Here is a 265,026-nt window from a genome sequence, read left to right on the forward strand (position 1 = left end):
AAAATTTTGGATGCAATGGGTGAAATATAGGAATATGAAATAACCGGTATTAATTTTTCCTTGGATTATGGGGGAATTTTGTTGGGTACGTTTTTACGATGGAGGGTGTTAGCCGAATTAATTGCATCTACATCTTTGTTGACAAACAGTAGTGGAAGAAATTATTTTTTTCTTCATCTTGACTTTTTACACAAACTGGTTTAAACAGTCTGTGGAAACCAATATCCAAAATAATGGCAACAAGTTTGTAGAATGATGAAGTATATTCAAAAACAGAAGTGTCAATACTTGTTTTGTAAAATGAGTGTAGTAGAGTATGACGTATACAATAGTGTTTGCTTCGAATGTGATGAAGTCTAAGAGATTTTTGTATGATAAGAAAAATACCATCTATGAAGACATCATGTATCTTATATGACGAATAGTGGCGATGACCATGACACCTTTTCCGTCATGGATTTTTGTCAAATGAATTCATCATATTCATGCTATTGTTTTATTGGCATGAAAGGTTTCCAATATATTTGATGTTGTCATTGCAGCTGTGAGATATTGCAGTACCTAGTCTGCGTATCCAGTATTCCTCTCTTTCACTTCGATAGTTTTTACTAAGATAGGACTGTTCGTTGGACGGTGATGTTTTTTCTAGAATACAAATTTCATATAGAGGATTGGATGATCTTGTCGATTAAAATGTTGATATACTCTCTGGAATTGGTGGTATTAATTCCAGATCGATGACCGCACATTTGTTTGTTTAATCGTTCTTGTGAAACACGTGTACAGCATACAAAAACTTTATTGTCTACAGAAACCTTAGTGATAAATAACCATAGTGTCATTCCTTGAATTTAATTTATTTTCCTTGATTTGATTTCTTTCTTTCTATCATTTAAATAAAAGAAGCTGAAATTAAGTCTCTCTAAGGCGCCATTCCTAAAAACCAATGTTGAAAAAGCTTTTAACTAAACCATTGGACAAGCGCGTCAATTTTGACCTTGCACGACTCACTTGTTTGTGGTAACACCTTTAACATTTTGTACGACTTGAAAAGTCTTATCTTTACTTATCTTTGCAAACCTCGAAGTAATGTCATAGAATGATAGCTGTATTGAGTAAGTAGACATTTTGCAGACGTTTTATGGTTTAAATCGAAGTTGTTTTTTGCCTTGTCAATATCGTACTTTGAAAGTTTTAAGCGTTGACTTTTTATTTAACCCATTTTCCGTTATTTTTAGTCATACAAATTACCACCAAGAAAAGTATAGTTTTAACGTATATAATAACTTGATTTTCACTTAAAGAATGACTTATATTTTTTCGGTCTATGAGGAAATAACCTCAATCACGTGGTGCATACCAAATAATCTGTGTAGCAGGTTATTTTCAAGTGTGCACAAATGGCATTGAGGTCATTTCATATAGACAGTCATTCCTCATAATTCAATTTAAGTATCAAAATTAAAGGAGCAAACCATATAAGAAGGTCGATAACGTCGCAGTCACATTACACAATTTTGTATATGAGATAATAGACACATTTTTTTCACTGAGAAAGTGTGTTACTTCTGAAATTAAAATTATTCAACGATAACTTATGAATGCTTCATTATTTACACCTTCATTTTCATAGATATAAATTATCTAAAACTCCATCGTCATTGGTATATTCATGCCGTAGTGGAAGAGGAAGGTTTGACGCCCTTTAACACCTAGATTAACCCATCATTTCGTTTGAAATGCACGTACCAAGTCAAGACCATTGCGGTACCAGCTGTTCCTTCGGTGTAATATCAATTTGTCAGATTTATTTTGCACTTTACTTGATTATGGATCGGATAGGTGTTCGGTAATTTTGTTATGACCGTTATTAATTCAAAACTCAAGTCTGATTTTTAATATGTCTAATGATATATTGCAGTTGTCGTTGCAATAGGCGTTCCTGTGGTAGGTAGGTAGTACACTTATTGTAACTTTTGTTTTCATAATGCATACTGTACATATAAATAATGTTTACATCTAAAGGAAACATATACCATTCAACCTATTATCTTTACTGTTCATTTCTAGTTTTGGGTTGCTCTTTGTCCTGTGACTTGTTCGTCATTTGTTTTGATAATATATACTATCATTAGTTCATATTTTAGTGTTTACCTACACTGTAGTTTTTTTTCAGTTGTTAAATGCTTATATACAATGAAGATATTTATGTGTTGACAAAGTCGGTGGCGTAGCTCCAGATATGTTGTCGGTCTTGTTTTATATTGTAATCGTTTAATTGCAGTTGTAGGAAGTGGACCTGAATGCGTTTCATGCAGTGGAGTAGAAAATATTTGCAGTCACAGCATTCATTGTGCAGGCGATGAGGTTTTTACTTAGTATCTTATATTTTAAGACTTATCGCCAAAAACATTAATTTTCTATATATTTATTGTAACTATATATATAATTATGTGTTTTTTAATTGTTTCGAAAAAAGATCTAAATTTATGGAATAAATTTATTAAGGGGGTGTGGTTTTTCAACTAACAATTTCTGGCTATGATCCATGATCATGTCCATGCGTATGCAGCTATTATGATAGTACAACGCTTTCCCTTAACCACATACAAAGACAAATATTTTGGTGCATATTCAAATAAGTATTACATTTACCTGGTCATGATTTACGCTACATTTATTCATTACAAATCTAGTGTGGTTTGTTAATATGAGATTATTTTGAATTCTCTTTTGCATTATTTCGATAAAAAAAAATCTGCAGAGCGTAATGATGTTATCAATTTTTGCTTAATTCTTCATACAGTAGATATTAAATAGCACATTTAACTAACTAATTTTTAGATGGCGTATTTGCGAAGATGATGGCATAGGTACAATTAAATAGTTTCAACCATAGTCAACTCGCAGTAATAATAAAAGTTATGGTTTTGGATATAACTGTCAGTACCATTTGTATTTTTTCTTGAAGTTAATAGTTACCAGGTCTCTGGTGGAATTCAAGAGATTTACCAAACTGCATATTAGAAATAAGTTGTATGGATGAAATTACTAAACCAATCAAATGCTTTTTTGTATCATTAACTGCTTTAGCGTAATGTGTAGATATGGACAACTGAGAAATATTAATATATAATTCAGTACATTTCATAATCCTAGGTTTGCTACATGCACCACTATGTTACAGAATCAGGTGACGACTTATTAGATTATGGCTGCATTTCGACACAGGTATGCATATAATATTCTTTAAATATTCACCAAATCTTTATAATACATATGTTGAATCTATTGATTTCGAAATTGTGAAAATAATTGAGTCAATGTGTATGGACATATGTTTGGTGTATTTCCATATTAATATACTTAATATTGACGAGACAATGTTCCGTCAAGACCAATTTCATTTTTAATTTTTGCGTAAAAACATTTTAAAGTGCAACTTATTTTCCTAACCTTTATCCATATTTAATACCCGCCTTGACAAAAGATTATTATTATCAAGGTCTTTTCAATTTCATTGGGCAATCTTCTTGTGTTTCGTCTGATTATAATTTTTTTTCTGTTGTCCATTATATTCACTTCCCTGGTTGAATCGTGTCTAGACCTTTTAAAAATTCATTAAATTATTACTAAAGCCATTATCATTTTAATGGGAAGACCTATCAGTATTTGTTCTGATTATCATTTTTTCTTTTCTTTTCTGTCGTATAATTTCCCCACCCCTGAACAAATTGAATTGTATCTTGACAAAATTTATACCATCTTTTGCAAACTGGGATAGCTTTTGGAAATTCAACATGTGAGACGAGATCATTTGTCGATTAAAAAAAATCTTATTTTGTAAAAATCACTTTAAGTTTATGGTACACAAAAACCGAGAGCTGCATGATGTTTAGACATACTGCTGTCAAGTTCGAGGTAGACAAAAGGAAAACCATGACACGTTGAACAAAGCAGTTTTCATTGTGCAGAAAGATAACGATCGTAACGATCAATGAGTTTAAAACTTCTGTAGTGATGACTTTAATCTTGAACCAACATAACCCTGTTCCAAAAGCCTAATTGTAAGAAGTCTAGCGCGATACAAAAAGTCTGCGTAGTAACGGGAAGCTCTTGCATAACGTATGCGTTCTGATATGAAAACTCCATACGCAGGTGCTGAAGAGATGTTGCTACAGATGAAAAAAAGTTGACAATTCTAATGAAAATCATCACGTTTGTCATAAAGTTTGGTCAATATTTTTTCTTTACCATCGATCTCTAAGTGAAGGTCAAGATATTAGGCTGACTTCACAGTGTCTGTAGTATCCTTTATTTCAAGTTTGTGGTAGATCCGATGTATCAAATCCCCGAAACTAGGATTGGTTAACGATAATATGTCATCTATATAGCAGAAACTGAGATGAAAGGATCTAGCTACCCAAGCTGTTCCTTCTTTTGAATCAGATCAACTATATAATCAGCATTATAAGAGTAAAGGAATCGTTTAGGAAGAAAAGGAGCACAATTTGTTCCCATTTGAATGCCGACCGTTTTTTTTTTTTTTGGAAATTGCGTCCACTACACTGGACATATATGCTAAAAAAATCTAGCATTTTGAAAACATCTTCGGTATATGTCGAAGATGATTTGGAATTATTTTTCCAAAGACCCCATGTAGCAAAATATTGCCTACTATACATGATAAATTCCAAACATTTTCCAAATATACCGATTACAATGTTTTCAAAATGAAAGAAATTTTGATCGACAATATTCACCCAGTGTGGTGGACGCGTTTTTCGACAAACTGTCGGCATTCAAATGAAAACAAACTGTGTTCTTCTACTTGCTATGAGGCTGACTTTATAGCTTTTCTGATACAAAGAAGGAACATCGTGCTGGAACATCCGTAATTTTTTGCATCTTCCAATACATTATATAGAAGGCACATGTATGAACATGTGCTTTTCTTACAATTTTGCATTACACAAAATTTGTCAAAATCATAGTTGATGTCATCTTTGTATGTTGAAGGCATGTCCTAACAATCTTGTACCAATTATTGGCCGCAGAGCTGAAGGGCATCATATTAAATGCACACACTGCTGTAATACCAGATTGTGCAATGCAAAATTGACTTGCTCTGGTGATGGACATATTCGTGAGTAGTAAACGATAGAATATTTGTGAAATGATAAATTCAGTTTCTTTTTAAATTCAAGAATTGAATGTTTCATTTTGATATGTCATCGAGCGTTGACTGTAGCGCTTTATGTCAAAACCATATAAAGCCAATTGTCCAATAAGATTAGCGTATATTATTGATTTGCACAGAAAATGCAATTATCTTTTAGTGGGCAATGTTCCATACGATAATGAAAAATACATATTTTAGAATTGTTTTTGATACACTCATTTTCTGTTTAAGTGTTTTCCCTTGTCCGGTCTTCTTTCCGCCTGTGACATGTTGCCTTAATTTGATTATACTTGAAAGTGACTACAGCTGAAAATGTATCAATTTTATTTCGATATAATGTAAATGTCAAGTGTTAAAGCAAAAGAAACGATTTTACACGGCCTCGGAAAATCCATCTTTTCAATATGCATTATGTATAGTAATTTGTAATATCTTAACATTCCTTTTTCAGCCTTAAATATGCCTCGTTTAAATCTCTTTAAATTTTCAAATTAATACTTTTCTTATAATTGTATTGGTAATTAAGGACAAAAACAAACAAAACTTTAACAAAATGATCAGGTTTTTCAAATATCTTCATTAGGAAGAGGCGACGGCAAATTAAATTTTGCTGGATAAAAACTCCTTTCCAACTCTTTCCGGAATAAAGTCTACCATCACGATAAGATGAAATATGCTAATTTTTGAATGTTTCTTTGACAGCCTCTACCTCTATTCTTCCAAGAGAGTGCGCTGACTTACACATAACTACTAGTGGGGTTTATACCATATATCCATATGGTAAAGCTGTACCTGAAGTCAGCGTCTACTGTTATGTAGATTCGAGTCTGCATGCATGGACAGTAAATAAAATTCACCGTGATTTGATATTTGAATGGTTAATTCAATCATCCAAATATGTTAAACGTATAAAAGGCAAATTCTGATATAAAGTAAACAACAAAACAAAAAACAAAAACTTACTTTTTAGCGTTAATGAACGGGATATATATCAGATATATTTCAGTTCGGAATATGCCTCGCAAATTTCATTTTGTAATGGGATTTGATATATCGCATCTACCCAAAAGAACTTGAGATAAAGGATACTACAGACACTGTGACGTCAGCCTCATATCTTGACCTACACTTAGAAATCGATGGTAAAGAAAACTATTGACCAAACTTTACGACAAACGTGATGACTCTTCATTCAGAATTGTCAACTTTCCTTTCATCTGTGGCAACATCCCTTCGGCTCCTGGGTATGGAATGTTCATATCACAACTCATACGTTATGCCAGAGCTTGCCGAAACTACGCAGACGTTTTATATCGCGCTAGAACTCTAACAAATAGGCTTCTGAAACAGGGTTATGTTACTACAAGATTGAAGTCATCACTACAGAAGTTTTATGGTCGTCATCATGAACTCGTGGATCGTTATGGTGTATCCATCAGCACCATGAAAACTGATTTATTCAACGGGTCATAGTTTTCCTTTCCTCGTTTGTCTACTCCGGACTTGACTTTTTATGAGGAACTCGGCGGGTGTTTCTAGAAAAGCAGAGGACGCTTACCCTCCGGTGCACCTGGTCCATGCTCCCAGTTTTTAGTGGAGTCCGAGTTGTTCATTTACTTTTGTTACTTTGTATGTATGATTTTAGTTCTTTGTTGTGTATATCTGTTTTCCAAGTCTGGTCTTTGTCCCTGGATTACATTCTTTTGATTACCACTATAACCTTGGTTCCCTTGATTACTCTTGAACATGAAAACAAGAAATTTCTACTCTTGGAAGCGTTCCAGTTGGTAGCCGTTCTGTGTTTATTTTGATCACTTTCGGTTCCACTATAAAATGTATAGTGACCAGACTGTTATTTGCGTAGCGGTAAATGAAGTCTGGAAATAGAAAAGCGTCAAATTTACGGTTATTTTAAGCATAATCACTTTTTGGTGATTTGGTTAACAAACAAATGCTTTCCATGGTTTGATTTGGAGTTTGAAACCTATATTCGTGAATTCATGTCGTCTCCTGACGAGGCTTACAATTTGAAGTGTTTTTTTTACATTTATGTTGTTGTATTTTTCTGACACTTTTGAATAAGCATCTAGAGGAAAAAATTAAGTGATCTGTTCTCCAGTAAAAGTTTCGAAAAGGTTATGCCTATGCACATTTTGTATAGCTCAAGATCAATTAATCAATTGTCCCCCAATTTATTTATTCATATAATAACTTATATCAAAATAAGATAAAATTCAATCTAAAATACGTATTATCTAAAAGACATGTTGCAGTGACTTAAAAAACACCGATATATGTTTAGGTGATACAGAAAAGATTTGACGGATCGGTGAGCTTTTACAGAGACTGGCAAGAATACAAAGAAGACTTCGGTTCACCTGATGGAGAATATTGGCTCGGTATAGTTTACTTAATTCATCTATTATGTATAATTGTATTATTCAGTTAACATTTCTAAAAAATGAGTTCTTGTCATATAGATAAGAATCGAAAATATGTAACTCTTGATGTTCCTATTTTTTGTAAATTTAAATGAAATAAATAACTTCGATAGTTACACTTGCTATTATAATAATTCCAGTCGACATCTCACTATCGTTTAGATAATTATTTTAGGAAATGAATATATCCATGAAATTTCGTCGGATTCTAACCACGACCTTAAAATTATAATGACGGACTTCAACAATGTAACCAAGTTTGCAGAGTATCTTTCCTTTCACGTGTCTAGTGAAGCCAATGGTTATAGACTAATGGTAGGATCTTATGATGGCAATGCGGGTACGTTGTAATGATTAGGGTATTCCTGTTCAATTTGCTGCAAGTCATGTGTACAGTTCAACGTAAATTTAAAGGTTGAGACTAAGGAGATATTGCAGAAATTGATACTGCTCTTGTACCACTTTTTTTGTTGTAATAATATAATTTCCTTAATTTTGTTAATTCCGGTTATGACAGAACGCCCTCTTACCAAACAATACTGTTGTTTCCTTTTTACCAAATACGACTGATACATTTAACATCATATGACTTGATACAGTTAGGGTCATTTATTGTAAACATGTCAACAAAAGGACTGCGACTTACAAACATATCTACCAAATAAAAAAAAACAACAACAAACAAAAAAAACAAACAAAAAAAAAAAAAAAAAACAGAAAGACAAAACTTACGATATAACAAAACGAACTTCAAACAACTCAGAACTAAGTGGTCATAGAACTAAAAAAAACCACAGTACATAGGGATTGCAAAAGATGTAAAGCTTGATTAAAGATAAACTGTTTACTTTAGCTTATTATGAGTAAGTCTGACTACAAATAGTATTCCCTTCAGCACCTGCGTATTACATACGTTATGTCAAAGGTTGCCGAAACTACGCAGATTTTTTGTATCGAGCTAGAATTTTAATAAATTGACTTCTGGAACAGGGTTATGTTGCTACAAGATTGAAGTCATCATTACAGAATGGTCGTCATCAAGAACTCGTGGATCGCTACGGCGTATCCATCAACGCCATGAAAACTGATTTGTTCAACGTGTCATAGTTTCCTTTCCTCTCTCGTCTACCCTGGACATGACTTTTTATGAGCAACTCGGTTTTTTTAGAAAAGCAGAGGACGCTTATAATACCGGTCCATGCTCCCAGTTTTTAGTGGGGTCCGAGTTGATAATTTGCTTTTGTTACTTTGTATGTATAATTTTAGTTACCTTATGTTCTTTGTTGTGTACGTCTGTTTTCCATGTCTGGTCTTTGTCCCTGGATTACATTCGTTTGATTAACACTTTAACATTGGTTACCTTGATTACTCTTTCAGCATAGACATATCTTAATTGTTTCAAACTACAAACTGCTCATTATCTTTCCTCTAATATATTTATTGACATTACATCTTTAAATTGTTGAAATATGAGACAAGGAAATTGTTATGTGCGGAAACAATTGTTGTGAGAACTACTACATTGTTGTTTTCATTCCAAACATTATTATGTATGCAGTTCTATTCTATTAAACATTTTTAAAAATGAAACCTCTGCTTAAATTATAGAACTATGCTACGAAAATGTTTCTTTCGGCTGCAGTTTAATTTAGCTATTGATAACCAAATAGAAACGATTGTAAAATACGAACCATAGTGACAACAGATATATCTCATCATGCTAAACATTTCACCCTAGTCAGAATTTGGTTACATCTAACAGGAGAAATATGCGAAAAACTTCTGTCTGACCGCTATGTTCTATTTTAGTAACCGCAGCCATTTTTCGAAGGATCAAAAATTCTATGCAGAACATTTTAAGAAACATTCATACCAAGTTTGGTTCCAAATGGCCAAGTTATTTCTGTAAAGAAACATTTTTGAAAAAATTGTTAACGACGACGACAGACGCTAAGTGCTTGCAATAGCTCACTTGGCTCTTCAGGCTAGGTGAGCTAAAAATCATCATTAAGGTTATTATTTTGTGCATATCATAATCCTGAACTGCATACTTTTACTGGAATAAAAATAGCCTAGTTGCTCTTTTGTTATACATATTATTATATATCAAAACTTAGATTTTTCTTTAAAAAAGTATGTACTGTATGTTCTTATTCAATTAATTTGCATTATTTAATCGTACCTCTTTATCTTATACATAAATACCTTATTATACTTTATAAATTGTAGAAGTTTGAAAATAGTGTACCTTTGCCTTCTTTCTTATCCCAATCAATTAATATGGAATAAAATATTGTTTTTACTAACAGTATTTCAGGAGATGACCACGAATTGAATTTATTCCATGTCGCGGAAATTTATTCATCTACCATCTATTATATATATTTTTTGCAGGAGACTCATTAACATACAACAATGGTTACAAATTTACAACTTTTGACAGAGATAACGATGCTTATTCGAACAACTGCGCCGTTGAGTTTAAAGGGGCCTGGTGGTACAATGCTTGCCATGAATCAAACCTTAATGGATTATATCTAAGAGGTCATCATAACGAATTTGCCACTGGGGTTAACTGGTACAAATGGCATGGTCATTACTATTCTCTAAAATCCACAACAATGATGATAAGAAAATATTGATAACTTTCTCTTGACTTGTATGTTCCATGCCTTAAACCAAACACATTGTTACCAAAGAGTTTAACATAAAAGTCGTCACTACTTTCAGCAGTTTTGACGGTACAGTTTGCAAAACTCAGTATTTCAAAACATTTTTGCCTGTAGCATGGACCATATCATACATTTGGATATAAGGGACCACTCAAATCGACTGTTATATTCCTGGGACACTTTACTTTAAATATCGGGGACAAAATTTGATTAATTTTTCATCTCAACATCACGATGTAACTCCTAAATTGTCTTCTAGAACACCAAAATTATCTTTAAACTGGCACTTAGTTTGCATCTATTTGAATATATGTTTTATTTTATCTATCCTTTTGTCAAGCATTCCAAAAATGTTAAAGTATCTTATCCACTTCAGTCTGACAAATTAATGTAACAGCTATTCTTGTTCGACATCCAAGTATCGATTGGAATTTAGTATTTTTTCGTGTGACTCAGGCCAAAGTTAATTAAAGGTATCGGGCCAGATAATTGTATATTTATCGTTAACTAAATACCATACAGAAAGGGGAATATACATGAGATCATACATTGATTGTTGTACCTCGATATTGTAAAAGTAAAATGGTACTAGATTTTTCAGTCGAAAAAGTGTCAGTTTAGAAAGCGTTTACTGATAATAAATTTCGACTCTGTACGATATTGGAAAAAGATAAATTTATGACTTGGCTTAACAGTGTTTCATTAGTGTGACATAATTTAACTTTTATGTTTATTGGAATACTTGTATCCTCTGCGTTAAAATGAACAAGTGTCCATAGAAAAAAATGAGATTACGATATGACTTTTTGTTGACCATGATACTAATATACCATCGTCAGAATGGGCACAAATACAGGCAAAAGTAATTTATTATTAATTGATTATGTGGCATGTTTTCTTGTAAATTGTTGTCTATTACAACCAATTACTTTTAAAAAGTTATTACTTTTCAGTTACATTCAATTACATTTGAAAAAGCAATAAAAATGATATAATGATATACAGCTTAGAAATGTCATTTTTTTTTTGCTTTGAGGAAGTGTCCTTATTTAAGTATTTCAAGAGCTTTTGGAGTCCCTTTTGAGAAATAGGTTTGATTATTTATTCGTACATAGTTATGGAGTTGTACCTGGCTAGTACAGAACCTAATATGTATTTTTCAATCTTCTGTGCATGTATTCTTGTGCCTTCATCACAGTTTATTTAACGTATGGTTGTTATTTTCAGAGTGTTAACTACCGTTAAATGCCATGTTTCATGCACGTGCCTCTTATTAGATTTTGTGTATTTTGCTTTTAAGGAAGTTTATCGTTGTGAGAGCAAACAGGGGACTATAAAAGAAACATCCATTCTATTTTTGTGCACAATAATTTAAACCAACGTTCACCAGTGAAGTGATTTAAGAGTGAATAATCTAAGGGACAAAGATTCGAGCGAGAGTAATCAAAAGAATAAATTCAAATGATTGAGACTAAAAAGGGAAAATAGACACATAAAACAAAGAACATTAAATAATAAAAATAAAACGTACAAAAAAAATGTCAAAGAGCATGTGTGTAACCTGGACTTCACGAAAAACTGGAATCACGGACCAGATGCACCGGCGGAATAGTAGCGTCGACTATTTTTTAAGAAATATCCCCGAGTTGCTTATAAAATGCCACGTTATGGTAAACGAAAGAGGCAAGCCATGACTCAGTGAATATATCTGTCATTATGGTGCAGACGGATACCTTATTACGAAATCACGACCATACAACTTTTGTAGTTATGACTTTAATCTTGTAGCGACATAACCCTGTTCCACAAGCCTAACTGTAAGAAGTCTAGCAAATTTCAAAAAGTCAGAATAGTTTCGTACATGTGGTGATAAACTTCAAATGTAGGTGCTTATTGAAATTTGTCGCAGAAGAAATAAGGAAGAAATAAGACAATACGGAATGTTACAGTATTTGTCGTATAGTTTGGTCACAAATTGTCTTTTTCTATCGATCCCAAAGAGTAGGAGTAGGTCAAGATATGAGGCTGACCTTTAGAGTTTCAGTGTCCTTTATCACAAGTTCGTAGGTGTAGATGCAATCTATAAAATTCCCGAAACTAGGATTGTTTCAAGCTAACACTTCATCTATATAGCAGAAACTGAGATCAAAGGATCTGGTAAACGATGTTTTTTCTTTTGATTATATCAGCTAATAAGTCTGCCTCAATAGAGAGAAGGCATAGGTCAGCAAGTAGGGGAACACAATTTGTTTTGGACATTTTGTTGACATTCTGGCTACTGCACTCGACAAATATGATGTCTTTTCTGCATATTTATATTAGAAGATGATTTTGAATCGTTTTTACATAGTATTGAAAATCTGTACCAAGTACTACGTATTTGTAACTGGGCAGCCAATTTTGTTTAGAGTAAAAGAAAACGGAAGTTACAAAATACAAAAAAGCAAGAAAAGAAAAGATGTACAATGCTTTTGAGTCGCGGGATTTCTGCTGAATATTTGGAATAGTAGAATAAAGGGCTGAAAAATATTTTTATATTCCGATAATAATCTAGAATGGGGGTTTCCAGATAATCTTCTCATGATCAACATTTAAGTGATACCGCTATAGAAGTAACAAGTGTCGTGGCTAGACTGAAGATCTTTCAAAAAATACTTTTTTTGTAATTTATTCTGGAAAAGGTTATCATGTGCTTGTTTCAAAGTTAATAATTTACCTCGTTTTGACGTTTTATCCAGTATTATTTGCTCACCTGGCCGAAATGTTCGTTTTAAACTGTTGAACCCTGTTGGAGTTACTGCCGATTTTTTACGTTTTTTACTCCTTTTAATGCTTTTTTATCTGTCAAAAATCTTCTTCTCTGACATTAATTGACCAAATGGAACCAGCTTTGGTGTGAATATTTCTTAGGTTATTTTGCATAGAACCGATGTTGGGGTTTTTGATCCGTCGAAAAACATGATCGCCGTTACTAAAAATAAAACATAGGGGTAGGACTGAAATCTTTCGCCTACATCTCCCGTTAGGCTTTAGTCAAATTCTGACACAAAGTAAAAGTGTACAACATAATAAGATCTATCTGCTCTAAAATTTTTGTTTTTGTCTGAGAATCCATATTTTTAGTTATTGCCCTTTTCCGACATTTTATCCCTGTTTTGTATGCTCTTTCTGTAAAAATCTTCTCCTCTAAGAGTACTACATCAATTTGAACCAAATTTGGTGTAAATATTACTTAGAGTATTTTACATAGATCTGATGTGGAGAATTTTGATCGGTCATAAAACATTGCTGCTGTTACTAGAAATAGGGCAAAGGGGTCAGTCAGACGTTTTTCTCATATATCTTTAAAAGTGTTATGTTTAGCCAAAATCTTTCCACTGACGAAATGATTCTTTTTATAAGGCCTACATAAGTTGCCAAGGGATCGAGACCTAGTTAGAGTTATTCCGCTTTAAAGTGAAAAATGATTTTTTTTTACAGATTTCAGTCATTATCTTGAAACTACGATAGATAGAAAAAATCTCTTTGAAAATAAGCGAAGCTCTCCCCTGTATATTGTACTAATTTGCATAAAGCGGCAGGGTGATGTGTTGTATATAGAAGAAGTTTTAAATTTTGAAGTAGCAAATATATGTACGTCTGCACAAGAGATTGACCGGAAAGAGCTCTTTACATCAAAAAGAGAAGAGCTGGTGTCCAACGATACGAAACGTAGTGTTTGTTATATTTTCATAAGATTATTTTTACCGAGGTGTTCGTGTCATTTTTATAAGTTATAAAAGTCAATTTTTGCTGATAATATACGGAGATATTTTTTTTTTCACAGGTGAAAGTAGAGTATATGATTTTCAAATTAAAAAGAAAAGATTGCTTTGTTTGAAAAAGAGTTTTTTTGTCGAATCTTAAAGTAGGTAAAATTATGAGATATGATTTGTAGAACAATATACATGATTTTATCTTTAGTTTCTTTTGGCTAGAATAGTCCATGGATGTTTATATACGATCAAAAATAAACATAATACGGTTTTTGTCAATAAATTAAGTACAACTTTACGAAATTAACTGTAATGTAAGCTATATGATAAATTTATTCTGGATTTTTCTTATCTTCCAGGTAAATGGATATAAGCTTTTGTCAAACAGTGTATAAATTGCTTATTCTTTACTTATTGAAATTGGGTTTAAGGTAAGCCCAGCTTTGATAAGACAAATTTTAGTGTGTTTTATATTTTCAAGTGCCAAATCCATACGTTTTGTTAAATAATAGGAAAGAGCAATCAAGGGAATCAAGATTCTAGCGGAAATCAAAAGTATGTAATCCAGGGACAAAGAAAACAGACATACGCAGCAAATAACATAAAATAACCAAAATAATGCGTACATAACAACAAAAGTAAATGTACAACTCGGATTCCACTAAAAACTGGGAGCATGGACCAGGTGAACCGAAGCATAATATATAGATCTAAATGATGCTAAATCATTATTGCCAGATGCTTGCAAATGTAGATAGCCAATTCAATTATTTATTTATATTGTGAGCAAGAAACAGTACTCAGTGTGAATTCATTCGGTTCCAGTTTTAACAAAAAAATATTCTTTGATATGACGAATCACGCCATGCTGTCTGTTTTCCTTACATATTGTCTTTTTTGTTAAATTGGTCGAAAATGAACTCGTTGGTACTTGAAAATAACCCCTTTTGGAATATAACAGGAAATACAGAAATCCGTTCGGCACATATCTATATCTTATCTTTGTTGTGACTTTAAGAGTATTGAAGGACTATGACGTTCACATGTAGGAATAAGGTAATGTTTCTATCTTTAGTTGATAATTTATGTCGTTAATTGTCAAAATTATTACCCAAAACAATCGTACGTTTCTTTTTAACCACGAAATAAAAAAAAACATGGACAATTAAGACTAATTTGAAGTGACCAGTTCTGTAAAAAGGGAGGTAACCTTAATCATTATAGGGGAATAACCTATTATATTATCAATTATTGCACATACATAAGTTCTCAAAAGTTATGTACTAACATGTCATGGTATAACCTTGCAAACGTCTTATTTATATCAAGTTTATCTTGCGTTTCATTAAAATCTAGGATGTGATGTCATTATACTGTTGAAATTCATTTGCATGTTATCAATATTCAATGACGACATTAAGACGATATTGCTGTTAACATATATCTTGTGGTTCTTGAACTTCTTACTAGCGTGTTAAAAATAAGTATAAATGCTTATTTTTTATTTTTATTTTTTGTTTTTGTTTTTGTTTTTGTGTGTGTGTGGGGGGGGGGGGGTTAAATCCTTTGCTCTTGATCCTAAAAAAGTATATTTTAAGAGAAAGGCATAAATATACAATCTATAAAATGTGTCGTTTGAACTCATAAGCAAAATGTGTGTCATTTATTTCGGAAAAAAGTTCATATGCCAACAAATTAATAATGAACCAGTACAATTTACATATTACTTATCCGCTATTTTAAGGTTACGGACTAGAATGCATTTCTTGCATTTCTTGCGGCGGAGTTGAAGATGTAAGGGAATGCAATCATCATATTGAGGGCACTGCGTTTGAGGTATATATAATATTTAGAGCCCTATAGACACCATGTTTCCAAATAAAACCACAAAAACTCATGGTTTAGACATGGTTGAGTCAGTTACAATTATAACTAATTCTAATGTTTCCAATCATTGCTAACTTAGGTCATGACGTTTAATACTATAAAATGTGCAATGCATTTGATGTATGACGCGTAGCCGAAAAAAATATCTCTAAATTTTTCATCGTTGAATCCTTCTTCCGAAGACGCATTTCAACTGAGTTACATACCAGAAAGTCAAAATTAAACTATTGTATTTGATTTGGCCGTCCTTCATTGGTAGGACGGTAAGGGTTCTGTTTAATCAAACTAAGACCAGTTAAATCATAACAAGCCATTTTTAAATGGTACAGAACTTCACGGACGTTTCATAACATTAAATGGACGATATATAATAGTATTCAGTAGACCAGCCATTTTGAGTAAATTTGATTTAATTCTTACGACTGTAGAAAATGTTTGACTGGCCGTATGTATGTGGCCCGAGAAAAGATCATTAAAGTAAATTGTTATTAGCACAACATGAAAAAGAAATAACCTCATATTCAAACGCACTCGGAAACGTTTTCCGAATTGTATATCGCATTTGTCAAAGTAAATCAACGACCATCGGATTCCGCTTGTCCCATGGATATTACTAAATTAATTATTGTTTTCTCGGTTATCATTCAGCAGTTTTAGTAGTTTAATTCCAACTTTTAAAGAAAACTATATTTCGTCATATTTTTGCGGGTTCAAGTTTATATGGAACTCACTATAATTAAAACGAAATATTTTTAAGGTTTGTTACATACACAACGATGTTAAAGTATCTGCTTCAGAATTGTTCGATTATGGCTATGGATCAACTCCGGTACGTTCAAAGTCGAAGTCACTAATTTCAGGAAATGACATCATTAACAGAAGACTCAAACCATGCTCAGACTTCAACAATGTCACAAAATTCGCTAAGTATCAAGTTCCATGTATCTAATGATGCCCTTAGTTATCAACTATTAGTCAGCAATTATGACCGAGATGCAGGTTAACACAACGAGGTGTCTGTACGAAACTAACAATCATTTTGAATGGCCAAATGTTTACAATTCTAAGCATGATGTAGGGGAATTAAGGGAACCAGGATTCGAACAGCGAAGACCTAAAATAACCAAAATAACACACACAAAGATGGAAAGTAAATGAGGAACCCAAACTCCACTAAAACAGGGATTACTGACCAGGTTCACCGGTAGGGTAAGGGTCTTCTGCTTTTCGATACAGAAACGCCCACTGAGTTACAAATAAAAATCACATCCGGAGTAGTCGGAAGCGGAAAAGAAAGATGGCACGATGAACAAATCAATACTCTTGATGTAGATGGATACACCTAACAATTCATGGGTTCATGATGACGACTATATTGTAGTGACGACTTTAGTTCTGTAGTAAAGTAACCCTATATGAAGCACGAACTAGGCTGATCAATGTGTTTATTAAGACTATTTTAGGTCCTTAAGCATCGTTTTAATTATGTTGCTGATACCAAAAAAATCTAATACATTTTTAATGATTAACAATAATTGTATACAATAGAACTAAAGGTAACTTTAAATTCGTCAATATTTTAGTAGCTATTTTGATTAAATTTAATACGTTTCTTCATATCAATAAATATTTTTAAAATAATTTACGTATCAATCCCATTTAAAATCCCCATCACCTATACACCTTCCCCCTTCTCTATTCCCCTTTGCCCATTCCCATGTAGAATAGGAAACTCTCCTCATACAAGTACTGTACTTGAGTTAACTGGTATGCTTGGCATGGATATCACTACTCCTTTAAGACTACAACCATGATGGTCCGGCGATATTGAATTTTAATTATAAATGTTATGAAGAAAAACAAATTTTGAAACTGCGAAAATTGATACCCGCAAATATATTGGCTTGACAGAATCCTCGAAATTTAATACGTTTGCAGTATCTTGAGATTCAAGTTCTAACCAAGTTACCCTGTGAACGCATTTACGTTCGATTGATATTGTAAACCTTTTGATCAAGTTCCTAACGAAATTTTTGCCATGAAACCGAATATAACAACACCAGAGGCAAAACCCTGCAATGGATAAGAAGCCTCCTTGCAGGAAGACAACACCAAGAATTAGATGGTAGATGGTTTTTCATCAATGCCAGATTCACTGACATTAGGAGTACCACATGGAACAGTGTTACAACAAACTGCAATCTTAAGTTCATTAAAGGACACGCCTGTTTGTAGACGACTTCCTCTTAAACAGGACCATCGAAAATAATAGTGTCACCAGCAATGGGTACAGGACTGGATGATGAGATTAAATCCAGACAAATGTCAGTAATCAGTAAAAGCAGCAAATGGTTACTCATAAAAGCTAACTGTACTATACATGGTCACACACACACAGGGTTACAGACGAGGCTAAATATTTTGTAGTTGCAATAGACAGCAAAATCTCCTGGGCTCACATATTAACAAATTAAAAAAAAGGAAAACAAAAACAAAACAAAAACAAAATCAACACATTGAGCTCTCTGGGGGAGAAACATTAGTGGCTGACCCCAACCACCATTGAGACATCTACAAGTAACATGTCCGTCTATAGCTTGAATATGCCTCTCTGTTTAAAGGAAGGATGGAAGGGAAGAAGGAGGTACGAATGTAAAGGAAGAAGGATGGATACCCCTATAAATCAACTAAGCTAGCATACCATTTAAAAAACAGCTGATTTGTATTGGTCGTAACGAATGAGTGAATTGATAGAAGATATCAACATCTTTCCGCTGACCTATAGCAACTTCCTGATGTTCTCTATGTTGCTCCACGAGGTTTTCATATAGTCTTGCTATGCAGGATGAGAAAACATTATGAGGCATGAGCACTACTCATTCAATCATCCAAAATCCGCAAAGATTTTTACGATTGACTCTAATAACTTGAATGAAAAGTTTTTACTGAGTGTTGCAGAAGTGGAAGAGGTTTGAAATATCTGTTAAACACCCTGCGCTTGAGAAATAGGGAAAACTTTCGATTGCATAAACCATTATGATAATATACCGTTTTTGAAAGTTGGATAGTGAATTCATTAGTGATGAGGCAATATACAGTTATAGACGATGTAAAACATTTTGCCTCGGCCTACTTTCCTACCTTTTTATTTAACTCTTACCAGTAGGGTTATAAGTAATAAACGCGTCTTTTAAAAAGTTAAACTTGATTGAAAGGTTCGATAACAGTAAAGAGACATTGTCAGTGAATAAACTACAGATGAAAACAATAAATGCGATGTTTATACCGATTCTGTTTTGTAGGTATATTGTACAAGTCAAAGCGCTGTTATTATCCATATATTTTGCGTAGCTGGTTGAAATAAATACATTGTAACTACAATTTGTGGCGAAAGCTTTAATAATTGAGTAGTGGTACATTTTGGCATAATTTTGACGCAAACGAATAGTATGCTCATAACCACGACAGATTTTGTTATTGTTGGATTTTTTTATAACGAATCTTTTGGTTAACATGCATTAGAAGCTTTTTTTGTTTGTTTGTTGGGGTTTAACGTCCGAGCAGCAATATTTCAGCTATATTCAGACGATGAACATGAAATGATAATGAAGTGAAAAGAAGGATATGATACAAGGATAATAGGGTCGACAAAATTTGATTGCCACTAGAAAAAGGGAGGGATGGGCAGGGTCGGGCAATTTAGCCTCCTGTGGCGGAGCGTAAAGGTTCCTACTCTTATCGAATACCACAGCGGGGTTCTTTAACATGCGAGGAACGTGACATATTTCCAAAGACGGTGCACCACTATGGTTTGCGGTCAGGTTTTCCGTATTATAGCCTGACAACCCCAGCATATAACATGCCTGAGGTACCCCATTCCACCAACAGGGGCACACATCACAGTTGCTTTGTGGGCAGAACGCCTAGCCCCCGGCTAGGTTTCTGAGTATTATTTAGTCGCCTTTTACGACAAGCTTAGCGCTGCTGCAGGCCTGTTCTTTTAACACCCGGACCTGCACGGGGCAGGTCGTTTACCGGAAATTTGAATTGCCCCCACTCAACATGGACATTTTCAATGTTTGATTAAGATACCCTCGCTTGAAAGCGGGAGGTATGTAATGATTATAGTGTCTGTCCGTCTATCTGTCTGTCCTTCCACAAAGTTTCTTTGCAACATTCCATAACAGATATTTGTTATTCTTACAGAATTTCATTTATGGATAAACAATAATCGGGGGTTTTGCTTTCAGTCCCAAGCTGCATCAACTACTTGTTTGGCGATTATCTTTATGTTTTGACCTTTCAACATGTCTGTAACATGTTTTTCTGTAACTTCTGATTTCAGCGACTTGATATTTTTTACCAAAGCTTTATAGTAGAGTGGCATATATTGGGACATAATTTCTGTCAGAAGAAACATCGACATCTTCTTTAACGTTTGGTTCACAATATGGCACTATGGTTGGACTACAAAAATTTGCAATAGTTGTCTCTGCAACTACTTATCTGAGCCACTTGATATCTTTAAAAACTTTATATAGGTATATATTCATATCATGTGATTTAGTTTTGTTTTTAGACAAGGTTCACATAAGCTTGCTGGTTGAAAAAGTTGTGTTCACAGTTTTTTTTTATCAATTTGGTAATTACAAACTTGACAAAATTCAATTAAATGAAGCCATTAATTGCAAAGAGCTTTTTAAGTTAAAACAAATCGGATAATAAGAAATTCTTGCAAATTTTAGTACATTTCAATTTCAAATTCTTAAAATAATCTATGGATAATATGCTATTTTGTTATTTTAGGGTTACTGAACATTTTTAAAAATTTCAAGCAATTTATTGAAATTAACATATTGACAAAAAGGCGTTCTAAAACGCTACAGCCATAACTTGACCTATCCACCCTCCTTCTGGCGTTTTACGGAAGTGCAAACATAAAGAGGTCTTTATAATACAATAAGATATAACATGTTTTGCCTGAATTAAAACTTTTCTATTGTAGCTCCTCCGAGTTTACCGAGAGTATGTGATACTTGGAATACTGTCACAAATATCCGTTTACCTGGCTCAGCTACACGTCGCCAAGGTAAGCAGTAAAAGTACAGATGGACGAACGCAAAGCTTCAAATACAAAATGGTTATCTCTATTGTAATAAAATTATTGTAAATGAGGTGTGAAGCGTAAAATCGTATTATTCATTTATTCAATTTGGTTTCTCGTTCCTCTTTGACCCATACTGATCACCTAACAAAATCCTACCGCAAAGAAAATTATAGTTCGTTCAAAGATAATGAAATTTGAAATTATTCTTAGAGATTAGTCATCGGGGATAATAGGGAATTAAAATTAGCCGATTTGGAAGTCAACAAATCATTTGATAACGATAAATACTTTTCAAAATCGTCATAATATTAGTCGTCAATTAGTATGTCCACCAATGTAATTGTAATACAAATTATCTAGACCGTAATATTCATACGCACATAATTTGTGAATTGGTTCCGTCAGGTATATTGAGAATTTTACGATTGAGTCAAGTCATTGAAAATCCTTGTTGTATAGTTATTGCATTATAATTGAAGATTTAAAATAGCATGTGCATGAATATCTGTAACAATTATAATAACAAAAATGTATGTTTGTAAACAGGGGTTTAAACGTTGTAATTTGTGCAGTGGTGCTTCTTTAGAAATTCCCGACTCAAAATACTTTTTGTTGCTATTTTTGTACATTCCCTTTATCTGAATTTTCTCAAATTTCCATTTTTAAAATAATGATGGGGAAAATGTTCAGATCCTTTGGAAAATGCTTAAAATTCTGAGTATTATTTTATTATTTAGAATTTATGACTGATATTGTGAACAGTACTAGTAACTAAAAGGTAAAAGTAAACAGTTCAACACAATAAACCCTTAAAGGAAAACATGGTTTGTGGTACTTGCGAAGAAAAAGCTATTGACGACATTTCTTTTTTAAGCATTGAAGAATCATGCGATTTCATTAATCTAATATTTACTGCTTGCAGTTGTTTCATTACTACAATAACCCTGCTATATTTTTACTAAGAAAAAACCCCCGTGCAGGTCCGGGTGATAAAAGAATAGGCCCGCAGCAGCGCTAAGCTTGTCGTATAAGGCGACTAAATAGTGCTCAGAAACCTAGTCGGGGGCTAGGCGCTCTGCCCACAGAACAACTGGGATGTGTGCCCCAGGTGGTGGAATGGGGTACCCCTGGCGTGTTACATGCTGGGGTTGTCAGGCTATTATACCGAAAACCTGACTGCGAACCATAGTGGTGCACCGTGTTGGGAAAGATGCCACGTTCCTCGCACGTTAAAGAACTCTGCTGTGGTATTCGATAGGAGTAGGAACCTTTTCGCTCCGCCACAGGAGGCTAAATTGCCCGATCTTATCCATCCCCCCTTTTTCCAGTGGCAATCAAAATTTGTCGACCTTGTTATTCTTGTGACCCATCCTTTGTTTTTCATTTCATGTTCATTGTCTGAATATAGCTGAAATATTGCTGCTCGGACGTTAAACCCCAACAAACAAACAAACAAACAAACTAAGAAAAAAAATATAATTGTGATTATTTTTCATAGTTGAAAACAATTTTGTCATAAAAGGAAGAAAAAATATGCAAGAAATGATAGGAAAATTAGGTAACCTTGCCTTTTGAGATTTATTTGAGAGATCGATATCGTGCTTAGGGATACAGTTAGGGATCTATTTATAAATATTGCTAATAATCTCAAATCAGAAATATTTTGCTATTTGACAAAATTTCCAAAAGATAAAAATCAAATGTCAAAAACATAGAACTTATTATGATAGCTATGTACATTCCTTTCCACCAGTAGTACATATTTCAAGTAACATCTAAGTTAATGGAAATAACACAACGAATTTCTCAACTTCTTAAATTTTATTTCACATTTTGTCAGTGTTTTCTGATCATCATCTTGGTCTGTTTTAAAGGATTAGTTTTATGTCAAGCATACTTACACATATTCATATTTGACGTGTCACTGGTATCTGTATTATACATGGCATTTAAATTACTCTCATAACAAGATTTATACCACTATGCCCCCTTTCTGGCGGATGCACAGCTTGAAGATGACCATTCATCGTTGTCCCTATCATAGGTCGAAAACTTTTGCCCATTGTGATAAGAGACTGAATCGCCTGAAAAAAAAATGACTTCTTTACGATACAATTTTAATTACGAAAATGACAGGGAGAATTTGTTCTTAATAATTTTGAAATTCATATGTTAGAGATGACCATTTCTTTCAATGTTTAAACTTAATGTGTAAAGGTGTATGTTATCATAGATGTTTTTTGGGGGGAATTTGGAATATATGATACAGTTAAAGCAACTTGTATAATCTGTCAAGAGATGAAATATCTGCACATGCCATGTTTTGGAGGAAATATTCCAAAAAAGCAGAGTTTATTAATACTAAATGTGTTAACAGAAAATGATATTTTTAAAAAAGAATGATACATTATTTTCATATTTGTTTTCATTCACATTGTTTAGAGTAAAAGCAATGAGACAGTGATTAAAACAAGGAATATGATATTTATGATGCGGGGACAAAGACAATACCACGAAAACAGCAAAACACATTAAGCAGAGAATTAATAAATAAACCCGATTCCCCAACTAGGAGCAAAGACCAAATGCACTGACAGAGTCTAAAAAAACTTTTACGGAGTTTGTCATGAACGATGGATATTACATTTTGTTCTAATGACGGAGACGCTCAACTTTTTCGTGAGGATTTTTTTCTTGTGGCAGCACTTCTTATTTAGAACTTCGACAGGCTATGACATTCTGTAGCAGCCGTGATACGTATCTTTACAGTTTTTATTACCTGTCTCAAAAATTTTGCATTAAATAAATGTATACTGATACCTCAAGTCGTCGGCTGCTGTATATTGGTTGAAAAGGAGCATTGCATGAATTTATGTTGAACATATAAATTAGTAGAAAACGTACCAGCATTTCCGTCATACATGGAACATCAAATATTCAGCATACCTTGTACTATCACTATAATCGACCATTTCAATCTTTAAATCATGATTGGAATCTTCTGTAAGTTCGTATATAACATCATTTCCTAAATTAAGAATAGCATTTACATGAGAACAAAAACTCACCTAAATACACGTTGCAAAGTAGACAAAAAACAGGAGTTTTTTTTTCTTAGTAATTGGAATAAATGGAATAATTATTTTATGTGATTTCTTTTTTTCAAGATTTCTTAAACTCAAAAGGACTATACGAATAAATAATTCGTCTATTAGTATGTAGATAATTATTCCCGTTGTATCAAAGAGTAATCAAGGGAACCAAGGTCAGGTCATTTCATAAACAAAATTGTTCATCACATTTCAATGATATGACAAAAACGTTTTTGTCGACCTTTTAATTTAAGTTGATTACAATTATTATTCATCATTTTTTTTAAAGTTTACTTTAGTCCAAATGATAATGCAGGTTTGGGAGGTCTTTTTTATTTTGTTTGTGCGCTACCCTTCAACATAAATATCAGATTAGCGATGGTCATCATTATGTGGACTAAGGTTACCTTATTTTCAAGTAGGGGAACAATATATTTCTCCATGAGTATTTCTATAATTAATTTGAATAAAACTTTATTCGATGAACAATTACAGCAATTGATATCATGCACCAAAAAAACCCCATATATTTTGATTGCTTCAATATCATTTATTTGTCTTTTGTGAGTCAGTATGTAAGAGTAATCGAGGGAACCAAGGTTAATGCGGTAAGCAAATGAATGTAATCCAGGGACACAGACCAGACATGGAAAACAGACATACACAAAAAAGAACATAGAGTAACTAAAATCATAAATACAAGGTAACAAAAGCAAATGAACAAATCAGTTTTCATGGCGCAGATGGACACACCGTAACTATCCACGAGTTCATGATGACGACCATAAAACTTTTGTAGTGATGACTTCAATCTTGTAGCAACATAACCCTACCCCAGAAGCCTATTTGTTACAATTCTAACGCGATACAAATCGTATGCGTAGTCTCGGCAAGCTCTGGCATAACGTATGAGTTGTGATATGAACACTCCATACGCAGGTGCTGAAGGGATTTTGCCACAGATGAAAGAAAAGTTGAATGAAAAGTCATCTTGTAACTTCATTACAAACCTATCCAATACTCTCCTCTTGGGTTTCCGAAACCTCTTTTATAATATTGCCAGTCTTGAAAAAAGTTTATACTCCCATCAAATCTGTGCTGAATAACCTGAAATATGTACGTTTTTTTTAAATGTACATGGAAAAAATACATTTATCCCAGTTAATGTATAAGACAATGTTATCATGGATATGTCGTTAGATATTTAAGTTCATCATATATACCATTCGGACATATATTTTACACTGGTAGATATGTTCCCATTTTTAAACACAAAAAGAACGAATACCTTTCATATGATGATTTAGTGCCATATAAGAAATAGGAATTTAAAAATGCTTGTAGAAATACAAAGAAAGGAGAATGAACATCGATACATTAAAAACGAAACTCATTTAATACAACAATTGGCAGAAAACATGAATATGAAGAAGAACTTGTAAAGCTTCTCCGAAACAATAAACCATTCTTGCAAGATCAATTATATATTTTTTTTAGAGAAAAGCCAATTCTTCCGTGGGAGGTTGACATAGGGCCAACTACTCTTTTCAAAAACGTCACGGAGGAATATTCATTCACTTTCAGGAAAGAATAGGTAGTAATAATATTTCAGGAATGAAGCATGAAAGTCAAAGCCACAAATAAACACCCAGACACAAAACATTATTTTGCACATGGAATGTAAAAACAATGTATGAATTTGGAAAAACACACCAAATACCTGTAAGCAAAGAAATGTAACAGCACCAACTTCCTGTGCTAGGAGTTTGTGAGACAGGTTAAACAGATTCAGGGCAGATAAAATTAGCAACAGGTGAAACACTGCTATACTCAAGGCAGCAAGAACAAGGAGCACCACATACTTAGAAAAGTTCATCATGCAATGTTATGCCCCAACAAATGACACAGATGAACAGAACCCACAGCTACAATATGTAATTGAAACAAAATCAAAGAAAGATATACATTGTATATTTTATTGTACATTAAATGCGAAAATAGGAAATGATACTACCATGCTTGAGTTGATAGTGAGAAAAGATTTCGGAGAGATGAATGAAAACAGTGAAATGCTCTGAACCTTTTACAGCTTGGTAATTGGTGGAAGTGTATTCCAAGACAAAAGTATACATAAAGTAACATGGATTTCACCTGAAAACGAAACAGAAAACCAATTAGATCACATCAATATTGGTAGTACCATCCAAAGATCACTTCGGGATATTAAAACACAAAAAAAGATGCAGACATTGGGACAGATAAACACTTACTTATTGGTTAAATTAGACTGCAATTAAACTACCAAACCAACAATATAAAGACCTGCCATACATATAGTACTGATCTCCTCAGAGACAAAATCATCACACAGGAATATTATTTAATACTACATTCTTTTGATGACCGCTATAACCTTGGTTCCCTTAATTGCTATTACCCAACCGCAATCAGATAATTGATGCAGAAATTTCGGTGGAACACTAGTAACAAATAGAAAGATACAAATTGTATGTATTGCAAATTTTGATATGCTGTACATGTGTTTCAATTAATCGACAACATAATTGCCCAGTGTGGTGGACGCGTTTTTCAACAAACGGTCGGCAATCAAATGGGAACAAATTGTGCTTCTCTATTTGCTGACCTATACCTTCACTCTTAGACTGACTTTATAGCTGATCTAATCCGAAAGAAAGAATATCGTTTGGCTGTATAGATGACGTATTATCTTTAAACAATCCTAATTTTGGGGATTTGATACATCGCATCTACCCCAAAGAACTTGAGATAAAGGATACTACAAACACTGTGAAGTCAGCCTCATATCTTGACCTACACTTAGAGATCGATGGTAAAGGAAAACTATTGACCAAACTTTACGACAAAAGACTTTTCATTCAAAATTTTCAACTTTCATTTCATCTGTGGCAACATCCCTTCAGCTCCTGCGTATGGAGTGTTCATATCACAACTCATACGTTATGCCAGAGTTTGCCGAAATTACCCAGACTTTTTGTATCGCACTAGAATTCTGACAAATAGGCTTCTGGAACAGGGTAATGTTACAACAAGAGTGAAGTAATCAGTGGAGATGTTTTATGGTCGTCATCATGAACTCGTGGATCGTAATGTTGTATCCATGTGCGCCATGAAAACTGATTTATTAAACGTGTCATAGTTTTCCTTTCCTCGTTTGTCTACCCTGGACCTGACTTTTTATGAGCAACTAGGCAGGTGTTTCTAGAAAAGCAGAGGAACATAGATACGATGTACTCAAGGAAGCTGAAAACCACCATCATAAACCAGGCTCTGAGACAAGGCATTAGGACAACGAAAGCGGGAAAAGACTTAGAAATCCATGGATAAGATCAACAGAACAGCAGGAAAAATAACAAGTCAGGACTTGATGTCAGGCTGATAAGATCGCCCAGGACAGAGGAAAATGGAAATCTTCTTTAAATGACCAATATCCTGCAAAAGGATGATAGTGTTTAAGTCAAGTTAGTCATTTGTGAGCAACATTTGTACCTTATTGAATTCCGAAAGATAGACATAAATTATACCGCTTCAGATAGTGTTGCAGTTCTCAGATCTACATGGATTTCATAGATTCCTTTAGATCTTTGGCGTGTTTTTAAGTATGTTAAAATTTCATACTTGAAAACAGATAAAGGCGATTAAATAACCGCTGATGAAAGATAAAACATGTTCTTGATTCACCAACTCAGTAGTCAGACTTGTCTGGGCCCGAAATACATCACACTTTATTTATCATAAGTTGCAGTATTACAAATTTCAAAATACCGAAAATACTCAGGTTTCATTACTTCAACTGCACATAGTATAACTTCTGGGATATTGATTTGCCTTCAAATTTTGATAGTTTGAATTAAATTACTTCTTTTATATAATTTATTCTTTTTTTTAGATCTCCCTAATGTTTCTAATGTTGCTGATGATAAGTTACATCTTGAAACACGTGTATTTGCATTATATATGATCGGTAATTGTGAATTTAACAATATCATGATTAATTTATGCTTTGTTCGAACATTAAATGCTAAAGAAGTTTAGGAAAGAAAAGATGGATAGGTAAATTCTTACAATTTCCAGGGTCAGAACAGTATAAAATATCATTACAGTATCTGTCCTTACAACATAGCAGGCACTTGACATGGTGTCCTTCGGCTCGACGTCCGAATTTTGGACCAGTAGTGTGGAGACATGCTTAAAATGTGGATGTTAAAAAAATAACTGGTTGAATCAAAGATTTTTACATCCTTGTTTTGTATAGTTCCTATAAAGGTGCTTGAATTTTGTGCCACTATAATTAACTATAATCCCCTGAAAAAGGAACAAAGACGTTCTAAAACAGAATCGATGAATGACTTGTACAGTACTATTGATTAAGGAGAAGACCATACCAAAGTTTAAAACACACCCACGAGTGTTGCTTAGCGTTTTTCGACGACGGATAAAAGAAAAACAAACAAACAAAAATACAAAACCCTACAACGTCTGATAATTTTGTTGTTTATTCTAGTTCTATGTTCTGGATATATGTATGAGTACTGGTTTATTCTTTTGAACCTGAACCTGATTCTGTTATAATCATGCTGGTAACACACCTAAATGTAAAACAACAAAGATAGCCGACACAAATTCTCGCTTTGTTAATACCCAAAACTGATTATGGTTTTATGTTGTGAACTGTGTGATCACTGTTATTTGTTTCATATTTCAATCATTATGTTAAACAACTAGTTATGTTTTTTATGCCCCCGCAACGATAAGTTGGGGCATATTGTTTTACCCCTGTCCATCCGCCTGTAATTCCGTCCGTAATTCTGTCCGTCGCATAAGTTTTCCGCACTTTTTTGGGAAATTCTTGAAGATATTGAACTGATTTTTTTGTATGTGAGTCTTTCATGATTAATTACAGATCGAGTTAAAGTTTCGTTCCATTACGCCGAGTTTTACTTAAATTATGGGCCCTGGACTTAAAAATTTCATGGAAATAATAGTTTTCCGCACTTTTTTGTAAACCCTTGAAGATATTGAACTGCTTTTTGAGTTTTACAAAATAATGGGCCCTGCACTTTAAAAATTGTATTGAAATAATAGTTTTTCGCTTTTTTTGTAAATGCTTGAAGATATTTGACTGGTTTTTGGTATGTGAGTCTGTCATGATTAGTTACATATTGAGTTTAAGTTTCGTTGAGCTATGCTGAGTTTTACTCAAAACCACATGCGGGGGCATCATTTGTGTCTCACAGACACAATAACACATCTGACAAAGTGCTTTTTACAATTATGAGTTATGATATAGCTGTATGAAGGTTAAATGCGGGGGCATCACTTTATCTAGTTTTTAATTATTCAATATTCAAAATGTCATGTGATGTAAAACCAATCTCAAACCCGACTGCGGCGGATTTAGAAAAATGATTAAAGAGGGATTAGAGCAAAAACTACGCAAATCAACTATACCAAAGACTCTCATGTGTATTAAATGAAAATGATTAAAAATATTTACAGTCCTAACGTTTTGTAAATTATATTGTTTGAGTATAGCTGTATAATTTTATTTACTTCATTGTCAGAACATTGTACCAGTTAACAACCATTAATATTTTCTACTCCACTACACGAAAAACAATCTTGTCCAGACTCTAAAAATGAATGAAAATCAATTTACCTGAATACATGTAAACCGCTATACATCACATATCATATATTAAGATTAAAATATAGATTTTTATTATATGTACCATAAGTGATTGATTACCCCTATTATTGTTTATCCTATATCGCATATCGTTTATTACATCGCTTGCCATATATTGCACCCCAATTTGAAATACACTTGAATTGTAGTTAAAATATCTGATAAATTTAACTGTATGATTTGCAATATTTCCGTGAAATAAGAACCATACATTTTGGGACCAGCGTCACTGTAATTTGTTTGTCAGAACATATGATTTAGTTTGTTTTTTCTACTTCTTAGACGGGTAGATATTTGCGATATCACACCATGGACAATGTCATACGAACTAGTGGTATGAAAAATTCACCGTTGTGATTGGTTGTTTTGCGATTGTGTATTCCTTTCTAAAACATGTGATTGGTTGAAAGAATGTTGTGACTTTTCTAACGTTATTCTCCTGGCATCATTTGTGACGTCATAGAACGACAATCACTAAAATTTCAGCGATAACAGGGGTCGTATGCCAAACGGCCAAAATAGTCCAAAGGAATAATAGAGATAAAGGTTCATAATCCGTGAAAATTGAATATCGCAATATATCAACTCGCTTTATCTAATTTCAACACATAACAAACTCGTCTGTTAAAATGATGAAATCAAATAACTGGAGTTGTATTTTTGCGATAAACCTCAATGGTTTAAAAATGCTGCAAGCTTTGAAAAAAAACTGTGACGTTATTAAATTCCAATTTGTTCATTAATCACTATTTTTGTATTTTCCATTTTTCAGGCTTGGTTGGTTTGCAAGCATTTTAGGTTTTTTTGTCTGACGCGTTAAATAGTATAAAATTTACCTGTTTTTACGTAGGCAATAGAATTGAACAGACCTGTACAATAATTGTTTATGGCATTAATCTAAAGTTGTTGCTGTTCTATTTTTTGTGTAGCTATTTACCTTTCAAATTTCAAACAAGGTCTAAAACAACATTATTATATTCTTAAGAATTTTAGAAGGAATATCCTATAGTGTTGGAACAATATAGCTAAGGAATTTATAAGTTGATGGACTCTCCCCATATTAAAGGAAAGATGTTTTGTAGTTTTCTTATTTTAAAACAGTTATGGTCATAAGATTTGTATATAGATAAAAACTTATAAGATCATATGTTTTCAAGAATCAAGACAAATGTACTTATTTGTAATACATAAAGCCCAGAAGAACCCTCTTGTATATTTTTTTGTATACACATTTTTTTCTAATGTAATTATTTTTTAGTCCTATCAGTGGTTCTAATAATAGGTTTCAACTTATTTGTGCAGCTGACTTGATTTCTCAGCTGTTAATAAGCTAAATTAACATTTTTTGCAGTGCAGAATAAAAAAAGCATTTTTTTTTTCAGATTGGATACACGATTAAAAGTGTCGTTTGAAATGTAATATTTTTTGTGCATTATTTTTATTATTAATGGAAAGACGTAAACTTACTAATGATTTTCAAAATAAACCACGATCTCAAGTCCATGATCACATTAATGCACGTTTGAGGTTCATTTAGTAAGATTTGGATACGTAGTAATCAGCGAACTGTTCATTTTAGTGCCTTTTTACAATAACAATTTTCTTATTTTCAAATCCAGAATCTTTTTAAAATAATTAATAAATTTTATACATTGTGCGCTGGTTTTAATACTTAACTATAATAATTTTGCTGAAAAAGTTGTAGTTTAATGTAATATTAAGATATTAAAAATATACCCATGACACTTAAATATGAATCTAACGAAGCTCTTACAGTCATAATTCCAGGCATATGGGTTCATCTTATACAACTGTTCTTAGTTGATTATTTACTGGTGGAATAAATTGGCCTGTTGTATAATGTTGACATATTCACTTTTATGAAATCGGGTTTTCTTACCTTGTTTTGTTTTATTTTGGTTGTTGGCATGTGTCGTGTAGAGATCAGAAGTCTACACATTTGAAAGGATTGATTTTTAATTGTCCTTTTACTGTTTTTTTTACGTTTCCGTTTCTGCCATTGATCTGTTTAACTTTGAATAGATACTTTCGGTCAGATGTACTTTCCTTATCAGGAGATAAAGCATTCATTCAATACATTACAGCGCGGACGTACAATGACTAATATTTACTGTGAGTAGTTTATTTCATACAAGATTTGTTTTTTTTTTTGAAGAAAAATAATACTTAAAGCAACAAATACCAGATTCTTCTTTTTTTTAGTTTTTTTTAGTTTGAGAGGAAATGACCTGCAGAAAATAATGGGACTGTATTTCTCTCGATTTAAATTAAATTTTAGATTAACTTAGTGATTGGTATAAGGTTATAGAGGACAACATCAAGATAAAATTAAGATATAATCTAAGAAGCTCAAAAGCCCTGTATTCGGTCTGACAGAAAGTTATGCCCAGTGAAACGCTTTAAGATTTCCGAGTTAAGTGCAGCCGAAGTGGTCTAATAAAGCTGAGTGAGAAAACATACTGTAATACACAATTTAACATTTTCGTATTGTCTTCATGTAAACAAAACGTTTATTAAATTTTAACAGCAGTCTTCATCGTAAATCGCGCATTTCATTTGTATTAAAAATAATCGTTATTTTCATCGCTGTTCTGAAAATTAAATTTTAGACTGTTCCATGAATTTGTGTATTTCGAAGTTTAAGATATAAACTCGGCCCAAAGCCAACCAAGGCGTCATCGGACCAAATATAAATGGCATAGTAATTGATAAGATCTCTCTAGTGTATAACTTCGTCCTCTTTCAGGTTAAACCTGCCTCGTATAAGATCCAATTACCATTTGGTGTCACAAAAGTTCTTATTGAATACATTAATCAATATAAATTGTTTTTCCCACTCTTTCTATGGTTAGTTAGATACAAGTTATAAATATTTGTTTTTGGTCTGCAGATGGGTTGAAATAATTTTGAACGCGTTAATGCCACTCAGCAAAGCAAGACCAATTATAAATCGAAATGCATAAAGTGGATTTTGCTTCTAGTGTATGATATACTTAAAGACAATTGTACACAGACTTATTAATGCATTCGTGAAAACCTATTTGTGCATTTTATTTCAGTTACCATACTTGTAATATGTGTCGTTGGATCAGGTAAGACGCTGCATAGGTTTCAACTGTTCAACAATATTCTTTACAGATTTTGTACTTAAACGCGTTTATTTTCTAAAACTTTTCAGTACTTTATTTCAAGTACAAAAAATACCAGTTTTATATACTGTAAATTTCGATATGCTGTACACGTGTTTCAGGGAGTAACCCCTCATCAGCAGCATTAAAATCAAATATGTAGGAAGATCATCATCAATATATTAGTTGTATACTCATACTCATTACCAAATCTATCGAACGAGGAAGCTAAATCCATCACCGAGAGGTTCTACCATATGCAATCCAAGGTGTTTTACGTATATTTAAATTTGGAATACTGTAAGATTTTATAAATAGGGTAGATAAAATGTGATATCATTCGGAGTCAGACAAGCCTGACTACTTGGTAGGTGTATACCCTCGGGAACCTCAGATCCACCAGAGTGGTACCGACCCAGTGGTTCTTAAATACAAAAAAATACCAGTTTTATATATTATAAATTTTGATCTGCTGTACACGTGTTTCAAGTAGTAAACTCTCATCAGCAGCATTAAAATCAAATATGCAGAAAGATTATAATCAAAATATTACTTGTAAACAAGAAGTACTCATAACCAAATCTATCGAGGAAGCCAAATCCATCACCGAGAGGTTCTACCATATGCAATGCACACCTTTCAATTTTGTTAAATAATATAAAATATGTTTACTGTTTACACTACTGTAATAAAGTAAAAGGCGAAAAATGTGAAACAGATTGTCCTTTTCGTTTTGCAAGCCGTTTTAAGAAAGATTTTACAAAACCAAGACAAAAAAAATGAAAAAAAACCAACTTTCTTTAAAAGGGTTGTAAGGTCTGGTATTATCAATTATAAATGATTTATGGCTCTTAACGACAGACGATTTTCTTAACAGAATTATTCCAAATTTCTTGAATTTAAATAGAAAGTGGACCACAGTGTTTATCATGCAGTGGAGTGGAAAATGTGTGTCACCACAGTATAGAATGTGCCAATGATGAGGTAAAAAGTAAATAACATTAACGAAATGTGTTTTAGAAAGAAATAAATACTTTGATGTTACAAATTTATTGTTTTTGAGGCATACTCATTGCCCAATTAGCTAAATTAATGATGGTATTAGACGAACAGAAGTTACACACTAATTACACTTGTATTAAATGTATGATTGCATAGAATTGTCATTCATTTGAAGGACAAAATAGGCAGTCAAACAATTTAACAATTTAAAAACTAATTTTAAAATTGAAAGAACCCGCAGGTTCGTTCAATGGTTTATAGTGTATTCAAATTTATGAATGAAGTACTTTTGAATTATACACAGCATTCAACATTTTCCTGTTTTAAAATGTTTGAACTACTTTTATATCAGGTTTGTTACATGCATCACTATGTCACAGAATCAGGTGAAGACTTGATAGATTACGGATGTATGTCTCCACAGGTATTTTTGACTGACAACTTATAAAATTACAATCGAACATGATAAAATAACATACAAGGTGTTGTGTCATACAAACACAGTTTATGACGTTTATAAATTCATATTTTCTTCCAATAATGTGTTAGTAATGATATCTACTCCGCAAACTGATACGGTACCTCATTTGACAAGCATCTCAGCATATACTGTTTTTTCTAATACTGCAACCCTACCATTTTAACTTATTTAATGATTCAAGGAGGGACATTCGATCCTAAAAGCTTGAATTTTAGCTGTGCTCCTTGGTATCTTTTCTAATAAGTTATTTAACTGTGTCTGTTATTATCGTCAAAATCCGATCAATTTAGTTCTATGCCTAATAATTTCTTTGCAAAGCGATATTGTTTTCAGTTCGGTTTCATTTGAATTTTTAACATTGCTTGTTTTTATTTAGGAGAATATTGTATCTTAGGTTATATCCGGTAAAAGACATCTTATTTGATTCCAAAATTTAGAAATCAGCCTACGATCTTATACATGACCGTATCCGTTTCTCACATAATCCGTTGTAAATCTTATAAGATTTAAATGTTCATTTTTAAATTATTGAACGAATATATTTTATAATGGAAGTAATCTTTATCACACCAATTTAGTTCTAAAAAAATGAAAACAAAAGAAAATATATATTTATCTGTTCCTCTATTAATATATATATTTAGATATTTGTATATATTTTTTATTCATTTATAGTTTAAACGTCAAACTACTGTGTCCCTATCCAATGAATAATCGCTACACCACTCGTTCTGTTCAAAGCAGCAACTTTGATCAACATAACATGATAATATTTGACCTTAAAATAATGCATAGAGATACATTCAGCTTAACTTGAAATGAATTCTCAAATGAAGTTACAGTGGCTGGGTGTTTAAAGCAATTTAGTATTAGATCTCCGACAAAGAGTTCGTTCCATTGAAAAGTAAACTAAAATTAACAGTACAAAAAGTTTTGTTCAACTATAGTTTAGTATATTTGTTAGACATGACAATGTTTGTTCCAGCAATCAGGGTATGTTTTGAACTTTCTTCGATCATTTGTTTTATTTACTTCCCGGTTAATTCTTTGTATGTTGAAAAAGTCTATGTGTATTTGGTGACAAGAGAGAAATCAATATATTGATTGCCATATTGTAGGCATGTCCAAATTCTTATTCGCCTATACAAATAATTGGTCGCAGGAATGAGGGTCATCATATCAAATGTACCCATTGTTGTAATACAAAACTGTGCAATGCCAACTTATCCTGTTCAAGTAATGGAAATATCCGTAAGTAAATCGACTATTCCTTACTCTTTAACATAATTTCTTTTTATTAGTCCATATTTTATAGCAACTTTAAAAAAGAAAAAAATGTTTCCTCTTTTGTAATATGTAAAATCTTAAAATAACTTTCAAGAGGGATAGTACTTTATTGTCGGCGACTTGATCAATTTTTTATTTTTCCTCCTGCCTGATGATTTCTTAGCGTTGACTACTAAAATGGTACAAAAGTATTTGAAAATTTTCAGGCAACTTATCCATTCATCGACTATAACGTCGCCGATAAACAGCATAACGTCATTTTTAAACGTTTCCGAAGAACATCACATCTCGCCCTGTCAGACTTGCTGTCGCTGTATTTATATTATTATTTTAAATACAGAAAAAAAGATTGTTTTTATTAATTGGAAACACTTTTATCTTGAAGGGAACGGAAACCATGAAAAACATCATGTAGATAAATAAAATCATTAAAAGACCTTGAACAACAGAATAATTACTGAAATCATCTAACATTTTATATCTAAATTGTACTGTGCAAGGACGCTGCTTCAAAATGACATACATGTATATTTTAATTTTTGTTCAAGATTCTCAAACATTACCGCCAATGGAGTGTAGTGACTTACGAATTACAAAAAGTGGAGTGTTTTCTATATATCCATATGGAACCTGGCAGCAAGAAGTTCGTGCCTATTGTTATGTTGATCCAAGGATGCATATCTGGACGGTAATTCAATTTTATTTGATCAACCAATAATTATTGCTAATATATAGCATCCAGTGCGAGAATCGTTAAAATAATAATATTTTCTTTCAAGAAAAGGATTTTTTAATCTAACAAATTAACAAATGCTGAAACTAAATGAAAGACGGGTCTGGGGTTATTATGCGATAAACATTTGGAAAAATCTTATGAAAACTCAGTGTGTAAACTGATATTATCATAGAAATATTCAATAAAGAGTAGTATTGATAGTATCATAAATTATATATTAAGCTTAGAATATAATTTTCTATCGCCAAGTTTAGGAAAATATGAAATATTTTTAAATGTGAATGAATATATTGACGTCGCAGGATTCAGCTTCAGTTGTATTTGGAATTCGGTAAATGCTTTATTGAGTATGTTTACAATGTTTCGTATTCGTGGTTTCTTTTCATTATTCACTGATGGTATTATTATTTCCAAACTTCATGAAAAACCAGATTTTTCCCATATACATGCACACTTTATATATATAAATATATATATACACGATAGATATCAGTAATAGTAAGTGAATGTTATAGGATGAATACTGAGGTTCTTCCAGTATAAATAGTTTATACTATGGCAATCTTATTTACAACTTAAAAACAACATATAATACAGCTCCTCAGCCGTTTGTAAAGATTTTTTAAAAAGTGTATATCCTTTAAGCAAACTGAGAGGATGGTAAACATATTTTAAAAACGCAAAAGCATTAATCATATCCATTAAAGGTAGATTTTTTGTTTGGTGAAGTATTTCTATAGTTCTATCAAAAACTGCGTTATACGTATCATACACATAAAAGTGTTATTCTAGGTGATTCAACGAAGGATTGATGGCAAAGTAAACTTCTACAGAGACTGGCAGTCATATAAAACTGGGTTTGGGACCCCAAGTGCAGAGTATTGGCTGGGTAATGAAATATGTTTTACAACAATTAAGATAACATTCAGGGTATCATAAATCTTATTTTTTAAATGCTAATTGAATGACAAGTAATATATGGCTTCGATGTTAAAACAGAAAATAATTAAGAAAGAATCCATGCTTTGTTGTAAAAATTATCTAGTCATGCAAGTTTGCTTGTGTCCATCATTTCTGAAATAACACGATTAACAAAATTAATAGTAAAAATATCGCATGGTCAGAAGAAGGGAAATACAAAACCAGTAATGTGCGAAAAATAAGTACAAAATAACACTAATAAAATACCCAAAACAAACAACATGAATTCAAATTTGATTGATGTGATCTATAAAGTAAATGTGATCATTGAGAAGCATTACTTACTAAACAGAACAATGAAAAGGAGGAGAAGTTGTAGTACGTTTCGACAATAAGTGCATTGATAATTTTTAAACTTAAAAACAGACTTTTGATAAATCAAGTATCCTTTTTGAAGGGAATGATGTAATACATGAGCTAACAGAAGATTCCAATCACGCCTTAATGATAAGATTGACCGATTACAGTAATGTCACTAAGTATGCGGAGTATTTATCATTCCATGTGGCCAGTGAAGCCCAGGGGTACCGATTGACAGTTAGCCTGTTTGATGGAAATGCAAGTATGGACGAAAGTTGAAGATATTTTCAAATTCTAATACGCATTTTGTATAATTTGCCCAACTTAATTCTTTTAAAACAAAACATCAATGATTAAAGGACTTCAATTGTGTATAAAATATAATATGATTTTAACTTGCCGAATAACGTACCTAACAAATGATTCATAAATCAAATTTGTTTATAATATACAACACATTTCTAACTCAAAGACATAGAGCATAGTAATGACATCAGTTGTTTTTCTTTTTTAATTTGAAGACATTTGATGTAAATGGTTACGTTTGCTGAGATAGATAGTATGTCACTGTTACAGATGTGATTTTTATATTAAAATGTTAAAGCTGACGACCTATCCTATCATAGCGGACAAAAATTTACAACACACGACAGAGATAATGATCCATATTCTTCCAACTGCGCAATTAGGTATAAAGGAGCTTGGTGGTACAAGTCATGTTACTACTCAACACTAAATGGGCTTTACATTACAAATCCTAAGGATAATACTGGGACAGGCATGGCATGGTACAACTGGCATGGATATCATCCGCTGAAGGAAACCATAATGATGATCAGAAGACATTAAATCATTATGATTGATGTTGTTAATAATAAGACTTTAAAAATAAAACTATGTATATCATTTACACCCTGGCTCATTTGATGTTTAAGTGATATTTAATTTTGAACATGGTTTTAACAATATATTGGTATGGAAAATAAAGTATTATGATAAAAAAAAAGAAATATGGCCAAAATGGAAGTAAATGGTCATTTCAAAATGCTCTTTGAACAGTTGGTGTGCCTGGTGTTAAATCAAACTAAAACATACACTAACACGTCGATTTAAGTAAAGCAAGAAAACACTAACTATACAAAATATACACACTAAAACAGAACTTTTGTAAAATATACATAAAATACTTATGTTTGCTTTTATTGTTTAAACAAATGCAAAACATGCGTGTCTAAAAGATTTTTCATGTTTTTGCTACATGATTTTGGGTCTTTGAAAACTGGTGTAGCATTGGCGCTCATTGACCATCCTAAAACTTTCATTCGTTTCAAAATTAAAGATTTCGCGGTCCTTAACCACTCTGACAGAGAATCAATGTCTTCTTGTTCTTCTTGCGTAGTCCTCCACGTCATCTATAAGAAGTTTCGTTTTCGATGATCGATAAATCTCTTTTAACGATGTGACCAGAAGGACCATTTGAATGGAGACTTTTTGCAAGAACAGTCAGGTGGTTTAGCCTTGAAGTCCTCAATATCGCCTTTTATCATTGAAATCATTGGCTGCAATGGTTGAAGTAAAGGAATATAAAATAATTGGTATGGATTTGTCTTTGAAATATGGGGTATTTTGTTGGTAACGTTTTTGTGATGGAGCATGTTAGCCAACTTAATTGCATCTATACCTTTGTTGACAAACGGTAGTGGAAGAAATGATCGCTTTCTTAATCTTGACTTTTCACACAAACTGGTTTAAAGATTCTGTGGAAACCAATATCCAAAATGATGGCAACATTATACATATACATATGAAAACATATGTTGCAATTTTTCCCACTTTACAGGATTCAATATTGATATATTTGAAAACATTTCTGACTGCCAAAATATATGTGTAGTGTGAGTTTATATTAAAAAATAATCATTTTGGCAATTTAGGCCTGCAAAAATATCTCTAAGAGGGAGGGAGGGAGTTATCTTGGCAATGGACTTCATGGAGATAAACAAAATAAACATTAAAAGTGATGTGCACATATTTGATAAACTTCATCACAAAAATAAATGATATGTTATCCGTAAAAAAAATATGACAAAAGTCCGTTGCTCTTCCAGAGATCAAGATGACTTAATTAAGAATTACAGATTATCACAACACTTCTTATCTCACTAAGCAAACAGGAATGCTCTATATGCTCCGTTATACCAATTATAATTAGCTCTATGGGATAATTAAGGATAGAATAGCCAATGGCCAACAAAAACCATGAAAATTATTACAGTTATGGAAAAAAAGATTTTTGATAATAAAAATAGTGTGTTTTATACTGTTTTCCTTATGCGTACATTTGTACTAAAACAATTGTGTTTCTTAAAAGAGATAGAATCGTTAAACTGTAACAATTACAATGCATTTAAGTTTAGGTGATGGTAAAAACGAGGATAAATAACGGAGTGGTAATACTACGCCGGTCATAATCGGATTTTAACTGAATAATATAATGCATCGCAACTCCGCAATTACTGTGTGAAAAGCGTTTGCATTCGAAGACACCTGATTCACATTCTTTTTGATTGAAAATGATGTAGACATAAGAGAAATTCTGAATGAACCAAAATATGAAGTCTATAACTTACTTTACTTTTTTTGTTTTTCTCTAGAAATACAAGATGAACCCCTTTAATCATGTATTATATTTCCTATGTTGTATGTTGGTTCAAAGGTATATTTTTGATGTTTTTATATTACTTTATTATGAGGAAGGTGAAACCTTAAACACTCCCGAAGAAACACCTAAGTTCTTTAATTACTTTTCTCAGCCTTGTTAATATTAACTTCCAAAATAGTTAATTATTATTATACGTTTATCTTATTTTCCTTCCGATATATATATATATATATATATATATATATATATATATATATATATATATATATATATATATATATATATATATATATATATATAAACGTCTCAGAATGTGACGACTCTATTCACTACACTGCTCCATCGGATCAAATTGATACAGGGAAGATATGTAAACGTATAGAAACGTCTGAAAAATTCCCAACGATATTAGAACTGTCAAATTTGCGATGCAAATTTTTTGTCGTTCCCTCCGCGGAACTCGAACTCGTACCGCTGTGACATCTATGGCAACACCGCCTGCACAAAGTCCAGCGAATAGTTCATTGAAATGAATGAATACCGTTAAAGATCTCAACATATATTCCTTTTAATAACGTTATCAAATTTCAAATATCAAATGTCAGATTGTATTTGTTGAGCTTGCCATCATTTGATTTTATATGAATGTTATAACACTTTCAGGATATCACCAGAAAGATGACTCTGTCATCATTGTCACTGTTAAAGTGATTATTTGCGCACATTCTTATCATTTTAGTAACCGTAGTCGTTTTTGGTGCTACTGTAGCAGGTATGGCATCTTTATTGCTCTTGGTTGGTAACAAGGTATTAAATTATTCTTGCTTTTCATTATAAGAGTCTATGTGTATGATTGAAGAGCTGGTTTCAAGGTAACTATATTGTGTTTACAATTATATTGTAAGGTAGTTATGTGTTTTAATGATTCCTGGAGCCAAAGTAATAGTGACCAAAATGTATCCCTTAAACGAGTTAATTAGGAAATTGATTTGTTTTTGTTGATTGAGGTCTAGAAGGATTTAATTCGTGTAAGTCATGTTTAGCGTTGTAGTCAGGATCAAGATTAGAAGATAAGAATTTTCTTTGATTTTAATAGGTCAAGATTACCGTCAAGATAAGGTTTCCGCAAGACTAAAATTTCTACTCTCGTTTTAACCTGTACTTGCAATTTATTAGCAACTCGGCGGGTAATTTAGAAAACCAGAAGTTTACCCTATTGGTGCACTTGGTCCCTGTTCCAAGTGGTTTTTGAGGAGTCCTGGTCGCTTATGTATTCTAGTGTGTTCTATCTGTTTAATTTGTCAAGTATTCGTGTCCGAATCATTAATATCCCGTTCTCGTTATAATCATAGTCTATTTGCTTTAAATTGAAAATAATTTTCCTGTAGTTAACATTATAAACTTTTTGAACTATTAGGGTCGCCATATTTGGGGGCTTTTAGACTCATTTTGTTTTAATTACCCTATAAATAGCATTGGCTTATCGAAAGCTCTCTGTGGTAAATACAATAAAACCTGTAAAAATTCGATATGACTTTGCGTTGTTGCTGGAAGAAAGCAGCGAAGACTGGAAACATACATCGTACCTCATGACAAATGTGACCATTCAAATCGAATACGATATACGTCACAACGAAAATCAATCGAAGAAACTAATCTTTATAATGTAACGTATACCAATTCGATCTTTGATTAGTTTCACTCATCATGAAGAGCGATGTTTGCTTTCACTTTATTCGCCAATTCAAAGGTCATACTGCTTTTTATGGGTTGTATTTCGATAAATTACATTTGAAACAAACTTTGTTAATTCACTTAGGACTCCGGCAAAAGTCGCAACACAATTTTCTTGTGAAATTAACATTATTTTGCGCCACTAATTATTGGAATGCCAATCTGCAAATTTAATTCATTTTTCCGAAAACACAATCTATGTAATAAATAAGCTAAAAATGGTTGTTTAAAAACACAATTAAACGTTTTCCCAATCGTTAACACTTGAAGCTCATCGGCACTCGTCATCATATTTTGATATTCACTCTTTACATTTGATTTTATCTTTTAACTTTACAGAATCTGCCACCAAATGCTTCTCTTGTAGTGGAGTAGAACAAGTTTGTAGTCACAGTATTCGATGTGTCAGTAACGAGGTAAATGGTTTACCAAATAAATCAATGACTGTCTTTATAATAATAATAATAATAATCTTTATTTCAAGAGGGTTATACAGTCAGTTTACAAGCTAATCTTCCCTGAGGCCCTTACACACAAAAACTATATCTACAAAAAATAAAAAAACACATCACAAAAACAAAAGCTGATTTTACAATACCATATCACTTTAAGACAATACAATATAGTACATTTAAAAAACAGTGTAAGCAGTAACAATTTTCTCTTTTAAGATTCTATTATCAGTCTTTGAAAGACTGATAATAGAAGACACATTAGTTGAAGAAGTAAATGGAAACAGAGAAACGGTCTCTATTTCCATTTCCAATGATCTTTTTATATTGCATTTTTGCAAAGTACAAAAAAAAACGGCAATTGTATCATGCAGCAATATGATATACAGAAGATCAACATTGAAAACAAATATTCAGTTTCGTTATTTTGTTATTATCCTCCATGTATTGCTTTAAAGAAATCCATTATCTTAATTTAGGTTACAGACCACCAATTCAACCAATGACCATTTAGAACGTACGCAGAAATAGTCCTACGCAGAAATTACCCCTGCTCCTCATAGTGCTGTGAAAAAAAGTTCTCATCTTATTTAAAAAATTTAAACAGTTTCCGAAAGGAAAAACATTTCTGTACATTTTATAGGTGCATTTTGCTTCTTGTGGTGTGAAGCCTCATCTCCATAATGGTTTCTAAATATACCCCTATCTTGTGAAAACAATGGGATTTCCCATGCTATTTAGAGAGCCTTCACTTCCAGTGACCAGTACTGCACTGCAAGTCTGCTAACCCCACATGCCATTCTGAGGATTGTGAGCTGACATATGTAGAATCATGCTGATATATAGTCCTCTGCAGGTTAAAGTTAAGGTAAAGTCCAGAGAAGCCATTGAATATTGTGAAATTAGCATAGAAGCCTATGGGAAGTGGAATTAGTGGTTTCTAGCCTTAAATCATACAAGTTGACTTCTTGTAGTTTCAGACAATGTAAAATCTAAAAATCATAGTTGTGTAATGCTAATTTGACATGTGCATCGCACGGAAATGTTCGTAAGTACTTTTAAACTACAGTGATACATTCAACATAAATAATTTCAAAAAAGAAATTTTGAAACCCATTCAATCATTTAAGTCACAATTAATTGAATATATTGAATAAACATTTAATTATTATGTAATTTTTTTTCATAAACGAACTTAAATGCAAATAAAAATATCTCAAGCTGTTTTTTTTTTTCTTATATGCTTTATTTTATAAATATATGTCATACTTTAAAACAAGTACTATCTTTAAAAAAGAGATAGCCAACGCAGTAATTTTTTATTACTTATAATATTCATCACGAAATAACGCATGGCACGCTATTTCAATTTCCTCCTTCGAACCCCACTAAGTTACCAGTATTTGGCCAATCTGGAAACATAACTTTGATCAGGTGACTTGCGTTTCCATGGAAGAGCGTCTGTAAGGTCAGAGGGTAAAAAGCGAAACTATACCGACTGGGTCGGAAAAAGCTGTTTATTTGCAAAAATATGCACTTTGACCTTTCATCATACTCTCGTTTAGTTACATTTTAACCAAAAATTTAACATTACCTCTCTACAAAACCAAGAAACAACATTGTTTTACTCAAGTATTTTTATTGCTATTATCAAATTTATCATCATTATTAATTTCTTGTTAAAGACCGATGTCTTTTGTTAGAGTATAACAATAGCAACTTTCTACAGTACATACTTAGCTTGCAAGTACATTTAAATTGTTGCCTGGGTTTTGCTTTGCTTTGTTTTGTTTTTTTTTTCTTTCTTTCTTCGTAGCTGTAACATCCATTCTACCAACAGAGTGTGAGGTTTTACAAATAACTACCAGTGGAGTTTATACCATCTATCTGTATGGCTGTTCCAGAAGTCAATGTATACTGCTTTGTGGACTCCAGTCTATATGCTTGGACAGTATAGTATTCCTTCATTAAATCATGTAGTTGCTTATCGGCCAATACAATTTTTTTAGTCGAACGGCTTTCCCATTTGATTTTTTAAGAATTTCTTCTGTTTTTTGTTTTTTTGTATTTGTTGTTTTTTGTTTTCATGCATATACCACTATTTACCACGACATTCGATTTGTATCCAATAAATTCAAACAAACAAAAATTTAAATATCTTAATTTTTAAGTTTATATACTCCAGTATAAAATCAATCTAATGCAAATTTTAAAAAAAAAAGGGTTTATCAATCAAATACGGCCTTTGTAAATAATTTTTAATTGTATTATATATATTTCGATGGAGTGTCCGTGAAGAAATGGTCTTACATTGTATCATCGGGAATTAGTCGATTGGTTATTGCCAAACAGTACGTCATAGGTTTGTGATTTTTCAGTTGACATTTGTCGGGTAACACGAATGAATTTATGGTAATAATAAAATAACCGAACTAGTAAACTCTAGAAAGTTGTCAAAAGGAATAGTCAAATGGAACGTCAGTAAAACAAATGATCTCCGTGACTGGATTAAAAGTAGATTTCCTTCAAATCATGCTTCGTTTTTTTTTCGGAAAAAATGTACTTACACCCGACTTGTTAACACTCTGAAATTTTTGTCATAAGTGAGAGAAATTCATTGTTTTTATCCGTTCCACTGCACCCTAATCGTACAAAAAAGGGACATTGCGGGTCATACAAAGAAGGTTTGATGGATCACTGAACTGCTACAGAGACTGGCAGGAATACAAAGATGGTTTTGGTTCACCTGTTGGTGAATATTGATTAAGTACGATTTATTTTTGAAGCAATTTATACTCATAATAGCATCTGTTTCAACTACCTTATACAGAATAGTATAATTCCAAATTTTTCACACATAAAAAAAGTTGTTTTTAGAATCTTTGTAATAAGATAAACTTCTGTTAAACGGAATGTTTCCTTTAAAATCGACGACCTATAAGTGTATATTTTATGCTCTCATTTTAAATAATTTGACTATTCTATTCAAGGCAATGAATATATTCTTGAAATTTTGTCTGGTTCAAACCACGACCTGAAAATCATTATGAAAGATTTTAATAATGTGACCAGATTTGCCGAGTACTTGTCGTTCCACGTGTCAAGTGAAACCAATAAAGATGGAGTCGTGATTGGTTCTTATGATGGCGATGCAGGTGAGGGCATTTTTCAAATTATTCTGGCCAAAAATTATTAAAGAAACATTTTAAGACAAGGCTTCATACTACCTTTATATATCACATGATTCTAAAGCGAGAGTTACATAGTGTTGAGGGTGCACGTCCTTCCACATGTATTTCCTCACTTCAGGTACACAGGGGAGTATCCTTATTTTATTTCTTACCCCTCCCTTCTTACACCACTGAAAGGAATTGAATGAAACCTTAAAAGAACTACATATTGAATATTTTAATCTCTTCTTTCTGATTTAGATCATGTAACTTTCACAGAATATTTATTTAATATTGAAATATTAATGTATATCTCGTGCTTTGAATTCTAATCCAAATAATATTGGAGTTTCGAAAGGTGCATGCTATATCTAATTAGGTATCAATTTAGTAAGCATTTCTTACAGTTTCTTTCTGGTTTAAAACATTTATGTTTACAATGAGGACAAGAAAAAGTTAAAACATCAATGGAAAAAGTCGTTGTAAAGCAAGCATGTTTTAAATCACCGTGCTTCGATTTTTATACCTTAAGAATTAAAGGAGCATGTTCAAAACCATATCAATGTGTGTGATAAAAGATAACATCGTGAAGAAAACATAAGTATGCTGATGATGAGCTTTTGTGGTGAAAAAGGTATGCCGTTATATTTATTGTTTAAGCCTCAACAAACACTTGCAGGTCATAACCAAATTAAGTTGACAACCGCCTGTTTGAGTGAACTCCAACATGTTAATACATATAAATATATCTTACAGGTGACTCATTTAGACATCATGATGGTAAACAATTTTCAACTTTTGATAAAGACAATGATGAATCGTCAGGTCACTGTGCAGATTTATACAAAGGGGCTTGGTGGCACGGTAGCTGTCACGATTCTAACCTCAATGGCTTATATCTAAGGGGTAGTACAAGTCAATATGCTACTGGTATGGTTTGGCATACTTGGCATGGTGATTACTATTCTCTTAAATCTTCAGTGATGATGATCAGGAAATATTAGTTGTCAGCAGTTTGCCTCTCTCTCAATAGATCGACATAGAAATTGGAATAATGGAATAAAAGAACTTATAAAGATGACGATTCTTTGATGTAGGAATAAACTTGCCTCTAATACAAAACACAAAAATAACAATGAAAATAATTATTGTAATATTTGGTATACTGCACACGTGTTTCAGTGAGTAACCTCTCAACAGCAGCATAACAACCAAAAACCAAAAATAATCGAAGTAAAAATATAAATACCAAACAAAAACGAAAAACCAAACAAATCGAACTAAAAAGCAATATATAGCACCTAGACGTTCAACCATTACAATGCAAGGAATGAAGCCAAGTTTTGTGTTTTTATTGAAATGGGATAAGGAAGACTAGAACTGCTCCATGAAATCAGAATAGTACTTCAAAAGATAGTCGAGTTTTTGTCTATTTCAACACATATAGCAAACACACGTTTTTATTGAAATAAAAAACATAAAAAAAAATAAAATGTACATATTATGCAACAAATATTGAGTACAAAATGCTGAAAAACAGGACATCATTATACATGATGAAAACCACAGTGGGTGATGATATTTAAAAAAAGAATTTTATAAAGGAGATTCAATTGTACCATGTAAAGGATAAACCATGGGTAGCACAGTTGTAAAATCTCAAAGAAAATGAAAATGGTAAGGATAAAGTATGGATCAAAAACAAATCTAACGGATTTCTACGGAAATTATTGCAACAACTTGAGAATAGACAATCAGTTTTGTATCATAGTCATTTTAAATACCCATGCCCATTCACATGGCATATGATTGTAAGGTATATTAGGTATTGTGATGTATATCCCTTGTCCTCCGGGTCCTGCCGTCCATGTCAAAGAGTTAGGATAACCAAGCATGGTTACTTTAGTAGATTGTGATGGTATTGGTGATACTAGCTTCAGAACATTATTCTCTGGCCAGGCTAGTAAAATTCCAAAGACAACTATACCTTCTTCTTCGGTGTTTCTCATTGTATACCTTTATAAAAATGTAATATCTCATCGTTAAAGCCATGACTTATACATGACAAACAGTAACTACATTAAAGTATCACGAATAATGTTGTGGAATCATAAGTGCGAACTGATACCAATGCACGAATATTTAGAAATTGTCCATCTTGTTTACCATTGCATATTAAGCACTTAAGCATATGATTAAAAGAATTTAAAATTTGCAGTATAAAAGAAAGTTGAATAATATAGTGTTTCAAAAGAGTTGTGCTACATCTAAAAAAACAATCACATGATGCTCATTATTAAAGCCCGCTCGAACTCAAAAAAAAAACTAAAGAATAAGATTTGAGTACAATATAAATATACCATAAATATTTTGTAGCGTTGTCGGTCTGGTGGGTCCATGGTACAGTGCTATATATACCTTCACCATTTACCCTCAGCCAGCTGCCGAACTGACGTAACCTTTCCTCAAAAACTGGTATTATTTTACCGTCTTTAGTAGGGCCTATATTCATAAGCATATTTCCACCGCAACTACAAACAGATGAAATGTGAAGAAAAAACAATAAACTTTCAAAATAGTTTGGAATTATGAATCATTTCTACTAGGACTGCTTCTAAAACGAAAAAAAAAACACGAAAAAATGAGTTATTAACCCATTATTAGTAAATGCCTATGATTTGACTGGCTAGGGACACGTTTACAAATCCATATATTAACCTGATGTTGCAAGGGCATTTATCCCGAGGTAACTGACCATTGCCCCTGGATATAGCCCAAATTTGTAGATACCAAGTATATTCACGTCTTATGTTGACTTTTTCATGTAAGTATTTGAAAACCACGTTCAATACATTTTTCTAGCAACAAAAGAACGTATACTTCAAAATGTTCTTTTCTTGAATCAACAGTTACATAAGGTGTGATTGTTTTGTTTATACCTAATTATCCTTGTTCAAGAGTAAAGAAGTCTTAATTTACGGATATTGAATGAATGCAAATAACATATACTCTCCACTTCATTCCGTAAATATGGAATCAAAATGCATCCAAATATCAAAAAGGAAATCGAGATAGTTACCTGCAAAGTTAGTAGTATTTATTTCAATTGTCACGCCCTTTGCGGGTCCTGGTGTCAAAAGAATAGGCCCGCAATACCGCTTAGCTTGGCGTAAAAGGCGACTAAATAGTGCTCAGAACCCTAGCCGGGGGCTAGGGCACTCTGTCCACAGAGCAACTGGGTTGTGTGCCCCAGGTGGTATGGGGTAACCCTAGCATGTTAAATACTGGGTCGTCAGGCTACAATACAGAAAACCTGACCGCAAACCATAGTAGTGAACCGTGTCTGGAAAGATGCCACGTTCCTCGCACGTTAAAGAAGCATGCTGTAGTTTTCGCTAGGATAACCTTTGCGCTCCGCCACTGGAGGCTAAATTGCCCGACCCTACCCATCCCTCCCTATTTCTTTTGGCAATCAAAATTTGTCGACTCTATTATCCTTGTGTCCCATCCCATTTTTCGTTTCATCATCATCATTTCATGTTCATTTAATCATCCATTTCATGTTCGTCGCCTGAATATTGGTAAATATTGCTGCTCGGGCTTAAACGCCAACGATCAATCAATCAACTGTCACAGATAAATACCTCAATACTTATTCTTCAGATGACTATGTTAGAAAAAGTTTTTTTCTTTAAATTTTGCCTATTTTTATGTGGAGTTTAAAAGTATGTGCCAGGTTTTACTTGTATTAGACACATGTATTTGTCGCTGTTGCAACCGACTGGACAAAATACCTGATAGTGGATGCAAATGTTGATATAATCTCATGTATACTAAGAAGCTGGTCTAGTTTGGCTGTTCTGCGGTAACCCCATGAATAAGTATCCACAGACATACAGTTCTCCCATTTAAATTTCAGGAGTTTACCTGAAATGCAATAAGGCATATACAGAGAAAAATGTGGAAAACTAGAGACGCTACAAAGAGATAACAACTATTAAAAAAGAACAACAAAAGTATTTTAACCTTCAACTACGGTGAAAACTTCCAACAACCGGTGTCCCCTGAAAACCATGTATACCGGGTGAGGGAAATTGATATCACAAAATACACAAAAGATAAAAAAAAACAAAAATTCTAAATCAAACAAGATCAACGAAGGCTAGCCTGTATTTTATTCAAATGTCATTCACATATACTAGATGTTAGAAGATATGACCAATTAGAATTGGAACAACAAAATACGATGATTAAGATTGTCAAAAAATGTAACCTTCTTTAAACTGGTTGGTTACAAGTGTCTCTTTAACCTTAATCTACCCACCTGGGTTGTATTTGTCTCTACACGTTTTGTATCCGCCATGTTTGCAGAAACATTCTTGACACCATCTATCATTAGTTACTACAGTTTCTTTCACAGGACTGTAATTATCAAAGTTAAGTTAGTCTTAAACCTTGGCATGGTTGTATGTCATATATTGGTATAACTATTATGTGTTGTAGTTTTTTAAGCGCTCACCTGATGAAGTAGGAGAAATTGCAGATATTGCAGGACGGGAAGGCTGACTTCAAGCCAGTCAGTCGCCACTATACCCCCTAAAGACCGCGTGTTTGGTGGAGAAGCAGTTAAGACATTGTTTTAAATATTCGTGAATTGGACCCAAGACTACCACCACCAAACTACCCCCCCTCCCCGCAAAAAAAAAAACGCACTCCAGGAAAACACGCTACCCTACGATCATCGAGGCGACGTATCTTTTTGAAACATATGTTCTTTTTCATCAGCAACCAAGCTAACAAACAAACAAAGGCTTGTTTGAATACTTTTTGGTAATGGTGCAGCAACTAACAGTATAACAGCAAGGTCAAATTCTTATATTTAAGTCACTATTTCGGTTTTGGACATAAATAACTTAAAGATGATCTACGCTAAAGAATATATATAAACCTTTCATTGTACAACCAAGCAAGAAATTCCTTTGCTTCCCAATACTCCGCTGGTCCTGTTCCATCGGCAAGGTCTGACCAGACTATCTCTGGTTTGTATTTATTTACAAGCTCGTAAAGCTCCGGCATTGCTTTCGCCTGAAATAAAATTAAAGATGTCATTACTAGAGATGAAAAGAAACACACATCATTGACCCTAATTTAAACATCAGGTCGTACTCAAAGAAAGTACGTCGTTTTACAGCAGTAAAAGTCCTAAGAAGGGGAAAATAACACCCGAATTAACATTTAATTTCTATTAAAACATGCCTTATTTTACTATGATTTCGATAATTACTTACACCAATCGAATAAGGATAGAAGTCCTACCTTGACGAATTCCTGGGTTGTAAAATTTGCCCTTTTGTCTTCCAGCCACAGAGGGTGTAGCCATTCTGACAAACAATAATATGTTCCGAATTTAAGTTTTGTTTTGTTTCGAATGGCATTTGCTAAATCACCTGAAAAAAAGGAAGTAAACTCAAAACCGAAGTGAAACTTATGCAAGCAGGGAACATGTGCAATCTCGGATATGATTTTTTCTACTAGAAAGACTTTTGCTGTCAAACACAATGATAAATAAGACTGAACATTTGCAATAAATTTGGTGACTAGTTACCAACTAAATCTCTTTTAGGTCCAACAGCAACCGAGTTCCAATTGAATGAATGGGATGATGGCCAATTAGGAAAGCCTTCTCCGTGTTTACTTGTCAGAACCACATACCTTAAAATATAATGAGAATAATCTGAGAGGTTATTAGAAGAACTTCATTTTAATGTACTGCTCAAGTGATAAGGTGATGTCGTGTCGTAATATTTTTTCGTTAAACTGAAATTGAAAAAAAATGTGAACTCGTTCCCGTCTTCAAATCAAAAGAGTTTTGTGACGACACAAATCCAGGCTATTTAGTTTACAATGTAATACACAGGAATCCTGTAAGTGATAGTCAATAACTGTCTCCTTAGAATTTAAATTAACTTACCCTGCACCAGACGCTTGCAATATATCTGCCCACTCGTCTGGGTTGAAAAACTCAGCTGTGAAATCCGGAGCAAAATCAGCATACGTAAAATCAGGGCGATAGTTATTCTTCATGAACTGTACTATATCTTCAGAAGGGTGTTTCGACTTCCATAGAGGCCAGAACCATTCTGAGTGGAAGCTTGGTACAGAAAACACTCCCCAGTGGATAAATATTCCAAATTTGACTTCATCATACCACGAGGGTAACGGCCTAGCATCAAGCGAATCCCAATTAGGGGTATATTTTGCGGAAACTAGACTCGTTGACACGAACGCTAATAATAAAACTGCGATTTCCCTATTCGCCATATTAAAGTCTTTGTTATTGTATAAACCGGTAGTTAGTGAAGCATTCTATCACATGACAAGTCATGTGAATTTTAAACATATATAACATCTAATCGATTCTTCTTAATACCTCTAATACCGGGTTTGCGGGTAGAGGCGGTCGATTTGACAGATCCTGATGGAATTCGAGTTTATTTTCTGGAACGCTATTCCACAAGATTACAAGGCTTTCCGAATGATTAACAACGCCTGGCCCGTGCTCGGTCATTTTTCGCTATGTTTTTTTTTTGCAAATTTATAATGGCAGTTTTAATTTTACCGCTGATTAGTAGACATCTTATTGAGAAGAAAGATTCCGAAATTACACTTACATATAAAGTACGCTTTTATTTATGAACAGTACAAATCAAGTTATTTATTATCGAGCACTAGTCGTTATCGAGCTGTCTATACGGAGTGAATGCTATAATTAATTCAGCTTTGTCAGCTTGACGAGGAGAAAAGTAGTAAAACCAAGGCAGGGGAAAATAAATGACAAAAAAAACTTCTTAATGAAACAGGAAATATGTACCAAAAGACTAAAAATTGAGATTCTGCCTAACTTTTCACTATTTCAAAGAGTGGCGTAGCTACTATGTAAACATCAACACATCTGTGTGCATCCTAACAAATTCGTTCTTAAAATATGATTCTCATCTTTTTTTCTGTCTTAAATACCCGTTGTTAATAACGGAGCTTTATAATGTTTCCGTATAACTCAATTAGAAAAGACTTAAAAATAAATGAGACCGCAAGCCTCATGTTATGAAACAATTCGACCGCAGTTAGTATACATGTAAAAGTATTCCAGTTTCCTGTTAGTTTAGTTGGTTAGTTGAAACTTTTACCCTCAATTTATTTAATTCCCCATGGACATTCTTATACGGAGTGACTGCGGTTACAGTACTCGGGTTTAGTTCCCTTACAACCGATGATTTCATGATATGATATTTGTACCAGAAGAATATGTTTTTAAATTAATCAACTGAAGATCGATCCTGCTCTTTTAATAATCTCTTCAAACACACCTTAAAATGATAATTGAGAAGACTTTATGAAATCGTTGTCATTGCTTCAAGGTTTGAATACATAAAATCTACTAAAACAAAACCATGCAAAAGCAAGAGAAATCACGACAAATTATTAAATGCATATATCTTTTTTAAAAAAAAAAGAGCATGCAGACCTATCGTCTTTTCTGCTTATTTTGTTCTAGCATGAAAGATCTTCACAACGTTCTGAAATCTTTGTTAAGCAGCGAACACCCTTAATAAAATGTTAAAAAAAATGTATGCCGACCTTTTCTATCGATTCGCAGTAGTGTAGCGTGCCGTGACATACTAAATATGTGATAATAAAATTACCGATTCGATTCAAAAGGAAAATCCATATAACAAATGACAGCATCAAGGTGAAAACCGGAAAGTTGAAAACTACAACAATGGATAAATTAAATTGAGATAAATACTGTAATCTGAGTGGTTAAAATAACTTTGTTATATCTCAGTGGATAAAAAAATACTGACACGCCCCTATTCAGTTAAATACTTCGCGCAATAAACAAAACATCTGTGAAATCAATTGTAGTCAAAACAGTACAGAAAATATTATATTAACAATGATTAAGGGAAAATAAAAAGAACTAAATACATATAAAATGCAAGTAAAACAAAGAAGATACCAACTTCAAAATAAGTCTTGAACTTTGTGAGGAAGGTGCGTCGAGATCAAGATTAAAATAATATGATGCGCGTAAAAAGTATGATTCAGAAATATAAATTTGTTGATATTATGAAAATCCATCCTCTATTATCTGTTTGTCAGAAACGGAGTATTCATAAAAAGATCTAGATATCGGAAATAAAACTTATTTAGGCAGCGTATACGATACGAATGAGGCGTATCGTGTAATAACCTTGGTCCAAAAGCCTGACTATCAGACAGCAATGGCCCATTATTTTATTACAGTATTAAGAAGAAAAAAATGTGGCATATCTGATAAATATAAACACCATATGCAGGAGAAGCTGGTATGTCACTGCACAAGAAAAAAGAAATTTATGATTGTCTCTTTTGCCATATATATATATATACTATTGAGGGTCAATTGTTTATCTCGGAGTAAGGATAATAAGTAGGGTAACATGTCTTCATGTGGACTGATTCTATGGCCTGGCGTGTCGGACAGCTATTCAAACCAGGGTATTCCATTTGATTATATGCGTCCTCAGTTTCCTGAAAAGTGTGAATTATCTGCCACTGGCCAATAAAAGTCACTGTCAGTTGAAATTATTTTTCCGGAATATTGGAAGAATAGAAAGATTGTGGTTGAAAAAAAACCTTGGCTAAGATACTCATTTTTCAAAGAAAGTCTGCACTGACTGCATTGTTATTAGTTTGGCAATGAAAACGCTCGTGATATTTCCAATGGTAATTTGTTTTGCTTGAATAGGGTAAAATCCAGACTGCCTGCAAGAAATTAAGATCATCGTTAAATCTTTGTACTGTTAACCCCAACAACAGGACAGTTACCATCAACTGCCGAATCCTGATCAAACTGTCACCTTTAGACTGACAATATCGTAAAACAGCCTAAAACAACATCTAAACAGAGCGATAAAAGTTGTACCATTTTCAATGCGTCGTGTCCCTGTGGTGATGCAGAACAGGATACAATCCATATGCGACATACATGCAAGACCCACCAGGCATTGAGACAACAGATTACCAAAATAAAATCCAGGAAAAGCAATAGCGAACAGTGGGTGCATAGCAGAAGACCAACATATTCGTAGAGGAAGGAGAAATCGAAGCACGAAGACTGGTCAAATATTCTTAATTACACAGAGAAAATAAAGTTTGTACTAAATGATATCATGTTTTTGAAAGCCATGTATCTATGAAATGGATGCATTATGATCATTTGCTGCGTTATTAGATATCAAAATTATTCATCTTTAGAAGTCATGTACGTGTTATATGGACTTTCCTTTCGGCTATTCCATTTGACTATCGCTAAGAATTTATCAGTTCGGGTTTTTTTTGTTGTTATTACCCTCCATAGTGATGGTTGGTGTGAGTAACACTAGCCAAGTGGCAGATTTCGACCTAAGTACAGCAATTAAAGAGACCTCGTCTAGTTTAAACGTCTAGAAAACGGTGTTTATTGATGCATCGAATGGATGTTAACTCATTTAGATTTAAATTAAAATGTCAAGTCTAGTCACCTTTTGGCCGATAAATGTGCATTACATATGTTTAGTAAAATATACGGGTTTTCTCCATAATTTATGTCTAGCAGGCTCAACTGCATTCACCCACCCATAACAGACGGACGGGCGCGTTGTCTGTTCCAGCCCCCCCCCAAAAAAAACAAAAAAAACCAAAAAACAACAAAAACAACAACAAAAAAAACAACAAACAAACAAACAAACAAAACAAAACAAAACAAAACAAAAACAAAAAAAACAAAAACAAAAACAAAAAACAATACAAAAAAAACAAGAAGACTAATACATATCAAACGACACCGTCCGACACAGACTCGACAGGGTAGTCAGTCCCCAGTTACACCAAACGATTAACATCAATTGATGTCATTGAAAGAGTAATCAAGGGAACCAAGATACAAGCGAAAACCAAAAGAATATATTCCAAGGATAAAGACTAGACAGGGAAAATAGGCATATGATGTAACCAAAATAACACATACAAAGAAACAATAGTAAATGGGCAACCCGGAATCCACTAAAAACTAGGAGTATGGACCTGGTACACCGGTAGGGTAAGCGTCCTCTACTTTCCAAGAAATACCTGCCGAGTTGCTCATTAAAGGTCACGTTAGTAGCAGACAAAACAGAAAAGGAACAATATGGCAAGGTGAACAAATAGGATTTCGTGGTGCAGATGGAATCACCATAACGATCCACGAGTTCATGTTGACGACCATAAAACTTCAGAAGTGAATGATTTTAATCTTGTAGCAACTGAACCCTATTTCAAAAGCCGAATTGTAAAAAAGTCTAGCACGGTACAAAAAGTCCGCGTTGTGTCGGCAACCGCTTGCATAACTTATAAGTTGTGATATGAAAACTCCATACGCAGGTGCTGAAAAGATGTTGATATGGATAGGAGAGTTGGCAAGGCGAAATGAGAAGTCATCGCGTTTATCTTATGGTTTGGTCACGAGTTCTCCTTTTCCATCGATCTTTAAGATATGATGCTGATTTCGCAGTGCCTTGTATTGTCTTTTATCCCAAGTTCTTTGGTGGTATAAATACGATACATAAAATCAACGTAACTTGGATTTAAAATTGGTTAAGTTTTTCACCATAGACAAGATACGAAGTGAATTTTTCAATATTACATGAAATAACAACCCTTCAATCCAAACAAACCATTGAGTAAGCTCTTGGGTTATTATGGGTACATTTATACGGTTATTTTGGCATGTGATATGAAAACTTCATATATGATATTATAGGAATTTTTATTTCGATATCTGACTTTCTGATACTAGTACTAGAATTTCTTTCGGATTAGAAAAACGGCAAGAGTAACTACGCACAATTTTAATAAACAAAAATATAACAATGGGTCATTATTACAACAATATACAAATGTATAATTCTCTAAAATATGCTTTTTTGTAGAAATCAACGTAAAATGAAAAAAAAAAGTGTTATTTATTCAGATGAATCCCCTTTTCCTAATTCAAAATTTGACTGTATGCATAGATGAATAATGTAAAAATATACACGTAGTTGCAATCGGACATTGTTCAGGCATAACCTTAAACACATAATATTAAACAATAAGGAATGATATAAAATATGTTGGATTTCTTTTTAGATTCATATATAAAAACACAGCTGTTTTGATGTCAAATAAGAATTATAATACCCACAAACTTGTTTAACCCATACACAAACACCCTTTATATTCAGATTTTCTGTTCATTTAAGTACGTTCTGAAATTCAATCCGATCTCAACACCAGTTTCCTGCTCTCACGTCCTTTAATCTCCTTTGTTCTCAGTTCTGTAATTGAGTTATTTGTAGAACCCATGCTGTAGTTGATGGTAGTTTGTTCCATGGTATATTTGACATGGTAACATGCAGTCCTTGTCCACCTGGACCAGACACCCATTTCAATGGGTCCTCATACCCTAACATAGTCACAGTCGTACTCTGTGAAGGTATTGGTGCACCTAGCTTCAGTATCGTGTCTTCGGGCCACGTGAGGACGATAGCATATACGGTTTTACTAGACCTTGATCCCTTCATGGTGTACCTGTAAGTGACGCAGTAGATACATGTACCAGTAAAATATGAACTTAAACAACGAAAAGAATGCAATCATTGACTTCTACTTCTTAGTACCTATATAAAAAAATCTAAGATATCAATTTTGTATTCATCGAATTCATGAGCACTTAAAATGTTATACATGTAATACATTGTACAGTAAACTCCAATTTGAGGAACCACATTCATTTTTACCATTAGTGTCTGTCTATACAAAATCAATAGTATTTGAAGAACATTGATTTTGTGTAGAAACTAATTGAAAATTTTAAATTTGGCAAAATACTGCACATGTAAATACTGAAGCAAAACAAATATTATCCTACCTACCATATTTTTTTGTCCTACCCTAATAATTTTATGACCATTTTGGCTCAAGTAATGTTAAATTCTAGATTATTTCCCTATTAACCCAATGTAAAATGTTTTTGAAAATAAAAAAATGCTACCTACATACCCCATGTTTTCTTGCACGTAGCAGAAAACAATATTTTTTTGCCTAATGGCAAATAGGATATTTTTCTACAAATTTTGAAAACACAAGAAGTTGCCATATCAAGATGCTAACTAAGCATACACTTTGGCACAATGAACTCACCATATATTTTTAACCACCGTGTCGTTTTGATATGTCCACGGAACAGTACTATAGATCCCTTCATTGTTTATTTTTAACCAGTCCCCTAACTGTCTTAGCCTCTCTTCAAATATTGGAACGATTTTACCATCTTTTGTTGGTCCTACATTCATCAACATGTTGCCTCCACAACTATAATAAAACGTTACAATGACAATCTCAGCGGGAAAAGGCACGTGGTAAAGGAATTCAAAGGTTCACTTTAGAGGGGTTGGTTTGGTTTTACTAAACAGAAACATAATAACATAGTAAAAAGGTAATGTATCATAAAAACAGAAAAACTAAATTGCATTGGTAGATGAAAATTAAAATGTCACAATGAAGACGCCAAAAGATCAAATCTCATATAGTCTAATGGATATTCTAATACGACGTACTTCAAAGCACTTTAGACTACAGCCATGGTAAAAAGTGATAAACATCTGACCAACATGGGCTATTAAAAATATGAAGAAACTAGTTCTAGTAGAATCGAAATAAATCACAGAAACTCCATTTTACCATTGTTTTACCACGGGTTGGCCATTTATATTGTTATTTACTGCCTGGGTATCGCTTGGCGTAAAACAATGCGACATAAATGGCCCGTGGTAAAACAATAAAAAAAATGGAGTTTCCGTGATTTATTTCTTAAGTTATTAGTCAAAACTAACTTTGAAAGTATATGTGACTCTTGGTCAACCATACTACCATATTGACATGCAAGACCATGTTGATCCCCAATCCTCACTATTTACCTTACTGTTGATGCCAGAGTTGTTATGATGTCGTGGATGCTGAGAAATTCTTCTAGCCTGGCATTCCTTCTGTATCCCCAGGATGACTTATCTATAGTCATACAGTTTTCCCATTTATGGTTTTGTTTTTTGCCTGGAAGTAAATAATGCCTGTGATGTTCATTGGCCTGTGTTTTATCACATAACAAAGATAATTTTAGATGAGTTATATTTTAAGTAATTTGGTATTATAGTTTACCTAAGCCAATCTTGTTTGGGTTAAAATTAAGGCACAAGTACGTCTGAAGATCAGTATTCAAAATGAAAACAAGTCATCTCTTTTGGAAAGATTAAATCGCCATTGCTCTATATCATAATTCGGTACCTTAACTTTAAGTACAATTTCATCAATTCCTAAACTTTTAGTACAGTGTGCGTCTCCAAATTGCGACTCAAAGAGATCCTTTATTTTTGTTCCTTCCCAAAGTTCTGGGCTAGTTACCCGTCGAACATGCCACCTCCCTCGCCCTAGTGGTTACCTGGATTATATCTATCTGTACAAGTGTAATATCCACCATGTTTACAGGCACAGCCCTTGCCCCACCGGTCGTTTGTTACCACTGTATCTTTAACTGGACTTGAAAAGAAAACACACCGAAGCATGAATTTGCTGGATTATGTGATTCGAAAAGAATCTATACCACAATTCAACGCTTTTTATATCTTCCTCTTAATTTTGTTCAATCTTGCATATTATAATGTACAGGCTCAGAATGGCGAAAATAGTAGATATTCTATTAATTTTGTTCCTACCTTTCGTTATATAACCAAGCTAAGAATTCCTGCGAGGTCCAGTACGTATCAGGCCCAGCGTCCCCATCTGACCAAACTATCTCTGGCTTATACTTGTTCACTATCTCATACAGTTCTGGCATTGTCTTAAACTGAAATCGATTAAAAGCCTAATTTTTTGTAGACGATGGATAAAGGAAACAGTAGCAGAAATTGCAGGCTCTTACCCCTTCCATCCCCTCGTGCCTCTCACCTTCATCTCCGCCAAACAAGAGGTGTGGTTGTTTTTTTAAGTTTCTTTCAATCGAATTATGGTAATGAATGCTTTCAGCACGGAAATCACGAAATTCTTCAAATGGGAAAAAACAAATGCCACGTCTAAAAATTTCGTTCATAAATTTATTGGTCTTTTATATATAGTACAAGTTACAATCTTGTTAATTGCATTCTCAATTTTTAATGTTAACATCAAAAGCTAAATAAAAAGACTAAAATCCACGTGATGACAGTTGTACGTGTAAAGCCATTCGTCTCCGATAAGGCTGTCAACCGAGTCCGACTGCAAATAACCAATCATACTTTCATCCATGGACCCGTATGATATTGTTGCAGTTTAATAGATAGTCATACATTGAAAGCAATATTTAGTGTTCAGCACATATAGGCCCTACTTGTCTTAAGTATACGTAATGAAATACCTTCACAAAATCTTGAGTTGTAAAATTATTAGCCTTGTCTTTCAAGTATAGTGGGTTAAACCATTCATACAAGGAATGATACAGACCAAAACGAATACTTGTTTTCTTCCTTATGGAATTAGCTAGTTCACCTGTAGTTAAAATTGGGACAGAAAGTTATACGTAAGGCATCGTTGATCTAAAACAATTGCATTAAAAACAACACCAAAACAAAACAAAACGACACGAAACAAACTTTCTTCATCAAGGATTAGGAAGTGTATCAGATTTGTCCATTTGAACTTCAATGAGTAAGGATGTCATTACTGTTAGACACCCATAAAAAGTGCATTGCACATCATATGATTACATATATTTTAAAATGAATTATAACTTGAAAATACAGCCAATTAGTACAAACAGTTTTAGTCTACTAAGTTTTCTACTACTATCAAATATTTTTCATGAAAATGTGTGGTTAATGACAGTGTACTGGTCTATTTTTAAAAGAATAAGTTGTTCTTTATTTTTTTCCATACCTACTAGATCTCTGTTTGGTCCAGATGCATTTGAATTCCAGTTAAAAGAGTACTTTGAAGGCCAGTTAGTAAAGCCTTCATGGTGTTTGCTGGTCAAAACGATATACCTGAATTACAATAACTCTGAAATTGAATCATTTCATATAGAAAAAAAAACAATATCACTCTATTTCTATAGTAAACGTGACTGGTATACTTAACATCTTATGTAACCAGGAAGTGATAATCAATCGTCAATCTGTCAAAGCACGGTCGTACGTAATGACCAACTCGCTTGTTAAATAACTTTTGTTTGACACAAATAATAGTCTGGCGATAAACAAAATTTAGCGTTTTCATATTCCATTTAAGGCAAACAAAAAGTGATGAACCATAAATGTGATCATGCATGATGTTTGCTAAAGAGTAAACTGATAAGTTAAAGACTTACTGTGCACCTGAAGCTTGGAATATGTCAGCCCATTCGTCAGGATTAAAAAATTCAGCTGTGAAATCTTTAGCGAAATCAGCATATGTAAAGTCTGGAGGAAAATTGTCCTTCATAAAGTCAACAGCCTGTTTACTAGGTTTTGGTCCTTTCCAATAATACCAAAACCACTCAGATATCAAACTCGGCACCGAAAACACACCCCAGTGAATAAAGATACCAAGTTTAGCCTCATCGTACCATGGTGGCAGTGGCCGAGAGTCCAGTGACTGCCAGTTTGGTTCATATTTTACAGTGTCACATGTTGTTAATCCGATTGAAAGAAACGTAAACAATGTAAATAATGCAATACTCGCCATTTTTAAATACTCACATGACTGAATCCTCAGGTGTACTAATCACGTGAGCTTACTATTTACATTTTCTCTGAACTTAAAGCGTATATATAGATCGTTAATAATTATCAGACAGAATGAAAACACAGAACGGGACGACCAGGGGCTGGCATTTTCACGGGTTAAAAATATTTTCAATTCACGACTTTGGGTCAAGAATGCCAATATTATTTATTTCCATTTCACTGTCTGAGGTTTCTGGATATTTCAGGGTCACGGAGGTACTTTGCAGTTCGGCTAATTGCTCACACTGGTCAATGTCAGAAGATTTGTATTTTACCGCATTTCGAATGGTATAGCGGCAGTAAATGTATTATCGGTATGCATATAATTATAAGTATTCGGTGTTTCCAATATTTTCTGTTGTCCGAAGTTCCGTCAATATTGTAAAAAAAAATTTATATACATTTGTAATAATTTTTGATTTTGGTGAGGCCCGACACCATGTCCTTACATAGGATTGTGTATTGACGTCGGATACAGGTTTCCTAAAAAATCGGTGTTTTTCCTGGTCGGCCCTGTGTATCGGTGAGGGATAAGAGAACGAGCAAGAAATTTTTGGTATATGTATTCGAGATGAATCTGAGTATTGAATGCTGTATGTACATTTTTCCACTGCAATTAAATGCCGCCTCCATCACATACGACGGGCTGTCGGCAAATTTACGATTTGTGTTGGTTTTTATTATGAAGTACATGTTTGCGCATCCTCCCCAAGTCAAGGTTTTGAGTCCACCCTCGCTCACTGAAGTATCAATGAAATCTTCATTGAAAAAACTGCTGTGTGAACAATTATAACATAATTTTTAATTTTACAGTATTATTTTCATGACTATTTTTATAATGATAATAAAATCATATCACTTCTACTATATACCTGAATGTCCTCTGGCATGTATCTAAATGCATCATAAATCTGGTCCTTGAGGGAGCGAGGTGGAACTCAAAACCCTGACTTGGGAGGATGATGTTTGCGATGTATATGTACATCACTTGCATTGCGTCAATGTTAGAAGTGTGTCACTTGTTGTTCGTTGTCATGTTTAGGAGGAATATAGATAATACATATTTATTTCCTAGGAGGTGGAGCACAGGCCCATAAGACCAGAATTTTTTTATCACAAAAAATATCACTAAATCATTTTGTTTCCATATTTGATTTATTATGCGTGTTCTCAGTCGTGTCCTCTAGTTATTTAATGTTGTTTATACTATGCCCAGTTTTTCTATCTCATTACAGCATTAAAAAGCAAGCGGATACGTCTGAGAACACACATAATTACTCAAAAATGGAAACAAAACGATTAAATATTTTTTTTAATAAAAAAAATAATTCTGGTCCCAAGGGCCTGTGAGGTGGAGGCCTGAGTATTTATTTTCATCTTTTTCGTGGCCAGACTATTTATTAAAAAATACTTTTGTGATATATAAGTATACATACTGTAACTATTTTAAGATGTCTCGATATTTCAGTTTTCATACATGTTTTCTGTGTGCCATTGTGAGTGGATCATGTCTTTATTACCTGCGTCGCCAAAAGCGGAAGCAAGTCTAGGAGTTAGGCCATACCGTCCGCCTGTCCGTCCGTAACACAATAAGATATCAGGTTGCCATCGCAACTCCTCTGAAACTACTGAACAGAAATTCCTGAAACTTGGTATGTACATGTAGTAGAGCATTGTATCACAGGGACTTTTATGTCACAGATTGGATCCATTAAATGGACACAGATTGTACTAAAATGTTGTTTTAATGTAATAACCTTTTACATTTTATCATCCATGGCCATACGCTAAAAAAACTCGTAAACTATAGATGACTATTGTAAACAATCAAAACTGTGATTGTGTGAAAGCTGTATACTGTTGGAATCAGGACAAATAATAAGTTCTGAATATTTGTCAGAAATGGTACTTCTAATTCTTTATAATCCATTAAACTTTCCAAAAACCCGTAAAAACGTCAAAATTCCGCATGTCAGGTGCAACACAGTGTAGGTTCAAAAAAGCTTAAGTAGTGAATTGCGCTATTGCAGAGGGTACGAAATTCGCCAAACTTTGCATGGAAGAATAATATCATATGTTCCTTTTGAGATAATTATCGAAATTGCGTTAATTTTAGGCAAAAAAATATTCAATGCAAAAATGAAAGTGTTGGTAAATGGTCAGATTTCTAAAAGTGTTCAGTAATCAAATTCTGTTATTAATGTAAGAACTTATTTACACAATATTCTTTTCCGATTAATATTTCCTAAAAATGTACATACTTTCAGCAATTCTACGTCGACATTTGATAATATTTTCATTACAAATAAATTTTTTTGAAAATGTCTAGGGAAATGTCAGATGTCAATATTTTCCGGGTTCGTTGAGAACATGTCATGCTCCAACGCAATTCTACAATCAATTGGCAATTTATTCTATAAAATAATAATGCTTTGTAATTGTACATATACTTAGGAATACATATATTTCATTTTTATGGTTTAAACCGTTTAAAACGGATAAAATTCGAATAAAACAAATGTCTAGCGATTTGTCGAACTTTCACTTTTTGAACGTTTGGAGCGTTTTTCGTCGATCGGCAAATGGAACTAGACACTTATACTTGTCTCGCAATCACAAGTATACAACATATGCAACTGAAAAAAATCGAAATCAAAGGGATATAAAAAGACTAAGAGTATCTGCATTTTGTGTTATTAACAAACGAAAGAATAAACCAAAATAGAACAGAATAAATTCTTATAGTTTATAGGACTTCGACCGGAGTAGAATGACTGAAACGCAAAATAGTGTTGACAGAACTTTAAAAATGTATAGAAAAGCAGAATGCTAAAAGATAAAATGAATGCAGAAAAGGGAGTCATAAACATTTTTTTATTTTGGAAAACGCAAATGAGCAAATGAAAAGAAAATCGATCAACTATCTAATGGGTGTTGATGAAAGCCCGATTTTCAGATGGATAGAAAGCTCTTTCAATCGAAATACTAAGTTGTGAAAGGTCCAAATTCTTCTATTGGTACTTGTAATATAAAATCATAAATTATATCAAAATGCACATTTTAACTTATCGCAGGAGAAAGTTATGTTCCCTCTCTAGACAGACATAGTGTGCATATATGTGGCGGTTGCATTCCACGCATTTGCAAATTTAATTTACCGGTAGTACTGATAATCAAATTAATTAATCTTTTCGTTTTTTTAAGACAATGTTCAAGATGTTTTAATTGCTATCAATAAAAAAATATTGTATATTTTGCTTTACCATACACGCGTTTCAATAAACAAACAAGCAAGAAACGAAGTGTCGACAAACGTCGAATTCTGATGTTACCGAATATGCCGCAATAACGTGTGTAACGTCATGGCGTATATTTCAGAGACAATAACTCACCTTGTGCATATTATCAGGAAATTCTGATTCTCCAATTCTTTTGGGAGTTATTCCCTTTTGAACTCAGAAATTTACCGTAAATTGTCATCACAACTCCTCTAAAACTATCCGACAGAATTTCATGAAACTTGGTGTGTTGCAAGAATACCAAATGTAGGGCATATGATCAGGAAATTTTGATTCTCCAGTTCTTATGGGTGTTATGCCCTTTTGAACTCAGAAATTTACCATAAATCATCAGATATCAGTTGTCATCACAACTCCTCTAAAGCTACCACACAGAATTTTATAAAACTTGGTACATAGGAAGAATTAACACCATGTGTAGTTGTGTACATTATCAGGGAATTTGGATTCTCTATTTTTTATGGGAACTGTGTTCCGTATATCCGTCCCAAATACTTTATTCGTCGCATTTCCTCAGCACCTGGTCCATGCTCCCAGTTTTTAGTGGAGTCCCAGTTGCTCATTTACTTTTGTTACTTTGTATGTATGATTTTAGTTACTTTATGTTCTTTGTTGTGTATGTCTGTTTTCCATGTCTGGTCTTTGTCCCTGGATTACATTCTTTTGATTACCGCTATAACCTTGTTTACCTTGATTAGTCTTTCTCAGCAACTATAAATTACTGCTGCAGTGCGACGCAGGTCCAGACTTCGATTGGTCTAGCCTGGTTTTATTTTGTTCAGAACATACTGGTTCAACCGACTGATAGTAGACAGGTTTCAGGTTTTATTATTTATTTGTTAAAAATACTAAAATTAATGAGAAGGGGAACTGAATGATTGTCACAAATTTTATAATGCCTGCATGAGTACACTAAAAACCAACAATATACACTACAGCTGTAACAAAACAATCCCATTAAAATATAAAGCAATATTAAAAAGACAAATAATGAAAATAACTGCAAAAAAATATAACATGGCACATTTAAATAATCTAGTAGACAAACTGTCTCTGATTGTCTATCCTGTATATGTCTTTGTATCTTGTACTTCATGAAAGGATCGAAGAACAACTGCTCAACAGAATAGAGTTAATGGCCTTTCTCAGTTATAACCTAGCGGACGCTGATACAATGTTTGCAAGCACACCAACTGATAAGAAAAGAGAGATATATGCCATTGTTTGCATATGATAATGTCAGCATCTATAACAGAAGAATAGTTTCATTGTTGTATTGAATAGTTGCAACCGTATACAAGTGATATGTCCAGGATTAGTTGAGGACATCAGTAATTTTGAGTATCCATACCCACTGACATGGAAGTTTGTTCCAGGGTATTACAGGAAATGTCACATTAACTCCTTGTCCCCCTGGACCAGCAATCCAATCAAAATAATCTGGGTAGCCAAGCATACTGACGGTTGTTGATTGTGATGGAATAGGGGATCCAAGTAGGAGAAAATTATCTTCTGGCCAAGCTAGGACGAATGCATAGGCAACCTGTCCTTCCCTCGCCGTAGTCCGAGAAGTATACCTAAAAAAACACAAAGGAAACTACACAACTTTAAAGCATATATGTCAATATGTTAACTAAGTAAGATATTCACAATCAAGTTTTACTTTTTTGCCAGACACAGTCGAAATAATTTCACTTTCTACCCTTGGAAGACGCTCTTTTATTCTGTTTCTTCGGAATTCTATTTCTTAATTGGCCCTGTCCAGAACTGATAACTTAAAAAAAAATTTCGAAAATTGAAATTGCGTCACATGTGCTATCAATTTTAATGAAATGAAGACAATTAAAATAAAAATAAATATAGTCGACGCAGTGAAATTCTTTTCTTTACTTATAATTTTCTACTTTTCATTCAGGAAATAACACATGGGCACGCAATTTTAATTTTCAATACAGTTTTTTCGAATGCGACTAAGTTATTAGTATTTTGCCAATCGGGAACAGAATTATGATCAGGTGACTTGCGTTTCCATGGAAGGGCGTCTTTAAAGTCTATACCGACTGCGTCAGAAAAAGATCAAATTAAATTTTACTGCGTCAACTATCCTTTTCTTTCCAATTTCCCCTAATCTTTGCCTAACTGACCATCAATGTATATGACATCCATAGCTGAACTTTAAAAAATACTTATGTTAAATTCATTAGATCATACCAGACATTTTTAGCCAGAGTATCATTTTGATGACTCCAGGGCACGGTACTGTAAACACCCTCCCCATTAACATGTAACCAGCTACCAAACTGTCGGAGTCGCTCTTCAAATATCGGAGTTATCCTTCCATCTTTTGTTGGGCCAACGTTTAAGGCCATGTTTCCTCCACAACTTGAATGGAAAAGTAACATGGTATAATCCAAAAGAAAATTTAGTGTAAAAATTATTGATTCGTTTGATCAAAAAGTCAAAACAAAAATCAATTTATAAGGATTAAAGATTTTAAATATCCTTAATTTGCTAGATAAACGGGTAGCAGAAAATACATGTAGACATTAGAAACAGGCCTCGCTTTGAATGTTAATGTTGTGACATCGCTGTCTATTCACATACCTATGTGCCAGTAAGAAAGAATTACCTGATAACTGAAGCAAAATGTGAGATGATTTCATGGATACTAAGGAAATCTGACAAATGGTTGTTTCTCCTATATCCCCAAGTATTCCTATCAATCGTTAATCCTCCTTCCCATTTACGTTTCTGAAGTACGCCTTCAAAAAATTATTATAATTATAGAAAGTGGAAACGAGTGTGTTGAAGAGACAACCACCCTACCTAACATTATATAATTTTTTTCAAAGAAATATGCATCTGGGTAAATACTGTAGCTTTAGCTAATTCAAAAGCATGTATTTTCTTAATTGTTGAAAGGCCTTACCTATATTATAGGGTGATAACAAGAAGACAAAGGTTTTGAAAAATAGCTTGAACACGTGTGTTAAATTTTTTATCTGCAGTCACTCCCTATACCTGGGTTAAATCTGTCGGTACATGTTAGGTAGCCTCCATGTTTACACAGGCATTCCCTCCCACACCATCTGTCGTTCACAACTATTGTGTCTTTAACTGGACTGGAACATATATAGTAAGTGATTCTGGTTAGTATAACTATACTATAAAGTCGCCAAGATGTATTATTGCTTTCTTTTCTTTTTTGAATCATGAAAACAGCTTAATTCCCTCGATCGAGAGGAATAACGAAATTTTTAATTGAATAAATATTCATTTTTAGATAAAGGTCACTATTTCTATTGGTGAAACTTTGTAAACCATGTACCATACTTGTCATTGTAAAACTGAGCCAGAAACTTAGACAATGCACCATACCTGTCATTGTAAAGCCAGGCCAGAAACTCTGTGGAATTGAAGTAGTTAACGTCTCCGTTAAATTCACATATATCCGACCATAAAAGTTCTGGTTTATAATTATTTATCAGCTCGTGCAATGCCGGAGTAATTTTGTACTAAAAAAAACGATTAAAAACAGTGGTTGGTAAAAGTCAATTGATGCAAAATATATCAAGAAACACTGCGCGGAAATCCAAGGGAGTTTGAATACAATGTATAAGGTCCGGACCCATTTAAAACAACTATTTTCCATGCACTTCATGCGCCAAGTATAGTTTTCAAGTAACTCTTGCTATTGTTATGTGATATATGCATTAGTTAAAGAACATGTGGAATCATAATTACAATAATTTAGTGACGACTTATGGAAAAATGAAAGAACCTCTTAGAAATAAGAGAATCCTCGATTTATCACACACGAAACAAGAAACAAGATACCTACTTTGACATAATCATTCGTAGTAAAGTTATTTCTTTTATCATTGAGATATAATGGGTTATACCACTCATGCAAACAATGATAAAGACCGACTTTAACCGAACTCTTCTTCCTCAAGGCTGCTGCAAATTCTCCTATTTAAAAAAAAGTACAATACAATATAGGCAACATTTCTCAATAGCGTGCGTACATGGCGTTGGTAAACTCAGTCTAACTAAAATTGAAGACTTGTTCGCTTAACTTTAAAAATTATCACTAACTCATGACTTTATAAAATCTCAGAGAATCCATTGATCAAGACCGCAACCAACGCAGTTTGATTTTGTTCTGCTGATTTTCTTTTATCTTAACGGGCGCTTTTGGGAGTTTGATTTTACTGAGATAATCAATCGATAACCATTAGAGTTATCGATGTTCAGTTTGATCGATAAGTTATGTCATGTGGGGAGTAACATATGACAGTGATTAAAGATGTGTTTTTAATAAGAAAGTGTTTTACTATAAATAAATTATACATTTTCCAGCATCTGTTCAGGTAAAACGATTCAGTGAAAAGAAAGCGTTATTTATTTTATTGAAACTTATTTCATGCCAATAAGAAAAATATATCAGACCATCAATATGAAATTAATTTTGTTTTTGAAAGCCGATGCAATGAATATTAATGCAAAGGAGGCAAATGATTTCAGAGACATAAAATCTCCGTGAATCAATTCACTGATATACATACCGACAAGATCCCTACCAGGACCCGTGGCATTGGAGTTCCAATTAAAAGCAGTCATTGATGGCCACATTGTATATCCATCGCAGTGTTTTGTTACAAATATGGTATATCTAGAAAGCATAGTGATACTATCTTGAGAGGCATAAGTTATAGGTTACACTAATAGAGGTTAGTAAATATATAATAAAGTTTAAAAAAAGGCTGCAGATGTTCATCCCATCTGGGCACCTAGTCCGAAGTCAGTCATTAAAGCAATAAAGCTATGCTCCTTCACTTTTAATTTCCGTGCGTTAATTTTCGGTTGTGTTCTGTATAAGCACATGGTGACAGTTACTTGATAAATGAGCATCACTGTTATTCAACGTGTGACAGACTGTGGCCTTCGTGGTGGAAGTCGTAAATGTGTAAAAACACAGTCATAATTGATTTATAACATAGCTTTTAAAAAATACACATTTAAAAAAATAGTATATGGGCTGTGATGCATGACGCGTCTGACTATTTACTATTTATAACACACATTGATTTATTTTAAAAGAGTAAACAATGAATAAATTTGATCCATTAATGTACATATTATTATTCATAAATTCTAAATGAGTAAACAAAAGCAGCACATATATTTTCAGTTACCTTGCACCAGAGGCCTGAAATATTTCTGCCCATTCTTCTGGATTAAACAACTCAGCAGTGAACTCTGATGCAAAATCAGGATAGGTGTAATCTGGTCTGTACATATCCTTCATGTATTTGACAACTTCGGGTGTTTTCCAGTGGCGCCAGTTATACCAAAACCATTCATTGTCTACTGCTGGCACTGACCAAAGACCCCATGTTATGAAGATTCCAAATTTACTTTCATCGTACCAGGATGGTAATGGTCTTGAGTCTAATGAGTTCCAATTAGGTTGATATCTGATTCCAGTGGTTAAAGATCTAGATGTGACAACAATAATGCATAGGAATAATTTTCCCATCATTTTCAGTATCAGAGGAAGTACGGTTTTGTCATGTCATGTGATTCGACAAAACTGTCATGTGATGTACACAAACTCAAGTTTTACTTTTGCAATGTTAAGCGCTGATCAATTTTAAGTGGTAGATTTTTGTTGCGTAAAATAATAGTCAGACAGCATTGAGTTGAACTTCAGATTCCTTGAAAAATATTTTGTAAAGCTAATAATAAGACTATAACTTCCAGTAACTGAACATTTTAATAGATTTCTTCTCTGAACTCTTCTATTAGAAAAATAACAAACCAACTGCCATTGTGCTTACTACAAGATTTAATAAGACATTGACATTCTATTTAAATTCAGTTTTAAAATTAACAGCATTGCGGGCACATCTAACGTATGGGCAATGGTGTAATCAACTTTGTATCTGCCTGATTCGTGCTTTTGACAGTTGAAGGTCCCCCTTATCTAGTTCTGGTGGTACGCCTATTCAGTTTTAAACATCATACAGTTCTTAAACCTTTTTGTTTGTTTCCATTTATTATAGGCCTCAAACAAAATTTTGGGGTATGTAGGATCACCCTGTCTGTCTGTCGACGGTCCTTGTAAACACTTCCCTTAGACCGCCCGGGGGACTTTGATGAAATTTTATACTAAGGTTCATCATTGTATGTAGATTTGAATGAAGGGTAATGATTACTGTAAGAGAACTCCAAAGGGAGATAATACAATCTAAGGGTTTAAAAATTACGGGTTTTACACGTAAAACCTCATAAGCGTACGTAACTCCCCCTAACCCACTCATGGGATTTTGATGAAATTTAAAAGGTTATGCATCACATGTAGATGTACATTACTGTTAGAGGGCTCCAAAGGGAGATAACCATAGGAAGTGGTGTGTTCCCTTAGTGACCTTGTTCACAACTCCTCTTGTTTATTTCGAGGCTCTTGTGCTTTGAAAAGTTACTTTTAATAACAGAGATGTAATTAACATTAAAAGTTTTACTAGGCAGCTAGTTTTCATTGCTTACTTGTATCATTCAGTAGGATGATTTAAAGGATGATTGAGTAAGGGCACTTTATGCTACATGATATCTTTTTTCAGGCTAAAAATATATCAGTCTAAGATATAACTACAATGCAGCCTGAAAAGTAATCCCAAGTAGAGTGGGACTAGCACAAAAATAATTTTGCAGGCCTTATTAACTATCTTCTTGTAGGTTGAATGTTATATTATAATTAACTATCCTCTTGTAGGTTGAATGTTATATTGTAAATAGTGATAAATTAGTGTCCAAGCGTGTTGATGAAAATAATTGTCTGCATTATAACAACACTTTAAATTTTCTAATAAAACACCAACAAAACTTTAACCGTACAACATTTTTATTGTAACTATTTCCCAAAAGTTTTACATATAAAAACGTGCATATCAAAATATAAAGTATCAATCACAGATCAGCTGATTGGACGATTTTTCACTAATTAATTGCAAATAAATTAACAATTAACATAAACACCATTCTGTGTACATCTCTTAAGAATGTTGCAAATTTAAAATGAAATTTCTTTATCATGGAAACAATGTACCAGTCATTTTTTTATCTTGCATACCTCTTAACATTTTGAATGCTCAAAGGGGGAGATCTCCCTCTTTTTAGGTTTTCTACTAGGGAGATTTAGCATGACGACTTTTTGCAGAAAAAAGAATGATTTTGCAAGTCCAAGTACAAAGATAAGACGAAGATATAATGGCCATGATAATCTTGTTAAATTTCTTAGGGTTTCTAATCTATATTTGAGTAATGAGTTACATGTACAACAAAAGAATTAATTATTTGTAGATTGTTTCTCAATGATTATTATGGTACATAAACATTGTATTTATGTTAATTCAATAGGAACATAATTTGTGCAATAATTCTGCTAAGAGGGAGATTTTTGTCTCCAACATGGGAGACTCTCTCAGAGAAAGATTGGCCCAAAGAGAGAAATTCTCCCTCCTAAAGAGGGAGATGTAACAGGTATGGTCTTAATCTTATAAAAAAACAAGGATCAAGATACAGTATGTGGTCAATTCTAAGTATAACTTTACTCAAACATAATTTGTACAAAACAGTAAAACAATACATTATATTAGAACAACACTGACACACATATAGCAAAAAAATATACATGTATTGGAATCAATTTAAAAATGATTTCATAAAAAAAATAAAGAGTATCTGGCCATTCTGATTCAAAACAGTTAATGACATAATGTCTTTATGTTAACAACCACTCAAAATCTGTCACAACAATATAAAAGACACATCTAGATATACTAAGACAAAGGTATACCTAATAAACCCTGCTAATAAACACAATATCCACTGCCAAATGATTATGTTATCATAAATACTGTCACAATCATCATAGACAAAGACAAAAAAGGATACATCCATGAATCTACTGAGGTTACATATAATAACATTGGAATTTAAACATAGCAACAAAAATGTTTGGCAAGGGCCCTGTCAGGCCAGCTGCTCTCGATATTCCTCCTAAAATATTTCCTTTACATTGAAAGTAAACTTTTACCTGCATAAATATAAATACTTATGTAAAGCAAATATCCTCTTCAAATGAATTTGTTCTTGTTCATCTTAAAGGCTACAGACCACTAACATCACTTTCCAAAGACTCCAATTTTTATTTCATTAAGTTCAATAAGTTAATGAGCTTGTACCTGAAGTTTTAGCCTGGGGGAGAACATATATCACCGAAATGCTGCTTGCATACACTTATAGCTAGGAAATTTTTATTAATAGTTTGCAAGTGCAAACACCAGTTACAAAAATTAAATAAGCTAAACGTTGAACAGGAATTCCCCCCATCATACAGAACTCATAAAACATAAATTCATAGTTAAAGTGACCATTTTATATAAAAAAAAGAATATGATTCTTTGCAAAAAAGAGGCTCATTTTTGTAGATTTGATGTGCACTTTTTCCTCATTGACATATCACATGAACAATAAAATTTGTGTAGGACTATTTTTGCATAATTCTAAAATCCCATTGGTTGAATTAATGGTGTGTAACCTAAGCTCTGATCAAAGCCAGAAAAAGTCAATTCAATTGAACCATGTGACTAATATATATTGAACATTTTTCAGGGTGTTAATACCTTGACTACCGTACTACATGGTCCCATCCAGAAAGTAAAAACACTACCCTATAACAGAAATCATCTTTTCAGTCTGGATTTCATTATTGTACCAAGTCATATGGAATTCTTCTTGTGTAATACTTTCACTGTCTCATCAAAATTTTAGACCCGTAAGCTTCAGTGCCCAGGCCCAATCACAAGGCATGGTCTGAAAGTTCAGCTCTGGTAACTGTACATTAATGCCCTTATTATCAGGTGCAGGAGTCCATGAAATCTTGCCAGAGTAGCCCTGCATTGTAACAGTGGTACCAAATGAACTGATGGGTGCTCCTAATTTCAGCAAGTTGTTATCTGGCCATTCTAACAAAATGGCATACACATCATATTCTGTAGAACCCTTCTTCATCGTATACCTATAAAAAAAAATGACATCATTTTCAATCAATGATTATTAAACTTACATATTCCATATGTTAGTACCAGTATTATACAATTTTTTTTTCATGTAATGTGAACTTAAAAAAAACAAATAAATGTTATTATTGTCTCCCTTGTATCTGAAACAGAGGTTCACCAACAATTTTATTAAATTTCACTAACAGGCAGTTATTGGAGGGTACTAAGCTTATCCGTAACATTGAGAAAAAACAAGCTAGTCCAATCGATGTCTGGACCTGTGTCACACTGCAGCTGTGATTCATAGTTGCTAAGGAAAATTAGAGAATCATAATTTCCAGATAATATGCCCAACTATATATGGTGTTCTTGCTACATATCAAGTTTTATAAATTTTGTTTGGTAGATTTAGAGGAGTTGAAATGACAAGCTGTTTCATGATGATTTAAGTTTAATATCTAGGTTCAAAGGACAATAACTCCCATAAAATTAGAGAATCAACATTTTCTGAAAACATGCACAACTACATATAGTGTTCTTGAATACTAAATACCAAGTTTCATGAAATTCTGGTGAGCAGTTTAATAGGAGTTGTGATGACAAGCAGATACATGATGATTTATGGTAAATTTCTATGTTCAAAGCCCCATAACTCCCATACAAATTAGAAAATTAAAATTTCCTGATAATGTGCACAACTACATATGACGTGTTTTGCTACATCCTAAGTTTAAGGAATTTCTGTAGAGTAGTTTCAGAGGAGTTGCAATGACAAATGAACAGACAGATGGACAGAGTGACCCAACTCAATGACCTGCTACCACCTTTGGTGACACAAGTACAAAGTGTTTGAAGGGAATCCACTATTTCTAGGATTTAAAATAATGAACCTCTCTCTGCTTTTCCATTATGGTTCTCTCTTGCCTCTTTTACTTTAAATTTTGAAGCCCTGATACTACCAGGTAGATACATGTATCTACTATTATACATGTTTGAATTAAACCACTAACCTTCAGTCCCATGTAGTAAATAATTCTAGACAACTTAAGGAGGTAGACCTAAGGTAAGGGACACAACTCTTAAAAATCATTGGAACATTTGTATTCAGCATTTTACATCAATCTCATGTAAGCATCAAAGTAACTTAGATTGATTTCATTCTGTGTCAAATAACAGTTGATAGGCTTTGGTGAAATTGAATATGATACAAACATATCACTGACTTCATGAGTTATGTCCCTTACCCTAGGTCTACCTCCTCAATGTACATGTAAACCAAGAAGTCTTTTTTTATTAAATATTGTCAGTCACACTCCATATGCCTAAACCAACATTTTAAATTTAAAACTATTTTACTTCAATATTATCTCTAGTCTATGCAAAATTATACATGTACACAACAAACATGAAGAAAACAACTCCAAAATCCAATATATGGATTAAATCTTACTTCGGGTAATTAACTCACCACACATTTTTAGCCACTGTGTCATTCTGATGAACCCAAGGTTTGGTAGCATATATAGCCTCACCATTGACATTAAGCCAGCTACCTAGTTGACGTAGTCTCTCTTCATTGATAGGACTAATCTTACCATACTTTGTTGGTCCAACATTAATCAACATATTACCACCACAACTACAATATGAAATGGTGAATATCAAGTCAAAGGTGTATGTTTTGTAGTTAGTCTTCTTCTATATAGCTGATGTCAAAATCAGTTAAATTTCAACATTTTAATGTAAATAACACAATCTGATTATTGTTATCAATCAAAATGCAATTAAGATCCACTTTTAGTGCTTTTGTTTTAGCATTTCATAATTTCTTTTATTTAGAATGTATTATGCAGTTTTAAAATTATTTCAAATGAAGGCTGTTTCAGGAATAGTTGTATGGGAGGATTGGAAGACACTTTATATAATTTTATGATAATAGTGACAGTTAAAATTTTATCTGGGAAATGAAAGTTAAGTCGAAATAAAACTGCTCCTGAAATTGCTCTAACATTTACTTTTCACTTTTCAAAAGTAAAAGATAACCAAGTATATGAAAATAGCATTTATTAATATTTATATAAAAGAACCTGATGACAAACTAAGGCTGTACCTGATTCTGAATAAGTGAAAGAGGTAAATTCACTGACACTAGTTTCAGGCCTACCTTTTTTGCCAAAGTTTCAACTTACTATTTGAAATTTTCTATTTGCCTATTTTAAAGCTAAAATTCTATCTGAATACTTATATACAGAAAATACAAGCTGTTGTGTCATAATTTAGTCATAAGGATGGCACAAAACTCTGTTTCTACACAGTTTTCAAAGAATTTTCACAAAAATGAGAAGGGGTAGTTTTTTTTTTTATCAAAAACTATAAAGCGTAAGCTGTGATCAACAAAATCTGTTGTAAGGAGGGTATTTTTGTATTAATATTAAAGAGTTCGACAAACGCACTCTATATTTTCTACATAAAAATGTCTAATGAAATATTATGAAAGTACTATTATTCGTGGGGTACCAATTTTCGAGGTTTTTGTGGTCAAGCCAAACCATGAAATTTGATTCCCAACGAAAAGGAGATACCCATTGATGTGTATACTGAAAACCTTAAAACCATGAATTCAAGAATCTACAAACACATGTATTCTTCCTAATCCACGATAATTGGTATCCACGAATTAAAGTACTTTCACAGTAAGGTATTTTAGCACAATTCGGCTAAATTTTCTAATTTTCCTTTATTTTCATCTACAATTTTAGTGTAACACATGAATTAACAGCAGTGAAACTTTGTTTTACCAAAGGCACATAATCAACTAGTGAATTATGCAATTTTCAATTTCATTTGAAATACTTAAGTTTTTGGGGCTGATTTTGACATTTTCTGAACAGACTCCTTTGTGGATGAATCACATCTTGTCTGATATTTATAAAAGAGTGCTAATGAAAGTTTCATGAGTAGACATTTTTCTACATAAATTGGGTTGACTACCTGACAGTAGACACAAGCTGTTTCAGTATATCTTCTATGGAAAGATAATCATCCAGTCTGGCATTCCTACGGTATCCCCAGGAGAACTTGTCTATTGTCATTGCATTTTCCCATTTATGTTTCTGTAGCTTTCCTTTCAAAATTGGAAATTAATAAAATAAAAAATAGTTATCAATATATCAATTAATTCAAATTAGTTTTTTATGCATTTATTTCTTTAACCCTTTAGCAGAAATATCAGGTAATATTTTTTTTTCTTCGGTTTTATTTTATTGTCTAACTGCAAGCCATTAACTTATTTCATAGTTATTCATCAACCAAATGATAAGGGTTGTGAGTTTACTCAGAAATTGCATAAGAGCTAACTTAAATAATGTCATATTTCTCAAGACCTCCACATTCTCTGTAAAAGGTGCCCCTGTTCCTTATTTTTATTACCATGCCAATAAAATCAAAACAAGAAAGCGCAGACCTCATCGATTTTATTTTCAGTAAATAGACTCTCATTAACTTCTGGAGGCAATAATATACAGTTATTAAATGGGTTGAATGCAATAGACCAGAATATATGTTCTGAGGTACTGAGAACACTTGATCATTATCAGTGCCAAAGGACAAATGTTCTGGTCTATTGCATCCAACCCATTTAATAACTGTTTTATTATCTAATTTGTCTATCAGATATAATAAAGAATGGAAATAGGGAATAGGTCAAAGAGATAACCATTTGACCAGGAATAGGAAAGTGACCGCTCTATGTTTACGAATTGGCAGACGAGAGTCACATCTACGTTTTAACACACAAGCGTTTTGTGTGTAAATTCCAATTCAATGAAGCGCTTAAAAAAGTTCAACCAAGCAAAAGGCTTAGATAAAGGTCATTATGGGGTCAGTGTAATAAACTCCTCAAGGAGACTATTGCACCGTGCAATAGTACATCGACAGTGCAATAGATCGCCCTGTCCTGAATAAATTTTGAAAATAGAGAAAAATATGTGTATATTTAATAAACAAGATAAAACCTTATAATTAGGTAATAAAAAATTTTAAAAGAATATACCTTATCCTCCTTGATATTTCTTGAATGGCCTGACAACCCAAGAAAATAGTGTTGAATGGCCCGAAACATTCCCTCAACTTTCTTCTAATTTTCTAACAATTTACATATAATGTGAATCATGTAACAGAAATTCTTGGTGCAATGGAAATTTGCTTACAGAATTTGATATGTACCTGGGTTATAGCGATCTGAGCAGGTAAAGTATCCACCATGTTTGCAGGAACATCCCTTTCCCCAGCGGTCATTAGTAACAACAGTATCTTTCACTGGACTAAGATAAAAATTGTTGCATATATAAGAATCCTAAAATTAGCCTTTATTGGCTTTGTACTCATTCATATAATCTGCATAGAAAAAATACCTAAAATCGTTAATTCTCTGAGGCTGTAAGACTCCTCAACAAACATATTTAACAAAAAATTAACATATGTACCTGGTTCTTTAATACAAATGTAAAATGAACCAGAGTATATTCAGCATAAATTAATAGATGCATGTGTATCTGCATGTACCTCTCATTATATAGCCATGCTAGAAATTCTGTGGAATTCCAATAGGTGTCTAAGGCTTCCCAGTCACCATCAGACCATATCACTTCTGGTTTGTAGTTGTTCACCAACTCGTACAGTTCTGGCATTGTCTTGCTCTAAATACACAAGTGAAAACTGTTAAGTCACAAATTAAATGCATAGTTGCTATAGGTACAATCGTAAGAAATAAATATTAATACTTTAATAGTAAATGCTATTGATTGAAAAAAAATTGAAAAGAAACAGGAAACAGGGAATGTATCAAAGTGACAATTAATCTACCAAACTGTGAAATAAACACATCCATTTATCTGACTATAGAGTTTAAACTTTAAAAACAAGAACAGTCAAACCTCAATATGTTGAACTCAGAAAAGTTGAAATCTCAGATAACTCAAACTAATTTGACAGTCCCAGCAAAACTACCCTTACTAAAATATAGTTATAAAACTGATGACTCGAACTCGGATGAATCAAAATCTCGATCAACTAGAGGTTTCAATCAGTCCCCTTCAAGGTCTTCAAGGTCAATCAACTCAAATGACGTCCCAAAGAAAACTAATAAGTGGGAAAAATGATTGCTTGATAACAAACCATTATAAAGGTTTGCTTTTACAATTAGTGATGCATAGACACTTGTACATGTATGTTCAACACAAAATAGCATGTGTAGAAAAAAAGAATTTGATCAAACTCAATTTCAATTGACACCAACAATGATTTTGGATTTTTTGATAATAATAATAAAAATTTTACTGAGAAATTTTATTTGTTGAAATGATATCCAATCATTGACATTTTATAACTAAATGCCAAACAGATGATAGTAACTGATGTATTTCTACAGTATTGTTATTACAAAAATAAGTATTTTCTAATATAAAAAAAATGAGTTTTTTATATTACAAATTCCTTTTCTAATATTACAAATTAGATTTCTAATATAACAAAACTCTTTTTTAATATTAAAAATCGATTGAATTTCTAATATTAAAAAACGATTTTTTAATATTAGAAATTGATTTTCTAATATTAGAAAATGGATTTGTCATATTCAATTACGATTTTTTAATATTAGAAAATCATTTTGTAATATAAAAAAATGTGACTGATTTTGCAATATTGCAAAGTGATTTTCTAATAATACAAATTCATTTTCTAATATGACAAATTCATTTTCTAATATTACATATTCAATTTGTAATATTACAAAATGTCTGATGTTTTATAATATTACTAAATCATGAATTTGTAATATTAGAAAATGAATTTTTAATATTACAAAATGAATTTCTAATATTAAAAAATCTTTTCTAATATTAAAAAAAAAATGATTCTGTAATATTACAAAATATTGATTTTTGTCCACTTTGGCTTGCCATAGCAAAAAAAACAATCAACAACAAATATATTTACCAGTTAAACTTGACATCGAGTGACTTGAACCTCAGATAACTTTTTTTCTTGTCCCTTTGACTTCTACTTAGCTTACCTTTACAAAATCTTGAGTTTTGAAACTTGACTGTTTGTCACTTAGATACAGTGGATGGAACCATTCAAATAAAGAGTGATAAATTCCAAACTTTATATCTGTGTTCTGTCTAATGGCTGCAGCTAATTCACCTGAAGTACATGTACATCAACAGATGAAATCAAAATCTGTTACAGAATATAATTACAAAGAACTACTCTAGTTACATGTAACTGCATGTACATAAATTACATGAATTACATGTATTAAAAAATAACCTTAATATTAAAATGAAAAGATAGTCCACCCATGCTTGCCTTGGTTGGAACATGTTTCTTTTGTTTTGGCTGTCCATTGAAAAAAATGTGCTCTCTGTATCTTGCATTTGGTACATTAAATGTATATATATCAGACAATCAGGTATGGAAATGTGCAAAATGAGTTAAGATTTTTCATGAGTTTGATTCTGGGGGCTTACATGTATGTAAATAATGTAAGGCCAAAAAAAAAGTATGTGTGTTTACGGTCATCCGACCGACCCTCATTTTATCGCCGCGACCTTTGTTTATCAGCAATTTTCTGAAATACCAGAAATTCTTGCTTTTTCTGTCACCAGTAATGGTATTTATCGTATTAAGGCTAAAAACCACTAATTCCACTTCCCATAGGCTTCTATGCTAATTTCACAATATTCAATGGCTTCTCTGGACTTTACCTTAACTTTAACCTGCAGAGGACTATATATCAGCATGATTCTACATATGTCAGCTCACAATCCTCAGAATGGCATGTGGGGTTAGCAGACTTGCAGTGCAGTACTGGTCACCGGAAGTGAAGGGTCTATAAATAGCATGGGAAATCCCAGTGTTTTCACAAGATAGGGGTATATTTAAAAATCATTATGGAGATTAGGCTTCACATCACAAGAAGCAAAATGCACCTATAAAATGTACAGAAATGTTTTTCCTTTCAGAAACTGTTTAAATTTTTTAAATAAGATGAGAACTTTTTTCACAGCACTATGAGGAACAGGGGTAATTTCTGCGTAGGACTATTTTTGCGTACGTTCCAAATGCTCATTGGTTGAATTGGTGGTCTGTAACCTTAAACAACAATGGCTGCCAATAAAAAGCTGTCATACCAACCCTATTTTTTTTCAGCATGTGACAGTACCTAAGGGAGATAATAAATCATATGCTTCTAGTTAACAAACAACCTATAATTTTGGTTTGTTTTAGGTCATCCAGAACCATAACCATTTCTGAATTCTATTTGTACAACTGTGTGTATATTCTGTTAAGTTTTAAATCGATTTGCCAATGTACATTGTACAAAGGTATAATACAGAAGGGAAAGAATAGATTGTAAGCAAATACATGTACATAATGCAAACAGACTTACAAATAAATTTTGAAAAAAGGAATATACAGTAACATACACGTACTGTACAGGTATATTTTGAACATTTACAGGTGTAGCAAAAACACATATTGTAGCAGTATCATACTAAAAACCTGACATACCAACAAGATCTCTGTTAGGACCAGTGGCATTAGAGTTCCAGTTGAATGAATATTTTGATGGCCAATTTGTATATCCTTCATGGTGCTTGCTGACGAGAACTAAGTATCTGAAATTAAAATGAAACATTGTTTTTTTTTCATTGTATTGTAATTCAATAAATTTAATTATATATTCATATACATCTATATGTGGATCTATGTGCCCAACAAACACTGAACGAAACAAGTTTGCTTGTTTGTTGGTGTTTAACTCCCGAGCAACAATATTTCAGCCATATTCAGGTGATGAACATGAAGTGGATGATAAAATGAACATGAAATGAAATGGGACGGGACACAAGGACAATGGGGTCGAGCAATTTTGATTGCCACTAGAAATAGGGAGAGGTGGGTAGGGTTGGGCAATTTGGCTTCCTGTGGTGGAGCCCTATGGTTCCTACTCAGGGAGAATACCACCGTAGGGTTTTTTTAATGTGCGAGGAATGTGGTATCTTTCCCAACACGGTGCACCACTATGGTTTGCCGTCAGGTTTTCTGTATTATAGCCTGACAACCCCAGCATGTAACACGCCAGGGGTACCCCATTCCACCACCTGGGGCACACAACCCAGTAGCTCTGTGGGCACAGTGCCCTATCCCCTGGCTAGGGCTGAACAAAACAAGTCATTGGGTTGACATGCTCCCTACCTTTTAATGTTCAAGGTACAACTAAGAAATTAAGAACAGTAAAGTGTATTGAGGAAGTCTAAATAGTTTCAGTTGGACCAGGAGTCACTGCATTATTGACATTCAATTTTTAACCACCCCCCCCCCCCCACCCCACCACCACAAAAAAAAAATAATTTAATAATTTGTACGTGAATAATAAACTTACTGCGCCCCAGAACTCCTGAAAATATCTGCCCATTCTCTTGGATTATAAAATTCTGCGGTAAACATTGGTGCAAAATCTGCATAGGTAAAATCTGGACGGTAATTTTTCTTCATAAAATCAACCATTGCAGGCAAGGCTTTACCTTTCCAACTCCACCAAAACCATTCTGAAGAAAAGGCTGGCACAGAAAACACGCCCCAATGGATGAAAATGCCAAGTTTTGCTTCATCATACCATGTTGGAAGAGGACGTGAATCTAATGAATCCCATGTTGGATCATATTTAGTCGCAAAAACACAAGAGAAAAGCAAAATGAAACCAACAACTTCCCTAGCCATTTTACTTTCACGTGACCAATCGATCACGTGTCTTTTGTTTAATTTTTCGTTCAACAGACCATGTCATTTTGGGGTCAAAAGCCAGATCGCAGATGGTTGTGAAGAGGAGCATCGAACAAAATTGTATGTAAATGAAGTAAGTGCTTAAATCGTTAAAATTGATATGTTAAAATGAATAAAGTCTAACACCAGGCGTTCCGTAAACTTACTATGTTGACTCAAGTTCCTTCAGATGGAGCCCAATGCAGGTCCGGTTGTCAGTGGTCTGCAGCAGCGCTAAGAGACTATAAATAGCGCTCAGAACCCTGACCGGGGCACACTCTACACGTTGACATACTCCCAAACAGTTAGAGTGGGGAAACGCTCTCGGACCCACGTGGGTTCTGGGAGTAGGCCAGAGCGTCAACACAGCAGCCCAGCCGCTAGTAGGATATACTCTGACCGAGTTCTTCGGTCAGGTATCCCGAAGCCTGGGCTCCGCCACCAACACCAGTTGGTTCTACTAACCTACTAACATCGACCGTCAGAGGCCTGTATTGGTATTCTAGGTTGTTAAAAACCCCCAATCATCATGACTGGGGGCTAGGGCGCTCTGCCCACAGAGCAACTGGGTTGTGTGCCCCAGGGTGGGAATGGGATACCCCTGGCATGTTCCATATGCTGGGTTCGTCGTCCAGGTCATACCTGACCACGAACCATATAATTATGTAGTGGTGCACCGTGTTGGAAAAGCTCTAGACGCCAAGTTCCTCGCACGTAAAGAATCCTGCTTTGGTACTCGACAGGAGAAGGAGCCTCAGCTTTTCTACAGGGCTAAATTGCCCGACCCTACCCTCCTCTCCCAATGGCCAGTGGCAATCGAAACTCGTCGACCCAATAATTAATCCTTGTGTCCCATCTCATTTTTTATTTCATCATAATTCCATGTTCATTTTATCATCTATCCCATGTTCATCGCCCGGATATAGCCCCGTGCAGGTCCGGGTGTCAAAAGAATAAGACCCGCAGCAAAGCTAAGGTTGTCGTAAAAGGCGACTAAATAGTGCTCAGAAACCTAGCCGGGGGCTAGGCGCTCTGCCCACAGAGCTACTGGGATGTGTGCCCTAGGTGGTGGAATGGGGTACCCCTGGCGTGTAACATGCTGGGGTTGTCAGGCTATTAATACGGAAAACCTGACCGCAAACCATAGTGGTGCACCGTGTTAGGAAAGATGCCACGTTCCTCGCACGTTAAAGAACCCTTGTGTGGTATTTTCCCGGAGTAGGAACCATAGGGGTCCGCCACAGGAGGCTAAATTGCCCGACCCTTCCCACCTCTCCCTATTTCCAGTGGCAATCAAAATTTGTCGACCCCATTATCCTTGTGTCCCACCCCATTTTTCATTTCATCATCATTTCATGTTCATCGCCCGAATATAGCTGAAGTATTGCTGCTCGGGCGTTAAATCCCAACAATCAATCAATCAATCGCCCGGATATAGCTGAAAAAATTGCTGCTTGGGCGTAAAACACCAATTTATCAATCTTTCAGTTGACGTGTGTAAAATCACGTACGTGTAAGTTACTGCTAGGAGGTGGTCAGGCAAACTACATGTATTTTCTGACTTGGGGCCTTCCGAACGCATGGAGCAACACCATTCCAACCTCTGTAGTTGAAGGGGTAGAACACCTCCGCATTTTGGTATGTTGTAACCCTACCCACTGATAACTGAATAATTGAGTTGTCTGAGCTAATAAAACTATTTGTATATCATTGGGCCTTTCATAATGTAAGAAAACGTTTAAACTTTTTTTTGTACAATTAGTACAAATTTCGGAAAGAAAATGGTATACTAGTCTATAGTTAACTTACAACAGTAAATTACATGAACCGATTTTCAGCCTTAATAAGTCACATTTTTAACAAGTCTCGAATGGTTTCTCGCAGGCATGCATCCATGTGCGACGGAGAAGCTGAAATAATCGAACAATACCAGCTTGCAAGAACAATATAACAGTATAACTTTTAAAGTAAATTATATTGTAATGTCTAACTTACTGGGCAAAGTGAAAAGACTTTGTCATTCTTACGGAGAGGTTATACCACTGAGATGCACTTATGAAAAGAGCAGACTTTCCAAAGAAACATTTTGTATTTTCTCTAAATTAGGCCAAACGGAGAAAATCTAGGCTATGGATTTTATGTGCCTGAATTCTGTTCGGTTATGTCATGCATTGTAATCATTTAGTTTTGAAATATTTAAATATCTGAACATCTTATCTGGTCTCATTTGTCAGAGCTCAGTCCCCGGGCTCAGTCCTTGTGAAATGAACCTTTGTCCTAATGGGTCCGAGATAAGGAGGTATTGCTTGGCACTGATTAGTCGGTTCTTGGGCATCGGGACTCTCCATTCTTGTAAGCCGCATAGCCACCTGACCCTCCTGTTACATATATAAAAATTCCCAACGATGTTAGAGTTGTCAAATTTGCGATGCAAATTTTTGGTCATTCCCTCCGCCTAGCTGGTCGAGTGGTCTAGGGCGCTAGACTGTGCAGGCGGTGTTACCATAGATGTCACAGCGGTACGAGTTCGAGTCCCGCGAAGGGAATGACCAATAATTTGCATCGCTAATTTGACAGTTCTAATATCGTTGGGAATTTTTCAGACCCATCTATAAGTTTACATTATCTTCCCTGTATCAATTTGATCCGATGAAGCAGTGTCGCGAATATAGTCGTCACATTCTGAGACGTTTGTATATATACTTGTGTTTTCAGAATGGGTGTGTTCATATGGTCGGCGATTATTGTGGCAGTTTTAGGTGTCATATACGTTCTATATCCTGAACCTGTTCTCACACACAAGGCAGAGGCATGGGAAAGAGGAGGCAGTTATGTAAATTATAAAGGATACAAAATATTTTATAGAGGTATGATAGTCGACACCTCTTTGACACAATTTTACACTAAAATTATTATTCAATAAAAGCTGAGTGAAGTTTTACTTTAAGGATACTAATCAGAGCTTTTTTAATTTGGTTCCAATAAATAAAAACGGTATAAGAGATATAAATCTATTTGAAAAGTTGCAGGCGGGGATTTTTGAAGGGTAATCTAATAAAAAACGGACCGAAAGAAGTTTTTTTGTATATCCCAATACGGTTAAAGATAAGTCCATCCTATAAAGAAACTCTTTACTTATAGAATTCAGTTGGGAAAAATTGAGATAATAATCCGAATAACAATATACAATTTCTGTTAATTCTAACAACAATACATAGCCCTTTATTTTCAAAGGGTTGGCTAAAAAAAAACTTAAAAACTTTTGGACCGTCTTGCATGTTCCTGCGAACAATGGGTTAAAATTTTAAAATTTGATACTTTCCGGCAGTTCAAGTGTATTGTATATTTATTTGTGAAAATTTGATTTTGTCTACTTATCCGAGTTCGCATTCTGAAAGACCTTATTGGTGCAAATTAGTGAAAATAGGATTTAAAAGACCACTATATATTTGGTAAATGTATAATGCACAATTCGTTAGAAACTATATGTTAAAGTATGGAGCTTGATCCTGCAATACAACAAAACCTGATCAACAGTGCTGTGCACCTTTATCTAGCTATTGTGAAGAGAAGAACTAAAATGAGTTTAAGCTTTTAAACCACATTCATGGATACTGATCTTAAAAGTTTTATTATTTGTTTTGTAGTGATTTGTTTGTTATTTTTATTTTGGGTAAAATTTGTACTTGATGTATCTAGATATGAAGCAGTTGTATTTTATAATTACTGTAAAATAAGTGTGTATGAATAATACACTTTCATTTAAATATTAGTCTAAAAAAATAATGTTATTAATTTTTCTTAATTTCAGTTGAAGAAGGGTCACAAAAAGATGGCAGCACTTTATTGATATTTCATGGTTATCCTACGTCCAGTTATGATTTTGTTAAGGTCAGTATACAATATGACATGAAACAGCCCCCATACTTGATTCTTATTTTGTAAAACTATTTACTCGTACATGTATGTACAAATTTAATTTAGTGTTGGATGATCTGTATACCTAAACTAAGGATTTAAATCTTTGAATATGTCGCCCTTCTCCAACTGAGATAACTTTGTCACAAAATTTGGAATGATAGAACTTCGATTATTGTAATTTAATTTTGGTGATAGACAGCTATGAAAAGTGATGCTTTTGTTCATTAATTGGTGACAATTGTATAGAAATGTAGCCTTATATATCTGATGATACCTTGATGTGTGCATTTTATAGTCATTTAAAATACTATTACTTTAATTTTACACAGGGACTTCTGATTTCAATCTAATGACAACTACAATTTAAGTACATATTTGATACAACTACATGTGAATGTAAATCTTGAAACCTTTCTTTAGTTATATGAAATGCAGTTGCTAAATTAGACCTTTAAAATAAAAGTAATGTCAGAGAGAGAGAGGCATCAACTGAAAATGACCAATTCAACGCTGTCAGATGGATCAAATGTTTCATGAAGTTTGAATATCTTTTTTTTTTTTGTAAATTGTCTCATTAGCACAATTACAAGGTACAATATTATACACTTGGTCCAGGAGATCTAGGGTCCATTTGTATAATTCCGATTTTTAAATTGTCATTAAACTTTCATTTTTAGGTACTTGATGGATTAAAGAATGAATTTTCTAGGGTAGTCCTCTACGATAATCTAGGATTTGGTCTTAGTGAAAAACCGGTAAGTTTGTTCTATAGTGTAACGTAATATTTTTGTGACCTTATCTTCAGAGTATTAAACATAGAATTGAGGAAGTTAGTGTCTCAAAATCTCAAAATCACCCAATAACCGATGTATTTTTAAGCAATATCATCATAGATGATTCATTATATTTATCCTCTCCATTCGAAAATTTAATGATTGAGATGGGCTTGTAGATAAAAGGTTCAGTAAAGTTACTCAGTGGGATCCAGGGTTTCCTTGGAAAAAAAACTTTCATTTGAAATATGACTACACTATGTATCAAGGAACAATGATTATACCTTGAATCCATGCAGGAAAACCATACTTATTCTATAATGGAACAAGCAGATATAGCAGAGATGGTTTTAAGTACTGTAGGAGTAACCAAGGTACACATACTGTCTCATGATTATGGAGATACTGTTGCATTGGAATTTTTAGCAAGGTAAAAGATATGACTCTCTATCCACAGTGCCAATACTTCATTTGGAGAATACATGCACTGAATTCTCTCATTTAGATTTAACTTGATGCACAGGGGCTTGCTCCCGTTTTCAAACATACAGTCCGACTATAGTATATATACTAGTCGGGCTGCATATTTGATGGTGAGAGCAAGCCCCTGTGCTTGATGCTTTAAAATTCCAGAAGTATGGATTGACATTCAGTTTATACATGTGAAGGAAAAACAGTTCTTGATATTAAATATGAAAAATGTAAATGTATGATCACAGTTTTATTTTACATTATATGCATGTAATCTTCGAAATTTTGTTCGTGCTACAATTTTCACAAGAATCAAAAACAGCCAGTGCAGACAGCACTTTGATTAGGAATACTAGTAATGCTGGAAGACTCTTAAAAAAGCTTTAAAAATGTATACTATGAATCATTACATGCATACGATTTGTTCTGATGTGTGTAAAACCCCATGTAACCTTGTTAGTTCGTGCTTAACCTGCAATTATTTTACATATTTTTCAATAATGTATTCCTTGTAGATTTAATAAAAAAGAAAATGCAGACGGCATTCCAGTAATACTTTCACTGTGTCTTACCAATGGAGGTTTGTTATTGTGTAAAAAAATGTAAATTTATTTCCTTTCAGAGTAATTTATATTAAATTATCACAATTATATTTAAAAGAATATTATAAAAAAAAAAAACAGTGCATACCAAATGTCAGGGAAGCAAGTGCGGCTTCAGTTATAATGTTGACCTTTTCGAGATATATGCCTATTTTTGTATTCTGAAATTTAGAAAAATGAAGTAGGTATAGTCATAAGCAGTTTTGAAATCAAGCCTTTTTAATTGACTGCCAATGAGAAGTAATTCATAGGTATTTATATAAATAGTTTTTGGAAAGATACAGGATTTGTTTTCTAACGCTTTATTATCTGTCATATGCTATTGATCTTTTCTTCTGTTGTGTATTGGGCTTCACGTGACTCTTGTATTAAATACTGATATTCTATTTCAGGAATCTTTCAAGAAACAAACAACCCTAGACCAGTACAAAGGGTAACAGTTATTTTTTTTTCTATTTTCATTTCATCGGTGATTTTTTTTTCATTTCAATAAAACTGAAAATAATGGTTTTCTTACATGTGTTTTGTCAAAAATTAAATATAACTTCTTGGGCGGATCCCGAGAGTTTGAAAATGGGTTTCTGGGCTGTTATTTGCTCATTTCTGCCATATTTTCCAACAAAAGTGTGTTTCCGACCCCAGAACCTCTCCGTGTTCTTTTTCTTGTTTAGTAAATAGTGGTCTTTACTTTAATCTTAAAGTATCATTGATCATTTTAAATTTTTTTAGGTACTTCTGAATCCATATTTAGGACATATTGCATCTAGACTGAGTTCTTTTATGATATATTCAAGATCGTAAGTTTGGTATTGAGCTTATTTGAAAATTAAAATATACCTCTGCAATTTGATCGGTCAACTTTTTTTCAGTTTAAAAATATATTTTATTAAAAAAACAACACACATTTTGAAAATACAATATACAATGAACAATGTACAATTTACGAAAAATCAATAGGATTTGGCAGCAAGCTTGTTCAAGCTTCTACAGACCATCTCTCTTAATCTCCTATATATATTAAATGCAATTCGTGAAATATACGACTTCCTAATCAGAAGGACGTTCATTTGAGTGTTTATATTTGCCATTGCAAGTTTACGGTAAAAGACTTTGTTTTATTTTTTAGATATGACTTTCATTTTTGGCCTTTGGTTGGGCCGTATGGGAAATTATTTTCGTAACACTTTTCTCAACCACTACTTATCGAAGCCTCTTGATATTTGGTATCCAACATCAGGTGCGGGTTCCATATCGGGGTTCCGATTTCAAGTATGTCGGACATCTTCGACCATTTCTGTCTTTGATCAATTTTTATTGAGATAAAACAAGATAGCATAGCTTTCACATTTAATATAGCCCGCTTCAAATTGCGCAGAAAGAACAAAATATGTATATTTTTTAAAACTCAATGATATTTTACATCTTGAGGGAAATTCAATATCTTTTCTTTCGATTTCTATAATTGTTTAGATTGTTTTGGTTATTAAGATTGAAAAGGCAAGAATGTCCAGATCCGTTAAAGGGTTAACGTTGTTCCGTTTCTTGACAAACTTGAGTCAATTGTAAAAATATGTCAAGTCGCATCCATATGTTCTAAGAAACAGAAAGTTAATTTTAGTTGTGAAAAATGTTTAACAAAGCATTGAAAGATGTAAAGCCATACTTAGTTAAGAGGTCACTTAACAATATGAACAATCAAATAAAGTTTATGATATTATTGTTTAAACTACCTTAAAAGTTCCGATATGACCATGACCGTTGATCTGTGACCATTAAAAATATAAAAAAACAAGGTTCTATGGATATTTTATTTTCAAGACTACACTATGTGCAGAGTTCGGTCAAAATCGTTGTTGATTCTAGAGGGTAATGAAACCGATAACACCTTGGCACATTTTAAACAATGGACCCGTCAGTTTATAGGTAGGATTCCATACCATTCGTTTTGTTTTGTCTTTAAATAAATAAGTAGCAAAAAATACCGTAGATATACAAACGAGGAAAATTGACAAGAGGTGTCGGGTGCAACAGTCAACGAATATATCACATAACACGAGAGAACTCAAATGGGCACACAGAAAAAATGCGCCACGCAGTCTATGAGAAACGGGGTGAAATCATGTGCCTCGAAGGTACTTGCAAGAAAACTGCGGTGCAGCCCTTTAAGGGTCAAATTCAGTGAAAGAGGAAGAATATCTATGACAGTTAATATTGGAAACGGACAGTCTTTAATCGCGGTCAATCACGTCACGGTACGACTGTAGAACTATCTGAATTGCAAACGTTATTGAAAGTAGGCAAAATATCCTTGTCCAAGTATTTTTTACTGAACTAGCTGAACCTAAGAAAATGGATATGATGAGTACAATGAATTGAAAAACAAAAATTCCTCACACTGGTTCAGCTGGAATGACACTGCTTAGGAAAGGACAGACGACAATGGGAGAATCACGATGACTGTCTATGATTTTATCTTCCGGAAGCAATCACCTTTGTCTTAGACTACCTTGTACATAATAGCTCCAATTCCCAGTTCCTTTAGCATACAATTTATGGAATGACTTAATCCGGTAAACACGATGTTAATTTTCGCTTGATCAGCAGGATACCAGTAATTTCGATTGCATATAGTGCTTATAATTCCATTTTTTTTACTTATAGGATGAATGAAGTATTTGGGAAGAATACTCTACCTACTAATGATGAAATGTGGGATTTTTATGTTCTCTCATCATATAACAAAGGTCAAAGAATAAACTATAGGTATTCAAATTTAATTGTATCCTAATTACTTTTAAATTTGGATGAAATGGTATTAAGTGATCACTTTTATGTTTCAGAAAGAGACAGTCTCCCTTTTGCCAAACGTACGTATAAGTAGTTCGTTCTGCTCCTACCAATTTATAACGATGGTGAGTGATGAATATTGTCACCTCATCATTTACAGGCGCATAAAATGACTGGGCAGAACGATTTTATTTTTAGTACCCGCTTTGACATAATGAATTAAATACGTCATCTACTCTTTGATCCCACTTTTAACTACCTCTTTGACGAAATAAAGACCTTGAAAACATGACATGTTAAACATTTAAAATTTATGTCACAGTTTCACAGTTTTAGCTTCTACTTGGTTGAATAATTTTAGCTACAGTATATTGACTTGACATGACATAATTTCATAACTATTTTTCTTTTGTCGGAACAACAGTAAGTTTGATGAGCTAGATAGTAATTGGTTTAGCAAACCTCTTGGTTTTTTTTATATTTGGAATGAGCAATAGTGTGATGTACGTTTGTGTAAAACGTTGCAAAGTGGTCAGTTTTTGTTCCGGTAATTTTGTGTTCAACTAGAATTAAACCAAAAAGAACATGAAATTGGACATAAAAAGTATCACATTATATGAAGATTCTAAAAGGACATTCACCAAACGGGCGCGCCAGGTTGTTTGAAATTTCTCTACAATCACTGTAGTCAGTTCTCCTTTTTAATTTAATTGTAAAATATGGTGTCTCACAAGTGTATAAAGCCTTCAGAATATTGTATTGTCATAAATGTATTGACATTTTGAGAAAAAAAAAATATGGTTTACTATGATAGTTGTGAAGTATAATTAACGTTTTTTTGAAATTCAGATTAATACAATATATAACAGAGAGAAAGATTCACAACGCAAGATGGGTTGGTGCTTTGAAAGACACTAATATAAAAGGTAAATATTTTACAATTAGTCAATTTTGATGCACAATTCTAATTAGAACAGTTTTGAAAACAATGTATCCCCTTATATGAAGAAAAATGTTATCAAAAGTGACTCGAGATAAAAGTTTCTGTTAGAAACGTGAAAATGTCTGCAGAGATACAGCGTAATAGTTATAATATGATAGAGAGCATGAAAGAGTAATCAAGGGAACCAAGATTCTAGCGGAAATCAAAAGAATGTAATCCAGGGACAAAGATCAGACATGGAAAACAGACAAACACAACATAAACATATAATAAATAAAATAATACATACAAAGTAACAAAAGTAAACCCGGACTCCACTGAAACATGGGAGCATGGACCATGTGCACCGGTAGGGTGAGCGTCCTCTGCTTTTCTATAAACACCGGGCGAGTTTCTCATAAAAAGTTAAGTCCGGGGTAGACGAAAGAGGAAAGGAAAACTATGACACATTGAACAAATCAGTTTTCTTCATGCAGATGGATACACCGTAACGATCCACAAGTTCATGATGTCTTTATTGATGACAATTAAACATCTGTAGTGATGACCTCAATAACTCTCTTCCAGAAGCCTAATTGTAAGAAGTCTAGCGCGGTACAAAAAGTCTGCATGGTTACGGCAAGCTCTTGCCTAATGTATGAGTGATATGAAAACTCCATACACAGGTGAAAGGAAAGTTGACAATACTGAATGAAAAGTCATCACTTTTGTAGTATAGTTTGGTCTGTAGTTTTCCTTTACCATCGTTCTCTAAGTGTAGGTCATGATATGAGGCCGACTTCACGGTGTCTGAAACTGTGTTATACCCTTGTCATAGATGGATGCTACTGCATTGCCGTGGAACTTAAGTACAAAAGTCATATATTTTAGACGTGTTCGAGATTTGTCGGATAGAACGTCATCAGGGAATAACAACGGAATTTCGAATAATTACTTCATATAAATTGTGAAGATGTTTATTCGTCACTTGATTTTGTGTATTTTTTTTCAGTACATATGATATATGGCCCTTCAGATCCAGTCAATCCAGATACGTTTATCGATTTTTACAGGTAAGTATTTTATCATTTGCAAAACACGAAATTTTGTCAATATATTAACTGTTTAAGTTTTACATGGGGTAAAACTTTTTTGGACACAATCTTCACTGATAAAACGACGATTATAAGGCCTGGCATTGTAGAAGCAGGTATCCTATAGACTTCATTTTTTTCTGTCCGTCCGTTAACAGTTGTTTGAATGCAAATCTGTAAAACTATGAAAAATGATGAAATAAAATTGTGTGCATTTTAAGTGTTGGTCAAAGTTTTTCAACATTATCATATTTTTTTTTTAAATACATATGATTTGGGGAATCAGATTTGGTAACCACGTGTTTTTTAAGTAGCGAACTTAATTTTATGTAAGTGACAATGTAAGGCATTAAATGACTGGTTACAAATACTTTATTTAGGACAAGGTCCTATCTGATTTCTTTTTGGACATTGATGCTTTCATACACTTCTACCAAAGCAAGAAATACATTCACAATTGTAAAATATCAGTGTATGAAATACGAATAAGTAATTGCTTTTTTTGCATGCCTTGTTATTTTGCTCTTTAAACTTTTAGTTTCAAAATGAAAATATTGTTAGGATTTCTTCATTAACATTTACATCCTAGCCTGCGTATTTCTTTTACAGAAAGACTGTTCCTCAGCATGGTATAACAGTTTTACATAAAGACATTGGCCATTATCCACAATGGGAGGATCCAAGTGGTGTATTGGAAGCATACAAAACATTTATCGTGACAGTCAAGTAACTGACATTTATTGTGACAGTCAAGTGACTGACATGTGTTGTGGACAGTCAAGTAACTGACATTTGTATTTTTTATTGTTTTTTTTTTTATTTAAATTACCGGTATCTAGATTACTTCTACAAAGCAAAATATCAGTTTAATAGTTTCTCTCTATCAGGTGTCATGTTTTGTGTATAAGACAAAGCGTAGAAAATAGTCAGAGTGGGTATATTGGCTTAGTTTGTCTCCATTTATTCTTTGATAAGACATCAGCCTCTTTCTAAGTTTTTCTTTTTTCTGTAGTTCATTATGCACCCCTCTTTGCCATGTGTGCTTTGGTCTTCCTTTCTTTTGGTGCCTGTCAAATACGTGCATGTTTCTTTTGCAACTTTTTGCCAATCTACTCACATTTCTAAATTGGAGAATTTTTCTGTTGGTTTGTTTAGTTATTTGTTATTTCATGGTAGTCAGGATATGTTCACGTTGAAAACTTGTGATGATCCATTGGCAGAGGAGGTTTTCTTAATTTTTCTTGAACATATATAGTAAAACAGATCCTTTTTAAATAAATGATAAATTTTGAATATCCTTGCTTTGTTTGTAAAAGTTGCAGATTTGCTGTAATTGTTAAAAAATTACAAAAATGAACTACGGGACTTTACTTTCATTAAGGGGACGGAAGGAAATTTCAAGTCCTCGCATTTTTTTTTCACCCCCCTTATGTAGATAGGAAAAAATCGATACCCTTCTTCCAGAAATCAATAAAATTCCAACAGCCCCTTTTTGTTCATTATTTGGTTCATTACACAGCAGTATAAATGACATATATTATGTTGAACATCTTCAATACACATAGAAACACTAAGCAAGTGAAAACACTACACTGTGGGTTTTCCAAAAGTAATGTACTAACGATAGCATATATTGCTGGAAAAAAAATGTTAAACATGCTCAAAATTATGAAACTTTTCCATAATAGGAGGTGAAAATTTTCAATACTGTGGAAAGTTTAAATAATACGGGTTTAAACATTTGGAGTTACAGATTGTACTCAGTCAGTACCATTCAGAACATAAATTGACAAAAAGACTAAGTTCAACGTCCTAAAATGTAGGAAAGTTAAATTTCTCCATGATAGGAGGTACACATCTTCAACATGGCTTTGACTGTATATAATCACTGTACAAAGTTTGAATAATATTGCTGCAACACTTTTTGAGTTACCGATTACACAAAGGGAGTACGCATTAATGTGACGGGTGAACGGATGGAAGAACGGAGTGGAACGACTACTAGACCTGCTATCACCGTAGGTGACGCGGATTAAAACCTATACATGTACAAAGAAGACAGAGACTTTCTATTACCTACAAAGATCAAGCTCTCAGTGAAATGTTGTATTCGAAGTCTGTATAAAAGCCGAGATAATTCGCCAAACGAAAAATATAAAAATGAACCTGTAGACTTAAAGAGATTTAAAGAAAGAGGAGACAAAAATGAAAAAAAACAAAATGAAAAAACATACTTGGAACTTCCAAGTTAAAAGGAGATGGTTTATTACCAGGCCAGGGGTTTAGATTATTGGTGGTCCGTTTCACTTACATAGGTCTAGGACCCCTTCAACTGTATTTATTGATACAAGAGGACTTTAGTTTTTCTTCAATTTGACCATTCATTTAAAACTTAAATAGTCCAGGATTTTCCACATTTGGAAGTAAATATGGACCCCTGTAGACAGTGCAATTAATAACAAAAAAGAGCATTTTTACTTAATATCACTCAGCTCTCAAACGATTACATAGAGTGGCAATAAAGCTTTTGAATTTATTCCGATGTTTTCAGAGATGTACTTCGGTCTTTCTCAGTCTATTAAAGCTGATAACAGAAATTAGAACTGATAAGAAATTATTTAAGGAAAACCTATAAAGCTATAAACTTGTTGTAATTAACAGACATCAGTACAGTATTTTAATACAAATTGAAATAAACCCAGAGGTGAAGCTGGTGATATAAATGGAGGTGTCCAGTTCACATGACTTAATATTATTCCACCAAACCACTGGTGTTTTTTTTCTAATACAGATGAAAGAAACTGTAAACAAAATTTAAAGGGCTCGAAAAGTCTTCCCAAGCGCCTAGGGAAAATCCTAAATATACTACCAGTAAAATTGATGTTAAAATGTATATAATGGGTACAGTCGGGGAACCATATTCGACGGTTACCTCCTCTTATTTGGTTTATAAGACTATTTTGTCCCTCCAAAATATATGGGCTGAACTACACAACAGTACTATAGTTGATGTGGTTTTGCTTTAATAATATCACCCTGGTTAACTGATAGAATCATAATAGACTTTTGCAGTTAGATTTATGAAAAATAATTAGCTTGGCCTGTGATTTTAAGATCAGTTTATGGCTTTGAATTATTATTATTTTTTGCATCCATTTTTTTAGTTGGAGAATGGATTGCTTTTGTAAGATTCATTCAACAAGTTTTTTTATTGATATAATACTGTCTGTTTAAAATGAAAAAAAAATGGCGAAAATGGATTCCCCTATATAGCATTAAGTAGAAACCGTAATATGGTAACGACTTTAAACACGTATATTTCTAAATAATTATTATATCTGAAAAATCTCCCGACTCTAGTAATATAAATTTAGAGAACTGATAAACTTTTGTTTTGAATAGAACAACATATCATATGTATAATAAAAATGTTGCAGTTGACGTGATTCTAGGATACGGGTTTTAACACTGCAGAGATGAAATTTAATCATGTTCATTTCACATTTACCGGAAAAATCAAAGTCTACCTCTATATATTTTAAAATTTTCTAGACCCCTCCCCCAACTTGTGGTATCTAAAATTGTCAAGATCCCTCATCTTTTCCTCCCACCCCTTTATTTTTATATGACTTATATAAATTTATCAAACTGTTTACTTCATTTCACTCAATTGAAAGTGTGACAGGATTTATTAGGAACTGTCGAACATAAGGCGTTAAACATATTAAAGAGAAGATAGACAGTATTTTAAAACCTCGATGCATTCGCTCAAGCCACATCGCAGCTTGGGGCGAACTCAGCGATGGGCGAGTCGTACGATAATTCTTTCGGAACTCACTGCAAGTTTACCTTGCTGAGGAAAAAAGCAGAGGAAACGTCAACAGAAATGTCGTCCTCCCTATCGGAGGATGAATTTCATCGAATGCAGGTGATTTGTCGTGTTCCAATCGAGTTTATCCGTCAGAATTTATTTCTTTATTTTTTTTCTCAAGTGTAAATGTAAATCAACTGTCATTCTGATTGTTTTGTTATAACCACATACATTTTCTGCGGCTTCAGACTTCATTTTCAGATACAAATGTAGTTTCTTTTCCAAAAATATTACTCCTGTTGAAGTAGCATATTTTGACACTTTTGGTCTCTAATAAGGATCTTCTTGGTTACTGGGACTTTGTTCTGTACAACCCAAGATGGTGACTATGCACAAGGTGGCCAGTCTGCACTCTGGTCACATGCCATGGGTCTTCCATTTTATGTAAGGAGGTGTTGATTATTAAACTTTTGTCGCCCTTGAAAGTGAACTGTTTAAGGTTGAAATTAAAATCCATGTTAACAACCGTATTGGGGACTTAGTTCTGTATGGTCATTTCTGTCGCATATAAACATTCCACTGTACATAGAGATAATAAGGTTCATTGTACATGTATACAAAACGAAGTGAATGGAAGGATGCTACAGATTAATAAGAGCAGAGAGGAAGGTGTTTCCTGTCAGAATTCAATCATCAGCTAGAGAAACTGTTTTTGCACTTTTGAAATAAAAAAAATGTAAATTTACTAAATGTTTTTTTTTTAAATATATATATAATTATTAAATACATGTATTAGACAGGTGCAAGCTGAAACGCTCCCAAAGAGACTTAAATTCATACCCTTTCATCTTGTCAGCCATTTATGTTATTCTTACTACCTTCCAATGTAGTTTGAATTGTCCTAATACACTCTCCAAATTGTCATGGTCTAAAATATGTCTTTAGGCCAAATTGTTCAGCATTCATTAGGCTGATAACATTTTTTCATAAAACATTTGGGCACCATGCTGATTGTTGACAGTTTTTGCCACCCCTGTCTTGGAAAAAGCTGTTTTGATTTGTATTCAGAGTTTTAAGATTTTTACAAAATTTTAGGTTTCTTTGTGGAAACTCTAAATGAAGATCAACTTTCCAACACTTAGCTTTGCCAACTTAACAAATTCTATTAAAATTTCAAGTTTTCTAGTTGTTAAAGTGAAAGTAGAACATAATAAACAACATTCACCAACAAAATTTCACTTGCCTCAGTTGACAGGAAAGTAGAATCCTAGAACACTGAGTATTTAATCATATAAGCTAGAGAATGTTTTCGATGCCAACAATGCATGAACTTAAATGTTGACACCAATACTGACTACTCAAGCCATTTTCATGAGATGACCAGTCTAGTCAATCAGACTCGGTGACTTATAGTCGAAAGGTTAAATTATCAGATATTACCATAATGAGGTCTTTCCCATAAATATTTTTGTTCTGTTGTAGGGAAGTAAAGTATGGCATCTCTAGTTTTACAGTTTCTATCACAATTTCATGTACATCTTGCACATCTTTGTTTCTGGTTACAATTGTATCATTCAATATGTAACATATTTATTAAACCTATGCAAGGTAATACTGTTTTTTTTTAGTGAAGTCTTAAGCTTATGGTTTTTTGTTTAGATTTGTAAAAAAAATCATGTAAGGATGTGTCAGTGTATTGTAAAATTTGTATGTTGTAGTTTTTGTAGTTAAAATACATATTTTTTTTAATAAATTTTACAGCTGCAGCTAATAGAATTAAGGACAACTAACTATGAATTAGATGGAAAGTGTAAGAAATATGACAGAGGTACATCTACACTAATCTTTTAGCATAGTCTAGTTTTTACAAAATTTATGTATGTTTGTCAATGAAAATGATACACACTTACTCACTTTACAACATTTTAAGGATCCTTTCTAAATTGTTGCTCCTATACATACACATTACACTTTTAAATCTAAGTTGATGTCTTTCTAATATTTTCTTCACAGTGAAGTTTCCTGCCTGGTAAAAAATCTTGTTATTGACTGGGTGATATTTCATAAGTCTTATTACATTAATTGTAAATGCACTATTATAAATTTGGATTGAAGATGAATTTACATGTTTTTTTTTGTGTTTGAATTCTATAAAAAAAAATGGAATGTTTCTTTCATAATATTAATTACTTTATGATTACTATGTTAAAAAATCCTTACCTATATACCATATTTTTTGTAAGGTGTACAAGGAAACCCATATATTATTTTTTGTGTACAAATAGACAACAGAGTGATATACATGTACATTAATTAAGGACAACATTTGTTGGCAAATACACAATAAGAAATTGTATTTGTCTTGACTCTGATAACATCTTTTTCCATGAGTATATTCTTCAAATTTCAGAGACAACTGCATTAAATGAAAAAATAGATCATCTTGATAAACAACTTCAAACTGCAAATAAGGTAAAAAAAAATTACAGAAGTTTAGTTTTTATACCCAGCCAAACGAAGTAGCAAGGTGTTATGTGATACCCTCTGAAAAGTCGTAGCAAGGTATTACCCTATGAAAAGTTGTGTGTTCTTCCAACTGTCTACCCCAAACAGTTTCCTGATGAGAACTTATGAATGGATCAGTGATTTATTTTTAAATTGCAAAGTTAATACTTTTGTTATAAAATACAAGTTACCAATAAGTTCAATTTTCAGTAAAATCCAAAATGTTGTTTTTGAGTTGGACCATTTTGAATATTTTGCCATTCACCATTTTTCAGCATTACATGGCTGGGTATTACTTGATGTTTCATTAATGCTGTATTTAAAAGAATTACTGTGACACAAATACATTGTGATAAGTAAACTTTATTTGCTGGTAAATGAAGAAAAAAACCAGAAAGATAATAATAAACCAGTTTTGCCTATATAGTTTAAGATTTTTATCATTTGATTGCATTTTTTTCATAAATTCATTTTGAATGTTTTTCATTTCAGGCTATCCAGAAAAGCAAAAAGGCGAAGGTAAGGAATATGATTTGAAAGATATAAATACAAAGATATAAAGTTTAGAAAGCAAATGAATAAACTTTAGTGAAGGTTGACAAATACAAACCTGTACACTGTTTTCCAAATTCTCATTATTAATATTATTAAGGTTATACTCAAAGAGTGATCAAGGGAACCAAGATTATAGCAGAAATCAAAAGAATGTAATCAAGAGACAAAGATCAGACATGGAAAACAAACAAACACAACCAAGAAAATAAAATAACTAAAATAATACATACAAAGTAACAAAAGTAAAGAAGCAACTCCAACTCCACTAAAATCTGGCCCAAACTATAGTTGAAGAAATTAAACTCCTGACTCCAGGGCTGAAATGCGGGTGGCTTTCTTTCCAAGATTCACCCGACATCTTAAATTCTTTTCTACTTTGTTCAACCTCAATAGAACAACACACATTATAATAAGTCTGAAGTTAACCTATACAACAAATTCTCCTACTCAATTGAAGACAAAAAAATTGATTTTCTTTGTATATTAGCACATGTGGGATATGTTTCTATAATTTTTACAGGAAGTTGAGCTTTTACTACAAGAAAATGATACTTTGCAAAGAAAACTGTTAAGTCAGGAAGATGACTTCAGACTACAGAACCAAACACTTATGCAGGAACTCACTGCTGTAAGTTCATAGAAAAGAGCTATCCTTGCAATATCATTAGTTAATCAGAAAGTCGCTTACACCATACATGTAATTATGTGTTCATGTGAGACCTTATCAGTCTGACACTGATTTTGGAATAATACATAAAATTTATAATGGTAAAAAAACCCAGGCTGTTCATTTTTTCTGGTCATTTTAGAAAAATGGTTTTAGAGTGAAAATAAAGATTTTTATTCAGATTGACATGTCAGTGAGAAATATAAATCCGAGGAGTTTTTTTTTAGGAGGGGGGTTGAGGTCCATATTTTTTACGTAGAAATAACATTTTGTCAATATCAAGATTAGTTTTTGTGATGTTTTGTTGTGAAGGCAGATCTGTTTATCAAGAAAAAACTGAATTATTTCAAGCATAAATACAATTGTAAAACACTTTAATTACTGTAGTTCATTTGTTTATAATTTACGACAATTTCATAACAGTGAGCAATGGGAGATAACTCAAATATATTTTACGATATGCTCTAAATGAAACAGTGAGCAAGTAAAGAAATAAACTTACATCTGGTTGAATATCACTTAAGTTCATCAATAAAAAGAAATATTACCATATTTTGGTGTGTATTGTGCACACTTTTTTACCAGGAAACTAATTTCAGAACATAGGGGTGCATATAATACACCCATACATCATTTCAACACATTTTACAGACCTAAGATCGGTCGAAATTAACGACCTCGAGGGAGTCAACATCGAATCAGAGACCACTTATTCCAAAATCCTTATCCAACATAAAAACAATTAATTTTAAACATAAACCCTTTATGTGTCCCTAATACACATCAGAGAAAATTCTGCATCTCATTATCACGCTTGGTTGAGCTATCAACACGTATGCCCTATTTGATGACCATTGTTCGCTCAGACTCCTGAATTGATTGTAGTAAAAACAGTCCTTCTTCTAGAATTACGGTAACAATCTTAGAAATTTATTACTCTCAATAGAAACCTTTCAAAGGTAATCAAAACATGTGTCCATGCTGACAATTGCAGCTATTGTCTACATTAAGCATTTCTTACCTGAATAGTAAATGAATACACATAGACACAGACAAAACAGATAAGTACAAAAATAACAAAGACAATAAAAACAATATTCTTTATTGAAATAAATACACAAAACAGAGGAAATGGTCTCTTCTGTTTACAAATAAATTAAAGCCAGAAATGTTTGTGGTTCCAACAAGTTACGCTATTTTCACTGTGTACAATACATACATACTTTGGTTAAACAGTTTTTTACATTACATCAACTTTTAAAGAAAAAGCCATCCTGCACACTATACACACCAAAATACGGTAATAAATAATATAATTTTCCAGCCTGCCAGGTCTCCCTTCTCAAAAAGTTTCATGTTAGGGGAACCAACAATAAATTTTTCTTGGCCTTGTTGCCTAAAAATGAAAAATCACATAACACCTCCATAGAAAAGTGCATTTTTTTGGTTAGCTTGACAAAGTGTTGCCAAAAGCTGCTCTCAGAATGCAGAAGAAGGCTTCTAAATTTTCAATTTTTTCGGTGGGGGGGGTGGCATGCCCCCAAAACCCCCTAGCAGGTTCAGATCGCTTCGTCACCCTCAAATTCCCTACAGAAAATATTTTCAGTATTTTAATGAACAACAACTTCCAACCATGTTATTAAAATTAATATGTTGAGTTGTTCACTGTTCAAGATTTGATATTTTTTAGAACAACTTATTCAGTTTTTCTGATTTTTGCATTTATTGGTGATTTGATTTTCAGTTGGTTGCTACAAATGAAGTATTAGAAAAAGAGCTGAAGGATTGTCAGGGTAAGAAGGAGTCTGTTACAGATACTTCTAATTCAGAAAAGACAGAATTGGAGGATGAGATAAGGAGACTGCAGGCTCAGAATACTGTTCTACAGAAAAATTTAACTGGTACTAATATTTAAGTGATCAGATGTGGCATGTGTAGCTTCCCTTGCTGCATAACTTTTGTCAAATGTAAAAAAAAAAGACATATTATAAGTCATAAAATTCTAAACAATATAAAATTTTCATATTAAGCCTAAAAGTTTTGTCTTAACTTACATTGGCTGATTTTGTAGAAATAAAGAGTATTAATCAATTCTATTTCCTACATGAATGTCCATATTATACATTCATGGTATTTGAGGTTAAAAGTTTGATGCTTATGGTAAAAAAAAAAAGACCGGTGGCACTTACTAAAAATATAATGTTTTATTGTCCAATACAATATTTTTTTAGTTTTCAGTGTATAATAAGCCAATTTGATCTGTTCCTTTCAGCTTGTCAAGAGAAGATAGAAAGACTTAATGAAACAATACAGAAACAAGAGTCTTCCAGTTCTACAGGTACTACTGAGGATAAGGAAGTTAAAGAGGATCAGAGTGATGGTTAGTGAATAATTTTATTGGTGTTCTTTGGATGTACAATGTAAAAAAAACTTTTAAATCACAATTGTAATCAGCTATTCATAAACTTGTATCTATTTAAATTAAATTAAACCATACTGTGGAAAAGAGCTAAATTCGCTAACACTAGTTTCAGACTTACATATATTATTCTGCTTCAAGTTTCATCTTACTATTTGAAATTTTCTATTTGCCTATTTTGAAGCTAAAATACTATATGAATACTAATAAACAGATAATTCAAGCTGTTGTGTCATAATTTATTTACAAGGAGGGCACAAAGCTTTGCTTCTACAGAGTTTTCATAGAATTGTCACAAAAATGAGAAGATAATGGGTAGTTTTTTATTCCAAAAATATAGAGCACAATCTATGAACAACAAAATCTTCTATCAGGAGTTGTGATGGCACAGAAGGCTATTTTTGTATAAATATCAAATAGTTTGACAAATGTGCTCTATATTTTCTGCATAAAAATATTTCATGAAATAAGCTATTTTAACACAATGCAGCTAAATTTTCTTATTTTGCCTAGTTTTCATCTACAATTTTAGTGCAATGCATGCATTAACAGCAATGAAACTTTGTTTTTAATGAAAGGCACATATTCAACTATTGAATTATACAATTTTCAAATTTATTTGAAACTGTCTAGTTTTTGGGGCTGAATTTGATATTTTCTGAACATACCCCTTTTCACAAGGTTTTGGGCATTGCAAAAATAAAAGCTTGCTAAATTTAAGTCCAGATATGTAACATATAATTTCCACTCCATTAAATCTGAAGATGCGAAAAATAAGGACTGGGAAAACTTAAAAAGTGCCATCTTGTCTGTCTGAAAAATTGTAACCAGTACTATTCCAAAAGTAAAGGGCATAATGTGTAGACCAACTTAAGAATTGATATTCAAACTTTTTTTTATTGATATCTATTTATTAGTAATGAATATGTTTTAAAATGTTTAATTTTTTTAGGACAAACAGCAAAGGTAGTTAAAGTAGAAGATGAACTCCAAGGGTCAGCTTTAGAACATGGACAGGAAGTCAATGGTATTAACGTTTAACATACTCCTAAAGATATTCAAACAAACAAACAAAAAACTATTTCATAGTACAAGTGCTTGAATTTTATTAACACAAGTCAACATGTGGTCTTACAAGTTGTTAATAAATCTGTGAAGTCTATTGATTCAAATACTGTGGAATTATCATTGTTTGTGGGATACCAATTTTTGTGGGATTGTGAAATCCACGAATTCAAGAATCTATGAACTGATGATTTTCCCCTAAACCATGAAACTTGGTACCAACGTATAAAAATACTTTCACAGTATTATAGATAGGAAAACCCTTTCAAATGGATTTAATAGCAAAGCTTATAATATTGACCGGCAAAAGTAAAGAAGAATTTGACAGTAACCACATTATAATATCTGTATTTGATTAGCATGATTAAAGGATTCCAATGATTTGATATTTCAGTCCTGAAGCTTAAACTTGATACTGAACTTGAGGAGAAGAGAATGCTTAAAGAAAAACTGACATCAATAGAGGTAAAGGGCTAAGTAGAAGTGCTGTAAAATATTTCTATCAAAAGTTCCAAAAAGTTTACATCAAAATAATAAATTTATGTACCCAAGAAATGGTTGTGTTTATTAGTTTAAATTTTTTATATAATGTTTAGACCAAGGTTAAATCGGTTAAATGGTATCTTGATTAAAAACCAATCTGTATATTTTTGTCCAAGTATGTGTATTTATTTTTAAAATAAGTTCTATTGAAAGTTCTATCATACATTTATGTACTTGTCTCTACAGAGAAAATTGGTAATGTATTACCACTCAAATCATTTTCACTTGCTCCTATTACCAATCCCTGGCTGGGTAATTCCCCACTGACTTTTTCCTGTTTCCAGAACACTTCTCCTTTGCTTTTAAATATTTTAAATAGGTCTTAATATGCGGGACTTCCTTAAGGTCAACTCATTTAAAATAATTACCGTATTGTTTAATGGAAATAGAAAGTTATATTGAATTCCATGCAATTTATAGAATTGGATATCAATGTCTTAATCTTTGAATCTAATTAACTTTGCCAGCTTTCATTTTCTAGAACACTATCAAATTAAATGTATGCAAACTATTGTAAACAAAGTTATTTTATAAATTAATTTCACTGCATTTAATACCATTAACTTTAATTAAAAATTTGGAAGCAATTGTTTTCATACACTTGACGGTATATCTAAAATCCTTAAAGCCAACTTCATTATGTTCTTCTTTACAGAATGAAAACAAGGGCAAAGCAGAACACCTACAGGAAGAATTAGAAAAGGTATCAAATATTTTAGTTGAAAAGTCAAGTACTCCTAGGAGAGTTTTTTTTACTTACTAATCAGAATTTCTAATTGGTAAAATAATTGTTCATATCTGCATCTGTTATAAACTTGATGTATTACAACATCATAACCCTATTGAGATTTTTTATTAAGTTCTTTTTAACAGATTAATTTACTACCTACTGTTGTCAAATTTAAGAAAATGTGGTATTCTGACCAGTGATTATGACCCTAAGGTGCTGTACAGATGATTTATAAAAATATGCAATGCATCCTTAGATTTAACACTTCTGTTCTGCAAGTAAAAGTTAACTTGACTTAAACATCAATGTATGACTTTGTTTTCAGACAACAGAAAAACTAAAGAAGAAGCAAGAGAGGTAAGTAAGAACAAGAGAATGAAAGCATACTTATACTGAAGCTAGAGTATTATACCACTATAACTGCTTTTACATTGAAGAATTGGTGAAATGACTGTACATTATGTATTGTTTTCATTTGTTTTGTTTACGTTTTTTTTTTACAGTTAATACAATATGAATATAACTTATTTGGAAAGTATCAATTTGAAAGACTGAACAATAGATTGGATAAAATACAACAGACCATTTGATTAGGCTTAGCTAGATATACTGATCCTGTCATTTGAATCCAGTTAATAAATGTGGAGATGTATTATACAGATCTATATCTAATATGTTATGGTTGTTTTAAAGTATTGACATTACGCATCAACAGTATCTCAACAAGCCCGAAAGAGCAAAATGTGGTACTAGTGATGCTGTCTGTCAACGCATTCAAAACTAATGTTATAACTTGTGTCTTCAACCTTGAAAGCAAGTTTAGTTCTACTATTCTACTCTGTCCAACTCTCTATCATATTTAGGGGTACATATTTTGTGTAATCTGGAACTCAAATAGTGCTAAACTAATATGATGATAACTATGTACAGTGTTTCTATTGATGATGTGCATTTACTATGGATTAAATTGATGGTTACTCAGGTCCAGAAATAGTCTGGTTCTGTTTATTTGTGGCATCTCAGTAAGTGTTACATAATATCACTGGTAATGGCTGCTATTTTTCATGAAGGATTGTTTGTTATTTTTAACAGGTTATATGAATTAGCATGATTTTATTACAATAAATACATTACCATCATAAATTCTGAGTAAGTCCATCTGTGCAAGTCAAGCAGGCGGAATCCCCTAACTAAAAATATCATCCAATGGGATGATCTTATCATAGCCATCTACCCTTAAATTCATCCGTTTAATTTCCACCTGTGCAAGAAGACACATGTGGTAAATTATATTGTGAATAATATTGAAATTTTGTAATATTAGAAATCCCTTTTAATGAGGAATTTTCCTTTATATATTTATTATCATTGTATACTGATACTTTATTATGGAGTTTAATGTTAGTAGCCCATTTCAAGCCATTACTGGCCATGATGTTTTTTTGGATGGGTCGTTACCTTACGATAGTCAGGTGATTACTCCAAATGTGTCTAGTCAATCAACCGATGTTTTTACTTTGGTGACTAACACTACTATTCCACAGACCCCAGTTGTAGGATCTGTGGATAGTAATAGAGTAATTCCTACTATAAGGACGGTAACTCTTACAGTATCTAGGCCAGTAGACACCATGGGTTCAGTTTCCTGTACCCCTGGTGTTTCTATGGGTCTAAATTTACCTGCTTCAAGGCCTCCAGTGTCTTACTGTGGTGTTATTTTGCCCTCCTCGGCTAATAACTCCATGTCTAGGTCAAGACATCCCTGGCCTCAGTCATACCCTTATCCAGGTTTTCCTGATCAGGTTTTTCCAGGTTTCTGGCCTTATGGTAACAACTTTGGACTTATTGGTCCTCAAAGTTTCACACCTAGTTTGTCAACCCCTGCTCCTTCTGTAGCAGTGCTTTCTAGTGGTGTTACTATACCTGCAACTGCACCTACCTCTTCTGTTAGGTGTCAGTCTAATCAGGTTACTAACTCTTCCTCCTCATTAGATAGGTTTAAGAGTGTTTTAGATGACTTTCGTCAATCTATATCTTCTGAGTTTGTTGCTTTCTCCAATCGCCTTACAGCTTAGGAGAAAAATACCAACCAACCCACACCTAGCTCCTCTGTGACTCCACTTTCTACAGTTCACAACTCTGAAAGAGAACATGAAGATAGTGATGATGAGGAATGCTTTTCAGTGGTCCCACGTAGTCAGGAAGGTAATTTTTCCACTGGTGAAGAAGGTGAAATTAGGGATCAGGTTCCTCAGAATGTTTCAGTTTGTAATACTGCTCATTCTGTTATTGGTCAGTCTCCTACCAATTCCAACAAAGCTGCTGAAAGTGAGGATATGCCTCCTACTTTGAATGATCTTAGAGATTCAGTTTACTGTATTATGAGAGATGTCAATAAGGTGCCATTTCAGTCACCTCCCAAACCTAAGAGACTCACTTCAACTTTGAAGTTTCTTGTGGTATGTCTAATGACCTACCGAAGTCTCATACTAGTTTCCCAGAGTCCAATCACATGTCCACTTCTCTTCAAATTATTAATGAAGGTATCATAGCCAATGAGTCTCATTTTTCCAAGGTAAGTGGTTTTGGTATAACTTCCTTTAATGATCATTTCCGATCTAGGGATTATGATATTTTCAATTCCACTTTGGGTAAGTTGGTTCCGTCTTGTGATAAAGCTTTTTCTTCTTCAATTAATTCAAAGCCTGTGGACGGTCTGTCTGGTCTAGTACAGTAGAACATTATTTGTCTGCTGTAGCCCCCTTACTGAAAGATATTGCTCTTCCTCCTGAAGTAAAACTATTTTTACTTCAGGTTGATAAATTTCTAGGCTCTTCTCAGCTTTTACTTATGGGAAGTTTGGCAAATTTTACTTTATCCAAAAGATCTGAGATTCTGGATAAAACTAGAGTTTCAAACAGCCTGAAGGATTCGTTGTTAAAATCTCCATTGAATGGCAAACTTTCTGGTCTTCCTCTTGTTGAGATTCAGAAACAGCTTAATCATACTCCAGCACCAGTAAAGGTGAACGTTTCTGTCCCGGGAAATAATTCTAAGAGAGGTGGTTCTTCTACAGGTGGTTCTTCCTTTCCTTCCACAGAAAAGAGAAGGAAGGTTTTCATTGAGGGCAGTATGAAAGGTGGTTTTAAGAAACGGTTACTAAATGCCAAACAGGTAATTTTGAAGGCGGTAAGAGGTCTAATCCTTCCGGCTAGGAAGTTGCCCTCCCGTACGTTACTGACAAAACTCCATTATCCAGAGGTTTTTTACAAAACTCCTCTTTCTCAGATCCCAGTAGAGGGGAGGTTAACTCATTTTCTGTCAAAATGGAAAGATATTATCTCAGATTGTTGGGTATTGTCAGTAATTTGGGGGGGATTAACTCTGAAATTCAAGGAACTACCACCTCTTTCTCCAATTCCTATTCCAATGTCCAACACGACTCATCTGCAAAAAATATCTCTTCTGTCAGCAGAGATAGATTGTCTTTTGACAAAGAAAGCAATAGAGGAAGTTCCTGTATCATCAATAGATCCAGGTTTCTATTCTCGGATTTTCCTTGTTCCAAAGAAAACAGGAGGAATGAGACCAGTCATCGACCTGTCCATTCTCAGCCTTTATCTGGTTGTTCCTCATTTCAAGATGGAGACCAATTATTCTATCAGAGCTTCAATACTTCCAGGTATGTGGACCACTTCCCTGGATTTCACAGACACTTATTTCCATATTCCATTAAGCCCTTCTTACCGAAAATTTCTTCGTTTTGTCTGGAACAACAAGGTTTACCAATTCAGAGCATTACCGTTTGGCCTGTCTACTACACCTCTAGTTTTCACCAAGGTTATGCAGACTGCCATAGCTCATCTTCACTCTCAGGCCATTCAGATTCTTTCTTATCTAGACGATTCTCTGTTGAAAGACCTTTCTCAGGACAAGCTTCTCGTAAACACGGATCTTGTCATCAAACTGTTTCTTTCCCTTGGGTTCATAATTTCTTTGAAAAAGTCCGATCTGATTCCTCTAGGACTGGTTCTACCTCAGGAAAAATTTCAGAACCTCAGATTGAAAATTCATCAGTTTCTTTCTCAGGAAACAGTTTCTGCTCATCAATTTTCTCAGCTGCTAGGTCTCTTGAACTCTTTAGCAGATGTTGTTCCTCTTGGTTGACTACACATTCGACCTCTCCAATTTTATCAACTTCAACATTGGCTCCCATCCTCTCAGAATTGGGAATATCAAATTCCAATTATTCCTCAGGAGTTGTCTCTCCACCTTTTATGGTGGACTGTTCAGGAGAATGTTTTGAAAGGCCAGTTTCTGTCCTTTGCAGTTCCCAATCAGACTCTATTCACAGATGCCTCCAACCTCGGTTGGGGGCGTATCTGGAAGGTTGTTCAGTATCAGGGGTCTTTGAGCCCAGACTTACTGAAAGAACACATCAATTTCCTAGAGATGAAAGCAGTTCTTCTGGCAATCTCTCATTTTCAGCATATTCTGTAAAACAAGTCTCTTGTTCTTGCATCTGACAATACGACGGTTGTTGCTTACTTAAAAAACCAAGGGGGAACTCATTGTTTCAAGCTATTTCTTCTTGCAAAAGAAATTCTTCTTTTTTTGCAATCAACTTCAGCTTCAGCTAGTAGTTCATTATGTTCCAGGGAACTCATTGTCTTAGCAGACTCTCTATTGAGAACTCTAGCCCAGTAAATACAGAATGGGAACTTCTCCAGTCAGTATTTCAAGCAATAACTCTTCTTTGGGGGTCTCCTCATGTAGACCTATTTGCAACAAGTCTCAACTTCAAACTTCAGGTGTTTGTGTCTCCTGTCCCGGACCCACAAGCTTATGCAGTAGAGGCCATGAGTTTTCCTTGGGAAGGAATGTTCGGATATGCATTCCCTCCATTCAGATTTTAGATGTCAGCAGTTCTTCGGAAGATTGCTTTGGAACAATGTCTGATCATTCTTATTGCTCCAGCTTGGCCCAAGCAAGCTTGGTATCCAGATCTTCTTCAACTGTTTTGTGCTCGTCCACTCTTACTACCGGTAAGACACAATCTTCTTTCCCAGTTGAAGGGTAAGATTCTTCATCCCAATCCAGAGAATCTACATCTTTTCACGTGGCTTCTCTCAGGGATAGTTTCAAGGAGAGAGGTTTTTCTGAACAAGCAGCCAGACATCTCTCCCGAGCAGTCAGAGGCTCTACCAACATCGTATACGATGCTAAGTGGGCAATCTTCAGTAGTTGGTGTAGTGAGAAGGATATTGATCCTCTCAAAATTACTGTTCAGCAATTAGCGGAATTTCTTATCTACCTTTTTGAAGATAAAAAATTGTCTCCTTCTACAATTAAAGGTTGTCGTTCTGCTATTTCCAGAACTATCCACTTTTTCTGGTGGTCCTGATTTTGGTAGTAATGAGTACATTTCCCTTTTAGTTAAGAATTTTACTCTTGAACGTCCTAGACAGAAGGTTTTAATTCCTTCCTGGAATTTAAGTTTGGTTTTATCATCTTTAAAAACCTTCCTTTTGAACCAGCTGAAGAAGTAGATATCAAATTTCTGTCATATAAATGTTTTTTTCTACTGGCATTAGCTTCAGGTAGGAGAAGAAGTGAAATACATGCTCTTTCTATTTATGATTCATGTTTACGGTTCAATAGAGATAAATCTTCAGTCACTCTTCTAACTGATCCAGCTTTTTTAGCCAAAAATCAGATTCCTAGTAGAGGTTCAGAACCAATAGTTATACCTTCATTGCCTATTGATACTACTTGTAAACTACTTTGTCCTATCAGAATGTTACACATTTATTTACAAAGAACCCGTAGTATTAGAGCTAAGACTAAGTCTAGGCTATTTATTCCTATTAAGAAAAATATTAAAGATTTATCAGCAAAAACGTTACCTAACTGGATTTGTAAGACCATTCAATTAGCTTACAATTCTTCTAGTGAAGAATCTCTGTCTAGTCTGAACATTAAAGCCCACGATGTTAGAGCTGTTTCTACATCTTGGGCACTGTTTGATAATACTTCTTAAGAGGAAGTTTTATCAGCAGGTTTCTGGAGAACTGAAAATTCCTTCATTTCTCATTACCTAAGATCATTATCTTCCCAAGCCTAGGGCTTATTTTCATTGGGACCTTTGATAACAGAACAAAAAGTTGTTTTATTTCCTGCATCTTCTGGTTCAGGGGATTCATCTTTACGTTAGATTCTGTGTTTTTTATTAATTTTAAAATTTACTCAGAATTTATGATGGTAACGTATTTATTGTAATAAACTTTAACATTTTCAAAGTAAAATGGGATTTTGTAAAATAAATACTTACCATCATAAATTATAGGTCCCTCCCAGCCTCCCCTTCATCCCCTGTTATTTTTTTGTATAGCTTCTTGCTTACTTTTGAAAATTAAATGGATGAATAAAGGGTAGATGGCTACTATAAGATCATCCCATTGGATGATATTTTTAGATAGGGGATTCTGCCTGCTTGACTTGCGCAGATGGACTTACTCAGAATTTATGATGGTAAGTATTTATTTATTTTATTAAAATCCCATTTTGCTTTAAAAATGTTAAATTTGTGGCAGTTTACCCTTATAAACTACAAAGTAATATACAACAAGTGTAAACAGTCCCAAACCATGTGATTTTGTATAACCTGATCAAAAATTAAAAAAAAAAAACATTCCTTATAATTTAATTCCTTATTCGTTAATTACATATCAAATTAAATTATTCTCTTTTATTGCAGTAGCCTAAATTTCAAAAATTAAAAAAGTTGCCAATAAATAGCTTACAGGTTAACCACCTTAAATCTTAACAATTTGATATGAATCAGCTATATGCAAATTGAAATGCTAGGTATCTACTTCTCATTGGTAACTCCAAAATCCTATTATTAAAAGACATCAGTTTACAAATATTATGTTTTTCTGTATTATCTTTTCTCACCTTTTAGTTTTGTTCACCTGCAAGAGGAAAAAGAGAAGTTGTTTGAAGAAACGAAGTAGGTGCCATACTTTCATGATTTTTTTAGATTGAGAAATGTAGAGCTTGTAAATAATTGAAACCCCATATATGAAATTTTCATGGCAGTTTACTTTTCACTATTTTTGTGGTATGATCTGTAATGCTAAAATTAAACTATTGTGAATATTATTTTCATAGAACATCATAATTTGATTTGTAGAATGAATATGAATTCAAAATGTTCAGAAGTTGGTTGATTGCCAATACCGCCAAAAAAAAACCCCAAAAAAAAACACAGTATGAACATTTCCTGGTTAACACTAAGCAATGTTTTTTTTTTTTTAATTAGACAAAGTCTACCAGACTATTCTTGTAACAAATACCTAAGATTCCCTAACTTTGGTAATATTTTATTTCATGTATTTTTAGTAAGGCTTAGATAAAATTTTGTTAGGTTCATGTTGCTTTTGAATACTTGTAAAGCATTACTTCCCATGAAAGTCTAGTATTAGCTTCTTCTATATCATAGTTATGATATTTATATTGTTTTTGTAACATTCTAGTAAGAAATTAGAAGAGTTACAAGCAGCCAGGGACAGGGACCAGAAATATTACACAGATCAGATCAACAAACTTCAACAAGAAATACAGAGAAATAAACAGGTCTGTATTTCTGATATTTTAAGCCAAGTGCGGGTCCGGGTGTCAAAAGAATTGGCCTGCAGCAATGCTAAGCTTGTCTTAAAAAGAACTAAATAGTGCTCAGAACCCTGGCCGGGGGCTAGGGTGCTCTGCCCACAGAGCAACTGGGTTGTGTGCCCCAGTTGCGGGAATGGAGTAACCCTGGCATATTATATGCTTTGGTTGTCAGGCCATAATACGGAAAACTGACCGCAAACCATAGTGGTGGGGCATGTTGGGAAAATGCCACGTTCCTCACTCATTAAAAAACCCTTCCGTGGTATTCTTCCGGAGTAGGAACCATAGGGCTCTGCCACAGGAGGCTAAATTGCCGACCCTACCCATCTCTCCCTATTTGCAGTGGCAATCAAAGTTTGGCGACCCCATTATCTTTGTGTCCTATCACTTTTTCATGTCGTCATCATTTCATGTTCATTTTATCACCCATCTTATGTTCATCGCCTGAGTATAGCTGAAATATTGCTGCTGGGGCATTAAACCCCAATAATCAATAATCAATCAAACTGATATTTTAAATAATGAAAATATTGGTCTTAATGTCCATGTCTATCCTATTTGCTATTTAGTTTAAACTTATTCTTGATTAAATGTTGTGAATTTCAGTTAAAGAAGTTTAAAGAAATTAATTCATTTAGCAGTAAGCACAAGAACCTTAACTAAACAGAAATGATGTGATATCCTAATAAAATAATTTGAGAATGGCAGTTTAAAATTAATTTCAATGTCATTATTTGCCTAAATATTTATACCAAATCCATGATGGAATTATGATAAATTTTGTATAGTAGTAATACATGTAAAAGTATATGGTAATGCTACAATCTGCTATTTATTTCTTGATCATTATGTCAATCTTCAACATGTCGCCAAACAACATTTAGAAGCACAAATATTTTGTACTTAAACACTAGCACTTCATGTATAGTATAGGACTCCATTGTAAAATTTGCCATTGGTAAGTGTATCACTGACGTAGTGAATCAATTGATTTTCAGACTTTGGAAGAAAGCTATGGGTCATCGGATCAAACTATTAAGCACTTACAAAGTAAACTACAGACATTACAACAACAGGTATACTATAATCAATTACTTTAATCATATTAATATCTTAATGAATACAATTAGAAATTTCTTCTTGTAAAGAAAAAAAAACACTAAAAGTTCTCTATGTTGCTGTTTTTGATTTGTTCACTTATTGATTTTAATTACAAAAAATTAAAAAAAATATGAAAGTCTTTCTAAAATGGTACAACAGAAAATTTTTATGGAGTTTGAATTGTGTTTTTATATATAGTTCCAACAAAATGGCTATATGTAAAGTTAATGAAATTTCTACAGATTCTCAAACCCTGCCTATAGATGTTTAGCTGTCATTATTTACTAAGTTCATGAAAATAATGATTAGAAACAACTTATTTGAATATCTTTATCTGTTTTTCAGTAGTTTATGGCATCCATATACATTCACTATTTGGCGAGTTTGTCAAAAAAAAAAAACAAAGATGTTTTTAACTTGATACAGTTTACAAAAATTTCAGTAAAGGAGTACTATTATTTATATTGTTACAGATTGATGCATCAGATATTGTAAATAGTCAAAAGGTAAAAGAATGCTCTAATAAGTATGAACACCAAGTGGAAGATCTCCGACAAGAAGTAGCCAGTTTACAACAACAAAAAGATGACCTCACCACTCAATTAGAGGTACACAGTTTGCTTTAAGTCAATATTGTACTGATATTTTTGCATGTCTGTCTTTTGGTTTGGCAATATATTGTCATTAAATAACTCAAAAATACTGTGATATTGATTATTCTTAGGATAATGATTGTCTTACATGGCTTTAAGTTATCTTTTGGTTTTATACCTCATCACACCAAGTGGTGAAGTATTATGTGATATAGAAAAAAAGTCACATATCTGTCAGCCTGTCTGTCCCTCATTCAGTTTACAGATGATAACTTTAGAAGATATTGAAGGATCTTTTTCAGACTTTGTATAGTTATTGAGTATCATAAAATACAGTTTTGAATTTCAGTTTGAAAGAATTACTTACACAAAAGCCATTTTAAGTTGTTTTTATCTTCTCTGCAATGTATGGGATATCATTTGATGTCCCATTAGATACCCTATTTTTATTGTTTTTTTCCTAATATGTTGCTCTTGAAGGAATTTTAACTCAGCAATAAAAGAATGGGCATAAACCAGATTTTTTTTTTTCAGATTATTTGTCTAATGTCGGAAAACATGAGCTACTATCTACATTGTTGTTTTTGCAAGTTCCTTTGTACACATTCCATACATTTCATCATAGTGAAATTGAAGCCAACTGAAAATAACTTTTTGGGGTTTTCAGGTCCTCCCTCCTCTCTTTTTAGAGGGCCTCAGTACCCATTTTTTATTACCATATCAATAAGATAAAAGTAAAAATAACCTTCCTCATATTTTTTCTGGCTATGAACAAAGCCAACAAATCATTATTACTTTTTTAGTATAAAGAATTGCCTCGCTTTCTCATTTGTTTTCATGATAAAAAGTTTGAGAATCAAGTAAATGTAATTAACTTTGGAATTTAATTAACTTAGTACTGTGATGTTTAAATATTTATATAAAAGTATTGTATTGTTGAGTATAAGTTATGAAAATGACATAACTTAGGCCCAATTTTGGTTTAATTTTACAATTTTTAAAAAAGACTGAATAAGTTAAAGTGTAACTTTTCGATTTACATACTAGCCCTACAAGCTTGTCAGTCTTGCAACTAACAACAAAAACTTTGAACATAAGGTTGCATAGAATATTGGAATACTTGCCCTTTGTAGCAATATTCCTATTCTTATATTGTATCAAAAGCAGAACTTTTTAAGAAATTCTCTCACCATCATGTACATTGAAATCTGTCTAAACCAAACTGGAGTCAAACTGAATTCTTTCTCCTGTAGGTCTCCTATAGTATGATAGTTTGTAAGCATTATGAACCTTTTACTTAAACTGGATAAAACTTTCAGTCTGAAAGTGATTCTGTATAGTTAGAACAGGTTTCATATGGTATGAACATTGAATTATTAAAATAGGAAAACAAAGTATTCTGTTGCATTTTTAGGCCAGTAAGACAGCCAATCAAGAGACATTAGATCAGCTGTATGCATTACAACAAGAACGAGAAAGTCAAATACAACAATGGCAGGAAATAAATAAGGTAAAAGGAATTATTTACCGTAAACATCAATTCTACCATAATTTAACTGCCATTATCTCAAAGTCACATTGCACAGGATGAAAAAAATCAAGATATTTGTTTTTGACTCAAATAAATAGTGGAAGTTTTAATAGAATATTAAAGTTGTGTTACTTAAATTAATGTTGTTCCTTGTCATTCTTTTCTTGTTTGTGCCCTTTTCGAGAAAAAAAAATATATGAATGGGGTCTAAAACATAAATGACTCAAAATTAATTTGTCAGAAATGATGTATGTAATTTGAGAGTAATTGCATAGAGGTGCAGAGTGAGGATTCTAGAATGTCTTGCATAACATCACACAAAAGTGCATCGTCAGCCAAGTTGTTATTTGACTACAAGCAGCTCCTTCCCTCATCAGCAAAGCCTAAAATCATTTTAATTATTGTATGTTGTGTTCTCATTTATCACCTAGTGGTCGTTTTCACAAAAAAATGTAAGTTATAACGTCACAATACTTTGATCTGTTATGATGTCAGAACCTAGGACTAATTATACAATTATAATTTTTTTGTGAAAAGTACTGTTGTTTCTTATTTTCGCTTATGGATGATTAACTTACCAGGTTGCAGAGAAAAGAAAGTCGATGCTAGATGAGTTGGCAAACAAGTACCAGAGAGATGCTGCTAGTCACCAGGAGAAGTTAAGACAGATGGAGGAAGAGCAGGAGGCTGAAGTCAAATCTTTACAAGAAAAACTTACTCAGGAACATGTATGTATATTAGTACTTACTCAGGAGCCTGTGTGTATATTTATACTTACCTCATGTATGTATGAATAATACTTACTCTTAATAGTTACAGGATTAATCTTGCATGAACCAATTATCAGAAAAAGATAAGTTATAGGTTCAATCATTTTTTGTCCTGAATCATATCATGCTTTCAAAGTGTCTTGCTGCAAGATCGATGCTACATCTGTTTAAATGGCATATCTATTTTAATATGATAATATTCTTTCCTGTAGTTTGTAGTGATCACTTATGAATATATCATTTCTGAATTAATTCCCCTATGGCAGTAGAAAATATACTACCTTATGTTTTGCAGAAAAAGGTATCAGAATTTGAGAAGATGAAAAACCATTTTGAAGAGTTAAAACAACAAGTGACAAGTTTAGAGGAAGCAAAAGGATGGTTAGAGAGAAGTTTAAAAAAAACTGAGGTAGGAGAATTCAAATATTTTCCCTCCATTTATCATTTCAATTACAATCAAAATTGTTTGTTGAGTCTTTTAGTTGTCTTTTAGTGGTTATCTGTGATTAACAAGAGAATGTAACCATCCTTCCAATAGCTAATAAGATTTAAAATTGATATTGGAATATGAAACCCATAATAGTAGCTGATAAGAGTCCATCATAGGTCTTTTGTATGTAATTCTACTAATGAATTTGTTATGGTATTTTGCTGTTTGTCCATCCATCTATCTACATTTTATATGACAACTAAGAACCACTTTAGGTATTGGCTTTGAATTATTTTTTTGGTACCATGTTTGCCTAGTTGGAAGGAAGCTCCTGTTTTTTTTTTTACAGATTTTGTAATATTTCTTTCCAAAAAATATAGGGAATTTTAATACATATACATGTACCAAAAATTGGTGTAATATTATGCTTAACTGCAACTGTTAATTTTTAAAATATTTCACAGTCAGCGTTATGTACAAATTCACTGAAAAAGAAAATTTTAAGAATTGTCAAGAAAAAAATTACAGCTATGATTGTAAACCCAAAAATTTAAGGACAAATCCTTTAAAACATGTTTGAAACTCTCCCTTTCAGAAATTCTTTAAATCATGTTTGGAACTTGCCCTTTGGAAAATTCTTTAAAACATGTTTGAAACTCTCCTTTTTGAAATTTCTTTAAAACATGTTTTGACTGTTAATTTTGTTGGCCATAGTGAATGATCTTTTTTAAAGCTTTTGTGATATATGTAATATGTTTTATTTTATTTCCTTTAAATATTCTTATAGGAACAACTTTCTGTGCTGAAAGAGGAGAAAGAAACTGAAATGAAAGAGATATTAGAAAAGCACAGAACTGAATTTGCAACTTTAGAAGAGAATTATGACAAAGAGAAACAAAGTTTTACAGAAAAGCATCAGGAAGAGATAAAGGTTGTTTATTTGTCAAAGCTATATAGACAACCAGAAGTTATTTGAGTGTACATGTATTTCATATAAGGTGTATCTTAATATCCATCAATACTTAAAAGATCATACTGTAACCCAGAAAAGTATCTCACTGTCTTTTTTTGTTGTTTCTGTGATCAATCTACTTTTTTTACACAGTTTAAAATGTATTATAATACACTACATTTCCTATAAAAAAATTGCAACAACAAAAAATTTACAGCTAGAAGTAATAAGTGCTGTATCATCACCCCCAATGAAGTTTGAGGGTGTATATAGGTTTTACCGTCTGTCTGTCTGTTCATCCTTCTGTCCAAAGTATTTTCTGAGCAGCTCGTAGCATTGTAATGAAACTTTCGGGGATGCAATATAACCACATGGAATTGTGCATATTGTCAGGAATTTATGTTTGCATAAAAATAATAGAAATAAAAGCTGTCGGACTATTCAGTAAAACTTTGTCTGATGCATTGTCCACAACTCCTAGTCAACTATTTGCAGGATCATGAAACCTAATGGGGTGTTAAATTACCTTATTGGGATGTGACTTTTGTCAAGAATTTATGTTTGAACAAAAATTGGAGAAATGATGACCATTGGAACTTACACCTTTTTTCAGCAAAACTTGGTCTGATGCATTACCCATAACTCCTTCTTAACAACTTGCAAGATTGTTATGAAACTCAGTGGAGTGTTAGATTACCATATGGAGATCTGCATATTGTCAGGAATTAGTCATATTCTGTTATTTTGTTCTCAACAAATATACTTCTGATTGCTGTTTGGAGTTGGGTGTTTTAGAAATGGCAGCAAATTGTGTGTCAAAAGTCTGTAGTCTATCCACCATAAAAATTGTGTCCCATATGAATCATATGTCCACATTGGTCCCCAAATATACTGGGTTCAACAGGCTGTGGGGGATTAGTCCCATTAAGGACATTGTCTAGTTGTGTTAAAAATGAGTATCATTAAACGGTTATCTTTAGATTATGGTCAGACTCTGTTAGATGACATGTCTGAGTTCAGATTCCTGTTCTTTTATTATTTAATTGGATATCATCAGAGTTGTTTCCAGTCTTGATTCTGCCTCTGTTCCTTGTCAAAACGTTGGATGGGGACATCAAAAATATTTCTCCCAATATATTTGCCGTGTGTTAAAACTGAAAATATCCTTAGAATTTATATTCATATGGTAGACTTAAATGATAATGTGTATTACTTTGTTTTAGGACTGTTTAGAAAAGGAGACATTGCTACAAACAGAATTAGAAGACCAAAAAATACAAGTAGAAAAATTGAATCAGGTACTGTACATGTATACTAATACTGTACATGTGTACTAATAAACTAGAGTGATAATAACAGTTTATTATAATTATTCATTAAAAATGTTATGGTACAAATTGTAATTTTTTCCAGTAGAAAGTCCAAACAAATAATTTAAAGTAAATCTGGGTATGATATTTGGCAATTAAATGACAGTTCAGTAACTAACACATCCTTTATATTACTAAAATAAAAGCATCATTGTTAGGTGTTGGTTCATTGAGATGCACAGGAAAAAAGTAGAGAAAACCCAAATTTGAGGAAGCATTTTCTGATACCTAATATATAAATATTTGACAAGAAGAAAAGAAAAATCATTTTCTTACCTCTAAGATTTTATCTGTAGCAAATCAAAGATGGAGAAGATGAAAAGAAAATTCATGAAAAGAAAGGTTTAAAAACAGTAAGTGATGGATATGTATTAGGTTTATTTTCATGAGCATTTTTTATCTGTGTCTTTGTAGAGTATTCTTACTAAGCAGAGAGGAACATAAATGTATTTATTATAAAGTTTACATTTAAAGTCTATTTAATTGATTATATAGACCAAATATATCCGTGGTCTTTTAGTAAAGAATTTGTGTTATTATATATTATAATTTTCATTAAAATGCATTAGTTAAATTCTTCTTATCTTGCTAACAAGTTAATAAGTAACAAAAGTACAGTGTAAAATGTCTAAACTGAACCCCTTGTGAACATTTAAATAGGTTCAGTTTAGACAGGTATTTGATTTACCGAGGTTCAAAATATATCTTAATTAATGCAAAGGGACTTCAAAAAATGTCTGGGTTAGACAGGTTTTTAGTTTATTCATGGTTTGGTTTAGACAAGTTTTTAGTTTATTCAGGGTTTGGTTTAGACAGGTTTTTATTTATTCAGGGTTTGGTTTAGACAAGTTTTTAGTTTATTCAGGGTTTGGTTTAGACAAGTTTTTAGTTTATTCAGGGTTTGTTTTGGACAGGTTTTTAGATTATTCAGGGTTTGGTTTAGACATGTTTTTAGTTTATTCAGGGTTTGGTTTAGACAAGTTTTTAGTTTATTCAGGGTTTGGTTTAGACAGGTTTTTCAGTTATTCAGGTTTGGTTTAGACATGTTTTTAGTTTATTCAGGGTTTGGTTTAGACAAGTTTTTAGTTTATTCAGGGTTTGGTTTAGACAGGTTTTTCAGTTATTCAGGGTTTGGTTTAGACAAGTTTTTAGTTATTCAGGGTTTGGTTTAGACAGGTTTTTAGTTTATTCAGGGTTTGGTTTAGACAAGTTTTTAGATTATTCAGGGTTTGGTTTAGACAAGTTTTTAGTTTATTCAGGGTTTGATTAAGACAAGTTTTTAGATTATTCAGGATTTGGTTTAGACAGGTTTTACTGTAGTTCTAATAGATATTAACTTAAACTTCTGACTGTTTTTGGCTGGTGCAAGATAGACCTGTATAAAGTTGAAAGCATGATTTACATGTGTATTTTCTTGTAAAATTAGCTTAAAGATCTGAAAAGGCAGCTACACTCAGAAAGAAAAAGAGCAGAGAAATTACAAGACAAACTACAGGAGGTTTTAACAGATACAAAACACAACAAAAGTAAGTTTCATGTTTACCTTGTATCATCCCCTTATAGTAAGACTTTCTTTCAATAGTAGTCATTTATTTAACAATTTTGCTTTTATTTGCTCTAGTCTTGTCGAAGACCTATACTTGAAATTGTTTCAGATACTGCTTAATTTATTCAAAAAGTTTTCATGGTTGTTAGAAACTGATGTATGTTATGAAAATTTGGTAATTTTTTTGCTGTTCAGTATCTGATGTTTTAAATTTTGAATATTTTTCATATTTTAATTTTTTTTGTACATGTATTTATATTGAGAGTAGAAATAAATCAACATTTCTGAACAATTTTTACATTTTGGCATAGTAATATTTTTGTTATTAAACATCTCACTTAGAGCTACAGTAAATTTTCCTGAGAGGCTGTCTGAAAAGTAAGCATCTCTGGTCCTCTTGTACACCTGTTTGTCTGAGTTCTAAAATCTTATCTTGTTTTGGTCAATGCAAAATTGATTAAACATTTCATTATTTGTTGTGGGTCAAATAAGCAGGACACAAATACTAGACATCAACTGAATGCATGGGGAATAGATTGTATTGTTAACATAATGATTAATGATGTTGTGACAGTATCAATGATTACCACATGAATAGATTTTAATTACAATAAATGCATTTTAAGGGTCATTCTCAGGTAAATCTTCACCATGTATATATTCTGAGAGGCATGGATTTCTTCCTTCAGTATATACTTATGAGTTAAGACTTGAAAATTTGAAGTTACCATAACCTGCTCTGCATGGTTGTAGTTTTGAATGTTTAAAAAGGTTAAAAATAAAACATTTGAGAAATTAATGCATCATTTAGTTTTTGTGTCAACATCTACAAATGTTGATGGTGTCCACAAAAGAGTTAATGATTTATCAATAGTCAAACTTTATGGTAGGTCATTAATATTTAGTATGTAGGTGTAATTTTCCATGTTTTAACTCTAAATGATACTGACGTTATGCTACAGCACCTCTGTCATGGTCTGTTGACTCTGAGCTTTGATACAAATTTTATAAATCAAAATAATGGGAATAACTTCTTAGTATATCTCTAACAGGCAAGATATATATCTCTGTTACAATACTTCTTATAGTTATACAGTCCAACTTCTCTGGCTTGAACTCAGATGACTCAAACACCCAGGATTTTTCGAATACAATTTAAAGGATCAAACTTTTCTCCTAAATAATCAATATAAATAACCTTGGATTTATCAAACTTAGATTTCTCGAACACTTAAACTGTCAGTCTGTTTGGTAATAAATCTTTGAGAATAACCCTTACTAACTCGAACTCGTCAGTCAATTTGTCAGCTTTGGTCATAACAGGTGTGAGAAACTGAAACCATATCATTATTCAAAGTGTCATTTTAGTTAAGTACAGGTAATATTTAAGTCATCACTAATCATTAGGTAGTTTTAATCTAATTGCACAGATTGAAGTTCAAGAATGTTCTGAAGTCGACATAATGAAGGATTCAAAGAAAATTAAATGAAAACAAATTATTGACCAATGAACTCAAACTCTGAAAGTATTTTTATCAACATAACCTTCCGAAAGCAAATTAAAAATATCCGTGATGTAACCAAAATTTGGCTAGGAAGCAAGCAATTTCTAATTATAAAGTCAGACTCAGACGAGCAGCAAAAAAATATACGAACTTCAATTACTCGAACTCCTAATAACCTGAACACATTTCAATGGTCCCTTGGAGTTCAAGCTACCAAATTTTGACTGCAGTTATATTTGAGATATGTGATGAATCTAGAATTTCTATGTCCTTGTGAAATATTGGCATGACTATATATAGTTATACCTTTGTCCATTTTTCCTATCATTGTTCAGGCCTCAGTGTCACACAAATGAGAAAAGGAACTTAATATCCTTAACTGTTTGTGACATCATAAAGGATTGAAGTTACCATGGAAGTTGAGAATATTCTCAGACCTAAGTATTTTAAAGTTGAGTGGTGTCCAGGCCTTCACTTCCCCCTCCCTCAGTGCTTACAGATTTTAAGCTGATTCTTTGTATATGAGTATCTTGATGGGTTACACTCAACCCAATTTCTTTACAGATGAGTTTTTGATAAGACATTTAAGATAAAAAGGTAAGCACATGTACAACGAACTCTATTGTCAACATAACAATATGATATCAAGTCACAAACTAAGTTAGGAAAGTTTGGTCCTTCATACTTGATTATTTTTGATATAATGGCAGATCATGTTTTTGTTTTATTGCTGATATAGCCCTTCAGAGGCAGATCCAGAGATTCTCAAAAGGGGGCCCCTGACTTGCCTAAGAGGGGACCGGCTTTGTCTTGGCTCAGTGATTTCCTATATAATCAACCAAATTTTTCTGACCTAAAGGGGTGCCCTTTTTAGAATAGTTTTCCCTTTTGTATTTTTTATCAGAGAAGTGTGCTTTTGTATTATTGTATTGCTTTGAAATGTAATTCTGTTCATTAATATGTATTACATACCTGTATTGTTTATCAAACAGCTTGTAAAATAAACTGCATGTTAACCTTATATTATACACCAGATATTAAGTGACCTATGCTACAAGGTGAATGCTTTTACCTTGTAGGACTAGTCTTGTTAAAGACAGAAGGTGTTGCAAGTCTTAGTTTGAGGATTTCTAAGAAGCAACATAACCAACAGTGTTCTAGGATACCACTTTCCCCTCACTAGGGGCAAGTGCAATTTTTGTATGGGAAAGTTGTTTACTATGATCCACTTTCCTTTTGGCAAGTAGAAAAGTTGAATTTTTGGAAGGATTTGTTAACATTGGGAAGCAAATTTCAAATGTGGGAAAGTTTTCCCGTTGAAACCTAATTTTTTTTTTAAATCCCAGAACACTGCAGCCATTGCCATGTTTTAATTGTAAATCTTTCATTAAATCTGATCTCATGAACAAGGCTACTAACTATAGTTCTTACTAGACATTTAAGGGCAGGTAGATGTATTACAATTTAACATGTCAACTGTCTAGAAGTAGTTACATTAACTTCAAATATTTTATGGTTTTGTGCATTTTATTTCATTATATTTTATTCATTAATTTTTTTTATATTTTCCAGCTATTTGAAACATTTCATAGAAGTACATGTAGTATACTACATTCTACTGATGTTATTATGATTATTGACTTAAACTGTTGTTTTCTGTTATTATAAATCATGTCAATTTTTCGAATGTTTGAATGCTGTTTGGACGTTAAACCCCAACAATCAATCAATCAATCTAATGTTTGAATGTTTTGATTGTAGGTGTGGAGGAGTTGTTGAGCTCTGTTGATAGGAATGATTCAGTAATGGAGGACAGAAGGTAATATACTTGTAGTGCTACCTTTGTTATGATTTTCTGTATTATATAGAATCTAATTTGGTACAGAAAATTAAACAAAAAATCATAAAAAAATAAATGCTACACTCAGAGACTTACTTAGAGACTTTCAGTAACTGTGAGCATTCTTTCAGTGGGTATCTCATTCTGTCTATATGTTATATGATGGAGAGAATTGAGTATGCTATTGAATGAATTTTATTGTGTATTTGTTTTTTTTTTTTTTTGTTTGAGCTATTTTTTTACTTACATTAAAAGGGATGGTTAAGTCCTTATGAAACTAGTTTATCCCCATCGCAGGTTTCATACACCAGTCCACAGTCAAAAATGTGTCTTTGTGTCATTATATTACTTTTTAGTATGAGATATTGTCATGGTTTTATTACTCTTGTTGTCAGGGCCTTTCAGAAACTTGTATAATTGTGTGTGTACACTTGTTGACCTTATGGTAACCTCTTGGGTGTTTGCTGTTGGATTTAAGTTACACACTGTTGCATTTGTTGTGTTTCACCGTATCTGTTCCTTTTTTACCGTAATACATACCAAACAGCAGTCATAGGGTCTAATATGGAAGACAGAAGTCTTTTTTTTGTTGAAGATGCTGTTTGTTCTCAAAGCAAATAGTTTTTGCAACCTTCTTTACATTCATGCTCATTACAAAGTTAAATAAAGCCATTTTCAATGTGAATTGAAAAAAAAATATTGCCTTCAAATATGACCACAGTTATTATGTTCAGTGTGGCGATATACCTTTCTGTTTTTGCTCTTGCTAATTTTCTACTATAATTAAATTAATTTTAAGTAAATTAAATTCTCTTATTCAGTATATTATTCAATTGAGGCTTTTAAGAAACATGTGTTTTAGGACACTGTTTAATAATTTACATAACATTCTTTCTATGACCTTTTATAGGTCTTGTAAGTCTTATCACATTACCTTGGGAATTACTGGTATCATAATGAGTCTCTAAGTCCCATTCAAATGCATAGGAAGTGATTGACTATGATCTTGTTAGTAAAAACCTCCTATGAAAAATCTGATGATAAAAAAATATGAAGTTTGATTACTTCTACACTATAATGAGTTTGGTTATAAAACAAAATAGAAGATTGTGGTATCTGTGCATCATATTGATGTACCAGGTAGAACCAAACTAAGTATATATCAGCATTCTATTTTGAATGCTTTCAATGGTAGAAATTCCTGATCAGTGAGACTTACAAGCAGTATGGTAGAAAAGTAGTTAATGGTTTAATACATATAAATATGCATGACACCTATAGCTAATCTTGTTTTTTTTCTATTTTTCATTCCAGTTCAGTGTCATCATGGAACACTGGGTACAGTCAGGCAAATACAAGTGTTGTTAGCTCACCACAGGTACTCATTTATATATTTTATACTTTTTTTTCTTTAAGTACTATTTCTAATTAAACACAAACAGAAATGGATATATTCTTATTTATGTTGGTCTTTACAGGGATTGAATTTAAGAAATATTTCACCTAGCTAAATTTTGCAAGTACATGTACCAAAAAATTCCATTTGCTAAATCATAGTTCCATCAGTTATTTTTATGCCACAATTTGAAAATTTCCAGAATCCTACAAGAAAATTTCTTCAAGTGAAATAATTTCTACTTAAAAAAATTGAATTGTAAATGGCATTTAGCAAGTATTTCCCCATATATTTGATTACTGCTCTATCAAATATTTTAACAAGATGCCATACTTTAATGGGAAGGTTTGTATAATTATTACGTTGTGGTCACAAAGATTGACAAATAAGGAGCCCAAAATAACCATTTCAATTGAGTATAAATCATCTAATTCTTGTAATTGATGTTTTTAGTTTTTGTTTTTGATTTGCATTTCTTTGTACTTTAATATTACAGATAGAAGGAGGGATAATTGAGAAATCATTACTTGTCTTTTCTACATTTTAGTAGCAGTTTTCCCTTCCAAAATAGTTTCGATCCCGTACTGAGACTAAAGAGTGAATTAGTTTTAATTTAAAATGTCAAAGTTCCTTTTAAATAATTACTATTATGAGTCTTAATTTTGAAATATAGTTCACTCATATCGTTCACTCTTTTCTGAAACTTTTTTCTCTGTGTATTAGTTTATCTATGACTAGAACATATATTGGTCAATGAAACAGAAAGGCTATATAATTGAATATCAGGAACAAACATATTTTTTATGCTTTAAAAAGTACACTAAGACTGTCTTATTGTTGCAATAACCCATGCATGTCATTTAGGAAGTATAAAATACAGTATTTTTCCATTAACATCATCCAATTAACAAATTAATTGATTATAGTGTAAAATCTTAGGCATGATAACTGCTTGAGGAAATTGAATGAAATTTTGTCAGTTGATTAATATGAACTAGAGGCAATATGGTAAAAATATGCATGATTATTTGTAAATAAGTTTAAAGTTTCAGCCTGAAAAAAAATTATAAGGTTATGAAGGTAATGAATACAAATCAAATAAAGTGACAAGTTAAAGTTCTAGGTATTGTTACATGCTTATTATTTTGTAGACTCCAGACAAGTCTGACTCCTTTGCTGCCACTCAAAACAATGTCCATGTAGATGAAGAATATAACGAGCTAGTGAACAGGGTGGCTGGTTTACAGCAGGCCAAGTGGAACTTAGAGGAAAAGGTTAGTAATCACTAATAACAGGCCAAAACGAAATGAGAAGAAAGGGAGGGTAATCATTATAGCTGGCTTACAGGTTAAACAAAGTAATCTTTATGGCTGACTTACAGGTTAAACTAAGTAATCATTATAGCTGACTTACAACAGGCTATATGGAACTTAAAGAAAAGTGTAAAAAAAAAAAATTATAACCAGTTGGTTGTCATGAATAATCAATATATGATAATTTATTCCTAGAATGTTTGTATATTGACTTTTGCATTGAGCATTTTAAGCACTTTGGTTATTAAATCTTTTGAATATGTTGTCCTATAATCATTGGTTTCCCACTTTTTAGCTCACCTGGCTGAAGGCCATGCGAGCTATTGCCATTACTTGGCGTCCGCCGTCATCCGTCTTCATGAGCAATTTTTCAAAACTCATCTCTTCTGAAACTACTTGACCAATTTTTACCATTCTTGGTATGAATGTTCCTTAGGGTATTCTGCATAGAACTGGTGTGGGGAATTTTGATTTGATGAGAAACATGGCAGCTGTTACTTAAAATAGAATAAAGATGTCAGACAGAAGTTATTTGGCTAACCCTATCTCCAAAACTGTTACGGTTAGCCAAATTCTGACATATATTTAAAGTGTTCAGCTTGATGAGATCTATCTCTGGTCAAATTTTGTGTAAAGAAGTTGGTTTGGTAACAGCAAAATTTTGCTTCAAAAACAAAATCTACATGAATAAAATTTTATATTGTTTCTCAAGCTCTTTAATGTGTTTTATAGTTGATTTGATTGGTTTATGTAATGTGAACATATACGGTCATATATGCCTTTCAAACTTGGCTGAGATTGGCAAGTTCTGTTAAAAAGACTGGAGTACACCAAATTAAAGTTAAAGTTAAAGGTTTTTGTAAAAGTTGCATAAATGCATACTATTATTTCCGGAATAACATCATGCAACCATTTTACTATACTAATACTACTACTACAAAATCAGCTTTAATCAATTTTTCAAAAATTCCCAAAGTAAGGGACCAAAAGGGGTTCTTACCAATCTTTCTCCTTTGTGAAGCCATGTTGGAGTTATTGTCCTTTTGTTATGTTTTTTTGGCTATTTTTTTTAATGTTATTACTTTTAAAAATCTTCTCTGAAAACTACTTGACCAATTTGTACCAAAGTTGGTATGAATGTTCCTTCGGGTATTCTGCATAGAACTGATGTTAGGATTTTTATCTGACCAGAAACATGGCCCCTGTTACTAAAATTATAACATAGGGATCTGACAGACATTATTTGCATATATCTCCAAAACCATTAGGTATAGCCAAATTCTGACATATTGTAAAAGTGTTCAGTATGATGAGGTCTATATTTGGTCAAATTTTGTGTAAATTTGTGAAGCCATGTTGGAGCTGTTGCCCTTTTGTTATGTTTTTGGCCATTTTTAATGTTATTACTTTAAAATTGGTATGAATGTTTCTTAAGGTATGTTGCATAAACTGATGTAAATTAGTACAATACAGTTCGGTCATTTCTGAAATTTTAGTCTCATTTTGTTGAAATAAAGCTGTTTTGAGGCAGTCCACACAGAAATTTCTAGTGTTTTGTCACAAAAAAGTGCATATTTTCTAAATCCTTGGTGTGTGGAGGTTCAAGTCATTTATAAGTAGTTTAGTGATTATTCTTATAAAATCCAGTAGCCATAGTAACATACTGAAAAAAAAGGCTTGTTTTGACTTTCTTTTTTACATGGCAATACTTATTTGCACAGAAAAAGTTTGTTCGGTTATCCATTTTATTTATTATAAGCTAAAGAAGTAAAATTTTTTACTTAAAAGTGGTTGGAATAGCACATATCACAAGAGGATGCAAGAATATCTTCTATGACGTCGCATTTGAAATGATGAAAATTCAGAAAATTTGGTTGCTAAGGACTTATTTACACTAAACAAATAAATTTCTTAGCACAAACTACATTTTCTTACTCAGTACACCTTAACCTACACAAGAAATTGTGGTTTCTATGGTGAAAATCCTATTTTTTCAGATGAAGGGTTTCTGAAATCTTGCCCTAAGGTAGTACAATACAGTTAGGTAATTTCTGATAATTTGGTCTCATTTTATTGAAATAAAGCTGTTTTGAGGCAGTCCACACAGAAATTTCTAGTGTTTTGTCACAAAAAAGTGCATATTTTCTAAATCCTTGGTGTGTGGAGGTTCAAGTTATTTATAAGTAATTTAGTGATTATTCTTATAAAACCCAGTAGCCATGGTAAGACACTGAAAAAAATATTACTGAGTTTTAGTACAAATCAGGGGTGCCTTTCCAAAACTAACAGCCAAATACTATGTTTTATAAAATATCAGGCACTTAGACACTACCACAGGATGAAAACATGCATGGAGTAGGTGGAAAAAAGGTAAAAATAATAAGACCTTTTTCGATTCATTCTCTCACAATTTTAGTCCCAAAAGTTCGTGCGAAATAAGATATTTTGAAAATCAGCCATCTGATGCTGAGAAGAGAACCTAATATGGCAGGGGACTGAAACATTCCGGATACCATTTTTCATTTAAATTACAGCTGTTTACCATAACATATATTACGTCTGTATAAATGCTTATCTACATTTAATCAATATATCCACCAAATTTCAACTTTTAATTTTAAGTTTTACAAAATTTGACCAGTGTGCCTTAATATAACTGTATAGTGCACCCTAAGGATTTTTGATCCATTGAAAAACATAGTCTCCATTACTATAAATGGAACATAGGGGTCAGACAGAAGTTTTTTTCTCACATATCTACAAAACCATTAGGTTGAGCCAAATTTTTTTCAATTGCCAAAATGATCCTCATTATAAGACCTATAAAAGTTTGCATTGAATCAAAGTTGTTGGATGACTCCTTGTTAGAGTTATTGCCCTTGAAAGGTGAAAAATGATGTTTTTGTTTTTTGGTTTTTTCAAACTATGATACATGAAGATAGAAAGAAACTTTCAATTACTGAAATGATCCTTATGATAAGGCCTACCAAAGTCTAATTTGAGTCAAAATTGTTGGACAACTCCTTGATACAGTTATTGCCCTTGAAAGGCAAAAAATAATGTTGTAGGCAGTTTTCAGCCAATGTTTTGAAAACTTTAAAAGATAGATAGAAACTTTCAATTGATGAAATGATCCTTATGATAAGTCTTAACCAAAGTTTTCTTTGTGTCAAAAGTTTTGGACAACTCCTTGTTAGAGTTATTGCCCTTGAAAGGCAAGAAATTAACCAGGTTTGTGATTCAGGCTCCTTTGAGCTTCTTGTTACACAATGCCGATCTTAATACCATAATGTAAGAAATGGTTTGAAGTTAAAAATGTCTATACCAGTATGTCAATTATCATTTGAATTACCCACATCAACAAAGGTCAAAGGTTGTGGAACTGTTTGTCTTAGAAACATAATTGATATAATTCTACAAATTCTGCAATTCAGCACATTTTTTTCTTATCCTTTAGAATGCAATCTAATTAAAGTAATTACCTTGCTTCCAGGGTTTTTTTTTTAATTTCATGTAGCAGATGGAACAAAAAATCCTTTATTAATTTCATGCCCTCCGTTCACAAGAAAATTGAATGTAATACATTAAAAAAAAGACATTCTTCAGAAATTCATTAACCCTTTCCACTGCAATTCATAACAGTCATGAGAAATTTTTAGTATCTATATCATTCAAAAAATCAAGAAATTTCAGGAAATTTGAGAAGCTGCATGTAGGTCAAAGTTATAAAGGCAATTTAATACACACCCTCTTTAATGCTGGGCAGTACATGATGATTAGGATTTCCATCTGTCCATTACACTTTTCTTTCCATGATTCCTACTAAACCACATTAAAGAACTTTTGGGGGAATTGTCGTTAGTAATGCTGTTGTAAATGTGCTATTTGGTTGTTGCTCAAAATGACTTTGGGATGTCTTTTGTTTTATCATTGACTCCGATAGATGGAAAAGGTGAAAAAAAATTGTATTAACTACTCCATAACAGGTTGATGTACCTTTAAAATCTTTCAAGGAATAATAATTTGGTATTGCCATAATCCTCAAGCTATTTTGATTTTTTATTCAAATCCATTAGCAAGACATGGCCTTTGCCATTGAGTCAGGTGGATGGTTTGAGAGAATTATTTTGTATCAGCAACTCCTTGTAAACTGCTGAACAAATTTAGATATAACTTTCAGGGAATTATAGTAATTGTGCACCTATTTTTATTTTTTATTGTGAAATGAAATTTTGCTTTACTTTATCCTTACTCTAACTTTGCCATTCTATATTAGTAATGATTTTGTTGCATCTTAAACTTTTAAAATTCATATTTGAGTAAGTTTAGGGTTTATACGAAAAAATTGAATTTCTTGTAGTTTCTGCAAATTTTGACTGCAAATAATAATGATAATAATAATAATAAAATCTTTATTTCAAGACGGTTACACAGTTAGTTTACAAGCTAATCTTCCCTGAGGCCCTCACACACAAAAACTATATCTACTAGAAATTAAAAGTAAACAACACAGCACAAAAACAAAAGCTGATTTGACAATACCAAATCACTTTAAGATAATACAATATAGAACATTAAAAAACAGTGTAAACAGCAACAATTTGCTCTTTTAAGATACTCTATTCAAAAGTGTTAAGGTACTTCTTTAGATCAATCTTGAATGAGTTGCCAGTGGCTTGATTACGTAAATATTTTGGTAACTTATTCCACAAGACAGACCCAGAATGTATGAATGAATGTCTGAAAAGTTCAGTTTTAATTTTGGGATTATCAAATTTCCTTGTTCAGCATTTCTTAGTGAATAAGGTTTGTTTCCTGAAACATAGTTTAACTTTTCTGATATGTAACTTGGTGCTTCCCCATGGAGAGATTTATAGATTAATAGGTATTTGTGATATTTAATCCTTGTTTCTACTTTCATGATTCCTAATTTTTTTAACAAGGGTTCTGATGGAGAAAAGGATTCAGCATCTAGAATGAGGCGGATAGCCCGTTTTTGGAGTTTAAGAATTTTGTCTAATCCTTCAGAGCCACAGCCACTCCATACAATACAACAGTAGTCAATAAGTGGAAGAATGTACCCATTATAGAAAGTTTTTCTCGTTTCAATGTTCAGATATTTCTTAATCTTTGCAAGGAGATACAATCTTGATGAAATATTAGAGCATATATGATCAATATGACATTTCCAGCTTAGAGTATCATCAATTTTTACACCAAGTAGTTTTTCACATGATGAAAATTTTAAAGCTTTATCATTAACTATTAAGGAGGGTATATCAACATTTGATAGTTTTTGTCTTGTTCCAATAATCATACACTTTGTTTTATTAGGATTGATAAACATACAGTTATTTCTACACCAGTTTTCAACTTTTCTTAGATCATCTTGCACATCCTGTTGTAATAAATTAATATTTTTCCCAGATTTGTGTATGGTTGTATCATCAGCATACATATCGACATTAGTATTATGCATGTCAAGAGGAAGATCATTAATAAATATAACAAATTAAAGTGGCCCAAGTATGGAGCCCTAAGGAACGCCAAAGCTAATAGGTTTTTTTGACGAGAAAGTGTTTAAAATATTTACTGCTTTCTATCCTTTAAGTAGGACTTAAAGAATTGCACAGTACTGTCATTTACACCATAGATCATTAGTTTTTTTACAAAGTATATCATGATCAACAACATCAAAAGCCTTTTTAAAGTCTAAAAATATAGCCAGATTTATGTTTCCATCATTCATCTTGCATAGCCATTTATCCACAATATTCACAAGAGCAGTTTGGCAGGAGTATTTAGGTCTAAATCCAGACTGAGCTGGATGTAAAAATTCCCATTGAGATATATATTCATATAAGTGATTAGATATGTGTCGTTCAATTATTTTTGACAATGAAGGAAGTATTGAAATAGGTCTGTAATTTGATACTAAATCTTTCTGACCATTCTTGTAGACAGGAGTTACTTTTGCAATCTGTAGTGAATGTGGAAATATGCCTGAATCAATCATATGATTATATATATAAGTAAGACTTGGTGCAATAATATGAGACATTAATTGCAGCACCTTAGGCCCAATATTATCATATCCAGATGACTTAATCGTATCTAACTTTAATAGTGCTTCATAAATTTCACTACATTTTACTGGAGGTATCATAAACTGTTTATGATCATAGTTTCTAACCTTCTCCTTAACAAAGTTATGTAGTTTATGAAAATCATGGTTTGGCACAATCATCTGGTTTCTTAAATTCTCAATACAAGAAGTGAAGTAATCATTGAAAACATTAGTTGTTTGCTCTTTGTCTACTTCTTTTTCCCCACTTTCAAGTTTCAGTTCCTTTGGTGTAGATTTGACTTTAGGATTTAAACTATGAATGCACTTCCATAAGTTTCTGGAGTCTTTACTATGCTTTACAAGATTTACATAGTTATTTTGTTTTGCACTATTTATCAGAAGCGTTGTTTTATTACGCCAAAATGTATTAATGCTCTATGTTTTGTGAATATCTCCACAGTATGGTATCTACCAATATGTTGAAAGTCACAAAGTTCAGGATTTGTGAATGATTTTCTTAAAATAAAACCAAAAATAGGGGTTGTCAAAAAATAAGTATAAACAGGTCTAAACTTGAGAATGTATTTGTGTAGGTAAAGGGGTATAGTTACTTCAGCTAGTTATATCACTACAAAAATTGCAGATGACTTGAATTAATTTTTGGGGTTGTAACTTGAGCCAAGTAAGAATAAGGGGCCACAAACCATATCCCCACAGGAAATTTGGGATTGATTTTGCAGGTTTCGACTTGAATCATTATGGGATAAGGGCCAAAAAGAGACCACTTCTGTTCTGTCTATAATGGACTATTGCGGTATCATATTTTACACAACTATTATGACTTGATTTTTGTTGTCACCTTAATATTTCTTGAATTTTCATTTATCAGATAGTAAAAACTGTGAAGTTACTCTGACTTATGAATAAAGGGTAAATTTCAATTCTTAACTGTGGTTTATTAAGTACCAAGTCATATGAAATTCAGGCACTGCTAATGATATAGGTGATTCATGGTGCAAAAAAAGAAATACCAAACAAATAAAAAATTTTTTATTTACTAAAGCCATTATTTTACATTACTATAATCGTTTTGCACACTGATCTGTATTTTGGAGAAAACTATACATTCATTGCACTAAAATTAACCAAATCAAGAATGATAACTCTGGCTAAGTGCAATTTCATGTACAACTATATAATTTTCTTTTCAAAAGTGCAACAACTGTTTGAAAAACAAAGACTGATATGTGCTTCTTCCTTTCTAAATAAGAGATAAAAGTGAATATTGTTGGTTTTTGACATGCATGAATCATCTTCGATCTGTTATTTATAAAGACTGCTACTTAAGTGATGGTAAAACTCTGCAACCTGTGAGAAAAGCATTTTTATCTGGTTGAATTAGGTTTGGTGTAGTAAGGATGTTCACTGTCATGAACGTCCATTTTTGTCAGATTTTCAAACTCCTCTGGTTTCATCCATTTCATAGCATTACTATTTTTTGCCCAGTTATCCCCATTTTATCATAACTTCATTAGACACACCTTAAAATGTTATTTGGGAAGTTTTTATGAAATCCTTGTTATTTCTTCAGTGTTTTTAAAAGTTGAAACCTACTAAGACTGTGGTAGAGTCTGGCACGGATTAATAATTCCAAGACGAGCAAAACTGACTGTAACGTTTATTACCAGAGTAAATGCTAGCTCTCCGAATATACAATATGTTCAAATATATATACTATTCAATTATATAAGACACATCGATCAATCATTGTGAATCTGGACATAAACATTCTATGTGTCCTGTTTACCCGCCCATTTATTATTTGTGTACAAGTATTTTTGTCCTCCAGGTATTTCTTTTGACTTGCTTATTACTTGTTACATGTTGTTTTTCATAACATGTTCTTTTACTTACCCATTTTGGTTGTTTTATACCCACAAGCCTTTTTGGTTGTTTTATACCTGTACATGCATATAATTCAATTTATAGTTAACATGAACAATATTAATTCTTAATTGATATTAAGTCATTACACATTCCTCCCTTTCTCAAAAATAACAATTTAATCAATAATGTGTAAGCACTCTCCTATCACAAGACAAAATCTATGGAAAAGCTAGAGAAAACCTTTTCCTGCCAAAATTTTAAATACCTATATCTCTTAAATGAGTCCACTGACTGATCTACTTTTTTTTTCTTGTTTTGTGTAAAAAATTTTGCAACCATTTGATATTCTTGTTATTCTCAAATATAGCAGGGAATATTCTTAACAATGTGTAAAACCAGTGCCATTTAAAGCATGGAAGGGACTTTATGCTTAATAAATGTTGCCAGAATTTTTGTAGTTTAATATATCCTTATTGCTGTACTTTTGAAAGATCTGTGTCAGACCCAGGTGTACTCTGGAATGAACCAGAATTATTGTTGAGTATTCATGGACATTTATTTCAAAGTAATAGCCTTTATATTACTCCAGGTTGTATAATTTCCTTTAAATGAAGTTCATACCAATTTATTTTTGGGTTAGTGTGGATGATGCTGTGTTTGAAATTTCTTGCAGTAGATAATCTTCTTTTGGTTGAATATTTTAACAGAAATGTTGGTAGGAAGAAAACCTTTTATTATTGATTACACTTTTAACTTTTAATTAGAGTAATTATTAACACGAGTTGTTGCTGTTAAAAAAAAAAAAATTTGATAATAGTCAGTATTTTTAAATGACTGCAAAACTATAATGAAATGACACCTTCTTCATCTTTGTCATTATCCACATTGTCACCTGTTGACACTTAGTTTTCCTTGAAAAACTTTAATCTCAAAATGTTGGTGCCAACTGTATAGGAATTGAAGATAAAAAAAGAGGCCAAAACAAACATTTTATACCATTCAAAAATCTGAATTATGTTTAAGTTTGTGGATTACTGTGATATAGTTTGTACCACAAAGTTCCATACTACAAAAAACACTACAATTTAAGTAGTCATAAAGTTCCATACCACAAAGACTGGGATTGATCTTAGGAGTTAGGACAGTGGAGTAAAAAACATTTTCTTGATTTGTTTTAAATAAGTGGCAACAACTTATCTTAAATTGTACGAATCTCTGTCAAATTGTTTACAAGGTTTCTTATATAACACGTAAGGAAGATTTTGATTGATTTAGTCATTATGATCCTAATCATTTAGGATTTTGGTGTCAATACAGGACCAAAAAGAAGCATTTTCATAAAATTTTATAAAGTTGTTTATTGCTCGTGTCTAATTGCATGTTGTAAAGTTCTTGATCTTTAACTTTCTGTTAAATATTTAATAACAATCTAAATTCAGAGTTGTAGTTATCTTCAATGTCTTGTTCATCTGTGCCCAAACTGTTCACGATTGGACATCTGCTGTTGTATCAAGCTGCTCTTGTGAACTCATTTTTACTATGGCAATAAGATTTTGAACTTATTCCAGTGTTGTTAAAATTCATAATAAGATCAGTTTGTAGGTTGTTAAAAAAAAAAGGATGGTAAAAAATATACCTAATACAAAGTAGCATCTTTTTTAACTAATGCTTAATGATTTCTGATATGCTGTCATAAAACAGCATTCATCCTTTGCTTTCATTTTTTTTTTCAGACTTAAAAGCAAACTTTCAACAATTAGGTCCAATATGAATGCCATATGAATGTTATCTAATAGTAGAAAACCTATCCATCTCAGATAAGAATTCTTTATTAATCATCTAATTATTATTGAACTCATCAAAGTTCAATAAGGTTGACTTACAACATTTTTAACTAATCACATTCAACCTTAGACTATGGTAGATAGTCTTTGCAGGATAGGTTTTCTCATGCAATCTGACATTAGTAAAATATGGTGATCAAAGATGAATGACCAGTATAAAAGGTTATCACTATTGTATATTTAGTTTTGCTGTTTTGACAATGACAACACATCTGTAGGTTTTAGGGAAATTTTTCATTGTCACTCTACTTGACCTAGAAAGGACACTGTCAGTCTGTAAAATCCAACAAAAAACTTTAGTAGAAATAAAATGTAATATTACTCACTGAGACAAGATAGATAAGGATTTAAGGTTCTGGTACAGACTTCAAATACACAGGCAGTGTCTGCAAGATAATTCTAATATCTAAGTTGATGCTACTCATGTTTCCTTGCAGTTTCAGTTTCTTAGAATGATGTTTCTAATAGAAATGTTGGATCAGGTTTAAAATAACTATTATCTAACTTACAAGTTTGTGCATGAAATGTTTTACTGCAACAATGCTCTATCTCTCTGACTGGAATTCTATTCGGAGATAAGTTAAAAATATTTTACAACATAATATTTTTTTCGCTCTTAGGACTTACAAATAATATAAAGTAGTTCAGAGTTGAAATCCCTCTGTTTCTTTGTATAATGATGTCTTTTATCTGATAATATTCTACTGAAAAACTGGAGCAAAAAATCTATTTTATTGTTCTATGGAAATGAATGATAACAGAATACACAACAAATTTGATATAAAAGAAAGATATTGTAACACAGTTTACTGCATATCTATGCATTGGAAGTTAGGCAGCCTATAGTTATAAGTCCATTGAGATTCAGATAAGCTAATGTAATAATTGTAGTTTTTTGTAGCCTAGAATAAAAAGCAATAGTGTTTATCATGAATCATCCTTTGGTTTCAATAGTAAGTGGCAGTGTTCTGTTGATTGTATTGCTCTGTAAAGGTACATTATACTAAAGGTAACTTTGGCATCTTATCAGCTGATTTTGGTGTAAACCTTTCTTTTTCTGCTCTTTTTGTCCATACTTGCACATGTTCATTATAAAATTCCCCAAATTACATATTCAACTGTGTAGTTCATAAAAGATGATGTGTGTTATAACTCAAATGTGCCACACATGAGAATCATATGGTTTGCATCATATGATTATCATATAAATCGAGCACAATATGATAATCACATGTTTTGGTATACATATGATTATCTCATGGTTATCATATGGTAATCATATATGTTTTTCATAAACATATGATTATCATAAGTTTTTAAGCCAAAATTACCATATGAGAATCATATGACTATCATATGTTCAATATCATATGATTGTCATATGATTATCATATGTGGCACATTTGGCTATATAGGGACATACAAATATCTGTTTTTAAGAAATTGAATACTTTTACTTCTAATTAAGGTGCTCCATTTAGAGACAAGTACCTCAGCAATGGCTGAAGACTTAATACAGAAAACAAAGATCATTGAACATTATGTCAGAGATACAGGACACAAAAATGGTAATGTTTAATGAATTAGTACAGAAAATCAAGTAAATATTCTGCTAGTATTAATGTTTGAGAATAAAATTCAATACTAAGAAATAATATTGGATTTGGTGCCTAACTAAGCATAAGCTTCTGGATAAGATATTTATTGAGTTTTAAAAAGACTACTGTTAAGTCCATAATACCACTGTTTTTGTCCATAAATATTGGATAGACCAAACTGATTCCTCAATGTGTATCTCTCAATATTGAAAACTCCCCTATCAAAATATCCTTTGCATACACTACTAAGCCATACTATGGAATGATAAAAATATCACTTTAACTTAGAAATGATTTAGTAATTACCATTCTATACATGCTAGTGTAGAATTTGTAAATTTATTTTTTAGATACTAAAACCCATTCACCACAAGATGATAAGTTGTCATTCAAGAAAGTATTAGACTTAGTTAACAAGTCTGATGAACAAAATTTAAAGGAAATGAATAAGAAGCTCCAGAGAATGCTAGAGGAAACGCTTACAAAGAACATGCATTTAGAACAGGTCAGTCAGATTTCTATGAAACTAACTGGGTATATTTAGAACAGGTCAGTCAGATCTCTATGAAACTAACTGGGTATATTTAGTATGTGTGTTTGTTTTTTTCTTGACGTTTTTTTTATATGATTTGCTTTATTTTTCCCTTTGAATTTCAGATTTCAGTATTGTTCTTATTTTAATGAAAGACCCACCAGGATAAAAATTTCAGTCCAAGGCAACCCATTGGTCTTCAATGAATGATGAAGAAACCCCAAGAACTACAGGGCAGGCTGCAGCTGGCCTCAAAACATCATTATTCCTGCCCTGTGGTACGAGTTTTTCCTCACCATTCATAGGTGACTTTTGGCTGACATTTTCATCCTGGTGGGGTTGTTGTCTCTTTGACATATACACCATGCCTATTCTTGTTACAGTAGTTAAAAATTTATAATGTGGACAGCACTTCCATCTTTAATACAATTTCTTTCAAACTTTGGTGAATGGTTAGTAGAGACAAAAGCTCTGTTGGGATTGATTTTCACAGAAATTTGCCATAAGGATCATGTTTTAGGTATAGGGACTGGCCATTTCGAAAGAGTGCAAGTGTGGTGTATGGGGTCTTGTGAACTTACTCACTGAGGTTCTTTAATTCTTGAAGCATGGAATACCTAGTTAGTGGTAACTTTATTTGCCTTGATAAAAAATTGAAATGTACTGCTACATAACAATACACTTGTTTAACTCATTGAATCTGGTTTCAGTTAGTAATGTTAATCTGTTTATAAAGATTTATCTTAGAATTAACAATGTTCTTTTCATCACCAATTTTATAAGTGATTATATGTCTTTGTAAGTCCCTTGTGTACACATGTAATTCATATTATTGTCTGTTTGTTTGCGTTTTGCCATCTGGCATTTTTCAACTTAAAACATATCCCATTTAAATGTTTGTACATTCAGCAGACATTGTCTCATTGTTTCACTATAAACTAAAGAAAACTGATTTCATTTTGATTAGGGAAATTTGTCATGTCAAATGCAAGCTATTAGATTTATTTGTTTTTACCCGATGTTTCTGTGTTATACAATGTGTGGGCTTTAAGCATGGTGTTTTATTTATTCTGCACAGTGTGACTTGTTTTTGAAATTATCAGCTAGACCTTAACAAATCTAGGTATACGAATTGAATTTCTTTAGCAATCGGTTTTGAGACAAGTCTTTTTTTTTTTTGCATTCAGAAAAAAAAATTCAGAATTTAATTTTATTTGTCTGTTCCATAGAAACTAGAGTTATATGGTCATTTAATTATCCCCCACTTCAAGGGAAATTGAGTTTGATATTTTCTGATGAAGTTGTCTGAAGAACTTCTCTGTGTGTGCAGAATGTAAGAAATTGGATGTCTGGAGAATTATAGAATCACTCAACCTATTTCTAATGTACATGGAGATATAAAATTCTAGCAATGAAGAAAATTAATCCATTAAATTGCTGAAAGTTGTTAACAATGAATATTTCTTAATGAAGAATGCCTGTTTTGTCTTGTCAGCTTAGTTCCATTCTTGGTAACAACAAAATAAATTAGTATTAAAATCGTATATCATTAAAGATAAAACTGTTGAGTAAATCTCAGGACTGTGAATACTTTTACTAAAAATTTGGTCATATTCACATTGAGTAATGTGTAAGTTTTTGAGTTGAGCAGGTAAAAAGAGAAATCTTTATGTGCTGTATTTGGACCCATGCAGGTCCGGCTGTCAAAAGAATAGGACTGCAGCAGCGCTAAGCTTGTCGTAAAAGCCGACTAAATAGTGCTCAGAACCTTAGCTGGGGGCTAGGGTGCTCTGCCCACAGAGCAACTGGGTTGTGTGCCCCAGGTGGTGGAATGGGGTACCCTTGGCATGTTACATGCTGGGGTTGTCAGGCTATAATATGGAAAACCTGACCGCAAATCATAGTGGTGCATTGTGTTGGAAAAGATGCCACGTTCCTCGCACGTTAAAGAACCTTACTGTGGTATTCTCCCGGAGTAAGAACCATAGGGCTCCGCCACAGGAGGCTAAATTGCCCGACCCTACCCACCTCTCCCTTTTTCTATTGGCAATCAAAATTTCTCAACCCCATTGTCCTTGTGTCCCATCCCATTTTTCATTTCATCATCATTTCATGTTCATTTTATCATCCTCTTCATGTTCATCGCCTGAATATAGCTGAAATATTGCTGCTCGGGTGTTAAACCCCAACAAAGAAACAAACAAACATGCTGTATTTGAGCTACATAATATAGAATATGACTGTCTGTATCTCTGTTGTCTGTTTACAGGTTGTACAATGCTCAAAGCATTCTTCAGGGCTTTGAATAGTATTTTGATAAATAACAATGTTTGTCTTCAGTAACGGAAGTTCTCTTCATTTTTCATTGTTTGCTAGACTTTAAACAATGAATACCTTTGGGGTTAATTATAGTACTAGTGATTTACTACAGAACTTAAGTTATTAATGGCTAGACATAGTAGTAGATTGTTTTGGTGATTATGTGAAATTTCAGAAATAAGAAAATGACTTTAATTACTATTTAGTAGATCCTTTAAATCGAAATATTGAAGTAATTATCAGAACTTATATGGAACTTATGCTTGAACATGAATATTATGAAAAGATAGACAAACATTAAACAAAATTGTTTCACCTTTTGCAATTCTTCCATTCTGATTAGAAATGTTTTACTGCCATAAACAGTATCAGGTTAAAACCAAGATCCAAATGTGGAAAAAATAATTTGAATAAACTAGTAAATGAGTTTTGATCTTACATACAGGACTTCATTTTTGACAAGGAAAACAGACGGCTAAACTGTACTGTAGGAGTATTTTTTCCATTCATTTCCCCTATCTTTACTTAACTACAGTTTGTTACCCTTGTTATAAGAATGAGACTTATAGACATGTTTATCTTTGTAAATTACAATGCGTAGATACATTTATGATTTGGTTTAACATTCAGCTCTATATCCTACACACTTCTGATGGATTGGAAAGTTTGTTACATAATACATCAGCTTGTTGACGGATATTGATGCTTTTATACTAAACAGAAACTTGATTACAAAATTTTGACAAATTTGAGTCTTGGCATTTCCAAATATTGATCCGTGATTAATGGTGCTGTGAATTTAAATGAAGTTTGAATCATTATTAAGTATGTTTTCCTGAAGAAAGGAAGAATTTGAATTCTGTCAGTTATTGCTCTTAATTGGGAATTTAAATTGATAATGTTTTTGCTACCGTTTGGTATTTACGGAGGAACTGCCTGTATGATTAATGTGAAGATTCCTTTTTAGAAACTATTGTATGTCCTTTGCCATTTACTTAACACTTCCTTATTTCTCCTATTTTCCTTACATTTATAATGCCATTCTGAATAGGTTAGAAATAGTGCATATTTATCATATATAGTTTAATTGACCGCTAACTGAGTTTCAGATAACAAAACAAACAATAAAATTATTTTTTTCTTGATTTAGTAAGAGGACAGCCATTATGGCTGACACAAGAATATACTCAAAATGCTAAATCTGCTTATCTTTTTCATTTTTATCAATCAATTGTGTGTCCATTATATGTCCTTAGAGTAACAGAATCGATTACAAGCAAATTATATAACACAAGATCTTAATGCTCTGGAAGCACATCTATCAAATTTTCTGTTGCTTTTTGGCATTAATAAAGTTAGCGTAATGGTTTGAATCCCAGTGGACATCCCACTTTAACACAATCCGAATGAAAATGGGACCTATATATGTTTAGTGAAATTATTGATATTGATGTAGTAAAGGGAATGAGGTTTCAGCAATTGATTGTGTTTTCTATGAGTCTAATGTACATTTTTAGTTCTGTCCATAGTCTTAAGGGACTGCATGAGATGAATGCAATTGTGTTCTATTAATATTGACTACTCTCACGATAGAACGTTATATTGTTACATTGTTTACTCAGATCTATACATCGGATCGTTGTTACATCCGTTCTGTGGAGATTCCGGTGGAGCTGTACATCGTTTCTGAATTATTTATGTCTTGATAAATGGTGTTTGGGATATTCTCATTTTATTCTGATGTTGAAAAATGTAACAATGTAGGCCTAAAGAGAACTGTCTGCAGACATAACCGCAAAGCGTTTTTAAGATTTATGTATTAATCTCTTTACTTTCTCATGAATTTTGTCCATGTGGATGTAATCATTTATAACTTACTATGCAATCCTAAATAGCATCAGTCAAGCAATCTCATATTTGACCTTTGAATATGTCTGGATCTATTTCTAATCATTTACTAAATCTAAAACTGTCTCTAGATGTGTTTACAGCTTATCCTTAGCCATTATCGTATACTTTTACTGCTGGGTGAATAGGGAATACTAATTTATTTTAAAATAGACAGGTCTAGAGTTGTTTTGGCTATCAATATTTTAAAAGTTGTATGTAATAAATTATTAGTCTGTTGTTATATACTATCAATGCAAAGAGAAGTGGGTTCATAAATCATGAGGCTGACTTCATAGCTGATCTCATCCAAAAGAAGGAACATTGTTTAGCCAGATCCTTTGATCTCAGTTTCAGCTATGAAGATGACATATTAGCTTTAAACAGTAATAGTTTCGGGGATTCTATGCTTCGCATCTACTCCTAAGAGCTTGAGAAAAAGGACACTCAGACTCTATGACGTCAGTTCATATCTTGACAAACTCTTAGAGATTGTTGAAAAAGGAAAACTCGTGACCAAACTATACAACAAACACTATGACTTCCCATTCCTTATTGTCACAACATCCCTTCAGCACCTTACGTATGGACTTTGCATATCACAACTCATTCACTATTCCAGAGCTTGCCAAAACTATGCAGGTTTTTTTTACTGTGCTAGGCTTCTTACAACTAGGCTTCTGGAATAGGGTTATGTTGTTACATGATTAAAGTCACTGCAGCAGAAGTTGAATGGTCATCATCATGAACTTGTGTACCATTTTTTTGTACATCCGACAATACCATGAGAACTGACTTGTTCACCGTGTCGTAGTTTTCTTTCCCTTTTCATGTACGCCGCATGTGACATTTTATGAGCAACTTGGCGGGTGTTCCTTAAAAAAAAAATCAGGACAATTACCCTACCGATTCAACTGGTCCATGCTCCAGGATTTAAGTGAAGTCCCGTTTGCTCATTTACTTTTGTTTCTTTATACGTGTTATTTTGGTTAACCCATTTTCTTTGATATGTATGTCTTTTCCTTGTCTAGTCTTTATCCTTAGAATATATTCCTTTGATAAACCTCGATTATTGGTTCTCTTGGTTACTTTTTCAGTTGTTAAATACAGGTATCCACTGTTTAATTTATAAGGGCCAGACTTATAATTGGACAGAATATCAACATTCAAATCTACTGTTATTTTTATCCATTGCTAAATAACCAAGGTGTAAATTTTGAATGAATTAAAAGAGCAAATTTGTAAAAATATAAGAAGTATCAGAAAGGAAGGGCAGTGGCTTAAACAGAAGAAAGTAAATGGTTGGTTCAGTTCTGAAAACTGAAAGACACCTATGGTTGAAACATTTCAATAGATTTAAAAAGGCCAATGGCTTGAATAGTTCTATAAACTAACGAAGGTCAATAACTGGAACAGTTTTGTAGACTGCAGTAGGCCAAGCGCTAGAACAATTCTATGGACTGAAAAAAGACCAATTGATAAAACCATTCTATGTACTAAAAATAGGCCAATGATTGGAACGGTTGTATATACTGAAAAAGTTGATTGGCGTGAACAGTTCTATAGACTGAAGAATGTCATAAGCTGAAACAATCTAAAGACTAAACAGGCCAATGACTGGAACAGTTCTATAACTGATGAAGGACAATAGCTGGAACATTCTATAGACTGAATGCTAATGACTGGAACAGTTCTATAACTGCTGGAACACTTCTATAGACTGAATGTTAATGACTGGAATAGTTTTATACACTTAAGAATGCTTACGGCTAAAACAGTTCTGTTGATTGACAGAGGTTAATGGCTGCAACTGCTCTTAAAAAAACTTAAGTAGGTCACCGTAGGCGGGAACAGTTTAAAAGGGCAATGGTTGATACATTTCTATAGAAAGGTTAAAACTGACAAAACATAAACAAAATAGAATTGATTTAGAGTCATGTCTTATGAAACTTTTAACAAATTGCCAATCAGTTTATATAAGTCATTATTATAATCCTTTTAAGAATATGAGTTGATATAAATGATGGTGTTTATGTAAGTCTGTTCAATCAAAGAAATTTACAATTAATTCCTGTCTCACATCTGATTTTCTGTTTTGGAATTGATTTGTTGAAAGGAAAGAGAAATTGCATTTTGCAATTTTATCTGACTTTAGTCTTTAGAAATAAAACTTATTGAAACAAATAAGTGAGCTGGTGAAATCAAACTGTATATTAAGCTGACAGCCATGATTATCACTTCTCCATCCCAACGTTGTGTATTTTCCTGGAATTTATTGGATTAAAACTGACAATTATATATTAAATTTTCTTTTTCTGAGCTTATGAAGTGCCGTTCTAATCAAATTAGTTGAATAATCACAGCAGAAGCAAACAATTCTAAAACCAATAAACCATATAGTATCATCTCTTCCTCTATTGATTTTGGTTGTTACCAAGTTTTAATCTAGAAGTATTCAATTTGACATATAGAAAGGCCTATATATCATATTAACTGGTCTTTGTACCAATGACATAAGTCTGTATTTAAAGGATTTCTCACAAGTCACCCCTATTATTGAATATGTCAATTCCGTGTCTACCCCATTATGCAAGATCAGGAGAAATTTAATTAAGTTATATTTTTTTCCATGAATTGTCATGATCCAGTAATGATGAAAGATGTTCGCCCTTTCTTTATGTAATAGATTAACTGTCAGGAGGAGTGTATCATTTTGAGTCAGTTTTTCATGATTTCTAATTTCACGATGTACTTGTCTTTTTAAACTGAAGAAATTAAAACCTTTTTTTGAGTTTTTTCATATTCTTTTGCTAGCTGTATACAGTTTTTGCAGAATTTTAATTCTATTTACCTACGTTGCATAAGCTATTTGCTAATTGTGCGCATGTATCATGTGATAAACTTGTATGACTTGTTTGTGGTGAACGTATATGTACATTAGTGGCATGCATTCTTTAACATGCAACAAATGTGTGACCAAGCTACACTGAATAATATTACCAAAGGTTGATGTATTTTATCTTGTAACGGTAGTGTGATAGGTTATGTTATATCATGTAACAAAAGTTTGATAGGCAATCTTATGTCATGTAACGAAAGTGTGAATATCATAAATGGAAATCTTGTATTATGTTGGGTTGTGATTGGCAATATTTTATTCTGTGAAGAATGTGTGGCCAGTAAGGTTGTATTGTAAAATGAATGATAAGAAATGAAGTTTTGTGACGAATGTTTAATAAGTATACTAGTACTGTTGGATAGGTGTGTGATCATGTTTAGCGTCATGAATTTGCCGTTATTTTTCTGTGTGGGGTATATATATTTGATCAGTACATGTCGTCCTGTATGGTTTGACAAATGTGTGATCAGTACTCTTATTTTGTGGGAAAAAATACGTGGTCAGTCCACAGGCAAATATTTTTCACGTGTATTCATGTGAATCGTGATTCACATAAAATTGACATGAAAAAATGTGATTTTCAAATAAAATTCACTAAACACGAATTTCATGTGAACAATTCATGCAAGTTTCACTTGAGGGCTCGATTCAACCGAATTTCACGTGAACTCTGTCACGAAGTTAATTTGCTCAGTTCAGGTGAAATAAATGTGAAATAATTTTTCCTGTATAGTCATGTAGTCCATGGGCTGTTAGGGTCCACAATGCACTCCAACTCATCAATTTTATGGTGATTTTAGGTAGCCTTTATACCTCCCATTACCGAAACTGTTGCCAAAGAATATTCTCGGATAAGCCTATATTTGTACCCTACTGGGTCAAAAAGCAAAGATTTTTTGACTCAATCGTTTGAGTGTCTAACTTTTCCTGGGACAGCATGTAAGAACAAACTAAACACATTCAGGTATCATTATGTAGCCCAAGGTCTCCGCTTGACAATAGTGCCTAGAAAGCTCTGGTAACACTTAGGGTTTTGGGATAAAATACGGTTTTAAAAAAGATGAATCCCTTGGTATTTTCTGTAAAGTTTTGTCACAATTAATACTTCTGGGGATCTTTATATGAATTTTGGCGATTTTTGTAGTCGGAATTTATCCAAAAACGCCGAAATTGGGATTTGCGATTTTTCTGTAAAAAATTACATACATTTGACTCTACAAGTTATTGCTCTCAACCTAAACGTCGTAAATCTGGTCTCATTCGTTAGATAATTTAATTTTCTACATAATTACACCACGAAAAACTGATTTTCAAGAAAGAATTTTTAAAATATGTTAAAAATATTACCCCTATGCCTTGAAAACTGGTCTCGGTATCAAATAGAATTCTCATTCACAGCATACTGACACCGTAAAACTCACAATTAAGGCATTCATAATTAAGATAATGGTGTATACAACATATCTGATCAATTCAGGCGCTTAGATTTTCTTTTTGGAGTGACAATTACTATAAAATCAAAAAAAGACGAATTTTCAGAATTTCTTCTTTATCACACATTATTTTCATTTTTTTTTAGAATAACGTAGTTTAAACAAATTTTTTTTGTGATACGGTACATTAATATAGTGTCTTAGCTTTCAAATGACCCCAAGTTGTAAATATTTGAACTTTTCCAAGTCAAAATAATTAGAAAATTGCCAACCCTACCCATGAAAAAATACCTCAACATGAACTAAAATGTTATTTTTTGGCACATAAACGATGTACTATAGACATGTTGGGTATTGTTGTTTTAATTATCGACGTATCCAATATATCTTCTCATATCAGGCGTGTATTTTTCACTTTCAATATAACAAAATGAGTTTTTCATAAAAAGGAGAATTTTCGGAATTCCATATTTTCTTCCATTTCACCTGTAATTGGCAATTTTTTTTTCAAATACTGTACTTCAAACGAGCTTTTGTATATTCAAATACAGTTATATATTGTCTCAGCTTTCTAATGAGATGAGTAATAGATATTTAAACTTTTCCAAATCAAATTAGGTGAAAAATTGCCACCTCTACCCATGAAAAAAGTACCTCAACATGAACCTAAATGTTAATTTTTAGCATATAATCGATGTTAAAAAACAAGTTGGGTACTACCTTCTCATTCCAGGCGCGTATTTTTTCAGTTTAAACATCACAAAAAATGAGTTGTTTTTTTGGTTGTTTTTTGTTTTGTTTTTTTTTAAGGTAAAAAGTACCCTACTGCAAACAAGCTTTTGCACATTTAGACACAATATCGTATCATCTTAGCTTTCTAATGAGCCAAGGCAATGTATAATTCAACGCATTCCTTGCCATTTAGGCGAAAGAATTTCCGTGAAAACCCACAATTCGTATGTGGTAGATTAGCATTTTTTAAATGATGTTGGATACATGTATGCCAATTATTCATCGTAGCTACTTCTTTGAAACCTTGTATGAATAAAAATAGTGATAGCAAACAAAATCTAATCATGTTAAAACGGTGATAATCTGTGTTCTTAAATTTCCTTTTTTATTTAATTTTGTTGTCTTCGGGACAAATTAAAGCATATTTGCTTGACAATATAATCGATACAAGATCTCCTTTATAAATACCAAATATACATTGTGTACAGTTCATGTATGCTTTGAACGGTCATATTCTTTCCCATTGTGGCAGATTTTAGTGGTTAGGGGGTACCATTCTTTCGCTCAAATGTCATTGAATATATACGTTTAATTGTGCATTGTCTTGGCTCTTTGGAAAGTTAAGATGCTACATTAATGTGTTTGAATATACAAAAGCTTGTTTGAAGTAGGGTACTTGAGGGAAAAAATGCCCATTACAGGTGAAATTGAAGAAAATATAAAATTCCGAAAATTTTCCATTTTATGAAAAACTCATTATTGTCACCTGGAAACTGAGAAGTACGCGCCTGAAATGAACAGTGATATATAAAAACAAATACAAAACATGTCTTTTTTACATAGATTATATGCTAAAAATTAACATTTTTGCTCATGTTGAGGTTTGTTTTTCAAGGGCTGGTGGCGATTTTTATTTGAATGTACAAACGCTTGTTTAAAGTACGGTATTTGAAAAAAAAAGTGTGAAATTCTGAAAATTTCCCTTCAAGTATTTATGCAAAAAAAACCTCATAACTGTCACATTGAAACTGAAATAAGAAAACATATTGGATACATCGATAATCAAAACAAAAGTACCCAGCATGTCTATTGTATGCCGTTTATATGCCAAAAATTAACATTTTATTTCATGTTGAGGAAGAGTAATCAAGGGAACCAAGGTTATAGCGGTAATCAAAAGAATGTAATCCAGGGACAAAGACCAGACATGGAAAACAGACATACACAACAAAGAACGTAAAGTAACTAAAATCATACATACAAAGTAACAAAAGCAAAGGAGCAATTCAGACTCCACTAAAAACCGGGAAAACTGTGAGCATGGACCAGATGCACCGGTAGGGTAAGCATCCTCTGTTTTTTTCTAGAAACACTCGCCTAGTTGCTCATAAAAAGTCAAGTCTGGGGTAGACAAACGAGGAAAGGAAAACTATGACCCGTTGAATAAATCAGTTTTCATGGTGCAGATGGATACACCATAATGATCCACGAGGTCACGATGACGACCATAAAACTTCTGTAGTGATGACTTGTATCTTGTAGCAACATAACCCTGTTCCAGAAGCCTATTTGTTAGAGTTCTAGCGCGATACAGAAAGTCTGCGTAGTTTCGGCAAGCTCTGGCATAACGTTGAGGTATTTTTTTGCATGGGCTGGGGTCGCAATTTTTCACTTGACTCGGAAAAGTTCAAATATTTATTACTTGCGCTCATTTGGAAACTAAGACTATATTAATGTACTGTACCACACAATAGCTTGTTTAATCTACGATATTCTAAAAAAAAAATGGAAATAACGGGTTATATAGAAGAAATTCTGAAATTCTGAAAATTCTCCTTTTTACGATTTTACAGTAATTGTAACCCGAAAAAGAAAATCTAAACCCAAGAATTGATCAGATATGTTGGGTACATCGTTATTTTAATTATTAATCCCTAAAATATGAGATTTATGGTGTCGGTGTGCTGTGAATGAGAATTCTGTTTGATACTGAGACCAGTTATGAAGGGGTAGGGATAGTATTTTTAACATTTTTTTTTAAAGTTGTGTCTTGAAAATCGAAAATCCCATTTGCGAGTTTTTGGATAAATCTGACTACGAAAATCGCAAAAATTCATCAAAAGAACTCCAGAAGTATTAATTGTGATAATACTAAACAGAAAATGCCAAATAAGCCACTTTTTACTGAAGCAAAAATACTTTACGGGTTTTGATATGGAAAAATATGTCAATTTAAACGATTTTTCAGTGTGGTAGGGGTTATTTTTTTTTATATTTTATCCCGAAGTGTTACCAGAACTTTCTTGGTACCATTGTAAAGCTGAGAATCATATTTTGATTGATGAGTAGTGGGGTGCAGGGGGGTTATCTCAGCCCATGTACTAAAATATAGTGTGACGTACGTGTTTAACCTTCTTTTGATGTGGATAAGATTTGTGTTCAATAATCATGAATGGTTAGACTAATGTGTGATCAGTATTTTTTATTTCGTGGGTTAGGTATGTGATATGTAGTCATATATGGTGCATTGAATGTGTTTAATATTCGTGTAAGATGGGAGAGGTGTCTGATAAATATATGACATTAATAGTGGGGTATAAAAATTAGATCAATACTATGGTAATATGTGATGTTGAAAACATCTTTTTACACATATTATTCTTTGAAATTTGACCCATTTATCTATTTTACATAAAAGGCATGGATCAGTCTTATCAATTATATACGTCGAACAAACCGTCAGGACAAGTGTAAAAACGTTTTTTTTTAGTATGTTCATTGACGTATGCGAGAGTTATGTGACTGTAAGGGAAAAACTATAGGCTGTTGAGGTGTGAATGTATCGTTGGCCATAAATAACAGATAAAGAATTTGAAGACCTGTTTCTGTGGCTGGCAGTCATGTAGTGCTGTCAGACTCAAAAGAATTATTGTTTTTGTTGATAATAAAATTGCACAATATTGGATTACATATCAATTTGTTTTGAATAATTGTCTCTACATGTTTGAGATATTGGCTTCTTGGAGTTTTTTTTTGTGTTTTTTTGTATTCAAGTTACAAGTTCAGAAATGTGAAAGGACATATGTGCATAAGATTATTTCATGTAGTAGGGCATTGGTAGGTGAAGAAAACCTCAATTCAGGTATTTATTTTGATATTTGCATAAAAAGACAAAAAAAAATGTATTGCTTAAAACAAACTAGTAAACGAATGCATGTTTGTATTTCCAAAAGGTCTTGTTTTATGCGTGAATTATACAGTCCAGGTCGATTTCATACCTCTTGTTAACAAGTCAGATGACCGTCATATCCCTTTGTCTGTCACACTATTGGCTTCTAAATGGTGATTGAAAATCATTTTACAATTATTTTTTTTCGAACTTTAACACAATGCTTTGGACTCCTAAAGAAAAGCCATTTTCTTAAAATGTTAATGTTGTATGATCTATTTAGGGAAGTGATTTTTTTTTCATTTTGTAATGCAGGGTTAACGAAAACAGACATCAAACTTTTATATTTTGTTTGTCTGTAGTTTTTTATTCTTCTTTTTGTTAATATGTCTTTGTTAGCTATGCAGAGAGGAATGCTATAAATGATGGGTAATGTACGAAATAGATTTAAGTTACATAATAATTAGTAAAACTTCGTTTCAAAGTTGAACTTAGATGATTTTGTTTGAATTTTATTTAATCTAGCTTATAGAAATAAACAATTACTTGTTGGAAGTCTTGATTTGCAGCAATTTTCATTTATCATATTACCCTATACTTTCTCTCCTTTTCAGAATTTAGAAGCAATGTCAATAGAGGTTGTACGACTTAGCAAACTCCACACAGTTGGTGGTGCAAATGACAATGTAAATCAGGAGAGTACACACAGTCGTCATTCTGTTGACAATACAAGAAAAGGTTCCATCAATAGTCAAGTGCTAGATGACTCAACGTCAACTCTCATTGGGAAGGAAAGTGACCTTTCTAGTTCATTATGTACACAAGGTGCTGAAGGTGTGGAGTCATGATAAATACCATATAAAATGTTTTTTTTACAACATCCCTGGCTTCCGTAATGAAATTGCCATAGTGATTTGTAAAAAAAGGGTTTAAGTCCCCGTAGAAATCATACTCAGAATGAAAAAGTGTGTTATAATAGGTGATGTAGTACAGTATGTTCTGTTTAAAGTTGGCTGTATTTCACTTAAATGTGATAAACATTCCATAAAATTCTTCAGTTGACTATATTATTATCACAAGCACTTGTCAGACATAGATGATCAGAGAGGGAACTTGGGCATCAGTGGTTATTGAAAGCAGCGATTTCGATTTTTAGCTCACCTGGCCGAAGGCCATGTGAGCTATTGCAATCACTTGGCGTCCCTTGTCGTTGTCGTCGTTAACAATTTGTCTAAACTCTTCTTCTCGGAAACTACTTGACCAATTGGAACTAAACTTGGTATGAATGTTCCTTGGAGTATCCTGCATAGAACTGATGTGGGGATTTTTGATCCGTCGAAAAACATGGCCGTCGTTACTAAAAATAGAATATAGGGGTCAAACAGTAGTTTTTAGCATATATCTCCAAAACGGTTAGGTTTCGCCAAATTCTGACATGGGATAAAAGTGTTCAGCATGATGAGATCTATTTGTGGTCAAATCTTCATTTTAATCTATTAAGCCATGTTGGAGTTTTCAAAGTTTTTTGCTATTTTTAATGTTATTTCTTTCAAAAATCTTCTCCTCTGACACTATTTTACCAATTGAAACAAAACTCGGTATAAGTATTCCTTGGTGTATCCTGCATAGAATTGAATACGGGTTTTTTGATCCGTGGAAAAACATGGCCACTGTTACTGAAAATAGAACATAGGGGTCAGACAGTAGTTTTTCGCATATATCTCCAAAACGGTTAGGTTAAGCCAAATTCTTTCAATAGCTGAAATGATCGTTATTTTTAGTGTTACAAAAGTCTTCAGGCATCACATTTGTCAGACGCCTTCTTATAGTTGACAGGGGAAAATGGCAGTTTTTTTTTTACAGTTTTCAGCCAGTGTCTTGAAAACTATAATAGATTTAGACTTTCATTTACTGAATTGACCCTTATGATAAGTCCTATCAAAGTTTTCTTGAGTCAAAATGGTTGGACAACTTCTTGTTTAATTTATTGCCCTTGAAATGCAAAATTCAACCAGGTGAGCGATTCAGGCTCCTGGGAGCCTCTTGTTCGCTAAATTTGAATACAAGTCAGAATGCGAAAAAGAACATGCTACCCGCAGACTTAAGAGTTCTTCCTCCTTGTGGGATGTATATAAAGTTAACTCTCGGGATCACGAAAATTTCATTATGCCAAAATAAAATAACCTTTTTCGACCAAAAAAGCACAAATTTTTTATCCGTAAAAAAAACACACTTGTACAGAAGTTAAAATGTTTTTTTTTTTTTTTATAAATTTTGATGTTATGTCTGTGTGGTTCACCATCCATCAAAGTATGTCACCATTGTCCATTGAGATGGTTTTAATGCGTGTAGTTTTATACCAACCTAAACAAGCTAGCTATTCTATCCCCTTATGTTCCATATTACAATTTGTATTTGTCTGGTATTTTATGGTATGTTGCTGTCCATTCATCCGTCTCTTTGTGCACATGTTATAATTTAACTCGAAGGTCTTTGATGGGTTTTAGTTATTTTTTGGGACAAAGTTTGTCTACACTGAATAAAGTGTGATTTCAATTTTTGATTACTCTCAAATTTCTACTTTAGGTGAAATAGAATCTGAAACACAAAAAACAGACATATGCCTTTTTAGCAACCGGTATGTTTTTCTGTGGGTCAATAAATATTTTTGTGACAGTAATTGCCTTTCATTGATCAAATTGAATTTTAAATTATTTTATCTCCAAAAGTGGTCCTAGATCCAATCTTAAGTAATCTATATATTGCATTAAGTTAAATTCTTTCAACTATCTCTCTTTTATTTATCATTATCTTACATAGAGAATTTTCATTGCTTTAGACATCGGGAAAATATAGGTTTTGCAAACAGAATGGCTTGGTTAAACTATTTACGTACAATGTTGCTTTAATATTAATTTATATATATATATTTTTTTTTTATTTCTTTTAAACTTAATGCTTTATATGGATTTGTATCAAGGTATAGGTTTGCTTAAAATTAATTTTAGAAACATTTTCCTATATCATTGTCCTTCATTCACCATGTGTTATTTCTCCCAGTATTAACATTCCCTCAAACTTTGTATTCTCTATAGTTTCTTTGTTTAGAATGAATAATTTGATGCAATGCAACATGTAATGTGTTCTATAATAATTCCCATTAAACAGCTGTGACCGTTTTTTTAAATTAATATATATTTAGGCAGAACTAATTTTATCATAACAAGTGCTAAAAATAACAGCTTGCCTCCTATTGTGCAGTATGTGCAATCAAACATTTGTAATTGTAGATGATTATAAATTCTTTTGGTGCATTTTTTGACATGTAACAGTTGTTAGATATTTTCAGTTTATATAAACTAGATTGTTCATTGAAATGAGTAGAAAAAGGTTGAAAATGAATGTGCTAATTATTGTGATGTATTTTGTGTTTTCCTTTGATGTTACAACCATGATTTTTCCTGTCAAGACAATTTTCTCCTTGCAGCCAGTTGAGAGCTTTATAGAAGGTTAATTTTGAATTACCACTGATATCGAGTTTTTATGTTTCAAATTTAATAAATGACTTTACGCAGTAACGCTGTAGAACCTCTTGAGCTTTTCCAAAGCACTACGGTCTGACAGTTTCTTTAATATGCAATAAAATTGCAAAAACGGATAAATATACAGGACTAGGCACAAATTACTATATAAAGAATATATATTTAAACTTTTCTTGTCAATATTTTAAAAGTTAAATCGTTTATAGTAGTGGCTATTGCTAGCCTTTAACCATTTGCTCAACAATAGGACGACAGCATAAGCAACATAACCAAGTTGATGTTGCTTGTGCATAAAAGTTAGTTATTCCAGAAGTTCATAGGTAGTCCCAATAATATAGTTGACCGTTTTTGAGTACCTGTTCCCAATAGGACAAAGTATTTCCATTAGATAGTCTACTTCTTTCGCTGGATTTGACCTTCAACAGACAGAATGGCATGTGTCTTAATAGCAGTACGGTTTGGAGTTCCTTTCTGTGTATTTATTGTACTTTTTGTAGCTCAAAACTCTTCTCCTCTGACACTACTTGATACTTGACAATTGGAACCAAACTTTGTATAAATGTTCCTTTGGGGTATCCTACATCGAACTGATGTGGAGAATTTTGATCTGTCACAAAACATGGCTGCCTCCACTAAAATAGAACAGAGGTGTAAGACAGTCGTTTTTCGCATATATCTCCAAAATCTTTAGGTTTAGCCATATTCCGCCCGGGTTAAAGTGTTCTACATGATGGGATTTATCTGTGGGCAAATTTAAATCATTTGAATCTGTTAAGCCATGTTGTAGTTATTGCCCCTTTTCAGCGTTTTTTGCTATTTTTAATGTTACTTTTCTTTCAAAAATCTTCTCCTCTGACATACTTGAACAATTGGAACCAAACGTGGTATGAATATTCTTTGGAGTGTCCTGTATAGAACTGATGTGGATATTTTTTATCTATCAAAAATACGATCGCCGTTACTAAAATATATCTCCAAAACCGTTAGGTTTAGCCGAACTCTTTCCATTACTGAAATGATCCGTATTATAAGGCCTACAAAAATCTCCAAGGGATCAAAGTTGTCATACGACTCCTTGAGTTATTGCCCTTGAAAGATGAAAAATGGCTTTTTTACAGTACAACCAATATCTTGAAAACTTTAATAGATACTTTCTATTGCTGAAATGATCCTAATGATAAATCGTACCAAAGTCTTCTTGAGTCAAAATTTCTTGACAACTCCTTATGAAATTTATTGCCCTTGAAAGACAAAATTTATCTAGGTGAGCGGTTTAGGCTCCTGGGAGCCTCATGTCCTGACTAAGTTTTACTTAAGGATTTCTCATCGTCCGAACAATAGCTATTTTTACGTTTTTTATGTAAATGAAGCTTAAATTTACTTGCCTGTAATAAAGTAAATCTTTATTTAATATAAAATACTTATTTGCTTATTGCACAGGATGCCAGCAATAAATTAAAAACCTTTTTGGATCAAGTATCTTTTGGATTTGCCAATATTTGACTTGTCCATTTTACCATCTACTTATATGCCATTGAATAAAAATATAGTTAAAATATAATATTTTTTTTCTCTGTAGAGCTACCTTGATATTCGGTTTATAGCTTTTGTGAGGCGTCCTTTGATGTCATGTTAAACACATAATTATTGGTCACATTTTCAAGGCCTTTTCAATTGAATAGCATATTTTGAACTTGTTATGACATAACGAATTTCATATTGTGTCCTTACTTCAGTTTTACTAAATATAAATCTTTATCTCAGAGATCAACTTTTGTGAGTTATCTTTCTAAAATTAGCAATATTGATAGGGATTACTATGGATTATTTGCGGATAACCATGTCCTATAAGTCTTATATTTCTTGAATTAACTTTTAATCGCTTTTCTTGGAAATTACTATATTTAGAATCCATCGGTCTGATGTGAGATAAAATCATTTAAGAATTCTATAGAAGGAACATTTAAAGGATGTTGAAACAGGTTAATGAAGAAACAATATTGATCGTGAAACTATGCTGTTACCTAAATCCATTATCATTGGAAATGTTAATTGACCCTTTCTTGTGTTAGCCAGTTCTTGTGTTAGCCAGTAGTTGCCAGCTTTAATATTAGTAATAATATATTACGATTCTCTCTGAGATAATTATAGTCCAAGTTTTGTTTCTTTTATCTCCTATGGCTTTTTAAAAAGACACTGTTTTCTTCTTATTCAGTTCTATAAATAGTATTGTAGCTAATAAAAGGCCTCACCGAATGTGTTTGTTGAGGTCTTATATCCTCAAGTGTTTAGGTATTTGTTTTCTTTATGGTTAACTGCTACAATTTGTAACTTTGTAAGAATAAGTCACGGGTAACCCTTGAATTGTACGCCAATAAAAATGAAGATTACTTCCTTATATGTTTGCTATATCTGCATATACTGTAAGTAATTTTCTGGGATGATGAAATTAAACCGATAATACTCATTAGACGTTGAACACTTTTCCGTTTTGTGTATAATATTATTGCTAATACAGTGCAATCTATCCAACCGAACTTATTTTAAGACTTATCGGTTTCGGAAAAAGTTTGGTTTAAACAGTTTCAAAATGTTTTGAAATTGATATGAATGGACTTCACATGGGTTTTGGTTTGAACAGGTTTGTTTTCCATTAAGTGGTACGAACCAACTTTATCTAATTCTACTTCCGGTTCGACTGGTTGGTCGTCTGAGACAAACCACTTGGTACGAACCAATAATGGAACAAGAATCTGTAGTTCATGTGGAACGAGCCGTATAATGAAAAGCACCCAAGGTTTCTAGGTTATTTAGGGTTCGTTCGGTTTGGACAGGTTTCACTATAGACAATTTTGAAAAAAAATTAATGTAAAACAAAACGAAACTATAATATGTCATGAAGTCGTGTGCCATTTCTTTCCATTATTTATTATAGGTTGCTGACAATGTTGCTCTGTACTCTTTAAGATATAAGTAATTTTGTTTATATTATTGGATATTAATTAGATAAATGCAACTACTCTGAAAATAAGGTTAAGGTTTTGTAGTTCAGCTTGAACTAATATTTTAAATATTTGAGGATTTCCTATGACCCATCTCATAATGTGAATAATTCCTCTGTGCGGTGATTGGCAGGTAGCTGTTTGTTATTATGTACGATGAAATGTATATGGCATATGTTATTGCTGTAATTTTTTGTGCAATATTTAAGCTCTGTGATGATTCATCTGTTAAGAATAAACTATATGCCTTATGTATACATGGTCAATTTAAAGCCCGTTTTACCAAATGATTGAAATGTTTGAAGTATACGCGTTTTTTTAAGTACCATTAAAATGCATGGTCGGATTTTTTTACAAGGATATTGCCCTATTAGAAACGAATGATGACCTGTTTATGAATATTAAATAATTGAAAAGTAGGAAAGCTATTTTTTCTAGTCTGGAGTAAACAGTTGGAATTTCCCCCTCTGGTTTCACTCGATGTCATTCGCCTTTGATGAAGACCGGAAATTTTTAGGGGTTTTAGACTTGGGTGTGGACACCATTCCCTTGCCAAAAATATTACCGAAAAGTTACAAAGGAGGACAGAATTGACAGATTACTTGAAGTTTAAGCAGTTCCTTTGTTTAATGCAAGAATTATTGGAAGTCTTTATGTTTTTCTCATTAGTAAGGGATTCAATTCTCTGAATATTAAATCTTTCCACACTTTATGATTAATTTTCAGTTGTATTTTAGGCTAATGAGACTGACTCTTCTTTTCTCTCTTTGGCCTCCCTGTCTTTATCTAATACAAAAATACTTCATCATATATATTGCAAATTTCGATATTCTGTACACGTGTTTAAAGGATAAACCTCTCATCCTCAGCATTAGAATCGAATATGTATATAGAAGATCTAACTCCAAAATTAATCGTATACAAGAAGTACTCAAAACCAAAACTATCAGAATAGGAAGCCAAATCCAGTTCCTATATCACTGAAAAGTTAAAAATGTTTATAAATGACTTACGAAACTAAAAATTACACGTTTACAGTTACAATATAACAAATGTTTAAGTAGGCAGCTTTTTTTTTCATCTGTCTAATATTATGTCAACTTTTCTAGTAATCTATTGACTGAACATAAACATGAAGACATATAAAATCAGTCTAGACTAATGGTTCTTAGAGCTCATTGTATTTCTCTGCCAGACGGTTTTAGGATTTTTTGTTTTACTAGTTTTCATATATATGGCTGCATTTTACTTTTCATTGCGACGTCTTGTTGCGCCTAACAGTTCAGTACTTTACAGATAAAATATTTTTTTAATTATAGTTGGTAAAGCCTGATGCCTTTAATTAATTAATTGCTTCTCTTGTCTTCTAAACCAACAATACTTTGTAACGCCAAACATATTAGTTTGCTTATGTCCATCCGTCCATCATACACATTTCAGATTTTGGACTAGTGCTACACAATTAATATTTAATTATGTGACATGTGACATAAGTCCGAGTGTAATGTTGAACTGCAAATCTGTTGTTTTTTTTTTGTTTTTTTGTTTTTTTTTTTTTTCGTAGATTTTGCCAATAAAGATTAACAAGTGGGTCGAGAGATTGTTGAATTATGTTGTAAACTGAATATGATGCAAAATACGAAAAAAAACACCACTCCTACTGAAAATTTTGGTTTGATATACAGGCGTTTCCAGTAGCATTAGAACCAAATACATGGGAAGATTAAGTCCAAATGTAATTTTTATACATGAAGTTAACTGTGAATCTTATTTTTTTCTGGTTTATTCAAGAAGTGTTCTTTTTTATGGTTTTCTTTTATTCAGGAGTTGTAATTAAAATTGCGGATAATCCGCCATATTGTGATAGTTTTGTTTAATATAATCTCCGCTTGAATTGCAATTAGTACGAAACACGCACACAAGATGTATAACAAATGGTGGTATCAACAATGTCAGTTCGCCAAGTAGTTTAAGTTCGTAAGTGAAAAGAAGAGGAAAAAGCAGGAGACTAGTAGAATAAATCAAAGACTGAAGTCATCAAAGTCTCTAATCGTCAAATATTCACTGTCCCTGATTTTGGCTTAATTTCCGAAATGGTACGAATGCGATATGCTCTGAAATCAGATGACTTCCGCTAAAATCTTCTTTTCCTTGATATGATTGCGTACTCTTTCGTAACCGTGATAACCCGAATGTTTTCAATCATTCGGAACAAGACTAAACAATTGGCAATGGCTATATACATCCTACATAATAACACCTAGATGAACTGTCCCGTACTACCACACATCGTGTACTAAGTTACAGCCCTAGATTAATACTACGAGGAGAAATGACCCGGCCAGCGATAGCCATATTTTATATAGCTTAGCTGTCCGAGTGGTCTATGGCATTGGACTTTGTGCGGGCGTTGTTGCCACAGATGTCACAGCGGTACGAGTTCGAATCCCGCGGAGAGAACGACCAAAAATTTGCTTTGCAAATTTAACAGTTTTAACTTTGTTGAGAATTTTTCAGACCCTTATATATATTGTAATGAACGCCTGTGTAAGAGTCGGAAATTAAATTGTGTAATATTACAAATTCAATGCTAATCGGTGATTTTATCTTTTAATGTAAACTTCCCGTTCCAATACAAGCAAAAAAACACGTATAGACATGTATGATATGTTTCAATGGAGGTACGTTGTAGCGATCTTTGGGTCGTTTAGATATTGACCAGGAAACCAGTTTAGGAACTAGATTTAGTAACTGGTAATGGATATTCATAAATATCGGGGCGTGCTAATGTATATGACCTATATAGTATTGTAACGAGCCCCAGTGCCTGAGTCGGAAACTTGGTATTGTTCAAAGCTAACCGATTATTTCATGTAAATTTTCCATTCTCGTACAAGCAAGCAACGCATGTAGAACACACGTGTATGATACTTAAGAGGTACATTTGTATCTCGTATGAAGCTAGAACTCTAACGCCATGGCGGTGAACACAGCGATGATCTGCAGCATCACGTGGCGTATAACTACATATTTATGCAAATCATATGCGAGTATTAAGTACTGAAATTATAGTGCAAGAAGTCGCTAATAATATTAGCAATTAAAAATGAGCCAGTGCAAAGTGAATGATACCAGACATGATTGTAAGAACGAATATGAACATTCAGAGTGATTTGAAGAAAGACTTATTGGAAATGAGCAACTACTAGCTGAAGTATTAAACACCGGACATTCATTTTCTGGTAGATTTACCCAAGTTTGGTTTTTATATGCTCAGGGTATAGTGCGGTGCTCATGTCATTGCTGAATCGGTATATTTGACTTTTCAGGGGTCATTCGAAGGCAGATTGGAAGTAGGAAAGTTCTCAGCGTTCACTTAAATTATCCTTTTTGTCACAATTTGGTAAAGTTGTCTGTTTGTGATTCAAGTTTACATATTTGTATAGCACAAAAGAATGGTGATGTTTTGTGGTTAAAAAATAAAAGGTAAAATTTCGTATATATCATATCAAATTCGCCACGTCACATGTAGAGTTCGTCTAGGATACGAACTCTTCATGTGACATGTGGATCTACAAATACGGATATGGAAATGGTAGATCGTCCTTTGTTTGTTACCCTTGTGGAAAGTGCACCAAAGATCGAGGTTTTCACATTTATTATGTGGTTTAGAAAAAATGAACCCAGAGGAGCATTACCATGCTTGAATAATGTAAATGACTAATGTAAAACAAGCAGCAAGAGGAATGTTAAAACCAAAGAAAGTACAAACGAAGATATCATGAGCACCCACCATATGTACCGCTTCAAACACTAACTCCGGTATAAATACAAACAGATGTAATATTTAAGAGTAATCAAGGGAACCAAGGTTATAGCAGTAATAAAAAAATGTAATCCAGGGACTAAGACCAGACATGGAAAACAGACATACACAACAAAGAACATAAAGTAACTAAAATCAGACATACAAAGTAACAAAAGCAAATGAGCAACTTGGACTCCACTAAAAACCGGGAGCATGGACCAGGTGCACCGGTAAGGTAAGCGTCCTCTGCTTTTCTAGAAACACCCGACGAGTTGCTCATAAAAAGTTATCTCCGGAGTAGACAAATAAGGAAAGGAAAACCATGCCACGTTGAACAAATCAGTTTTCATGGCGCAGATGGATACACTGTAGCGATCCACGAATTCATGATGACGACCACAAAACTTCTGTAATGATGACTTTAACCTTGTAGAAACATAACCCTGTTCCAGAAACCTATTTGTTAGAATTCTAGCTCGATACAAAAAGTATGCGTAGTTTCGGCAAGCTCTGGCATAACGTATGAGCTGTGATATGAACACTCCATACGCAGGTGCTGAAGGGATGTTGCCACAGATGAAAGGAAAGTTGACAACTCTGAATGAAAAGTCATCACGTTTATCGCAAAGTTTGGTCAATAGTTTTCCTTTACCATCGATTTCTAAGTGTGTGTCAAGATATGAGGCTGACTTCACAGTGTCTGTAGTGTCCTTTATCTCAAATTCTTTGGAGTAGGTGCGATGTATCAAACCCCCGAAAACAAATGATATAGTGTATTGTAAGTACAAAATGGTGAGTAAAACGATTAACTTGGGATATGAGTCGTTTTGGGAATATAAGTTTGCCTAAAATGACTACACCAAAAGGATACTGTGGAGGTAAACTCATTACAAGAATATACCTTAACTGATTGTTGTTCTGATTAACCAAAATTAGATATGACATGATGTGGTAAGCATTTCATACAAATAGATGATTAAACGAACATACAAATCTAGGAGTTATGAAACCATTTGTCCTTTGAGAGTAACATTAATTTACGAATCCGAAATCAATACTCAGTATATGTATAAAAACAGACTATTTTAGCTGCATGGGTTTGTATTGACTAGCCTGTATTAACATTCTCGGAAATTACAAAACTTAAGATCGCGGCAGTTTTTGGTATTGAGTACTTCTTGCATACATTTGATCATTTGATGCTAATACTGTTGATGAGAGGTTATTCCTTAAAACAAGCATTCACCATATCGACATTTGCAATATATATGATTGTTTTTTTTTTTTTGTTTTGTTTTGTTTTTTTGTTTTGTTTTGTTTTTTTTTTTGTAATTTAGAAACAATTACTTTCGTATGGCTGACAGAAATATTTCTTTTTAAAGGGGTGAAGAAAAATATCGGTCTGTATGCACTTTTATATTATTTAACGACGTTTCATTTTATTGTCGGGTAAAATATAGTTGGATAAATGTTGTTGTGTAAAATCGTCCAGTTTTTGTTAGGGGATAAGGAAATGAAACCTTCCGTGACAAGAACTGAAATCTCTTGTAGTAAAGTCAATAATGATATATAAAATAGCGCACGAAAGAAAGCAAAAAACGGACAAACTGATAAAAAAACCTGTAAGCTTAAAAGACAAACACATATTTTGAATTTATGTACATTGTACATGTTTATTAAAATATGTAACATACATTCATACTCATATTCATTTTTATCATGGCAAAATTAAAAACAAACCGGCTGGACAGGTCATTTTCGAAATACAACCTTACCTATGTGAAAAATTTACAACACTGTGATTGTACATTTTTTATACCAAGATTACCTTTTCAATGTATTTCCTATTTCGTGTTTTTTGTTGCGTTAAGTATTTTAAATTCAGGAAGCATTTCTATATGTTTTTCATATCTGCAATACCATTTTTTCTCTACGCCCTTTATTTTTGAAAATTATACCATTTCTGAACATCTGGGAATACTACTAGTCAGTACTTATGGGTCATACCTAGATTGAATGACCTTAACCGGTCATTTTAATACACAGTTTGCAATGACACCAGCAAACGAACAATGGTAAAGAAAACTAAAGATTTTCGTCTAACTTAATGATTTCAAATGACATTAGTTCAGGTTCTTTCACTTCATATTTTTATTGATTCTTTTTTTTTATCTTGCAGTCCTTTGATTTTAATCACTAGTGCTGTTGATGGATATATTTTACTACATCTAACTTATCGAATGTTTTAGTATATATAATTAAAAACAAAACTGAAAATGACTGGTATGAAGATTTATCAGCTATCATTTCATAGAAAAGAGGGTTGTTAATCACAAGAATATTGGTTAAGAATGTATAAGATGCGAAACTTTTCACTTCAAATGAATTATAACCAAAATTGTTGTTTGTTTCAGTATAACTTACCAACAATCGGAGAAATGGACAAAATGAGTCAACCTCTAACTACTACAGTGTGATAGATATGTAGAGTTGACCGCATTATCCAGAAATTTACTTTTAATGAAACATGACGCCATGATAAATGGCTAATCAATTTCTTTAGGACGTTATTTACTGTATGGTTTTTCCTTCCAAAATGAAGTATAGCTATGAAGCTGTAAATTTCTCTTTTTCGTATAATGAGGATGTCGTATAAAGTAATTTATGCTACTGCTTTTAGGACAGTAATGTAAAAATTACTACTTGCTATTCACCAAAATCCATTACAAAATCTTTTCTTAAAGAAGGTCAGTAAAGATGCCCGAAACCATGTGAATGTATGTCAGTCACATGTTTTTAAAGTGGTAAATGCATATATTGCACAACATTGATGACGGTCGACTGTAAAAATAAGGCAACTATAAAAAAAATCACAATAATAATTACTAACATAGTCGAAGAACTTAAAACTAACCAAACGATTAAGATATGACAGTGTAATATGCAAAATAAAACAACAATGAATAGAACTGTGTGGAACTATTCATACCAAAGAATACAGGAAAAACACGATAAACTCAACTGCAATAAATGTCGTACACTAAAGACCACCAAATTTCAGAAACAAAGATAAGTTTACTTGTATTGTAAGCGTCATCCTAGTTTCTAGCCGGAGTCTAACTCATGTCTTGCCTGGTGCAGCAGGAGTAGAAAAAGAAATCCACCTGGCAGACACATCATAATCTCCGATTTGATGTCTAATGCATAGAGAGTGTTGAGACTAAAAATTATATGATTAAAGGACGGTCCCTACTTTTTTATTGGTAAATAGTCTACAAACTTTCCTTATAGAAAATAGTTTTTACGAAATTTTTTATGTTACTTCTCATGAATCTGTAGCTAAGGTCTACTCGGTTACAAGGAGTCTTAAAATGCTAACAGCGATCTGCACGGCAAATCACCAAGTCGCCTTTCACGACATCATTAAAACACTCCGTATTATTTATTGACGCTTCATTCTCGGATGGCTGTCTCCAATACATGCATTTATGATCTGTCATTTTTACCAATGATAATTGGATTTAATTCTGAGATGCATGTTTTTACGTGTTAATATTGTCTGAAATGAATGGCATTGTGGAGTATCTTTCGATAATAGCGTTCTATGTAAACGAATCATTCTTATCTAAAATTTAAAGTGTCTAGAGAATTAACTTGACACAACATTTTCAGAGTGCAAAAACGTACATTATTGAATTCTATATATATGTATAAAACCCTTTCTTCTTAATTTCATTCGGTGACATAGCTACTGTGAAAGTGATATACCCATTGGGATGACTGATTTCTATCCTTCAATATGCACATAAGTATTATATTTAGTTCGAGAGTTTAATCAGAATTTACCTAACACTATGACTAAAATTTTGTGCAGATACATTACCGTGCGTCTTTTTCATGCACATTCTACCTGTTTTATGACCCTGAATGACAAATATTTTCGTCCCAAGGTCATTAAATTAAATACAAAACAGCCGTGTAAGTACCTGTCGCTAACAGACAGCGCACTTTAGTTATAGACAAAGGATGGAAGGTTTACATTGAACCATTGAGAACATTCATAGGTAACACGTTCAGAATTACATATTATTTCCTATTTCAAATATTTGTACTAAAACAAATGTCGGAGACCCATCAAGTTTTGAAGGAAGTATTGGAAACCTACCGGAAACTCTGTAACACACTTTCCTGAAATTCGAATTTAAATACAAACCAAAAGAAAACAAACAAACAAACAAAAATACATACAGATCGAGTACAGGTCCCAGTCAGATCGTCAGTATAGGTCGAGTACAGGTCCCAGTTAGATCGTCAGTATACATTCCAGGTAAAAGTTTGTTGGCGTTACTTTGTTTTGTATTTTATTTTATTTATTTGTTTTTGGTTTTTTTTTGTTTTGTTTTGTTTTTGTTTTTGTTTTTGTTTTGTTTTTGTATTTTTTTTTTTTTCAAATAAAAATAATATTAATATTCCGAATAGCTCATTTACTCTGTAAGTATTATTTTAGTCTTTTATGGTCTTTGTTGTGTGTATCTGTTTTACACGTTTGGTCTTTGTCACTGGATTACATTCTTTTGATTTCAGCTAGAATCTTGGTTTCCTTGATAACTATTCAACAGACTACTCCATCTTCTCTACCAAGCCTTCAACTAAAATACGTTTGTTTTATTTATGTTCGGAAGGTCCCTTCTTCTTGATAAGTCTTTGCGGTACTATAAACAGTTTTTTTCGCAAACAATTATACATTTTGCAAGAGTTAGTAATACAAGGGAAATATAGGTTTTGTGCGGACGAACAATGAAAAATAATTATATATTCGACTATAATTTGACTTTGATTTGTAATGTGCCTTCTGGTTTGTTTGTTTGTTTGTTTGTTTGTTTGTTGTTTTTATTTTTATTTTGCTTTTTTAGCAGCATATGCTGTTTTGTACAAACTAGTTTGGTTCTGTGACGTGTTCACAGTCCGCGGTTCAAATAATCCCAAAATATATAACGTTTGATTAAAAATCAATTCTTAGTTTGAACTAGAATCTATTAGAAATGGAATTATGAGGATTTTAATTGTTTTAACCTAGTTATGTCTATATACAGATCATTTACGTTTTTTTTCTGCACTGAAGTTGGTCAATAACATAACCATAACTTGGTAAAAAAATACACAATTCTCAATTAACTTAATTCTTTACGGAACCAAACGTTGTAAATAATAGAATCAATTATTTTTTCTTTTTGTTTTTATCGTAAAGAAGTATTCACAAAAAATATTTTCTTGAAGTTTATGTACTGTTTGTTCCAAGCATTTACGTGCTTGTATCTACCGGCAAATCATTTTTGATTAGAAGAGTACAAATAAATGCTGCAGATTATTTAAACTATATATATCCTAATTACATCGGTTCATAGGAATGAATCGCTTATTTATATGAAGAAGATAAATTCATGCATCGTGTACTGCTAGCATTGATAAGTATCTTTTATGGTAATGTCTGACCACTCGGACAGTGATGCTTCAGCAGAAAGTAGATGTTGAATATCGAGCTGCAAGAATTATCAATAAAGCATTCCTGGGTGCTAAAATAACCAACACTCTCAGTAGTAGTCAACAACTAAACGTTGTTACAAATAATTACTTTATTTCGATTTACCACCGTTTTTCTGAAGGAAAGTGCCATTGTCTATGATTGTTATCCATTACGTTCGGGATACGTGCTTGTTTATCCATTTAGAGCGATCACGATGAAAAGTAAAATATAGACTACAAAATCGCACCATTTTGAGAAAATTGATTAAAACTAATATAATTGTCCGTAACACGATGAAAATAACACATCATGTCGATCTATCTCGATTACTCTATTGGCAATCCATTCTTCCTGACTGTCTGAAGTAAAATGCCGAAGGTTCATAACCTATCAAGTTACCATTGGTATCGTCATAGAAATTCTTCTTTCTTAAATGCTACTATAATCTATTCTATTCAAAAACGCAGTGTTATTGTTATGTAACATTCAATGAATCAGTTTTAATAGATACTGGAGAGAAATCCATTCAAAAGTTCTTCCCTTCCCCTTTTAAGTACTTCCAATGGTCCATCGAAGGCCCCCCTCTCCTTTTCTCTCTTGCACGTTTTGTCAAACTAGCTTTAGCTGTTTTAAGATAAAATTATTACTTGTTTGTATCCTGGTTGATTGTTTTCACATGTTAGTCCATAACATATAACAATATTACGAACGCTTTTTTCAGGTCTATTTCAAAAGATATGGAAAACATAAGTTGCAATTCGTCCTGTGGCTGGGCAGCTTTGACTAATTGACGCTGGCTAGTTACCGTATGAAGGATTTAGTAAGTATGTCATTTAATGTCAAGCCCATTTGATATATTTTCTCGTTGCAGCATATGAGCATGGCTCGGGATCTCGGGAATTCGGAGCAAGGAATCCTCTAAACAATATTTATCATCATTGCTCAAGATCTGTCTAACTAGCTATAGCCGACAAACAGGATGTCAATATTCTAAAATAATAAATTGTAACGGGAAGAAACACTCTGATGAGAATTCAGGGTAGGTGAGACTCATAGAGAGGAATTTCAGTTATCATAGAAAAAGAACTATTTGACCCAGCTTATAGTAACCATTAATTTTACTTTATTGTCATTTACGAATGTTGAGCGCCGGCCAAACACACAAACTCATGATAAACATATTTAAAAACCCAATAGAATCATGAGGTATAAAACTATTCTATTTATGTAGCATAACTGACAAAGATGCAAGTATGGTGTCTACAAGTCAAAATCCATAGGAAGTTCACATGCAGGTGAATAAGCTATTTAGCTTCTCAACATAACATTAGGATAATGCAATATACGGCCGATGTACTCTACTGAATAATATAACAGTATATGTAAAAGTAAAATTGTAAGATTCAACCTTGATATATGTGAGTGCATATGTACTTTAATAAGAACAAAACAATACTGTAGAAGAAATAATAATCAACCCTGGCTAGCCTTTGATCGATAATAAAAGAAAACTATTGACCAAACTTTACGATAAACGTGATGACTTTTCATAATTGTCAACTTTCCTTTCATCTGGACCAGGTGCACCGGTAGGGTAAGCGTCCTCTGCTTTTCTAGAAACACCCGCCGAGTTGCTCATAAAAAGTCAAGTCCGGGGTAGACAAACGAGGAAAGGAAACTATGACACATTGAGCAAATAAGTTTTCATGGCGCAGATGGATACACCAAAACGATCATTGTTGATTCGGAACATCCTTGGTGATATCAAACACATTGGTATTTGGTTTGTGTTATCGTTATATGTCAACATATTGTAACTTTAAGACAAAGGAACCTATAGAATTTGTAAATGTCGGTTTATATTTACGAATGAATAAAATGAACAGTATTCCCATTGACACTATAAAAGAACGTAACTGTGCCATGACTTAGAAAACATGTTGCAGAAAGCTGCCAAACTATATTGTGTGTCAATTTTTAATCAAACAAAGTGTTGAAACTTAATTAATATTAACGAAGCCAATAGTATTGATTTCAGAGTGACGAATCTTATGTAAAAGAAATAGAATGTTTTTTTTAAGAATTTCTGCAAACCCCAATATTGATGTTCTGGAAGATAAACATTATAAAGGGAGATGGATTTCTGTTTAAGTTCATCTACTGGTAAAGGGACAGCAATAGTGTTTTCATTGGTATTAAGGTAGATCATACCCAATACTTTTAGTAGATAGATTTTCCTGTCACAGTACGGAATTTCGAGATAATTCAGCCTAAATATAGGCGATATTTTACAAAATTTTATATAGATATTGTTTTGTTTACTATTAAAAAAGACTTGCAGATAAAATTTTATAAACATTTGTATAATGAACATTTATCTGGCATTATTTCATATCTCAAAAAGATTTCAAAAAGAAAATTTGGGGTCACCGAGCCATTTTTTTTTTGTAATATTGCAAAAAAAACACCTCAAATTCCCATTACATTTCTAATAAAAATGTGATGGGAATTTGAGGTGTTTTTTTACTATAGAACGTTTTCCGCCAATTATCTCCCATTTTAAAGAAATGTTTGTCATTTAATTGTATATAAGTTATGCCAAACATCTTTTTGAATTATCTAAAGACAATTATTTTGCACCTTTTCAAACACTTTTTGTTCATTGAAAATACATACTTGATCTTAACAAGAGAATTCGAATCATCTTTTGACTTTAACCATACCATCCCCCAAAGTTTGCATTATAAAGAAATTCAAACCCATTAAAATTGCATTCCTTCAACTGCACATGATAAAATATTCGTATTTAGTTTTGTTATGAAAAACTCTTGTGGTTATTTATTTTTGAATATCAATTTTCCTATGTGTTTGGTTCTAAAGCAGCTGAAAGGGGGGGTATTTCTTTTTGAAGCACGTGAACATCATACCTCAATTCAAAATATTCATATTAGATTGGTATTTTTATATTTTGAACAGTAGATAATTCATATATTAGCTATATATGCCAAAGACAATTTAAAGACAAGTAAACAACACAAAACAAAGCTAAACAAAGAAAAGAACTCTATATGATCAGAAAGAAAGTCCTCGACTACACAATATATCTTGCAAATGAATATATCAAAATGAATCAAAATCAAAATACTGCCAATTGTATACGTCATATATGCGCTCTCCATTGTTCTTGTGAAAAAAATCGACACATCATGTTTTTGATGATCGAAATTCCAATGAATATTAAAAAATCGATGAAAAAAAAAGACATTATCCGAAGCCAGTAGAGATTTTAAAAAAAAAACAAAAAAACATAAACGAAATCAACAAGGATAAAAAAGAAAAAAAACTTAAAAGTTGATAAAAGCTACACACTTGAGACGCAAAAGAGTGAGACAAATTCGGGTAAATAGAACAAACCTAGCACACATAATAATGTTGAAAAAAAAACATAAATTTTATTATATTAGTTCTTCTGTCTTGAGAAATAGACGGAAAAGATGAACATGTTGAAAAAAACACTTCGTTATCCTTTATTTGTCTGCGAGATTAACCAGCTTAGACTTTCATTGCTTGATTGCTTGTTATTGTCCTGCCATGAACACTGTCTTGCAAATCATAATGTCAAATGTCTTTTTCTTTGTTATCTTTTGAAGTATATTTCAGTAAATACTGTTTATCACCTCACAGTAATATATTTGAAGTGATGTTAGTTTAAGTAAATGCTTTATGCTTTAATGTGCAGTTGTAGATCCAATGTATATATATATGCGAACATGAGAGTTCTGTTAATGAAGATTGAAATATGGTTGTCATAAATATCATACACGTTACGCAATAAATGTTGTATACTAGTTGTCTTACATCTTTAATATGATAGATAGTACAGTTTAGACGTGTCACTTGGTACATTTCCTTCGGTATATATGTGAATATAAAACAACAATAATGATATAAAAAAATTATAAAGAAAATCAAGGTACCAGATAACTGTTCAATGATCAAACGTTAGAACTTAAGAAAACCTGACTGAAACCACAACTATCATCTATAGCAATCATTAAAAATAACTTCAGTTTAGCAAAGGATTCCTACTAAAATATCTTGATCTTTAAACAGTTGAATTAGTAGAAAAAAAGTTATTTTTCCAGACGTTCTTTATAAATTAGCTCACGTACTAGTTCAAGTACTAAATATTTTCCCATATCTTGCTAGTGAACTTTTAACATGATTTTCCATCATGAAAATATTGACAAAAACCGAAGCGTGAATAATGCAACAATTCAAATACGTCAAAATCCAAATACATAACAAGAACGTGAAAATAGGAAACAAAAACAATATACATATCCAATTAAGAGAACTGAATAAAATATATTTCATATACAATTGAAGAATGGAGTTCTCGGGTGTATCTAAATTCTTATCGGACGGATACTTATTTGATTATAAGGGTGACTTTAAAAACACTGTGTTAAAACAAAGATAACAAAGATGGAATTTAATGTCCCAACCCGTAGACCGCAAAATAAAACCAAATTTCCTTTTGGTGGAGATGACCAAACGGTAGACGAACATGACCATTGTTATTCATTACAAGTTTCTTAGTGCGACCATGTAATTTGCAAGTCGATAGTTTGCTATGAAGTAAACAAATTGTTCTTTGTGTATCGTATAAGTTTTGCAAGAATACAAAATGCATGTTTATAAGTATATTATATATTCTATGTTATAAAAATGTATATTTAATTCCACGGGAAAAGTTAGACCCCCATTGATATATATACACCAATGAGAAAGCCCTATGAAATACCTTATTTATTGTCAATTTACATGTTCCTTCACCTACCAATTAGTTTGTATTTTGATAACAATGCAATCTTATGTTTTCAAAACAATTTGCCCCAATCCTGGTTTGCCCACATTTAATTACACCAATTACCGCTTAGTTAAATAAACAAAAAAGACAAAGGGTTTACTGACCAATAGACTGTATAGTCTCTTCCGAATATTTAGGTGTTATATTTGTATGTTTCTGTGTATATAGAAGATTTCGTTTTCACTGTGTAGTTTCTTTTTAATATATAAATGTAAAAAAATGATGAATAATATATCTATATACACTTTACTAATAGTACACTGAAGTCAATGACAATTAATTTGAACAATAAATATAACAATATTGAAAATCATACCACATATAAATTATTTTGTCTTATTTAAACACAATGTAAGACACATAAAGTATAAAACAAAATATATGGATCACTATACAAAACACAAAACAATGAATTTACAAATTATGCATATTTCATCACAAAATGTATTTAAATAAGCATTGTTGTTTCATATTACAAAAATACAATATTTACAATGTCAATTAGAAATCAGTCTTTTCGTCCGAGTGAAGTAGATGGAATGCTGTGTCGGCGTAGTCTACCACATTGATGAGTCATTGCTGGTACCTGTCTTTGAGTAACCAAAGTCTGGTGTCTATCACTCTATATCTGCGTCTTTTTGGTGGGCGAGCACCTCCTGCTGTGTACTGGATGTTGGTGCATTCTGTAACAGCCTGGGTCTTCCGTAGTACCTCTATGGTCTGGCAAATGTTTGGGCGGGCATGCTGAACTTTCTTCTTGATCTTGTTATGCCAGCCTTCCAGGTGGTTGGAGGTCTGGTGGTGCTTCCATTAGAACTCTGTCACATAGTTCGTGAATGGTGTTGTGTCGGGTAAGTTATCAGCTTCTCCGAGGTCTTCAAGTGCGTTGAGCCATATGTCTTCAACTAGGTGCTGCTGTGGTACGAGTGGCAGGACTGCTGTTCGTCGTACAAGCTGGGTGATGTTGTTGTTCTCTTTGTAGTATGTCTGAAGTCGGCATCTCTGTGTCTTTCGCCAAAACTGTGTAATATGGAAGAAGCAGCCTTTAACGATAACCCCAGGGAAGACAGTGCGTGCTGCGTTGTTGGTTGCTGTCTCGTAGTCGATGAATGCGGTGTCTGGTTAGAGTTGTAGCTGGTGTTGTTGAGACATGTGTCGGATCTGGCTGAGGAAACATGTGTAGATGATCTCCTCTTTCCCTGGAAGTAAAGCAAATACATGTGGGTACATGGAACGATCTACCATTACATGGACTGTGTACAGCTTATGGAACTATGATGGACATACGTAGAATGTGCCGTGGCAAAAGTTTGTGTTGGCTACAGCTAGGTGAGTTAGGTTGTTGATAGCAGAGAAAATCAGCATGGATAGTAGACGTTGTCAGAAGGTAGAAGAAACCGGTTTCCAGCAGTAGTAAGGCACCATTTATCTTGTAGTTGTCATGGGTAGGCCTGGTATTTTGAGTGGTCTCTGGTGGTAGAGTGCTGTCTTGCAGGGTATTTCGGCAAAATGATGCAAGCTTCATTTAAAATTAAGCATATTTTGTTAAATATGTTAAAGATATTTGACTAAAATTATACATATATTAGCTTGTTAAACGTGTTAAAAATATTTCTCCAACATCATACATATTTTAGCAAATTCGTAAAGTATTTTGCCAAAAAAAGTTTTACAAATTTTGTTGTTACAATAAAGCATAATGTTTACAGTTTGTGCAAGATTATTGTTAAAATGTGCATATTTCACTTAATTCAATAATAAATTTTAGAATTCTTTACTTTAATTATACCTGTAATTAAAAATGGGCAAACCGGGATGACATCCCCTCGACCTCCAATAACATTTTACAGGTAAATTTTCAGCAGATCAAAGCATTTGTCCCCAGGGAATTATCCGGTCGGTGAAATACGCCGTAAGGCAAAATTATAATTCACAAGCTAATTCAGACAGGTTAAAAACACAGCTTGTTAGCGGTAACCTGTTCTAAAGTACACTCAGTTGGCATTGTTCGTTTCTTTAATTTAGGATTTATTTCATATTATAGAATGTGTTTTTCTATTTTAAATTTCTTGAATACAAAAATATCAATACACATATATAATATCAATGTGCAAATTGTACAAACAAAAATAGAAAAAGTGCAAAAATATTTTCACGATAACAACAGGTTGTATATTTCTGCAACATTGGTCTTATACTGTTCAACAAATTATTCCGCCTTTAGACGTATGTAGTACTGGCGGGAGTTTTACCGGAGTTACCTTCACCTGCCTCAGTGCTGTCATAAACATAAACAATGACGGACGAAATCGAGACACTATACGATAGAAAAAAGTCAATATCTCTGTTATGTATTTTCTTTGCGATGTATTACTTTGCACAGATACTTTTTTCCATCTGCACCATGAAAACTGATTTGTTCATCGAGTCATAATTTTCCTTTCCTCTTTCGTCTACCCTGGACTTGACGTTTTATGAGCAACTCGGCGGGTATTTCTAGAAAAGCAGAGGACGCTTACCCTACCGGTGCACCTGGTCCATGCTCCCAGTTTTTAGTGGATTCCGAGTTGCTCATTTGTTACTTTGTATGTATTATTCTTGTTACTTAATGTTTTTTGTTGTGTATGTCTGTTTTCCATGTTTGATCTTTGTCCCTGAATTACTTTCGTTTGATTTTCGCTAGAACCTGGTTCCTTTGATTACTCTTCGACTATCTGAATCAACTTAACCCTACTTGTAAAACTTACACTTTAAGATTTGGAACTTGGAGAATGATGAGATGATACCATCAATTCAGTATTCAACAAGTTCGAATACTCCATTTTTTAAACTTGTTTCTAAGCAGTAATTCACCTTTTAATATAATTATAATATTGGTTTATATCTAATTTCGAAACACTTGTAAAGGTAGATGTATCTACCATTGTAAATGACAGTCATGATACCACATTACACATGTGGGAGTTTCCTTGCTTTTACATGTTTCGCTTGATCAGACTGTATTATAAAATAATATTTAGACTACAAATACTTAAATAATAACGCCTTTGGCATGCATTCAGAGAAGCTGAGTAATCTAATGTCAAAAGTAAGATTACAGGCAAGATAATAAAATGAAGTAGAAGGATCAAACAGCGAAGAGGTTTTAATTTAGGATCAAAGTTATTGTATTAATTGATAAGATCCTGTGTTAATTGGTAATGTGGCTAATATATTAGAGCATGTAGAACACATAGGATTTTTCTGTAAACAATTGCAATAAAATCCTAAAACATGAAAGGTTAATGTGAAATGGGATTAAGAAAACTTACTAGCAAGTGTTATGATAAGAAGTGCCAGAAATCACAGAGTCCAATCAGTACACTTGCATATTTTGGATGTGTTGTAGTAATAGTTCTTTCTTATTTCATCAAAAAAAACTTTTCCGTGTTTATTTCTAATTGTTAATTTATTAATTAATTATTTTTTTACATAATATGTGGATTAGTTATATTGAAGGAAAAAAGAAGAAAAGTAGCAACGAAACAAAACATTTAATTCTGGATTATTTTTAACTACTCGAAGCGGGAATTTATGACGACTGTAGTCTAATTATATATGTTTTATTATATTTTTAGATTAAATCAACAACTTCATAAAACGACTTAAATTTATCTTCTTCACCGTGAGACCTTTATCTACTTTCGTCATTGACTTACGATATCCAGCATTCTTTTCGAATAATCATTACTTTTACCTTGTATAGTCATATGTATAGGATTCTAACGTTAAAAGAATGGTAAAAATTGTAGAGACTGAATCTCTTTTTGAATCATAGGATTTTTAATAAAATGAAAATTTGTTTGAACTTTATGCTTGACATATATACAAACATTTGGTTACACGTAGTAAGGTGTAAATATTCCTTAAATGTTCTGCTGTGTATAACAACGTAAGCAGCGTTTAAAGAGATTCTCGTGCAAAGTTGAAGATACAAATCTGAATTTAACACTAGTTATCGACCAGAAATTGTAATGATCGTATAAGTCTGTGAACAGACAGTTATCTCATGCATACGAGACCCTAAATCCCAGCATTTTTACAGCTCTTAATTTACGAGTGTCATAAAATAGCAATCGGTTACAAGGTTGAAAATTTAACTGATGGTTTTATTTTTTATAATTTCTCGTGGGACTTAAATATAATTCAATTACTCTGGAATACTAATAGAGTTCTCATTTGTATACGGGTCTTAGAACTAATTGAATTGCAATAATTGTTACTTTAAACCCTCTCCGCATAATAAAAAGTAGAAGAAAATGTCATCATATAGAGTCTGTCTTGTCGCATTTTTTTCTATACTTAAAACGTGAAAATATGACGTCATAGACAAAACAAACAACTACAACACGCATTAAATAAAAACCGACGATATATATGAAAATGTCAATGCTTCATTTTTTTCATTTTTTTTCTTTATGAACAAACTAAAACATTGTTTATTTATATTGACTGTGTCTATTGTTAAGGGAACTAGGGAACTACCTCTGTAAATAACACTGAAATACAACATAAAACTATTGGATTTTCAATGTGAATTATCTCATAAGAACAGACAGATTTGAATGAATGATAAAACATTTCATATTATAGACCAAATAAAACAACTTAATAACAAAAATCAAAGTGTTAAGCCTTTCTGGGGTGCATCAAATATTTCAGAATTTTCATGATTTTTACAAAGACTGCTATTTAAACACTTAAGTTATTACTATCTTCAGAGTTGTTGTCTAATCTTCCGGGAAGTTGTGAAACCCATATTGAATACAGCATTCAGAAAGAAACATATCTAGTTCATAGCGCAAAAAGTAAAAATCAATTAAAAACTAATTTTCTAAATACCGGAAGTATAGCAAATTATATGTGTATACTAATTCCAACGATTAAACCATATCATAAGTTGCAAGTCTTGTTGTATCTTGTTGTGTGAGGAGTTGGTCAAAAGTCATTCAAATAGTTTAAATCAAATCTTTTTCTCGAAACAGTCCATGTCTGTTCTCTTGTCGCTTTAATGTGACCTTGGTAAATGGGGAATTTCGTCTTGCTAACAAAGCAAAAATTATCAAGTACTTATTTTCGTATGATTTTCAATTTTAAAAAATGAAATATCACTTAACTGATATAATACTGACAAAATCCAACTATTTAAAACACAAATGCAATTCACTAAGATATCAAATATCAAAATCCCTAGTCATTGCAAAAACTTGAAAATATGGGAAACAGAAGATCCAATTATGCAATGTACAAAAACAGAATAAATTAGAATTACACATTAAAGATGAAAATAAGAAAAACAGAAACAGAACATAAAAATCAAAGCACTTGCAATACAAACTCTTATAATAAACAGATGTCGCATCATGTGCTCCAGATTCATAATAATGTCCCGCTCCGCCAGCGACGACCGTCACATTGGGAGGTAGTACAATCCGTAGTACAAAGGCGTGAAATCTTAGTGAAAACAACGACCATAAAACCTCTGTAGTGATGATTAACTCAACTTAACTATTGACCAATACATATGTTATATAAGACAACAGCAACAAAAAAATGCAATATTCCAACATGATACGGAGCGAGTCTACAAATTTAATATTGCATTTTCAAATATTTCCAAGATGCTGGAAATTTTGATCGACAACATATTTGTCCAGTGTGGTGGACACATTTTACCTATACTGCCGCTGCATATGGAGTTTTCATATCACTATTCATACATTATACCAGAGCTTAATAACTACGCAGAGACTTTGTGTATCGCGTAAGACTTCTTCCAGTTAGGCTTCTGGAACAGGGTTATATTGCTACAAAATTGAAGTCATGACTACAGAAGTTTTAAGGTCGTCATCATGAACTCGTGGATCGTTACGGTGTTTCCATCTGCACCATGAGAACCGATTTGTTCAACGTGTCATAGTTTTCATTTCCTTTTTCGTCTTCTCTGACTTGAGAAATGCGGCGGGTGTTTCTAGAAAAGCAGAGAACGCTTACCCTACCGGTGGACCCGGTCCATGCTCTCATTTTTTAATGGAATGCGAGTTGCTCATTTACTTTTTTTGCTTTTTACGTATTATTTTGCTTATTTCATGTTCTTTGTTTTGTGTGTCTGTTGTGCCTGTCTGGTTTGTAGCTGGATTGCGTTCTTTTGATTTCCGCTAGAAACTTGTTCCCTTGATTACTCTTTTACATCATAATACGTATTCGGCGTTCAGTAAAATAACACATAAAATACAAAATCGAACATTATTAGATTTAACAGTCATGTTTACCCCCCCCCCCCGCCCAGCCTGATTAAGATTGTTGAGTAGGCGTGTCTTGAATTCAGAGTTGTGAGTTGTTATTAAAACTATAAGACCAATATAATATTACAACAACTATGGTAATTAAAAAATCAGCTTTATTCTAGTTTCATAACCATAGGTACATATTAAGTTGCCGAGTTAAAATACAGCCTCTGATCAAGATACTCGACTAACGTCAACGACTATTGCAACTTTAAAGGAACGACATATTGCGAGGTTGTCTAACAAATATTGCAGGATTAACTAACGACATGATAAAAGGTTAACTAACGACATATTAAAAGGTTAACTAACGTCATACTGCAATGTTGACACTAACGACGTTCTCAAACGTTGTCTATCGACATATTGCAAATTAGCTAACGACTTATTGCAAGGTCAACTAATGACATATTGCAAGATAAACTAACGACATAGTACAAGGTTGACACTAACCACGTATTACAAAAATAAAATACAAAACATATAAAAATAGAGATGTGATATGATTGCCAATGAGACATCCATACACCAAATGCCAAACAACGAACAATTAAAACTTCACCACACGGTCTCCAATGATGGGCAAAACCCATACCATAAAGCAAACTGTAAAAGGCCCCAAAATAAATCATATATATCGCAACTTTCGATATGCTGAACACGTGTTTCAAGGAGTAACCTCTCATAAACGACATGCTGAAAGTTTGACTAAGACAAGTTACAAGGTTATCTAACGACATATTGCAAGGTAAACTTACGACATACTGTAAGGTTGACACAAACGATGTATTGCATGGTTGATCCTATCGACGAAATGAAAGTTTGACTTACGACATACTGCAATATTATCAAACGACTAGTGCAGGCTCAACTAACGATATGACTACCAAGTAGAAATGCCAAAACTGGGATCCCATGAAAAATAAAAGACGCAAAAAAGAGGATCCATCTAAATCAATTCCCCAAAACCGCAATATCGATTCGAGGGTTCTTACGTTGGTACAAATATTATGCTGATTCTAGAACAAAACATTGTCAATGGTATACATGAAGCAAATTTCTGATTTTTCGATGTAGAATTTAGCAAAAAAAAATAGCTTGCCAATTTTTTAGAATTGTACAAAACATCGCCATATGTATTAATATTCTTCAAGAATTTCTTATAATGTCTGTTTCGGTATTTGTATTGGTTTTATCCTGGCCAAGTCTATATATAGAATCTTGTCTGGACACTTTTCCTGACATTAAACAAAGATAACTAATCAAATAATCAATGAAAATTTGTATCCTTTGTGTCTTAGGGAAATCTAATTATCATCAGGAATGATGTCTAAATTACGAGGTATCACACACCTGCAGTCAATAGCATAGTTCACCCCTAGTATATTGACAAGGGTCACACCTTAACACTGGTAGACGTTCATCAAACCTGGATAATAACCACTCTATCACAATCATAAAAGGAAACTTCTAAGAAATCAGAAGCCAGAATAATTAGTAACAGGATATTTCTGTTTGATGTCAAAATAAGCTTGAAGAATAATTTGTCTTGTTAGCCTTGTACTTTCTATATAAGGAATTGTTCAAGGCTTCTTATTCAAAGAGTTTAATGCTGTTTCCCGTTTTCCTTTCCTTTGTAATCTATTGAAAATAGGAAAATGAAAGACGAACTTCATTGGGATTGAACTTAGTCTTCAAAGAAATGAGAAAGTGTAAGCCATTGTCTAAGGAATTGTTTTCTGATTTCATCACTAAAACTTCTAATAAAGCTGGAGGCTTTAATGTGGGCAATATGGCTTTGTCAAATGGTTAAAATAGAATTATAAAAAAAGTGAACTTTCTTGAATTATGATAATATATGGGTAATTATACATATTACAGTCTAATAAAAACCTATTTCGGGGTTTGCTATCGTTTTTGTGAGGCGTAATAATGGATAAAGATTAAAAACACTGTCTGAAACTTTTTTTATTCACATTCATTCTAAACAACTAAAAAAGTTATAAACTAGCCTTTTCATGGGAATTGAGTCAGTGGGTATAACAGTGTAGGGTATAGTTAAGACCAATATGCTGTTGTTCGACCAAAAAAGGTCATTTTAATTACAATATGTTTGTCGGTATTTGAAGTGATAATTTTTGGAGAGTATATCTTAGCTTAAACAAGGCGGTGTGTCATGGTATGGCATTATCACTTCTTCCTTTATGTTATATCTGAATTTCATTCGAGCTATTGAGTAAAAACCACGTGGGAATAATACAATATTATTCAGTTTGCCAACCAAATAATCAGTTTATTCATTTGGTGCGCCATTTGTTCGTTCGAAATATACGTTTATAGTGATATATCCCTTTTCTGGTCAGAAGATGTATTGCTTTCTTCGACAATTGTATTGGTGAACATCTCTTGTATGGCTCCCATAGAGTAATAAATTACACAAAGGGACGTTTAGCGTGAAAAATGTTTTTTTTTTATTCGTAAGGTTTATTGTCGGCATTATTATGTATTTAGCTCTAAAATCCAGGAAAACAAAAGACATGTTTTTCACGATATTGTTTAGAAATTAAAATGATTAAATATTTTAATTGTATTTTATCTACGTTCACTCATATTTAAGACAAATTCAATGGACTTGTACCAGTTGACATAAAACAATTAGCAAAATGTTTCCTGAAATTAGATATTTTTGAAAATGGTGGCCTGGAAAATTCAATAATCAAGATGCGTTTGATAAACTGATAAGTTTTGTAGAAAATGGTTTATGCATTCGTACTCGGCTAATTTTTCCATTACAAGATCAGCAGTATAGTATGACGTCATTTCATGGCAGAACCGGTGCTGAAATCCTTTTCTAGTTTTTTTGTGGAGTACAAAAGCACTTTACTTTTATAAATCGATCGCATATAGTGTTGATTTTAAATGAATGGCGTTAAACCTTTAAAGGTAGTTTAATTTAGTTTCTACCCGGCAAGTTCTTTTAAATATCTGAAGTTAAAACGTTCATATCCCTATCTCAGCTAAACTCAATACTTGATTATATATAAGATGAATTAACTTCGTTTGATAACTATGATAGATTGGTTCTAAATGGCCTTAATCATTTTATCTCAAATTAAAACATTATTTCAAGATGACAACAGTAAGTCAAAATCCAGACGATTTTAAAACTTTGATTTGGAAACATAAAGATGATGAATGGAAGAAATTAAGTACAAACGCAGGATTAGGATCTATTTTATATAAACACTCAAGTATTCTTGAGTTTCTACTCAGGAGAGATAGAAACAATACAGTTAAGCTAAATGATATATATGTATGTTTTAAAGTCATAGTATTTAACTTGACAAACTTTATTTCAATCCCTTTCTTATACCATGTTGGTGTAATTAAACAATGTTTCGTGGGTGATTACTTGCAAATTGGTCCCTTCGACTCAATTAAATGCGTTGAAAAAGTTTCAAAGGAATCATCCGTATGGAATCTAGCAAACATAAACCATTATAAAAAGTTCATGATTTCAATTTCTCAGGATAGACAGTCAGTATTTTAAATACAGAAAATCTCTAACACATCGACAAGGAAAGTAACTGGTTTGTCTAATTCATATCTCTAAACATTGTAACAATATACAATTACGGCCCTCTGAGGAGGTGTATATCCAAAATTGTCGACCCGAATTAGGGTTATTTCCCTGAGGTCTTTAGCACAAGGGGAATAACCTTAGTGAGGTTGACAATTTTGGATATTCACCGAATTAGAGTGCCGTAATTATTTTATTATACCGAACAAAGAACTGACAAAAATGCATGGTTTCAAATGTGTAAGTCGTAATTTGCAAAGATGTGTTATTCAACTGCTGTTGTATTTTTGATGGGTTATTCACCGGTGAATAATGGGTTTATTCAATGATGGCATGATTTTTTGGGGTTATTCGACCTTTCTTGCGATTAAAACATAAAATATCCAAACTTATCTATGTCACGCGATTATATATAATCCTTTATTATGTAATGTATAAGAACATATGTTTTTCAATGCTAACATGATACATTTTCGTACCTACAATTATTATACATCGTATAATATTCAGTATGTTTTTTTTTTTTTTTTGTTTTTTTGTGAAAAGCTCGTTACACTTTTCAATGGAATAACTAATTTGATTTGTAACAAGCCTTCTGATTGGTTAGGTCTCGGTATGTAACAAATGTTATTTTGTATAAACTAATCCTGTCCTAAGAATCAATTACAATCCGCGATTCAAATAATCGCTAAATAATGTTTTGATAAATGATCAGATTTTAATTTAGACTGGAATCGGTAATAGATTAATTGATAAGGATTGTTGTAATTTTTTACGGAGTTATTCCTTCATAACAACATTTGGGATAATTTATGCTAGTTCATATCGGTTCATAAAGCGTAAAGTGCCCCAAAATTTGACTTGATCAAAAATTAAAAACCGCCTTATTTAGATAATTTCTGGTCAAATTTACCGGATAATAAAATTAACATTACATACACATATATTCCGTAATTGATGCGCAATATTTGATCTATAGGGTAACCCCGTCAGGTGTTCAAATGCGTTAAGATCCATGTAACATATATCATACATAAACGTTGTAAAATATATTTGGTATAACTATCTGGTTTCTTAGTTGTGTGATCATTTACACTCTTCAAGGTACTAATGATGTCCATTTTCAAGAACTTGCATTTATCAGGCTTCTTTTTTAAGTAGTGTGTATACATATTCTGCTATTTGCAGGTTTATTAGTTAAGGCTTAAATTTTTTAGCTGCATTTGACATTTGCTTTCCTATTGTGCAGAAGAACTCTCAGAAACATTTTCAGAATTTATCCGAGCAGACATAACATATTCCCATTAAGCTTATTGCATATTTAATTTTATTTATTTATTTTTTATTTAATGTTGTCTGTTTGGATGTTGGAACAGCTATTTGTATATGACATAAACATAAACACAAACATAATAAAGCTTAGTCACTTCAAGTAATAAGAGTATCTAAAGATGTCATTATACACGAGAAAGCATGTTTGTGATGGTCAAACAACATCTGTATATATATTCATATGAGTTGATGATACATAACCTAATACTCAAATGACCCTTCAAATACTGAAGCATGCGAACAAAATTTTAAAAATGAATCAAATTAAATTTCAATTTAGCCTTATAGGAATGTTTTTATTTGTTAAGATAATATTCTAAAAATATTTGCTAGAGTACGTATATACTATGGAGAAGGATCTGAAATAGAATTTTTTAATGAGTTTTTAAAGAATTTTCTTCCAGAAAATTAATAAAATGTTATTATTTAAAGGTGTAACGACCTTTTTCTGTTTGACTAGCGGGTTGGAGGACTATTATTTGATGTCTATTTCATTCGGTACGAAGGGTTTATTTATTTAATAACAAAACTAAGATATACAGAGTAAGCAGAAGCTGCAACAAGTAGTATATTCGCAATAAAGTAATAAAAAGGTGAACAGAATGAAAGTTTATAAATTATTTTCATAGAAGTGATTAAACGGAAGAAAACTATGACTTTTCGACCAATCTGTCCTAAAGGTACAGATGGACAAGACTGACACTTCGACCAATCTGTTCTCAAGGTACAGATGGACGAAACTGTGACACTTCGACCAATCTGTCCTCAAGGTAAAAATGGACAAAACTGTGACACTTCGACCAATCTGTTCTCAAGGAACAGATTGACAAAACTGTGACATATAAAATGTGTTTCAGTAGACTGGTATTCGTTAATATTCTAACGAACCTTAGTCACCTAGCGCGACGTGTCAACCTTGATCGAATGACCTTTTTCTACGTCATATGATGTGACGTTATGATACGATTCCGTTCTTCTGTTTATTTGTAAAAACGATTCAATTTTTGTTTTCTAATTAGAAATGTCTTATTATAATTATATACATGTAATTAAAATATTTCGATTAAAACAGTTGAAATAATTGCACTTTATTGTAAAAAATGATATGGGGAGGTGATCGGAAAAACGAAATATTTCGCTCTCCTGAGTAGCGCCTCACTGACAAAAATGAGTTTTTTGTCATGTTAGAAAAGAAATAATACCTGAATTCCGGGCATTTTGATTATTTTAACATCGGTATGCACTATATTTGTATTTTTTACTACTCTACTCTACTCTACTCAAGAATATTCAAGATCCTAACGGAAATCAGAAGAATGTAATACAAAGTCCAAACAGACACAACAAAGAACATAAAATAACCAAAATAATACATACAAAGTAACAGAAGTAAAGATAAATAAACTCGGACTCCAGAAAGACTGGGAACATGAACCAGATGGTAGGGTAAGGTTCCTTTGTTTTTCTAGAAACACCCGCCAAGTTGCTAATAAAAAGTCAAGTACAGGCAAGACGAAAAATGAAAGGAAAGCTATGACACGTTGAACAAATCAGTGTTCATGGTGCAGATGGATACACAGTTACGATCCACGAGTGCATGATAACGGCCATAAAACTTATATAGTGATGACTTCAACCTTGTAGCAACATAACCCTGTTCTAGAAGTCTAGCTGTAAGAGAAAAAAGGAACAAAGACCAGGCATGGAAAACAGACAAGGAAAACAGACACACACAACAAAGAACATAAAGTAACTAAAATCATACATACAAAGTAACCAAAACAAATGAGCAACTTGGACTCCACTAAAAACTGGGAGCATGGACCAGGTGCACCGGTAGGGTAAGCGTCCTCTGCTTTTCTAGAAACACCCGCCAAGTTGCACATAAAAAGTCAAGTCCGGGGTAGACAAACCAGGAAAGAAAAACTATGGCCCGTTGAATAAATCAGTTTTCATGATGCAGATGGATACACCATAACGATCCACGAGTTCATAATGACGACCATAAAACTTCTGTAGTGATGACGTCAATCTTCTAGCAACATAACCCTGTTCCACAATCCTATTTGTTATAGTTCTAGCGCGATACAAAAATCTGCGTAGTTTCGGCAAGCTCTGGCATAACGTATGAACACTCCATACACAGGTGCTGAAGGGATGTTGCCACAGTTGAAAGGAAAGTTGACAATTTTGAATGAAAAGTCATCACGTTTGTCGTCAAGTTTGGTCATAGTTTTCCTTTACCATCGATTTCTAAATGTAGGTAAAGATATGAGGCTGACTTCACAGTGTATGTAGTATCCTTCATCTCAAGTTCTTTGGGGTAGATGCGATGTATCAAATCCCCGAAATTAGAATTGTTTAAAGATAATACGTCATCTTTACAGCGGAAACTGAGATTAAAGGACCTAGCTAATTAAACGATATTTTTTCTTTCGGATCAGATCAGCTATAAAGTCAGCCTCATAAGAGTGAAGGAATAGGTCAGCAAGTAAAGGAGCACAATTTGTTCCCATTGGAATGCCGATCGTTTGTTGAAAAACACGTCCGCCACACTGGACAAATATGTTGTCGATTAAAAATTCCAGCTTTTTGTAAACATCTTCCTCTGTATCTTTTGAAGATGTGAGTATAGAAGGTAAAATTTTGAAAGAAGTTCGGTGGTACATTTTGCAGATCCAGCTATGTAGCGTTGTATGTATGGATTCTTGTGGAGTTTAGGAATCTAGTACATAGACGGTAGATCACCATCATCGTCTTTGTAAGAGAGATCAAAAGAGGATAGTATAGACTTACGGTTTTCTACTATCTCTTCTTTGGATAGTACAATTGCGCCGACGCCAATTTCCTATTCATTAAATAGGTCGACGATGGAGACAAAATAGCAAAACACTTAAACAAAAATTTATTACGGAGATAAACGAATAATGCGGACTAAATATGTAATTGCACTTAGAACGGTAATAAATTGCATTTCCATAGCAATCCATGATTTTGCTGATATTGAGATGTGACTCTGTTTACGCAATGCAAGTTATTTTCACGCTATTCAATCGTAGATTACGTGGTTTATTCAATTTTATATGATAATAAAGAGATTTTTAAGACTTTTTTAGAGTTTCATTGAATATAATGTCTAAATATGCATCTGTGTGGTTTTCATTGTTTGCAAAGGCCCATGATTACTATTTTCGATGTAGATTTATTTTGCTCCGATTAACTTACTAAAACGCTTTTCTTTAGTCTATTGAATTAAGAAAGATTTTGAAAACATTAATGAATTTTGACATATCAAAGGAACATATCCTTTAACATTGCCAACGCATTTCTTTCTTTTGTTTTTTATTCAGGAAGTATAATAAACAAATACTACCATCACGTTTAATTCTGTCAGTAAAACTGGTCAATTCTCCAATTTTCTCATTTAGTGGAAGTATGATGTGCATTTGTTTTCAGTTGCTATGTGTAATATTTTGTTTTTTGTTTTTCGTTTTTTTTTTTGTTTTTTGTTTTTTGTTTTTTTTTGTTTCTGTTTTATCGACATCCATCTTAGTCCATTGGCCGTGTTCTGTTTAAAAAATATATTCACGGTTTTCATTGAATCCGATTCAGATTTTGCATTCACAAACACTGCATTTAAATGTCGTTAATATTGATATAGCATAACATAATAAAGCATCAAGTTGGCAGTAAATGGGATAATGTTTAAACAGTTATCTTGTCCAATTCACCAAGTTGAGGAAATATACATGAGGCAACGACTAAAGCAGCAAAATATCGTTCATGTATTACCACACGCTACCTGTGTGGTCTAGTGTCGACGTACTCCAAGCTCTACGCAACGACAGACATTCGTATTTCCTCTTACGCTGCATTTCGGGTTTTTCGAAATTATTCTGACATTATTTCAATGAAACGTCGTTTTACAATCGGACAGCGTCAAATAAAGTAATTTACTTTCCATGACTTCGCAAGATTCTTTCTTAAAATCTTTAAATTGTTCACAGCACCTAGATTGAATTTCGAACGTCAAACGCTGTTCGGACCTTAGACGTCGTAGGTTTGATCACAGACCGAGTCTTAATATTGGTAGTCAGTGCTTATCCAAAAGGAATGTGGAATATAGGAGATATAATGACAAAAGGTTGAGTCGGGGTCAGAATAATGTTTTGGGGTTCAGTGATATATCTACCATATAACTACCTGCAGGTTGTTGCCTCAGTAATCCAGCACAGTTAGTTCAGCGTGTATAACTTGTGTAAAGCCAGTATTGTCTGATTGATCGAGCGTTCTGGTCCTGAAGTTATGAAACGTCGAACTGAACAGAAGATCAAGCTCCGATTTCATAAGACATCTCAGATTCAGATTTACCTCAAAACATTTCTCAAGCCTAATTTCGACCAATCAGATCACTTGAAATTGAATAACTGAGGAAATACAAGGACTTGAGGAAATTCTTAACCCAAGATTTTTTTATGAAACCCAAGCCTGAATATAACTTGTCCACAAGTTAACTTAATTGTACAAAACTAACAATCATTCGATCTTGATCTATCAATTTACTGTAGCGAAAACATTTGTGATGAACAAATGTTGACTAAATTCATTATCACGCTACGTGTATTCAAAAAGTGACCGTTAAAAACAACTTGTTTTCGATAAATCACGGCTACAGGATATTAAAATGAACAGAACCGCTGAAAAGTCTGGAAATATAATTACTGGTTTTTATTGATAATACATGCATGCGATAAAACATTCCTACAGAAGGGAAATATTCTAACGAACTTAAGTTCGTGTTTTGATGGAAAAGACATGATACGAATTTAAAAACAGACCGCGACATTATTCTAACAAAAAAAAAGAACAAACACTTTACCATGGCCTTGTAACCACAATCTTATGAGTAAGACTTTATAGCCTTTCAAATTAGTTATCGTACCATGTGATGGGTAAAAAGAAACTACAAAACCAAAAAAGTCTCGGAAAGTAAAATGAAATGTTTTAAGGAAGAAAATAGAGAAAATTTATGGAGAAGACCATGTGAGTTGGAATAACTCGTATCTAATCCAAATTTGTTTATTGCAAATAAAATATATTTATACTAAGAGAAATTAATGTAATAATTTGTACCTTTAAACAATTTAATAGTATAGTTGACTAGAATCTGTGTACATGGTTTAGGACAGGAAATCTCACTGTAAGTTAAACTACAAAGCTGTCAGCTATTTATACTATATTATCACTATATTATCATTGCGTAAGGCTTTCCATACTGGCTTGGTTATTGGTCCGAGGCTAGCCATATTGGACAGAGGCGTAGCCGAAGTCCAATATTGCTAACCGATGACCAATAACTTAGCCAATATGGAAAACCTTACGCAATTATACCTTTATAGACTAACTGGTCCAATACGTCGTATTGGCCTAGGCCAACATAGATTTTAAACAGGTCAATATGACGTGTTAGACGGGTAAAAGCCGTATTGGCGTATTTTAGTATTTTGTATCGTATTGGCAGTTTTGATCATATTTAGGCTAACATTCGAACGTTGGTTAATAATAACTGATAAGTATATTACTCTGAAACAAATAACGTTCAGTAAAAAAAATTAGAAGAAGCCACCTGAGTTTTCTTCAAGTAATTAAAAAACAAAGCTATAACAGCACGAGAAAAACGTAACGAAAATCTTAAGGAATAAAGATTAACGCTTTAGATGGCAATTTTTTTAACAGAAAACTGTTGCATGCAAAAAATCTCATCTTAAACACATATCTTCTTACGAATATTTTGTATCTTAAAACGAAATAAAAAGAAAAGTATGGCAACACAATGTATGGACGGACGGTCGCATATTTAAACCCGTTTGGGCATGGTAAAAATATAAGACTGGTCAACTTTCGCTAAAAACACTATACGGTTTTATCTCTGATAGGATTGTTTTACAGTAGAGCCACAACAAAGACACGTTCTAAAGGTCACGAAATCTACTTAAGTGTTCCCTTAATTTGATTTAGTTGATAGAAAAGCTGATTGTCCGATGGTTTCAGGATGAGCAACATTAATGTTCCATCGTCAAATGATAGTAAACTGGAGAATCGATCACCTGGTAACTCTTTGACATAACTGTTACAGAAATTGTCAGGGAAAACGTATCTAACGTTTCCTGGTAGACAGAAGCATTGATCAGTTATCATTAAAAACTAATAGCAGTATTGAAAATTTAAAATATCAAAATGTTAGGTCCAACGGCTAACAACAGTAATCAGTAAGATAGTTAGATAAGGGATGTCTAATTTGTAATAAAAAAAAACGGAAGGCCGTGAGTACATGTAGAGGGTATAATTTCAAAATTACAAGTAAAAAATAGTCAGTTAAACCAACCAAATAAGATGATGAACAAGATTTCGAACCACTTTATATTTATAACGGTAAAATAGAAATTAACAGTAAGTTGGTTTTCATGGTGAAGGTAATAAATATCACGATACCTTAATTCATGCATGTGACCAACTGGGTAATGTTGAACTGTCTTTAATTTGATGGGGTATTGTTAAGAATGGTGTATTTTTCGGGCTCCATCTTGAACAGTTTTACAGATTTATTGAACATCATTCAACGAATGGGCGGTATTATTGAATATCACTTTGTCCGTCCGTTATTCCGTTCGTCATTTAATCCAAATTCCTTCGAAATAGTCTCTGCTCCCCTTGTTTTTGTGTTTTTCAAAACATGATTAGTCACCTTTTCAAAAAGCCTTTTTTTGTTCCTATTGTCCATCTCCGTTTTCAATTACCACATGTTTTCTGTTTGTATTTATTAAGTAAATTAAACATAATTTAAATAATTAAACAAATTGTTTTAGGTGACATGTCATAATTTAAATAATTAAATAAAATGTTTAAGATGACATGTGTTTCTTATATAAGTAAATCTTCTGAAAAAAAATTGTCAACTACTTATGATATTATGTCAATGAAATTAAGATTGTACTTTTGCAATAGTTCCTTATGCAGGGACATATTAAGATGGCTGCCAAAGGGACGGTAATATTGTTAACATTGATGCTGCATTGAAATATTGTTAACATTGATGTTGTATTGAGACGCAGGCGAGGGTATTATCAATATTGAAGGTGCAATCACTTCCCAAGGACAGTCAATCTCTACCTTACTAACTATTGTGTTGACACCATTGAATATTACTTGTGGTAATGTCCTAGGCATTATCATACTACATTGCATTAAAGAATATTGACCCCTTGACGATGTCGTAATCAATGAAAATAGCTCACTCTTCTCTGATATAAAATAGAATGGTATTAATCAAGGGTTCATTGAATTTCTGCAATTACGACTTTGACATGTTCATACCTTGATAGTAAGTTCCCTCGCACAAACTGTATATGTTCAATCTAGTACTAACATCTTTCGTGCATAAAAATGTCACTAGTTCGACACTTGAATTAGGAAATGAGTTTGCATGTGACAAAGGTACGAAAGTGTTTTATTCTTATTATTTGCATTAGATAAGCGGTAAAATCTTCGTTTTTAGGCAGGGGTTAGGATTCAGTATAAATATGTAATTTATTTGAGAGCGATTGGACTTGTTTCCATATGAATAAATCATTTATGTGAGACATTACCAATCTGATACTATCTTATACAGACACCAGTTATCTATTATATTCATTTTAACCATTTGTAAAGGAGTTCATGCATCGGTCAACAACGTTACCAAACAGTTCGATGTTAGGAATGAAATATTAAGCCTGGGTTTGGAAGTACATTATAGAGAAGTATATCTATTATATAGAAGTATATTTAGAGGTAACATTTTTAAATTGAAAACCAAGTATCTTTATTTGGTTAAGTTTACTTTTTGATTGAACTATTAAAGTTTTTAAAAATAAAACCATGAGAAGAATACCACATCGACTTTGTAACAAGTTTACAGAGGAGTCTACATATTTATTATTTGCTCACACTATCTTATTTAGATAAGTTATAAATTGATAAGAAATTTTGCTTTAGTTCTCCTGAAAATGTGGACAGAAATAATTTCATCAAAGGCATCTTGTTTAATTAGTGATATATGAACTGAGATATAACTTTATCAGATGGTGATTTTTTTAATTTTTTTATTTAATGATGAGAATGGATGTAATTGTTGCCCAAACCTGTGATAAAATTTTACTGCAACTGAATATAGTATTTATACCCTACCGGTGCACTTGGTCCAAGCTTCTAGTTTTAGTGGAGTCCGAGTTGTTCATTTACTTGTGTTAATTTGTATGCATTATTTTGGTTATTTAATGTCCTTTGTTGTGTATGTTTTCATGTCTAGTCTTTTCCCCTGGATTACATTCTTTTGATTTCCCCTACAATCTTGGTTCCCTTGATCACTTTTATATCATTGAAATTAAATGATAAACTGTACTCAACTTTTATGTACAATTACATTTAATAGACTTGGTGGTATTAGACAGTCTCTATAGTACAAGCATGTTATGTGTAAATAACAAAATGTTTGATTCCAGACTATTAATCGTTATATGTGTACATGTATATATATAATTAATTTTATGTATGAATACAAAAGTACCAATCATATGATATTGCAGATTTTGATATGATGTACACGTGTTTCAAGAAGTAACCTCCCATCAATAGAATCAAATACAAAGGAAGGTCTAAATCCCCCAAAAAGTGTAAACAAGAAGTTCTCAAAACCGAAATAGAAAGCAAAATACAGCATCTCATGCAATACAAGGAATGTAGCTTTAGTATTTTATAAATTTTAAAATTTGTAGAACTGCAAAATTCGATAATTATATATGAAATGATTCGTGGTCAGACGAGACTGACTACTGGGTTTTTGAATACTGTCGAGGGTCTTGGTCAACCAGCAGTGGCATTAACCCATGAAAGATAACATTTTACTGTGTATATATATATTTTGGCTCTAAACAACGATGTCTTAAATATTCATACTAATGATATACATCCTGGAGAACTATCTTTGAATGAAGCTAATAGTGATAATAAAGAATGTCTGTTTCTTGATCTTAGTATTCATATCGATAATGGTAAACTTAATACTAAAATTTACGATGAAAGAGATGTTTTTTTTCCATTCCTTATTGTCAACTAGCCGTTTTTAGATGATGACGTTCCCTTGTCACCTTTTTATGGTGTTCAAAAATATCACAATTGGTTCGATTTACTCGTATTTGTAAGAATGTTTGAGATATCAAAAAAGGGAATCTTGATCATAACCAAGAAATTACTACATCAAGGTTTTCGATATCACAAGCTCGTAAAAATATTCACAAATTTCTCAACCGATACAAGGAACTCAATCTCAAATACAGCTGTACTTGTAAAGGATTAATACGTGCTGGTTACTCTCACCCTTTGTTTTAAGGTCACATTCTATACAAAGCACGGAAAACTCGATATTCGCCAAATAAGTTAACTAAACCGTTGAATAGGCTCATTCGTAAGAGATATAGTTATGATACTGTTGTCAAATCGTTAAGGATAGCATTTTTTTGTATTATCATTGATTCGCTCATAGGGTCTTTGCATAGAACTTAAAACACTATATTTAAAAGCAGTTTTTGGCATGACATGGGTTGTGTCCTTATTGTATGACTTATGATGTACCGTGGTACTCAACCCGCATGCAAAGAAATGCGATTGATTTTACATACGATGGGGACTTTTTGTAGGTTTATACTGGTCTGGAGCTGGCATGTCAGTTAACTGCTAGTAGTTTCTTTATTTCCGTTGTAACAAGGGAATCAGACCTTTTTGAACTAATTTTAAGTATGTTTAATTGTGTAATATTATTTCTACAGTCGCCAGATTTTAAAGGGGAAGGGTTGTGATCAAGCAAGAGTACTTTAACCCAGCCGCATTTTTTGCGCTTGTCCAAAGTCAGGAATTTCTGGCCTCTGTATGCCTGGTTTCGTTTTTCACCTTTAGTTTACTTTTATGTTTCTTCATATAATGATGTTTTGAGACCAGCTGCAGCCTGTCCTGTGGTGTGAGCGTTTCCTAGTTCTTCAATGAAGACCAATGGAAGGTCTTGGGCTGACATTTTCTTTCCAATGGGGTTGTTGTCTCTTTGACATAGTCACCGCCCCGTGCAGGTCCGGGTGTCAAAAGAATAGTCGTAAAAGCGACTAAATAGTGCCCAAAAACCTAGCAGGGGGCTAGGTGCTCTGCCCACAGAGCAACTGGGATGTGTGCTGGGGTTGTCAGGCCAGAATACGGAAAACCTGACCGCAGACCATAGTGGTGCACCGTGTTGGGAAAGATGTCACGTTCCTCGCACGTTTAAGAACCCTGCTGTGGTATTTGATAGGAGTAGGAACCTTTGCGCTCCGCCAAAAGAGGCTAAATTGCCCGACCCTATCCATCCCTCTCTTTTCTTGTGGCAATCAAAATTTGTCGACCTTTATTATCCTTGTGTCCCATCCCTTTTTTCATTTCATCATCATCATTTCATGTTCATTTCATCATCGCCTGAATATAGCTGAAATATTGCTGCTTGGGCGTTAAATCCCAACAATCAATCAATCACTGACATAATCACCATACATCTTCTCGCTATATATGTAAGTATAAGGTGACCCCTTAATAAACTATTGAACTTAAAGCAGCTCAAGTTAATATGGTTTAACATTATGAATTATTTCTGGTTTAAAATATTATTTTTAGCTAAATCCACGAATAAAATGTTGAACGAGCGATAAATATTGTTAATCAGGTTAAACCAAATATTGACAATGTAACATACATTTAAAATCAGAAGAGAATATTTACTGCTGATGTCTAAAACCGACTGGCGTTGACGGTAACTTTTATCTGTACTTCTATGTGGATGTATGTGTCTGTTATTGTCCGGGTGTCTAGCTGCATAATGAAAATATGTTCATCCTCGAAGCAAATTGTTTGATTACAAACCTGTATTTTTATATCACGAAAACGGTTAAAAGGATAACAGGACACAATATATTTTGTTAAGTTACAGGGGCGTAGCTAGGCCTGTTTTAGTTGTACGCAAAATTACGGCGAGGGGTCTTGGGGGTGGGGGGGTCGCTCAAGGTAAAGTACAAAATTTCCGGAAATGATGGTTTTGATATCGCGAATTACTTTATGGTGTATATTGGAGTATCATTATGTATTAAAAAGGATTTGTCATTGCATAAAACCTTTATTTCATCGTTAAAATGTGTGTTTTTATTTTTGTTACTTTTTCCGAAAGTACGCAACTGCGTATTTGCTTATAGGCAGCTACGCCCCTGAGTTACATTGATGTTTCGAATGGCTAATATCATATCCAAGTGTTTTAAACAACTGACAGGGACGGTTAAATTGAATTTTGTACTCGTTTTCCTCTACGAATGATGAGTGAGAATAGGAATTCTACGAAAGAGAGTTACTAAAGTATTTTAACCGCTTGTGAAGAAATCAAAAGATTTGTTACAGTAACTGTACAATTAATTCTTTGTCGCTTCCGTGCCAAATTACTTAAGCCTGAGAATTTAGTGGCGCTCAACCATGTGTGTCCAAGTTTGGAATTTAGACATCTGTTTAACTCGTAGGTCAACTCAAATTATATTCATTTTTCGTTTAATGTATATCTTTTTTTTTTTGTTTTTGTTTTTAATACTATTGATGATATGTGTCCAGTTTATTTTTTGCTTGAAGGTCATGACTTTAACTTGGCAAATAAGAGAGTTAACGTGAATGTTCATATATGGAATTCTTACGATAATTGATTTTGAAAATCGACCAAACTGAAATTCTCTTGCTTAATATGTCACAATTACTCAAAATAGAAATGAATCCTCAAGTATCATGAAGTTTGTTTCATTTCGTTACATTTTTCCATTATTGAAATATTAGAAATAAAATCAAATTGTGCACAAAACTTTACCGAGTGAAATTGGAAAAGAAACACGATATTTTCAATGAGACAAAATATCATTTTTCGAAATTGGGAAATGTGTTTCATTTGTGTGAAAACTAGTATTCAAAATAAGATATTGGCTCTCCAATTGAAAATTACAAGCCAATTTCCTTATTTGAAAAGAAACAATAACAAAACTTCATCTATAATGTGATTTTAAGATGAGCTCTATTAGGGTCATCCTACAGCAGCTTTTTTAATACACTGATACGTGTCTCGGGTATGCCTTAAGGTCGTCCGATGTCAGATCCTAAGTAGGACATATCCAAGGAAACCTTCGTTGAGGCCAACGTTCCGTGCTCTGCACTTTCATAAAATACATTTTCATATGTGCATATGACATATACATTGGTACACAGCTTCATTTCGGTTTAAAATTATTTATTAACATCAATATAAATATAACATACTAGGTTACTGTGGAATAAAATTTCAACAATTTACTATCATGTAAATGATAAAGTGGTCATATCTAATGAAGTATGAATATTTTTGTAATGGCCTGCTTTAAAAAAAAACGGACATGATTTTAACATTCTTGACCACTCTTACGATGACATTTAATAACTTATGAATAATTCAATTTTCCATTTATCTGAAGTATATAATCCTACATAATACTCCACCAGCTCCCCGTATAATTCACGTTTTTCGAAAACTTGCAGTAGTAACATGAGCTTACCTTCTTATACAAAAGGCCACGTGATTTTTTTTTTCGCTTCCTTGGTTTTATATAGTCGCCATCTTGAAATATAGTCAATTAGTAGCAGTTTTCTCCCTCTGTAGTCTTTCATACATTGTTAGACCACAGCGATGGGTGTTCCTATAAAAGCATATAGTTCTTGCCTTGTTATGCATTGTTAATTCACAATGACGTTTGTTTCTATAAAAATATAGGGTTATTGCCCTGTCGGTGCATTTGTTTCACCCTGGCCCTCTGTGTTTCATATAATTTCAACACTGGTTTGCATTGAGTCAGATGATACCGAATATTGTTTTGTGGACAATAACTGATTGGTGTTGCCAGATTTTTGTACACAAGACTTATTTTTCTTGATTTTGTTTCAACTGATATCAATTTTTAGAAATTATTACATAAATCTAAATTCTCTTAAAAGATAAGAATCATTTCATGCAATTTTAAATTGGCTTGAATTGTATGATTTTAAAGGTTGTTAAAAGTTTATTTTTAGTAGAACTCAGGTTAAAAATAACAATTTAGTCGTTTATAATACATGTCCATGTTAAATTCAAAATTTAAAAAAATGCTGAACAAATTTATTCTTGCAATGCATTCAACAAATCTAGAAAATACTATTGATACAAAAGCAGTGCAAAGGCAAAATCAGAGCGGAGAAAAGCAAAAGCGACATAACAATGCAAAGCAGTGTGGAGAAGAGCAAAAGCGTCATAAAAGTGCAAAGCAGTGTGGAGAAGAGCAAAAGCGTCATAAAAGTTCAAAGCAGTGTGGAGAAGAGCAAACATGATCGTAAAGAGCAAAAGCAAAATAGTGTAAATCGGAGTGGCGACAAAACCAGTACAAAAGCAGAACGGAGAGATATTTCATTGACTTGTAAGCCATATGTCATTATACGTGCGTTGTATAAATTGCATGTAGGTAGGAATTTATTATTTTACTAACTGTTTTACATTTAGTCTATGGGAGAAAATTCTGATTTAAGGGTATCCCATTTTTAGCTTAATAAATAGAATTTGTAGGGTAACAGGAAACACGCATCTGCAAAATCACAGCGGAGAAGACAAGAATGACAAATCCGTGCCAAAAACGGAGTAGAGAACGGCAAAGGCGACAAAAACTGCAAAAGTAGAGTGGAAAATTGCAAAAGCGACGAATTTTGCAGTGCATTTAAACTATTTTCAGAATGATAAAATCTTTATTCACCATTCTTGATTTCACTAATACTTCTAAGATGCAATAAATGTATGCAGCAAAAAAGTTACGCAAAATTATATGATGCATTACTTTCCTAAAGGGCGTGTGTGTCGCATTCTCACATCCATAAATATTATAAAGTTATAAGCACGGTCGAATTCAACTGTATTGTATTAATGGAAGATAGTTAGGCTTATAAGAATATCAGTTATAAAAACTTTTGCAGTAACGACTGACGTTAGCCTATCATACACTTCAATAAAAATATCGGTTATAAAAATTTTTGCAGTAACGACTGACGTTAGCCTATCATACATTTCAATAAGAATATCAGTTATAAAAATTTTTGCAGTAACGACTGACGTTAGCTTATCATACACTTCAAAATATTTGTTGATTTGAAGCGCCTGCTTTTGACCCGACGTCATGTACATGTAGTCAATGGTCACCAAAGACCTCTCCAAGATACCAAAACTAACAATGAACGAAGTACCTATTTCCCTTGCCACAATTAACGAAGTACCTATTTCCCTTGCCTGCGCATTTTTGTGTTCTTATATTATCAAATAAATGTATGAGCATAAACAAAAATATGTTTTGACTCATCTTTTGAGAAAACAAAGAACTGCATTATAAATAAAGCAAAGTATGAAAATTTTCCAGAACGCTTAAGCTTATAATTGTATTAAAAAATTCAGGAAACTTTCAAACAAAAATATCGAAATAGGAATTCAAATCCAGCACCGAAATAATAAATACATTGACATCCTTATTTATTTTTTCCTAAATACACGGATAGATGATTTGACGGTATTCTTAGAAACTGTTGTTCCTTCATTTTGATTTTGTCATTTCAAACATTAGCTGTTGTTTAATTTTCGCAATATAATTCTAGAAATCGAAATGCTCAAGGACTTATTTTGTGTTATTTTAATGAATGAAGAAACATTTGTCATTTTAAAGGAAAAATTCGATCTTGATAACAGCAAGATAAGAGCGGAATTTTCAAAATAAATCAGTTTTCAGTATAAGAATCCATGATTTTGTTATCGAACACATTATAATGCAATGTTTTAGAAGATTTAGTACTGTAAATACTGACATACGCTGACGACGGACTCGACATTCTACTGTCAGAACATTGACGTTACATTTATTTTATTTAAAGAGTTTCTTAAATGTCGTCAATAAACATATTTTCAAAATCTGCTGAATTTGAAGTGGCATCATACACAAGTATACCAAACAAGCAACTCGTAGCCATACAAATGTATGGCCTTCGGTGTCGCCAAAAAAAGTTGCAAAGTCCAATAACTCCTGTAAAACTTGTCGAATCAAAAAAGGCACCGCAATGAACAAATACAAATGGTGCCTATCAATCCTATAATCGGACGGGCGCACGGTCGAACCGACACTGGTATTTCCATGCCCCCTTCCGCGTAGCGGTGGGGGCAATAGTTGAGCTAATCTAATTCATTGACACTTACGTATGATTTACAGTAGATTAAATGCTATATTATGATGGGATTACTGCACCATATGGTTGCCATACCTGTACGAAGGCGTGGTTTTACCTGATCAGCCATCAATATGAAATACATTATTGATTATATGTATATTTATTTATCATAATTATTGTTACTCTATAAATAATTTATTGCTTTGAATTCAATGATTAAGGTGAAACCTATAATTGTAATATTTACACTTCTACTATAAGTTCTAAGAATTAAAAATTTATGAATAAATATCAAGATAGATCGAGTTTCCGGACTGTCAACACCTGTCAATATTTGTGAAACAACAGGTTCCCATCTAAGAAATTTAAATACATTTTAACAATTTTATTGATAAATATCATTCATTTAAAATTGTAGTCCACTATATTCACTTCTAAATGACTTCTGCTTTTCGCAGAAAACCCAACTGTGTTTGTATGCTGAAAAATTGGTAAGTCATTAATATGTTTGAGACATAATACTAAAGAGAAAAGGTATTAAAATAAAATAAAAGTTTTCAGTCCGTAATTTTCCAATTGTCGAGTTGGAGTGGAAAATAAAAGGAATCCACCGCCTAAGTTGCACGTCAAACAATCCTTTCATTTTATTTTATTTTATTTTATTTTTTGATTAATCAACAAAAGTGGTTGCCAAATACAGTTCAAATAATATTTTGTAATTAAAACTATTTGAGGTGTTACATTTGGTGTTTACAGTATCAAAAATTGACTGCTGCAGTAAAAACTATTTTATTTCCATGTTTTGTATGTCGCTTAACGCACTGGCCTCTATAACATTACAGCAGTTTGGTATAATTTTTAAAAACTATTTTATTTTATATTCTTCAGGAAACAAGTAAAGACATCATTTGTCATCATCGTCAACATTTGCAACACTCAAGTCAAATTATGTTTTACATCTTTAGTGGTTCGGTTATCGATCTTGCTACAAACTGTGTATAACATTGGAGAATAATATAAAATGGGAAAATCGATCATCTTATGTTGATGATGTTGCGAAACAATAACATTGGAAAGTCGATACTTGACGCATTATAAAGTAACCTTAAGCTGTTTGTAACCATTATTTATATATATATATGTGACCGTTAGTACCAGACCTGATATACGGCAGATTAACATTTTTTTGGAAACATTATCGATGATTCTTTATCCAGAAATACTAAACATATTCACCTTGTCCCGCCTCTTCTTGAAAATTCATAAAAAATCGATAGACGATCGTACATATCTGCATTGAAGAAGACTACCGCATAGATTGCCAAGCGAGAAACAACGACGGTCGAGGGAAGCTGGTATTCCAATCTGTTGATTGCCTCCCTCCGACTAAGCCGTGTGATAACATGTGGATGTAACAGATTACGCGTGTGCAAGAAAGTGCAGGCAGACGATAATTTAGCTACAACTTAAGGCTATGGATCTTTATAGGAATAGGAACACCTGTAGTCCGGAATTTCATTGGAAAACAGCACAATGATTATAGATGAATCTGAATATGAATTTCAATTTAAACTGGATAACAATATTGAAAAATATGGACGTATTATTATAAATACTGCGACAAACAGACGATGCAGTTGGAGAGAATCGTGAAATAAACGGGTGTCGTATAAGAGGTTATAACGGTAAGGTGCTTAAATATGTTTTACTTCCAATGAAAAATAATCCAAAATTTCCTTTCCTACACTCCAGTAATTGACAAGTGGGATCTTTGGTCCTAGCTTGTTGTTGCTACTGTTTTCCAAAATTGTTTGTCAGTCGGAATTTGAGGAGTCTGCGAGCGAGGACATGGCATCTGTTGCCGCCTGGTTGCCGTTTGCTCGGGCATCTGCCATAGGCTGGGTTCCCGTGGCACAGAACCCACTTCCACAACCTATTGTACAATCGGGGCAACCCACTTCTACAAATTTGAAACGAGGAGATGATAGAATTACAATTAATGTCAGTGGTACTAAATTTGAAACATGGAGAACCACATTAGAAAAATATCCTGAAACTCTGCTTGGGTCAAACGAGAAAGAATTTTTCTATGACGATGAAAACAAGGACTACTTTTTCGACAGAGACCCTGAGTTGTTTCGACATATTTTAAATTATTATAGAACTGGAAAATTACATTATCCTAAACATGAATGTATATCATCATACGACGAAGAACTTGCGTTTTTCGGTATTATGCCCGATCTTATACGAGACTGTTGTTATGAGGATTACAGGGATAGAAAAAGGGAAAATCAAGAAAGATTATTGGACGATAAAGGTTCTGAAAATGGTGAATTGGACCCAGCCTCAAACCTCAGGGAGAGAATGTGGCGAGCGTTTGAAAATCCCCATATTGGTACTGCAGCTTTAGTATTTTATTATGTAACTGGGTTTTTCATTGCTGTATCAGTTCTAGCTAATGTTGTAGAAACAATCCCTTGTGGTCGTATTCCCGGGACAGACAAGTTTCCGTCTTGTGGAGAACGATACGAATTTGCATTCTTTTGCTTAGATACCGCTTGTGTGATGATTTTCACTGCAGAATATCTCCTCCGTTTTTATGCAGCCCCAGACAGATGCTTATTTGTACGAAGTGTAATGAGCGTTATTGATGTAGTAGCTATTCTTCCATACTATATAGGTCTAGGTATCACGGACAATGATGACGTCAGTGGAGCGTTCGTCACGCTCCGAGTTTTCCGAGTATTCCGTATCTTCAAATTTTCACGACATTCGCAAGGATTACGTATATTGGGATACACGTTAAAAAGCTGTGCCAGTGAATTAGGATTTTTACTATTCTCATTGACAATGGCTATTATAATTTTTGCCACAGTGATGTTTTATGCAGAGAAGAACGTTCCGAGCACGAAGTTTACCAGTATCCCTTCTGCATTCTGGTATACAATAGTTACCATGACAACACTTGGGTAAGTTAATTCAATAATGATAATTAGAGTTGCATATTTCACGCTATATAACAGTGACTATCACGTACCAGATCACTACCATCATTTCTCTGTTAGTAATTATTTGTTTCGTCAACGAATGATTTGTGTGTTTTCTATGCCTAAACCCTTTCGTCTGATTGTGTATCTCGAATCAGCAGTCATGTTGTTCTTGTTGAACAATATAAAACACGTGTATCAATTATTTTAAATCACTATGGAATATTTTCATCAGTGCATTATAGTGCTTTGTCGAATGAAATACCGGTACTTCTAAGCAGTCCGTGCCAGTCGATATTTCGACTTATGGCTTTACTATACAATTTTGTACACTCAAAGGTTAAAAACCTTTTTATAATGGTTAATATATAAAATTACATGTTTTACAGAAATTTCATTCATTATTTATAATATTGACACATTACCAATATAGCTATGAAACATGTCATATTGATCGAAAAACGACACTTTACTTTTTTAAAACATAAAAACAAGAAGTCTTGAAATCTCTAATGTTTACAAAATAATTTTAGTCATCGATTTTCCGATAAAAGGGACAACAAATCTAAATAAAAATGTTTCGTTTTCAATATTTTATGAATGTTCCCTGAAATTCGATAATTAAATGGTTTGAAATAGCTCAATAGCAAACAGCTAAGATTCATTTCTAGTTCGTATTGTTTAAATGAATTTAACTTTTGCCTTTGTATAGAAATTCCATATTAACTAAAAGAAAATACCTGATGTAAAACTTGATTGTATCCACTACACCAGTTTCATTGCGTAAAAGACATAAATCGAATTAATTATTATGTACAATATTCAACTACCAATACACAAACAGTAATGATAAATATGTTGTAATAATAAAGGAATGATGAGGCATTAATTGCACAATAGCAGCTGTTTTTGGTGATTAGTTGCATCATGCCCCATTGTTATTTTTATGTAGATCGATATACGCTAATGATATTTATTGGGTTTTATAGATTCTTTCTCAGTGCGATTTTGTACATTTTAATTGCTAGTTGTTGATCAATCTTACAAAGTCATTCTAAAGTTTTTCATGCGTTTTCGATTCAGGAAGTTTACTGTCTACACATGGGAGATGTCATAGTAAGGATATTTGTAAATTCCGGAATGATTTCTATGGACTTCGCCTCTATTATTATATCATTTCAGTGCTAATTATTCACATTAATAAATCTTAATTATTTAAAGGAGTTTAATAGAACTGGAAAACAACATTAACGTGTCAATTAACACCTTATGTATAGTAGAACAATGTAATGTAACATAACGACACATGTTCTTGGGAAAAAATCGGTATATTTTGCCTGCTGTATAAAAAGCATAAATTTGCTGGATTTCGGTCCCCTAAGATCGTTCCTAAAGATAATTAAAACATTGACAACTTCTTTATTATTTTTAAACACCCCACTGTATGGCATGTCATCTATGTAAGAGTAAATGTGATGTATCAATGTTTTACCTTTTGTTCAATTAGATCGGAAAATGACTCTATTTCTAGAGCTGCATACCTGCTTGGTACTTAAAATATCTGAAATTAAGTGTTCAATTGTGACGCGGAATGATCCTAAAATAAAACTAGAATCAATTAAATCTATGAAAAAAGGAAGTTCATTGCAGGCTTTTTTAATTCACTACATGTTGCTTCTGATTGATAGACCATTAATCATGACCGAAGTCAGAGATACTTTTCAATTGATTGATAATCAATTGGTGTAATTTTCATCATTGTGGAGGTTCCATGATAAGTTCTGATTCCATTAGAACATTTTCAATGCTATCAGACATTGCCAGCTCTGTGGAACTCCACTGTGATCTAGTAATTAATTTTTCACTTCATTACTTGTCCACCATTTTGATCTATACATGTATTTTCGCTTCGTTGAATAATTCAAGTAATTACCGGCTATTTTATAATCGAAGATCACGATTCATTAAAGCTGACACACTTTAGGAGGCGAAAATAATCATTTGCCAATTTTTCACTTTTTAAATAACATATCGGCGGATATCCGTGGAAATGCCAATAATTCTTTGATAAAAGACGTTTTTGGAATCGTTGTTGAGATGGCATCGCTGGTGACTTTTTCATAGACGAAGTCAAACTACAGAATCTATATGGATAGAAATGAGGGGGCTTCAGCTCTTCAGACATGATTAACTCTAAAGTTCCTAGACAAAAGCCTTATATAAAACAGAGATTGGAGTAGTCCTCGACTTCATCATAAAACCGACATCAGATTGAGTAGTTCTGTGGCTATTCGTTCTTTTATGACATCTGTGATTATTCACATAAGCAATCAATGTGTGGTTTTGTCCTGCTCGGAGAAGTATCTTAATGATAACATACGAATCAATCTGACAATCTGAAATCTATGAATTGAATGTATAAAGATTCTTAGTAAAGAATGTGGTTTTTACGCACTTAGCGCTTTCTAAAAACCAAACTTTTTTTTACAAATGATTCTTCGTATTAAACTATTATAAGGGCGATGACCTCCTCGCAGCATCGATCTTCTTCGGTGTATTAAACGACGTTATTGGCACATGAAAAAAATTATTAATTAAATTTATATTGTCGCTGGATGTTGCATGCGCAAAGTTTATGATTTTTTTTTTGGCGAATGTTACATTTAAGGTAGCCATTTTTTTCTTGTCATTGTCATTTTCAACCAATATCAGAGCCTATCTACCATTTTATGTTATGAGTAAAAATGTTTGCTTATTAAGACAACATAAACAAAGTATAGGTCTAGAATTAAAAGTGACAAAAACTGAGTGAAAGCTGAGGCGAAGCGATGTGAAAAATACGTTCGAGGTAGAATTTGTAAAAATTAGATGGATTAAATACAGGAAAAAAATCAAAATTTAAGTGTATGTATGCCCGATACGCCTTATTTCCACATCTAATACCTATTCTTCTTTTAAATTTTCCATGCAATGAAATTTTGGGATCTAAACATATGCCACTAAAATTATTATAACTGATGATTTTAAATGGATTATTGCGAGTTATTACTGCAGCAAGTGTCGACTTTATTTATCTTTTATCTTTTGTGTAGGGAAAAAACAACGTCCATGGCTTGTACCTGTATGAACAATATGATAGATATTCTTTTGCATGTACTATTGAAATGTATTGATATCTCGGTGGGAACAGGAGTTTCCACTCATGTATGTCTTATTAATAACAATCAATAAGCCTTTTCAAACTAGGTGGAATGTACGTCTTGTAGAAAATGTCGAAGTATGCAGGTTTATAATTAGAGTGGCTTTCCCATCTAACTCGTTTTACGTTGAGTTTAAGACCGTTTTTATTACATTTCTGAAACATATGAGACCTGAGTGCAGTATTTGTCTGAAATCAAGCTTATGTTTTTTCTGGAATATAATTGTAGAATTTTTATAGATTACGAAACGAGACGGTGCCCAGGTGAACTTGAACTTTTAGGTATTAAGCTAACGAAAATGGATTGTCTAACAACTCTTCGAATGGATGCCTCAAATGAAGCATAGCGCTTAATTTCTCTTTATAAAAAAAACACAAATTGTTCAAGCGCACTTATACAATTTAATCCTGATACATATTTTACATGAACGGTATAATATCGGTGGAAGTGTAAGTGATTACCATAACACAAGGGAGATAATTCAGACAATCAGCTACCTTTACTCACACATTGCAAAACAATGTTCATCGCATGTTTTCTCAATTTCCTTTCTTTCCAAGTTAAAACACTCGAAATTCTTCTGATTTAACAACTTCGATAATACATGCACTGTTAAAGTATTTTAAAGATTTTTCCATTTCTTCAGACAAAGTATTGATCTTAGTAATTTACCTTCAGCAGAGATGAAGATGAAATTGCAGCTTCAAGCATGTCAAAGGAAATTACATCTTGATTCCATCTCATGGAATAATATCAGTCTTTGATGTTTCTGTTTAAGATTGCTCTCGATCAAATTAATTGCAGAAAAAAAATCCATGTAAACCATACGATCGTTCTTTATTTGTCAATGTACTACTATATTTATAATAGACCAATACGCTATTGAACACTGCTGTGTCAAGCTTGAAAAATTAATGTTGCTGATGTTAGTGATTTGGCATGGGTATCTCAGTTATCAGGATATCTCCGGCTCCCCGGAGATATTCCGTCTTTGGTTTGGAATTAGTTTGTGTATTGGAATGGAGTTAGAAGTAGTGAATCCGATAAAATGTAGCTGTATATGGCTCTTTTCAGAAAACTTTATCATGAATCGTATATCTCCCAACTGAATTGATTTGGTGTTGTAAGGAAATAACTGTTGTGATTTTTATCTTTGGTTTTAATCAACATCTGAACGACCTAGTAATTCTTTTTTTATGAATAGTAGTTGGTGATAAGGATGTGACTATATATGATTGACATTTATGAGTAGGTTTTCTTTTTGAACTATATTTTTACAAGACCATCGTGGACAAAACTTAGATTTTCAGAGGAAGTTAACTCTACCACTTCGATGTAAAATCTATCGTGGCCAACAATTAGTCAACAATCTGATCTCTAAACAATCGTTTTGATGTTCGAAACAGTTTTAATGGGTTGTCCAGTACTCGTATTCCTATTTCTTAAATTTGATTAAGCATAAATCATCGTAGCACTCGCGTAAACAACGTTTAAGTACTGTCTGCATGACATCAGAGTTATCTCAAGATTGGTCTTTAAATTGCTATCACTTTATTTTCCATATTGTCGATTGTGTTTTGACAGTTGCCTGTATACCCTCACAATATCATGTTTCAACATTTGTGACTTCCGCATTGGGATAATCTTGCTGGTATGAAACAATTGATATTATTTTCTAAAATGTCAATCCGCAGTAACCTCAAGAGACTAAGTGGGGAAACATTGAATTGCATCACTGCATATATGGTTTTCCGATATACCAGTTCAAACAAAGCGTTTTGAATCCTTTTAAAATTCATTGTGTAGGATTGGAATGAATGAAAAATTCTGTTTTCAAAATGTCATAGACCCAGCTTGCCTGGCCTATGCTATACATGTATGTATTTAATTTATTGGTTTTCTTTCCAAACAATCGAGCTTCATATACTTTTTACGTTTAACTTTGAAGTTAAGAGGAATGCATCTCCAGTTTAGAAATATATGACTAATAAAATTTTAAGTCAATGAACATTCTGACAAAAATGAAATCCTTTGGGGATGTTTCTAAACAAACTAGCTGATGATCCTCTAAAAATAACAGGATGTTCCTTCTGTTTGAATGCATCCAGGACAATAATGGTACTGATAACTGATCACAAGAAGTTTTTTGTTATATTAGGACCAATAGTTTGTCCTTGATTTTTACCGTGAAGTTGACCCATAAAATGTTTACAGATTTGCTCCCAGAAGATGAAATTTGAATTTTGTTTTTGAATTCACCGACAATTTTCAGAGACAAACAAACAAACAAAAATAACACAAAACAAACAAGTCAACAAATAAAAACTTCTATTAAAAACTTCAGACCAAGCAATGGATCAGTTGATATTTCTCCGTTGAAAGGCATTACTATTCAAAGCTTACATGCTTATAGAAACATTGATCGGAAATATGTTGACATTCATTGATGTTTTTTGTTTTTTTTTTCAAATACAAGAGCAAATAGTTGAGGTGCAATGCATGAACAGGCACTAGACGCTTAGATTGAATAAATATGTTACTTCTCATTATGAACATAGAAAGGTGTGACCTTTACTAAAACCTGAGCTACCCAGAGAAACATGTAAACATTGTGCGATATACATGTGGGTGGAATATCAATGACTCAGTACATGTATTATGACGGATGAAACCAAAGAACAAATCGGTCATTTTGAGTAAACATTTCTATGACACATTATGGACTCGATAGCCTTTCTAAACTGTTCGGTTATTGATAGAATTTGTTGACCATTTAATACTTCCTTGTATCACCATGGAGATCTAGAATTACATAAATGAACGAGGATCCATTACACTATGTAGCACTATGGCTTCTTGATATTCAGTTTTGGTTTACTTCCATCACTCAGTGGAAATGTGTGAGTTTTTGTTTTGTTTTGTTTTTGTTTTTGTTTTCTTTTTTTCTATTAATTTCCTTTTATACTTTGGAACGGTTAAATTTACTTTTTAAACATTTTTTTAAAGAAAAAAATAATTTAAGGCTAAAATGTCGTTCGAATGTACATTTCTTTGAAAAGGAGGAATTCTAGACGAAACATTTAGTATTGTGGCGTGTATGAGTTTGATATTGGTTGGTCACCTACTTTTGATAAACTTTCGTCGTTTGATGTAATTGATAAACTCTGAGATTAACTAAGTTGTATTCGTTATATATATTTTCTCTCAACGGCGTAAATCTACATTTAAGTAGCAGTCTTGTAAAAGTCAGGCAGGAGGGGATTCATGCATGTCAAAAACCTACCGAATTCATTTTTTTCTTGTTCAGAAACAATTAATGAACAAATAACCAGTTTTAGATTTTCATTTGGTCGTTGTGCTTTTGAGAAAAAATATATAGATTGTACGTAAAATTAAGCTTGAATCACTTTGATATGGACAGTGTCTGAATTTTATATGGACTGGTACTTGATTACGTTTCTTCGAAGAAAGCAAGCAATTTAATTGACAAAAAAAAAACATGTTCCGAAAGTTTTACTTCAAGCTATACCTCAATCTACCTTTTAAGATATGCACATACACGAAACAAGTGTCTTCGGTATAATTGTCCTACTTGATTATATTAAGCATTGATGTCCAGACATATGAATCAATATTTCCAGGAAGACATTCTGCTTACACTGTCGGTAACGTATTCTGGTATAAAGTAAGGTAGATAAACGTATTCCTGGATTGCCTTTTCATTTCCGTTCAATACAACTAATTAGAGATTTCTCTATGATTTGCCTTGTAAAGGAAGCTGCATTGATTCAGTGTTTAAACTTAGAGAATACGAGTAAAATGTTAATATAACGAATTAATCGGTCTCTATAGAAAACCAATTATACGAGTGTATGCAAGAAAATACTGCGCGAACGTGAAACTTCTACTGTGGAAATTAAAAAAGAATAACCAGGAAACTGTACATGTGTACTCTCTGTCGTTGAGGTCATATTTATTTAAAGCAAAATTTCCCAGTAAAAAGTTTGAAACTACCATTCCTGGCATTCAAGAATTTTTTACTAATTTCAACAAGTTGTATCATGTGTACCAATCATTTTCTGCAAGTCAAATTATAATTATATAAGGGCTTGTCTCAATTTTATGCCATAATGCAAAACATCTAACATCAGTTTATGCTTAATGAACCGCTAAGTGGTTAAGTAACAAAAGCAGAAAATGCTCCATCGTTGGATATTTCGCACAACTCGGTCAAAAAAACTGACAACAATCATTACAGTTTGATATCCAATTAACCCTTTTTCTAGTCTAAATTGGAAAATTAAGCGAAAATTAAAGCGTTAATCATTCTTGGATTATGAGGATCGCAGACAACGAGCTATCGACATTAATGACGTCTCACTACAGAACCAAAACAAAACAAAAAAGCCAGGTATGCGAGAAAAGAACCAACTAGTTAGAAGGTTACTTACAAAGTAAGATAACATGCTTTGTAAATAATCGCAATTTTAAGGATATTTTATGCCATGTGATGTAATGCTATGGTGTGTTGGGTGGGATTTTCTAGAATATAATGTGAATACAATGTTAAGCAAATTTGATTATGATTTTGGTTTTAGACGCCCTAGACTACACGGACGATGGAGTTTGCTCAATGTTAATATGAGTGTGTGTAATGTCCTTGAGTGCTCGTACGAGTCTTATACAGACGGGAGAAGAGTTCAGTACATAAATGTATAATATCCGGTTTTATGGAGTGAACCATAAGCTGAGTGAAGTTAATCTATAAATCCTTTACTCTAATTTAAGAATACTTGTATGTTTTGTGGTACCATGACTTGTTGGATTAGATGGGAATATCTTCAACACAGTACAGATATGATAAACAATAACCAATGCTGGAGTTTGCTCAGTGCTTGGATCATCTACTTGTTCATAATTATACGTCCCGATAATCATAACCAATTAACTGCGCTCATAATAGGCTATTGGAAAACGTGCGAAAACGTCATCACAGGATGCTCTTTATGATACCAATGAATAATGATCTATGATCTTATAGCTGCTAGATTAAAATTGAATCACAGAATGTATATACAGAATAATTTTTACGTTTCTGGTGTTGGTATTTTATAATTTATCAGTTAAAAAAGACTTATCGAGTATGTTAAAATGAGAAGTCGATTCAAACATATAAAGGGAGCCTTGGCATATTTTCACTCAAAAATCACGTGAAGCAAAATTCTTCTGAAAACCGGAAAAATTCTTCTGAAAATACCATGAATAAAATGTTAAATTTTACTCGAAGTCCATTCATACGAATTTCATGTGTACTAGTTTTGTGTTTATGTCTGCATCGTGAAATTATTGTTAAAATTTTCTGAGAGAATAAATTTGGGAAACAAAGAATAAATAATTATATCCCTAACAAGCCTTTTTTACATTTTTTTATACAAACGAAAACATTTAAAAATAAGTAATTTCGATGACTAGTTATATCGTTGTAAAGCAAACGAAAAACCCAGACCATATAGCACGTTTCCATCGTTAGCCTCATGTATTCATTTGTACAGGTTATTTTATTGCAGTAAAACAACCCAGTTTGTATACTTAGTGCGAGTATGCACGTGTAATCATGCTAATGACGTCAAAGACTACAAGAGCTCAAATCAGCTGTGAGCATTAATCATACACCTTGATTCGTTTTTAATTCGGACTTGTCCTATGATTGGCAGGTAGCACCAGTTTGTACGGTAGAGATGTTAGCTGAACATTGTCTATCTTAATGTTCTAGCCTAGCATCTCCTCTCCTGGTAGTCTTGATTAAGGTTTCGTAAGGAAATGTCTTTTTCTGGGAAATAAGACTTAAATTAATAGCTTGCAGTCTGTTCAGTGTATCATATCTAGAGAGAATAAATTTTCTTTCGAGAATTTAATGTCCGAAACCAAATATTTTCTTTCGGAAAAAGTATAAGAGTCCTTTGAACAAAGCATTGACATGTACATCTGTGTTGGAAAATGATAGTAATTCTCATAGTGTTAAATTTGCATACCAAGTGGTAATTGGTCTCCTATAAACCGATTTCCTGTCTGATTTGCGGTTTTCGATGTTACCTACGAGATTAAGTCCATAATAAGAAAAAGTTCTCAAGCTTATTTCTTATTTATATAATTTTCCCGGTGTTCGACTAGACTCAAGCAGTTGATTTATATTATTTCAACACAGATTGAACCTGACAATGATCACACAATGCGCGGGAACTTTGGCATGATCAAAGTAATAATTGTATTTTATCAAATAATAAAACATGTATATACACCTTAGACATAAAATGAATTATCGCAAGGGAAAAATCGATAATGGAAAATTTCTGGGACAGGAAACCCTAACAAATGACAAAGAAACGAGTGCCCAGGAATTCAAAAACAGTAAAATTATCTGAATTACGTGGGTATCTTGGTCTACTGGAATCGATTTTGATATTATTTGTACCGTGAGAAATTGGTTTGTTTCATTCTTGATTCTCGATTGATTCCCGAATCATTTATATCATACAAGTACATATATGTACATGCTTGGTCATACATTTAAGGTTGGACACAATTTTTGTTACTTTTTTGTTTTGTATTGTTTTTTCTTTGTTGTTTTGTTTTGTTATCCGTTTCGGGGGACTATTTTAGGCAATCATTTCTATTATATAGTTGTTTAATATATGTTCGAGGTAGAAACTGAAGTGATTTTGTTGCATTGAAGTTGGTGTGATGTAATTCAGTATTACTGCACGTGTATGGTATAGGGTTTATATAATTCAGTCTTGCTGCATATGTATGATATATGGTTTATTGCACTTCAGTCAATGTTTCTTACGAATACACAACAATGCGATAACTTTCATGAATATCTTAACGACCAGTACAGATTTTCTTAACACATGCAAAAGTAACCCATGTCCACCTTTTAGTGGTAACAAATACCATAGGTCGAGTAACCAATGACCTTTACTGTTAAACAGCTATGATAAGTTAATCCGATCGATTCGAATCGAATTCATAATGTTTGCGTTTATTGAATCTTTGGAGTCTGTTTATTATGATAACGTATTAAATATTTGAAGAAATATTGATATTTCTTCGATTTCAGTGAACACGTCCGTGTGATTTTACTATACTTTAAAATCTCCCCGGTCTTCGGCTACAATAACCTTCCATTTCAACTCGATAACTTGATTTACTTTATATAGTACGTTTAATGGTTCTCTTGTCCACTCCTGAAAACCAGCAGCTTGTGGTAAGATTATTTACAACGAGTTAACTTTTTAAGGCTTGGTATATGATATAATAAACATTGGAGTCTTTGATTTTCGTATAAACATAAAGCAAGTTCGATCCAATGTAAACAAATTGTTACACCTGATACTGAATAAATTTGTTATAAGTATTGATATCGTACCAGGTGACATTCTGACATGAAACCAAATATCCCAGGTCTAACATGACTTTTATGTTAAGTCAAATACTGAAAAAGACCCAGATGTTGCGACGAATTGTTAGTTTTATTGTGACGTCAGTTGAGAAAATATCAATATTATTTCTATCTTCTTCTGTCGATCTCAGAGGACATCCATTTTGTTCTACGAATTGCATTTACCATTACCTGTTATGTTTTACTGATATAGTAATCATCCTGTCCGTCAGTCCACCCGTCAGTAATTGCGATCTTTAAAAAAGGAGACAATTCTCTTCCATCTAATTATAGGCCAATATCCCTGATAAGTTGTGTTGGAAACGTGATGGAACGCATTGCTTATAAACATGTGTTTAACCATTTACAAAGAAATAAGCTGATTAATGAATATCAGTCTGGTTTTCTTCCACAATGTGCAACAGTTCATCAACTAATAGAAGTTTATAATTGTATTTTAAATTCTTTAGAAAATAAGGAGGCAAGTTGTTTTGTGTTTTGCGATTTTTCAAAAGCTTTTGATAAAGTATGGCATCATGGGTTATTACACGAAATGAAGTCATATGGTATATGTGGAAATTTATTGAATTGGTTTCAAAGTTATTTAGACAATAGAAAACAAAGGGTAGTAATCAAACAATCGTCTTCGCAACCTTACAACGTTACAGCTGGTGTGCCTCAAGGCTCAGTTTGAGGTTCCTCTGTTATTTATAATATATATCAATGATCTTGCTGAAAATCTTTTGTCCTTATGTAGACTATTTGCAGACGACACGTCTCTGAGCTACTCTGATCGTGACTTATCACACACAGAGACAGTGATTGGTCCAAAAAATGGCTCATGTCTTTTAATCCTGACAAAACGGAAATTATGTTGTTTTCTAATATTGAAACTCCCGAAATAAACTTTGTATTTAATAATAAAAACATACCAGTTACAGATATGCATAAACATTTAGGTGTAACATTTAGTAACGATGCAAAATGGAATAATCATGTTGAATGTATAATCAAAAATGTATCGAAACATTTAAATGTATTACGGAAACTTAAGTATAGTTTAGGAAGAAAGAATCTTGAATCACTATATCTTACTTTTATTCGACCGTTAGTTGAATATGCATGTGAAGTTTGGGACAATATGGGCGTGGGTTATTGCAATTAACTTGAACAATTGCAGCTAGAGGCTGCTCGAATAGTAACTGGACTTCCAATCTTTACTAGTGCACGAATCATTTATAGTGAAATCGGATGGGAAACTCTAGCAGAAAGACGTGAAAGAAGAAAACTACAGTTGTTCTATAGTATTCAACATAATAATGCTTCAGAATATTTATACAATTTGATCCCACCAACAATTCAGAGTACAACAGTTTACCCCTTACGTAATGGAAATGACTTGATACATCCTTTTTGTCGACTGTCTTTGACACAAGACTCGTTGTCACCATCAAATATACGGTTATGGAATAAACTCAATTTGTCTACTCGTAACATTGAATCTATAAGTAAATTTTAAAATGAATTAAAGAGGAGTAAATCAAATCCATCAAACAGAGTTCCTAAATATTTCGAGTTTGGAAATCGTAAATTAAACATTATTTTAATACAAATACGATGTTTGACCTCCTTTTTAAATTATGATCTCTCGAGAGTTTATTACATTATAACTGATCCATCCTGCCGATGTGGTGCTAGCATTGAAGATTCAAATAATTTTCCTTTGCATGTCCTCACTATTCTGATATTAGAAACAGACTCCTTATTAATATAAATTGGTTACCGGAAAATTGTCGAGTAAATTTAAGTACCTTAACGTGTGGTCACCCGGCTCTTACCGATGAGCGAAATACAATAATTTTTAGTCATGTATATAATTATATAAAAGGATCTAAGAGGTTCCATATTGTATAATCAGTATCATTGATACTGTAAGTATATTTATAACAACCACATGCATCATCACATCATCACAATATTTGCTAGTTATATCATGTCAATCTTATGTTTATATATTTATTGTATTGTTTTTGCATGCTTTCAATATGTTTTGTTACACACTGTATATGGGAGAAGACTTAATAAGTTTGTCTAACTTGTGTCTAATCCTTTTTGCATACTTACGCAAATAAAATATGTTTAAACTAAAAACCCGTCAGTAACAAATCATGTCCTGGCTGAAACTTTTTTGTCTTATAGTGTACTTTTCATATTTGGCATGAGGGTAGATCAGCTCAAGATGATGTGTCGGGTACCATAGTTAGTGACATTTGATCTTGAACGTTGAAATTAAGGTCAAATTAATTATTTTGCGTGACAGATTAGTGTCCGGTCTGTAACCATTGTGTCTTTTGTTTAAGGCTTTTGAAATTTGTCAGAGTATATCAGCTCATGACAATATACTATGGTTTGTGACTTTGATCTTGAACTTTGAGCTCAAGGTCAAATTAATGATTTTATGCAAGACTGATGTACAACACTTTTACCACATCGGGCTTATGGAGGTGGATTTTATATCAATGTTTTGCATTATTACATTGGCTTTGCTTTTAGGGATGGAGCTGTTAGTACAATGTAACCACGTTGATACTGGTGTTGATGTCTCGGCCATTTGAATATGTTATAGGTTCTTTGACACACGCTGTTCACATGCATTACGAGTCTTAACCGCATATGTCATTCCCACAATACGTTACTTCCGACAAAACATTGAACCATTCATGTTCCAGCGCATCTTAATATATAACAGGACGTTGCTGACGCTCTGTCCTTAATACCAATTACAGTGTTGTTTATTGTCTCTTTGCTTGTTTTCTTTGCTTTCATTTTATTTTTCGAGTTTTTAATATTTATAATTTAGTTCTAACTTTGTCCTTCCCAGTACACTGAACTGCACTTTTGGGTCATCTGCAGCAGAAAGGGAACTGATAGCCATATATGATGTAGTTCTTTGTAATTAAGTAGCACTCCAGATAAAAACCATACAAATTATGTAAAATGTGATACATCCCAAAAAAAGGCTGCATATTCTTATTTTTTGTATTAAGTTGCTTTGTAGGTCTATATGATGAATTGTATAGTTATTCATTCCAACCTGTCTGCTCTTAGGAGATAATCCACATGGAAAATCTAATGGTTTCTATCGAATTTTAGTGTCGTTTACAGAGTTACATCCCTTAGTTTTGAGTTCTACAGTACATTCTATATAATATTTAACTCAAATGAACAAGGGTTATATGAAAAGCCACATGTAACTTTCTGTTTACTATGAAATTTAAAACAAAATATAAAAAGTTTAGTATTGATTGATTGATTGTTGGGGTTTAATGCCCGAGCAGCAATATTTCAGCTATATTCAGGCGCTGAACATGAAATGGATGATAAAATGAACATGAAATGATGATGATGATGATGATGATGAAATGAAAAAAGGAATGGGACACAAGGATAGTAGGGTCGACAGATATTGATTGCACTAGAAAAAGGGAGGGATGGGTAGGGTTGGGCAATTTAGCCTCCTGTGGCGGAGCGCAAAGGTTTCTACTCCTATCGAATACCACAGCAGGGATCTTTAACGTGCGAGGAACGTGGCATCTTTCCCAACAGGGTGGACCACTATGGTTTGCGATGGTTTTCCGTATTATAGCCTGACAACCCCAACATGTTACACGCCAGGGGTACCCTATTCCACCACCTCGGGCACACAACCCAGTTGGTCTGTGGACAGAGCGCCCTAGCCCCCGGCCAGGAATCTGAGCGCTATTTAGTCGCCTTTTACGACAAGCTTAGCGTTGCTGCGGGCCTGTTCTTTTGACACCCGGACCCTCACGGGGCCAAAAGTTTAATAGATATGAAGGCTTTCCCACCATGAATCACCTTTTGCAAGAGTCTTAGTTGGAGTGCTACTTAAAATGCGAGTCAAAATTAGGTTTAAAGAAAATTTAATTTCTTTTGTAGATTTGATTGTTTTTCTCGGGATAAAAAAGTAAGTTTGTTGAATTACCTTTTTTTTTTTTTTTTTTTTTAGAATTATTAGCCCCAATTAAGTTATTCATTGAATATTTTCAACTCCTTATTTTGTCCATATACTCTAAATAAAAGTCGTCCTGCACGATGTTTTATCTGCTTTCTAGGTCGCTTTACTTTCAAGTATTCAGATTTTCTAATAACTAACAGACAAAAACCAATAATGCGCTGACCCACATACGAGATTCCGCCGGTCAAAATCCTTCCAATCCATTACAGATATAGGGCGCAAATATTAACACTTAAAGCCTCTAACACAAACAATTCCATTTTGCTAAATATGGAGTTTTAGTACTTTTTTATGTGTTCGATTAATAATCGGAGACATAAAAGTAGATAAACTCTATTGTCTAATTAAGAACTGAGGGGTTGTGTTATTATAGAGTAAATGAAACAGTTGGTTAACCAATGGTTGTATAAAGTCGTCGTGCAGAACTCGCATTGTCCGGACACATGATATTTAGGATATGGTTCATAATGGATAATGTGTTTATACAAACCCTGATGTCTGTATCGTATAGGAAAACAATAATGTATCGACTTCAAATTAAGATAAGGCGAATGACGTCAGTTTTACTGTGACGTCGGCGTTATCGATTCCACTAATGCATTGTTGAGAGTCAAATTACTGAAAAGAATTCGTTTTTTCTTACTGAAGTCTACGAGTTTTTTTTTCTCCTTCCTCTTTTGAAGGATAGGTCTAACGATTGGAATATCACTTGTATAAATCGGATTTAAACTTAATGAAACAGACATGTACCTATATCTTTAGTACTGATTTTTTTCTTTTGGTGTCACACTCCTAAAATACAATTACTGATTTAAACGTTTAATGAGTATGAAATTGGTTATAAATCACGATAAAATTTTTAGCGAGTATCACGGTAGAGATTAACAAACTTAATTCATCCGCATTGTACTATTAACAATCACGTGAAGTCGTTGTATGTTTTGAACAAGTAAATTAAGTAAATTTTGCATTAATATAAAATGTAATGACATTTAGAAGAAGACGAAAAAAACTTTGATATGCTTTCCTTTCGAGCTGTTGCTTATCAAATGTGAACAAGAACATAATTTATGTAACGTGACAGAAAACACATGACGTCGACTTGACTATTAGGCCACGACGCGTTTAACAGACTTCCTTGTAGTAAATATGTTTATTCTCGAAAACTGAATTGGGTATAACAGAGAAAACAGAGATGTTAACATATTTTATCTAGATAAAATACAGATCAGAAGAAAAAATAATAACAAGAGCTAGGACCATAAAGAAATTGTTAAGTTCTGTTATAGAAGTTCACTGTTAATCAGCTTATGAAATTTTATCATATTTGACCGTGTATAGAATTTAAACCTAGTAAAATGAGGATTAATAAGGGTCATGATCCTGGTGTATACAATTATTTAACTTCATATAATACATTTCTTGGTGTTTATCGCCGAGTCCAGTACGTTTCGTTGTATTTATCCCAGTTCTATTCTGTTGGGGTTTTTTTTTGCCAAATGATTCTTGTTCAAAATTAAGATTTGCTCCTTAATCAAAACGTTACGTAGTTTGAAATTATTTATATCGCAAAAATAGGGCACATTGATGTTAATGACTTGCAGTATCAACTTATTTCATACAAAACATAACCTGTATTGCTAAATGAGAACCAACCAATCAGATGACATATAACAAACGTACCAGATGAGTAAGTAATACAACGTCATTGGTAATGTCAAAATGTTTATGATCAAAATTTTACGTATCTCACTAGAAGCATTTTTTGTGATAAAAACTGGTATCGAGTTGGGATCTTATCTTAGTTTACTACAATATATATATATTGCATTCTGCTGATCAGCAAGCAAACATTGAGTTTAACAAATCAATTTATGATTGACATTGTGAGACCTACGAGAAGACAATAAGTCTAGCTTGGTTATAAAGTGACAATTCCATCATAAGTTGTCTCATATTTGATGGTTCAAATGTCGTTCATCAATAGACGTCAGATGGCCTTATTGTTAATTAAATTTTCCTGCTATTATTAACTTATCCTGGTTGGGATGTATGGCTAATCAAATATACGACACCAAAACAAGTACTATTCATTTTGCTCGACATTTTACTGGTTCCAGTGCACAGTTACGATTAAGATGTTTTAAGTGTCAGACAGACAGGCATATTTTACGGTCATTTCATTTTTAATGATATTTGTTCCATATCAAAGGCACCGGTGCTTCAAAGCTAATAGCAAAACTTAAGAATATCTATATCTTAAGAATTAAAAAGTTCTAATTCAAATCATTGGATTTTATGACTTCACAAACAGGTTATAGATTCAGCAGCGCCATTCAGCAGCGCCATTTGATATACACACGCTCTTACAACAAATCTGGCGTAACAGAATGAAAAACTAGTTTGGTTCAATGTAATCAGTGTTAATGGCTTTTTTTAATGCACTTTAACTAGTATACTGAACTAAATGATAATAGAAGATAATAAGTGATTCTTCTATAAAACTAATGCCCACACTAATTCAGCATTCTCTTACAATGCAGAAACTATTTTTTTCTGATATGGAAAATAGATAATATCGAGTTGACATTTGGTTTAAACCTGCATAGTGGCATATGTTTCATTTACAATGTATTTAATTAACACTCTTGACACTTGCATTATCTGACTGTACTTACAAATAATAGAAAATGCACGCATATCTAGTACAGTACCAAATATTCAATTTTATTTTAGATTGAAACAATATCTTATCATCTGAAAGTCTGATCGATAGATTGTTATAGAGGAATAGTGTTAAAAATATTTTAAAACTCCATCAATTCTCATCGATTGTGTAACCTCCGGTGAATCACAAATGATGATGATCACAAACCTTACAATCCTCGCTCCCTGGTAGAAAAAACAGCGGGTGATTTTACATTAGGCTGTATAATAGATTGTATCGTTACTAAAACAGTGTCTCCCTTATCCTGTCTCTAGAATTCATCCATATTTAGTTGGCACGTATAAATGCAAATTACAACATAGATCCGACGAGGACAGCGTGAGAGCCATTTATTCTGGAGTTCTTCATTAAGAAGCTATGATTTCTAAATTCAATCATCATTGTAATGTAATCAAATAAGATAAGAAGAGTCTTACCCTTGAAAATGAAACAATATAATTTGCATTGGATGATAGACATAGTTCTCCTTTTACCGTTCACTTATTTTTCCGGTGCACCCAGTCCGAGCTGGTAATTTATTCCTCTGATGTTATTTTTAAGTGTATGTCATTTTATTTTGTGTACATTATTTCGTGTTTTTACACTATTTACCAAGCATTGTCTCTAGTCATAATTGCATGCTCTTGATTTTTTGCCGCTTTTGGGAGTACTTTTTTGCAACGAAGCTTACATTCACATTAAATTCACATTTTAGATGGTCGTATTTGTTTGACGATTCATTGTAGTGCTTTAATGTGTTGCGGCATTATATATATATTTTTTTTTTGCAGTAATAATCCAAATCTGTACGGTATTTCATATAATCATTTCTTCCAAAAATATTTGTTTTTCTTATTGAAATATTTACATAAACGTTCATGTATTTCATGTCATATTCCATTAGTGAAACAAAAAGGCATACTTAACTTTTTAATTGTTTCTTGAATATTACATCGTGTTATATGAACGAACGCGATAATATAAAGGCAAGAACAGTATAGAAATGCTATTAATGCTAATTGTCCATGAAATACACCTCCTCATTACCTAAACACGTTTGAGGATTCAGCAAAACTCGCATGAAAGAGAACAAACATTGTGTTTTGTATACAACTGGGAGGATGTCTGTCTTTGAACATCATTAATAGGATGTTCTGTGAGTACGTTCGAACGAAACAACTAGTTCCAGTTCTAGTGCATCTTGATTATGTAGGGCAGATCTCGCAACATAATGATGAGAAAAACGTCATGTATATTCGGCATTTAAAGAGTCAAAATGCGTTCAGTGGCAGATAAGATAAAATAGATAACACGATGCGGGCGGGGCGTTAAGGTGGACATAAAACTTGAGTTTAATCATCACTGGTGTCTTTGTAGTTAATTGGATTAATAATCCCGTATTAATGTGAAAGCCGTACAAAACTGAAAGAAATTATTATCATAGAAAACAACATCTATTTTTGCTGGGGAAGAATTTGATAGAATAACAAATGAATCTCGATTTTTATTTTTTCTAATGTATTATTTTCACAAGTATTAAGGGACGTCTGCTTCCCCACTTACGGAGTTGCATCAGAGACACTTAACGATAAATGTACGCCGATTCCTAGCATACCATACTTACTACAGTGTTATAGATATACGACACTAATTATAGCCAGATATATATAGATCTACAAATTAATAACAGGTTCCTCTTGTTAACATAGATCCCGAAAAGATAAAAGTCATGATAGTGTTCTATGTTTTAGTGTGAGCGATTGTACAGGACTGTAATGTCGATTTCTAGTAAACTGAATGTTAAATCGGGATAACATTTTGAAAGAACAGTAGAATAGGATTCGAGTTTTCTCTTCAATTCAAGGCTATCAGAATCAGAAATAATTACATATATTGAAATTCATGTTACATGTATATATACGGAAATGCGTGATCGGTGCAAAAATATTCGGATTTTTTTTATAAGTATCCATATCTACTTTGAGTTTGAATAATTTATACACCAGTAAATGAAATCACACTATCTCATATAACGTTGGGAGTTTTAAAGTAAATACCATTAAGTCATCCCAGAGTAAAGTCATTGCAGAACTCTATAGAAATGTTCTCTTTAAAAGCTTTATAAATTATTTTGTAAAATAAACTTCAAAGAACATATGTGCTGTGCACGGATTAGTTCAAGGCTATGATTTTAAATCTGATAAGGCAGAATATTTAGAGTATTGAATAAAACGTAAAAACAAATTGATAAATGTGAGACCAAATTTTCGGCCTGACGAAGGCCATAAGGTCGAAAATTTTGGCTCACATTTATCCATTTGTTTTTACGTTTTATTCATATTTTATTTGTATTTAGTTCCTTTTTTGCCTTTTAAACGTGGCTGTCATTCACAAATTTATTATTCTTACTGACGTTTAATTTGAGTCACTTCACAACATAGATCATTTTTATTTAGAGTATTATTGCATTTATGGTCTGTTAGTATTTTTCCTAACATGGGCATGTGTTGATCAGAATTCATTGTGTTATTATTTTTGTTAATTATTTTTTGTTATGGAAAATATTGAGCAGAAGGTATTTTTATGGTTAGACAAAACAGTTTGCCTTCACGGACCATAGTGAGCATGTTTCTCAATATCTGACGAATCAAATTAGTAATAAAATAAACTCCACATGACCCGTTTATCACCAGTACCTTCAAGACGTCCCACTCATAATGAAAGAAGGTTGGATAAGCAGAACAACAGAATTAGAATATGTTGAATACCGATCTGATAGAAATGAGTTTTGTTTCCCAGGAGACATGTATAAATATCTGATCTGAAGATTCTGGCTCGCGAAGGCCAAATAAAATAATAAAAGCAAATTAACAGCAATTACACATCTTAGCACTGACGTCAAACTATAGGAATCGTTTCCAGACATTACCAATCTCAATAGTATTAGTCCAAAATTAGTCTTGATGAAAGTAATATTGTTTTAACTTACATGCGTACTTTACTCCAAGGCTATCAAATCACTTAGTTTGTAATCCTTTCAAACTGACAATTATATTTGGGGTTTTTTTACGAGCCTGTTAAATATTTTTTCAATGGTTTTTAAACACGACTTCACCAAAATTTTTCATATATAAAACATTAATGAAGTTTTGGTTTAGTTTGCTTGCACAGATTAAAATGTTATATCGACAAATGATATATAAAACGTGCAGTAGTTCTTTGTCTGGTAGATTGTTAATTCATATCCCAATGCCAAAACACTATCCTCTGCAAAAGCATACTATCTGTATTTTTGAATTAGAAATCTGGAATCTTGAAATAGAAACGCTTTGATCAGCCGAGAAACAATGTTTTGGTAGAAATATTTTTTTTTCAGGTTTCATGTTCTTTTTAATTGAATTTACATAACGGTTAATGAAATAAGATTGTATCTTTGTATTTCATGATTATAAATGTTGTGCTTTATTATATAGTCAATGTTTTCTGTAAACTGAAAATTACTATGTTGAAAATAAAACTCATTATTAACTTTAAGAGATCATGGTTTCGACCATTAAGCACCGTACATCAACTACCTGAAAAATAATCACGACATTGTAATTTCGTTTTGTGGCAAAAAGTGCATATTTTTAAGTGACCTACATTTGATGTAAAAATAACTGATTAGAAACTCGAGTAAATTCATTCATTAAAATGCATTGTATTCCTTAGGGTTTAATTTGTTTGGGAGATGAAAAATTGAATCATTAAATTTTCAAAACTATGTTCTATTGTATAGACGACTTGAATCATTAATAATATTTGAAGTATGCAGGAGATGCTATATTGAAATTTATAAGCACGTGGATAGCTTCTCAAGTCTAATGGCAAAGTTAGGTGCACCCTGCTGGCATTAGCAGCTCTTATTTGCGTCATAAAATCTAATATTACTTTATCTTATGAAATTTCTATCATTCTAAGTACGTCTAACCATAGAATAAAATAAACTGCAACTAAATCTGCTTCATCGCGAAGTAAACCGTTTTCTACATAACCAATACAGTATTTCCAAGTCTAGGCAAATCAATATACCATTAATTCCAAAGAATAAATAAATGTTGTTTTCTATGCAAGAACTGTGTGAATTACGAGTTGTTATATTTCTTCTGTGTTGTATCGTGAGACTAAATCAAAGAAAAATGACTAGAATATAAAATAATGAGGACTATACATTAACAATAATGTTGTTTTTTCCCTCATAATTCATTTTTTCTTGTTTCTTGAAAACATTTATGTTAAAATAATACACATAGCTGGAATACATATGCACGATATCGAATATTACGGTCGATGTTTAGAAATAACGTGACATGTTGCTTGGTGAGCAGCAAGTAATTGTTCCATATAATAATTTCTCGTTTTTCTTATCATAACTGTAACTAAGAGCTACGTTTCAATATTCGTTAATATAACACAGTATTCACAAATATTTGTTTTCTTTAATTGTTACTTTATCAGTTCATATGGGGAATTGCATTTTATACAAAATGTAGACATTTGCAATGTTAGTTCTAACTCAGGTTTAAATATAAGACCGTCTTTAGTGGTCGTTTTCAATCGGATGGAGCTTGTGACCAATTACAGTTTCAACTGTATTTCCCGATTGCACTGCATAGATCTTGTTTCACGTTGCAATGAAAAACAAATTGTTTATAGTTTACACTGACAACCCAAGTAGGACTTCAATAAGTGACCTTACAGTTTACACTGACGACCCAAGTAAGACTTCAATAAGTGTCCTTATAGTTTACACTGACGACCCAAGTAGGACCGCAATGGGTGACCTTATAGTTTACACTGATGATCCAAGTAGGACTGCAAGAAGTGACATTATAGTTTACACTGACGACCCAAGTAGGACTGCAAGGAGTGACCTTATAGTTTACACTGACGACCCAAGTAGGACCGCAAGGAGTGACCTTATAGTTTACACTGACGACCCAAGTAGGACCGCGATAAGTGACCTCATAGTTTACACTGATGACCCAAGTAGGACCGCAATGAGTGCCCTTATAGTTTACACTTACGATCCAAGTAGGACTTCGATGTTTACAATGACGATCCGCGTAGGACTTCATTGAATGACCTTTATTAGCTTACACTGACGACCCAAGTAGGAATTTAGTGAGTGACCTTTACAGTTTACACTGACGACCCATGTAGGACTTCAATTTTACATAGACGACCCAGGTAGGACTTCAATGAGTGACATTATAGTTTACACAGACGACCCAGGTAGGACTTCAATGAATGACATTATAGTTTACACAGACGACCCAGGTAGGACTTCAATGAGTGACCTTTTAGTTTACACAGACGACCCAGGTAGGAATTCAGTGAGTGACCTTATAGTTTTCACAGGCGATCGTTTTGGGAATTCGGTGACTGATCTTTGTAGTTTTTACAGACGACTTAGGTAGGACTTCAATGAGTGACATTATAGTTTACACAGACGACCCAGGTAGGACTTCAATGAGTGACCTTTTAGTTTACACAGACGACCCAGGTAGGAATTCAGTGAGTGACCTTATAGTTTTCACAGGCGATCCATTTAAGAATTCGGTGACTGATCTTTGTAGTTTTTACAGACGACTTAGGTAGGACTTCAATGAGTGACATTATAGTTTACACAGACGACCCAGGTAGGACTTCAATGAATGACATTATAGTTTACACAGACGACCCAGGTAGGACTTCAATGAGTGACCTTTTAGTTTACACAGACGACCCAGGTAGGACTTCAATGAGTGACCTTTTAGTTTACACAGACGACCCAGGTAGGAATTCAGTGAGTGACCTTATAGTTTTCACAGGCGATCGTTTTGGGAATTCGGTGACTGATCTTTGTAGTTTTTACAGACGACTTAGGTAGGACTTCAATGAGTGACATTATAGTTTACACAGACGACCCAGGTAGGACTTCAATGAGTGACCTTTTAGTTTACACAGACGACCCAGGTAGGAATTCAGTGAGTGAAATTATAGTTTTCACAGGCGATCCATTTAGGAATTCGGTGACTGATCTTTGTAGTTTTTACAGACGACTTAGGTAGGACTTCAGTGAGTGACCTTATAGTTTACACAAACGACCCAGGTAGAACTTCATTGAGTGACGACTCAAGTATTAAAATTAAGACTTAAATCAGAGATCTGACGAAACAGACTTCTATACAAAAGATATCTTTTTTCTATTTTTATTGTATAAAGTTGCAATAAGTTAAATTTCAGACCATTTACCATCATTTGTCTGAATGTTCGCATTTCAGGAGATGTTCATATGCTATAGCTGAAGTGTTTGAGGTTTTTTGTTGGTGTTATGCATGTCGTTGGAATAGTCTGATACAGTAACGCATGTTTTTTTTTCTTTGTTCGTAGAATCCGAAAAGTTATATATGTACAATGTTAAAACAGAATTGTTGTCATCAAGGAAAAATAAAATTTATGTGTTGATATAGAAACCTTTTTAAGGTAGTTTTATGAAGGAAAGAAATATAAGTGTTTTATACGTTGATTGTGATTTTCACCCAATAATGTTAAATATCAAGTTCGCACAGTTAAGATTTTGTGGTTAACTTTAAATTTTGGTGTAAACTTGGTGATTAGCCCATTTAAAAACAAGTACTATCGTTCAAAAAAGACAGTCGACGCACTTTCTTGCTTTGTCAGTCTATCATCAAAATATAGAAAGTCCTATTTTGTTTTATTTGGTGCTTTGTGCTATGTTTTATTTAATTATTAAATTAGATCAAGAAATTAACCAATATATATGAAAGTCAAAGGACTGTCCTTGAATGAAAATATTCCGGACACAAATGCCCAACTGGAGCCGTTGTCAACACTTGACCATGCAATAAAATGGGAGGTTGAAAGCTGCATTAATTAAGTATCATGGGTGTCACGTGATGTCAAAGCGAATTCAATAAGACGGTTCGACCGCTTAACGGTTTTCAGACAGATAATACATACAGCTGCTTAGCGTAGATTTCGGCCCAAGTAGAATTTAAAATTTACACCTCCAAATATAAGTTAACAGATTAACAACTTCACTTATTTGAGTTAATGTTTAATGATGGACTCTAATTGCCACCGTCTTTGACATCTTATGAAAAGACTGCTAGAGAATTCTCAACAGCATTCACTGTATGTCACAAAAGACAAATTCCTAAACAAATCCTCAAGATCATATTTAAACTAGATATGGAAGAAATGAGAGGTTAAAACAAAATAGAACTCGTACAGTTGTTTAATATTACTCTCGTCATATACTTCCGTTTTTTAGGTAAACTTTTTTGTTTGTGTTTTCTCATCAATTGTCAATCATTTTACTTACTTTACTTTATGTTTTACTTTTTTGTTGTCATTTTTTATATATTATTTTGTGATGTGTTGTCGATGGTAAAGCGTTTTTTTTAATTTTTCATTGGCCTTTATACATGATTATTGTTTCTTGGGAAATGGGGCATCCTCCCAAGTCAGGGTTTTTAGTCCACTCTCTCTCCCTCAAACCCCTGACATCACTCATTCATATTTAGCGGGTATCGTTCAGCGCCATCTAGTGAGTTTCTTAAATTTAACCCGGATCCAAAATCCTATCAAATCACTCGTAATAGAAACTTTTTGATATAACTTACAAAATGGCTACACATAACGTCATTTTTTTTCAGTAAAGACTCTAAACAGAATCTACAGTTACCATTTTTGCTCATATTGCATCATTTGTGACATCATACAACTTTCAGTTACTATATCGGATCGTCTATTACATCGTATTATTGTTTACCTTTCCACAGACATTTCATGTTAAATCGATTTTCATTGGTGCTTCGCACCCGGAGAAGCCATCAGTCGGAATTGGCTGGACGATACCCGCCAAATATGAATGAGTGATGTCGGGGGTTTGAGGGAGCAAGGGTGGACTCAAAACCCTGACTTGGGAGGATGTGGATAGGGTGTATGTTGTTTATATATATATATATATATATAAAACACTGAATGAACGAATCCAAAATAATAGGGGTATAAAAAACCTAACAATGACAATAACGTAACTTGTGTAGCCCAATTTAAGAAATTTCTGCTATTGTATGGTTTCTGTTTTTTTTAGTTTAGTCCGGAAATATACTGCATGTGTGGAGAAAAGATATTTGCTCCTTTTTAAGGTTTGGCATTTATTATGCAGTTTTACATCTGTTTAGCTTATCTACAGCAAAGCAGAACTGGTAAACGGTAATTATTAAATCGAGTTTTCTTGCCTGTAAATGCTTTATCAATAACCCCATATGTACAATTTTGTTTTTATCTTCTACTGAATAAATTCGTTCGCAGCTACAGAATCTGCCCAGACGTGTTGAACGTAATCCGCAGCTACAAAATCTGCCAGGACGTGTTAAACGTAATCCATGTAATATATGAGCATATAATTCAACTATTGATCATTTAATGCTCAAAGTACTTTCAATGATTTCATTAGTATAATGCTGTCTTAACTGAATCTATTAGCTTCCGTGTGATTGACATTTTCTTTGCAAAGAGTTTACAATTTTTCGTCTAAAGCTATTCCTAATAGAAGTACAGATAAATTGGTAACAATAGCAACCTTTGGAATGAACATCAGTCATGCCAGTAGTCTTTCTGTTTCTGGATATAGCAATTGGTAGTTGGGAGGCATTATTATCCGTCCGTCTCCAGGACAACCGGATGATGTTAGGAAAGTTCTGTTGCTTCGGTAATTCAGTGTTTTGTTTCTCAAGTAAATGAAATTTAGAATTGATTTTATCACCTAAGCCGATTTCTTCTCAATAAAACTGCAATATTGCTATTACAGAGCGAAGTAAAAACTTCAGATAAACACCAACATTCTACCATACTCAGTCTAATTTGCCTGGAAGTTAACAAAAGCCGTCCTTTTCAACTTTTCAAAGATTTTATGAATTATTGCAGCAGTTTTGAACAAAAAAAACTAAGGAAAACCCAGAGATTACACATGTTGAAATTGCCTTAGAAGATAATAAGTGAATAATTAATAGGAATATCTTGGATTGGTGGCCTAGCTTATAAAATATGAATGGATACAATTAATACAGCTGGTGAAACATGTTTGTTTTTTTTTTTCAGATTGCTTCATCACTGCCATACAATTATATGAACTTGTTATATATAGTTAAGTTTATAGTGAAAATCATAAAAAATGTATCTTGCAAACCATTTCCAATTTGTTCTCAGTTACGTATTGGAAATTTTACCTCAGTTTGATTTAAACGTACTTTATATCATCCTTGGTCTAAAACGCATGTAAGTTTTGGTATGTTTAACATACCTTCGAGCTATCGACGTTTCGATAGTCTACCTTTATTTGTAGTATTGATATCGAAATTGAATGTTGTTCAAACAGTTCCAAATATTGCTTTTACCGATTTTTGATAACAATTTCCTGGAAATGAAACTACAATGATTGTTAGTCAAATCTATAGACTGAAGCCGAGAGACCAATTATTCTTATACTTGTATGGTATTATCAGGGATGTCGAACGGAATCGATTTATAATTTCATATCGTCTTATATGCCTTTAGGGTCAGTAAACAAAAAATTGTTGTTTTATTGTTCCATGGATATTTTTATGTGAGATGTGGCACTGAATTCACAGAAGTAACACTATCATTACATTCTGTACCTCAGTTAAACAACCGATTGGTCCATGTGAAACACTTTCCCTTGAGTCATACCCAATACTGCTTTTATAGTCTAATTGACTCAATTTAGTAGTCTATGGTTACATTGCAAATTACACAGAAAACTTAGAAAAGTAAAATCTGCATTTTTATACGGTAATTGCACATATTGTACATCAGTATAGTACAGTGTAGGTTGAAGATCAAACAAATCATTTATTGATCAGCTTTTATTCTGGTTCATCCTATAGCATGTCATACGTGTATTACATAACAGTCTCTGTTATATAAGTGACATATTTATATCGATTTCACATTTCTGTTGAGTGAAATCCTTTATATCTGTCTAGAATAACTTCGAAAAAATGAACGAAGTATTTTTTAATCTCTTTTATAAGCTAAGAAATCACGGCAGATAATTGTTTTATAGTTAAAAAATGATACGGTATGTTGATTTCATTTAGATATAATTCTCAACACGCCATAAAGATGCACGCATTCTCCTGGTTAAGGTGCGCATATTTCTGAATGGCCTTGGGTACCGTATTTCATTACTGATTATTAACTTTTTTTCCAAAAGAAAAAACAATTCATGCCCAATTTATTATAAAAAGTTACTGTCTGTAATCTGAAAATAAAAAAAATATGAAGAATTTAAAGGAAAACTTCTACTTAACTCAACTGAATGTTCAAAGAATTCCGGAGACCAGAAAAAAAATCTGCTATCAAGCATGAAAATCCCGTCCTTCCCTATTTGATGATAAAATGGTCGGTGCTTTTTACACATGACTTTCCACGGTTGATTCTAAAAGTCATATTATGCGTTGTGTCCTTGAGATCTCTGTTACGACAAACTGAGATAATACATGTAGTTTATATATTGAAGAACACCTTATCGACAGAAATTATCAGCTCAGCTGATATACAAATTGTAATTTCACGGGCGACAAACCATGTAATTTCAGTGTATGTCGTTGGCGGCAACATGTTTTCATGTATATACCTGTATTTGTAAGATGATACTGGGTGAAATACCATGAGATCAAAGTGGTTCTAACAGCGTTACAACCACTTTGAATGCTATTTTTTCACGAAATTGAGCAAAGTAAAACTAAAACGTTTTTGACCAAAAAAAAAGACTTGATTTCAAGAATAGAAATTAAAAATGATTGACAGGATAATATTAATTAACTGTTCACTTTCATGGGACTTTGTTTATTGTAAACAACATATTCTATAATCCCACAAACACATGTTTTCCTTTATACCGTAGTCTAATTTAAAGCCAACACACGGAAGCCCTGTATTGATTTTCCTGGAAGTAAGCTGGATATGCTAATTCATCCATTATATAGGAAAAAATACCGGAAACAGACCTATAGAACTACAGAGCCCTACAAAGATAGAGACAACAACGTTAATACTTATGGCGACAAGTCAGCACGCTGTCGATATCATAAACGGAAACGTAACAACATACTGACAGTGATGATCGTCAAACTTTACAACTAGGAACTGTTTAACAGGCTTTCTCTGTTATAGTCAGGCCTTCATTCTGTTTTGATTGCAACAAGAGCCAATAATGTTGTTGATTGTGAAGAAAGAATAACAAACAATTCAGGTGGAAAACATAGACTCCGGCAAGATTACATCGATCGACCATAGTTCCCTGCTTACAACTTCAAATTTAGCATCTGCAATTTTTCAATATGCACTTCTTTTATGTTCCAATCAAAACAGATTTATTTGCATGCTTGATAAAACTTCAAAATGTAAAATATGAGGTACAAAAACTTATATCTACTTGCTTTGATGATTGAAACGCACAATCTATGCGAGAAGCTCCCAATCCTAGCTCTATTTATTTTATTATAAAGTCTACTCTTTGTATCTGTGCTCAGTAGTAAAGTCATAAACAACAAAAGAAATCCTTTTAACCTTCAATGAAGCGTGGGTTGTTAAGTGCATTGAAAGCTTCAACGATGCCTTGCCAGTTTTTTTTTTTTTTTGGTTTTGGTTTTGTTTTTGTTTTTTGGTTTTTTTTTTGGTTTCAAAAGTGAATAATTGTATCATCGGCATATTTCACACGTCTCTGTTGCACTGTTTGGGTTTAAATCTTAGTTAATGTTTTCGATTACACCATGATAACGAAATATCCGACAAAAATGTCTATTTTTGAAAAGATTTTAGCATATTATATGTTAACAAAATGGAGAATTTTTTTAATGACGCCAAAACGTTACGAAATTTGTCTTATATTTCACTACAGTTGCTGTCTTTTGTGTTTAATCTACGTTAATTTTCCTTATTAAGCTTATTTTCCTCTGTAACATTATTACAGTTTAATCATGTGGAAAATGCGAAACTACCACGTCTAAGAATAGACCAGAAATTGGTAGTGCGTGTAGTTTTTTGTCTAGTGAGCCTACGTCATAGTGGGAATATGGGAATTAAAAGCTATTATTTTTCTTATCGAAGCATTTGTATTTCTCAGTAATGTGTACAATTATGTTATTAATTATTCAGAAACCCAGTCGGCGTCCTAACAACACTGCATTGGGGAAGAGCACAATCGTGACACAATTTAAGTTATTAGTAAGCACATAAGTAGTAATGGCTCATCTGCTGTTCATATTTAAAACAATTGGGAAGTGTGTATAGTTCATATTAGCATTCCTGGTACTGGAACCCTTCAGTGCTCTTCCAAGTATTCATAGCACCGAAGAGGTATGTTACTTCGTATGCATGTCCAATGTTTCTGCAAGGCAGGATGGCTATGCAGTGCCTCACCTCCACTGCACTGGGGATATGTTCAGAAATTCTGGGTGTTACAGATGACCTTTCAGTGCCTATGAACCATAATTGGTACGATTTATGACTGAAGGTTTGATTTGTCTAATATGTCCTTTTTTGTCGATTATACAAGTTCATGGGTTTTTTTTTGTGGTATGATTTCTTCGATTGTGGACATACTAGTAAGAAGCTGTGAAAGATAACACTAAGCATGGAATTTTCCTCCTTAGAATAGAAAAATTATCTTTACTCGGTTGTCTTGGATAGAACGACTCTATAACATTATGATACTAAAATATAAACAGTGTGTCTGATAAATTAAAAACAACTCATGAATTATACAAAGAAACTGAAAAAATGCAAGTCTAAACAACAATACTTGGTTATAGAAAACAAGGTAATATTGTATTGAAATAGTATCTTCTGTTTTGATTAATACAAAATAGAGATTGATTTTTATTATGTTAACCCAATGAAATAAGGAGGATAGTAGAGGGTTGAGTTACCCATGAAACAAAGTTCATTCAAATATAATCTAAAGGTTTTGTTTAAGAGTGTGAGAAAATATAGTATACTGAAGGAGTGATATGAACTATATTGATCTACAAAATTGAAAATTCCAATGACATTTTTATGCATTTCTGGTATCACCACGTGAAATGAATTATTGCATTCAGTTAATAGTCAAAATATCAAACATTCGTATTGAAAACATAAATAATAATTAATGAAGATGTTTTCATTGAATTACATCAATCATCTCACTCTAGCTGTTATAACCTTATTGGAAAATCAATCACTGAATAGAAATGGTTGTTTGAAACTGCAGACTTTTGATTAAATAGAATAGATAAATTGGTATCTTTTGACTAGTTATTATTTTTTATTCGGTACAGTCATTTTGCTGTTAACCTAAATAGCATGGTCAAAAGGCATTAAATCGTCCCGGGTTTTATATAAGTCCGAGCTTATCTTGATCACCATCGTCTTCTTTTAGACGATGTCGTCTATTACGTCGTTTCCAATGACTTTTGTACAAGCTGTGTCAGCAATTGATACATACATTTTTTGCCCTGTCAGCATTGAATGTGTGTACAAAAACAAGAAGTTAGTTTTACATAACAATGTTATAAATTGACCAACTTTTCCATTTTGAAAATGTTTGTCTCTTACTATTTATAACGCCAATACTAATTTAGCTACAGTAGTGAAGTCAGAAAACAATGCCCGTGTTAATGAAGCATCTCTTTATTTAAACAAATGCCTTCATTAATTCAAACATTGCATTTACAATTCGTTTTGTTACCTTCTTGTTGCAAAATGAGAAAGATTAAAATAGCATCGCTTTTTTTCGTCATAAAATCGAAATTAGATGTCAAGTAGTAGCATTGGAAGGGTGTTTGAATTTTAATTATCGACTGTTTGGATTCTGCTAAGAATACTTGACATTTAGAACAAGTATGCAAGAAGAAAATCATTAATCATTACATCCTGTTGAAATATTCAGCTTAATGTCAAACCCAATCTGCTGCTTGTAATCGTATTAGCAAACATTGCGCAATCCCATCTTCATGTCAAATATTCATTTCTCATAATATAAGAAAGTTCAGCGTTCATCTGTAACAACGCTTACCATGTTACTAAATAGTATTTAGACAATGGAAGAAACAGCTAAACCATAGAGATAAATCTAAGGCAGAAAGCCAAAGAAAAGTTCCTTACTATTTGATAAGGTCCTTGATGTGAAAATGTTTATTGGTCACTATGATATAAGAAAACCGCTTGTACAAATACTAGTAATAAGTAGTAACTGTTAAATTACTTTGTTTTTAGTTTGTTTATTGTTTTTGTTTTTGTTTTTGTTTTTGTTTTTTTAGTATTTTCAATTTATTTTCTTTACACTGTAAATAGGATTGTCCGCATTTTACATTTTGTTGCCAAGCTCCATGCATTGACAGGTGTCCGTTTTCTTGACGCCGACCTTACAACATACTTGGGAAATATTCAAATCATGTTTTTTTTACCGACAAACCTTAGCAAACCTCTGTACATGTAATATCAACATTTGCTCTTAACTTGTTTTAGGTACTGCCCATGGCACCTAGAGGTTAGAGACCAGCAATTCTATTTCCCTTCGTCTTCAGTGATAATTTAACCATTTTAAAAGACTATCAACAATTATACTTTAAGATAACGAAGATTATATATCACTATAATTCTACATATGTGTCTGTTAAAACATAAACATAAAGGGCTCGCAGTGAAATACTGGCCACTGGAAGTGAATGATCTATAAAAATCATGCATTATTTTCACAAATTAGGGGTATATTCTTGAAAACACTTAATGCCAAATGTAACGAATATACAGAACCTTTTTTCCATTCATAAACAGTTTTAATTTTTAAAATCAAATGGATATTTTTTCACAACGCAGTGAGGATAAGGCTGTAAATTGTGTGTAGGACTATCTTTTTCTAATACTTGTTTGTTTAATTAGTGATCTATAACTTACAGTGTCCCATTTTTTTCCAGATTACGTTTCTTTACGGGTAAACAGTTTTTTATAAGTCGCTTTATTTGTAAGCCGAAATTTTGTATTAACTAGTAGTTCATTTTTTTCCAGTGTAAATCCTGCTTTTGGTAACTAATGGTTTTTTTTCTGCCTGAGACAAATCTTTTTGTCGTTCTGCAATAATGAAATAATTCTACCTGAAAACAATGCTCAAGACAAATGCAGCAGTTTTGCTTGCATCAACTTATTTTATTTTAAATCTTTTGTCAGAATATTTTCTTATTCACAGTAACAGAAACCAGAATTAGATCTCTTTTATTCCCTTGCCGATTTGGCTGATAGATTAGCGATTATCTTGTCAGTTTGGGAACGAAAATTCTGCGACTCTGATTTCTGGAAATTTATTAAGTATGCATCGGTTCCCTTGATAGGCTAAACTTAAGTCAGAATTGTCAACTAGGATTTTACGCTTTGAAGACCCACGGTTGATGTTAAATCGGTTTTTAATGCTAGTTTCAGCTTTATTTGTATTAGTTCCGTGATAATTGTGTTTTCAGCCAGGGAGGAATTTCTTCCCTGTATTTAGTACTTTTCTTATCTTTTGTGCATAGTCACTAATGTCATGCCAAAAAAAGAGACAACAATATATTAGTCGATATCTGATATCGTTGGTAATGAAGAGGGGGTCGCTATTGTTTAATTTATCACGGGTGCATTTCTCAAAAGATGTAAATTGTACATTGATTGATGCATTTTAAAACAATTTGCATCAATTTAAGTAGCTGTCTTAATAAAAATCAGACAGGGTTTGATTGGTGAAAAAACCTACCGAATTCACTTCAGAAACAGTTAGTGACCACACAACTAGACTTAGTTTGTTGCACTTACTTAGGGTGTGTATGAAATGGTACTTAGCAGAAGTATCGTTCTTGATTTGGTTGATTTTATTTATTTCAGTGTGAGATAAATGTATGATTTTCTCAAAAATGCGGATAAATATACAGAGCAGAAATAAAGCATGTGGAGACCGAGAAAACATCATTTGTTGAAGTTCGTTGGATTTTTCTACACCATGAATCGCCTTTACTATAGGCAGTGTTTAAATGTTATGTGTTCGCTGAAATATTCCATTTCATTCGTTTTGTTAATGTTCATAATATTTATGCATTTCTTTTTTTTCAGTTATGGTGACATGGTACCTCACACTATTCCTGGTAAAGTTGTCGGTGGTATTTGTTCACTTAGTGGTGTCTTAGTAATTGCTTTGCCAGTTCCTGTTATAGTATCAAATTTTAGTCGTATATATCATCAAAATCAACGAGCAGATAAACGAAAAGCTCAAAAGGTAAGGCGAACGATTAAACTAAACACGTGTTAAGATAAATATTTTGGAGGAAGATAAAACAAGGAATATCACAATTCGTACAACTAAGGAAATATGAATATTTACTATGTGAGGGCTAAGCCATAGTCAAGAAACAAATACTTATTATATAAGGATAGATAAAGAAGTAATTTTAACGAAAGTCGAGACTAACTCATATAAGGCAAATAACTCGTTGACCTAGATAAATATTTGAGACTGTGCTGTATCGCGGCAACTTATTACCAAGGTTTAAGTACTTCAAAAAAAAACCAGAAAACGCACTTTTTATACGATCTGTTATTTTTTTCAAATTGCAATAATTCTAGACTTCACAAAAAACGACATAGCCCCGATTACTTTTATGCTTATACTTATTTCACAAGACATAATAGTCAATATTAGTTAATGTTCTCAGTGATGTAATGTCTTATTATGATACTGCTAGTCGTCTGGTTTAACTGATGCTGGTCGGAAAGGCTGTCTTTATTTGTTTCTTTGGCAGAGATTATCGGAATCAAGAATCAATCATTGTTACAACGTTCCTAGAACTCACTCTTATAAAGACCCTTCATTTATCAAATGTGTCTGGTTCGTATAGTACACATGACATGCTTTGCGTTACCATAAACTTCTTGAATCTCTACGGTAGCATTTTAAAATTTGCCATGCTTAACGTGGTACGCTATCAACCGAACTTATGGTCAATGTCAATTAAAACGGGTATCAGCTAGGCCTACGCCTCTGTCACATTCAGTTCTAAACCCCTCCTCTTTATGCAAATTAGTAAAGACCTTTGCGGATTTGCATACGTAGTGTATTGTTCACATCCAATAGGCCAACGAAGTGATATGCAGAAAATCAAGAAGCGGTTATAGCTCTATAGAGGGGGTTGCAACTGCGGGCACGGTGTACAATATTGTCTTAGTCTTAAATGGACTTTTTGAAAATCCTGCTGCAGACATTATGGTATTGTTTTATACAACTCTCAGGTAGTAAGATTGGACTTGTACATCCCATTGGTGCAATATGATTGTTTGAAATAAAATCCAAAATTGCTCTGCTGAGCCATTAGCAAGAACAATCGTCACCTTTTATAGTACTACCACAATATATACAATAATATACCCAGTACAATGTATATTCAAAAAAAATACGTTAATCTGTTGCAATATAAGTTTTAAACGTTATCAGAAGAAAGAAGGAAAGTCCTTCGTGTACTAAAATTAGACCGGCGTGGTATCATGTAAAGGTCAATATAGACCCAGAGCAGTAAAATAATGATTGAGATGATAGATTTATACTCTAAACGACTGAGTAGTGATATACTACTAAAATACGGCACCACCTCATAATTATTTAATCGGTTTTTCCAACATACAACGTTGGTGTTACGTAGCTCGTAAAATAGCCTGCTGATCACGACCAGTTGTGTGTATCTTTAATAAGGATAATTGGAACCTCAAACATTAAGAAAAGTACCACTATTCAATTAAGATTTTGTAGTTTAATGAATTATTTTGAATGCTTAATTGATGTTGAAGATAAGAATTTGATACCACATTAGTTTGATAATATTATTAAAATCGCATGTTATACTTTGTTTTATAGAAGGCCAGATTAGCACGCATCCGGATGGCTAAAAATGCCAGCGGTGCTGCCTTTATTAGTAGTAAAAAACGGGCAGAGGAGAGGCTACGTGCTAAAGAGAGTGGTATAGAGTTAGACGATGCCCCTGAAAATTTCCTTGAAATGCAACATCACCATCTACTCAGCTGTTTAGAGAAAACAACGGTGAGCTTTTAGACTTTCTGCACACTTATCTTAAAATGTGTAATGCATGGACATATTGATCGAGTGCAAAGTATAACTTCTGCTTTACAAATGGAATCCAATATATAGAATTTTGACACTTATTGCATCAGCTGCTACCTGCATCAGAGTCTATAGTTTTTTCTCCTGCAGTTTTCATGTATTCAGATCTCTATATATAAGTCCCTGTGGTGATGGCCATGTTAATTGTGTAATACATGCATATTAATTATCATTTTTGTCACAAGTCTGTAATGATATGTATGAAGTTGTAAATTATGTTTTGAAAATATTCTGCTTCTATCTGTTTTCATTACATTGATATAAAAAAATATAGGTACCTAATGGTACAAAATAATAACTTGATGTAACTTCGTTATTTCTCTAAAATCCAGCCATAGTTCACAGATGACTGTATATTTCTGGAAACATATATTAAATAATTAATCTAACATAGATTAGTGAGATTCAGTATGATTCATAGTCATTGTGATTTTTCTAACTTCTATAAACTTCTAGACTTCTAAATTTTCAGAATAACCAAACATATTGTACAAACAAGAATATGACGGTAAACAGTTACACTTAGATAATAAAAACATGCATTTATTTTAATTAAAGGCTTTTTGCTTATTAGATTAGATAAATTTATCAACAGCAAAACAAACGAAGCACGCCTAATGTTTGATGCACATTTTCAACTTCTAATTTACGCGAACTATTTCTGCAATATAGATTGACCATATTACTAATTGGTGTTGGGCGATAACCCTATGGAATAAATTTTTTCACATTTTTGCTAATTCTAAATGGATGCACTGCTATGAATCTTCTGATCTGAATTATGATTAATGGATTAATGCTTTCTAATATCAGCTACCCAAGGATTTTTCGCGTGAAAGGGAATTGATTGGCTTTTCATTGCATGCTACTTAAGATGAAAGGGTCTTATTTTTATTCTACTTGGGATCGCTTTTTGTAGGACCGTGTATTTGTTGAAATGGATATGGCTTTTAACGGAGCTCTCAATAAACCCTCGGAGACACCCCCTCCCTCCCCGGACCCCTCCCTAGTTTCCTTGGAGAGGAGACGTTCCACGGGCTGTTGTGCTCGTAGGTTCAACACACATCGAAGATTTTTTATCAATAAGGTAATGTATGGTGTAATCCCGTTCGGTCCTTGGGTTCGTCTTTCGTTTCTTACTGCTTTTTAACTTCACTTGTTTTAGTCATTTTAGATGATAGTTTTGATAATAGTTTTACTTTGTACAGATTGTTGTTGATTTGTTGCTTTGTTCAGTGACTGCTATACAGATGCTGTGGAATGTTGCACTGTATCAGTCACGTGGTTTGTTATTTTGTGCTTTCTTTCCTCCTCATTCACTTAGTTCAGAGCATTGCTTCACTTAAGCCCACGCATGTGCTTATATGATTCTTATTGTTTGCATGAACACTTAATACCAAATTATACCCAAAACGGTGAGTATAAAATAAGGAGTGAAATTTCGCTTAAGTTACTCACAATTTAACTTTTATTCCAGTTGAAATGTCACTCATTAATTTTATTTTTTTAATTCATTTACTTTACTTAAGTTATTATTAACTTTGCAAGTGAACGTGATTTTTTTTTTGTGGCTCATAACAGATATAAGAGCGTTTCAATTTATTTACATTATAGATGTGCTGTGTTCATATGATTTATAATATTCACCATTTTCCCTATTACAAACATCCTAATATCTCCGTGTCAATATTTTATTTTGGAATATCTTACTTATAGATGGACTCTTACATTCGAGTACTCTAGGAATAGAACTTTTAAAATCATAAACAATTCTCAAGTTCATATTTGTATTAATTACACAAGGACAAAAAGATTTATCAAATTAAAAAAAACAACAGGGAGTAGTTTATATTATAACCTAATAGAATGAGTCAAGTTAAATCAGTATTTCAAATTGTCACAACCTAAGTAACAAATGAATCCTTGACAAGTCTAGGCAATGTCGGAAATTAGTCTAAGTCAGTGATTTTAATAATTCTGGAAACAGGCATCCAATTTTGGCTTGTCATTGATGACAATGAGGCTGTAGATATACCAATGAGTTGAGGATAGCTGCTAGTATATTTATTTCCACAATGGTTTTAAATTGATAATGTCGCCTTTGAGAAGTTTTGAATTGAAAAGTTTGAAATTAAAAATCACTTGAAAAGACCTTTCGTAAATAGATGGATAAATTTATGTAAATCTATGCCCTTACCAGTACCATCTTTCCTACTTTACACATGTGTCACATCTCTTACTTGTTGATATAATGGAAATTGATACCAAGTACTCATCGAATCAGTTAAACACACACACACATAAGTTTTTATAACAAAATGTACTGCATTGAACACAGGGATAACATATTGTTTATATATAGATCCAATTCTCCGACTAAATAAAGAGGGAATTAAAATCAAGTATACGCAATCTGAAACAAGGAAGAATTCATAAACTATTGTGCATTTACAAATTTTAAGTAAACTCATAGATTATGTTTGTGGTACCATCCCACTTGTCCCGCATCTGTAAATTCCAGGCAAACTTTAAGTGACATTTCGTATGACAAGTGAGAGGTAATCTCCTAATTATGACGATCAATTTAGTAATATTTCCTCTTTTCAGAAAACTTTTGACCATATGTTTCATTTTTTTGTGTCATTTGTTTTTTAAGCTCCATTGATATATAAAATTATTAAGCCTTTTTTTTAATTAAAACTATTTGACTATTACTCATTCGTATGTTTTAATTCATTGAATTGTTTTTTTCGTTTTTATTATACTTAAGTTACTGTTTTATTGTCAATAAATAGAAAAAAAAACTATAGCTGTATCTAAACCTTATGTAAACATACCTCAAAAATAATTTGGCAGGCCAAATGGGATGGTTTGTTTTTACAAATGTAGAACAAATAGGTATAAACAATGTGCATACTAAGTACAACTTGATTTAGTTTCGGTGTCGAATTATAAGTACAGAACATTCACTACGAACCCCTATACATGGATCAATCGGAACTCCTCAGCCTTTCTCCTTACATAGAAGAAAAACCTCGGATGCACTTGGCGAAAGAATCTGTCTGGAATTTGTCCGATCCGATTCTAAAATTATAGTTTAACTGGTTGATTTTTTTAGCTCCACATTTTACGCCAAAATTCTTGGGAGTTATTGTTCTCTATAGTGATATCTAACTAATTCTTTAAGCCCACCTGGTTGATGGAACTTCTTTTTTGTATGCGCGTATTACTACAATTCCTGAAATTTTCTCCTTTCTGCATTCAAGGTTATTTTAGGTGCGGCGACAATGGCCGAGTAGTTCCAATTGTACATGGATGACTAGTGTAATGATAATCACCGAAAGGTGTAGGGAGTGTTCATTGTAACCCTTTTTAACTTATTTATAAGGGTACAAATATAATGAAGTATTTTATACATTTTCTCCTAATTAAAAGTTGAATGTTTTGCTAAGCAACATGTTAAATTTATTTTGGTATTAGTGTGGATCATACCAATACCATTACTCATTCTGGGCTTGTGTCTAATAACAGGAACAGGCCGGAACTAAATAGCACAAGGGCGAAGAAAAAAAAGGTGCTCTGTTATAACATTTTTTTCTGAAAAAATCGAAAAGATTTTACTAGCGGAAAGTAAATATATAGTATTTAAAATTATTTCATTCTGGGTGGTGATTACATGTATGTGTATAATCTATCCTGAATAACAAGAGCATAATCGATTTTCCTGTTTTTTCAGAAGTAAAGATAATTGTTGGATGTATATTTTACTTTATTTCTACGAGTTGGTACTACCTTTGTTTTAGTTTACCCAATGTGTCAATAAATTCATTCTACATATATTATAGAGACACCATAATGATTCTGAACACGAGGAGCTGAATGATATCCAGATAAGACTGCCGATGGCTAACAGGTCTTCACGCTCCAGTCTGAATGCAGTTGGCAGTGTTAACAATAGTAAATCCAATAATCTGACTGTGACCACTGCCATCGTGAACCTGCCCACTCCAAGTACCACCCCGGAGATGGACACACAGAGTACCAGTGGATCTATGGCTCCTCCTCCACCATCATATTCACAAACGCCGCATAACCCGGAAAGTGTTAGAATCTCTACGTTATGATTGGATTACTAAGATAGTGTAGGAATGTTTTGCTCATGGTCTGTGATTTGAATGACCGATTGTGATATTCGCGGAATATATCAAGTTAAAATAGGTCGGTCCAAAATAAATCGTCTTACAGCATTTGGACGGTATTTAAGGAAAAAGAACATTTACCGAGGCAGTAGTGGTGAAGTACTTTTCAGGAAGTGATTCTGAAGGGAGTATTACTATTGAATATATCAGTTTGAACCTTAAATTGTGAAAAACCCTACAGAATTAATAGATGGCCTAAATTGGAATGTTTTATGGAGTTTGGTTGGTGAGAAAGTCAACAAAAACCTAACATCTATTCCTGATTGGAGAAAAGAAACACCTAGTCATACAATAATTATGATATTTATAATACTTTTTTTACATTTTCATATACCATATTTTTTTCTGCTCACACATTCTATGTAGCATATTTTCCTTAATCGGTATGTGTGAATAATGCACAATGTTGATATTGGGTGAGTGATTGTATGTGTGAACACTTTTTGGTCATGTTCATAATTCATCATAAAAGCATATTTATTTTTCAAATTATACAATCAAAAGCGATGTAATTTGTCAACACAATATACTAGGGATTTTCCGCTGCATCCCTTTTGTGTATAATAATGGAATTAATCTTTGTATCAATTATCAAAATAAAGTATTTCAGAAATAAACTCTTCTCATGATTTTAAGCCACTGGGTGCTCGAACTTTTCATTATTTTGAGCCACTCAGTGCTCTAGCATATAAGAGATCTGTTAAATGTTCTGTTTTGCAAGAACACACCTTTTTACTATTAGAACTAGTCAAAAGACTATAAGTAGCTACAAGCCTTTATAACTAAGATGAAATGTTTGAACAAATTGCATCATAACTTGACTTGTTAGGAGCAAGTGCTCGGTGACTAGGTCATTTTTTGAATTCTTTTTTTTATATTTAAAAGATCATACAGTGATATAGTATGAAATAGCAATATGCTTATTCATTCATGGTTGGTGGTCAAATTTTCAATGAGTATTTAATTTACCTGATATTCCATAAGATTTATGGCTATATCTTTATACCACTGCTACCTGAAGCTGATGTTTTGCAATGGTGTTGTTTGAATGCACCCATATTGGCGTGGATGTTGTCATTGTGTGTTTGGGCTTTGTACATACTAATATTTGTGCCAAAAGCTTTTATCACAGGCATTTCATTTTGCTAAAGTCCAGGTCAAAATTATTTATAATTTTTTTAAGCAACTAATAATTTCATTTTTTCCTTTTATTCCAAGAGTTAAATTTTAACAAGCATTTTAATCTGTAGAGACTAAAACTTATTTGACCTGATTTAAACGGTTTGCTGGAATTTGGTAAATACAATCTGTTACTAAACTGTCTGATATTTGATGACTTGATATTTCGTTTGAATTAGAACTATAGTATCGAATGATATCTAGTAGAGAAATATTGTTCCATTTTAAGGCCCTTATTCTGTTAAAGGTGTAACATGTCAAAAATATGTGTGATAGTTTCTACTGAGAAAAATACTACTATTGATGGCATTAATGGTAGACTTAGCGTCAACTAAGCTCTAAGATACTATTATTGATTTTTTGTCGACATACAGGCAATCAAGATAGTAATTGTTATAATATGTAGTCGATATACTGTCTCTGTAATGAACATCATTTAAAAGCAAACCGTCTTATGCACGTTTGTACTCGACATAGAAATAGGTCGTCATTTTCATAAAAGCTGTCGTACAAAAATATCAACTTTTGTTTTGAATCAACGAACAGGTAGAACATTCTTAAATGGCGTCTGTAATCGGTTTAAAATGTAAAAACATATTAAAAAGAAATGTCGATTTGCTTTGCATATATTAAAAAGAATTGTATTATTCTGTATATTTCACGGATGTAAGACAAGTCTCTACCTTTCTTTCTTTCCTTGGTGAAGCGTTTTGTATTTCATTTTGAGTTGGTCTGCCTATTTTCATGGATATTTGGGATAACCAAATTTGATATAACACCACCACAGTCAAGCCAAAATGTGTCTTCTTCCGTTCGCTGTATGTATTAAAACATGGGCCAGACTTAATTGTATATAGGTAATACGTACGGCTCCAAGCCATCTTTGTCTAGTCTCTGTGAGTCGAATATTTAGTAATTTGTTTAATGCAAAGGGCAATAATTCATTCTTTACAGTTTTACTGTTAGTAAGTTTTGTTTGTGATATGCTCAATCAAATGATCAAGCTGTGTTTTTTTCTGTACATAATTAATGTAAGAACACTTGGTTAACATATCCTGCTCACAACAAAGTTAAATTACATACAAAAAAATGGTATTTCTAGTCACTTCTCAGCTCTTATATAAAGTAATAAACATTTTTTTGACTGAAAAGTTTATTTGTTCTTCAATCATTTGTGTAGTGGTATTGAACACATTATCTGTTAATTTAAAATGCTTGTTTTTTTTCTCAGAAAATTCTGATCTTTTTTAAGATAATTAACCAAGATTAAGAGTATGCACTGAGCAGGATATGTGTGATAGAAGTTGTTCAAGTTTATTTACTGTTGTTTTTAACTTATATAAAAGCTGTGATTTGTTCATAATTTGTCAGAGATCCCACGATTTTAAAGATGTGTGATGTTAATTTTAGAGATTTCATTGTATGTAAGTATATAGTGTAAATCAGTGATAGTTGGTATGTATGAACATGAGTGGTGTTGCCTTCAATGTGTTTCTAGGTCCGTCTATCTGTTCTATAGACATTTTTCATTGAAATTAGGAGGTTCAATGATTGCAATTTCAGCAAAACTTTGGGTATCATAAACGATTAAGTAAATGACCCATTTTAGAACGGAGTTAGTTTGTTTCTTTGGAATTAGTCTGAAATTGTTATAGATGATTTACTTACTTTGACCAGTATATCAAAAGTTAGAAATAAAATTGTTGCATGACAAGAGGAGTTATAAAATGAAATAATATTGGCCTATTTTGGGGGTACTTCTAGGATTTTATGTTTTCTTAAAAGGATTAACATTCATGAAGGTATTAAGGCGAGATGGACGCGTGGATTTTTTCTCTCTTTTTTCCAATATTCCAAATCTCGATATTGGGATATTAGTAGATAGTTAAGATATTCCCGTTGTTACTGTTTTTGATTACGAATAAAATCCCATTCAATTTACTGTCTGGTGTGTATTTATTGCCAGCTTATCTTGTAATTCTAGGTGGACATGAGTGAGGAATTGAGACTATCCCGAATAAAAACGTGAACCACGACACAAAATTGTATTGAAGATATCATTAAAAAATACACGGTATACAAATGGTTAAATTATTAAACAGATTGAGGTAAATGCACGATAATAAAAATATGTAATAATTGTTTATATATATTTTTTTAAATACAGAAAATCAGGTAACGTATATAATATCCAAGAGTATACTACTGACAACTAATATGGTACTTATCATTTAACAGCGATCGAGAATTATTCCTGGTTTTAGGCAGGGCTTGATTCGTGGAGCTAGAACTATCTATATTTTTAATACTGAATATAAATAATTATAGTGTTAATAATAGGTGTTGCGAAAGGTTTTTAATAAGTCAAAATCTAGGACGTCGACCGAATATACGTATAATTGTCAATATTTTCATTCTTAATGAATAATTGACTGAAAGGCTTGCATACAATACATAACTTCTCAATACATTTTCACCTGAAATATATGGACATAAGGTTTTGGGGTACATTCTTTTGAGTGTTTTAGATTTTTAAAATTTACACAGGCAAATCAAATGAATATTTCAATGCAACTGCAAGATTTCTCCCTTGACATTGTGTTTAGGTCATCCCAGTGTGGGTTGATAAAAAATTGCATAATAGAAAATTATATTGATACTTCTGTATTTTGGATCGAGGACAATCACCCCCTTCATAAAAAGAATGGCTCATTCGGCGATGTCAGTGAGCAACCATTTGATTTTTGGGAGACTTAAGTCGACATATTTAATAATTTAGATATTTTGTTATTTCTTGCATGATTTAGTATTAGCAATTCTTTATTTGTTGAAAGTACTCAAAATCATAGTTTTACCAAATTTCTATCAACCCAACTTTTTGTTCAACTAGTATAGTTGCATAAATCGAACATTTGTGATAGTTTTTATTGCACTCTGGCACACACATATTTAAATCATAGCTTTTCAATATAATCTGGATAGGTTCTATTAATGCAAGTTTAAGAAAGTTTTTGTCAATACTTTTCCCACACGCATAGATAAAACAGATTGTCAATCTATTCCGCAAACTTAACTCCTCTGGGTGAAAGTGACCTATTATTTGGTTTGGTGCCACTGGCAACCGGAAAGCAACCTCCTGGTTATGTTGGTGTTTCTTTTTTTGTTTTTTGTTTTACTTTCATATCTGATCTTTTCCAGACGGACGGATGTCTATTTGATGAAAGAAGTTTTGATTCTAAGGGTCATCTATTGGTTTTCTTGTCAATGAAGAAATGATAAGTGAATTTTGGTTATCAGATTGTAATTACTCATATTTACGTGACAAGTGGGTTCATCCTTTTTCCCCTCACAAGACACCTCACACAACAGCATACCGTTTCATGAAAAAAAAACCGTCTACTTTTATCATATGAAGTGTAATTCGATGAGTCTTTTTCTTTCCCTTACTTGCACATAAACGAAATCTTGTATCATAAATATCCCGCGTGAATGATATTTCATTTCAAATCATCAACTTTCTTTCGAAAAAAATAAATTTGGTTTTGAATTCTAGGTATTGCAATGTATAATTATGATAAAAGTAGACGTATTTAATGGATAAATTGAGATATATTGTAAAAATCTATCACGATTGCCAAGTGACGGAACCCAAACTTCTTAATAGTGTTACTTTTTAAAAATCCACAGTAAAATTAATGTAGATCATTTCCTTGAGTTTATTGTTCAAGTAAATTGGTAAAACCGACCAAGTAGGGCAATTAATGTTCAATAAATCATGCCAAAAATATAGTCTTTCTATAAAAGTTTTCTAATGTCGTTTTGAACTACAATCAACCAAATACATTTTAAAGATACTATATACCAGCCAAGGAAAATACTCTTCATTTATCCGTTCGTCCGTCCACACACAGTTTCTCTTTATCAGTATCAATTTTTCCAAAGTGGCTGAATTGCACTCTACGAAACTTGCGAATAATGCCATCGTACAATTTCTATTCTATATTTCCATCTGAATGAATATTTGGGTATCCATATGGTTTCTGGGTAGGTGAACAGGTATATGACCTTGATATTTTAGGATTTTTAGTTAAAACGACCAACGGCTGATGTATTTATTCAATGTCATGCTTCTTAAGAATACACTTGATTCAGAAGAGTACATTGTGTTTAAAAATGCAAAACTTCAAACAGAGACAGCCATCCTGCAAAAGACAAGCAACGAACAATTAAATTTCTACAAGTCACCGCACGGCCTTTAATGATGGGAAAAACCCATGTCATAAAGCAGGCTGTAAAAGGCCACTGATGCTGTCAAATACATGATTCCAGACACAGTCTAGAAATGAGGATGGTACGCGATTTATAATAAATTGAAAGCTAATGTCTATTGTCCGCTACCCCTGAACGGTTTTGACCACAACTTCAATTATTAAGTAGGACATAAGAATTATGCAAAATGTGATTCATGGTTGGAAAGCTTACCTATTTTTACTTTTAATATTATGTTTAAAATGTCATAGTAAATAGAAAGTAACGTGTGGCTGTTCACATAACCTTTGTTCATAGGAGATAAAATCATACATAAAATAGAATGTAATGTAGAATTCAAAATTAAGGGAGATAACTCTGTAAATGACACTAAAATACAGTTGAAACTATTGGCTTTTTGATGTGGATCATCTCCTTAGAGCAGACAGATTTGAATGAATAAGTAAAAATTTCATCATATAGACCTATTAAGTAGCTTAATACTGAAAATAAAAATATGTAGCCTTTTTTAGGTGTATCACATAGAATTTTCATGATTCTTATAAAAGAGTGCTATTCAATCTTGATATGTCATCAGACTAACAACGCCAATGTCAGAGTTTGTATGCACTAAAGAAAGTGCAGCTGAAAATTGAATTCTTAAGAAAAACATGATTTTATTAATTTTTTTTTTGTTTGTTTTTTGTGTTTTTTTTTTGTGTTTTTTTTTTTGTGTTTATTTATTTATTTTTAATTAACTAACTCGTTAATTATTTAAATTCAGTCCCAAGGTGTTACCGGCCTGTGTGATTTCAGTGGTTTCCAAAAGTTTTATTTTTTGGTTGACCTAATCTTGGCTATATTCAAATTCAAGTTTCATATTTTCTATTCTGTCTACGGAAAAACATTTTTGTTATGAAAGTTTTACACTATTTGCACTGGCGATTAGTATTGCATAAAAGTTTTAAAGCGCCGACATAAAACATGGCCTGTTTCTATTTTAACCTCGTTGTAAATTATGAAGTTTGCAATGGATTCATGGCAACCTGTTAATTTCGTTTATATTCAAAATATAATAGGAGTAATTAGCCAGTCTTAGAAAAACAAATGAAGTTGGAAGCTAGACGCCATTAATTGAAGCTTTGTAAACCCTGTTGGGCTGTAGACGCCTGTAAGTGATTTTAGTCTTCGGGGTATTCCAAAGACCTATTGTCTGATGAAGCTAATCACGTGTTCCACTACAGAATGTCGACAACATCATGAAAGATAAGTAAACATCTTTAAAGTCTGGAGTGTCTGCTTAACGTTTAAAATTTCAACAATAATCGCAAATCAATTTCAGTCCGAGAAAAGTATTTTAACTGAAAATGCAATCGCAACTTCTCGGCCAATCTCGGGATCTCGAGTATTGCCGGAATAGGCCGAGGATGTACCATTGCTGAAAAATTTGACCATCATGCTAAACAATTAGATCCTATTTCAGAAATTGGCTAAACCTAACTGTGTTGGAGATATATGTGAAAAACTGCTGTCTGACCCCTATGTTCTATTTTTTATAAACGGCGGCCATGTTTGTTGACGGATCAAAAATCCCCACATCAGTTCTATGCAGCATACACTAAGAACCATTCATAACAAGTTTGGTTCTAAATTGTATATAGTAGTGTCGGAGGAGAAGATTTTTTAAAGTAATATCATTAAAAAAAAAGCCGAAAAACGTCCAAAAAGATAATAACTCCTATATTGCTAAACAGATTTTCACCAAAACTAGACCACTGATAGGTCTAATCATTCAAAACGCCTTTACTCTGTCAGAATTATGTTAAACTTAACGGTTATGGAGATATACGCGATAAAGTCAGACCCCTATGTTCTATTTTAGTAACGGCGGCCATATTTATCAACGGATCAAAAATCCCATCAAAAATTCTATGCAGAATACCCTAAGAAACATTCATATCAAGTTTGGGTCTAAATTATGTTGTTGTGTCATGAGGAAGATTTGGTTCAACAGATTAAAACGAAAATTTGACCGCTGATAGACCTCATACCGTCAGAATTAAGCTCAACCTAACTGTTTTGGAGATACTGTCTGACCCTATGTTCTACTTTAGTAACGGTGGTCATGTTTTTCGACGGTTAAAAAATTCCCCACATCAGTTCTATTCAGAATATCCTATAACAATCATACCAAATTTGACTCTGATTGGTCACGTAGTTTCAGAGGAGATGAGTTTTGAAAAATTGTTAACGAGACGACGACACCTCATATTGTCCTTCGAGCTGGGCGAGCTAAAAACGAAAATTCAACTTTAACGTTACATTAGTTTATAGTGCACCCAAACCAAACCTAAACGGATATGCTGTATATACGTGGCAGTTCCACTCAAAATTTGATGAATTTATTTATACTCCGATCACGGTAAATGCTTGGTTGTAATTTTACATATCGGAAATTGTGACTATAATTATCATATATATATATATATATATATATATATATAGAGAGAGAGAGAGAGAGAGAGAGAGAGAGAGAGAGAGAGGTCTGAAAAATTCCCAACGATGTTAGAACTGTCAAATTTGCGATGCTCGTTCCCTCCGCGGGACTCGAACTCGTACCGCTGTGATATCTATGGCAACACGCCTGCACAAAGTCCAGCGCCCTAGACCACTAGGAGAGCTTGGCTATATAAAATATAGCTTTCGCTGGCCGGGTCATTCCTCCTCGTGTACTAAGTTAGAGCCCTAGATTAATCCTAGATAAAATTCCCAACGATGTTAGATGGTCAAATTTGCGAAGCAAATTTTTGGTCGTTCCCTCGGCAAATTTTGGACAGTTCTAACATCGTTGGGAATTTTTCAGACCCTTCTATAAGTTTACGTTATCTTCCCCGTATCAATTTGATCCGATGGAGCAGTGTAGTGAATAGAGTCGTCACATTCTGAGACGTTGCATATATATATAGAGAGAGAGAGAGAGAGATGACACCGAGGTGTATATAATCATTGGCCTAAATTAATGTTTTAAATCGCTAACATTGTTAGGGACTTCCTGCACTCGTAATTTCAGTACTTTATATTCGCATGTGACTTGCATATATATTTATACTCCACGAAATGCTGAAGATCCGTACCGTGTTTACCGCCATAGCGTCATAGTTCTACCTTCATATGAGATACTTATGTACCTCTTAAATATCACACACGTGTGTTCTCCGTGTGTTTCTTGCTAGTAAAAAGAAAAGTTTACGGGAAGTTTACATGAAATGATCGGTTAGCATTGAACATTGCCCAGTTTCCGATTCTGGCACAGGGTCTCGTTACAAGACTATATCAGTCATATATATCAACGTGAAGTATACATTAAAAGATGAAATGATCGGTTAGCATTGAATTTATGTAATATTAACCAGTTTCCAATTCAAACATAGGGACTCGTTACAATTGATTATGTATAAGTCATATATATTATCAGGACCCCGATATCTATATATAGCCATTCGCAGTTGTTTAATCTGGATCCGGGTAATTGAAAACATTCGGGTCATTACGGTTACGAAAGTGTACACAATCATATCAAGGGAACCAAGAATTTAGCGGAAGTCACCCAATTTTAGAGCATATCGCATCCATGCCAATTTGGATGTTGAAAGTAAGCTAAAATCAGTGACAGAAAAAAAACTTGACGATTACTTACTTTGAAGATTTCAGTCTTTGATTAAATGTTAAAGAAAACTAAAAAAATAAAACAATCATAAATCAGAAAAAATCCATAGCTGATCACAACTAATCTGCAGAAAAAAACCTCAAGAGTCTGTAACCATCTCTGTCGATACTTCATTAGTCGTATCAGTCCGTTTGACGGCAACGATTATGATTGAAATCTTGACATCAAGGACTTTTTTTTTGGTTTGATCAAAACCAGTCAAAGAAAGATAAACAAGACAGCCACTGTTCTGAGCATTTCTTATTTTGAAGCATTTAATTAAGTATAACTGTTTAAGAAAATTAAAAGAATCTATATCTAACGAAATAACAAGTAAAATAAATGAACAAAGGACGGATTCAATCACATTAACGCTTATTTTTAAAAAAATATCGCACGGAATGTCAGCATCCTTCTGTTACATAATTTCACAGCCAAAGCAGGTCTGCTCTGGATAGTCCGGGGCATGCACACGGCAATCTAACCCATACACATAATAGTTCAAAGGTTTGTTCTGGTGCTGGAAGAAACATTGAGTCACAGGAACCACTTTGATTCTGTGTCTCTGAAAAAAAAATAATCGTTCAATGACTAGGGGTAATAAAATTGATTGATAGTTTATAGTTTATGTATAATTGCAGATATTTTATGGATTTTGATTATTCGAGTGGATCCTACTTTTTGCAAGCTCGATACACTAATTTCTTTAATGTGCTAGCACATGGAAGCAACACGCTGCAGGGTGGAATAACACCCGACTTTGATAAGTCTGACTGAATTAATAAATAAAAATAAAAGGAGAGAAATAATAGTTTCTGTCTAGAAGTTAGCTTAGGCATAGGTAAGCTTGGGCATAGGTATAAGCATATTTTTCTGCAAGTCCATTCCCAATCTCCCGCGTTCGTGCTTTTGTGATATGGTTGTGAAGCATATTGTTCAGTAACCCCTCCCCAATCTTCAGGGTTTCTGTGTTTTTATCTTGGTTGTGAACTACACTTAACTGGATTACCATAACAACAGATTTAATATTCTCTTGTTAAAAGTGTCCTACGTAGTCCGATTAATTCAGTTTTATCTTTTAAGTATCAAGAAACATAAAACCGGAGAGATATCTAACAAGAATCAACACAAATATACTTTTTATGCACAATACTTACTAAAAAGCCCATTTATATTGATTAGGGGTGGATATGCACGGACAGTTAAGGAGGTAGACCCAGGGTAAGGGACATAACTCTTGAAATCAGTGATATATTGGTATCATATACAATCTCATCAAAGCCTATCAAGCTTTCATTTGAAACATAACAAAACAGGCCAAATTACTTTGATGCTTACATGAAATTGATGTAAAATGCTGAATACAAACGTTCCAATGATTTGTAAGCCTTGTGCTCCTTACCCTAGGTCTAACTCCTTAAATTAAATGTAAAAGATTGTTTTTGTTTGTTTGTTTGTTTGTTGGGATTTAACGCCCGAGCAGCAATATTTCAGCTATACTCAGGCGATGAGCATGAAATGGATGATAAAATGAACATGAAATGATGAAATGAAATATGGGATGGGACACAAGGATAATGGGGTCGATAAATTTTGATTGCCACTGGAAATAGGAAGACGTAGGTAGGGTCAGGCAATTTTGCCTCCTGTGACGGAGCCCTATGGATCCTACTCCGAGAGAATACCACAGAAGGGTTCTTTAACGTGCGAGGAACGTGGCATCATTCCCATTACGTTACACCACTACGGTTTGCGGTCAGGTTTTCAGTATTACGGCCTGACGACCCCAGCATGTGGCATGCCAGGGTTACCCCATTTCACCAACTGGGGCACACAACCCAGTTGCTCTGTGGGCAGAGCGCCTAGCCCCCGGCTAGGTTTCTGAGCACTATTTAGTCGCCTTTTACGACAAGCTTAGCGCTGCTGCAGGCATATTCTTTTGACACCTGGACCTGCACGGGGCAAATGAGACAACAAACATAAATGATAACTCCTAACATTAAAAAGACACAAAAATAGCCATAAAAGGGTGACTGTAGCCTTCCTATAGTAATATATGGTTAGTATAGAGCATTCTATTTTAAATTTATTGTATATATCGTGTGCATCGTAATCCTCAAAAGGCTGGCTGGTAAAAAGCGAATGTGTTAAATATATATATATATTCCTATAGTGACATGTTATGAATATTGTGCTATATGCATGGATATCTGTTGTCCAAGTTGCACCTAATAAACAATACCTGTCTATCAAGTATATTTTGAGACTGAATGAAAATTGTGATCACCCATTACCAATATTTGTGACAATTCACAGTATACGAAGAAGGTTACAAAAGTAAAAAAACTTACCTGTGAGAGAATTCTTGAGTGTGGACATTGGGTTTTTTGTTCGGCAATCAGTCTAGCAGAGGCAGCAACTACACTTGGTTCATCACAATAAGATATGGGTAGTAACTAAAAGTAAGTAAAAATTGTTTTCTACGGTCAGTCAATTATTATAATTTCTCAACTTTCTCAAGGAAAATATTGATATTTAAACACGGTTTCCTTCCGTTCCATTCTCAATTAGAATATCTCACTTCTTTAATTCAAGGAAGCATGCAATATCTTTTTTCGAATTTTGTAGAAAGCAAAATCAAGACCGAAGGAACTCTGGTTAAAGAATTTGGTCGAATTTGTTCCAAATACTAGAAATTTGAAAATAAAGGTGTGCGTGTGTCCTGGTGTCTGTGTACTAAAGGAGTGCGTACGTCATGGTGTTTGTGTGATAAAGGTGTGTGTACGTCTCGTTGTTCTTAAACATAATAGCTGATGACCATCATACCATGGGGTGCTCGTCTTCAAATACAATGGTCCCTGGAACTTTACTGACTAACACCTGGGGCACATTAGCTTTGCCAGCAACAAATTCAGTCTTGTATGTTTTCCTTTATAATAGAAATATAATATATGTATAAAAGTACAAAAACCAAAGACATTGTGGAAGAAAGTAAGGAGATACATCCGATTTGACTACTAGTTGCTACCACAGAGTAAAAACATGAAATTGTTCTATGATCATCGTCCAACATTTTACATTATTCTGAATGTTCACTACTTCTTAGTTTTGTTTCTTTTACTTTCGAACATATATATACAACTTTTCTTACCACATGACTTGAAGTTTCAAGAACCATTTCACTTGTTTGAGGCCTTGACATGCTGGACAGGTCAATCGAGCAGATCCACTACACCGTTGGCACCTTAAAATATAAATAATATTAATAAGTTTCGAAGGACAGTCACATGAAGCATTCTGGGGAGAAACAACTTGAAAAAAAATTATGTATATATCATAATGTGATTTATTTAGGGGCTACAACCAATTCTCATCATTTTATCTTGCTTTTTTCTGTATAATCTGGAATATCCCCTTTTTATTTTATTGAAATGAACCAAACACCAATAATAAGACTCACCATGATCTTTTACTAGCACCTAAATTTTGAACCATGATTCCATCATCTCTACAGAAAGGCGTAAGTTACTGTTAACTGGTGTTCAATTCTCATAGATGTTTTACATAATGTTGTCATATATATACACTTACGGCTTTTTCCCACTACCGTTGCAAACATCGCATGTATTTTGCCCAGCTCGGAAATTTCCATGATTATCTTTAAATCTCATGTGCCGCCGTCCTTTCCCCTTACACATACCACAATACAACTAAAATAATAGAGAAGAAAGTGGAACTGGGGGATGTGGGCAATATCAAAGAGTTAGGGGTTCTAGAGGGTTATGCCCCTAGGTTTGCCTAGGGTCGGGGAGGGGGGTTAACCCTAACCAAATAAAAACATATTCGTAGGCGAAATGATACACCCTGCATATGGAAATAAAACACGTGATTATGGATTTATTATCAGAGTGTGATTATTTGGTTCAACTAACTTGGGAGTTGGAGAACAATTTTAAACAATAAACCTCCAAATCAAGTCGACAACACAACCACTACTTGAATTTAACACACTGTTTTCGTTTTTTTTCAATCTTAGCTGTAAAAAAGGTTACAGTATTTCTCTTTATCAAGGGTGAATTTCGATTAATTACTTAAAAATAAAATTATATTAAACACAAACGTTATTAAAATCTAGATGTGCATAAAGAATATGATCGGCAAATAGGATTCGGAAAACGGATTTGGCAAATGAGAATCGGCATTCCAGGTCTAATTCTCATATGTGACTCCTACTTACCCTCCCTCTTCCTTCACAACCACTACATACAAGAAGTCCATGGCCCTGACATCTATGACATCCCTGAAATGACAAATGTATATAAAAATCACGAAAAACCCCTTTTTACATTCTGAAATATTTTACAACTAAAGTTTAAGATTTCAAAACCAATATAATATTTCGAGAAAAAAAACTATCGACTAAAACGCCTACATTGATGAAATCTTTTACGCAGCAATGTAACAGGTAACATTATTTAACATGTACATGTGAATTATCGGTCGATGTTGGAATTCGAGGAATAAACCTTTCATTTTGGGATGATTGATGTGCAAGACTAGTATAGAATTTGTTTAAAAGGGAACTGTATGATTGAAATTAATCTGGGTTTTTTTTTATTCAATGTTGAATTACCCACCCGAATAAACGCTGTATGTGGAATTTCAATCGCACGAACTTCGTAGTCCCTAAAATTTTCACACGCATACAGTGGAATGTCCCATGGCAATGGTGCTGGACCGTTCTGAGGACCATCTATTGGTTGTCCTACGAAATAAAATCGTTGATAAGACATACACTTCAGTTAAAAAGGCTTCACCAACTGAAGTTCTTTTCATATATCTGTATTCTAATTATTGATTCTATTTTATACACCATTAATACTTGAAAGAGTAATCAAGGAAACCAAGATTCGGGCAAAAATCAAAAGAATATATTCTAAGGATAAAAACTAGACCGGGAAAATAGACACACACACACACACACACACACAAAAGAACACGAAATACCAAAATAATACGTACAAAGAAAAAAATGTAAACGAGCTAAACAACCCAGACTCCATTAAAAACTGAGAGTATGGACCAAGTGTACCGGTTTCAAGTTTGAGACAATGCTTTTTTTATTAATTTAACTTTCAAAATAATTCTAACGTCTTTTATATTTTTACCATCTGTTGTTTGGGGAACGATAGGTATATGATAATGGTATATGTTCATATTCTTTAATTGTCAAATCCCAAAAAATGAAAAAGCACATGTACTTGTAACAGACGACCAAAAAAACTACTCAAAAACTAATTAACAAAGCGGATGACGGAAATATACCGTTTCCGGAAAATAATAGATTGAGGAGAAATCGAATTCATCCCTTGTATATAACATCCCCCCCTCCCCCCGCACAAAGAAAAATGTCCATTTTTCAATTAAGTTCAATTCAGATTTCAGCATAGCGAAGTGAAATACAAAATGTACATACAAATATACCAAACAGATCTCTATATCATCATGTTTTATAAACATTTAGAGAAAAATAGAAGGATCAATAAAAATCAACCTTTAAGTTAGTGATCAATAGCATTCTTAACATTTTTCCTCGTTTATCATCATTACACTATATCTGGTTCTGTGTCTCAAATAAATTTGACTTTTCTCTCTACCAATAGAAAATATTAACACGTACAAGGAGCTATTCGTTTCCATCGTTTGCAAACAATGAAATCTTACGTGCTCAGTTATAAAAGTGGCAAAAAACAAAACTAGTGTAGAAATTTAGAGGCCAAACTCTTACTAACATAGTCAGAAATATTATACTCCATAATCACAGGTTAACACTGTCTGAAAAAAAAAACACTACTTTGCACAGTTTCGATTGTCGACTTAGCTCTCTCACACTTTCTCACGAAAATATTATAAGAAAGACTTGATAACAAATGAATACAAGTAGAATATTTCATATTCCTGGGTTTATTTCTGAGCATCTTGTATTCCATAACACAGAACACAATTTCAATTATTTATGTGTCAATCGTACATTCTGCAATAAGTCAGGACAATTTTACTATTCAAGTGAGGTAAAATTAATGCTCCTTACATGTATAAGTATATAAAAGAGGTTCTTTTATACCTCTTAAGAATGTAGAGTGTCATTCAAATTGACATCAGTCATATAAAACCGTAATTACATCAAAATTAAAAGAATATAGATAGTGTAAACCACACACAAAAAAAAGAAAATTCATACGTGTGCATGTACTCATTATGACAAATTTAGATAAAAAAAAAAGAAAATTCATACGTGTGCATGTACTCATTATGACAAATTTAGATAAGACTTCAAACGTCTGTAAATTGTCAATATTTATCATTGAGAAAGATCTCACTCAAAATGAAGTTTCTTTCAACATGGTGAAGTATGGGGTCGTCAGGTCATGGAAACTCGGGGTCCAAATTGAAGTTTGCTATCCATTTCGAGTTTTGGGCTGGCTCGTACAAAATGTATTAATAATGCCATTGTCCGTTTACTTTTTTTCGCCAAAACACGTTTAACTTTAAATTGTATTAAATTGTCAGTTTCAGAAGTGTTGTCTGTAAATGAATTATCTCTGTACCTAGCTTGTTTGCGTACTTTTCCCTTTGAACAGCGTGCATGCGTTGCGTTTAGTGCAGTAGAATGTTTGGCGTCACTATTGCTTTCATCGACTGAAACTGATTCTTGTATAGACGTTTCTTCGTTTAGTGAACCTGATTCTGAGATAGAAACATTTTGATTGAACAGTGTCCATAGAATATTTGGAAGGATTTGGTTTGCGTACAAAAGCGGTTTTCAATCTATGAGTATGGGCCGGACGTGGAAGACATTTTTGAATCAATGAGTTTTTCAATGTAAACATATGCGGACTGTTGACTTTATGAATAATGAAGGGTCCCGAATACTTTAATTTGAATTTCTGTCCTTTTCCGGTTGGCTCTTTTTTCAAATACACATAATCTCCTGTAGAGTACACCAGTGTACTTCTCTCTTTATTAACCTAGCTAGCATTTGGTTCTTTGAAGCAATAGCACAGCTAGTTTTTCCACGATTGTTGCACTTGGAAATGATCTTGCTTCCGGATATATAGTTTTATGATTTATTTGTGGGGTGAGAACTGGAGGTAGCAGAGAAGTGTCAGACACGGTAGAAGTATTTTTGCTAACGGACAGCTCTTCAAGGTCAGAAGGGACTATTGAACTCAGTTGAACTTAATTCATCAATAATGAATTCGTTTTCTACCAAAAATCTGTCAGAGTCTGAGAGAACAGAAAAGTGTAACAGACTTGAACCAGCATCACTTAAATCGGATTCTACGTCAGACATACCTTTATACTAAATAAATGAGAATGATATCACCCAAACACTTTTCATGCACAAATGAGAAAGACCTCACATTTTTTGTTCCATGTTTAGGATACAAAGTCTTGTAGTAGGGAAGACCCTACGCACCTGAATACACGTAGTCGTTAAAGTATCTCACTCAGACTTGGATCTGTATGCTGACATACTCTCTTAGTAGCCGAATTTCTATTTTCTGGATTTCTAGTAGGATCTGTGACGTTCTCTAAATTACAACCTCTGATGTCTGTTAATAAAACTGTACTTTTTCTTAAATTGCATATTCAAGTCATTTGGAAAGGTCCCGAATCCTTTTGTTAACTCTGGAATTAGGTCATTCAGAATGTTCGAGAACTGGTACAAAATTGCAAACAAATTTCAACTTTATAAGCTGATATTACCATCTTCTTTGAATTCTCCACCATTTTGCCACCTGACGAGAGGTATATGATAATGGTATATGTTTATATTCTTTAATTCTCAAATCCCAAAAATGAAAAAACACAGACGACACAAAAACTATTCAAAAACTAATTAACATAACGGATGACGGATAAATGCCGTTTCCGAAAATAATAGATTTAAGAGAAATCGAATTCAACTACTGTATATAATACTATATACTAATATTATTTTGATATTTCATAAAAATAATTGTAATTTACCTCTATAAGCTTCGAAATCCCATTGAGGAGTTCTAGTTTCTGTAAATGTTTCAAGAATATACTGAAATAATAAAATCATTCTTCTAAATGTTATCTATAAACAGTTTTATTGTGCATTGAAGTTTATTGAATCTCCACGTTATTTGATACAATGATGGTAATATGCTAAAGCAATAAACGAAATAAAAATATGAACATAAGACTCCGAGTAACCAATTGTGTGGTAGTCAATTTTCTATTCAGTAAATGAAACACAACATGGTTAATGGGAATTTTACACATCAAATAATAATTTAGCATTAACATCTATGGCACATAGAATGTTAAAATCTTAAATTCAGACTGCATTGTGACTGTAACTTGGAATATAATTGAACGCAACAACGACCTGATGTAATAATTAACACCTGTCTAGCATAATTCCATTCCCCAAACATGTTAGTCACAATCGCAAGAACTCATGAAGTCCTGTGGCAATAAGTAACGTTTACCTGGTATGAGGTAGTGGAGTCCAGTTTTGTAAACGATGTTATTTCATTGGCTGTTTTCTTTCCCCAGCAGCACTGGTCGTCTACGTGATTCAACAGAGCTTGTTTAGCAGTAGTCTCAGATATAACCGGCACACTGAAAGCATACATAAATTTAAGCTGTGCTCGGCAAATATACAGTGAAAAGTCCCAGCACACTCAAACACTTATTATAGTATAATGATACTCAAGCAACCCATGAGATTGTCTGGCAAGCTATTTTTCGACTGGATGTTGGATTTCCCAACCTCATTTGTTGAAGGAGTGAGTATAACTAGTTTCATACTGAAGTATTGTGTGTCGCCCAATATTATACGTCTTATATAAGTCGTACACATAAACTGATATATTAACTCTTTACTTATTTTGCAGACCTATACTCACCTTTGCATTTCTGGTTCTTTATAAGTAGCCTTATCTGGAACAGCTGAGGTATCCAGTGGTGGAGGAGGGATTATGCCTATAAAGAGAAACTTTTAAATTCAACACCCCAAAAAAAGAAGCACAATTAAACACTTAATAACTGTAAGTATTCAATACGTAGAATTCCTTTACATGTGTAAAAAAAACAGGAAAATCTTTGGCTTTCCAGCACAACCAAACCGCTCTCTTGGTTTATGTTGCTATGAAACATGACCATAAAACACTTCAAAGATTACTCTAAATTTACCATAATGCATCGAGTGGAACATTTTACCTGCACCAGAAAAAGGACAATTCAGTAAATATGGCCAGAGACCTACCTCCGAGATTTGCGTACCCCTGGAAATCAACCAAATCTGCTGGAAGACCTGTCATGTCATTCTCTCCAACACCTTCCACGATAGCTGTTATCACATAAGATAAAATCAAATATTTTGAAAAGTTCAGTGTTGCTTATCCTAATCGTTCAAGTTAAGCACCAAGCTCCACGCAGCGGCAGACGTTCGTTTCCTCTCTTATTGACCGCTGCAGGCAGGCCTTTTCGAAAATCTCGGACGTAATTTTTGACAATCGAAAAGCGATCGCGTAAAATCATTCAATTTTCCTCGACTTTGCAAGATTCTTGCAAATTCTGAGAGGGCTGACTGCAGCGTCTACAGTAAATTTCGAACGACAGACTCTGTTCGGAGCTTGGTTAGACAAGAACAAACAAAATCTTCTAAACATCACTTCCGGTTTTATAGCACGGATTGTAAATAATAAAAAGGCTTATAAAGCTTCAGCAGTCATGAAGTATATACAGCATATTCATTTACAATTTACGACTTTTAAAAACGATACAAGACAGAAAACAGTTGATTAAAAATCAACCGGTAATTGTATGCATATAGTTATGAAATGATGATTTAGCACATTGAAACACAATAATTTAATAACGCGGTGTCTGTCTCTTTCGTTTAAATTGTCAATATGGTTGGAAGTCCCAACAATTTGAGAGTAAATTTTCATCGTACAAAAGGACTTGTTTATATCGTCTTACCGGGGTCATTTTTGTCAACCGTGTCTGGTCCAGCCACTTCACCTCCTGGTCTGAAGTATCAAAGCATATACGTTGTAAATATACAAACTGAAGTTTTGAAGTACCTTTACCGCCTTGAATGCAGAAGACTTATTGTGTTTTTTGTAGAACGTGTGCTTTTGTATCATTGTTTCCTGGAAATTTACACCATACCGCTGTTGAGCTTCTGATATTAACACAAATATAAAGTTGTCCTGTACTGCTTATGGTTGTATACCAAACATCATTTTACATAATTTGAAATAATTAGTGACAAAATTAGAAGTAGCTTGTATGATTTGTAATTAAAATTCTTGCCTCACTTTCCTTCTCATTATCCATGTATACTTTGCGATTGATTCCAACCCCAATTTACCCCAGTGAAATCGTATCCAATGATGAAATATTGTGTTTGCAAAACGGCTGCATAAAACGAAAGATAAGATCTGACAACCGCCGTGGAGTTGGCATTCCGAGGGTAAAATGGGAAAGAAAGGTCTCCCTTGTAAGGAAATTTAACAGTATGCCATACTAAAAGATGTCAACCCCGGTTATCCGACTGGAACCAATCGTGAACCGTATCCTTATTGTGAATATAGCCAAATCAAAGTGTCCTGTTCTTGTCCGTTTATGCTTATAATAAGTAGAGAAAATTTCTTACCCAACTTGGTTCATGTTTAGTACTACTTCACTACGATTTTATTTCCTGTTTACTAGAATTAGTAATCGTTCCGAAATATCACTTTGGATAGCAACGACTAAATATTGATTGCCCAAACAGGTCAGTAAACATGGTAAATATACTGTGACCGCTGACCATAGGTAGGATAATTACTTTAAATCCTTAGAATAATTAATACCGGTCAATAAATGGGCTGTAAATACATATACACACAGTGTAAGAATAATTGCGTCATCAAAAGTTGGTTATATTGACCCCTTTAAGAAGTGTTCAAATAAAATGTTTAGGCTATTTGAGTTTTATAAATCGTCAATAAAAAAGCTATCTTAAAAAAATCATTTTTCTAAATAACCTTTTCTGCAGAAGATCTTTTCTATGGTACATACGAATTCTGGGAAACATTTTCGGAATTTCATTTCAACCAACAAAAATGTTTTCCATTTGCCATTACTGCTGATGTAAAATATCAATTATTTTTCGTATACATAAGAGTTGTTCGAAAATTCGGGTATATATTTAAGTCGTGTGACACTACTACAAAACATGTTTTGCGTCGAAGTGACCTTTCTTTGTTATGTAGCCTGATCACAAGAAATTTTGTTCATATTTACACCAAATATTCAAACATACAAAAGGTAAATTGTGATATTTAAAAAAAACTGTGACTTTTTTATTGCACCTCGGCACACATATAGCTTTTCAAAATAATTCGGATAGGTTCTGTGAATGCAAGTTTAAGAAAGTTTTTGTCTAACCTTCTCCGGCACGCATAGATCAAGGATGCCTGCGAAATCGCAGTCGATTGGACAAAGCGTGGACGCAGTAATACTTTGACGGATCCAAACAAAATGAGTAATGGTTGTAAAGGATCTACGATCATCTACAATACATCAATGGTGTACAGTTTTCTTCAAATTGCTTTAGTGGTTTAGGAGGAGTTGACGATTAACCTTTCAAGGGAAGGGTAATCAAGGGAACCAAGGTTATAGTGGTAATCAAAAGAATGTAATCCAGGGACTAAGACCAGACATGGAAAACAGACATACACAACAAAGAACATAAAGTAACTAAAATCATACATACAAAGTAACAAAAGCAAATGTAAAACTCGGACTCCACTAAAAACTGGGAGCATGGACCAGGTGCACCGGTAGAGTAAGCAGTCTCTGCTTTTCTAGAAACACCCGCCGAGTTGCTCATAAAAAGTCAAGTCCAGGGTAGTCAAACGAGGAAAGGAAAACTATGACCTGTTGAATAAATCCGTTTTCATGGTGCAGATGGATACACCGTAATGATCCACGAGTTCATGATGACGACCATAAAACTTATGTAGTGATGACTTTAATCTTCTAGCAACAGAACCCTGTTCCAGAAGCCTATTTTTCTTTTTGACTCAGAACTGTTTTTTTTTTTTTCTTTTTTTTTTTTTTTTTTTTTTTTGCGTATGTATTTTTCTAACGAATGTAAGCGAATTATTTTTTTTTCTTTTTTTATTCACATTACTTATTTTTTAACCCTTCCTTACCAAATTATCTTTTCTCTAAGGCCAGGATCGAAATATTTTTAACAACCAAATACCGCCCTCACTTGGGTGCGTCCCTAAAGCAAAGTTTCATATCACCATGCCACTGAACTATCCTGGAAAAATTGGTTTAATCTGGGACTAAGAAGCTGTTTTATTGGTCCCAGGTTTAATATTACGGAGGGGTATGCGACAAACGCAAAGTGGAGACTTTAAAGGTTATCCTGAGGCTTCGCCCAAGTTTTCACTCTATGGCTAGTGGGCAGCATGAACATTTTTACGTTATCAAGAATTTCGCTAAATGTGCACGGAACAGGGGGCCTTCTTGGTCTGGTTTGAGGGTGTTCACGTTTTTTTCAATGTGGAAGACCCTCATACAACATCAAGACGCAGAAGAGGCATTAAAGCCCTGTTCCTTGATATCGGTTATTTTCAATGTATCATGTGAGTTTTTTCAGACGCATATTCACTCCGTAACCACCCTTTTATATGTATATACAAATATGTGATCCACCCCCAAACTGGGACTTGTCCACTCATGTTTTTAATGGGCGAATTGGCGAGAAAAGTCAAAAGGGGACTTTCTAGCCTTTTGTTCTACTATTCCTCGAAATTTCCTGTTAGTTATCAAAGATTTACGCCTAATAATGCTTTCAAGTAGGTTATCAAAGTGGCGTTTTGTTAACTCGAAAAATATTTTTTATCTGGCTCAAAATGGAATTTGCATGTATTTTTGTGCTTAACAACTGTACAAAGTTTTATCAAATGGAAAACGCCGGGAGACGAACGGACAGACAGACGGACGCTCAACTGAATCGTATGCATAATAAAAACTTTAAGCTTCATTCACACTTTATCCGAACTGTGCATTTTGCTCGAACAGAACTTTTTATCATACAATGTAATAAAAGAAGACAACTACATGTTAGCTTTTCAGACTTCGTACTACTGTACATTTTGTTTTATTTTCTAAAAGTTTTGCTCCACCTAGTGAAAAGGTGCACAATAAATTCCTAAATTACTCAAAACAATGGGTAGGGAATTTACCAGTCATGGCAGTTTACACATAAAAAGGGGGAAAGGTCCGGACTTCGGGCCCAGATGTTTACATATAGAGGCGGAAAGGTTTTTTTCGACACATTCTACGCCTTTCTATGTCTCAACTTTGCACCCCAGAAAAATGGTGGATGTCGTTTAATTAAGCAAAATAATGAATTTTCAATACTCGTGCAACACATGAACACATGATCCGGGCAGTACTTTGATTGAGCGTGTCCGAAAGCGTATTACACTCCTTGAGACGTTTAGGTTTCCCATTTTAGCGTTCGTTCATATTTTACCGTGCGTTTACACATCGTTTTTTGCGTTCGTTTAAACGCACGATGAACGTACAATAGAA

At 33.0% G+C, this 265,026-nt stretch overlaps 10 protein-coding genes, 1 long non-coding RNA gene and 1 pseudogene across 18 annotated transcripts; 7 read left to right on the forward strand and 5 right to left on the reverse strand.

Moving 5' to 3' along the window:
* The first annotated feature begins 1,009 nt into the window (after nucleotides 1-1,009).
* LOC148629183 (microfibril-associated glycoprotein 4-like) lies at nucleotides 1,010-10,273 on the forward strand. 3 transcript variants are annotated; one of them, XM_088545729.1, is made up of 9 exons: nucleotides 1,010-1,115; nucleotides 1,922-1,951; nucleotides 2,285-2,367; nucleotides 3,160-3,231; nucleotides 5,020-5,146; nucleotides 5,885-6,024; nucleotides 7,485-7,581; nucleotides 7,799-7,963; nucleotides 10,018-10,273. In XM_088545729.1, the coding sequence occupies exons 1-9, from the start codon at nucleotides 1,100-1,102 to the stop codon at nucleotides 10,263-10,265; spliced, it is 978 nt and encodes a 325-aa protein (XP_088401855.1). In that variant the 5' UTR covers nucleotides 1,010-1,099; the 3' UTR covers nucleotides 10,266-10,273. The 3 variants fall into 3 exon arrangements, with proteins under 3 accessions (XP_088401855.1, XP_088401862.1, XP_088401871.1); XM_088545736.1 differs by having other exon boundaries at nucleotides 1,085-1,115; nucleotides 2,291-2,367; XM_088545745.1 differs by lacking the exon at nucleotides 1,922-1,951 and having other exon boundaries at nucleotides 1,085-1,115.
* A 4,788-nt stretch (nucleotides 10,274-15,061) lies between these two features.
* LOC148629184 (microfibril-associated glycoprotein 4-like) lies at nucleotides 15,062-38,710 on the forward strand. Of its 2 annotated transcripts, XM_088545778.1 has the most exons (14): nucleotides 15,062-15,106; nucleotides 15,795-15,886; nucleotides 16,695-16,766; nucleotides 20,283-20,478; nucleotides 20,943-21,026; nucleotides 23,487-24,047; nucleotides 25,634-27,636; nucleotides 33,921-33,997; nucleotides 34,368-34,439; nucleotides 35,615-35,747; nucleotides 36,332-36,471; nucleotides 37,312-37,408; nucleotides 37,898-38,062; nucleotides 38,405-38,710. In XM_088545778.1, the coding sequence occupies exons 7-14, from the start codon at nucleotides 27,618-27,620 to the stop codon at nucleotides 38,647-38,649; spliced, it is 948 nt and encodes a 315-aa protein (XP_088401904.1). In that variant the 5' UTR covers nucleotides 15,062-15,106; nucleotides 15,795-15,886; nucleotides 16,695-16,766; nucleotides 20,283-20,478; nucleotides 20,943-21,026; nucleotides 23,487-24,047; nucleotides 25,634-27,617; the 3' UTR covers nucleotides 38,650-38,710. The 2 variants fall into 2 exon arrangements, with proteins under 2 accessions (XP_088401904.1, XP_088401894.1); XM_088545768.1 differs by lacking the exons at nucleotides 15,062-15,106; nucleotides 15,795-15,886; nucleotides 16,695-16,766; ... (2 more) ...; nucleotides 23,487-24,047; nucleotides 25,634-27,636 and adding exons at nucleotides 31,877-31,997; nucleotides 32,945-32,977.
* A 1,491-nt stretch (nucleotides 38,711-40,201) lies between these two features.
* LOC148629185 (microfibril-associated glycoprotein 4-like) lies at nucleotides 40,202-46,822 on the forward strand (annotated as a pseudogene).
* Nucleotides 46,823-47,262: 440 nt separating this feature from the next.
* On the reverse strand, nucleotides 47,263-52,191 carry LOC148629186 (alpha-L-fucosidase-like). The gene is made up of 8 exons (XM_088545758.1): nucleotides 51,790-52,191; nucleotides 51,424-51,530; nucleotides 51,135-51,265; nucleotides 50,767-50,903; nucleotides 50,143-50,240; nucleotides 49,613-49,745; nucleotides 48,179-48,349; nucleotides 47,263-47,834 (listed from the first exon to the last, which is right to left on the reverse strand). The coding sequence occupies exons 1-8, from the start codon at nucleotides 52,137-52,139 to the stop codon at nucleotides 47,573-47,575; spliced, it is 1,389 nt and encodes a 462-aa protein (XP_088401884.1). The 5' UTR covers nucleotides 52,140-52,191; the 3' UTR covers nucleotides 47,263-47,572.
* Nucleotides 52,192-56,713: 4,522 nt separating this feature from the next.
* LOC148629187 (alpha-L-fucosidase-like) lies at nucleotides 56,714-61,643 on the reverse strand. The gene is made up of 8 exons (XM_088545787.1): nucleotides 61,255-61,643; nucleotides 60,825-60,931; nucleotides 60,307-60,437; nucleotides 59,630-59,760; nucleotides 59,356-59,453; nucleotides 58,838-58,970; nucleotides 58,062-58,232; nucleotides 56,714-57,449 (listed from the first exon to the last, which is right to left on the reverse strand). Exons 1-8 carry the CDS (start codon nucleotides 61,608-61,610, stop codon nucleotides 57,191-57,193), a joined length of 1,386 nt encoding a protein of 461 aa, XP_088401913.1. The 5' UTR covers nucleotides 61,611-61,643; the 3' UTR covers nucleotides 56,714-57,190.
* Nucleotides 61,644-65,766: 4,123 nt separating this feature from the next.
* Nucleotides 65,767-70,551, reverse strand: LOC148629188 (alpha-L-fucosidase-like). The gene is made up of 8 exons (XM_088545812.1): nucleotides 70,149-70,551; nucleotides 69,519-69,625; nucleotides 68,792-68,922; nucleotides 68,329-68,465; nucleotides 67,972-68,072; nucleotides 67,580-67,712; nucleotides 67,162-67,332; nucleotides 65,767-66,527 (listed from the first exon to the last, which is right to left on the reverse strand). The coding sequence occupies exons 1-8, from the start codon at nucleotides 70,493-70,495 to the stop codon at nucleotides 66,266-66,268; spliced, it is 1,389 nt and encodes a 462-aa protein (XP_088401938.1). The 5' UTR covers nucleotides 70,496-70,551; the 3' UTR covers nucleotides 65,767-66,265.
* Nucleotides 70,552-71,839: 1,288 nt separating this feature from the next.
* On the reverse strand, nucleotides 71,840-82,822 carry LOC148629189 (alpha-L-fucosidase-like). The gene is made up of 8 exons (XM_088545822.1): nucleotides 82,468-82,822; nucleotides 81,594-81,700; nucleotides 80,092-80,222; nucleotides 78,582-78,715; nucleotides 78,243-78,340; nucleotides 77,010-77,142; nucleotides 75,487-75,657; nucleotides 71,840-74,035 (listed from the first exon to the last, which is right to left on the reverse strand). The coding sequence occupies exons 1-8, from the start codon at nucleotides 82,803-82,805 to the stop codon at nucleotides 73,777-73,779; spliced, it is 1,371 nt and encodes a 456-aa protein (XP_088401948.1). The 5' UTR covers nucleotides 82,806-82,822; the 3' UTR covers nucleotides 71,840-73,776.
* LOC148629190 (mesoderm-specific transcript protein-like) lies at nucleotides 82,822-94,710 on the forward strand. 2 transcript variants are annotated; one of them, XM_088545839.1, is made up of 12 exons: nucleotides 82,822-82,941; nucleotides 85,563-85,714; nucleotides 86,659-86,738; nucleotides 87,446-87,523; nucleotides 87,841-87,971; nucleotides 88,528-88,592; nucleotides 89,007-89,047; nucleotides 89,344-89,411; nucleotides 91,276-91,377; nucleotides 92,251-92,327; nucleotides 93,336-93,396; nucleotides 94,027-94,710. In XM_088545839.1, the coding sequence occupies exons 1-12, from the start codon at nucleotides 82,937-82,939 to the stop codon at nucleotides 94,145-94,147; spliced, it is 981 nt and encodes a 326-aa protein (XP_088401965.1). In that variant the 5' UTR covers nucleotides 82,822-82,936; the 3' UTR covers nucleotides 94,148-94,710. The 2 variants fall into 2 exon arrangements, with proteins under 2 accessions (XP_088401965.1, XP_088401959.1); XM_088545833.1 differs by having other exon boundaries at nucleotides 82,839-82,928.
* Nucleotides 94,711-97,259: 2,549 nt separating this feature from the next.
* Nucleotides 97,260-153,153, forward strand: LOC148629191 (GRIP1-associated protein 1-like). Its single transcript, XM_088545799.1, has 28 exons — nucleotides 97,260-97,345; nucleotides 98,990-99,056; nucleotides 99,639-99,700; nucleotides 100,226-100,252; nucleotides 100,809-100,916; nucleotides 102,700-102,856; nucleotides 103,228-103,335; nucleotides 104,327-104,401; nucleotides 104,834-104,904; nucleotides 105,638-105,685; nucleotides 106,038-106,069; nucleotides 112,677-112,724; nucleotides 113,251-113,350; nucleotides 114,385-114,462; nucleotides 114,961-115,095; nucleotides 116,495-116,590; nucleotides 117,193-117,339; nucleotides 117,677-117,790; nucleotides 118,599-118,742; nucleotides 119,987-120,061; nucleotides 120,430-120,486; nucleotides 121,560-121,659; nucleotides 124,946-125,003; nucleotides 126,339-126,402; nucleotides 127,572-127,694; nucleotides 139,000-139,099; nucleotides 139,480-139,634; nucleotides 152,715-153,153. The coding sequence occupies exons 1-28, from the start codon at nucleotides 97,304-97,306 to the stop codon at nucleotides 152,946-152,948; spliced, it is 2,625 nt and encodes an 874-aa protein (XP_088401925.1). The 5' UTR covers nucleotides 97,260-97,303; the 3' UTR covers nucleotides 152,949-153,153.
* Nucleotides 153,154-201,271: 48,118 nt separating this feature from the next.
* LOC148629192 (potassium voltage-gated channel protein Shal-like) lies at nucleotides 201,272-245,370 on the forward strand. 4 transcript variants are annotated; one of them, XM_088545854.1, is made up of 6 exons: nucleotides 201,272-202,395; nucleotides 235,995-236,157; nucleotides 237,787-237,969; nucleotides 238,523-238,558; nucleotides 238,970-239,137; nucleotides 241,896-245,370. In XM_088545854.1, the coding sequence occupies exons 1-6, from the start codon at nucleotides 201,272-201,274 to the stop codon at nucleotides 242,172-242,174; spliced, it is 1,953 nt and encodes a 650-aa protein (XP_088401980.1). In that variant the 3' UTR covers nucleotides 242,175-245,370. The 4 variants fall into 4 exon arrangements, with proteins under 4 accessions (XP_088401980.1, XP_088402002.1, XP_088401991.1 ...); XM_088545876.1 differs by lacking the exon at nucleotides 238,970-239,137; XM_088545865.1 differs by lacking the exon at nucleotides 238,523-238,558.
* Nucleotides 208,046-213,981, forward strand: LOC148629193 (uncharacterized). Its single transcript, XR_015915295.1, has 2 exons — nucleotides 208,046-208,513; nucleotides 210,212-213,981. It is a non-coding gene; the product is annotated as an uncharacterized LOC148629193 (long non-coding RNA).
* Nucleotides 245,371-251,648: 6,278 nt separating the features above from the next.
* On the reverse strand, nucleotides 251,649-262,098 carry LOC148629194 (protein SSUH2 homolog). Its single transcript, XM_088573930.1, has 13 exons — nucleotides 262,085-262,098; nucleotides 261,406-261,455; nucleotides 260,687-260,770; nucleotides 260,328-260,403; nucleotides 259,908-260,040; nucleotides 259,417-259,477; nucleotides 256,020-256,147; nucleotides 255,620-255,682; nucleotides 254,974-255,092; nucleotides 254,534-254,626; nucleotides 254,209-254,311; nucleotides 253,734-253,838; nucleotides 251,649-251,947 (listed from the first exon to the last, which is right to left on the reverse strand). Exons 1-13 carry the CDS (start codon nucleotides 262,096-262,098, stop codon nucleotides 251,801-251,803), a joined length of 1,176 nt encoding a protein of 391 aa, XP_088430056.1. The 3' UTR covers nucleotides 251,649-251,800.
* Nucleotides 262,099-265,026: the final 2,928 nt, after the last annotated feature.

Source organism: Perna viridis, chromosome 1 (assembly GCF_037379345.1).
Source record: "Perna viridis isolate PV_CMFRI_1.1 ecotype Kerala chromosome 1, ASM3737934v1, whole genome shotgun sequence".
NCBI lineage: Eukaryota > Metazoa > Mollusca > Bivalvia > Mytilida > Mytilidae > Perna > Perna viridis.

Bases quoted from the DNA above. Each gene is read 5' to 3' on its own strand.
- LOC148629183 (XM_088545729.1), top strand. The intron at 6,025-7,484 runs GTAAATAAAATT...ATATATGTTTAG, and splicing joins CGAGTCTGCATGCATGGACA to GTGATACAGAAAAGATTTGA. The intron at 7,964-10,017 runs GTACGTTGTAAT...TATTTTTTGCAG, and splicing joins ATCTTATGATGGCAATGCGG to GAGACTCATTAACATACAAC.
- LOC148629184 (XM_088545768.1), top strand. From the start codon at position 31,922: ATGTACTTTCCTTATCAGGAGATAAAGCATTCATTCAATACATTACAG. The intron at 31,998-32,944 runs GTGAGTAGTTTA...ATTTTATTTCAG, and splicing joins TACAATGACTAATATTTACT to TTACCATACTTGTAATATGT. The intron at 33,998-34,367 runs GTAAAAAGTAAA...CTTTTATATCAG, and splicing joins TAGAATGTGCCAATGATGAG to GTTTGTTACATGCATCACTA.
- LOC148629186 (XM_088545758.1), bottom strand. From the start codon at position 52,139: ATGGCGAATAGGGAAATCGCAGTTTTATTATTAGCGTTCGTGTCAACG. The intron at 50,241-50,766 runs GTTTATATATAT...TGATAATTACAG, and splicing joins GCTTGGTTGTACAATGAAAG to TCCTGTGAAAGAAACTGTAG. The intron at 47,835-48,178 runs GTATATTTATAT...ATTTTTATAAAG, and splicing joins AACGCTACAAAATATTTATG to GTATACAATGAGAAACACCG.
- LOC148629187 (XM_088545787.1), bottom strand. From the start codon at position 61,610: ATGGCGAGTATTGCATTATTTACATTGTTTACGTTTCTTTCAATCGGA. The intron at 59,761-60,306 runs GTATTTCATTAC...AATCGATTTCAG, and splicing joins CAACTCAAGATTTTGTGAAG to TTTAAGACAATGCCAGAACT. The intron at 58,971-59,355 runs GTAACCACTAGG...ATTTACTTCCAG, and splicing joins TACAGATAGATATAATCCAG to GCAAAAAACAAAACCATAAA.
- LOC148629188 (XM_088545812.1), bottom strand. From the start codon at position 70,495: ATGATGGGAAAATTATTCCTATGCATTATTGTTGTCACATCTAGATCT. The intron at 69,626-70,148 runs GTAACTGAAAAT...TATGCTTTCTAG, and splicing joins TTTCAGGCCTCTGGTGCAAG to ATATACCATATTTGTAACAA. The intron at 68,073-68,328 runs GTATGGTGCATT...TATATGTTCCAG, and splicing joins GCCTGGCTTTACAATGACAG to TCCAGTTAAAGACACAATAG.
- LOC148629189 (XM_088545822.1), bottom strand. From the start codon at position 82,805: ATGGCTAGGGAAGTTGTTGGTTTCATTTTGCTTTTCTCTTGTGTTTTT. The intron at 80,223-81,593 runs GTATGTCAGGTT...CATGTACTTCAG, and splicing joins TCCTAACAGAGATCTTGTTG to GTGAATTAGCTGCAGCCATT. The intron at 74,036-75,486 runs GTGAGTTAATTA...TTTTTTTTATAG, and splicing joins ACAGTGGCTAAAAATGTGTG to GTATACGATGAAGAAGGGTT.
- LOC148629190 (XM_088545839.1), top strand. The intron at 85,715-86,658 runs GTATGATAGTCG...TCTTAATTTCAG, and splicing joins ATACAAAATATTTTATAGAG to TTGAAGAAGGGTCACAAAAA. The intron at 89,048-89,343 runs GTAACAGTTATT...AAATTTTTTTAG, and splicing joins ACCCTAGACCAGTACAAAGG to GTACTTCTGAATCCATATTT.
- LOC148629191 (XM_088545799.1), top strand. From the start codon at position 97,304: ATGTCGTCCTCCCTATCGGAGGATGAATTTCATCGAATGCAG. The intron at 97,346-98,989 runs GTGATTTGTCGT...TAAATTTTACAG, and splicing joins ATGAATTTCATCGAATGCAG to CTGCAGCTAATAGAATTAAG. The intron at 104,905-105,637 runs GTAAAGGGCTAA...TCTTCTTTACAG, and splicing joins AAAAACTGACATCAATAGAG to AATGAAAACAAGGGCAAAGC.
- LOC148629192 (XM_088545854.1), top strand. From the start codon at position 201,272: ATGGCATCTGTTGCCGCCTGGTTGCCGTTTGCTCGGGCATCTGCCATA. The intron at 202,396-235,994 runs GTAAGTTAATTC...CTTTTTTTTCAG, and splicing joins GTTACCATGACAACACTTGG to TTATGGTGACATGGTACCTC. The intron at 237,970-238,522 runs GTGAGCTTTTAG...CTAAATTTTCAG, and splicing joins GCTGTTTAGAGAAAACAACG to AATAACCAAACATATTGTAC.
- LOC148629194 (XM_088573930.1), bottom strand. The intron at 260,771-261,405 runs GTAAGACGATAT...ATGTGATAACAG, and splicing joins GGTTGACAAAAATGACCCCG to CTATCGTGGAAGGTGTTGGA. The intron at 254,312-254,533 runs GTAAGAAAAGTT...TCTATTATAAAG, and splicing joins TTGAAACTTCAAGTCATGTG to GAAAACATACAAGACTGAAT.